Source organism: Rhinatrema bivittatum, chromosome 2 (genome assembly GCF_901001135.1).
Source record: "Rhinatrema bivittatum chromosome 2, aRhiBiv1.1, whole genome shotgun sequence".
Taxonomy (NCBI): Eukaryota; Metazoa; Chordata; class Amphibia; order Gymnophiona; family Rhinatrematidae; genus Rhinatrema; species Rhinatrema bivittatum.
In genome coordinates, this window is record NC_042616.1 from 751,733,220 (window position 1) to 752,021,577 (window position 288,358).

A 288,358-nucleotide genomic window follows, 5' to 3' on the forward strand; every position below is an offset into this window, starting at 1 on the left:
TTGTTGCGTGCTAAGTCATTTGCTATGGTGGGAGGGAATGGTTTTGTAAGTGATGAGACATAGGAGAATAGGGCTTTGGAGTTGAAAATGAAATGATGGATTTTTTTTTAGAAGAAATCTTTCTTAGATCTGAGAATGGCGTTCCTATAGGCATTTAGTAAAGATTTATTGGACGATAGAGTCGAGGTGAATGGGTTCTTGTGCCATCGGTGTTCTTTACTTCGAAGATCTTGCTTGAGGGCCTTTAGTTCCGGGGTGAACCATGGTTTTCTATTGTCCTGAGATGGGTGTAAAGGTTTTGTGATAGTTGGGCAGGATTGTTTTGCAACTTTGTTAGTAATCTTGAACCAGGAGATAGTCGCAGAGAAGGCGTCCGTGGGATCGAGTTGGGCTAGATCGTTTGAGAGTAGCATGATAAGATGGTCTATGGAACAGGGTTTCCTGAACTGGATTGTGGTATTGGGGAAGACAAGAGGGGGGTGATCTTTGATTTGTAGCACTGTGGAAATGATCTGATGGTCTGACCAAGGGACTGGGGCGCATGTTGGGCTGGTGAGTGAGGAGATGCCCTCATTTATGAAAATGAGGTCCAATGTGTGGCCTACTTTGTGCGTGGGGCTGTTAACAATTTGTCTAAGACCCATGTGGCTGAGTGCGGTGAGTAGTATTTCACAGTTGGGGGATTGCGGTGAGGCGTCCACATGTAGGTTGAAATCTCCCATCAGGATGGCTGGTTTGTCCATGTTAAAATGTTTGGCGATGATTTTGATCAAAGGAGAAGGGTCCGAGTCAAGTTTTCCTGGGGGGTGCATAGATGAGGCCGAGTTGAAGATGATCAGATTTAAAAAGGGCTAGTTCGAGGTTGTTTGTAACGGTAGCTAGTTGTAAAGAGAGGCCTAGGCCCTTTTTTGCTGCTAGCAGTAGTCCTCCTCCTCTTTTTTTGAGTCTCGGGATTGAGAGGATGTCATATAGTTGACTAGGGAGCTGATTCATTAATACTGTGTCCATTGGTTTCAACCAGGTTTCTGTGATAGCACAAATGTCCGGTTTGGTGTCTACCATATAGTCATTGAGAATATGAGATTTTTTGGTGATGGATTGAGCATTGAATCCGAGTATTTGAGTGACTTGAGAAATCATAATTGGGATAAGCCTTTGTTGTCGGAGGATGGGAAGAGCATCAGGTTTAGGCCTATTAAACCTGCAATTGCAAGTTATGGGGCAGATTTTATAAATCTGCGCACACGCGTAATTTTGTTCACGCACCAGGCGCGAACAAGAGTACGTGGGATTTCAATAGATATGTGCGCGCCGGGCCGGCTGCCATGCTCCATGTTCTGGTCCGGGGTCTGGTCCGGAGGCCGCGGCCACGCCCCCGGAACGCCCCCGGGCTGAAACCTCACCCGCGGCGCCACCCCCGAAATGCCGCATCACTCGCGACACGCCCCTGAAACGCCACGTCACTCCCAGCATGCCCCTGACATGCCCCCCGACACACCCCTCTATGCAAGCCCCGGGACTTACGCGCGTCCCGGGGCTTGCGCGCGTCGCCGAGCCTTTGCAAAATAGGCTCGGCGCGCGCAGGGGGGGGTTTGGGGTAGGTTTTCGAGGGGTACACGCGTATCTTATGCACGTACCCCTTTTAAAAACAACCCCTATGGGTATAGAGAAAGTGCGCATCTTTGGGAGAGGTTGAGAAAACACTATAATGCTGTTTAACAGATTCCAATGTTTTATGTGCTTTCCAAGGTACAAGTCTTTGTTATCACCACCTGGGAGACCGCTAATCTCAGGAATTAGTTCAGTTCTTGAGCCTTTATCAATTTTTGAAGATTACTTTTTACATCACTTGGTAGTTCAGTCACCGTACTATGTTACGGACTCATCACATTCATTGAAATGTTATATTTGTTATCAGTGATCAGGATCTGGTGCTGTTGATTTCTTTGGATATCGAATCCTTGTATTTGAATATTCCTCATGATACAACGCTTGAAGTGATTGGCTCCACTTTAGAAGGAAAAGTGGATTTACGTGTGCCATTGTCGTTTTTGGTAGATAGCATTGACTCAGAATTATTTCTTTTTTAAGGGAGAATTTTTCTACCCATTCCATGGAATAGAGATGGGGCTATGATGGTACCCGATACTGCTTATTTTTAAAATTTACTATATCAGTCTCATATGGTTACTTGACATCAATATATTGATGACGTTTTTGATATGGCAAGGAACACAGGTTAAGTTTGATGTGTTTTGTATATATTTAAATCAGTGTGATTCAAATTTGCAGTTTACATGTAACATCAGTGATACTCAGACTCCTTTTTTGCATATGATTATGTGTTTAGAGAATGGGAAGTTTTCCACAGAATTATTTAAAAAGCCTATGGACCATAACAGTCTGTTACACTTCCTTAGCTATCACATTTAAAAGTGCTGAAGGATGCAAAGGGACGTTATTAAAGGTAGTAAAATGGGTATTTTGCTGTTCTATATTCCTACTCAATTGTGCAAGTCTTATTATAGATTTTATTGTTGTACCTGAACTTTTAATTAATTAAGGTGAAATATCAAATATAAAACATATAGAGGTGCCATGGTCAGATCACCAATTGCTTTTGTTGTCTTTGAAGGTGGGTTGGATAAAAAAATAATATACAATACAAGAAAAAAACTATAAGAAAAAAATTGGATTTGAAACAGTTTACTGAATTATGGTAAGAATGTAAAAAATCATTTTCAAATGATTTAAAAGATGAGATGGTAGATTGGTGGAATGATATGATGGGAAAAATTTATGATAAAGCAGCTCCAAAAACTGAGATGTGTTAGAAGATTCATAATAAAAATGCACCATGATTTACTAAAGATTTAATAGAACATCAAAAGATAGTTCATCAAAAAGTAAGACAATGGGGAAAGAATAAAATAGAACTGAATATGCAAACTTATGATATAGTGATGGCAAATTATAAGGATTTAGTGTCAACTTAAAAAATATATTATTCAGAGTTGATAGGTAAATCTATAAATAAGCCATTGGAGCTGTTTATGATGATGAGGAGATTGATGATACCTTTACAGTATATAGAAGATCTCCCAACATGTGAGAAATTAGTATGTTATTTTAAAGAGAAAACTGAGAATATTGGAGCTCAGGAGGTAGGGAATGTTAATCTGATGGACAGTAATAACATGAATGATTTACAGGAGTGGAAGTGGGATACTTTTATCCTTTTAACTAGCAGAAGGCTGGGAGAGGTTGTTTCAATGATTAAGATAAAGTGGTTGGATTTAGATCCATGTCCATTTGGGATAGTAAAAGCAATATTGTCATCTGCTAATCTGATACTAGTAATTAGCATCATTAATGAGTCTTTTAACTGGCGAGGTGCCTGAAGTTCTTCAGCAAGCAACAGTGCGACTGATCCCTAAAGATATAACTAAAGATGGTTTGGCTATAACAAATTAATGCCCAGTGTCCAATCTTTGTACCATTAATAAGATCATGGAAAGATGGGTTTTGATACAATTAGAAGATGTTTTAGAAGAAAATAAGACATTACATAGAGAACAATTTGGGTTTCAGAAGTGATTTGGAACAGAGACCTTGTTAGTTTCCTTTGTGGATGATATTTACAATGAATTTGATAAAATTATACTGGAATCCTTATACAGTTATATATCAAATCAGCTTTTGACTGTGTTTCTCATGGTGGATTGCTTAAGAAATTAGAAGAGACGGGAATGGGAGGTTTTGTGTACAACTGGTTTTAGTTGTATCTTAATGGACATGTTCAAAGAGTTAGTAACAATGGAGATATTTCAGAGTGGTATCCAATTAACAGAGGTGTTTCTCAAGGATCTTGTCTATCATATGCACGTTTTAATATTTATATTAGTTCATTGGCGAATATATTAGAGTCATTAGGCTTTTTGTTTAAAATCTATACAGACAATGTGCAACTTTTTATCCCAAGTAGACAAATGAGAGAAATACCTATGGTTGATCTTAAGCAGGTATTGAAGAAGGTAAATACTTGGATGGAATTACTACTGAATGATTGAATGCAAGTTTGAACTTAAATTGTTCTTTGGTAAGAGTTTTTGTTTCTTTTTTATTTTGTGAGAGATTCTATAATTTTTTTGTGATGTTTCATATTTTATATTTTGTAGAATATGGAATAATGGAACTTTCTTTGAGATGTTCAATGATGTTTGGATCTTTTATTCACAGACCCTGATTCATTGTAATGGTCTATATGAGATGAAGACACACGCTCATCCTTTTTTTAACTTGGTCTCGATTGACTCTTGAATCCAGCTAATGCTGTAGTTTGGCAAAGGTATGAACTTTCGGAGTTGCTGTTTGAGATGTTTTCATATTAATGTGGACTAAATTCAACCAATGTTACAATCCAGTGAAGCTGTGAATGACCAAGTGTTTGATTGGTAGAGGTGTGCAGGCAAAAAGTTTTCATTGCGTATGCGATCCGTATTCGTGGGGGGTCAACTCCGTTTCATGCGGAAGTATGGAGAATTCAATAAGTTGTCGATCTATAAATACGTTACTACTAAATTAACTACAACCCCCCACCCTCCTGACCCCTCCAAGACTTACCAAAACTCCCTGGTGGTCCAGCGGTGGGGTCCGGGAACTCACTCAGACCCTCGGTGCTAGTTTCATAATGGCGCCGATAACCTTTGTCACAGGGGCTATGGTGCCATTGGTCAGCCCCTGTCACATGGCCATCGGCGCCATCTTGTGCTCCTACCATGTGACAGGGGCTACCGGTGCCATTGGTCAGCCCCTGTCACATGGTAGGAGCACAAGATGGCGCCGATGGCCATGTGACAGGGGCTGGCCAATGGCACCGTAGCCCCTGTGACAAAGGCTATCGGCGCCATGATGAAACTAGCACCGAGGGTCTGAGTGAGTTCCCGGACCCCACCGCTGGACCACCAGGGAGTTTTGGTGAGTCTTGGGGGGGTCAGGAGGGTGGGGGGGGTTTAAATTTTTATTTAGGCTGAATTAAACAGAAATCTGTTAAATACGTGGGGAGTCGTGATGCGTTTCGCCTCCCCACGTATTTAACAGATAGCAAAAAATAAGTTGCGGATTTCAAATACATGGAAAACAGATGCACATCCCTATTGATTGGGACATCTCCTTATTGATTCTTCATCCATCATTTGCTCAATAGGAATGATCTATGAGAAATACTATTTTGTTTGTTTGTTTTTGTAATTTATCTTATATTTATTAGATGAATTTGCTAACATTGATATTATAGATATAGATTCAAGTTTTTGTCTTCACAAATGCTGAAATTTATATTTTCATGATATAATAGATTTGAGGCTTTTCCCCTGAAGAAGCTTTATCAAGTGAAACATGTTGGGATGTGATGTTTTAATATGTGTATATGAGTGTGTTTGTTTTTTTTTAAGTGTCATGTTATCTTTGTATGAATGAAAATATTTCATCTGTGGGATGAATATATAGGGCCAGATTTTAAAACTTATGCGCGGGCGTAGATTTGTTCATGCAACCCGGCATGAACAAATCTACACTTCATTTTATAACATGTGCGCGTTGCCTCGCATATGTTATAAAATCCAGGGTTGGCGTGCGCAAACGGGTGCACACATGTGCACCTTGCGAGCGCCGAGCCCGAGGGGAGCCCCGATGGCTTTCCCCATTCCCTCCAGGGTTAGGGTTAGGGTTAGGGTTAGGGTTAGGGTTAGGGTTAGGGTTAGGGTTAGGGTTAGGGTTAGGGTTAGGGTTAGGGTTAGGGAGGGAATGGGAGGCCTTGGAGGGAACTTTTTCTCCGGCCTTGGAGGGAACTCCGGCCTTGGAGGGAACTCCGGCCTTGGAGGGAACTTTTTCTCCGGCCCTCCCCACCTTCCCCTCCATTTCCAGCCCTAACTAAATCCCCCCTATCTTTGTTGAAAAAGTTACGCCTGCCCGAGGTAGACATAACCTGCACACGCCGGCGCACCTTGCCCCTGCACAGGTCGCTGTGCAGGAGCACTCGACCCTGCCCCCGGACCGCCGCCATGCCCTGGCTACGCCCCGGCCTGCCCCCGATCTGCCGCCATGCCCTCGGCTATGCCCCCGGCCCGCCCCTTTTTGCGAGCCCCGGGACATATGCATGTCCCGGGGCTTGCTTGTGCTCGGCGCACGCAGGGGCAAATTTTCTCAGGGTACACGCGTATGTTACGTGCGTAGCCTTTGAAAATCTGCCCCATAGTATGTATTTTATGGGTGGGTATTTGATTTATTGTTTCTGGTAAATTTGGCCTAATTAATAACAATGTATCGGATTATTTAGAATCTGATATATAATTTTTTTGGTTACTGTTTATGAATATGCGCCAACTGTGGATGTGCTGGATATTTAGGAAGCCTTGCTTCAGTCATTGCTGAGAAGGGGGATTCTCCCATTTTAGAGGGGTGGGGAATCTTTTCCTGGACAGAGATTCTAGGGCTAAAATTTGTAAAACTAGGTCATGAGTTGCATTACACTTTATATTGTTACAACTTGGCCTCTCTGATCCTTGGCATCTTCAACACCCATCTGCCAGGGAATACTATTTTTTCTCACCTCCTCATCAGGCATATTCAAGGACTGGTTATTTTTTAATATCCAATTTGCTTATTCCTCAGGTGATGAATATCTCTATTGAAAATATTTTAGTCTCAATCATGCTGCGGTCACCATGAGTTTTTCCTTGGGAAATTCTCCTATTCCAAGCCCATCCTAGGGATTTATCCCTGATCTGCTCAAATATGATGACTTTAGTAATTAAATCAGAGAGACTTGCAAGGAGAACTTTATTTATAATAATCTGATAGGGGTGTGCATTCGTTTTGAACTTATAGGTAAAACGCAACTTTTTTTTTTTTTAACTTAAAAAAGTGATGAGGCGAAAACGATCGGATTTCCAACGTATTCAACATAGCTATGTTGAATACGTTGGAAATCGCGATTGTTGATCCTAAATAAAAATTTAAACCCCTCACCCTCCTTAATCCCCCCCCAAGACTTACCAAAACTCCCTGGTAGTCTAGCGGGGAGTCAGGACGCCATTTCTGAACTCCTTTGCGAGGAGCACGTGACGTCGGCGTCACGTCGGAGTGACGCGGATGTCACGTGATTCCCCGCGGGTTCGCTCCGGGACCCTCGTTGGACCCAAAAGCTGGACCCCAAGCTGGCCAAAAGTTCCTTTTGGGTCCAACGAGGGTCCCGGAGCGAACCCGCGGGGAATCACGTGACATCCGCGTCAGTCCGACGTGACGCCGACGTCACGTGCTCCTCGCAAAGGAGTTCAGAAATGGCGTCCTGACTCCCCGCTAGACTACCAGGGAGTTTTGGTAAGTCTTGGGGGGGGATTAAGGAGGGTGAGGGGTTTAAATTTTTATTTAGGGAATCGGTGCACGTATGGACATAGACTCAACTTATAGAATTCTCCATATGTCCATATTGACCGAAATTGACCCCCCTTTCGACTTATGGACTTATGAACATAAACTTTTGGTCTGCACATCCCTATAATCTGAACTCTCACTCTGTAGAAGCGTGGTGGGATGCATTTAAAGCTACCCTGCATAGCGTAATTATCAACTATTCTGTGTGGAAAGCTAGAGCCAAAAATAAAGAGTTGGCAGATCTGGAGAATGAATTAAGAACATAAGAATTGCCATACTGAGTCAGATTAAGAATCCAACAATCCCAGTATACTGTTTCTAACAGTGACTAATCCAGTTCACAAGTATCTGGCAAGATCTGACATATTCTGGACATCTTTAGTTTTGCACATCTTAGCAAAATGATTGTTCCTTTTATTTTTGTGACACATCTGTCTATTTGCAGTGCAGTTTTGCTATGCGTATTTGTTCCTACACCTGTCACATGTTTTTTGGGAGCTTTTTATTTTGTCTGTGTCTTTTTGGTATTATCTCTGCCTTAGAGCTGTGTGTGCTTTACTTATTTCATGTACAATATCTGATTCAGTCATTAATCTTAAATGGGCTTGTGCTGCTTCATGAGTTCTTGCAATGTCAAATGCTTCGTTTAGATTGAGATCAGCACCATGATTTATCAATTTTTCTTGCACCTTTGGAGAATTTATGCCAAATATAATTCTGTCATGGATCATATCATCAGTTTCAGCAAATGCACAGTCTCTAGCTAACAATTTTAGGTCTATCATAAACTGTTCTGTAGGTTCATTTGCACCCTTTAACCTTTTGTAGAATTTATATCTTGCAAATATTGGGTTTTCCTTAGGGGTCACATACTCATCATACCTTTTGTAGAATTTATATCTTGCAAATATTGGGTTTTCCTTAGGGGTCACATACTCATCATACCTTTTGCAGTCAGTACTAATTTGCTTACTCTCTTCTGCAGACTTGTCTTTCCAAGTATTATGAATGTCCCTTCATTTCTCTCCAGCCCATAATAGTGATAACAACACTTATCTGCCTCTTCCTTTGACTTGAGAGGTCCCTTGAAGATGAGCTCAGCATGTTGCTTGAACTGTTTCCATTCCTCCAGAAAGGTGATGCTTTCCCACTCCATACTGGGCAGATGCATGCTACAAATTCAATTATCATGTGGAAATGTCATTGGTCATTGTGAGTGCTTACAAGTCTGTGGACTGCTAACTCTTTTGGTTTCTGACACTATGTATTGCTTTACGTGTTTAGTGTATAGCAGTTTGTGGGATGTAAACTTTTAATAAAAATAACCTCAGGAGATATGTATACTCAAAGCTGCTCATGATACAACTGAAACTGCAGAACACAAAATGGCTCCCATAAGTCCTTACTACCAACAAGTCCCAGAACTCTATACAGCTGCAATAACTATAATGACACCTAGCGTCCATAACAATGTTAGAGTAGACATGGAGGGAGGGACTCCTACACGGTCTTGCTGTTGCGGTCCCGGGCCGTGCCCAGGTCCCTCCACCTACCTCGGGGGCAGCCCGGGCCGTTTTGGAGCTTCCCCAGGCCTGCAGGCCCCTCAGCACGTCTCTCCCTCCTCGGGAGAGACGTCGACAACTCGGCACGGCTGGCCCCGCCCCCTGACGCGCACCCGCGGGGAGGAGCCGTTCTTAAAGGGGCCAGCACGGGAAAATCAGCTGCATAGCTGAGGATGACGTCAGACGCCTTCAGCCATAAGTATCTTGCTTCTAGGATCCTCCAGTGCCTTGCAACAAGGTTCCTGGACTTGTCCGGTGTTTGCTGCGTTCCTGGTTGTCTTCGTCCTGCTTCTGCCTGCTTCCCTTGCTGTGGATTCTTCTGGCTCTGACCCCTGGACTGGCTTTGGATCGCTCTCTGGCTCTGACTCCTGGACTGGCTTTGGATCGCTCTCTGGCTCCGACCTTGGACTGGCTGCGGACCGCTCTCTAGATATCGACCCCTGGACTAGCTGCGGACCTTCCTTGGACTCCGACTCCTGGACTGACTTCTGGATTTCCTACGACCTGCTGGAGGCGCCAGCCGTCCGGAACCACGACCTGCAGGAGGCGCCTGCATCTGGACCACCCGCATCATCAGGAAGTCTCCTAAGTCCCAGCGGCCGTGTCCCTACGGGCTCCTCCTGGAGGGACTTCGGCTTCCAGGGTGAATCTCCTAAAGTCCCAGCGGCTAGACTCCTAAGGGCTCCTCCCGGGGAAGTACTGGTCTCCAGGGCGAAGAGTCTTCTTCCTCTTCGGTCCAACACCGTCCATTCGTCCAGTGAGGGTCTAGTCCTTGGTCGCAAAGGACTTCACCATAGACCAGAGCATCAGCCAGCATCGAGATTCCGAACCGCCTCCTGGTTGGGACATTCGCTGTGGACTTCTACAGCACTCCATCTTCTGTTCCAACCAGCCCAAGGGTCCACGAACATAACACTTGCAGCTCTTTTAAGAAGGTGGTTCATCACCAGGCACCTTAGCCTGGCACAGCTCCCAGGGGAAAGTTAGCTGTAGCTCTTGAGCTGCAGCTAGCTTTCCTGTAGTAGTGCAGCTGCAACGTATTTATGCAAGCCATGCTACTTCATTTGCCATAGTAATGGATTGCTCACAGAGCTCTTTACTTGTTATGCAGCTGGTTTATTTATGTTTCGACCCTTTGGGATCATCATGATATGGCCCTACCTTTCCTATTCTACCTTGGGAGCTAGGATAGGAAAGGTAGTGGGGGGAGGGGCGCACCATTCAGGACAGCTCCTCCACTGAGGTTGCTGCAATGGCCAGCCTCCTGCTGCAGCCCCCAATGTGCAGCATTTCACAATGTGGCATTTTGGTTAGGAGATAGAGAAAGTAGGAGTGTTTTTCCTTCAGTTGTTCCCCTGCTTGAGAACTGGTTTTACAGCCTGGGCCAGTGCCCTCTTGGGAAGGGGACCAGAACTGTCCTTGGTTCTAGTTCCATAGATTTTTGATGTTTTTTCTATTTTTGAGGATTCCTTCTCTAACAGCCCTGTTACACTAGGCTGGAGGATTTTAGGGTATCTGTCAGTTAGGTTAGAGAAGACTCTAGTGCTCTCCAGCCATTAGAGAGGGGGCTGGATCAAAGCTGACCCGCTGCAGAAGGTTTCCAGAGTTTCTACATTTTTGTGAAGATTTTTCTGAGTTCCCAGGAGGAAGTTTATGGCCATCTTTCCTGCTAGAAGAGGGGACATCTGTAGAGAGCTGCTGTGTTTCCTGCTACTGGATTTTTCCCAAGAAAAATCTCATTGTGACAACTGAAGAGAACTGTGAGATCTATAATTCTTGTCTGAGGACACCCAACCACAGTCTTTATCCTGGGAGAGAGACACTTTGGGGAGACTGCAAAGACCGTAATCCTTTTTGCCATCAGTATTTTTGGAAGAGTTTTTCCATCTCAACTTAGGATACCCTACCCAACTGGGAACTTTACTTAGCCAAACCACGGAAGGCTAGAGTTTCCCTACCAATATTGAGAGACATATGCACAGATACAAATGGAGAAATGTAATTCCACCTTGTGCTAAGAACCGAGGTGAACAGTGCCAAATTGCTATTTAAGAACTCTGACAGTGAAGATTTATTTCTGGATACTCACTCTGAGTCTCCAGTGTATTTGTTGGCACTCACATCCTGTAAAGTTGATAGAGACCTGTAATCCTTTCAACCCCAGGGCACCAAATCAAGACTCACCCTAACCATCGTGGACCTTGGAGGATTTAGTCCCTCCCCCCTTTGAAAATAACCCTTTCCGGGGACTTTGGACTGTGTCAAAGTGGAAGAAAGTTAAAGGATTGGCCCTGGGCCACTTCTATGCCCCTGCCCTCCTTGCCCTAAACCAGAGAAAGGGTTACATTTATTTTTGCTAAGCTGTAAAATCACTAAATAACTTGCAATACAAGCCAACAATATTTGTTATTTGGGAAATAACACGCAGTTTTGGCTAACACACGGGCCTATACAGAAAAATCCACGGGAGAGCCGGCGAACGCCCACTCTCCTCGCGTGCGCTCAAGCCACTCTCTTGGGCGTGCGATTCAGAAAGGAAAAATATGCACATGAGGTCCCGTGGTAAAAGGAGGCGCTAGGGACACTAGCGAGTCCCTAGCGCCTCCTTTTTGACAGAAGCGGCGGCTGTCAGCGGGTTTGACAGCCGACGTTCAATTTTACCGGCGTCGGTTCTTGAACCCGCTGACAGCCTCGGGTTCAGAAAATGGATGCCAGCTAAATTGAGCATCTGTCTTCCAACCTGCAGGCCGTGGGCAGATTTAAAAAATTTTTTTTATTTTTGCGGCCTCCGACTTAATATCTGTACACTTTCCCGGTGCCGGCCAAAATTATCTCCTGCCTTTGGCAGGCGTTAATTTCTGAAAGTAAAATGTGCGGCTTGGCTGCACATTTTACTTTCTGTATCGCGCAGGAATAACTAATAGGGCCATCAACATGCATTTGCATGTTGCGGGTGCTATTAGTTTTGGGGGGGGGTTGGCCGTGCATTTTCCACGCGCTATTACCCCTTACTGTATAAGGAGTAAAAATAGTGCGTGGAAAACGCGCATCCAACCAGAGGCTAACAGTGCGCTCGGCCTGAGCGCACTTTACTGCATCGGCCCGACAATGTGTTACTGTGAATTTGCAACATAGAAAATAGACCACAATGAAAGTTATTTGCATCTATGATGTATATTCATAATTTCATACAAATTGCTCCCCCCTCTCCCTTACCATTCTAGCTCCCTCACCTTCCCAGCTCCCTCCCTGCTCCCTCCCCCCCTGCTCCCTCCCCCCACCCTTCCCCAGCACCCTGCTGCCTCTCCCCTACCCCTCCCCTCTCTTCCTACAAACAGCCTTTCCTTGAAAGTGCCATTGCCTTAACGTTCTCCTATACCCCTACCCCCTCCTCTCCTTTCCCCTCCTCGCTACCCCCTCACCCCTTCTCCCTGCCCCTGCATTTAATATTAATATTGTAAATAAGTTCATATGTTAAGTTCTTAAGTGTACATGCATCCTTAACATCCTGATGCATACCTATTCTTAACATGGATAATCATCATCCAGTTCGTTTTACAAAGTTGTATCCCTGCTCGTTGACTCTCTCTATCCTTGTTCCTAGTTCATTGTAATATCGTTGACTCTCTCTATCCTCGTTCATTGTAATTTCCTTTCTCAGTTAATTGTGAACCGACATGATGTGTCCTACGAATGCCGGTATATAAAAATTGTTAAATAAATAAATAAATTCTGCCAAACTAATGCCCTCATTTAACCCAAGAGGAGAAGGGTGCTTAAATTACTAATCCATTGTTCCTTCTGTAGTAGACCCTGATCAATTTCTACAAAAGTTGCCCGTGCTGTACAATATGACAAAACATTTCCAGTTCTCAGTCACGTGGCTCATATCAACACAATGGAAAAATAATCGAGCCCTGAGTTATCTTAGATTTTAAACATGATTTATGCACTCTGAGCCTAGTGCACATCACTCTCGATCTCTTCCAAACATAAAGATTTCATAGACTAAATTACCCTATGCACCACTGAAGTCAATGAGCAATTTAAAAGCTGTCTCAATACAAGGACTCACCAAGCTGTTGGATTTTTAAACAGTTAACATTTGAGCCTATTGAGAAACGAGCTACAACATTCATAGGTCCTGTTGGAACAGCCTTCCTCTATGTTCAATCCTCTATGTTCAATTTATAATAGTTTCAGGTGATCTTTCTGATTGCATTTAAAAACTTGATGTTGTGCCAGTGTTTGAGTATAATCATTCTTACATTACTGGATAAGGGGTTGTAAGTCAGGTTACAAATTCATTTCATGAGTTCTCTTTTTTACAATCAGTATATTGTCCTATTAAGTACAGTGTACACATTTGAAAGCTTGCCTTATATGTTTATATGTGTCTGAGCTTGCCAAAATCTTTGGGACAATTCCTAACCCTGATTAATATACATTTCCCTATGTTTGCAATTTCTGTACAAGAAAAAAAAGTGATTTACTGACAAATTTTCAATGAGGCTCCATAGGCAGGAGCAGTCTGCTCTGAGTAATATATTACAGTCACTACTTCCTATAAAAACTTGTAAATGACATTTTCTGGTGACCAGTCTTCAGAATCCCATAAATTAATAATTATGTTATATGCAATGAAACTATATGTATGTATGGTCATTTTTTGTTTGACTATAGTTAGTACACATTAACTGAAAAAGAGTTAATTGGGGGAGCAGTTCATTAGCAAGCAGTATGATTCCCATTAGTTAATTGTTTGTATTGCCAAGGTTGCAAGGTTTTGTTTGTGAGGGATGGCCAGTGCCTGGTTACAAATGTAAACAAACAAGTGATATAATAAAACCATCAAGTTCTAATCAGAAATAGCAAAAGCATGTACAAATGCATATTTTGAATTTGCCTTTGTATTTTAGGAAAGTGGCCCTGACATTTTGGGATATCCATACTTTTAATACCTCTGGTGAGTGTGGGGATGACTGGTGAGAGGATGAGTGCCTGGAGTGACAGGTGAGAGAGAGAATGGTTAGAGTGGTGAGTGGTGACTGGTGAGAAAGAGGCAGCCTGGTGTGTGTGGGAATAACTGGAGAGGTGGGGAGTGACTAAAGTGACTGTAAGGGGTGACAGGTGAAGATAGACTGATTGGGGTGGTGACTGGTGAGAGAAAAGCAGCCTGATATGTGTGGGGGTGATTGATGAGAGGAAGAGTGTCTGGGGTGACTGTATAGAATGACAGGTGGGAGAGAGACTAGTTGGAGTGGTGAGACAGAGGCAGCCTGGTGTGTGAGGAGGTGGCTGGTGAGAGGGGGAATGACTGGGGTGACAGGTGGAAGATAGACTGGTTGGAGTGGTGACTGGTGTTTGGTGAGAAAGAGGCAGCCTGGTGTTGTGGGGTGACTAGTGAGATGGGGGATGGCTGGGGTGACTGTAGGGATGTGAATCGTGTCCTCGATCGTCTTAACGATCGATTTCGGCTGGGAGGGGGAGGGAATCGTATTGTTGCCGTTTGGGGGGGTAAAATATCGTGAAAAATCGTGAAAAATCGTGAAAAATCTAAAAATCTAAAAATCGCAAAACCGGCACATTAAAACCCCCTAAAACCCACCCCCGACCCTTTAAATTAAATCCCCCACCCTCCCGAACCCCCCCCCAAATGAGTTAAATAACCTGCGGGTCCAGCGGCGGTCCGGAACGGCAGCGGTCCGGAACGGGCTCCTGCTCCTGAATCTTGTTGTCTTCAGCCGGCGCCATTTTCCAAAATGGCGCCGAAAAATGGCGGCGGCCATAGACGAACACGATTGGATGGCAGGAGGTCCTTCCGGACCCCCGCTGGACTTTTGGCAAGTCTCGTGGGGGTCAGGAGGCCCCCCACAAGCTGGCCAAAAGTTCCTGGAGGTCCAGCGGGGGTCAGGGAGCGATTTCCCGCCGCGAATCGTTTTCGTACGGAAAATGGCGCCGGCAGGAGATCGACTGCAGGAGGTCGTTCAGCGAGGGTTCCGGCGCCTCGCTGAACAACCTCCTGCAGTCGATCTCCTGCCGGCGCCATTTTCCGTACGAAAACGATTCGCGGCGGGAAATCACTCCCTGACCCCCGCTGGACCTCCAGGAACTTTTGGCCAGCTTGTGGGGGGCCTCCTGACCCCCACGAGACTTGCCAAAAGTCCAGCGGGGGTCCGGAAGGACCTCCTGCCGTCCAATCGTGTTCGTCTATGGCCGCCGCCATTTTTCGGCGCCATTTTGGAAAATGGCGCCGGCTGAAGACAACAAGATTCAGGAGCAGGAGCCCGTTCCGGACCGCTGCCGTTCCGGACTGCCGCTGGACCCGCAGGTTATTTAACTCATTTGGGGGGGGTTCGGGAGGGTGGGGGATTTAATTTAAAGGGTCGGGGGTGGGTTTTAGGGGGTTTTAGTGTGCCGGCTCACGATTCTAACGATTTATAACGATAAATCGTTAGAATCTCTATTGTATTGTGTTCCATAACGGTTTAAGACGATATTAAAATTATCGGACGATAATTTTAATCGTCCTAAAACGATTCACATCCCTAGGTGACTGTATTGGGTGACAGGTGGGAGACAGACTGGTTGAAGTGGTGAAACGTGACTAATAAAAGAGAAGCAGTCTGATGTGTTTGGTGGGTGACTAGTGAGAGGAGGTATGACTGAGGTGATTGTATGTTGTGACAGGTGGGAGTGAGACTAATGGGGTGGTTACTGGTGAGACAGAGAAGCAGCCTGGTATGTGTGTGTGTGTGGGGAGGGGGGTGACTGGTGAGAGGGGGAGTTATTGGGGTGACTCTATGGGGTGACAGGTGGGAGAGAGACTGCTTGTGGTGGTGATAGGTGAGAGAGACAGCCTTGTGTTTAAGGGTGTGTGTGTGTGTGGGGGGGGGGGGGTGACTGATGAGAGGGGAAGTAACTGGGGTGACTATGTGGTGACAGGTAGGAGAGTGACTGGTTGGAGTGGTGACTGGTGAGAGAGATGCAGGAGGGGTGACTGGGGTGGCCAAATGGGGATTACAGGTGGGAGAGAGAAGCAGCCTGGTGTGTAGGGGAATGTCACCCCACCCCCACACACACACACACACTCACACACCAGGCTGCCGCTCTCTCACCAGTTACCAACACATCTCTCTCCCACCTGTCACCTTATACAGTCACCCAGTCACCACGTCCCCCCAAATACACAGACACATACCAAAGGAATTAAAAGTATGTATATCCTAAAATGTCAGGGCCCCTTTCCTAAAATACAAAGGGATTAGCAAATTCAAAATATGTATTTGTATTACATGATTTGCTTTTGCTGACTAGAATTTGATGCTATTATTACATCACTTGCTTGTTTACATTTGTTACCAGGCACTAGCTATCTCCCCACAATTACCTCAACCCAAACAAGTAATTAAAGAGACAGCCAATGGGAATACAGAAGCATACCTCTAGCTAACGAACTGCTCCCCCATTTAACACTTTTTAACATATCGGTAACATTTTCAGTTAGTCTAAAATTAGGGAAACCCAAAATAAACACCTCCAAACCATTTTAAAAACAAAATCAAACAGATAAGGCCCCGAAATGAAAATGATATGAAGCTAAAAACAAGGCCTCTTGCCTTTTAACGTCATCTTACGGATAGGATAGCTTTGTTTTGTTTCGATAAGCTATATATAGGCGGAGACTGGAACTTATGCCCAGACCTGGATCTCAATAAAACATTTAAAACAAAAACAGGGCTGGTAGGCTGCCCAGATAATGTAGACATTGTACAGACATTCAATCAAGTAGATCAGGTGGATGTTTGGAGGTATCAATATTTGGGAGATCATGACTATACTTATTACTCTTCCAGATACTATGTATAGCAGAATTGATTATTTTATGTGCTCCCTCAATGCTCTTTTCTCTATACCTAATAGTGTTATTCTGAACTGTATGATGTAAGACCATCACCCAGTCCAAATTACAATTAGTCTGACACTCCCTAAACCCAGTGCTTCTCTCTGGCGGCTCAATGTTGCTCTCTTGGGTGATAGACAATTCTCAGATTTAATTTTTAAGGCAGTGGCTGAGTTTGATTAATTTTACCCTGTGGAGGACTACTATCTGGATCTTCAATGGGCTGCCTTTAAGGCTTTCCTGCATGGTAGAATCATTAGCTATGAAAGCCATTTGAAGAAAATGCATAAGCAAAAGGCAGAGGATTTGCTAGGAAAAATCAGATATTTAGTGGGGAAACACAAAATTGACTGTTCTAGTCATACCTCCAAGCTTCTAGAGGCTATTAGAAGAGAGCTTAAAACTTTGGAGATGGACAAGATCAGATGTTCTCTAAAATATACCAGCCTCAAATTTTATGAACATTGGGATAGGCCTGGATCTTTACTTGCCAGAGCAGTAACAGGAGAGTGGCTAGATCATAAATTACAACCATCAAAAAGTTATCAGGGGATCCTACGGTTTATCCTTTAGAAACTGAGAAGCTGTTTGTGCAATATTTTTCCAATCTATATGCTGACCCCAGGATTCTTGAATCCAGAGGATATCAAGAACTTTCTGGATGGTTTGAACTTGCCATGGCTACAGGAAGAGCAAATTATTAGTTTAGAAGCCCCCATTTCATTGTTGGAGGTGCAATCTGCAGTCAAAACATTACCAGGTGGGAAATACCCTGGCCTGGATGGATTCCATGTGGAATTTTACAAGAAATTTTTAATTCATGTTGCCCCATACTTGCTCTCACTTTTCCAAAAAGTGGGCGAGACTGATATAGCCCTAGCAGATATGGCTGAAAAGGTGATCTTTCATCTTTAAGAAGGGTAGAGATCCTGAGGATTGTGATTCCTACTGACCCATTTCCTTGTTGAATTCAGACATTATAATACTGGCTAAGGTGCTTCAGCAGTAACTAGAAGTGATATTGCCAAAACTTATACATGGAGACCAAACAGATTTTGTGAAAGGAAGGTCTTGATGGCTTTTCAATGTCTTGCACTTGGCAAGTAGTGATGGCAGACCTGCCCTAGTGATCTCTCTCAATGTCAAGAAGTCTTTAGATACATTAAGCTGGTCTTTTTTATTTCAGGTCCTGGTGCAGCCTGGCATCATGGACAGGTTCATGGGTTGGGTCAAAGCAACGTACAAGAAACCTAGAACACATCTGTTATTGAATGGCTTCCTATCCTCATTTGTTAATATAGCATGGGGGATGCATCAGGGGTGTCTCATGTCGCATCTGCTTTTCAACGTAGCAATCAAACAACTGACTGCAGCAGTCAGACAGCATACTGATAGTCATGGTATATGCAGATAATTTCTTGGTGTATCTATCTGCCCTTTCCACTTCAGGGCCTGTGCTTTTATTGTTATCTTGCTAGATATGGGGACCATTCAGGCTACAAAGTTAATTTGGATAAATCTATTTATATATACTGACATTTGATATATCACATTGGTTTACATTCACGTACTGTAGGTATTTTCCTACCCCCAGAAGGTTTATAATCTAAGTTTGTACCTGAGGCAATAGAGAGTAGGTGACTTACCCAAGGAGCAACAGTGGGACTTGAACACTGGTCTCCTGGTTTATAGCCCATTGCTCTAACCACTAGGCTATTCCTCCTCCCAACCCAGTGATGGATTTTCACGTATTCCTGGTTTCCTATCTGAGTTCCCGGTAGTAATGGAGAGTTTTACCTATCTTGTTTATTTTATAAAAACTATGGGGGATTGATTACAGAAATCAAGAGGAATTTGCAAGATTGAGAAAACTTACTGATCTCAGAGAGAATCACTTTTTGACAATGAGTGTCCTTTATCTCTTTCAACATGTTCCCTGTCACATTCCTCAACATGTATTTACAGATGGGTAAATTTATTTAGTGTCACGAACCAGCTAGAATTAGGTTAAGTCAGTTATAAATGGATAAGTTCCAAAGGGGAATGGCCTTACCTAACTTGAGTATTTACTATTGAGTGGTGAGGTTGCTTTGTATTCAGGCATGGATATGTGGTACTAATGTATCTTGGCTGTCCCTGGAGTGGACACAGGATGACCCAATTAATCTTGCTGTTTTGCTGTTTCTGTCCCCTTTCCTGCCACAATGCCTTAGAATAAGCAGGCATAGCCCAATCTTGGCGCATACATTATGGGGCGGATTTTAAGAGCCCTGCTCGCGTAAATCCGCCCGGATTTACGTGAGCAGGGCCCTGCGCGCCGGTGCGCCTATGTTCAATAGGCCTACCGGCGCGCGCAGACCCCTGGACTCACGTAAGTCCCGGGGTTTTCCGAGGGGGGGCGTGTCGGGGGGCGGGCCCGATCCACGCGGCGTTTTCGGGGCGGGACGTAGCGTTTCGGGGGCGGGCCCGGGGGCATGGTTACGGCCCGGGGCGGTCCGGGGGCGTGGCCGCGCCCTCCGGACCCGCCCCCAGGTTGCGTCCCGGCGCGCTAGCGGCCCGCTGGCACGCGGGGATTTACGTCTCCCTCCGGGAGACGTAAATCCCCCGACAAAGGTAAGGGGGGAGTTTAGACAGGGCCGGGCGGGTGGGTTAGGTAGGGGAAGGGAGGGGAAGGTGAGGGGAGGGCAAAAGAAAGTTCCCTCCGAGGCCGCTCCGATTTCGGAGCGGCCTTGGAGGGAATGGAGGTAGGCTGCGCGGCTTGGCGCGCGCCGGCTATACGGAATCGGTAGCCTTGCGCGCGCCAATCCAGGATTTTAGCGGATACGCGCGGCTACGCGCATATCTACTAAAATCCAGCGTACTTTTGTTTGCGCCTGATGCGCCAACAAAAGTACGCCAAATCGTGCTTTTGAAAATCTACCCGTATGTGTGTGGCATCAGGTCTGGAAATTTCTGGGGTTGGAGGGAGAAGAAATATCATCCATTCTTCCCATTTATTGCAATCTGACTCTATCCGGATATACCTTTTACCCAGTCTTTAAAGGATGGAAGGAGAAGGGGTTGGTTACTGTGTATCAGCTTTGGGATGAGGAGTTTGGAATATTGAGTTTTCAATCATTAGTCAAGGACTTTGATATTAGTCCTGACTCACATGATAAGTACTTGCAGATCCTCCATGCCTTAGCAAACTGAATAAATGTGGCACATCCCCTATGCCTGCTTAATGGATTGGATAAATTTGTTAGTGATCCAGGGGCCTGTATACATGGTATTGTCCTGAGTTATCATGGTATCCTGAATGATAAATTTGGTACTGAAATGCCACAGGCTCTTATTGATACCTGGATTGAATATTTGGATCTTTCCCTGGTCAGCCAAGATTGGAAAACTATTTGGGCTTCTGCTTATCATATTTTGATCTGTGCAAAATGGGTCGCTTTGATGATATGACTATTGCATAGAACATACTACACATCTGTCTTTTATTCAAAAAATTTTCTGGCTTCTAGCACTTAATACTGGAGGGGTTGTGAAGAAATGGGTACTTACACGCATATGTGGTGGTACTGCCAAAGTACTCAGTTCTTCTGGTCTTCAATCTCACGAGAAATAGCTGACATTATGGACTTTCCCGTCTTCACTGGGCCAAATTTGGATTGTTAAGATGTTGGGCTGGTTCAATGATGCCAGTTAAATATAGAGCATTAGTGGGTCAAATATTATTGGCCAAAAGGTTTACCATTGCTTCTTTTTGGAAAACTTGTCCAACTATTGATCATTGGCGTAGGCAGCTGCGGGATATTGCTAATATTAAGAAATTACAATTTGACCTGAAAAACGCCCTTGGGAAAAACAAGCAGAAAAAGCAACACATCTCCAATAGACCAATCAGAAGTGCATACCAGAACATGCTTCACACCCAGCCAACAAAAACCTCATTGAGGAAACGAGCTCTGTCCACTGCAGGTCCCCATCTTTGGAACCTGCTTCCACAGGACCTCCGCCAAGAACCATGCCTTCCGACATTCAAAAAGAAGCTAAAGACTTGGCTATTCACTCAAGCTTTCCCTGAGAGCTAAAATCTGGTGAAGCGACAGACGATATACCTACCTCTGTACATATGTTCCTGATTTATGGTTCCCAGTTACATTTAATTGAGTTTATGAAAGTTCTCTTTAATAGTTTTCCTGTATACTTGTGTTAATGTATTCTGCCTTGAGGAGACTGTTTTAATGTATTTCTGCCCTGGAGGCGACTGTTCAGTTCCTTGTAAACCGGTGCGATATGTATTCTTTACAGGAACATCGGTATATAAAAATTAAAAATAAATAAATAAATAAATAAGATATAGGGTTCTTACTTTGAATATTCTACTTTGTCAACATTTTGATTTGCAAGTTTGTTCTTGTGCCCTTCTTGATGTTATTGTGTTATGAATAATCAGTGCCATGCTATTTTGTATGCTGTTAAAACTTGTTAAATAAAGAGTTAAAAAAATCTATGCCAATATTGCAAAAATCATAAACAGTAGCAAAACATCATAATTACAAAAGTCACAGTCCTTTATCCATGATGCAAACCCTTCCAGCTCTTTGTTCGTTCACTGAATCAGTGTCCAGTACTCCTTCCCCATAGACAGTAGGAACAATCACTTTCACTATCATAAGTCAAATGGAAAAAAAAACTTACAAGAAGGGGAAAAAAATCTTTCTTTCAACCAAACTACAGACTAAATTTCTCAAAATCCAGTAGTCCTCGGTTCCTTATGTTACTGGTTGCAGGGCAAAATGACAGAAAAAGCTCAATCCCTCCAGCAAGGTGTATTGACCTCACTGATAGCACTGGTCAAATATCATTAGTTGCAAAACTCCTCTCCAGTAGTCTTTGCCCCCCTCTTAACTGGTTACATGTTGAAACCACTATAAAATCTAACTCCTTCAGAAAGGGATGAAATGGCCCTCCTGATAGAGAGTGGTCAAAAATACAAATACTCCCAAAATCCATTCAAAAGTCTTCAAAAATCTTCCAATTTCTTCCTTTGTTGAGCTGTGAGGCCTATCAAAAATCCAGACAAATCTTCCTCTCCAAAAGGACTCACAACACCAACTCAAGAAGATTCAGAAGAAATCTCTCCTGAGCATGCTCAGTTAGGACATATATATCCTCTGAGCCTGTCCTAAAAAAGAGAAGCTCAAAACTAGGGGGAGCATCCCTAAGATTTAAAAAGCTTTAAAGGGGTCTCCAAGGAAAATGCTTAGTGCAGGTTGCGAAGCCCCTGTCACGAATATAGCTATGTTTTCTATTGACATCTGGATTGACATGGCTCTTTACACTCCTTTAATGCACCTAGAAGCGGTGTGCTGCCACCAGACCCGAAAGTAACCAAGAAAATGGACAGTCCATAAACTGCCCCTTTCCATGATGGAGCAAGCTGGCCAGTCCAGAATATTCCTTTTCAATTATTGCTAAGAAAAAAGGGATAACTCTAGTACAATAGAGAGGGAAGTAACTGAACCATATGACAGGGCCAAATCTCTCCCCTTTAAAAGAAGGACATTGGTTTACTCTGCTATTGGAGTCACCATTAAATCTTTAAATGTCCCAGAGGAAGTTCTATCTCCAAATTGCATTTAATGTAGGGGATCTCGACCAGGCTCCAGCATCGGCCCTGGCTAGGCCGAGGCCCCGGCATCACGTTCAGGCATAGGCTATTGCCCATGCTTTGGTCTATGCTCTAGATGAGGCCCCGGCTTCAGGCCTAGGCCTAAGCCAGATGCATGAAGTTTAGAACAAATGCATGAGTTATGCATGAGTCCACTGAAAATTTGGGCAAGAGACTGTGAGTACCACCGACATTAGCACTACGAGGACTGCAGAAAATTACCCTCCCTATCTTTACATGTCCTTTGCCTATCTCAGACTTCAGATCACTCAAGCAGAAAGCTGGATTCTCTGTAATGCTTCCCTCCAGGATGTCTTTTGAGTGATTTGAGTCTCCCTGAAGATGATGGAGGAATGTAGTCATCACAACATTCCCCATGATTTTTACCACACAGAGAAACTTAAAAGTTTGAAAGTGCATTTAAATGAGGAAGTGGGCGAACTTTTTTAGCTTTTTGCTGTTAGTTCACACTGACTTCATATTATCAGCATGCTGCCTGGGCCTTCTTCACCCTATTCTAATTATCAGATGGTGACATCAGAAAAACAACTTTGTACAGTATATATGAAAAGGGATAAGGAAGCTAATGCATAACATAATAAAGCTGATAATGTATTCCATGTTGAAAAGCAAAGACCAGTCAAAAACCTATGCCACAAGAGTTTATTTGGTTTATCTGAGGTGCACAGGAACTCATAGTGACAAAGTAGATGTTGGCAGATAAGGGTCCCTAGGGCCTATCAGTCTGCTCAGTTTCCCTGCCTAAGAATACATCAGTGCCATGTTGCAGTTTCATGTTGGCTAATTTTGCCTTCTTTTCTTGGAGGTTTGAGGCAGCCATTCTGAACACAATGACTTTGCTGTTTCCACCTCTTTAGCCCCCTGAAATACCATGCAATCTAGCAGGAAGGGCTCTAAAACACTGCAATGCACATTGAGGTAGATTTTAAAAGCCCGGCATCCATATCAATTGGGGGATGTGCTCACAAGTCGGACTTGCGAGAGCTAACTGAATTTTAAAAGCTAGCAGATGCCCTGTGTGCACATCTTAACTCGATTTCAAAAAGGGCCATGGAGTAGGCATGGTCTGACAATGGTCTAGTTGGGGCGTGGGTATTCCAGGGCATGGCCAAGAGAGGTGCGCGTAAATAATTATGTGCCTGGGTGCGTGCCCAGGTCCAGTGCCATGTAAGGTTACTTCTCCTATGGAGGAGGTGTAACTTCAAAAATAAAACAAACTAGCCATTTCTAATGAGTTTAAAGGCTCTGGGGTAATTGGGGGGAATGCAGGCTATCAAACCAGAGGGGCTTGATGGACTTAGCTCTTAACTGGGCAAACTGATGGCCAAACTGTGAATGGCATGGATGCGCGCCCATTATAAAATACTCTGACTTACGCAGTAGAATTTGGATTTACGTGCCTAGGCACAAGCCCATTTAAAATTGGGCGCACATCTGCAAGCCTCCATTGTATTTTATAATGCGTGCATGTGTGGCACTTGTTATAAAATCACCATGTCCATGGGTGCGTGCTGACGCATACATATCAATGTGTGCCACGCATCCATTTGAAAGTAACTGCCCCTGCTTCTACTTGCTGTTCCTCCACCTGCTCTTTATCAGTTCACTTTACATCGGCCTCAAGTATGCTTAAAATCTGTCAAGATTTTGGTCACTGCTACCTCTGCTGGTTGGCTATTTGAGGCATCCAGCACCCTCTCTGAAAAGAAATATTTCCTTTAAGCCTACCTCCCTCCAACTTCATATCATACCCCTTTGATCTTTTATTTATTTTTATCTCCTTCTACTTTCTTGAAACTTGCTAAGAATTTGAATGTTTTTGTTATATCATCTCTTTTCCTTCTGTCTTCCAGTTACATACACTTTGTGAAAATGTGCCCCATCTTGATAGCCCTTCTCTGAACTCCTGCTAGCCTATGTGGATGCCAGTGCATTTAGCTTGTATACTTTATGCTAATTTTCAAAGATAAGCTATCCAGCTATTTTCATTACAAAAATCAGCTTAAGGTAGATGCATTAAAAGCAGTGGCACACTTTTCACTTGATAGTTTGTGCGAGTGGCCAAGAAGTGTAAAATAGGTGCTTGCATATTTGGATATGTCCTGCCTGCCCCTGGGAATGCCTTCCCATTGTCCTGGCTAAAAGTACATGTGCTTCAGAAGATCGCATGCACTTTTAGTTGGGCTAAGGAGGGCAATTTTCAGACAGGACAAACTAAGTGCATTCATCTAGTTTAACAGCATTTAGATTGCTGTGAGAATGGTCCTCCCAAGGGTTTTGTTAAAGGTACGGCATCCAGAAATGAACACTGCACTAGAGGGGGATCTATGCTACCTTTTTTGGATACTGACTATTATGAGTCTGAGCTTCAAAAGCATTTATCCACTTAAAACTGGGTTCTACACAGGTAAATGGACTTTACCCATGAAAGTGCACTTTTAAAAATTGCTGCAATAAGTGCCATTGAATTGTCCATATCTGGGTTATGTGCACTTAAGATGGGTAAATGGCTTTTGCAAATTGCTATGATAGTATGCAACATTTACATGCGTAACTGCTTTGAAAATTGAGGGGGGTTTTTTGGCCGGACTCAGTAAATAATTTGTTTTCCAGAAATTCTTTTGTGATTTTAAAAGGTGCGTGTATGCGCCCATAAACATATGTATTGGACATGCGAGCAAAAATATGCTCAATTTTATATCATGCATGAAAATAAGCGAGAGAGAGAGACAGAGAGAGCACCTCTTTTAAAGAATCAATCTGACACTTTATAGATCTCCGAACTTAGGGTAGATTTTGGGGGACAGTTTTACAAGTGTCTACAAACCCTTGCAGCCTAGGCAGGAAAATGTAACTCTACCCCCACCCCAAAACCCACCCTGAGTTGAAAGTGCCCCTCTTAAAGTGGGAGATATGTCAGAATTTCTCCTTAAAAGAGGTGTGCTCTCTCTCTCCCCCCCCCCCCCCCACCCCACACACACACACACACACACACACACACACACACACACAGGTATGTACGTGTGTACTTCCTGGCTTCTTAAAATGTGTGTGTTTTTTGCATGAGCAATGCTTTTAAAATTTACCTGTATATAATTATGATTAGTTGCAATTATTATTTAATCAATGAACACTGATTCATTAATCAATTACTCAAATGATCAGTAAAACCATTTTGTTTACAGACAGCATAAATCAATCATTCATTGCAGTACACCAAACTAAAATAATAAGTCAGTTGAACCACTAAATGATCAGGGGGGAAACGGAATATTCAGGGTACAAGGGGCTATAGCAGATAATACTAAATGAGAAAATGTATTTTGGTCTTTTCTGAGAATGATGTTTTAACCGGCAACAATCTTTGAAAGTACTTCAAGATGCAAGATGCTTTAGTACTGCAAGATGTAGTGGAGGGACTAGACAAAGTAAAGATTAGCAAATTACCAAAGCAGGTAATATTTATCCCAGAGTTCAAAAAGAACTCAAACATAAAGTTGTAGATTTATTACTAATATTCTGTAACCTATCATTAAATCAGCCACTGTGCCTGAAGAATGGAGATTGGCCAATATAACACCAGTTTTCAAAAAGGGCTCCAGGGGTGATGCGGTAAACTATTCATCAGTGAGCCTAACATTGGGTCCAGGCAAAATAGTAGAAGCTATTCTCAAGAACAGAATTAAAAGTCATATGGAGACACCTGACTAAATGGATAAGAACCAACATGGATACAGTGAAGTCTTGCCTTACCAATCTCTTAGAACAGTAGTTCCCAAACTTGTCCCCAGCCAGTCAGATTTTCATGATATCCATAATGAATATATATGAGATACATTTGCATGCAATGCAGAGAGTGCATGCAAATTTATCTCATGCATATTCATTGTGTTGCGAAGGTGGACCCTTGGCCGAGGTGGAGTTGGCGCTACCCAAGGGGAAACCCCCACGGGTCCCCACCATCGGGAGGCGGGGCCGAACGGGAAGTGGAGGCCAACTGGAGCTTCGCCAATATCAGCCCTTGTTCCCTGCAGGTTGAGCCCTTGGATACCAGGGCCGGCTGGTCTTAGGCAGGCCTCTGCATGGTTGATCCCGGAGAGAGTGTCCAAGGCAGGGTGACAGGAAGCAGCGTTCAAAGGAGCAAGATAGAAGACAAGGCCAGGTTCCAGAAGCCTGGACAGACAGAAGCAGGCAAGCAGTTAGGAACAAGTTAAATCCGGGTTTGTGAGTAGGCAGGTGCCTAAGAAAGGCCAAGTCCATGGACGTTGGCTGGAGGTAAGATCAGGTTCAAGCTGAAGTCAGGGCAGGCGGCTGAAGACAAGGTCAGGTCCGAGCAAGGGTCAAGAGCCAAGGAATCCATCCAGAGAGTGGTCAGGTACAAGCGAGGGTCAAGCCAGTGAATCTGTCCAGAGCGTAGCCACAAGTATGTCTCCTCGGTATCTTTCATGCCCTGGGTCCTTCATGAGGCACTCACTCCCTCTATCCTTCCTCCCTGTCTTTTTCCTCATGGGGAGGAAATACCTTTTCTTCACACTTAGCTCCTGTGCCATTCCTCAGTGGGAGGAAATCTTTCTTCTATTCTACAACCTCAGGCCTCTTTCCTTGTGGGGAAATGCCCATGCAGAACCCCACTCCATCCTGGGGTGGTCCTCGGGCCTCCAGGCTACTACATTCTGGAGGTCCCTGCCTCTGTCAGCTCCATCCTAGAAAGGGCAACTCCCATCAGAAACCACCCAATTTTATAACTCCCACCTAACCATTTCCACCAATCACATGCCCCGGATTCTTAAGGAGACCAACACATCACTCCTTAATTCAAATCACATTAACACATTATGTGACAATGCTCATCTTTCTCAAAATGCCATCTAGTGGTGGTCTAATTTACTATTACTGTAAATTCATACATTGAGCACATTTCTGAACAGGCCAACCATGATAACTCCCAGGTCTCCTTCACCCAAACTATCTTGCACTACTAGAAAGCAGAGGCTCAAATTTGATGTTCTACATTGATTATTACATTTAACTACTTGATGTAAATTGATTTGAATCAAACTAGTTTCAAGGAAGGTGGCATAGAAAGCATAATATAGCTTAACAATGCTGTGTTCTGTATTATGAGTTACCACCTAGGAAAAGGAGCTTTGAGTCATTATGGACAATATGTCAAAATCCTCAGCTCCATATGCAGCAGTAGTCAAAAAAGCAAATAGAATGTTAAAAATTATTCAGAAAGAAATGGAGAATAAAATGGAGAATATCATAAAGCTTCTATATGAATGTTGCCAGCTTTGGCCTTAGAAAGCAGAACTACCTTTTTGGCTCTTGGAGATGACTGCAAGTCTATTTTGGGGTAACTGCACATGACAAAAGTGTATCACTTCTATACGGTTATAAAGTGGCTTTACATAGTCAAGCTAGGGTGACCAGTTCTGTTGGTTTTATGTTCTATACCTGTTCACTCAGTACTTACCATATATGTGTACTTTACTGCTAATGAAAGCACAACTTGAGAATGGCATAAAAAAAACACTACATTGAACTAGCTCAGCTGTCCCTGAAAAATGTAAAATCAATATGGTGATTGGAGTTGCCTGACTAATCCTGTCATGACCTATTCAAATTTCTGCAGATGTAATAACCTATTGGAAGATAATAGATTCTAAATAAAATGTGTTCTTTCAGGCCTTGCTCCCTTCAGTTACCCTAAATGTTTTCGTGTCTGAGGGAATGATAATCCTGCTGAAACTCTCTTTATGGTTTTGATCTTCTATTGCAACGTACCTTCCCGATAGCACAGCAGCACCTTGAGAATGAATGGCCTAGTGATGTATAGAGAAACTCTGCCACAAAAAATTGTGCTATAATATTGATAATGGCCTATACCAAATGCCATTAACTCTCCCAATGGAGCATTAATTCCAAACAAAGGCTTAGAGTAATGATCTTTATTGCATAATTACATTGACAGACAGCAATAGAAGTGCTAGAAAAATTGACAAGTGCCTTTGAAGAATATTCCTTTAGTAAATATTCTTGGTAGATAAACATTGATTTGTTTTTTTGTTTTTTTGGTTTTTTTTTAAATCAGTGAGGATGAAACAATAAGTGTGATTGAAACCTAAATATAAAATTCAATCCAGTGGAATTGCTGTTCTTACCTCCAAAATCTATAGCAGATTTTGTAATGAGCTTTTTTCTGTATGATACACTATTTGCAGGGCATTGATAATGCTCATATTCATACAGTGTTCAAGGCTGGTTCTTCATTTTTGAATCACAATACAGGTCTTAATATGTGTAGGTTTTATAAACACATGCCAATATCTGTTAAAGTACATCTCAAAAAAATTGCTCCATAATTTAGAAAATGTTCAACAAATAAGACCAGTCACCTAATGCATTGACATTTTCTCTCCCACACCCACTCCTCAATTTTATTTTGTTTTGTATAGGCACTAAAAGGACATAAATAGCCTTCCCTGTCATTCATCTGTCCCTCCATTATAAATGGAAGCATGTGTTAAAAAGAAGAAACAAAAACAGAGAAGCATGATAGCAGAAAAAGATGATTACGGCCTTTCTAGTCTGTCCATTCATACCAACTATTCAGCTTTACAATCCCTACCACCGGCTCAGAGATCCCCTGTGTTTATCTCAGGCTTTCATGAATTCAGATACTGTCCTGTCTCCCCCACCTCCATGTGGAGGCTGTTCCATGCATCCACTACCTTCTCTGTATAGAAATATTTCCTTAGATTACTGCTGAGTAATCTACTCCTTTCACCCATCGCTTTATCTACTTTAAGTTAAGTTAGTATAACCCACTTTTAGTAAGAGACATTGCAATCATGTAAAATGTGACACTTGCAGGGCTGCCTGCTATCTCTGTAAGGGCTGAAGAGAAGCTGTAAGGTTTCAGGCTAGCACAGAACTTGTGCAGGCAGATTACTGACTCTGGTAACCCAGGACAGATGGAGGTTTGCTTTGATGCAATGCTTAAATACTGTTATTTGTTTGCAGTTAAAGTAAGCAGCCCTTTGTACTTTCTGTTACTAAAATTGTGTTGGAGTTAGCTGTGATTGCTTTGCTAAAATTGGATTTGAGTTTCTACTAATACATTATCTGCATATTAGTGCAGACTGTTGGGAGTTGGAGCTATACAAACCACTGTTAATAGAAAATTGCATGAGAAAGTTGATTCAATGTAAATAATATATTTGATACTTCAAATTATATTCTGTTTAAATGTTGATCATGTGCTTAACAAAAGAAGATGTGCACATGTAGAGGCCGATGTAATAAACCCATGCAAAAATTAGAGTTAGATTTTAGAGAGGGTTTCATTTAATACAGGCATTAAAAAATGCAGTCCCCAGGGGATAGTCCAGGAGTAAAAAAGAGCAAATAGCCCAGAGTATAAAAAAGCATGCTAAATTGAAAAAATGCGCTTTTTTTTTTTGACTCCTGGTCTATTTGCATAGCAACTCGCATTAAAAAAACAAACAAACCAAAATTCCCCGACCAGGAAAAGACCAATCTTCTTTTAAGGGGCTGTTCTAACAGAATGGGATTTGGCCCTTCATTGACGTGAATATGTAGTGGTTAGCCTTGCAAGTGTCTCCACTGTTAGGACCAGCCCATTCCAATCTGCAGGACTGGGTATGACATCTATGATGTTGGACGGTTTTCACTTCCATTACCTGTGAGGACGGTTGCATTTAATCCTGATTTAGGGCACCATGATGGGTGTGGCTGTGGGTATTGAGTGACATCATTTCCAGTGCCTGAACCCAGTGGCTCTACAATGTCAGCGGTGTTATGTAAATACGTTCCTGGAGGTCAATGCAAGGGCTATCCTAGCTCCACCATCCTACCTTGAATCACATTTGCTGAGTGCTTTGCAGTCGGCTTGCATGGGAGTGAAACTGGGACTTTCTTTTCTGGAAGTGAGGCGAGTAAAAGCTGTCACAGCCAGGAACAACTGCTGGCTGCGAATGTCAAATGCAGACCTCAACCAAGTCCCCCTGGCCCATATTGAAGATGTTTATGTTGCCATCTGAATCAGCATCCAGTCCAGTGGAGGGGCCAGATGTAATTCTCAAGGAGGTATTTGAAAAGGCCATACCGGTATTCGCCTGTGGAGCCGAGGAGCTACAGTTGGACGAGCAGGTGGATGCTGAGGAATGTGCAGCACAAAAGGGAAGTGAAAGGAAGACCATGCAAGGAAGCCCAACCTTGAGAAGGCCTTTACATTCATCCAGGCCTCCGAGCCTCCTAACCTACCTCCAGCTAAGAAGGAAGGAAGGAAAGTGAAGTCATTCATCTGAAGCAGGATCATCCAATTCAGGGTCCCCGTGTCAGGGCAGAAAGACTGTGGTGGGTTGGAGCCAGGACTCTAGAGAATGGAATATGGCTGTGAGTACCAGCCATGCCAACAAGAGGTTCAACATCATGACTCAAAGAGCAACCTACTGGTGAAGGGGGCTGCAAGAACTATGTAGGCAGGCTATAGAAACACCTATACAATTCTGTTTTTTTTGATTCACTAGGAGTTATTTCACATCGGTACCTTCATAGTCTCATCTCCTAATACTGTGGAACCAGGACAGAAAGTAGCTCAGGCTTTGCAAGCTGAAAGAATGATGTGGAGAAAAGTAAGAGCCCTTTTTGGGTTTCAGTACCCATTTGTGCCAGTATTGTCATGAATTATATGGCACAACATTGTGAGAAGTAGATTTGGGAGCACTATCACAGATTCAGTGTGATGGATGCTCATAATCCCAGTTTAATCCACACCCACCCATATTATCCCAAGGAACTAGCCAAGTGGATGGATAAAACTTAGATTGTGAGCCTAGGGAAAGGGAAATACCTTCAGTACCTGAAGGTACTCCACTTTGAAGTGACTAAAAAATTAAAATATAAATGAAAATTGATTAATTAATAATTTAAATGAAGACAAGGCAAAACATCTTAAAGCATACAGCAGAGTACTTTGAGGGATGGGGCAGTTAACACCTACCAGATTGAGTGCCTTTTACCAAATGTACTCCTGGGGGACTTCTGTCAGTGCAGCACAGAATTTGTGCAGAATTCCCCTCCTGCACAGAATCTGCATTTTTTGCTCATAATTTGGATAAAGTCCCAGCGGGCCATGAGCAAAATCCATCCCACTCACAGCTGAGGAGCAAGGAGGGCCAGTGGATTATGAGTGGAGCCCATCCTGCTCACGGCTGAAGGTCAGGGCAGCTGGAAGGCAGTGAGCAGAGCCCATCCCGCTTGCAGCTGAAGAAGACAGGAGAGGCAAGAAATCCTGTGAGAGAGAGAGGAAGTTTGGCACTGTGAGTGTGAAGATGCATGTGGTCAGAGAGAAAGGAAGGGAGCCTCTGTGAGGGAATGTGTATGTGTGGAGAGATTTTGAAGGAGTGTCTATGAGTGAGAGATTGGGAGCCTGTATGTGGGAGTGAGGGTATGTGTGAGAGAGGGATTGAGTGTGTTTGTGTGCATGTGTGAGGTATGGTGCATGTTTGTGTGTGAGAGAGGGAGCCTATGTGCAGGGGTATGTGTGTGAAAGCCAGAGAAAGTGTGTGTGAGAGCCAGAGATGTAGCCTGTGTGAGTGTGTGTCTACAAGAGAGAGGGAGCCTGTGTGTGGGTATGTGTGTTTGTGTGCAAGAGAGAGCGGGAGCTTGTGGGAGGCGGTGTGTGTGTGTGAGGGCAAGAGGAAGCGTGTGTGAGGAAGGTGTGTATGTGTATGTGAGAGAGAGGGAGTTTGTGTGAGGGTGAGGGTGTGTGTGTGTGTGTGTGTGTGTGTGTGTGTGTGTGTGCACGAGAAAGAAGGAAGCCTGTGTGAAGGGATGTATAAGTGCAAGAGAGATAGGGAGCCTGTTTATGTGTGTGTGTATATGTGTGTGTGCAAGAGGGACAGAGCGAACCTGCACAAGGAGCTTATGAGAGAGGGGTCAAACTGTGAGAGTGGAGGGTTGGGTGGTGGAGATAGAAAGGAAAGGGTTGAGCCTAAAGGAGGACAGAAGAGATAGTGGAGAATAGAGGAGTTGGGCCCTGAGTTGGCAGAGTGAACGGGATCTAGCTGGGGGAGCAGGGAGAGTGGTAGAAGGGATATTCTTACAGTGTATATTTAGGGGAGTTCTGCTCAAAATATTTAAAAGTTTGTATCTTTGAATAATAACTTTCTGTATTATATTTTAAATTAATTACTCAAAGACTGTATATTGCATTATTTTTGACCAATATAGTCTTCCTTCTCCATTCTAGTTGGCTTTAGGCCACACTAGACCAACTCCCCCACCTTGTTACACTTTGTTCTACCATGTTATGTTGTTTTCCAAGTTGTTTTCTACCTTGTTCATTGTAAGACATATCTCATGTCATTTGTTTGATGTTTGAAATGTAAACCGAAGTGATTAGTAACTCTGTTACCTGAACCTCGGTATAAAAAAGCTTTAAATAAATAAATAAATAAATAAATAAATATAAACTATGCAGAATTTTGAAAAATTTTATTTTTTGTGCACAGAATTTTAAATTTGTGTGTGCAGAATTTTAAATTTTTGTGCACAGAATTCTTCCAGGAATACAAATAGTACCAAAGTAAAATGACTTCATCCTGATCATTACGAGAGATCCCTTTGGAGAATGATGTGGAAGGAGATCTGCTATAACACTTTTTATTCTGCATTTGTGTCTGAGAAGTGGTAAATCTGTTTTGTTATTGCTGCTAGATGTTTTTATATTGCAGATGAGTGAAATGTTAACGTACATTTCCTTGTCCCTCTTCAAGTTGGGGGAGGGGTGATATTTTATGTTGTTTTCCAGTAGGGAAGTTGATATCTTCTGATCTTCTAGCACTTGGTCATGAAGGGGCCTAGAAGACTGCTGGATTACCTTTTGGACTTTATGTTGTTTAAACCAGAGCTTTCCAAACTTTTCATGTTGGTGACACACTTTTTAGACAAACATAATTTCACGACACGGTAATTCAGTCTACTAGTAAACCAGAGGTTAAAGGTTAAACGAACGAAACATATTTCGACAATTTATGTATGTTTCCTTAAATATATACATAAATAAAATGTTTCACGACACAACCTATCTCATGAAAACCTTAAATTTATATTAAAAATATATATTCCAAGATTCATGTTATTGTTATAATTTATGAGAAACAATAATAAAACAAATTGTCTGTCCCCCACACACTCATCTCTCTCCTCCCCCCAGCACATGTCTGGCCCCCACACACTCATATCTCCCCCCCTCAAGCACATGTCTGTCCCCCCAGCACGTTTGCCCCCCACTCACTCATCTCTCTCCCCCCAGCACATGTCTGGCCCCCACACTCATGTACCTCGTCTTTTTGATTGTTGCCAGTTAAGTGCTTCACTCCCTTCCATGATCACCAGACACTGCTGCTTGCAGTCAGTACTCCTCATGGCCAGGCCTCATCGGCAGCAGCAGCCAATGCAAGGATGGCTGGGCTCGTTCCACCCACCAAGCCCCCCAAAAAAACACGATTGACAGCAAAAATCACCCAATAATAAGCAACCCATAAACTGAAAAAAAAAGTGAATCTCTAGAAAAAAAAAAGCCCAAACTCGCATCAGAGTTGACCGGGCTTGAGCGACACACCTGCACACTGCAGGCGACACACTAACATGTCCCGACACACAGTTTGGAAAGCTCTGGTTTAAACACAATAAATCAACTGGTTGCTCCCATTTTCAGGTCGATCCTGTAAGGCCGCGGTAATAACAGTGCGGCAGTGTCAGGCGCACCCTTCCTCCCCGCACGCACAGTTCTCTTCACTAACTCCCCGATACTCTCCTCTAATCGCATGCAAATGCATGCCGCGGCTTTAAAGCGGTAGGGAAGGGTTATGCCCGCGTAACCCATTTTACTGTATAGGCGCTTAATACAGCGCCTATACAGTAACCAGGGTGCGCTGGTACCTGTCATTTCAAATGTCATTTCAAATGACATTTGAAATGACAGGCACCATGAAGTGAAAAAAAAAATACCAAAATATGTAAAAACCTGAGTGTTCAAAAAAAAAATAATTTTAAATACCTGTCGGAGGGCCGCGTGGGTCCAGGCGGCGGTGGCGGGAGCCGGGTGGTCGTGTGTTAAATCTAGGCCGCGGGCGGGTGGGCGCCTGTTCCAGGCGGCAGCGGCAGCGGCGGCGGGGGGACACGCGTTAGTTCGAGACGGTCGGTGGGCGGCGGGTGGTCGCGTGTTAAATCTAGGCCGGGTCGCACAGGCGCGCATTCATTCATCCAGGCGGAGGAGCCGGCGGCGAAAGCCGCCGGCTCCGCCTGAATGAATGCGCGCCTGTGCGGCCCCTGCGATTCGGCGCTCAAGGCAGTCACAGCATTCATTCACTGCCGGTGGGGGCTGCCGGGGCACCCCCCACCGGCAGTGAATGAATACGACCCCTGCGATTCGGCGCTCAAGGCAGTCACATGCCGTGACGTCACGGCATGTGACTGCCTTGAGCGCCGAATCGCAGGGGTCGCACAGGCGCGCATTCATTCACTGCCGGTGGGGGCTGCGAGGCAGCCCTCACCGGCAGTGAATGAATGCTGTGACTGCCTTGAGCGCCGAATCGCAGGGGTCGCACAGGTGCGCATTCATTCAGGCGGAGCCGGCCGCTTTCGCCGCCGGCTCCTCCGCCTGGATGAATGAATGCGCGCCTGTGCGGACCCGGCCTAGATTTAACACGCGACCACCCGCCGCCCACCGACCGTCTCGAACTAACGCGTGTCCCCCCGCCGCCGCTGCCGCTGCCGCCTGGAACAGGCGCCCACCCGCCCGCGGCCTAGATTTAACACGCGACCACCCGGCTCCCGCCGCCGCCTGGACCCACGCGGCCCTCCGACAGGTATTTAAAAATTTTTATTTTTTTTTCTGACAGGTTTTATGTGTCCCACATCATTACATTTTCTCGATCATCTCTGTATCGCTTTTTTTTTTTATTGTGTTTTATTGTTTTTGAGTGTCTTAAGCGGTGTCGATGGATTTGTTACTAGACTCACAGTCCTAACTCCTACTAGGGGGAGGCGGTAAACTAACACGTTACGGCCGCGGCAAAACAGTGCGTTACTAATGAGATAACCTGAGCGCGCATTACGGTATCGGAGGGGAATAGCTAATTCCTTCATTATACAGCTAATTCGTTCATTTACATGCCGGGTGGGGAAGGGTTACGCGTCTGTTTTAAGAAGCGCTACAGACGCGCGAAACTGGAGACTGTATCGCTGGTTTGCCTTACGCGTCCGAATTGTGCGCAGCGAGCTCGGTACAGATGAGAAATCTTCAAATGAATGTTACTGTGTCGAGCTGTTAGAGGGTAGAAATGTAGTTGTAGTTGGGTTATATATCAGAGTTTTGTTTTTGAGAAAAAAATAAAATCCTTCCTATAAAAATTTTAAAATGTTTTAAAAATGCCAAAAAAAACTGTTGTTCTTTGCATTCCTTTTGATGATCAATGTCTAGCAGTGATTTGTTTCCAGGTGAAGTCCTCACACCCAGATGTCCTCTGATTTTCTGACACTTGTTTTGTAATTCGTCCAACTATGTTCTGGATGTCTCAACAGGTTATGGTAGTTACAGATTTATTTTACAGCATGAAAAACACAAGGACTCCACCTAGTGGTCAATGTTTGAAATTGCTTGCCTATATTCCTATTTTCTATTTTCACTGATTAGGATGTACAGAAAAATCTCTGCCAGTGTCCCTGACATCAGATTTTTGTTGTTTGTCAGGGAAGGTGTGATCCAGGGCTCATTAGTTCTTTAAATTGTCCCTAGATTTGTTTTTTTTTATCCAGCTTAGAGTTTGAATTTTTTAGACCATCCCTGCAATCTCCCCCTTTTTGGTAGTCTGGATTGGTCCACTGTGCTTTATAAAAGGTAATGCAGCACATGGACCAGTGTGTCATTTCTGAGTTGCAGTTTTGAGAGACGGGAGTGTTTTTTGAGTTCTTTCCTGCCTTTAAGCCTCACAGTGGAAAATGGCTTGTGGTTCTCTTGAGTTGTTTTTTTGGAGTTAGGTTGCAGTTTTGGAGCTCTCGCCATTATTTTAGGCTCAACAGCCTAAACAGGGGACTTGCTTGGTGGATTTTGTTTATTTTTATAAGTAAAAGTGAAGGATAGTTTTGGTGGCATATCCCACTTTTGGGCAGCCAATGTGGTATCAGGGAACAGAGACTGTCGTTGCCATCGCCCTCATGGATCTGGAAGGGATTGCCTTAGAGAAGAGAAGAAGAGTTTAGAAAATGTTTTGCCTTTTTTGCTGAGATTTTTGTTCCTGTCTGAGGAGACTTTCCCCCATGCCTTGGTAAGATCAGGAAGGTGCTGTGACTCTCTCCGTCCAGTTAAAGAAGGGACAGCAATGACCTTGTTGAAAAGAAGAAAGAAGTCTTTTGGCTTAGCATTTTGGTATTGAGCTTTGGGGAATAATTCTTTTCGCCAGCAATTCCTACCCACCTGAAGAAGAGAGAGAGATTTTGGACTTTGCCCACCAGAAGTCCAGCAGAGGAGATTTACCAACTGAGACAGGAATAAAATATCCTAGGCTTACTAGGATCCCACTCTCTAACAACCAAGATTATTAAGGTTTCCTAGAGCCTTCCATCCAAAGGGACACTAATAAGAATAACAGTTGAGAAAAGGCCCTTTTGTACTATTTATTTTTGTATGGAGATTTTATGAAGAATTTCTTTTGAGAATTGGACTTTAAAGTATTTTTGGTTGCAGTAAAATTTGTTGAACACCCAACCAGAATGTCCAGCATATTTCTTCATTCATAAAGATGCTCTCAAGCAAGGACATCCCAAGCATGACTACAGAGGAGTCCGCAACCAAAGAGAGATTGAGAGGCTGTGTGAAGGTCCCTACCCTCATGAGCCTAAGGCCATGCAAGCTTTTCCTCCTCCATGTTGGAAGAATCCCGGCACCCTGGTGGCCTATTGTGACTGTGTTGGTATAGGTTGGAGCAGAGAGGAGAACTGAGAGTAAGATTGGCCCCAGGGACGGTTGTTGTGCCCTTGCATTCTGTGAAGTCCTTGAAGATATAGGCGAGAACGATGGCCACCGCCAGGGACTACAGCTTCCAGCATATCAAAGTGTAGAAAGACTAGGTCATGTCTAAAAGAGGAAGGAAGGCTCTGGGAATGGAGTCCCAAGTGTGGGAGGGCAGAGAGGGGTTACTGATTCAATCAGGAACAGGTGTGCTGACTCAGAGGGATACTACATTGTTAGTGTCGGTGAAGCTGTGAAGAGGAGACATGTGCCTTCAAAGTTTGCACAGCCACAAGAGGATTACAGACAGTAAGTTTGCTGAACTGTATTGTCTGTCGGGTTTAGATTAGATTTAGCAAGGCTATGATCAATGGATCCCAGAAACACTGTTCCCTTTTGGTAATTACCAGTTCTGGTATTGCCTACTCCTATGTGGATTTTGTTACCAGTTGATGAAACAGTTCTCCCTGCAGAGACTCCAGGACTTTGCTTTTGGGTACTTGCCAGGTTCTTATGGCCTGGATCGACCACTGTTGGAAACAGGATGCTGGGCTTGATGGACCCTTGGCCTGACCCAGTATGGCAATTTCTCATGTTCATATCTCCCTGCTTCTAGTTGTCATCACAGTCAGGATGTTCCAGACATCAACATCCAGCAGATTGAAATCCCCTAGCAATAACACCTCACCTTTCATAGCAATTTTGTGAATATCCTCCATTAAATCTTTATCTATTTCTTCTGGCTGTGATGGAAATCTGTATATTATACCAATATAAATATTCTATTCTATTCTCTCTTTCCAGATTAACCCACAGTGCCTCCTCCTTACCTCATAAGCCCTGTAATTCTGTTGCTTTAATATTATTTTTTTTATATATAGTGCTTCTCTTCCTCACTTTTTTCCTCCCCAACTAGCTTGGTATAACTATATTTCATAGGGATGTGCAGACAAAAAGTTTATGTTCATAAGTCCATAAGTCGAAAGGGGGGGTCAATTTCGGTCAGTATGGACATATGTAGAATTCTATAAGTTGAGTCTATGTCCATACGTGCACCGATTCCCTAAATAAAAATTTAAACCCTTCACCCTCCTTAATCCCCCCCCAAGACTTACCAAACTCCCTGGTGGTCCAGCAGAGAGCTGACCCCCCCCAAGCTGGCCAAAAGTTCCGGTTGTGTCCAACGAGGGTCCCGGAGCGAACGCGCGGGGAATCACGTGATGTCCGCGTCACTCCGACGTGACACCGACGTCATGTGCTCCTCGCAAAGGAATACAGAAATGGCGTCCTGACTCCCCGCTCGACCACCAGGGAGTTTTGGTAAGTCTTGGGGGGGGATTAAGGAGGGTGAGGGGTTTAAATTTTTATTTAGGATCAACAATCGCGATTTCCAACGTATTCAACATAGCTATGTTGAATACGTTGGAAATCCGATCGGTTTCGCCTCATCACTTTTTTAAGTTAAAAAAAAAAATTACGTTGCGTTTTACATATGCGTTCAAAACGAATGCACACCCCTAATATTTCAGTCAAGGTTTTCCATGTGCACATCTCTGTGACAGCCACAATATCCAAGTCAGCATTTCCCATGCCTGCCTCTAGATCTGGGACTTTATTTCCCATACTAGGAGCATTAGTATATATAGCTTTCCTTATGTTGCCCTTTTTTACTCATTTCGCCACAAGTGTTTAATGTTTTACTTACCTGAGGACTTTCACTTCTCTTAGGGCTTTGCTTACCCATTCCTAATGATGCTAGTTTAATGCCCTCCTCAGTAGGAGATCATGATAGACGTGGCACTACTTCCATAGAGACGGATAAACTCTGTAGAAACTCTGCAGAATGACACGTTTTAAAATTCTTCTGTGGGATGAGATTTTATGTTTGCAAAAGTTAACTTTTGCATGGTTCATAGTTTGAACCCAATGGACTGTAAGTCAGTGTGTCAGTTACCACAGATTAACAGGGTCATTTCTGTGATGTAAATGCTTGTCCTTCGGGAACTAGTCTGAGACCAACCGTGTATTTCATCAAGCACCAAGTAGTCAAAAGATTGAAACAAGTTTTAGTCACTGCTGACTTGGCTGAAGTTAAATCAATGACTCAGTGACAAACTCTCTGTATCCCCATTGCAATACATCTAATCATCTTCTTTTCCACTCCCAGACCTCCCAATATTATTGAGAATGTATATTATCTTAAGCAAAATCCCATAGTGCCCTCTCACAGTACCATAATGGTATAAAGTAAGAGCTGATAGTAATTTCCATGAGTAACAGGAAGATGCAATTCAGATTATCTTTCAACGCAGTTTCTATACTCTTCCCAGGTTGTGATTGTAATTACCAAAACAGTAGGGGGCTCTCATCTTATAATAGTTTCTAGCTGAATATAGATGTCATGTGTTTTGAATCCTGGAAAACTATGCCTCATAACTTACAGGTGACAAACCAATTTGTTGTGCACTTATAGGCATATAATTCATTTTCAAATAACTGTAAGCCCTTGCAATTTTATTTTCATATGGAAACACAACAAATTAACACTTATATTTAGCTGTTAAACAAAGTTACAAATAGTTTCTACCAGAAAAACAAATGGCACTGGCCCATTTTTCCAATGATTAATGCTAAGAGCAATAGAGAGTTCTAGGAACTGTGTGTTAAATTTTAGGCAGATTATTGCCTAAAAAAAGATATACCTAACATCTGAAGAGACCTAGATAGAGAACTATGCAATAAACTTTCATGTATACATTAAAGCTCTTCTGTGTACTTTTAAAGAAGAGTACTATGCAGAAAGACCTTACCATGCACGTGAAAGCAGTCCAGAAAGACTTTAGCATGTGTGACCAGACCCCCCAGTTCATCACTGTATGCCTTAGTTCCATTTCCTTTTTCTAAACATCTTGAGTTATCCATCCCCTCTTGCCCTCTTCCCACTTAGGAGGGCTGGGATTGGTTGCTCATGCCCTTTGTAACCAGCCATTTTATAGTAAGAAGTGTGGCTAGAGTCAGTGCAGAGCAGGGATTTATTTTCCATCACCGGTGAGACCTCCCTGCCTCACCGGTTTGTTCCCCTTTTTAGAGGGGAATTCGCTGTGCACAACCTGCCAGCGGATTCTAGGCTGGCATGGTTTTTTTTTTTTTTTGGCCTGAATCCTTTTGGAACTTGCACTCCTTGACTGAAGACCAGCGAGCCCTCCTCACCAGTGAGCCTGTGACGGGCTGGGCTGGGTGAGGTGCGTGAAGGCTGGACGGACTCCACCACAGAAAGGGCTGCATATCACCCTGCTCCTTTGGGGAAGGTCATCCTCGCTGGCTGGATTCAGAGTGCAGAGGCTAAAGACAAGTAAGTCCATTCTCCCCATGAATGTGGCAAGCGCCTGTGACAGCAGAAGTCCAGTCTTGAAAGGGTTTTGTAGAAGAAAGTATAACTCTTTTTTGGGGAGGTTTTTTTTAGCCACCCCTCTTCACTGGGAACTTGGCTGGGTCAGCAGGTACCCACCCTAGGACTTTCCAACCTGAGGGGTCACCTTTCAGAAGAACTAAAGCAATCAAGTAAGATCAGGGAGACCCCATCCGGATCTCCAGCATCTGCATAGGACCAGGACACAGGGCTGGGTGTTCGGGAAGAAGCTGGATTGTAAGGTAGGAGTTTTGCTATGCTAGGAGGGGGACCCCTGACTTAGGAATCCTGGTTAAGTCGCTAGGAGGGCTTTGAGGGCACAATTTACATCACCATGGGAAGCTCAACCAGTTTGCTGAAATAAAAGGACATCTACCCACATTGGAACACCATACCTGTAACAAATTCAGCTGCATCTGCACATGCATTTAAATACAGACTTTATTTTGCCTTAAGTTAATCAGTAAATTATTATTTAAACACCCATTTCCTGGTCCTGCCTATTTTTTCACAGCACCTCCCGAGGATGCCACAGCTACAACCACACTCACAGGATCACACACCATTGTCTGGGCCATAGCTGAGAGTCTCCCTTCATAATTTATATTTCTTGATTGTAATGTCTGATGTTTTCTGAAGAATGGTGTTGTTTCTGTTTTTTTCATTTTTCAATGCATACAGAGTCTGGCTTCTTGTGGTTTCCAGTTCAGTTTTCGTCTGCACATTTGTATTTATACATTATGGTCTCTTTATTCTGTTTTTGGCAAGTGTCTGTTTGTGTTCTGCATAGGTGACTTAGGTGAGGTATTCTGCTAGCATGGAGTTTCTCTACTGTATATATATGAATCTATAATAGCCTGTCTTCTTCTGTTTTCTTAATAGGAGGTGGTTTGGTGTTGTAGGGCCTGTTATAATATTTGCAGTATGCCTTTTCATATGTAGGGTTGAGTCTAGTAGTTAGGATTTTATGGTATGGCAAGTTTCCTATAGATTCTGAGTATGTTTTTTACAGGATTTGTATTATACAATAGAGGTGTGCTTTGGCCGAACCTTTTGGCTTGGCCTTCGTTATCGGCCCGCCGTAGGACATTTCATTTTCCTGTGGTTCAGGCCGATTTTTTTCGGCTGCTGTCCATTGCTTCTACCATGTGACAGAGGACGGCCAATGGCACCAATAGCCCCTGTCACATGGTAAGGGCAAAGGGCCACAGGCGCCATTTTGATTAGTGGCAGCTGATGGCCCAAGTGGGCGAGATCGCTCCTGGGACCCCCGCTGGACCACCAGGGACTTTTGGCAAGTTTTGGGGGGTTGCAGTTAATTGAATTTGAAGGGTTGGGATGTGTTTGGGTTGTCTTTTTTTATGTGCTCTTTCTCCCTCCCCAGAAACGATAAGAAAACCACACGAAATTTCGTGGGTTTTCCTATCGGTTCGTCAGGCCCCCGAAACGCAACGAAATAAGAAATATCATTTCCTATTTCGTTGCAAACAAGTGCACATCCCTATTATACAATGTTCCTGATAGAGAAGGGAGTTTGTATCGCTGTTACTGAGAGAATATGAAGATTATTTTTCATGGTGAGTAGTAAGGGGAAATGTACTTGTACTGCTCTGCACCCTTTTTGCAGGTGTTTCTGTGAATACAGGGTATTGTAGACCTTGAGCTGCAGGTTTTATAATGGAATTCTATCCCACTCCTATTGTTATATTTGGCAGCTTGTGGGATGCTTCTGCAAGCCGCCGCACTCACCCCAACACCGCTGGTCATCTGAGCCTCCCTCCTGCAGTGGATGCCACTGACCTCCACTTGCATGACAGGACGCCACTTCAGCCTCTGCCGTCTGTGCACATCCTTAGGTATCCTTAGACATTGCCAGATTTAAAGGGCCCGGGGCGGGAACAGGCCACAGCACCCCCAGGATGACATCACTTCTAGAGTCCTAATTAAGGGCTTTCCTGCTGCCTACAAAGCACTCCTCTTTCCCTCAGCAAAAGGTCGCCTGCATCCCACATGTAGTGTGAGTTGCTGCTTCCTGACTCCTGCATTCCTGATCTTATGTCTGCTTCACCTCTCTAGCCCAGCCCAGTCTGCCTCATCTCACCAGCCATTTCCAGCCTCGCCTTATCCAGTCCTTGCCTCCCTGCTGTCCTTCTCCTTGTCTCCTAAGCCTACCCTCTGACTGACTTCTGAATCGGATCCTACCCTGGACATTGACCATTCTTGTTCACTGCCTGCCTTTGACCTTTGCCTGTATACCGACCATTCTTGTTTGCTGCCTGCCAGTGACCCCTACCTGGACATTGCCCCTTCTAGCTTGCTGCCTGACCCTTATCTGGCCATGGATCTGTGCTTACGCCACTTCCATAGAGACTCTCACCTAAGACCTGATGGACCCTGGAACCCAAGGGTTCAACCCAAGGTGAAAGGGGTTGGTATATGTGAAGTTCTTGTCCTGACTTTTCTCTGCATAGCTCTGCCAGCTGTCAGTGAGGGCCTACAGTGCCCTCCCCACAGGCTGAGTCAACCTTCCCACAGCAACAAAGGTCCACAAATCTTACACCTATATAGAAGAATTTTTGATCGATGCTTGAATAATTTTAGTAGTAGGTTAATAGATGGTTGAAACTGGCCAGGGGTTCTTTGTAATTAGGAGGTTCTTCTGTCTAGAATGCCATTGATATGCATGCCCAGCACCTTATGATAAAGGTACAAAATATTTGTAGTAGTGCTTTTGCTTTATGAGTGGGTGAGCCCTGCCTCAGCATAAATGGTATTTGGTAACAGGCAGGTCTGCAGAGAGCCATTGGACCCTCCCCTCCCAAGATTGAATTAATAGGGTGGTTCCCTGTTACAGGTGATTGTCTTAAAAAAAAAAAAAAGACATGTGTGTGTCTGTGGGGGGGGGAGGGGGGAAGGGGTTGAAGTTGAGAGGGAAATATCTGCACCAAATCTTTCTCCTCTCCACATCTCCTTTTTAGTGATGTGGGCCTGTCTCAAACATCCCTCCTTCCCTCTTCTCTACCAGTCTATGTCTCTGTCTCTGCTCCACAGTCCAGGGACAAATCAGATAGGGCTGCAAATGGCAGAATCTGACCCCCCTATATGTCCTTTTAAACTTTCCAGGTTGGCTAGACCTTCCATAGAGAAACAGAGTACCATTTAAGCAATATGATATTGAATGATAGTGAGGATCCATCCCCCAAAAGGGTAGAGTCAATTCTGGGGTCTATATAGGTGATTCATTGACTTACTTGGAGGAGTGTTGTGGAGTTGTTGGTGTTTGGAGTTTGACCATATATATATCCCCTAGGCTGAGGACCTCATTGAGGAGTCCACGGGCTTACCCTCAATTGTTCAGGTTTAAAATATTCAAATTTCCCATACAGTTGTTAAGCCTCTCTTTGAGTTCCACGATTCCCTGTTGGGGGGGAGAGACTTCTTTCCAAGGCCCTGATCGTTGTTAAGATAGTCTTTGTATACAGCAATAATAATATAGACTGGAAGCTGATTGTGGTTTCCAGCTTAACTTTACTGACATTGATTGGTGCAATAATGAAAATGGCAATTTAGAACTCCTCATGCAATCCAAGCAATTTATATGTTTGGCTCTTCAATAATTATGTGGCTTTATAATGTTGTATGCATCTTTGAGTTTATTCCTGATCCTTAGCCAACTGGAAAGGTAATTTAAAAGTTCCCTTCCAAATATTAGGATTCAGGTTTTTTCTAATCCAATTCAGATGATCCACTTTAAAGACTAATAAGGCATAACTTTGGCCAGAAGAATAGAATGTACTTCTTACTTCCCAGTTCAATCTCCTCTCTTCACTATCCAGGCGATAGTATAGCATAGTGGTTAGTATAGTTTGGGTGCCACTGGTCTTCTCTAAGTCCAACTTCTCTTAACAGGAAGGAATTAAAATTAATTCCTTCAGTGACCTTCAAAGGTTGATGGGTCTTTCAAAGTGAGATGCTAGCAGTGAGTCCCTAGATCCTTGGAACTCAAGCATATGGTAAAAATAAACCAATTTCCAAAAGATAACCCAAAATGAGGAAACCAAGGGTAGATAGAGCTTCTTTCTCCAAACAAGAAGGTTAAAAACTGGAATTTTTTAAATGGGGGGAAAAAAGCACCTTTTCTTCTAGTCCACAGGGGTGGGAAGGGAAATTTTTCATTTTGGTTTTGGAGGGCTTTTTCCCCATGAATTAAATTTTGCATAATGTTTTGTTTATTTTGTTTTTTCATTTAAAAAATGAAATAAACATTGAAAAAAACATTTGAAAAAACAAAGAAACAGAGTCTCTCAAGACCTCCCGTGCCTCTCACCTGGAAAAATCCTGGAGCCAGGATATTCCCCGGCCTCCACTTACCTGGTCAGGGGTATGCAAAGACAAGACCTGGGTCCCTGCACAAGCTGAGAACTTGCTTAAGGCCTAGACCAAGATTGCAGTAACCTACCATGGCCTAAGCTTACACAAGGCCGAGGCTTCGTCCTAGGTAGCAGGGGCAATATGGTCCCAAAGCCTTGACTTTGCATAGGCCTAAGTCGAGAAAGATCACTGCGACCTCAGTGTAGGTCCTATCAAAGGCCTAGGTTTGGAAGCCTGGAACCGGCACCTGGGCCTCGGCTTAAGCCAGGGTCCAGACCCAGGCCTGACACCAGGATCCAGTTTGAAGGTCAGTTCCTGATGCCTGGGCCTTGACCCAGGATCAGGCTCAGTCCTGAAGCCCAGGCCTCAGAGCTCCTCTTTGGTGTGTTCTTTTTTGGCTCTTCTTCTTCAACTGATGCCTGAGGCTCTGGGCCTTGGCTTGACCCTGAGCAAAGGCCAAGGTGTTGGGAACTGGCCTCTAGGCTGAGGCTCAGGCACTGGGCATGGGTCCAGACAAAGGCCCTGGTGACTGGACCCAGCCTCTGGGCCACACCCTACCTTGGGCCTTGGCCCAGACATTGGAACCCAGCCTCCTGGCTGGGCCCAGCATTGGGTCTGGGTCCAGTCCAAGGCCCCGTCATTGAGCCTGAGACAAGACTGAGGCCTCGGTGTTGGGAACCAGCCCCCAGGCCAGGCCATGACATTGGCCAGGCATCAAGACCCAGATTCCTGACTAGGTCTTGGCATCAGGTCTGGGTCCAGGTTGAGGTCTTGGCATTGGGACGTGACCTCTGAGCTGGGCTTCAATGTTAGGCCTAAATTTAGGCCAAGGCCCCAGCATCGAGACTGGGCCAGGACACAGCATTGGATCTGATAAATATGGGGGGAGGTCATTGTGAAATTTCCCAAGCATGGGACTTTGTTTCGGTCTCGGCCAAGGCCCTGCATTGGGCCAGAGTCTAGGTTGAGATCCCCGTTTCACACTCAGCAGTAGGCACCAGTCCCGTTGTTGGGTTGCAGCCTATGCCTAGGCTGAGGCGCCAGAGTTGCAAAGGCCGGGTCCCGTGCTTTGGGTATTTGCCTACTCCCTAGGTGCGGCTCAAGAGACTTTTTTTAAAATATGTTTTCAAAACGAAATGAGATTCTGATGAAATTTCTTCAGAATTTAACTTGTTCCAGTTTGAAAAAAATCCGAAACAAAATAGGAAATTTCATCCCATTTCCTATTTCATTTCTCCCAAATGCCCATCCCTATTAGTTCATAGCCCAAGTTTATATCCAAGAAACCCAAAAGTCCTCTTGCCAAAACAAAACAAAAGTGAGGTGCGAGTATGAAAACATGCTGCCTCTAGAAAGTGCAACTCAAAATCCACACCTACAAAATGGTGCCATGGGATTTTACAGGCAAGGAGGACACCATTAATATTTCCCACATGGGGGGAACTATAACCCAGATAAACCTACTCTTTTCTCCATCAACTTAGTTAAATGGTATGCTCCTTTACGAGAGACTGGAAAAATCTCTCTATAGACATTTTTCAGAGAACTTGGGAGGCAATCAAGAGTTTGCACTTCTATGGGCTCCTGGGCTTTTCTTTATTAAAACATGGAGTGGTTTCTACAAGGGAGCCATTTGTATCCAGAGGATGGTTTCCAATCCCATGGCCGGAGGAATAAAGGAAGTCATCTAATACATTAGGTTTCCAACCAGGTGGTGTACTACCAATCTTTGAGTAGAAGAGGATTTTTTTGATTTCAAGGTGTTCAAATGCAAAAGATATCTTTTTGGGATAAGTAAAAGTCCCCTGCCCCAACTCTGAAGCGATATGAGGACATATCCTTTTACTTTGGGACTGTGCTAGACTTTTTTGAAGAAACATTGTTTCCTTTACATTTATTGCATTTCTGAACTGTTTTGCTTTCAGACCTGGGAACTTTTCAGTTGTGGTCACCCTGAGATTGCTATTGATTAGCACAGCAGAGGGGGGAGAGAGAGGAATGAGGCTCTATACAAGGCTGAGGCTTGGAGGCCTGGTCCCAATGCCTTATCCTAGCCCTGATTTTGGAGCCTAAACTGGATGCCAGGGCCTCAGACTCAAACGGAGACTAGGCCCAACACCGGGACCCTGCTCGGATGCCAGATTACGATGCCTGGGTCAACACCTGGGCCTCAGCCTAGGCCAGGGCGCAGGCCAAAGTCAGATGCCATGATCTCAGTCCAGACCAAGGCCTGATGCTGGAGTTTGGAAGTCCAGTCCAGCTGTATAGCAAAATGGTGACATCTACTGAGGAGGATGCATTGGAGTAAATTTACTCCAGCATGACCCCAGAGGACAGCATCATTAGAAGAAAGAAGAGAGAAGACCTAAGAAGAGGACTTCCAAAGCGTAGGATCCTGGCCTGGACCTGACCCGAGGCCAAGGCCTAGGCATCAGGAGTCTCCAGGTCAGGCCCGAGCATCAAGCCTGGGACCAGGCTGAGGACCTGGCCTCCAGACTGGGCTATAAAATTGGGTCTTGTTATGAATCATGCTACCCGCAGGTTTCCCCGCGAGCAGGCTCACTTACCACGCTGCTGTGTCTTCGCCGACGCGGCAGGACGCTGCAGTCGGCCTGCCCACGCGGCCAGGAGGCCGCCCTGCTTCACCCTGGCTTCCGTGGCCGGAGCCGCGGCCTTCTTCGGGGCCTGGGACCGCCCCCATCGCTGCTTCCTCTTCTCGGCATCCAGGCCGCAGCCCCAGGCTGGAGTAGCGGCTGGAGCCACTGCCGACATTGGAGCCTGCGCCCAGGCTCAGCCCTGCCTCTATTCACGCTCTGCTGCGATGACGACGGTGCAGGCCGCTGTCCGCGGTCCTGCACAGCTCCTGCACTCTCCCTAGGTGCACGGCCGTGTCTTTCTTCAATATTTAAAGGGCCAGACACAGGAAGTGTCTGGGCCCCACCTTGATGACTGTTTTCTGCTCAGCCCAATAAAGGGCTGCTCCGTCTGTTCTTCCTGGCCTTGCATTGTCATGAGTCTTCACTCTGGAGGCTCCTGCCTGCCAGAGCCCGTGAAAGGTCTTCCAGTTTTTAAGGAGCTCCTTGTTTCGTCCAGCTGTTCCATGTCAAGTCTTCGTGCCTGAGGTCCTCGTCCAGGTGTCTTTATCCTCTACGTCCTGGTGTTCCTGCCTTCCGTGATGTTCCTTCCTACGCCATGCCTCGTCTTCGCTCTTGAGCCTTCTGGTCCGGTAGGCTGGGGGTCCCTCAGATGCAGTACTCCTGAGAGGACTTGCCTGCCGGTGGACGGTTGTCCTGTGCTCCTGAGCCGTCAAGTCCTGGATGTGTGTTCCTGTGCTGTCCCGCTCCCGTCGTGGTCCGTGACCAGTCTGCAAGGGCTGTGTAGGGCGCGTACTGGGACAGGGTGGTCCGCGACTCAGTCCCGCGGGTGGCCTGAGTAGGGCGCCCTGAGAGACAGTGCCAATGTCCATGCCTTGTGTTGCCTTTGTGGATGTCAAGAGTCTCGCCCCTGGATGCCGTTGCATCAGCCATGTGTCTTCGTCCCTGGATGCCATAGCATCAGCCATGTGTCTTCGTCTAGATGCCGTCGCATCACTTCATAGTCATGTCTTCATGTCAAGGCCCGTCTGCCTTCAACCTCAGGCCAGGCCTGCTGCTCCATGCTGCTCGCAGCAGGTCCGAAAGGGCCCGGAATGGTCGGAGGCCCATTCACCTTCCAACATCCTTGGATGTTGGCCATGGGAGCTTGCCGGCCTGGCGGAGGGTAGACCATCAGCCATGCGGAGCCACCGTCAACCCTTGGCTCGGCTCAGAAGGTCTGGGTCAGGCCGAGGCCCAAGGGCACACTAAATCACCGTTCTCAACAGGTCTAGGCCCTGGCCTAGGCTAAGACCCAAACGTAGAAGCCAATGTATTTTGCAAATGAAATAATCTATTAGATACAAACATGTATTGCAAAACACAATGAAAAAATAATGCAAAACTGCAATGGTGGCATTGGATACACTAAAGGGGAAGTATACATTGTTTAAGCATCACTATAAGAAAAAGAAAAATCATATTCAGGACTGTTATCCTTGGACCGATGATTATATGAGACCCAGTTGGTCTTACTGAACATGAATCATGTTCTTAAACCAAAGGGTGGTATGATGGTCCTTTTTCAATAAGCTTTTGCACCTTTTGCATTTTTTCATTATGTTTGTTGCGGTCCCAGTTGCGGCAGTCACGACTAAGCCCCCACCTCCTTGGTCCCGGCCCGTCTCCGAGGGTCTGTGGCCTGTTTCGCGGCATCCCTGAGGGGGGGACGCCGCCGAGAAGCCCTGCCTGGACTCCTTCTCCCTAGGCGTGTGTGCGCACAAGCTGCACGTATGAAGGTCGTTTCCCGCCACTGAAAGCTCCGCCCTATCCTCGACGTCAGACGCTGCGGCCTATGTAAGGCCGCCGTGGAGCCCAGGACTTTGCCTTGCAATGGGGTTCCTTGCGGTTCTCTGTTGCGCCGTGCCCCGGAGTGTGCTATTGCGTAGCAACTCCGTTCCCTGCCTGAGACTTGCTACACTCCATGCCCAAGCCTTGCTTCTGTCTGGCTTGCTCGCAGTAAACTGTTCTGCTTCAGCTCCAGCTCGGTTCCAGTAGCCAGTCCTGCTTCAGCTCCTGTCTGGTTCCCGTAGCCAGTCCTGCTTCAGCTCCTCTCTGGTTCCCGTAACCAGTCCTGCTTCAGCTCCTGTCTGGTTCCAGTAGCCAGTCCTGCTTCAGCTCCTGTCTAGTTCCAGTAGCCAGTCCCGCTGCAGTTTCTGCTCGCTCCAGTTCCAGCCTGCTTCAGTACCTGCCTGACTCCTGATCCCTGCCTGCCTGCTCCAGCTTCCGTGATCTCCTAAGTCCCAGCGGCCGGGCTCCTACAGGCTCCTCCCGGGGGAGTACCGGCTTCTAGGGTGAAGCCCACCTCCCACTCCTGCCTGGTATCCGCCTCCCGACCCGTCACTCATTAGAGACTATAGTACACCTCTCCCCAGTCTCTCACAGGTCGGCCCAAGGGTCCACTAAACAGTTCACTCACAACAGATTGCAAGGCCGTGGACTCGGCCGAGGTACCACGACCCCAGGATCTTCCTGGGTTGGCTCTGCAACTACAACAGCAATAACAATACCTGGATGTCCTGGCCAGATCCGTTGGGCAACTGGCTGCCCAAATGGATACCCACGATACGCATCCTTCGCCTGCTGTGCGTTTGAGACCCGAGGATGCAGCCTCACCCGTGACTCAGTTGCCGCCGCCTGCCCACTATGCTGGAGATGCTAAGATCTGCCGTGGGTTCTTAAACCAGTGTTTGGTGCGCTTTTCCCTATTGCCCTGGCAGTTTCCCACGGATTCCGTCAAAGTAGCGTACATTCTCTCCCTGCTCGATGGAAAGGCCCTGGTGTGGGCCTCCCCCCTTTGGGAGCGTAACGACTCCTCCTTGGACGACTTGCAGCAGTTTGTTACCAATTTTCGCCAAGCCTTTGATGAACCAGCCCGCCAGGCCTCAGCCACGTCAGAGTTGCTACAGCTTCGCCAAGGATCCCGTTCCCTGGCGGACTATGCGATGGACTTTAGAACTCTCGCTCATGAAGTAGGGTGGCAGGTCGATAGCCTTAAAGCCATCTTTTTGGAAGGGTTGTCAGGGCGCATCAAAGACGAGATTGCCGCCCAGGAGCTCCCGGAAGATCTTAACGCCCTCATTGACATGGCTGCCCGCATCGACTGCCGCCTACAGCAGTGAGCACGAGAATTATGTACGACAAAACACAGCCCTGCCCGCAGTTCCTCACGCCCGCTGCCTTCACCCAGGCCTGCCCGTCCTGATGTTTCTGCCTCAGAACCCATGCAGTTGGGACATGCCCCACTCTCCCTTGAGGAGAGACAACGCCACTGCTCGATGGGCTTGTGCCTTTACTGTGGTCAGAAAGACCATTTCTTGGCATGCTGCCAGGAGCGTGCGGAAAACTCCAGAACCTAGGAGGTCGGGAGGAGCTCCTCCTAGGTTGTGCCACAGCTCCTCAGAGTATGATACCTATTACCTTGGCGTTTCCCGGAGGATCTTTGGAAACCCTCACCTTCCTGGATTCTGGAGCCAAAGGTAATTTTATCCAGCAAGACTTGGTCTCTCAACTGCAGATACCTATGCAGAAATGAGAGGTTCTGCTCCGAATCCAGGTCGCATATTGATTGCCACAGCTCCCATCACAGTCCGCACCTGGGCGATCCACTCGGAGGAGATAGCCTTCCTGATTCTTGAAAAGGCTGTCCACCCTGTGGTGCTGGGGCTGCTGTGGCTCCAAAAGCACTCGCCTGTGATCCAGTGGGATACTCTGCAAATCACTAAGTGGAGTCCCTATTGCCTCTCTCATTGTATGAAGGTTCCCAAGCCTCCAGCACTCCTGCTTTTGCACTCCGCCCTTGGACCTCCAGCTCCATACGAGGACTTTACCGATGTCTTCTCAAAGACGAAAGCAGAAATCCTTCCGCAGCACCGTCCATATGACTGTGCCATCGACTTGTTGCCTGGAGCTATGCCACCTCGGGGTAGGGTGTACCCCTTGTCCCTGCCCGAGACATGGGCCATGTCCGAGTACATCACGGAGAATTTAGCAAAAGGATTCATTCACCCATCAAAGTCACCTACCTGGGCAGGATTCTTTTTCGTCGGCAAGAAAGATGGCTCCCTGAGGCCCTGTATCGACTACCGAGGGCTCAACGCGATTACGAAACGGGACCGATACCCTCTCCCGTTGATACCAGCTACTTGATCAGCTCCAAGGCGCTAGAGTCTTCACTAAGTTGGATTTACGCAGGGCCTACAACTTAGTTAGAATCCGTCCCGGAGACAAATGGAAGACCGCGTTCAATACCCGGGATGGGCATTACGAATACCTCGTAATGCCCTTTGGCCTTTGTAACACCGCAGCGGTCTTCCAGCACCTGATGAACGAGGTGCTATGGGATTTACTCAACATCTGTGTGATCGTCTACCTCGACGACGTCCTAATCTACTCCCATGACCTGCCTACGCACCGCCAGCATGTTCGCCAGGTGCTCCAAATACTCAGAGAGCACAGCTTATATGCCAAGCTTGAGAAATGCAGCTTTGAAAAAACTTTTTTACTGTTTCTGGGCTATATTGTTTCGGCTGACGGCTTCCAGATGGATCCGGAGAAAGTCGCTGCAATTAGGAACTGGCCACGGCCGAGGGGCCTCAAGGCATTACAACGTTTCCTCGGCTTTGCTAACTTTTACCGGCATTTCATCCCCGGCTATTCCCACATAGTGGCTCCTCTGACTGCGCTCACTCGGAAAGGAGCCAATGCGGTGGACTGGCCTGCCCAAGCCTGCCAAGCCTTCGAAGATCTGAAAATATCTTTCCTACAAGACACATGCCTCCGCCATCCTGATCCTAGTAGGCTGTTCGTGGTTGAGGTTGATGCCTCGAATGTAGCCTTCGGAGCAGTACTGAGACAGCACTCTGACACGGGACAGCTTCTCCCGTGTTCCTACTACTCGAGGAGGTTCTCCCCGGCTGAGAGTAATTACGGGGTCAGTGACAAAGAACTGCTTGCCGTGAAACTCGCTCTGGAAGAATGGAGGCAGTGGTTGGAGGGAGCCAATCAACTCTTCACCATTTACATGCATCATAAGAATCTCTCCTTCCTACGCCAAGACAAGTGCCTGAACCCGAGACAAGCCCGGTGGTCTTTGTTCTTTGACAGGTTTGACTTCACCCTGCGATATCGCCCTGGCTCAAAAAATGTGCGAGCAGACACTCTGTCACGGTCCACTGAGGTGGAAGAGGCTCCTGAGACGCCCCAGTACATCTTAGATCACAGGAAGGTGTGTCTTGCCGCCACCTCCGTGTCCTCTGAAGAAAAGACTGTAGTCCCAACTGGTGAAAAAATAAATAGGAAATATCAGAATCCATAAGGGAATACTCTTTTTTAAAAGGAGGCATGCACACTGGGATTTAGTACAACTACCTATAGTGTACAGGATTACCAATATTACTATAAAATTGCATTACAGTACAAGCAATACACATTTCTCAGAGGTTGCTGTGCAGTGGAATTGCTGGATGAGATTCAATCAGCATTTGTGTCAGCAAATTTAAGCTATATTTCATGAGAGGCAGGAAGTCCTGTTATGTTTCAATACAATACTTTCCAAGGCTACTAGATTAAATCTTACCTAGATATCTGAAGCTCAGACATCAATGGTACAAGAGAAAAAAGATCTCTCTTTTTGTAGAATTAGGTTCTTATTAATATTAAAAGCCATTTTTATCAGCTGGCACTATGAGAACTAGACAGATTATCTGCAAGAGTAATTGGGGTTAATCAAATGCAGCAAGCAGAATTAAATTAATAGTGTCCATCACTTCTGAACAAAATCTTTGAAAACTGATGTAAAACATTCAGGATGCATTCAAGTGCCTAGATAGAATGGCAGTTCAAGCAAGCAATACTGTATGTTAGTAACTTGTCCTACCTGGAGCATTTCTGTCTACACAAAAATAAGTGTACCCTGTGCATCATGATTAGTGCTTTAAAACCACGCATGGAGGCAGCAGTACTCTTAATAAAAAAAAAAAAATGACCCTGATAATCTAAAAACACTTGGGCCTAGATTTATCATTTTCCTATAAATATAGCAAAAATAGCTCCTGTGATAAAAAGGGGCATGGTTAGGCTAATTTTCCTGATACCGTTTGGGCTGCTGGCGAGAGAAAAAGAGAGCCAGCCTCTGTTAACTATTTATACCACTGTAAGAGGAGGCACTAGTAACTCAGGGTGAGCTTTGTGAGGAGGATGGGGGGGGGGGTGAGTTGATTTTTTTTTTGGGGGGGGGGCAGTTTACATGCAAAGTCATACGTAGGAACAGCACAGCCACCATCAGTGAATATTTAACGTGGTTTGGAGTGATGAAAGGTGAAAGAAGAGTAGATTTGTTCCATGTTCCATCCATCAAGCAAGGTAGAGAGAACATGGAGCAAATCTACTCTTCTTTCACCTTTCATCACTCCAGATCACGTTAAATATTCACTCTTGGTAACTGTGCTGTTCGATTGTATGACTGTATATATAAAACTGCCCCCCAAACCTCACCCCGAGTTCATAATGCCCTCTCTTACAGTGGTATAAAAAAGTCAGATATAAGTGAGTCTCCACAGAGGCTCTCTCTCCCTCTCACTTCCCAAACTGCAATTCGCGACAGCCGGTAACATACAGCTAAGGTAGGCACAACGCACAGGAAAAAGGTGTAGCTATTTCCAGCTTAAAACCTGTGCTGCTGTGTGCTACTCTATCGCACACCATGCTAAGTGACCCTCATTTCCATTTACTCCTCCCAAACCTCCCTCTTGAATACTAATGAAAAAATTTCCATGCCGCAATTTGCGATGCGGTATTTATCGCATGCATTAGGGCATTATTGTGGGCTGTCTAAGGTTAGCCAGATAAACTTGTATGGATAAACTTTAAAGATAGCGCTACAGCTGTGCTGCTGAATAACCTGGCTAAGGTAGCCGAATAAGTTTATCCACTAACTTGCTGAGCCACACAGCAGCTGAATGTGGACCCCAGTTACTACTAATACAAAGCCACATTCTTGCTGTTCCACTGAGCACCTGGAAGTATCGGGGTATCGGGGAACTTGCCCGATACCCCGATACACTTGCTAATCTGGCTGCTCCTAAACACTCTTCGGGAATTTTGCAAGAGCTGCTAGAAAACCCCCAAAAAATATACAGTAACATTTTGAATGCATGCAGGGTGAGCTCTGCTAAATACAATGCACACTTTAGAAACATACACAGAGGCATATCTTTCTTTTAACAGGACACTGTTGATTGTAATTTTAACTCCTGAAAGACTACTTTAGTGCACCAATTGGTTTACTTGACATTCAGGATCCATGATTATGCCAATCCATTTTAAAATGTTTTGACTTCATGATTCTTGGGTTTTCAGTGGTACAAGTGTTATTTTAAGGTCCTGTCTTCCAAATGGTTTTAGCCGTTCTGTAAAAGAACCAAAATGAAAGGTAAAAAGCCATAAAATCTAATCAAACCAATTTAATAAGGCATGGTAAAGGTCAGATGAGAACCTCAAAAATATGTTCATTAAGCACAAATATTTAAGAAAGCATTTCTCTCTCTTTCTCACTATACGTGTACAGTAACAGGAGAATTTTCAAAGGAGTTATGCGTGTAAAGGTAGCATACTATCATAATGATTTTCAAAAGCTATTTACACATGTAAAGTGCACTTATGCGAGCAAATCCTATGGACAATTCAATGGCATATATTGTAGCAATTTTTAAAAGCCAACTTACATGGGTAAAGTGCATTTAGACATGTAAATGCTTTTGAAAATCAGGCTCTTGATATACAACAGAATTGGTGTGTTCATATCTTGCTTAACATCAGTACACAGCCTGAATATGTAATAATCATTTCATATGAAATTAATAGTACAAAAAATGTTCTGTTCTGATAGCCACAATAATCCAAAATGAATGTTCAGACAGGAGCAGAAAATGCCAAGAAAGTTCACAGCACTGGGAAGTGGCTCCAAAATGGATTGAGTTCTGCCCTATGACCTTCAGTACCATCTCTATGTTGATGACTCCCACATCTACCTGTCTATACCAGGAATGTAATCAAGAGGCGCCCCCCCCCCCCCCCATGCTTTCAATGTTACATCTCCATAACCCTCCACACACTCACACACACTTACACTTACCGCCCCCCCCCCCCCTACAAACAGGGAAAACAACTGAGGCAGTTGATGATGTATGGTACCAAAAGGCACATTCCAAAACAATTTCACCCATACTTCTCAATCTGATTTAATTCCTATATGTACATCTCTCTCTCCCCCCCCCCCCCCCCCACACATACACCTGTTTCAAGCATACACTATACCCCCTTTACACCTCCCAGAACTACACCCTTAAATACACACACATACCACCATACTTGCAAAAAAAAAACCCAACACATACTCTGCAATACCACCTATGCACATATTTCCTACCTATTCACCCAAACATATCTACCCCATATGCATGCAATCCCAACATAGCTGCCCATCTACAACTCCCATCCACCAAAACAATCACTCCATGGAGGAGCTGAGGGCTATGACCCAGGGAAACCAGGGTTCACATCCCACTGTCTGTTGCAACCATCCCTTCCCGACGGCTTCACTCCGCCGACCTTTCTTTGCACCTCCTCTCGCTATGGATGGACGCCTGGCTGCTGCGGCGTCTGCCTGCCATCCTCTCTGGCATCCCCGGACTGGCTTGGGCGCTGCTTCCCGCCATGCTCTGCTGGTACCTTAGGGCGCGCGCGTCACGCGGCCCTCACTCTTATTTCCTACTTGGCACGAACCTCAGGGGCGTCCCCCCTGTGATGACGTCAAGCTGCCCGGATAATTAAGGTCTACGATGTTTGCTAGCCTATTCCCATTTTATTTTGAGTTAGCAAGGTGAATCTTACGGATGGAATTCGCACTCCGTACCCAGCTACTCTGCCTCTCCAATTTTCCATTGGACACTTAACACTAACGGGGTATCTGCTCCTCGGGGGCCTCACTTGCTTTTCAGGTCACTATCAGGAAACTGGTACTCGCTCCTCGAGGGCCCATGTTCCCTGACTCGATGCCTGCTCCTAACTTCTCTTCTGCCTGGAAGGATTTGCTATCTTCAACACCAGTGAGTACTACCATCTTCACCTCAGAGCTGTTCCCTGGAACCAGGTACTCACTCCTCGAGGGCCTTCCTCCGTTCCAGCCCTAGTGCCATCTCCTACGTGGAACCGCTGTGTGAGTACATTACCTTCAAGCCTCTCAGCTCTCTGGGATCAGGTACTCAGTCCTCGAGGGCCTACTCTCCCTATCCTGGGGTTCTCCATACTGGGGCTTTGTGCATATTCCATTGTACTCATTATTCTCAGTTCTTTCCACTACAGCACTGCTACCGGAGGAGTCGCTGTTCCAGTGCCTGAGGGATACTAGCTCAGCCGGGCTACGTCTGCTGCTCACCACTGCCACCTCTGGTGGCTTCACCACATTGTCTATTAAAAGATCAATCTCTGTATTTGTGTGTCCTAAGCTGAGCCTGACCTGTGGCCCCTCACGGGACTTCCCCCCCTGGGCGTGGTCACCTGCCACAGTGTCCAAGGGTCCACCCAAACCTCACTAATTATAACACTGTCGCACCTTCGGCAAGTCACTTTAACCTCCAAAATTAGGGGTAGATTTTTAAAAAGTGCGCCTTCGCGTACTTTTGTTGGCGCACCAGGCGCAAACAAAAGTACGCTGGATTTTAGTAGATACGCGCGTAGCCGCGCGTATCTGCTAAAATCCAGGATCAGCGCGCGCAAGGCTGCCGATTTTGTGCAGCCGGCGCGCGCCAAGCCGCGCAGCCTGCCTCCGTTCCCTCCGAGGCCGCTCCGAAATCGGAGCGGCCTCGGAGGGAGCTTGCTTTCGCCCTCCCCTCACCTTGCCCTCCCCTCACCTTCCCCTCCCTTCCTCTTTCTAACCCACCCCCCCGGCCCTATCTAAACCCCCCCCCCTACCTTTGTCGGGGGATTTACGCCTCCCGGAGGGAGAAGTAAATCCCCACGCGCCAGCGGGCCGCTAGCGCACCGAGACGCGACCTGGGGGCGGTTCCGGAGGGCGTGGCCATGCCCCCGGACCGCCCTGGGCCGAAACCATGCCCCCGGGCCCGCCCCTGAAACGCCGTGTCCCGCCCCCAAAATGCCGCGCCGATCGGCCCCGCCCCTGACACGCCCCCGACACGCCCCCCTCGAAAACCCCCGGGACTTACGTGAGTCCCGGGGCTCTGCGCGCGCCGGCAGGCCTATGGAAAATAGGCGCGCCGGCGCGCAAGGCCCTGCTCGCATAAATCCAGGCGGATTTACGCGAGCAGGGCTTTTAAAATCTGCCCCTTAGATTGTACGTCCCCTGGGGATAGAGAATTACCTATAGTACTTTGAAGTGCCAAAAAGCAGAATATAAAATAAATAAATATCCAAATAAACATACACCTATACTTCCACCCAAACAACCCCCTATTTCCCCAAACACACATATGTATCCTACCCCACATCCAGCTTTCAATATAGCAAAAACAACACCCTTCCCACCTATACCCCTTACATACACACTTCCCTATACCTCCCAAACACATCTTCACGGCCACACACGCACAACTTCTCAACTGCTCATACACATCTCCCACCATTCCTGTCATATTCCCCCCCCCCCCTCATACACACCCACTGCACAAATCCCCCTCTCCGACCACACACACACACAGCTCATCTACAAATCCATATTGGAACACATTCTGAACAGAACCTCTGCAAGCATTAGGATATCAGTGCAACTGCATATCAGCATTGTTTATTGCAATATGCAATACTAATTTCCTGATGTCTTTTTCTTTAATCATCTCCTACACCTGTATAGCTCTAGCAGCACAGTAAAAATATTTTGGCAAGAGCAGCACAAACTGTTCCTGGTTGTGCACCTAGCTAAAGTACACAGCATGTCAGATTGCATATTCTTTGAGGTTGTTTGGTATCACAATAACCTCTGCATTCCCTATTTCTGTAGAGACCATTGTTTCAGGTTTACACTCTTTCCCATCAAGTGTGTCCAAAGTACTGCTTGAGGTGAGCTCACTTATGACTGACAGCGCTGCATCCATGCCAGACTGGAATAAGAGTGAAAGAATGCCTGCACAGATATGGAATTAGAACTCTAAAAGTAATTAAAGACCAATGTTAATAATGAAGAAAATTGGGGCTTTTTTCCCAAGGAGCTTTCATTGTTTTGTTGGAAAATACTAAATACTATACACTTGATAAAATACATATATGATAAGGCCCTACTTTTTTTTTTTTAATGGTAATACTGACTGCAAAGTTATAACGTAAAAAAATCTTCTTTAACATTCTTTTCAAAAGGTCCTTCCTCGTTCTGTGCCTATGGCAAAAGCAGTTCAAAAATAGAAACCTTTAAAATTTGAAGAGTGTGATATCCTCTCAGCTAGATGATTGACAACATAGAAAAGAAACCTGCATTTCCAACAGGCAAATAAGAGACGAGCCTAAATTTTTCTGCACCCGTCCTTACTCATCAAGAGCACATTGCTGTATATTTGTTCTCTTGCCAATGCTATCATTTTTGTACTGAATCCAAATAGTGACAAAAAAGTAATTCATGTAAGAGCCCTGCCCTCCTCCCTCTATCTTTTATTTTATGACACTCACAATGCCGGACGGGGAAAGCCTCTTCATAAGAACATAAGAACATAAGAACATGCCATACTGGGTCAGACCAAGGGTCCATCAAGCCCAGCATCCTGTTTCCAACAGTGGCCAATCCAGGCCATAAGAACCTGGCAAGCACCCAAAAACAAGTCTGTTCCATGTTACCGTTGCTAGTAATAGCAGTTAGAGATGTGAATCGGAACCGGAATCAGTTCGGATTCCGGTTCCGATTCACATGTGGGTTTTTTTGCATTGGGCCCGGTCGCGGTTTTGTTTATCGGCTGCGCCCAAGCCGATAAACAAAAAACCCACCCTGACCCTTTAAAACTAACCCCTTAGCTTCCCCCACCCTCCCGACCCCCCCCAAAAACTTTTTACAGGTACCTGGTGGTCCAGTGGGGGTCCCGGGAGTGATCTCCCGCTCCGGGCCGTCCTCCCGCTCCCGGGCCGTCGGCTGCCACTAATCAAAATGGCGCCGATGGCCCTTTGCCATTACCATGTGACAGGGTATCCATGCCATTGGCCGGACCCTGTCACATGGTAGGAGCACTGGATGGCCGGCGCCATCTTGTGCTCCTACCATGTGACAGGGGCTGACCAATGGCACCGGTAGCTCCTGTGACATAGTAAGGGCAAAGGCTATTGGCGCCATTTTGAATACTGGCAGCCGACAGTCCGAGTGCAGGAGGTCGCTCCCAGACCCCCGCTGGACTTTTGGCAAGTCTTGTGGGGGTTGTCTCTTCTCCAAGCTGAAAAGTCCTAACCTCTTTAGTCTTTCCTCATAGGGGAGCTGTTCCATTCCCCTTATCATTTTGGTAGCCCTTCTTTGTACCTTCTCCATCGCAATTATATCTTTTTTGAGATGCGGTGACCAGAATTGTACACAGTATTCAAGGTGCGGTCTCACCATGGAGCAATACAGAGGCATTATGACATTTTTCGTTTTATTCACCATTCCCTTTATAATAATTCCCAACATTCTGTTTGCTTTTTTGACTGCCGCAGCACACAGAACCGACGATTTCAATGTGTTATCCACTATAACGCCTAGATCCTTTCTTGGGTTGTAGCACCTAATATGGAACCTAACATTGTGTAACTATAGCATGGGTTATTTTTCCCTATATGCATCACCTTGCACTTATCCACATTAAATTTCATCTGCCATTTTGATGCCCAATTTTCCAGTCTCACAAGGTCTTCCTGCAATTTATCACAATCTGCTTGTGATTTAACTACTCTGAACAATTTTGTATCATCTGCAGATTTAACAACAAGCTACCATTCACTGTGCCAGAGGTCAAATATTGCTTGTCCAACACAATTCTGGTGCAGCAGCAAATCTAAGTTTTGTTGATTCAATTTGCATATCTTTGATGTTGCACAATAGATGTAAGCAAATGCCAAGCCATTTAGTGGCAGACTATGGCTGTAAAATTTCCACATTTTTATTTAAAAAAAAAGAAAAAGGCTAAAAGAAATGCAAACCATAAAGAATTAGGTTGCAACAAAAAGCACTGTAGGATAGCAAACATTATCTTTCAGAAATTCTTATTCCCATTTTATTAGCCATGACAGTGTCCCTTTAACCATCTCCGCAGGTTGTAGGGCTTTTGATTTTTCACACCATGGGAATGTATGAGCACAGAGGAAATAGAATATTAGGACTGAACAGCATCTTGCTTATGAGGGCTGAATAATATTTATTTAAAAATCATCCAACAATTAAATGTTTGATCATAATGCAGTACATGTCATCCCAGATTCATGCTGGGGCTAGAAGTAAAACGGCTTCACACTAATGCAAATGATGATGTAGTCTGCAACCTACATTCTTGGCATAGTTCAGTCAGTTTTTCCTTGCTACATGCTACATAATAAAGTGACCAGAAAACTGAAAGAACATTTTTTAAAAAGCCACAAAACAAAATTAATTTTATAAAAGCATAAGGCACACAGACTGTATAATATTTTTAAAATACATAAATGGGGGGGGGGGGGGGGTGTCATTTTAAGGCTCTCTGAATAAGTGTAAAGTCTGTGGGTGCTTTGCATGCCCATATACTAGTTGATTTTCATTGGCTCCCGGTTTTCTTATGCATTAGGTTCAAAATCCTCAGCTTGGTATTTAAGTCACTGAATGACCTTCTGCCACATTGTTTTCCTGAGTTGGATAGTTATTGTCCTCCTTGTACACTGTGTTCCTCTTTCAGGTGATTACCGGTACTTGTGGTACTTTCACACAAATTGGTTTGATGAAAGGAATCCTGGGAATTCATTTTTGGGGTTCCTGGATCAACACTTTGTAATGAGCTTCCCAAGTCCCTTAAAGCAAAGGATGAGCAGGTAAGCTTTAAAACAATTTTGAAAACCTATCTGTATTCCTCTGCTTTTGCTGGTTGCTGATATTTGTAGGGATTCCTTGAAGATTTGGGCAACCCTAGTCATAGTTGCTGCATGGCAGCAATGGAAATGTAAAGGTTTATGTTGTGCTTTGTTGCTAATTTTGCTTGTTTGTTGGCTGTTTTACTTACTGAATGTTGAATTTTGTAGAGTAGCGGGCTATCCATTTTTTAAATAAATAAATATACTTATTTTTTTAACTTTTTGTTTGTTTGTCAGAAAAGAATCTGAACAAAAAGTAAAGATCCAAAAAGAAATAATATACAAAACATGATTTCATCTAGGAACATATAAATGGAAACCTTAGACCACAACAAAGAAGGAACATAAGAAACATAAGAAAATGCCATACTGGGTCAGACCAAGGGTCCATCAAGCCCAGCATCCTGTTTCCAACAGTGGCCAATCCAGGCCATAAGAACCTGGCAAGTACCCAAAAACTAAGTCTATTCCATGTAACCATTGCTAATGGCAGTGGCTATTCTCTAAGTGAACTTAATAGCAGGTAATGGACTTCTCCTCCAAGAACTTATCCAATCCTTTTTTAAACACAGCTATACTAACTGCACGAACCACATTCTCTGGCAACAAATTCCAGAGTTTAATTGTGCGTTGAGTAAAAAAGAACTTTCTCCGATTAGTTTTAAATGTGCCCCATGCTAACTTCATGGAGTGTCCCCTAGTCCTTCTACTATCCGAAAGAGTAAATAACCGATTCACATCTACCCGTTCTAGACCTCTCATGATTTTAAACACCTCTATCATATCCCCCCTCAGTCGTCTCTTCTCCAAGCTGAAAGTCCTAACCTCTTTAGTCTTTCCTCATAGGGGAGTTGTTCCATTCCCCTTATCATTTTGGTAGCCCTTCTCTGTACCTTCTCCATCGCAATTATATCTTTTTTGAGATGCGGCGACCAGAATTGTACACAGTATTCAAGGTGCGGTCTCACCATGGAGCGATACAGAGGCATTATGACATTTTCCGTTTTATTCATCATTCCTTTTCTAATAATTCCCAACATTCTGTTTGCTTTTTTGACTGCCGCAGCACACTGAACTGACGATTTCAATGTGTTATCCACTATGACACCTAGATCTCTTTCTTGGGTTGTAGCACCTAATATGGTACCCAACATCGTGTAATTATAGCATGGGTTATTTTTCCCTATATGCATCACCTTGCACTTATCCACATTAAATTTCATCTGCCATTTGGATGCCCAATTTTCCAGTCTCACAAGGTCTTCCTGCAATTTATCACAATCTGCTTGTGATTTAACTACTCTGCACAATTTTGTGTCATCTGCAAATTTGATTATCTCACTCGTCGTATTTCTTTCCAGTTCATTTATAAATATATTGAACAGTAAGGGTCCCAATACAGATCCCTGAGGCACTCCACTGTCCACTCCCTTCCACTGAGAAAATTGCCCATTTAATCCTACTCTCTGTTTCCTGTCTTTTAGCCAGTTTGCAATCCACGAAAGGACATCGCCACCTATCCCATGACTTTTTACTTTTCCTAGAAGCCTCTCATGAGGAACTTTGTCAAACGCCTTCTGAAAATCCAAGTATACTATATCTACCGGTTCACCTTTATCCACATGTTTATTAACTCCTTCAAAAAAGTGAAGCAGATTTGTGAGGCAAGACTTGCCCTGGGTAAAGCCATGCTGACTTTGTTCCATTAAACCATGTCTTTCTATATGTTCTATGATTTTGATGTTTAGAACACTTTCCACTATTTTTCCTGGCACTGAAGTCAGGCTAACCGGTCTGTAGTTTCCTGGATCGCCCCTGTAGCCCTTTTTAAATATTGGGGTTACATTTGCTATCCTCCAGTCTTCAGGTACAATGGATGATTTTAATGATAAGTTACAAATTTTTACTAATAGGTCAGAAATTTCATTTTTTAGTTCCTTCAGAACTCTGGGGTGTATACCATCCAGTCCAGGTGATTTACTACTCTTCAGTTTGTCAATCAGGCCTACCACATCTTCTAGGTTCACCGTGATTTGATTCAGTCCATCTGAATCATTACCCATGAAAACCTTCTCCATTACGGGTACCATCCCCAACATCCTCTTCAGTAAACACCGAAGCAAAGAAATCATTCAATCTTTCCGCGATGGCCTTATCTTCTCTAAGTGCCCCTTTAACCCCTCGATCATCTAACGGTCCAACTGACTCCCTCACAGGCTTTCTGCTTCGGATATATTTAAAAAAGTTTTTACTGTGAGTTTTTGCCTCTACAGCCAACTTCTTTTCAAATTCTCTCTTAGCCTGTCTTATCAATGTCTTACATTTAACTTGCCAATGTTTATGCTTTATCCTGTTTTCTTCTGTTGGATCCTTCTTCCAATTTTTGAATGAAGATCTTTTGGCTAAAATAGCTTCTTTCACCTCCCCTTTTAACCATGCTGGTAATCGTTTTGCCTTCTTTCCACCTTTCTTAATGTGTGGAATACATCTGGACTGTGCTTCTAGAATGGTATTTTTTAACAATGACCATGCCTCTTGGACATTTTTTACTTTTGTAGCTGCTCCTTTCAGTTTTTTTCTAACAATTTTTCTCATTTTATCAAAGTTTCCCTTTTGAAAGTTTAGCACGAGAGCCTTGGATTTGCACACTGTTCCTTTTCCAGTCATTACATCAAATTTGATCATATTATGATCACTATTGCCAAGCGGCCCCACCACCGTTACCTCTCTCACCAAGTCCTCTGCTCCACTGAGAATTAGATTTAAAATTGCTCCCTCTCTCGTCGGTTCCTGAACCAATTGCTCCATAAAGCTATCATGTATTCCATCCAGGAACGTTATCTCTCTAGCGTGACCCGATGATACATTTACCCAGTCTATATTGGGGTAATTGAAGTCTCCCATTATTACTGCACTACCAATTTGGTTAGCTTCCCTAATTTCTCTTAGCATTTCACTGTCCATCTCACCATCTTGACCAGGTGGACGGTAGTATACCCCTATCACTGTAGTCTTCCCTGATACACAAGGGATTTCTACCCATAAAGATTCAATTTTGTATTTAGTCTCATGCAGGATGTTTATCCTGTTGGACTCTATGCCATCCCGGACATAAAGCGCCACACCTCCTCCCGACTGCTCCTCTCTGTCATTGCGATATAATTTGTACCCCGGTATAGCACTGTCCCATTGGTTATCCTCTTTTCCACCATGTCTCTGAGATGCCAATTAAGTCTATGTCATCATTTACTGCTGTACATTCTAATTCTCCCATCTTACTTCTTAGACTTCTGGCATTAGCATACAAACATTTCAAAGTTTGTTTTTTGATTGTATTTTTATTCTGCTTTTTAATTGATAGGGATAAGTTAGAATTTTTTAGCTCAGGTGAGTTTTTAGTTACAGGCACTTGGACTACTTTTCTAATTATTGGAACCTCACTGTCGGGATGCCCTAATTCTAATGCATCATTAGTATCCTTTAAAGATACATCTCTCCGAACCATGCGCTGCTGAGCGACTGTCGGCTTTCCCCTTTGTTCTAGTTTAAAAGCTGCTCTATCTCCTTTTTAAAGGTTAGCGCCAGCAGTCTGGTTCCACCCTGGTTAAGGTGGAGCCCATCCCTTTTGAAGAAACAAAAAAAGAAGAAAACAAGCGCCCTATTACAATTAATTTGCTGGCAACCTAAACTATCACAGTCTTAGCTAACAGCTACTAGTGCCTCTTGGTTTGAAAGAAATCCTTCAAGTTGGCAAGGATCGGAAAAGACAAATTTGTTGCCACCCTATTTAACATGGCATTTACTGGAAATTCACAAGGAAAAAGTAGAGCCCAGAGATAATACCCTTTGTCTCTTCATCAAGAACAATCTATTCCTTTGCTGAATGGTTCTGGCAACATCCAGGAAAATAGTCACTTTAGCACCTAAAAAAACCCCAAGATTCAGTAAAGAAATACTTTTTTAAAGTCCATTCCTTGTTGAGTTCCAAAACATAAACCACTAACGTAGTGATATGGATCTTTGATTCTAGCTGAGAGCTTTGCAAAGAGGCAGATAAATCCAACTCTTCCACTAAATTCCCAGAAACAGAATCATTGTTCCCCACATCTACTTCTCTTGTGATTTTATCTGAAGATAAAAGGCTTTTGAAATAGGTAGAAAAGCCCCACTGGGATTTTTAATACTTCCAAATAAAATCTTTTCGACATTTCAACAGGAACTATCAGCTCTTCCTTGGGATAATTAAAAAACCTCAGATTAAGCTTCCTTGAATAATCACATTATTTCAAATTGGCAAAGAGACCACTCCCTATCTCTAATCAATGAAGACTGACACTGATGCAAATCTTTACAATGAGAAGACAGTTGATCAATTTTCTCATCGTGTATCTTAAAATTTTGTTCGTAGAAAACAAGTTGTTTCTGAAGATCTTCATGTTTTAATAATACCGAATCCATTTTCAATGATAAGGAATTGCCCAAATCCATGATAGTAGAGTCCATAGCAATTGCAGTCAGTTTTATTAAGTTAAAGTCAGAAGTTGAAACCAGTCACTGGAGTAGAAGTAGCAATATCGCTCTTATTAGCTAAACTAGCTGGATCCGTGTCCAAGATCTCCCCATCTCCAGGAGTGGAAGCCAAAACCTCAGTGGGTAACAAACTTTGCCTAATTACAAAGAGAGACTCATGTGGCCTTGGAGGTTTTTGAGCATCCGGACTCAAGGAGATAGAATCTCCACTCACAGTGGCACAAGAAGTGCCAAGCTGACTAGCAGATGTTGAATAGTCATGGGCTGCATAAAATTTGAGGTTGGAGGCTGGGTCATAATAAGGGGAACAATAGAGCTGGATAGGGGAAGCTTCAAAGAACCGTTCCTCTTCTTCCCCATATAGCCACCACAAGAATTTAAAGCTGAGAAGAGACTTAAGTCAGAAGGAACTCCAAACGATGGCAACAAAAAGAATCCTCCCCAAGGGGCATGCCCCTTTGGCATGCGGCTTAGGTGATGCGCGCTGAAGGCTGTGCGCTGCAGAGCCAGGACTTAAATGGCACTCTTCAACGTTGCCCAATGATATCAGACTGCAGCGTCTTACAGGAGGAACAGCAGCTCCAGCTGGTGCAGGTGGAAAAGGCCTCCTCTCCAGCGGTAACCTCCGATAGGAGTCCTGCAGGGCCAGGACTTAAATGGCACTCTTAAACGCTGCTCAATAACATCAGACCGCAGCGTCTCACAGGAAGAATGGCAGCTGTAGCTGGAGCAGTAACCCCCATACTTATTATTTATTTATTTTAAATATTTGTAGGCCATACAAGCCAAGGTTCTAGCAGCTTACAATAAAAACATACATATCTCTAGACTTTGCACTGATTTTCAATGTTAAAATATGTGTGTATTTGAACTTTGCTAATTTGTGTGGGTATTTTTCATGGCAAAAACTACATGCATACTTTTGAAAATTCAGATGTATGCACATAGTTCCAAACCCCACCCCCAGGAATGCCTTCCCCTGCTGCAAATAGAAGTGTGCCAATAGAGGTTCCATGCAGATACTTTAACCTTGCATATAGGGCAGGCAAAAATCCCATTTCCTTGCTATAACCATTTCCTTGCTATAACCAAATTAGGGGGTCGCGCTAGCAAGGAGGCGCTAGGGTCGCTTGTGCGACCTTAGCTCCTCCTTTGCTAATGCAACCCCGCCACGGCTGCCGGTTATGAAGACCGACACCGGTAAACTCGGCATCGGTTTTCATAACCTGCCATCTGCCAGTAATGAAAACCAGCCATTTGCCAGTTGTGAAAACCGACGTCGAGTTTACAGGCGTCGGTCTTCATAACTTGGCGGTCTGCCAAGGTTTTTTTTGTTTTTTTTTTTACTTAAGAAAAGAAGTACAGAAAAGCATTTTTTTCTGCTTTTCTGTACTTCTTTTACCTGCACTCAGCTATTAACGCCTGCTCCAGGCAGGTGTTAATATCTGAGAGCAAAATGTGCATCTGAGATGCACACTTTTTTTTTGCATGTGGAGTGAATGAGTAATAGCCTCATTCACATGCATTTGCATGTGATGAGCGCTATTGCATTCACTCCTTGTCTGACGCGGGTTAAATAGGTGCTAATCCCCCTATTGCATTAGGGGGTTGATTAGCACCTATTTAACCCGCGTCAGAGTGTGGGTTAATCAGTGAGCTCGGCTGAGCACACTGTATTGAGTGAAGGCCTTCCCAGAGCAGGGTTATAGCAGGGAAGGAAACAGCACCTCTAGTTGTTCATTTTCAAAACTAGGCAAAACGTAGCCACCATAAAGTACAAACTCTGCAGGTGCTTTTTCCTGTGGGTAGTTATCAAAGAGAAAGTTACCCTTTGAGAACTGGTGCAAAGTCTACTGCTAAAGATATCCATAAACTTTGCTACAAAATGCACAATTTTGAAAACTGCTTTCAAAGGACCATTTTCAGAGCCTTTTACTTGGATAGGTAACGATTTATCTGGGTAAATTGGCCTGGCTGAAGATTTCGCTCCCCTGCCTGGCTGAAAGTGCCTGCAGTCTTTTACAGGGGCCGATGTAATAAAACTCATGCTACAATAGGAATTCAATTTTAGTGCAGGTTTTACGAAATGTTCATGGTAAAAGCACTTAGCCACACAGATGTGGTAAAGCAATGGGATGCAGATTGAGCAAGAGTTAAAAACAGTGCGCTAAACGAAAAAAACGCACTGAAAATGCATTCGCCTGAAAATCCCTAGGGACTGATGTAAACTGATTGTTTACCCTGTAATAAGTATTATTTCCTTTTTTGAGTGTGCATGGTTGTTTTCCTCGTTGATTCCTATGGAGCTGGTATGAATGAATATTTCAGTGATTACGCAAATGAGGCTATGTGGGGATCGCATGTGGGCAGGCGTTTTTGGCTTGTTAATTTAATACATGCTTTATATTCTGTCTTTCCAAGGTTAAAAACCCAATTGATTCAAATTACATTCATGATAAAAGACAAGAAGCTCCATTAAATGAGTTACAAGTTGCATTCAGATTGCTCCATGCAATTTCCCTGACTAATTCCAGGTGCTGATAACATCAGGCGATGAACTTTGTACGCCAGAAAAGGTGTAGGCAGCTAATGCATCCTTCACCTAGGAGTAGAGTAGGTACAAAAAACGTCATTGTAGGCTCATTTGCATTCAAGTTGCCTCTATTGCTTCCTGAACAGCCCGTGCTCCAGCTTTGAATAGCAAATAGTTTTAGTCGCTAGTCAGTAAGAAGAACTCTATGCCACAGCCCCTTTTCAACCTCAAAATGGGTAAAGTTACAAGGAAAAACGGAGAAGCAAGTTATGATAATAGAAACCTAAATTAAAAAACTGACAATGGGCCCTGCTTTCTAAAAGGCTCATAAAAGAAACTGTTGAAAATAAGGCCATTATACTTGACTTGGTCCTAATTTACAGGATATCCCAATTTCCCCAGCTCATCATTTCTTATTTCTGCATGCCTAGCTTTAACTTGGGCACATATCTATCTAGGGCTATAAAAAATGTAGATTTTCTGCTACGATGCTTGCCAAATGCTATATTCTGCTTCCTGAATTTATAGCACATTTACAACACTGCAGTCCTTTAACTGTGGAAACATTTCATTAGCTATAAAATGAAATGGAAGCTTGTTTTCTGTTTTAGTTTCTAGAGACATGGCTTTTCTAACATGAATTAGACATCAGACGCCACATAGTCAAATAATGGTATGACCTCCCCCTTCTGTGCTGAGCTGAAAAAAAACCTATTGCTGTGGAATTAGAAGGTAATGGAATGGATGCAAATACACAAAGTATGAAGTGGAAACCGTGGCATATTCTATATCATAGGAAAAGCCATAAGGGAATAAAGCACCAACTGCAAAATATTAACAAGGAACACAGAGATGCGCGAGCATTTCATGATGCCTAGTTTCCTTCTGTTCTACAGCAATTTGCATATGGTTATGAAAGTGCTCCACATATGTGAATTTCTGTGTAATAAGTGCATCATTAAACATTGCAGACATTTTTTCCCTATAGGGAACTAGGCACGAAACGAAATCAGCTGATGATCATAGGCACTGATCAAAAAGCAGCTCCTCTACTCATATAGCAAAGGCTGCTTAGAGTCAAACCAGTAAAATCCAGATGTAAATCTCATAGTACCCACATCTTGAAAGATTTTAAAGTAATGGTAAACAAGTAAGAAGAGGGGTGCACCAAATGTAGACGCATACAATGTATGGGGCGAGTCAGATTCCCATGATTCCAGAGTGATTTTATTGTCGAGTAAATCCTCACCCTCTACTGAGGATCATTCACTATTCCCATTATACTCCTGCAACTGAATGCAGCATTGGGCCCTAAAGCACACGGGGTGCACATGTGCCACCAAAAGTGAAGAAAGCCATTTAGAAATGAAAATATATAGATATTTTGTCACTCTTAAGGGACCAGGAAGACAATGAGAAAGAAAAACAAGAGGAAGAAATTATTCCCATTATTGGGAATTAGCATTTAATGTACCAGCAAGTATCATTGGGGAAAGTAAGCCAAACTGCTCTTCTGGTTTCTTTAAATATTTTTCAGATGTTGGAAGAGCACAAAATATTATGGTGATTGGGCTAGGTTCAGAAAAGACTAGCAAACAATAAATGTTGCACCAAGCCAAAGGCCTGAAAATGACCACAGACTTATCTCCTTTCTAAGCAAGTAGATGCCTTATGTTGATACTTTAAACAACAGGCAACGTTCCTGGCAAAATGCATGCAGATTTAGACATGTCTACTCTGTCTGCAGTCACACCCACCCATCAGTGCATTGACAGCAGTGCAACCAAAGGCAAACCCAAAGACATGCTGTAAGTAGAGAGCATAATGCAGCTGAAAAAGGCAAGTTCCCATAGGGAGAATGAGGAACTGGTTTTTTAAATACACTAATTAATGACGCAAAAATCTTGCATGATGATTTTGAATTTGGCTTTAGAATTCCATACTTGGAGGGCCTGCCCAGTGGCTCAGTAGCAGTGCTATGCACTGCCATGCAATGGTAACGTCTAGTACCTGAATTTAGGGTATATGATTACAGAGTTCCAGAAAGAGCCCTGATATCTCTGGTCCCCAGGCAAGGACTGCCACTGCCATGACTGACCTAAAGAAGTGTTTCCCAACATTTTCAAGACCAAGAAAGCACCTGCATTAGCAAAAATGTTGTGTGCCACGCCAACCTCCGTGGAACAGGCAGTGTGAACATGGAGAGGACTTTTATGGTAAAAGATCTAGGGAAGCCCCACCATTCTCTCTTCCAAATTTTAAAATAAAGGGAGAGAAGGGGGGAAGACACATATGAATCCAAAATAATGGAACAACTCCCTTTGAATACAAATGCAGGAGAAGGGAAAAGTCAATGTAATGTGGGCAGTCAAACTGGTTAGTTACCTCAGCTGCTGCATATCATGGGGGCTGAAAAGACCCAAAAGAGGAAGCTCAGAAAGGGAAAGATGAGTTGCTCTGTGAAAAGGGTGGGCTGCAAAGGTGGGGCATGGCTATACATGCACTGCACACTGCCCGTTAATTTCTATACTCAGTGCTTATGCTGTAGCAAGGAAGGAGAGGCATGCTAGACTGCTTGGGAAACACTGACCTAAAGTAAGTTAGGCGAGGATATAAAATAGGGAGAAAAGTCCCCAAATAGTTATGCCTGAAGGCTCATGATGCCAGATCCCAACCCTGATTCTGATTGAACTGGAAGCTCAATCCAGTGGGAGCGCTGAGAGGAGAGGATCACCTTGCTGGTGGGTGAAAAGAGTCGGTGTTGCAACCGTCCCTTCCTGACATAAGAACATAAGAACAAGCCATACTGGGTCAGACCAAGGGTCCATCAAGCCCAGCATCCTGTTTCCAACAGTGACCTTTCTTTTTTTGCACCTCCTCTCGCTATAGATGGATGCCTGGCTGCTGTGGCGTCTGCCTGCCATCCTCTCCAGCGTCCCCGGACCGGCTTGGGCGCTGCCTCCTGCCATGCTCCGCTGGTACCTTTGGACGCGCGGGCTGTGCGAGCCTCACTCTTATTTCCTACTTGGCGCGAACCTCAGGGGCGTCCCCCTGTGATGACGTCATGCTGCCCGGATATTTAAAGCCTATGATGTTTGCTAGCCTTTGAGTTAACAAGGGGAATCTTACGGATGGGATTCACCCTCCGTACCCAGCTACTCTGCCTCTCCAATTTTCCATTGGACTCTTAATGCTAACGGGGTACCCGCTCCTCGGGGGCCTCACTTGCTTTCCAGGTCACTATCAGGAAACCGGTACTCGCTCCTCGAGGGCCCATGTTCCCTGACTCGCCTCCTGCTCCTACCTTCTCATCTGCCTGGAAGGATTAGCTGTCTTCAACACCAGTGAGTTCTACCATCTTCACCTCAGAACTGTTCCTTGGAATCAGGTACTCGCTCCTCGAGGGTCTGCCTCTATTCCAGCCCTAGTGCCATCTCCTACGTTGAACCGCTGCGTGAGTACATTACCTTCAAGCCTCTCAGCTCTCAGGGATCAGGTACTCGCTCCTCGAGGGCCTGCTCTCCCTATCCTAGGGTTCTCCATACTGGGGCTTTGTGCATATTCCACTGTACTCATTATTCTCAGTTCTTTCCACTACAGCACTGCTAACGGAGGAGTCGCTGTTCCAGCGCCTGAGGGATACTAGCCCAGCCGGGCTACTTCTGCTGCTCACCACTGCCACCTCTAGTGGCTTCACCACATTATCTAATAAAAGATCAATCTCTGTGTTTGTGTGTCCTAAGCTTAGCCTGACCTCTGGCCCCTCACGGGACTTCCCCCCGTGAGCGTGGTCAGCTGCCACAGTGTCCAAGGGTCCACCTAAACCTCACTAATTATAACAAATTGCTAACTCCAAGGATCCGGCACAGCTCAATGCCTTGCAGGCCATTCCAGGCCTGGCCCTACGCATTGCTGAACAACAAAACGCATTGGAGAAACTCACTTCAGCGTTTCATCAGCTACAAGCACAGAAGACGCAAGGCGCTACTTCCAGTAATGAAGGTCAGTTACCGAAGTAACTATAAAGATGATGGTACCTCTGGCTGCTCCAGTTTGTTTCTCTGGAGAGCTTCAAAGAACTAGAGGTTTCCTAAACCAATGCTGCAGGCATTTCACATTGCAGCCTGCACACTTCCCCACAGTCTACGCCAAGACTACTTATATTCTCTCTTATCTTGATGAAAGGGCTTTGCCTTGGGCTTCAATGCTGTGGGAATGTAAGGATCCAATCCTGCAAGATATGGATGGATTTATCGAATTATTTAAATCGTTTTGATGATCCTGCTCGAGTGACTGTTGCTGGTTCTGACCTGGTGGACCTGAAGCAAGGCAACCGACCACTGGCTGATTTTGCAATTGAGTTCAAGACTCTTGCTACAAAATTATTCTGGGAACCTAGATGCTTAAAAACCCTCTTCTTCAGAGGTCTGAATACCCGCTTGAAGGACGAGCTTGCCGCTCGTGAGACACCTGACTCTGGATGAACTAGTGGCTTTGGCTACTAGAATTGACTACCAGCTTCGTGATAAGGTGAAAGAACTCAAGCCTACTAAAGGACCGGTTCAGAAGGAGATTCGTGCTAAACTTGCACTTCGGATGGTTCCAGCAGTACCTGTTGCCAGTGGAGAAGAACCGGTGCAACTTGGTCTCAGTCATTTGACTTCAAAAGAGAGAAGACTTTGGAAGAGGCATGACTTATGTATGTACTATGGACAAGCTGGTCACGATGTCCCAACATGCCCTATTCGTCCGGAAAACGGACAGGCCTAAGTCCTGCAGGAGGACTGTTCTTAGGCCTTACCACACCTTCTCCTCCGCTCTCTCTACCAGTCTCCCTGACTTGCGGACCGTCTACAATCCAAACTCTTGCCCTTATGGATTCGGGGGCAGGAGGCAACTTTATACTTCGACGCCTAGTGGAACATTTGAGGATTCCCATCGTTACTTTAGAAGCTCCACTACTCTTGTCATCTATCCATTGAGAGCCTTTGCCCAGTGATGTGACTTGCCAAAGAAGCTGCTGACATCCTCCCTCCACACAGATTTTATGACTGTGCCATTTGGCTGAAACCAAACACTGAACCTCCTAAAGGACGTGTCTATCCACTCTCTGCAATAGAGAATAAGGCTATGTCCGAGTACATCGAGGAAAATTTACAGAAAGGTTTCATTAGACCTTCAAAGTTGCCAGCCAGTGCAGGATTCTTCTTTGTGTGGAAGAAGGACGGAACCTTACATCCTTGTATTGATTTTCAAGGTCTGAACAAGATTACGATTAAAGACCGTTACTCCTATGCCTTTAATCTCAGAGCTGTAGGACCGGCTTTAGGGGGCCAAGATATTTTCCAAACTTGACCTGAAGGAGGCCTACAACTTAGTATGGATTCGCAGTGGTGACGAGTGGAAAACGGCTTTCAACACTCAAGACGGTCATTTTGAGTTTCTTAGTAATGCTCTTCGGCCTGTGCAAGGCACCCACTGTGTTCTAGAACATGATGAATGACATTCTGTGGGATTTGTTGTACAAGAGTGTCGTAGTGTACCTAGATGACATCCTAATATTTTCTCAGAATCTGTCTACTCATCTAGAAGATGTCAAGCAAGTTCTACTAAGACTCAGAGAACAGCGACTCTACGCCAAGCTATCCAAGTGCGAATTCCATAAAGACTCTGTGCCTTTTCTTGGCTATATTGTGTCTAAGGATGGCTTCCAGATGGATCCCCAAAAATGAGAAAGTATCAAGAATTGGACCCAACCTACCAGACTGAAGGCCCTGAGATGATTTTTGGGGTTCACCAATTACTATAGAATCTTTATAAAGAACTATTCTTCTTTAACTGTGCCCTTGACTGCAATGACCCAGAAAGGGGCCAATGCTTCTAAATGGTCTGCGGAGGCCATTTCCATATTCGAAGATTTAAAGACTGTCTTTTCCACGGAACCATGACTATGTCATCCGGACCCCAACAAGCCATTCATTGTAGAGGTCGACGCCTCTGACGTCGGTGTGGGGGCTGTTCTGAGCCAGACTGGAGATTCCAAGTCCTTACGTCCCTGCTCTTTCTTCTCATGATGTTTCTCTCTGGCAGAGAAGAATTATGGGATCGGTGACAAAGAGCTCCTGGCTATTAAGTTGGCATTCGAGGAATGGCGGCCTTGGCTCAAAGGCGCTCAACATCAAATTACCGTATTTATGGACCATAAGAATCTAGAGTATCTCCGCCATGTGCAATGTCTTAACCATAGACAAGCTAAATGGTCCTTATTTTTCAACCGCTTTGACTTCGTGCTCAAATATCGCCCCGGAGACAAGAATACCAGAGCTGATGCCCTACCACTCTCCTTTCTCTTGGAGGATATTCCAGAAGAGCCACAGTACATAATCACCCGAAGAAAGTCATCTTAGCAGCTACTCATTCTTTGCCCACTGGTAAAGCCATCGTGCCAAAGCATCTCAGAAAGAAAGTGCTCTATTGGGCGCACAATTCCAAGCTGGCTGGACATCCTGGTCAACGCCGTACCCTGCTGAAGCTACAGAAGTATTATTGGTGGCCAACTATCAAGGAAGAAACACTTTCCTATGTGGCATCCTGTGCCAACTGTGCCAAGCACAAACCTACTTCTGGCCAACCATGGGGATTGCTGCAACTGCTTCCAGCTCCGGAACAGCCCTGGATGCATATCGCTACTGATTTTGTAGTTGATCTACCTCTTTCTGGAGGTATGAATACCATCTGGGTCACAGTCGACCGCTTCAGCAAGATGGCCCACTTTGTGGCACTACCTGGCTTACCCTCAGCCTCGGAACTTGCTAAGCTCTTCATAGTCCATATCTTTCTCCTCTACGGCCTTTTGAAGTACATAGTCTCAGATCGAGGATCACAGTTCACGGCAAGATTCTGGAAGGCCCTGTGCAACCTCTTTGACATCTCTCTAGATTATACATCTGCCCATCATCTTCAATCTAATGGCCAAACAGAATGGATGAATAGGACCCTGAAACAGATCATTCGGGCCTATGTGAGTTGCCGTCAGAATAACTGGGCCAAACTATACTTTGCCATTAATTCTCATCCAGCAACATCAACTGGATCAACATCATTTGAAGTGGTATATGGACGTACACCATCACCGCCACTTCCACTGAAGCTCTCAGTGATGTTCCCAGCAGCTCAATCCACTGCTGAAGAAATCCATCAATTATGGACTCAGACGAAAGCAATGCTACTCAAAGTGAGTGATCGAGCCGAAAGGTTTTATGACGCTCATAAGAACATAAGAACATGCCATACTGGTTCAGACCAAGGGCCCATCAAGCCCAGCATCCTGTTTCCAACAGTGGCCAATCCAGGCCATAAGAACCTGGCAAGTACCCAAAAAACTAAGTCTATTCCATGTTACCGTTGCTAGTAATAGCAGTGGCTATTTTCTAAGTCAACTTAATTAATAGCAGGTAATGGACTTCTCCTCCAAGAACATATCCAATCCTTTTTTAAACACAGCTATACTAACTGCACTAACCACATCCTCTGGCAACAAATTCCAGAGTTTAATTGTGCGTTGAGTAAAAAAGAACTTTCTCCGATTAGTTTTAAATGTGCCACATGCTAACTTCACGGTGTGCCCCCTAGTCTTTCTATTATCCGAAAGAGTAAATAACCGATTCACATCTACCCATTCTAGACCTCTCATAATTTTAAACATCTCTATCATATCCCCCCTCAGCCGTCTCCTCTCCAAGCTGAAAAGTCCTAACTTTTTTAGTCTTTCCTCATAGGGGAGCTGTTCCATTCCCCTTATCATTTTGGTAGCCCTTCTCTGTACCTTCTCCATCACAATTATATCTTTTTTGAGATGTGGTGACCAGAATTGTACACAGTATTCAAGGTGCGGTCTCACCATGGGACTGCATTATGACATTTTCCATTTTATTCACCATTCCCTTTCTAATAATTCCCAACATTCTGTTTGCTTTTTTGACTGCCACAGCATACTGAACTGACAATTTCAATGTGTTATCCACTATGACGCCTAGTTCTCTTTCTTGGGTTGTAGCACCTAATATGGAACCTAACATTGTGTAACTATAGCATGGGTTATTTTTCCCTATATGCATCACCTTGCACTTATCCACATTAAATGTCATCTGCCATTTTGATGCCCAATTTTCCAGCTTTACAAAGTCTTCCTGCAATTTATCACAATCTGCTTGTGATTTAACTACTCTGAACAATTTTGTATCATCTGCAAATTTGATTATCTCACTCGTCGTATTTCTTTCCAGATCATTTATAAATATATTGAAAAGTAATCATTCCAAAGCGCCTGTCTTTCAACCTGGTGACAAAGTCTGGCTATCCACTAAGTACCTTAGACTGAAGTTACCCTCCTCTCGATTTAGTCCTCGCTACATTGGACCATTTCCAATCCTCCGATGTCTTGGCAATGTTACCTACAGTCTGAAATTCAATCCAGTCTGACCTGGATTGAACATCCATAACGCCTTTCATGTTTCACTTCTGAAACCACTCATCATCAGTGAATTCTCTTCCAAATCTCAGGAACCATCTCCTATCAATGCAGAAGATGACCTAGAACATTATGTCGAAGCCATTCTTGATGTCCGCAAACAAGGCAAAACCTGGGAATACCTTGTCTCATGGGAAGGTTTTGGCCCCAAAGAAAATTCTTGGGAGCCTCTGGCTAATATCCTTGACAAAGAGATGCTCCATCAGTTTCATCTCTCGCATCCTTGGAAACCAAGATCTGGTACCCGCAGAGAAGATCGCCCTTTGAATGGGGGTACTGTTGCAACTGTCCCTTCCCGACGGCTTCACTCCGCCTACCTTTCTTTCTTTGCACCTCCTCTCGCTATGGATGGATGCCTGGCTGCCGCGGCGTCTGCCTGCCGTCCTCTCTGGCGTCCCCAGACCGGCTTGGGCACTGCCTCCCGCCATGCTCTGCTGGTACTTTAGAGCATGCGCTCCGCACAGCCCTCACTCTTATTTCCTACTTGGCGCGGACCTCAGGGCATCCCCTGTGATGACATCACACTGCCCGGATATTTAAAGCCTACAATGTTTGCTAGCCTTTGAGTTAACAAGGGGTATCTTACGGATGGGATTCGCTCTCCGTACCCAGCTACTCTGCCTCTCCAATTTTCCATTGGACTCTTAACGCTAATGGGGTACCTGCTCCTCGGGGGCCTCACTTGCTTTTCAGGTCGCTATCAGGAAACTCGCTCCTCGAGTGCCCCTGTTCCCTGACTCGCTGCCTGCTCCTACCTTCTCTTCTGCCTGGAAGGATTCGCTATCTTCAACACCAGTGAGTACTACCATCTTCACCTCAGAGCTGTTCCCTGGAACCAGGCACTTGCTCCTCGAGGGCCTGCCTCCATTCCAGCCCTAGTGCCATCTCCTATATGGAACCACTGTGTGAGTACATTACCTTCAAGCCTCTCAGCTCTCAGGGATCAGGTACTCGCTCCTTGAGGGCCTGCTCTCCCTATCCTGGGGTTCTCCAATCTCTGTGTTTGTGTGTCCTAAGCTGAGCCTGACCTGTGGCCCCTTACGGGACTTCCTCCCGTGGGCGAGGTCAGCTGCCACAGTGTCCAAGTGTCCACCCAAACCTCACTAATTTTAAGTCAGTAAGTACTTCTTGGGGAAATTTTTAGAACTTAAAAGTTTTGAGAAGTACCGTATTTTTCGCTCCATAAGATGCACCTGACCATAAGATGCACCTAGGATTCAGAGGGGGAAAAAAAAAAATTGTGCTAAACCGGCTCTGTCCCCGGGCATCTGTGCGTCTTATGGAGCAAATTAGGGGAGTACATAACATTTTTTTTTCTTCCCATTTTGTTTTCGGGTCTGGGGAGGGCCATTTCAGTCCATTCCCCAGATCAGAAAACTTTTGTCTTTCTAATTCTGTGGGAAACCCCCCCCAAAAAAAAAAAAAACCCATCCCAACACTTTAAATTAGTTAACAACCCCCACCCTCCTGACCCCCCCAAGACCTGCCAAATTAATTTAATACAACCCCCCACCATCCTGACCCCTCCCCAATATCTTCTAAATTAATTTACTACAGCCCCCCACCCTCCTGACCCCCCCAAGACCTGCCAAAAGTCCCTGGTGGTCCAGCGGGGGTCCAGGAGCGGTCTGGGAGCGATCTCCTGGACTTGGGCCGTCGGCTGCCAGCAATCAAAATGGTGCCGACGGCCCTTTGCCCTTACTATGTCACTGGGGTCGACCAATGACAGCGATAGCCCCTGTGACATAGTTAGGGCAAAGGGCCGTTGGCGCCATTTTGATTGCTGGCAGCCGACGGCCCAAGTCCAGGAGATCGCTCCTGGACTCCCGCTGGACCACCAGGGACTTATGGCAGGTCTTGGGGGGTTCAGGAGGGTGGGGGGTTGTAGTAAATTAATTTGGAAGGTCTGGGGGGGGGGTCAGGAGGGGGCGGGGGTTTTGTTAGATTTTTAATTTTTTTTTATATTCGCTCCATAAGACGCACAGACATTTCCCCCCCACTTTTGGGGGAAAAAAAGTGCGTCTTATGGAGCGAAAAATATGGTAAATTATTGGGGTTTATTATTTAGTGTGTTTGTGTGTCTGTATTAAATAGCTAGTCAGAGGGCAGGCAAAAAACAGGAGTTTGTGTGTTTGTATTTCCCTGCCACCCCTTTCAGTCCCACCCCTAGCACATCCTTTAATTTATAGGCAGGTGACACTTTTCCACTAAAAAGAAAATATCAGCCTTTTAACTGAAATTCAGAAATTCCCCACACCTTATCAAGAGTTTAATCATTCCCTTGTAGGTCACTACCAGATAAATAGTGAATATGCTAATACATTTAAAGGACCCTAATTGAACACATTCCTATTCCCTTAGCAACCAAAACTTAACTAGGAACTGAACAAATTTACGATGAAGGCTACAGTCCAGCAGCAAGAGGGGGGCTCCCAGTTTTCTGCATCCAGTGTCACATATATGATTTTTTACCCACTGGTGAGAAGTTGTACATGTGCACCTGGTGTAAAGACATCCTAGCTCTCAGAGAACAAGTCCAATCTCTGGATGCTAGAGTGGCAGACCTGGAAGAGCTGAGGCAGACAAAGAGGTATATAGATGAGACCTTCAGAGACAAAGTAGCCATGTCCCAACTCCAGTCTGGCAGCCCTGGTGCTGCCTTGGAGGAGAAAAGTCTCATGATCAGAGAGCATCAACCTGGTGCAGCAGGAAATGATTCTGTAGAAGGACCTGCTCTCTAGTTGGTACATTGTCTTCTCACACTGAGGATACATCTTTCAGGGCTACTGCCCAGGAGGGAAGGATTAGGTCAGCCGTCATAGTTGGTGATTCGATTATTAGGAATGTAGACAGCTGGATGGCTAGTGGGCGTGAGGATCACCTGGTAATATGCCTACTTGGTGCGAAGGTGGCGGACCTCATGCATCACCTAGATAGGATTTTAGACAATGCTAGGGAGGAGCTGGCTGTCGTGGTACATGTGGGCACCAATGACTTAGGAAAATGTGGGAGGGAGGTTCTGGAAGCCAAATTTAGGCTCTAAGGTAGAAAGCTGAAATCCAGAACCTCCAGGGTAGCATTCTCTGAAATGCTCCCTGTTCCATGTGCAGGTACCCAGAGGCAGGTAGAGCTCAAAAGTCTCAATTCATGGATGAGATGATCGTGCAAGAAAGAGGGATTCAGTTTTGTAAGGAACTGGGGAACCTTTTGGAGAAGGGGGAGTCTTTTCAGAATGGATGGGCTCCACCTTAACCAGGGTGGAGCCAGGCTGCTGGCACTAACCTTTAAAAAGGAGGCAGAGCAGCTTTTAAACTAAAAGGGGAATGCCAACAGTCACTCAGCAGCACATGGTTTGGAGGGATATCTTCAAAGGATACTAATGAAGCATTAAAGTTAGGGCATCCTAAAAGAGAGGTTCCAATAATAAGAAAAGTAGTCCAAGTGGCTATAATTAAAAACTCACCTGAGCTAAAAGATTCCAATTTATCCCTGTCAACTGAAAAGCAGAATGTTAATACAAACAAGAAACACACTTTAAAATGTTTATATGCTAATGCCAGAAGTCTAAGAAGTATGGTGGGAGAATTAGAAGGTATAGCAGTAAATGATGACATAGACTTAATTGGCATCTGAGAGACATGGTGGAAAGAAGATACCAGGGTACAAATTATATTGCAATGACAGATAGGAGTATCCTGGTGGCAGGATGATGCTTTATGTCTGGAATGGCATAAAGTCCAACAGGATAAAGATCCTGCATCAGACTAAATGCACAATTGAATCTTTATGGGTAGAAATCCCTTGCGTGTTGGGGAACAGTATAGCAATAGGAGTATACTACCATCCACCTGGCCAAGATAGTGAGACGGACAGTGAAATGCTAAGAGAAATTAGGGAAGCTAACCAAATTGGTAGTATTGTAATAATTGGGAGATTTCAATTACCCCAATATTGACTGGGTAAGTGAACATCAGGACATGCTACAGAGATAAAGTTACTGGATGGATAAATGATAGTTTTATGGAGCAATTGGTTCAGGAGCTGACGAGAAAGGGAGCAATTTTAGATTTAATTCTCAGTGGACCGCAAGATAAGGTGAAAGATGTAATGGTGATGGGGCCACTTGACAATAATGATCATAATATGATCACATTTGAATTAATGACTGGAAGGGGGGCAGTAAGTAAATCCGTGGCAGTAGCACTAAAATTTCAAAAGGGAAACTTTGATAAAATGAGAGAAATAGTTAATAAAAACCCTGAAAGATACAGCTACGAAAGTAAAGAGAGTGCAACAGGCGTGGATATTGTTAAAAAAATACCTTCTTAGAAGTACAGTCCAGATGTATTCCATGCATTAAGAAAGGTGGAAGGAAGGTCAAACGATTGCCAAAATGGCTAAAATTGAGGTGAAAGAGGCTGTTTTAGCCAAAAGATCTTCATTCAAAAATTGGAAGAAAGATCCATCAGAAGAAAATAGGATAAATCATAAGCATTGGCGAGTTAAATGTAAGACAGGCTAAGAGAGAATTTGAAAAGAAGTTGGCCATAGAGGCAAAAACACATACTAAAAACTTTAAAAGTATATCCAAAGCAGAAAACCTGCAAGGGAGTCAGTCGGTTGGACCATTAGATGACCAAGGGTTAAAGGGGCACTTAGGGGAGATAAGGCCATCGCGGAAAGATCAAATTAATTCTTTACTTCGGTGTTTACTAAAGAGGTTGTTGGGGAGATACCCATTCTGGAGACGGTTTTCAAGGGTGATGATTTAGATGAACTGAACCAAATCACGGTGAATCCGGAAGATATGGAAGGCCAGATTCACAAACTGAAGAGTAGTAAATCATTTAGACCAGATGGTATATACACCAGGGTTCTGAAATAATTAAATCATGAAATTTCAGACCTATTTCAATTATTTGTAACCTATCATTTTTATACCAAACAATACCGCAAATGATTGATTAGTATTAATTAAAAATATTAAAATATTAAAATTATTAAAATTATAAAAATCATATATAAAAAAATGCAAACAGCAGAAGTATATGGATGTCTTGGCATTAGTAGAAAGAATTTTACGTTGTGATTTCCTTTTCTGATATTTGATTTCATATGAAGTGGAAATCAATTTTCGCTCTTTTGGATTTTTTTCCTCAAGAGCCACAGACAGGCCTGTTTTCAGGATTATCCACAGTGAATATGCATGAGACCAATTTGCATGCACTGTCTCCATTGTATGCAATTTTATCTCATGCATATTCATTGTGGATATCCTGAAAATTAGGCCTGATTGTGGCACTTGCAAATTGGAATTGGCCACCTCTGGACGAGAGTGTTTGTGAATGAGTGTGAGAAGCTGAAATACCTTATGAAACTCAAACATGAAGTCTGTGGAAGAAGTACAGTAGAGCGGTTGCATGCCAGTGCTGGGGAAATCTGCATATGGCAGAATTTTGAAATAGATGAAGTAGGTACAAGGTTGGGTGGGTTTGATCATAATTTATAATAATTTAGTCAGCCCAAGACAACATGTAGAAGATGAGAGGTATCAAATGTGAAGGGTGTCCTAATTTTGTATACATTATGCAACTGGAACTGAAAATAAGAACAAAGATAAAAAACATAAGCATGAAAAGAAAAAGAGGTCAAGAGTTACCCACCAGTTTCCTGAATTTTGGCAAAACGCTGATATAAGAAAGAAAAAGGAATCAATAAAAAGGAAAGTTGAAGATGACAAGCCTGAAATGGCCTGCTAGCAGAAGTGGTGGAGACCAGTACTTTTCACTGATTTTGTGCATGCTCAGGACAGATATGGGGAGGGTAGTGGTAGGTAAAAGGTAAAGAGTTCAGGTAAAAGACAAGATGGGGAAGGGGAAAGAAGCTGATGTTGCATTGCATATGAAAATTTATATTATACTCATCTACCCAAAGTGAAAGAATCTCAACTGAGCAGACTGCATGGGCCAATTTGGTCTTTACTTTCTGTCATCTACTATGTTACCACAACAGAAAAACAGAAGGAAGGTAAGGTAAAGTATCTGTCTATAAGCTTCCATTTTTTGTCCTATTCAGCATTCAAAAGCATGAGTTTATCCAGGCAGAAACTGCAGAAAGATGATGACAGTAATCAGACACAATAGCAGAAAGCCAAGGAAAGGAAAGAGCGTATCATCAGCAATTGGAATCATAACAGCTAAAGAAGGCAATCAAAGCTTTCAAAAGTGAATAGAAATTGAAAAAAAAAAAACCCCAGCAGTCCAAAGACTGGACCTTGGAAACACCTACAGAAAGAGAATTGAGATGGAAAAGAAGTATTTACCAGAATTTTAACAAAAAATGAAATTGCTTACATCAATATTCCAGAATCTTCATTTGCTGCTATTATGCAGAGTCAAATTCAAAATTCTATGGTTTTCCAATTAATTCGTAGAAGTGATTCTCAATATTTTTCAGATCTGTTGATTCCTTACAAGCCATCAATATTACTAATAGAGTAAGTGACAGCAGAAAAAGACCCAATGGTCCTTCCAGTTTGCCAACAAGCTTTTTTTTTTAGGGTAGTAACAGCTGCTCTGTGCATGTTATCCCCCAGCCCGACACTGTGCCTTCTATTAAGGGTAATAACTGCTGTAAGAGTACAGGAAACTCCCTCAGAACTCCTTAAGGGACTGTCCACAGCTATCTGGCCCGGTCCTCCTTAAGGACCAGCCCTGAAAGGGATTCTGGGTAAAGGGAGGCTCCCCTCACCATACTATAAGGGGTCAGGGCCCAAACGGATTAGAGAGGCCCCAGGGAGCAGGTAGGATCCCAGTCATGCTATGTTTGAATGCTACCAGAACTGCAGGGTGAGCTGCATCATTTTCAGTTTTTGCTTTTCATTGTAAATAAAATTTCACATAAGGAAACAGCCAGAGTCTGCTTCTTATTGGCTGTTTCCCAAGCTGCTGTCGCCCAAGGCACCCCTTTTCTTCACTTCCATCCTTTTCTTCATGTTCATCCTTCACGGGCATGAACTATTGATGATTCCCTTCCCTTTGTTATGAGGTTAGAAGTGATGCGTTGGACCTCTTTCAGTTACTAAGCCCCGCTATTAGGGGACTCACTCAAATTAGAAATGCAGTGAATTAAATTACCTTACATTTACAAAACATTTGAAGGCCTGACTTGTTAATCAGCTTTCAAATGTTAGAATTCAATCCTTTCTTCATTTTTTATCTTTACTTAATTTAGCAGAGGATGTTTAGGATAGACAGTTGCAGGACTGTTTTGCGATGATTGCCCTGTAACTTGTCCTGTTTCTTATTATTATTGGGTCCTTATTTGTTTGTCTTTGTTATTGCTATATTTTATTATTTTAAGGATTTTGCATTTATCTGAAACTATAGTTGTGATTTTATTTGTGAGTCGCTTGGCTGGTTTTATTTTATTACTTGCAGTATATAAAATTCAATAAATATTATTATATTAGCAGTTAACCATTCTCTGATGATAGCAGAATAACGAGTCAAATTTATGGGGGGTCACATTGTGGTATCCTGTGCACATAACACTGAAGAAGTGATTTAATATACATTTGCATACACTGGGTCTCCAAAGTATGCAAATTTATCTCATGCATATTCATTGTGGATTTTCTGAAAATCTGACTGGCTGAGTGGTCACCAGATCAGATTTGAGAAGCCCTGGTTTAGTAGAAGACCTATTTGTCTTGCCCATTTTAGAACCAGCAGGTAATAAGCAGCATTAATCTGTTAGTTATTATTGTAGGTTAGTGCATAGATATCTATATGAATACATGTGGAGCTGATACCACTCCATTGAGCAAGACAGAATACTGAAAGGGTTGTGTTCCTATTGTAGATTTGAAATAGACATGGGGATCACAGAAATTATGCGGGCAAAAGCCGTCTTGAAATCCAGATAACATAGCCTGAATTTAGAAGAAGCAAAATGGTGCTTTTGGAAACCATCCCGAATGTTTCCTTTTCAGGTATAGGTTCAGGGCCCTGTAGTTTTATGATGGTCTGAATCTTAGAGTTTTCTTGTGAACCTCTAATCCTTCTCTCCTTTCCTCTTATCCATCTTTTCAATATAATTTCTCCCAATTCTTCTTCCCCTTTGCTCTTACTGTCATGGTCCTCTATTGCTTATCTTTCTCACTATCCTCTTTCTTCAATGATTTTGATTCTTTTCTTTCAGCCCTTTGAGGGACTGCAAGTTCATTTTCAAAGAGGAAATCTTATAGAGTATCCCTTTGAAAATTCCAACTACACATACAGAGTAACCATATACTTTGTGTCTGCACTGAAGCAAGCATAAAGTACATACCTACACACCAGAAAGTTTGCACTTTAAACTAGAAAGTATGCACCAATGCACCAGAAAGTGCACACCTAAGCCCCAGAAAGTGCATATCTACACATCGAAGAATGTGTGTAGATATTTGAAAATGCAATCACAGCATGCATTTTCCCCAACCTGTACGTGCCCCTTTCTTGGGCAGATAAAAGTATGTGTGCTGTGAAAAATGTACATTTACCCACACTGAAGGGGGGAAGCGGCAATAATCACAGTCCATTTTTATGTGGGCAAACACATATGTAGCCACATAAAAAAAGGTTTGGATTATTGCCCATGACTACTTTCTAATCCTACTGTCTCTTTCTTGGTGACTTTTTAACATCCATCTTGACAATCTTGACTCCTTTTCTTAACTTCTTCCTATTTTCTCTTCCTTCTCTCCACCCCTCCTACTCGTTCTGCAGGTCACCAGCTTGATCTGGTTCTCTATCAGTTATATGCTATCCTTCAGCTGCCACCAGCTGACCATTCTCTCATTCATTTTTTCCACTTGTACCTCTTCCTTTTCATTTGTCATTTGTCACCACCTGTGCTGTGCAGTGTTGGATCTGGAAACTAGAAATTCACAGACACTATCAGAATCTTCCACTTCTTCCTACATGTTCTTCTCTTGATTGCAGCACTGCCACGACATCATCTACTATCTTTGGTACACCTTCCCTTCTGTTTCCTGTGATAGCTTCTTAATCCTGCCTGCCCCAGAGCTTCAGCAGGCTGAGGAATGATGGAGAAAGTGCCCGACTTATCTGATTTTATTTTCAATAAATGCTTTCCACTCTGCTCTTTCTGTAGCAAATTGGTATTATTTTACCCTCATTTCTCATTCTGAGTGACCCATGTCTTATTTTCAATATTTTAAATTTGTCCCCTTTCTTCTACCTTCTCTTTTGTTCTCAGTGCTGCTTCTTTCCACCATTTTTCCATAATTAAAATTAATATCTCTTCCTTTATTCTGCCAGATATACCTGACCTTTCTCATGCTTTGCCTCCAGCAGGTAATTCACCCGCTACCTCACATAATTCCTTTATGCTGCCTTTGAAAGATGAGTTCATTAATTTGCTTCTTGCCTCTAAGCAAACTTCTCCCCCAAATGACTCTCTTCACTGCTATCTTTCCTACTAAACCTTGATTTACTCGATCTATTCCTGCTAACTTTAATCAGCCATGTCCATGAAGTATTTTCAATTTTACTTTCTGGCTTCTGTTAGGCCTATCCTGAAGAAACCTCTTAACTGTTCTCCTTGGAAATGGGAGTGGTGGTCCCGCTTCACAAAAATGGTTGCAGGGAGGAGCCTGGAAACCACAGGCCAGTTAGCCTTAACTCAGTGGTAGAAAAACTAATGGAAAGACTTCTGAGGGAAAGGATAGTGAACTATTTGCAATGCAGTAGGTTGCATGATCCGAGACAACATGATTTTACCAGGAGATTGTCAGACAAATCTGACTTTTGGATTGGGTGACAAGAGAATTAGATCAATAAAGATCACTTGATGTGATTTATCTAGATTTCAGCATAGCTTTTGATACAGTCCTGCATAGGATGCTAATGAAGAAATTGAAAAGTCTGAAAGTGGGTTCCAAGAAAGTGGAATGGATCAGAAATTTGTTGACAGACAGACAATGAATAAATGGAACCTACTCTGAAGAGGGAAGAATAAATGCAATGCCTCAGGAATCTATTCTGGGACTGGTTCTGTTCAACATTTTTGTGAGTGAGATTGCAGAAGGGTTTGAATGCAAAGTCTGTCTATTTGTGGAAGATTTGCAACAGAGTAGACCTACCTGAAGGAGTAGAGAGAATGAAAAGCGATCTAAGAAAACTTGAAGAATGGTCAAAGTTTTAGCAGTTGAGATTCAATGCCATGAAGTGCAGAGTCATTCATTTGAGGTGCAGAAATCCAAAGGAGCTGTATGTGATGGTGGGCATGGACTGTGAGAGAGACCTCGGGGTGATAGCGTCTGAAGATCTGAAGGTAGCAAAGCAGTGTGACAAGGCAGTGGCTAAGGCCAGAGGGATGTTGGACTGCATAGAGAGAGCCAGGGAAAAGGACGTGATAATGCCCCTGTACAGGTTGTTGGTGAGGCCTCATCTGGAGTACTGAGCTCAGTTCTGGAGACCGTATCTCCCAAAGGATAGAGACCAGGATGGAAGCGGTCCAGAGTAAGGTGACCAAAATGATGTGAGGTCGGCACCAAAAGAGATGAGATTGAAGGACCTAAATATGTGTATACTGAATGAGAGGAGAGACAGGGGTGATATGATAGACTTTTATGTACCTGAAAGGTATTAATAATGCATAGGAATCAAACCTTTTTTGATGGAAAGAAAACTGTAGAACAAGCGGTCATAATATGAAGCTCCAAAGGGATCGAGTCTGGGTGTATCTCTTCACAGAAATGGGTGGTGGAGGCATGGATTGCCCTCTCAGAGGAGGTAGTGAGGACAAAGACAGTAATGGAATTCAAAAGGGCATGAGATAAACCCAGAGGGCCTGATTTTAAAAGCTCTACGCGCATAAATCCAGCGGATTTACGCACGTAGAGTGCCTTACGTGCTGGGCCTATTTTACAAAGGCCTGGCAATGCATGTAAAGCCCCGGGATGCGTCTAAGTCCCAGGGCTTTACTAAAAGGGCAGGGAGGGGGTGGGGCCAGAGGCCTCCGATATAGCAGCCATTTGCCGCTGTGTTGAAGGATCGCATGCCGGCAGGCTGCCGGCGCGAAGAAGGTGAGATAAGAAATTGGGGGGGGGGAGGGGGTTAGAGTAGGGCTACAATTTTTAATGTGCAGTAATAACATAGTTGCCATTAAAATAATAATAATCCTGAGAAAAACAGTATAAAAATAACTTGGTAGCAAGATAGAGAGATGAAGGCCTTATAGGAAATGGCTGCTCATTGGCCTTGCTGGGAAATTTATTAAGAGAAACCAAAATGGAGGAGCTGAGCCAGAGGAGTACCAAGAAAAGGAATAGACTGATCCTGAAGCAGAGGGTGAGAACTTGTCGGTAGAAAAAAAACCCCCTTGTTTATGAAGTAAGCATGAATCTAATGCATGGAGCTAGAAAATTAGGAATTAAATATATCTGTCTGTTTTTGTATATTAGGTCTGTCGAGATCACAGTTGGAAGCACTGGGATTCAGGGCCAGTGGAAGCACTAGGCGAACTAGGCGATCGCCTAGGGCGCCTAGCATTAGGGGGCGCCGAGCCGCTGGTAGCCGATAAGAAGGCTCATAGGGCCGCCGAAGATCGGCAGGGCCGTGGAGGACCTCACGTCACCACAGCCTGAAAAAAAAGGTCGCTCTAAGCCTGCAAAACTCCTCCTCCTTCCTGCTCCCGCGGCCCCAGAAGAAAAATGTTGCCGGAGCCACGCAGGCAGGAAGGGGGAGGAGCATCAACCGCGTGCCGGAAGAGGAGCATCAGCCGCGTGCCAGAAGGAAGAGGAGCATCAGCCGTGTGTCGGAAGGAAGAGGAGCATCAGCCACGTGCAGAAGAGGAGCAGCGCTTACGGGCCGCCGCGAATCCCACATTGCAGGCGGCCCATCCTGCGGCGACCCACGAAGAGGAGGCCCAGAGGTGAGAGAGAGGCTGAGGGTGTGTGTGTGCGCGCGTGTATGAGATGAGTTGAGTTTGTGTGTGAGAGTGAGTTGAGAGACTGTGTGTGGGAGTGAGGTCCTGAATGTTTGCAGAGACAGCATGTGAGAGCCTCTGTGTGTGTGTGTGAGTGTGTGAGAGAGAGACAGCATGTGACAGTGAGAGCCCGTGCTTGAGCAAGATAGCATGTGGGAGTGAGAGAGAGAGCCTGTGTGTGTGAGTCAGTCAGCATGTGCCAGTGAGAGACTGTGTGTATGAATGATTGTATGAGAGAGAGCATGTGACAGTGAGAGCCTGTGCTTGAGCAAGATAGCATGTGGGAGTGAGAGAGAGAGCCTGTGTGTGTGAGTCAGTCAGCATGTGCCAGTGAGAGACTGTGTGTATGAATGATTGTATGAGAGAGAGCATGTGACAGTGAGAGCCTGTGTGTGTGTGTGTGTGTGAGAGAGAGAGAGAAAGCATGTGAGAATGAGAACCTGACTGTGAATTTGAGGGAAGAAGACAGATGGAGAGAAAAGAAATAGAAAAAAAGACAATATAAAAGGAATTGGCAAAAAAAATAAGAAAGGAAAGGTGGAAAAAAAATCCTGTGACCAACCGATTAGAAAACTAAGATCAGACAGCAAAGTAAAAAAAAAAAATTACTTGTTACTGATTGGCACATGTAATCTTTGGGAATGTGCAAGAGTAGCACTTTCTCTATGCACAATGTAGGAGATCAGCATGGAGGAAGTGGAAGCCCACGGGGCCTGCAGAGAGGAGGCAGCAGAATGGGCTTCAGTGCCAGTAGCAGCAATCACCAATCAGTGCCTCCCCAATAGCCACGCAGCAGCAGTGACAGTGACAGCAGAGGAATGAGAGAGGCTCTGAGGTTGCTGGCAAAAGAAAGAGAGGGGGTCTGCCTTTAATGTGTGCATGTGTATGAATGGGAGACTGCCTGGGGGTGTATGTGTGTGAATGCATGGGTGCCTGCCTGAGGGTGTGTCTGTGTATGAGAATGAATTGGTGCCTGCCTGGGGGTCTGTGGGTGTGAGAATGAATGTGTGCATGCTTGGGGGATGGGGAGGGAGTGGTGTGAAAATGAATGGGAGCCTGCCCGGGGGTCAGTGTGAGAATGATTGGGAGCTTGCCTGGGTGTGTGTGTTTGTGTGTATGTGAGGAAGCCAGTGAGAGTGAGAGCATGAGTGTGTAAGAGAAAATCCAGGGGTGTAAGAGTGTGTGTGTGTGGGGGGGGGAGTGTGTGTTGGGGAGAGAGTGTCTTACACCTGAGAGTGTGTCAGTGTCTGTGAGAGCGAGAGGTTATGGTGGGTATAAGAGCATGAATGTGTATGTATGTGACAGTGTATGTGTGAGAGAGAATGGACATGTGAGAATGTGTGAGAGAGAGAGGATAACCTCCTAATCCTCGACAATATCAGGGTGACTGGAAATCAAGAGCTTCCATGCATGGACAGCAGGGGCTTTTTAAAATCCTTATTAGTTTTAATTATTGGGTGTTATTTGATATATGTGCTGTTTTGAAATATTTTATTGATGTTTGGGAAATTGTAAAAAATGTATATGATTTTAATTAATAGAAATTCTATTTATCAGTAGTTTTAAAAATTTCTTTTATTAGTATGGTTTTACTATTATAACTGATGCTTATGTTTCTTGATTTTATTGTTTTATGAGGAATGGTGGTTCTGTTTTTCCATTATTAATACACAGAGTCTGGCTTCTTGGGGTTTCCATTTCAGTTTTTTCTAATTTGTGCTCCTTTATTTTGTATTCTGTATTTGGTGAGGGTCTGTTTCTGCTCTGTGTGTGTGAACATGATGAGAGATTCTGCTAGCATGTAGTGTCTGTATAGGGATCTATAGCAATCGGGTTTGTTTTGTTTCCTCAGTAGGTGATGTATTGGTATTCTAGGACCCAGTGTAATATTTATCCTTGCTTATTCACAGGTAGGGTTATTGTTGTTTGAGTCCTTGGTGTTATTACTCTTATGTTATGATGGGATTGCAGTATAGATTTTGAGTCTCTTTTTTGCGGCGTTTTGTGTTAGTTCACAATGTGCCTGGCAGTGGAAGGTGTTTGTGCTGCTGTTACTGTGAGGTGACACCAGAATTTGAAAATATCTTTTAGTATGATCAGCTGTAAGAGAAACATTCAAGCTCCATTGTTTGGTGGAATTTCAGTGGATGCACAGAGTTACAGAACTGGAGGTGCAGGATTTATATTGACATTCTGTCCCTTCCTATATATTCCAGACTTCACTTTCATAGCCATATAGAATTAGTTGAATGAGGCTATCAAATAATTTTATAGTGTGAAACTGGCCAGCTTTTTAAAATTATGCAGAAGACCCTTTGGACTTTACTAACACTTTTTTTTATAACCAATTTTAAAGCATTTCTTCATCACACCCACCTATAGAGGTGGGTGTGATGAAGAAATGTCATTTTGGCTTCCCCCCCAAATTCTTCTGTTTAGAGATGCCACTGATTTTCTGTGACCTTAAGCATTAGTACAAGAAGGATTAAAGAGGGGATGCTGGAGAGACACACAAATGCATTGGCCTCCGGGCGCCGGAGACCCTTGGTGCGCCATTGGGTGCGAGCCATATGGGGCCGCAAGTGATGGCAAAGAGGAGTGGAGATTTGGCGGGCCGCGGGCAGTGCCCAACCTTCTCGCAACCCAGAAAACCGCACAGTCAGCGGGCGTGATCGAGAATGAGGTAGGAATCGGGGCCAAGACCGGGGGGTGGCGGCGCAACGGGGGGGGGGGGGGGCGCAAGGGAGAAGGCTCGCCTAGGGCACCAAATCCCCTTGCACCGGCCCTGCTGGGATTGCAGTGCACTGTGATTCCTCCACTAGAAACAAGGGTCTTGGGGTTGCTTCAGGCACTTGGTGGGTATGTGGGAGGATTAAGGTTGGGGTAGGAGGGATGGGGTAACTTAGAAAATAGCCACTGCTATTACTAGCATCAGTAGCACGGGATCTTCTTAGTCTTTGGGTACTTGCCAGGTTCTTGTGGCCTGGATTGGCCACTGTTGGAGACGGGATGCTGGGCTCGATGGACCCTTGCTGTGACCCAGTATGACAAGTTCTTATGAGAGGAGGGGCCTTTATTGTAAGTTGGATTTAACAGGGAGAGGAGGCGTAAGGGGAGGCCGGCATGGATAGTTTAACTTTCACTTTTAAATTACCGGTTGGAGGAGTTTCAAGGGGAGTTCAATCAACGGGGGGGCTCTGGAAATATTAGGAGGGGTAGGAATCAGGCTGGGAGGCCTTCGGTCCGCACAAGGCCGGGTAACTTTAAACCTACTCTAAGGCTGGTTTAAAGTTACCCACTTAGCTTAGCCGGTTACAGCTGAAATAATGTTACCTTGCTCCAGAACGCCTCTTTTTATCTGGGCCATAATTTAGCCCAGATAAGTGCCACAGTATTCAAAAAGTTGCCATTGAGCCAGATAACTTGTGCGGTATTTGGCTAAATGGATTTGAATATTGGCTTTAAAGGGGCCTAAATTTAGGGGAGGGGTTGAGTGAAAGGGAAAAAAGGCCTGGGGGTGGTAGAGAGGAGGGGTGAATGAGAGTGAAAGGGGAAGGGTGGAGAGGGAAAGGGCAGCTGTGTGGGAGAGGAGAAGGATGAAGAGCAGCATATACACAGCCACACACCTGCACACCTCCTCCCATCCGCTACCCCCCCCCCCCCTCTCTTCCCTCCCTCTTCCCCCGGAGAGCAAATGCAGGGGAAAAAAATGGAAGTGAGGGGCAGGATTGCCAGCGTCCAGCAAATGTAGAAATGTTATTTACTGGCAGCCACATCCTGGGAACCCTGCCCCCTGTCTCTCCCCTTTCCCAGTATTTTAAATCATCAAAAGGGCCAGATAGAGCCCCACCCCTCTCAGCACTTTCCCTCCATCTGGTCCTCTGAATGATATGAAATGTGCTATGTTGCCCTCCATACGAAAAATGTGGGGATCTCTGCTTTTGAATCAAGAATAAGTTTGTAAATGTCAGAGGAAGAAAGTGAAGCAAGAAGAGAAAAGAAGGAGCTGATGAACGAGGTGAAATGGACTGAATAAGACGTAAAGACATGTAACAGTGAATTGTGCCATTTGATCTGTAGCAGAGCATATTTTGTGGATAAAGTGTGCTATGTTCCTGTATTTTTCTTTAACACGTTAATCGATAAGGCCAAATTGTGTCTGGAGGAAACACATTGATTTTAACGAGGCACCTTTAGCTCACAGCAGCATTTCACTGCTCAAATCAGTCTCTTGTCTCAAAGTTTCCAGTATGTAGTGGAAATGTTCTCAGCTCCCCGTGGAGTCTGTCATTCTTCCTCCTACCACTTACAAAATTAATTCTTCCTTTGATCTCCCACTACTTATTTGAATACAACCATCTCTTGGGGTGGCGGTTTGTTGTTGGTTTTTTTTTAATTTATTTAGAGCATTTTGTTTCATCCCTACTTGCAATATAGGATTTTATGATCGACCCAGCACTTAAAAATAAAACTAACCAAAGCTCAGGCTGAATGGCACAGTTCCAAGTCCTATTTCTTTAACCTAGGGGTGAGCAGCAGAGTATACTCAGTCACACTTGAATTCACTGTCATGGCCAGTTGTTTTTCTGTATTTGGCTTTTATGTGTCACAGCTCTAAGGCTAATGTTACCATGGTGTTAAATTGTCTTGCAGTTTCATTGCTAAAAATTCCGGAATCCTCCAAAATGTTTGGGATCCTCTAATGTTTCACATGATAATGTTTCTAGTTTGCATTCCCGTATGCCTTCAATTGCAACACTGTGGGGTCTCCTCCTTATTTTATATCCCCCTGCCAACTCAATTAGTCTGGTCACTGTAGCGACAATTCTCGACTGGGAGCCATGCACCAGGGCTCTTTCTGGAACCCTATAATCATGAGCCCTAAATTCTGCTATGAAGGGTTACCATGGGAGTCCCTGGTCACCTCCAAGGGCCATGAGCACTACCTCCACAGCATCCCAGCTCCGGCTTGACTGAGGAACGCCCCTTTTTCCTCAGCTAATTCTCTCTTGTGAAACTTGGTGGCTAGATATAGGCACTGAGGCAGATGGCAAGTTTTGAGCCTCAGGGATTTATGTGGCTAAATATCAATTTGCCCAGGTAAATCCCTTTGAAAATTATCCTCTATGCCTACCCTCTCTGCATGTAAAAGTATTCACATGATGCCAATACACGCGTACATTTATAGACAGAAAGGAAGAATCAGGGAAGGGTTAGATCTTAGGTGCATTCACTACTACTGCAATTACTATTTATTATTTCTAAAGCGCTACAAGACTTACACAGTGTTATACAGGTACACATGAGAGAGTTCCTGCTCCAATGAGCATGGCAAATGCTATGGGAAATATATTTGTTGTAGAGAAGTGGTTATGATTTGAAAGCAGCCTCAAAAAAGAGAATTTTTAGACTGCATTTGAATAGGACCAGAAGGGAGCATGATGCCAGACTCAGGAATTTTATTCCAAGCATTCGGCTTAGCAAGGTGGAAAGTGTCTAGTCAGGAGTTGGCAGTGGAGGAGAAGGGCACACATGAGAGTGACTTGCCCAATAAACAAAGTTCATGAGGAAGGATGTTGGAAGAGGTGAAAGACTGACAATGAAGAACTGCAGAGCAAATACATTTGTAGGTGAGTAAGAGAACTATAAGGCCTGTGAGGGAGTCAACTGGGCCACTAGATGACTGAGGAGTAAAAGGGATGCTCAGGGAGGACAAGAAAAGAGCCAGAAAGCTGAATGAATTCTTTGTCTTGGAGGAGGATATTGGGAACCTACCCAAACAAGAGACATTCTATCATGGTGAAGATTTTGAGCAACTGAAGCAAATCTCTGGAATAATAGACAAACTAAAGAGTAACAGATCACCAGGACTGAATGGTATTCATCTCACAGCCTTGAACAAACTCAAACATAAAATTATAAACCAGTTGCTAGGAATCTGGAACCTATCATTTAAAAAAGCTACAATGCCTGTAGACTGGACAGTGGTCAAGGGAACATAAATTTTTAAAAAGCGCTCCAGGGGTGATCCAGAAACTATAGTCTGGTGAGCCTGACATTAAGAACATAAGAACTTGCATACTGCGTCAGACCATCAAGCCCAGCATCCTGTTGCCAGGTTCTTATGGCCAATCCAGGCCATAAGAACCTGGCAAGTACCCAAAAACTAAGTCTATTCCATGTTACCATTGCTAGTAATAGCGGTGGCTATTTTCTAAGTCAACTCAATTAATAGCAAGTAATGGACTTCTCCTCCAAGAACTTATCCAATCCTTTTCTAAAAACAGCTATACTAACTGCACTAACCACATCTCTGGCAACAAATTCCAGAGTTTAATTGTGCGTTGAGTGAAAAAGAACTTTCTCCAATTAGTTTTAAATGTGCCACACGCTAACTTCATGGAGTGCCCCCTAGTCTTTCTATTATCCGAAAGAGTAAATAACCGATTCACATCTATCCGTTCTAGACCTCTCATGATTTTAAACACCTCTATCATATCCCCCCTCAGCCGTCTCTTCTCCAAGCTGAAAAGTCCTAACCTCTTTAGTCTTTCCTCAGAGGGGAGCTGTTCCATTTCCCTTATCATTTTGGTAGCCCTTCTCTGTACCTTCTCCATCGCAACTATATCTTTTTTGAGATTCGGCGACCATAATTGTACACAGTATTCAAAGTGCGGTCTTACCATGGAGCGATACAGAGGCATTATGACATGCTGAGCGAAATGGTAGAAGCGATTCTTAAAAACAAAGAGGTAGATTTTCTAAGGTGCGTGTGTGCGTCCATGTGCATGCACTTCCCAGCATGCACACATGGACGTGCTGATTTTATAACATGTGCGCGCCAGCACACGCATGTTATAAAATCCGGGGGCTGTGTGCAGATGGGCACCGGATTTTATAATCCGCGCACGCATGTGTGTGTGGTGCACGCAAAGGGGGAGCACTTACGCAGTTGCCTCACGGCGACGCATCCCAGTCTTCCCCAGTTCCCTCCCAGTCCGTTCCAATTAATGAGAGGACTGAGAGGACTGAGAGGGAACTTCCTTACTCCCTAACCTAACCTCCCTTCCCCTTCCCCATGTGGACAAAGGTGAACCTGTAGATGTAGTGTATTTGGATTTTCAGAAAGAGTTTGACAAAGTTCCTCACAAGAGGCTTCTAGGAAATGTAAAATGTCATGGGATAGGAGGTGATGTCCTTTTGTGGATTGCAAATTGGTTAAAGCAGTGGTTCTCAACCTTTTTTTGGCCGGGACACACCTGACAAATGGTTCTCATATGCGTGACACACTGAACATGTGACCATCACGGGGCTAAGTGTAAACATGCACTCTGCATCCACAGGAATCCCCTCAACCCTCAGCAATGAGTGCAGAGCAGATCTAGGGCATAACCTGTACAACTCACCATACAAAAAAAAGATATTCTGGTTCTGATGACATCTCAGTAAAAGCAAAACAAACTCCCTTTACTACCAGGCACAATAGCCTTCCTTATGAAAAGACAGTAATTTACCACTAATGCATATCCTATTGAGAAAACACATCAAATAAGATTGATACAAATGCCTACATGCTAGTAAAACACCTCACTTTGGTCACACACCCAGAACTGACCTTCACCAAGTACAGAAAGACCTCACATTATAAATATGGAGGCAGAAACTGGAATGGAAAACCAAAAAAGCCACTCTGCATGCAGTGCAAACCTGGAAAAATGGAAAGAGAAATATAGCACCTAACAGACTCAGGATTTGCAATAATGCACACAAACTAACCTGCACAAAGTTACACCTGTATTATGGAACACACGCAAACAGTAACAACCCTATCTAAGAAATACAACTATTAAACCAGGCCCTAAACACTAAAACATTTCCTATTGGGAAAACAGAATAAGCCAAGCTGCTACAGAGCCCCACACAGAAATCATTGTAAAGTTATACCAAAAATGTTACAAAGCAGCTGCTGAACAGAATAATATTCAATTAAATACTCATAAAAATTATTAAAACATGTCCAAATATCAATAAAATATTTCAAAACAGCAGACATCGCATAATACCTAATAATTAAAATGGCAGTCAATCAAGAAAAATAAATTTAAAAAGCCACCTTTACTTACCTTCTCCAGCAACTCTCCTACTCCTTTCCCTTCCAGGCCAATAGCACTAACCAGAAGCAGCAAGGGCTGCTGAAGCTCTGTCCTCAATCTTCTTCCTTAGCACCCACAACCAGTCACTCACAACACACACCCCCCCAAATAGACCCCACGACCAGTCTCGGTCTCTTTCACACCAGTCATCTTCCTGACCAGTTTTTCTCTCTCACACAGAAACACATCACCTCCCTGACCAGTCTCGCTCTCTCAATCACACTCATGTTCTCTTATATACAAGCTCTCAATCACACACAAAAGCTCTTACACCCATTCACACCAGCTCTCACCCAGGCTTCCATTCACACCCCTACACACAAGCTGTCACCCAAGCACCCAATGACACAAGCTCTCACCCAGGTACCCATTCACACCCACAGACACAAGCTCTCACCCAAGTACCCATTCACACCCACAGACACAAGCTCTCCCCCAGGCACCCATTCACACCCACAGACACAAGCTCTCCCCCAGGCACCCATTCACACCCTCAGACACAAGCTCTCACCCAGGCACCCATTCACACCCTCAGACACAAGCTCTCACCCAGGCACCCATTCACACCCTCAGACACAAGCTCTCACCCAGGCACCCATTCACACCCACAGACACAAGCTCTCACCCAGACATCCATTCACACCCACAGACACAAGCTTTCACCCAGGCATTCATTCACACCCATAGATACAAGCTCTCACCCAGGCATTCATTCACACCCTCAGACACAAGCTCTCACCCAGGCATTCATTCACACCCTCAGACACAAGCTCTCACCCAGGCATTCATTCACACCCTCAGACACAAGCTCTCACCCAGGCATTCATTCACACCCTCAGACACAAGCTGTCACCCAGGCCCTCACCCAGGCCCCCATTCACACATAAGCTCTCACCCAGGCCCCCATTCACACACAAGCTCTCACCCAGGCCCCCATTCACACACAGACACACCAGCTCTCACCAAAAATAACTTCTTCCTTCATTGCAGGGATGGGCTCCGGTTCCGCCGTGGCTTTAATCCGGCGGGCCTTCTTTTTTCGGCGCCACAGAGATGAGCGCCTCAGTCAGAGGTCGGGTTTCCTCTTCGTCGCTAGGGGTCGGGTTTTCTCTTCACCGCTACGGGGCTGGGCTCCCGAAGTGGTCTTGCACCGTCGCGGTCAGGTTTTCCTCTTCACCGCTACGGGGCTGGGCTCCCGTAGCGGCCTTGCACCGTCGCGGTCGGGTTTTCCTCTTCACCGCTACGGGGCTGGGCTCCCGTAGCGGCCTTGCACCGTCGCGGTCGGGTTTTCCTCTTCACCGCTACGGGGCTGGGCTCCCGTAGCGGCCTTGCACCGTCGCGGTCGGGTTTTCCTCTTCACCGCTACGGGGATGGGCTCCCGTAGCGGCCTTGCTTCGTCGGGGTCCTACACTGCTATTCCTCCCACCCCACTCCCGGGCAGTGCCATGCCTGCCTCACCGGCCAATCAAAGGCTTCCTCCCTTCTTCCTACTACCACTGGCAGGTGGCAGGGAGGAGGCTTCCGATTGGCCTGCGCGGGGGAAGGCAAAATGAAGGAGGCTTCCCATTGGGCAGTGGGGGGTAGGAAGAAAGGAAGCTTTCAATTGGACCGCGGGGGCTGGAAAAAGGGAGAAGGAAAGTACAATGGGGCAGTGGGACACCGGGAGACGCGACACACCTGCCGGTGTTTGGCGACACACTAGTGTGTCGCGACACACCGGTTGAGAAGCGCTGGGTTAAAGAACAGAAAACAGAGAATAGGATTAAATGGTCAATTTTCTCAGTGGAAAAAGGTAAACAGTGGAGTGCCTCAGGGATCTGTACTCAGACCGGTGCTTTTCAATATATTTTTAAATGATTTTGAAAGGGGTACAAATGAGTGAGATGAGAAAATTTGTGGATGACACAAAATTATGCAGAGTAGTTAGATCTCAAACGGATTGTAATAAATTGTAGGAGGACCTTGCGAGACTGGAAGATTGGGCTTCTAAATGGCAGATGAAATTTAACGTTGACAAGTGCAAAGTGATGCATATAGGGAAAAATAACCCTTGCTGTAGTTCCACAATTTTAGGTTCTATCTCAGGAGTTACCACCCAGGAAAGAAATCTAGGCATCATAGTGGATAATACATTGAAATCATCGCCCAGTATACTGTGGCAATCAAAAAAGCAAACAAAATGTTAGGAATTATTAAGAAGGAATGGAAAACAAAACGGAGGATGTCATAATGCCTCTGTATTACTCAATGGTGAGACCGCACCTTGAATACTGTGTGCAGTTCTGGTCATCGCATCTCAAAAATTATATAGTTGCACTGGAGAAAGTGCAGAGAAGGGCAACCAAAATGATAAGGGCATGAAATGCCTGCCCTATGAGGAAAGGCTAAAGAAGTTAGGGCTGTTCAGTTTGGAGAGGAGACTACTGAGGGGGGATATGATAGAAGTCTACAAAATCATGAAAAGACTTGAACAAGTTAATGTAAATCGGTTATTTACTTTCTCAGATAATAGGACAATGGGCACTCCATGTAGTTAGCAAGTAGCTCATTTAAAACAAATCAAAGTCAATTTTTTTTCGCTCAGCTCATAGTTAAGCTTTGGAATTCATTGCCAGAGGATATGGTTACAGCAGATAGCTTAATGGGTTTAAAAAAGGTTTGGATACGTTCCTAGAGGATAAATCGATAAACTGCTATGACGGTAATTAATAAGCAGTTGTAGCATGTGATCTATCTAATATTTGGGTACCTACCAGTCACTTGTGACTTGGCTTGGCCACTGTTGGAAACAGGATGCTGGGCTTGATGGACCCTTGGTCTGACCCAGTATGGCATGTTCTTATGTTCTTATGTTCTTATCCTCTCCTCCCCACCCTCTAAACCGTATCTCCTACCTTTTTGTAATTTTATTTTGTTGCTTACTTCTCCATTGGAGCAGTAGCAACTTGCGCACGCCTTCAGTCCCTTCCCCGGTACAGTGGCAAATGGCCGCAGCCGGGCCCCTTCTAAAATGCGTGCGGTGCACATAAGGCCCAGACACGCGCATAACCCCCATTTTCCCCACGCGGACCTTTTTTTAAAATCTACCCAAAAATGAATGGTCATATAGATAGATGTGGCTTAATGGGGAAGAGTCAATTTGCTTTTAGCAAAGTGAAGTCTTGCCTTACAACTCTATTAGATTTTCTTTAAAGTTGCAAATAACCATATAGATAAAGGTGAACCAGTTAATATAATATGTATTTGGATTTTCAGAAAGCATTTGACAAAGTCCCACATGAGAGGCTGTTCAGGAAATTTAAATTCATAGGATAAGAGGCAATGTCTCATTAATGTCTCATTACACTTCCAAACACCACAAAGGAATCTACGTTCCACAAACACCAGCCTCCTCACCATCCCCTCCCCAAAACTAACCCACCACAGCTCATATAGGGAACGTGCCCTCTCCATAGCCGGACCCTCCCTATGGAACACCCTCCCCACAGAGCTAAGATTCGAACCAACAATGCAAACCTTCAAAAAGAAGTTAAAAACATGGCTCTTCCAAAAAGCCTTTGCAACATACTAGGGACTACCAACACTCATCTCACTCCTTCCCATCCCCCCAACCCTCCACCCTTCCCTCCTCCTTCCCCCTCTCACCCTCTCCCCCCTCCCCCCCTCAGACCCAAGCCATATTTTGAAACCCAGTTATCGCAGAATGTTAAGCTTCTATATACCTAAATGATGATATGAGCATCTATATACCTAAATGATGATAAGATAAAGTTATGCTTAAATAGTTTGTTAAATTACTCCCCCCCCCATTATGTTCTCCAAGTTCTACACCCTGTTACAATGTAACCTAGTTATCTTATTTCTATGTAAACCGATGTGATAACATTTGTTGAATTTCGGTATATAAAAGCAAATAAATAAATAAAAGACTGGAAACAGGACTAAATGGTCAATTTTCCAAATAGTGAAGGGTAATTCATGGAGTACCACAGGTATCCGTAGTGGAACTAGTGCTGTCTAACATATTCTTAAATGGTCTGGAAAAGGGAGCAATGAGTGAGATGATCAGATTTGCAGCAGTGGATTGTGAAGACTAAGAGACTGGGCATCTGAATAGCAGATTAAATTTAATGAGGAAAAGTGTAACATGCTGCACATAGTGAAAAATAATCCTAAATACAGAGCGCTTGTGGACAATGCATTGAAGTCCTCTGTTCAGTGTGCAGCAGAGGTTAAAACAGCAAATAGAATGTTAGGAAAGATCTGAAAAAGAATGGAGAATAAACCGGGAAATATCATGTTGCCTCTATATCAGGTTATAGCACTGTTTAATTCAGTTATAGCACTGTTATAGCACAGTTATAGCACTGTTTATATTCAGGGTATAGCACTGTTTAAGTTTTTTTGTTTTTTTTTAATTTGTTCATTCTATGGTAACAACACTTTACCGGCCTTTCTTCTTTCCAGCTTGTTGTAAGCTTCCAAGTTCTCTCCCCCTGTTGATTGTAACTTTGACTTATTCCTACCTATTGTTATCTTTCGTTTACTTGAATTATTACTCTAGTTTTCCCTTTGTTAAACTGTAAACCGATCCGATATGGTTATTTACTATGAAGGTCGGTATAAAAAACTGTTAAGTAAATAAATAAATAAATAAATATATCGATCCATGGTATGACTACACCTTGAGTGTGCATGCAGTTCTGGTTACTCCATTCAAAGAAGTTAAAATAATACTAGAAAAGGTGCAGAGAAGGGCAACAAAAATGATCCCTTATGATGAAGAGCGGCTATGGCTTACCAGTTTAGAATAGAGAAACCTGAGAAAAGAAATGATTATGACATCATGATTGGGATGGAACAGATATATAAAGGATGGTTATTTACCCTTTCAAATAATATTAAAACTAGTGAGAAAAATGCTCTGATTATAGCAAAAAAGGTGAATATATTTGATCCTTAGCCATTTAACTAATGCCAGTGATATTTCTTGAAATTATAGTTAAGCTGTGAAAGGAAAGGAGCATGGAGAAAATGAAAACCACGTGTGTTTCCGTATGGATATTACATTTGTACATCGGAAGTACTTGTGTTGCATTTATTTGGGTCCAAGCACCCTGAGAACCCTATTAAAACATTTTCAATCTGTTGCCTTGTGGAGGCAGTAGTTCACTTTTCACCACTACTGGTTGTGAGTGCCCATAAAATACATTGGAGGCTGAGATAGATTGTCCAAAACAAATCTTTACTAAATTAATTCTTGAATGGCAAAATTTAGCATTTTCCATAGACGATTGTGGCATAAATGGCTTGAATTTCACAGTTCTCAAATCTTTTCTTAGTCTGTGCATGGGTCTCTCAGTAGTGGGCCAGGGAAGGTCTTACCTTTGATAAGTAAGGTTCCACAGGTGGACAGGGGTATCCTAGATGGGTGAAAAAATTCCCTACTAAATTACTGTCAAAAAATGTAAGGTCTCTGTCTTTGCACAGACTACTAAATTGGTACTTCTACTTTCCAGGGCAAAGACTTTGATTGGGGGTCCTCAGATGTGGATCAAAACAGTTCTTACGGTTTTCTCTTCTGATGACAAATAAGGTCTTTCTTAGGAAACGTTCCAGCCAGCAGGGCACACAGCAGGTTTAGTAGATGTCTCCTCTTCAGGATAGAGTGGCTGGCCACAAACTTCCTCCCCAGTAACTCAGGGAAAATCACAAACACTGCAACTCCTGCAGCAGGTCACTTCTGGTCCATCCCACACTGTGTGGGATGGAGAGAAGTTGATTCTTCCCTACCTCCTGATCTAAGCAAGCAGATGGAGTTCCTGAGCTCCCATGTACCAGGGGTACGAGGGCTCTCACAGAAAAAAATCCCCAAAGTCAAGAATCCAAAAGCCCATAAACAACCCTTTAGCCAATACTGATAAGCACTTGCCTCCTTCCCATTAGGGTAAAGGTCCAGACTGGGAGACCTAGTATCCGAAAAGGGGAAGAAAACTGCAATTTATAAAAACTCCTGCCGCTCTGAACTCTAACTCACAGTACTATACTAAGCTATGCTGCAAGCTGCTTGTATACTCCCAGGGGCATGGCCATTCCAGCAATCTCAGTGGAGGAGCTGTTCCCAAATGGTGCACTCTTCCCTCTGCTACCTAAGCTCCTAGCTCAAAAGGACTCAGAATTAGGGCCATATTCGTAATGAATCCCAAAGGGTCATTACATGTGTACAAAGGAAAAAGAATCTAGCTTCCAATCCCTGCTGAAAGAGATAGCATGGGGCTGTTTGTATTGTGTTCTAGTGATATTGGAGAAGAATAGATAAGAAGAGACTTAACAGACCTCTGCATCGCCTGACTACTCTGTTGCCTCTCTCCAGCGCTGGACCTCTGCATTGCCTGACTACTTCCGTGCCTTTCTCCAGCCCTGGACCTCTGCATCACCTGACCATGTCGTTGCTTCTCTCCAGCCTTGGACTTCTGCTTCATCTGACCATCTTTTGACTTTCTCCTCGTCTAGACCTCAGCCTTGCTTGCCACTGCTTCCATACTGCCACCAGCCCAGAACCCAGCTTGCTTAGAGACACCTCTTCAGCCTTTGTCCTGGACGTGGTTCATTCAGGCTTCGGCCTGCTCTTGCTTGGGCGCCCTCTGTCAGACTGTGTTTCTATTGGCGCCCAGGTCTCCGGGACTCTGCCTTGTCCAGTATAGACTGATACTTACATCTGTTGCTGCCTTTGGGCTGACCTCGATCCACCCATTGACGACCACTGATGGAGGCCACCTAAGTCCAGCCGACCCCGGCACTCAAAGGCTCAACCCGCGGGGAATGAGGGCTGATATTGGTGAAGCGCCAGCCGGCTTCCGTCCATCAGCCCTCTCTGCCTGCCGACAGTGGGGACCCATAGGATCCCTCCTACAGGTAGCGTCAACCCCACCTCAGCCCAAGGGTCCACCTCGGACGCAACACTATCCTGTTGAGTCTCTCAGGACTCTATCCTGTCTCCCACCTAATCAAGCACTACTCCTGTGCTGATGAAGTTCAGCTATTAGTTCCACACATCACTAACCCAGAGGAAACCATCACCAATCTTAACAGCTGTCTTAGAAAGATTGTGAACTGGCTACACCAAAACAAACATCTTGAACCCACCAAAACAGAGATGCTAGGAATTATTAAGAAGGAGCCAGTCAAGCACATCCAAGAGTGATACCCAGCTGCAAAGTCTGAAGCATAGGCTTTATTCTGGACACCTAACTCTCCATCAAAGCCCAGATACAAGTTTAAAAGCTGCTCTATCGTCTTTTTAAAAGTTAGCGCCAGCAGCCTGGTTCCACTGTGGTTAAGGTGGAGCCCATCCTTTCGGAAAAGTCTCCCCCTTCCCCAAAAGGTTGCCCAATTCATTAGAAAACTGAATCCCTCTTCCTTGCACCATCATTTCATACATGCATTGAGACTCTGGGGACCTGCACATGGAATAGGGAGCATTTCAGAGAATGCCATCCTGGAGGTTCTGGATTTCAGCTTTCTACCTAAAATCCTAAATTTGGCTTCTAGAACCTTCCTCCCACATTTTCCTATGTCATTTGTGCCTACATGTACCATAACAGCTGGCTCCTCTCCAGCACAGTCTAAAATCCTATTTAGGTGATGCTTGACTCTGCCATCTTTGCTCCATTCAGACCTCATGTCCACCAGTCACCCAGATGTTTCATTTCTAATAATTGAATCACCAAATTTGACATCTGACCTAATCCTTCCCTCCTGGGCAGTAGCCCTGGGAGACTTGTTCTCAGTGTGAGAGGACAGTGGAAAGCAGGTCCAGGTGATGCAATTCAGGATCACTTCTGCTACACCAAGGTGATGCTCTCCAACCAAGAGATCTTTCTGATCCAAAGCAGTACCAGGGCTGCCAGACTGGATTTGGGACTTGGCTACTGTGTCCCTAAAGGTCTTATCAATGTACCTCTCTGTCTGCTTCAGCTCCTTCAGGTCTGCCACTCTAACCTCCAGAAAATGGACTCATTCTCTGAGAGCCAGGAGCTCTTTTCACCAGGTGCACACATACAACCTCTCATTGGTGGATAAAAAATAATATATCTGATACTCGATGAAAAAGCCTGGAAAGCCCCCCTCTTGCTGCTGGACTGTTGCCTTCATCTTAATTTTGTTGAGTTCCTAGTTAAGTTTAGATTACTATGAGAGTTGGAATATATACAATTAGAGTCCTATATTTACTAATTAATCTGGTAGTGACCTTCATGAGGATTATTAAACTTTTAATAAGGGCTGGTGCAATAGTATGATTTCAGTAAGAGCCTGATTGAATTTAATGAGAAAGTGTCTCTTGCCCATAAATCAAAAGAATGAGCTAGGAATGGGTGGAAGGACTTTCTTATTATCTCAAACATACACAAACTCTAAAGAATATACCCCACTATTTCACCTCTCTCCAAACCTTTTTATGTCCTAAAATTTCTGAAAACTATACTTAACAATCTTCTTCAGCCACCAGCAAGATGATCTCTTAGTCCTCTTCTACTGCAAGGGGAAGCTGGGACTGTAGAGTTTGAAGCCTGGATCACCTGCTGTGACCTCTGGAGTCCTCTCCTGGGGGATGCTAGGAACAATATGCTGATGAGCCTTCTGGTCCTTTTTTACTGCAAAGGGTGTGGGGCCTTTGGAAGCTGGGGCTTGGAGTTCGAAGCCTGGATCACCCACTGTGACCTCTGGAGTCCTCCCCCAGGAGATGCTGGGAACACTATGTTGATGAGCTTTCCGGTCCTCTTTTACCTCCATTGCAGAAAGACTAAATTAATTCTTTGTTTCTATGTTTACTAATGAGGATGTTGGGGAGATACTGGTTCCAGAGATGGTTTTCAACGGTGATGAGTCAGATGAACTGAACCAAATCACGTGAACTTGGAAGATATAGTAGACTAGATTAACAAACTAAAGAGTAGCAAATCACCTGGACCAGATGGTATGCACCCCAGAGTTCTGAAGGAACTAAAAAATGAAATATCAGATCTATTAGTTCAAATTTGAAACCTATCATTAAAATCATCCATTGTACCTGAAGACTGGAGGGTGACCAATGTAACCCCTGGGAAACTATAGACTGGTAAGCTAGTCTTCAGAGCAGGGAAAAATAGTGGAAACTATTCTAAATATCAAAATCATAGAGCATATAGAAAGATATGCTTTAATGGAACACAACCAGCATGGATTTATCCAAGAGACGTCTTGCCTTACAAATCTGCTTCATTTTTTGGAAGGGGTTAATAAATATGTGCATAAAGGTGAAATGATAGGTGTATTTGGATTTTCAGAAGGCATTTGACAAAGTCCCTCATGAGAGACTTCTAAGGAATCTAAAAAGTTATGGGATAGGTACAATGTCCTTTCATTTATTACAAACTGGTTAACAGATAGGAAACAGAGAGTATGATTAAATAGTCTGTTTTCACAGTGGAAAAAGGTAAACAGTGGAGTGCCTCAGGGATATGTCCTTGAACCAGTGCTTTTCAATATATTTATAAATAATTTGGAAAGGAATACGAGTGAGATAATCAAATTTGCAGATTATACAAAATTATTCAGAGTAGTTAAATCATTCTTTTCCCAGTCCTGCACAAATACTTAGTTTTTACACTCTGAGGGGCGGATTTTAAGAGCCCTGCTCGCGTAAATCCGCCCGGATTTACGCGAGCAGGGCCCTGCGTGCTGGTGCGCCTATGTTCAATAGGCCTACCGGCGCGCGCAGAGCCCCGGGACTCGCGTAAGTCCCGGGATTTTCCGAGGGGGGTGTGTTGGGGGCGTGTCGGGGGCAGGGCCGATTGGCTCGGCGTTTTCGGGGCGGGACGCAGCATTTTGGGGGCAGGCCCGGGGGCGTGGTTTCGGCCAGGGGCGGTCTGGGGCGTGGCCGCGCACTCCGGATCCGCCCCCTGGTTGCGTCTAGGCGCGCCAGCACCCCGCTGGCGCGCGGGGATTTACTTCTCCCTCCGGGAGGCGTAAATCCCCCAACAAAGGTAGGGGGGAGGTTTAGACAGGGCCGGGGGGGTGGGTTAGGTAGAGGAAGGGAGGGGAAGGTGAGGGGAGGGCGATAGCGAATTCCAATTTCGGAGCGGCCTTGGAGGGAACGGCGGCTACACGGAATAGGCAGACTTGCGCGCGCTGATCCAGGATTTTAACAGATACGCGCGGCTACGCGCGTATCTACTAAAATCCCGCGTACTTTTGTTGGCGCCTGGAGCACCAACAAAAGTACACGAACGTGCCGTTTTTGAAAATCTACTCCTAAGGTAAATAGATCTGCTGGCGTTATCACTTTTTATCAATGTTCTCTCTACCTAGCTTGATTGCAGCTAGGAAGATAGTGCATCAATCTAGGTAGAGAGAACATGGTACAAATCTACTCTTCTTTCACCTTTCATCCCTCCAAATCCCATTAAATCTTCACTGATCGCAACTGCACTGTTAGTACATATGACTGTGCATGTAAAATTTCCCTCCCAGAACCCACCCCACCCCTCAAACTTCATCCCGATTTACTAGGGTGCCCTCTTACAGTGGTATAAATAGTTAACTTTTTTTGTGAGCCTCTATAGAGATGCTCTCTCTCTCTCTCTCTCTCCCTCCAGCAACTTGCAATGTGAAAATATCATGGGTGTGATAAATTTAACATGCATTGCAGTAAAATGGCTATGCAAAGCAGTACCAGGAAATTTACCCTAACCACACCCCTAACCCTAACCAGCACTATTTCTGCTATTTTTATAGCAGTTTGATGAATCTAGGCTTAAGAGAGGTAGACTCTAGGGTGGGGGAGAGAGTGGGAGGGATAAAGGTCCAGACATAGCAGGAGTAAGAGACAAAACAAGAGCTGGACCATCTTCCCTCTCCTCGATCACTCCTGCCAAAGGAGGTTTAGTATATTGTAACTATTATTCAGTTTACTCATGGCTTTCTGATGACCAAGCCCACAGCCAAGATGTACATTAGACCTAAAACCATATGGGCACCAAGTGTCTTTTTTTTCAGTTTTCTGATTTGCATTACAGTAGTGCATGTAAATGTAATATACATGTTGTGATATTTTTACCTCATAAGAACATAAGAACATGCCATACTGGGTCAGACCAAGGGTCCATCAAGCCAAGCATCCTGTTTCCAACAGTGGCCAATCCAGGCCATAAGAACCTGGCAAGTACCCAAAAACTAAGTCTATTCCATGTTACCATTGCTAGTAATAGCAGTGGCAATTTTCTAAGTCAACTTAATTAATAGCAGGTAATGGACTTCTCCTCCAAGAGCTTATCCAATCCTTTTTTAAACACAGCTATACTAACTGCACTAACCACATCCTCTGGCAACAAATTCCAGAGTTTAATTGTGCGTTGAGTAAAAAATAACTTTCTCTGATTAGTTTTAAATGTGCCACACGCTAACTTCATGGAGTGCCCCCTAGTCTTTCTGTTATTCGAAAGAGTAAATAACTGATTCACATCTACCCGTTCTAGACCTCTCATGATTTTAAACACCTCTATCATATCCCCCCTCAGCCATCTCTTCTCCAAGCTGAAAAGTCCTAACCTCTTTAGTCTTTCCTCATAGGGGAGCTGTTCCATTCCCTTTATCATTTTGGAAGCCCTTCTCTGTACCTTCTCCATCGCAATTATATTTTTTTTTAGATGCGGCGACCAGAATTGTACACAGTATTCAAGATGCGATCTCACCATTGACGATATAGAGGCATTATGACATTTTCCGTTTTATTCACCATTCACTTTCTAATAATTCCCAACATTCTGTTTGCTTTTTTGATTGCAGCAGGACACTGAATCGATGATTTCAATGTGTTATCCACTATGAAGCCTAGATCTCTTTCTTAGGTAGTAGCACCTCATATGGAACCTAACATTGTGTAACTATAGCATGGGTTATTTTTCCCTATATGCATCACCTTGCACTTATCCACATTAAATTTCATCAGCCTCTCTCTCTCTCTCTCTCTCTCCTAGACTGCAGCATACTGAAACAGGCTGTCCGGAAACATCGTGAACAGCGATATATACTGGCAATGTAGCTCAAATTGGGTTAATAGCGCAATTTGTGCTAAGAGCGTGTTGCATAGCTGTTATCGCAATTTGCGATACACATGCTTATTAGCATAAGGTAACACCCCTTTTTGGTATCGCATGCGATACCATGCGATATTGGAAAATGAGGCCCTATGTGATGGATTGTGTATGTGTGTGAGAGGAATTCGGCATGCATGTGTGAGGGACAGAGGGAGAGTGTATGTGCAAGAGAGAGAGAGAGAGAGAGAGAGAGAGAGAGAGAGAGAGAGAGGAAGCCTATGTAGGGGGCTGTATGAGAGAGAGTCTCTATCCTCCCTAGCTCTCCACTTATAGGTTAGATTGGAAGGGGTTGAGTATAGAGGGGAATGGGAGAGCAAAGGAGTTGGGGCCTGTAAGGATAGAGTGAAAGGGGTCTGAGCCTGTCCCTCCGCCACCGGGGAAGGGGGAAGGGAGTTGGGATGGCAGGACCATTACGCCTCGCGAGATCCCCCTTGGCCACCGCTGCAGCTCCTACCACCGCCGCCGACTCTGGCCCTTCGTGGTGCTGGGGGGGGGGGGGGGGGAGCGGGGCAGAGCAAAGACGTAGGAGGAGAGGGGACAAAAATCTCGCCTGTTTTAATGGGCTTAACGGCTTGTACTAAATATTTTACGATTCCATTTCAATGTTTCCGATTGCATTGTTAAATTTAATTTTCATAGATTTCGATTTATTTTCATTTGCTCTAATTATTTTGTGTGACATTGCATTGGAATTGAGCTGTGTCATTTACCATACCGTTCATTTTCTGAGTATAGTTTTTTTTTTTCTTTTTTCATTCTTTTTCATTTCTAGAATTATGCAGTTTACATCTAGACACGGATTGCTTCTCACATGGACAATTATATGTTTCGTGTTCTAGAGTCGGCAAACCAGACAATCTCAATATCTGCACAGACAATGGAACAACAAAAAATATTGTATACCCACAAGCATTGTGAAATTAAACATATTAGAAACATGCACTTTCTCTTTTCTTTCTTTTCCATTTAACCAGACTGAGCTACAGCAACGCCTGGCCGGGTACAGCTAGTTTATTTATAAAATTATATAACAGAAGAGAAGCAAATGGCTGCTTACCTGTTATAATTAGTGAGGTTTGGGTGGACCCTTGGACACTGTGGCAGCTGACCACACCCACGGGAGGCAGTCCCATGAGGGGCCACAGGTCAGGCTCAGCTGAGGACACACAAACACAGAGATTGATCTTTTTTGTTTATGTTAATAATTTAACTTTTATTAATGTTATTTAGCTTTTTGCTTTGTTTAAAATTATTTCATTATTGATGTTTAAATGTATTAGACTAAGGAATTTTACTTCCTGCTCATTCTGTTTCATTGTAAACCGGTTTGATATGCATTTTATGCAGGAAAATTGGTATAAAAAAACTTAAAATAAATAAATAAATAAATAAACAATGTGGTATAGCCACTAGAGGTGGCAGTGGTGAGCAGTAGAAGTAGCCTGGCTGGGCTAGTATCCCTCAGGTGCTGGAACAGTGACTCCTCCGGTAGCAGTGCTGTAGTGGAAAGAACTGAGAATAATGAGTACAGTGGAATATGGAGAACCCCAGGATAGGGAGAACAGGCCCTCGAAGAGCAAGTACCTGATCCCTGAGAGCTGAGAGGCTTGAAGGTGATGTACTACCACAGCGATTCCACGTAGGAGATGGCACCAGGGCTGGAACGGAGGCAGGCCCTCGAGGAGCAAGTACCTGGTTCCAGGGAACAGCTCTGAGGTGAAGATGATAGTACTCACTGGTGTTGAAGATAGCAAATCCTTCCAGGCAGAAGAGAAGGTAGGAGCAGGCAGCGAGTCAGGGAACAGGGGCACTCGAGGAGCGAGTACCGGTTTCCTGATAGCGACCTGAAAAGCAAGTGAGGCCCCCGAGGAGCAGGTACCCCCTTACCATTAAGAGTCTAATAGTAGATTGGAGGCAGAGTAGCTGGGTACGGAGAGTGAATCCCATCCATAAGGATTTCCTGACCTTGCTAACTCAAAGGCTAGCAAACAATGTAGGCTTTAAATATCCAGGCAGCGTGACGTCATCACAGGGGGATGCCCCTGAGGTTCGCGCCAAGTAGGAAATAAGAGTGAGGGCCATGCAGCGCGTGCGCCCTAAGGTACAGACAGAACATAGTGGGAGGCAGCGCCCAAGCCGGTCCGGGGGTGCCGGAGAGGATGGCAGGCAGATGTTGCGGCAGCCAGGGGTCCATCAAAAGCAAGAGGAGGTGCAAGGAAAGAAAGGTAGGCGAAGTGAAGCCGTCGGGAAGGGACATTTGCAACAGTACCCCCCTTCAAAGGGCGGTCTCCTCTGTGGCTACCAGGTTTTGGTTTCCAAGGATGCGAGAGATGAAATGATGAAGCATCTCTTTGTCAAGGCTATTAGCCAGAGGCTCCCAAGAATTTTCTTCGGGGCCAAATCCTTCCCATGATAGAAGTATTCCCAGGTTTTCCCTCGTTTGCGGACATCAAGATGGCTTCGACCTTATATCCTAGGTCATCTTCTGCATTGATGGAAGATGATTCCTGAGATTTGGAAGAGAATTCACTGATGATGAGTGGTTTCAGAAGTGAAACATGAAAAGCATTATGAATGTTCAATCCATCTGGTAACTTCAGACTGTAGGTAACATTGCCAAGACGTCGGAGGATTGGAAATGGTCCAACGTAGCGAGGAGCAAATCGAGAGGAGGGTAACTTCAGTCTAAAGTGCTTAGTGGATAGCCAGACTTTGTCACCAGGTTGAAAGACAGGCTCTTTGGAATGAAGAGTGTCTTAAAACCTTTTGGCTTGATCACTCGCTTTGAGTAGCATTGCTTTCATCTAAGTCTATAATTGATGGATTTCTTCAGCAGTGGATTGAGCTGCTGGGGACGTCACTGAGAGCTTCAGTGGAAGTGGCGGAGATGGTAAACGTCCATATACCACTTCAAATGGTGTTGATCCACTTGATTTTGCTGGATGAGAATTAATGGCGAATTCAACCCATGGTAACAGTTCGGCCCAGTTATTCTTATGGCAACTCACATAGGCCCGAATGAACTGTTTCAGGGTCCTATTCATCCGTTCTGTTTGGCCATTAGGTTGAGGATGATAGGCAGATGTATGATCTAGAGAGATGTAGAAGAGTTTGCACAGGGCCTTCCAGAATCTTGCCATGAACTGTGATCCTCGTTCCAAGACTATGTGCTTCAGTAGGCCGTGGAGGCAAAAGATATGGACTATGAAGAGCTTTGCAAGTTCCGAGGCTGAAGGCAAGCCAGGCAGTGCCACGAAGTGGGCCATCTTGCTGAAGCGGTCGACTGTGACCCAGATGGAATTCATACTTCCAGAAAGGGGTAGATCAACTACAAAATCAGTAGCGATATGCGTCCAGGGCTGTTCCAGAGCTGGAAGTGGTTGCAGCAATCTGCACGGTTGGCCAGAAGTAGGTTTGTGCTTGGCACAGTTGGCAAAAGATGCCACATAGGAGAGTGTATCTTCCTTGATAGTTGGCCACCAATAATACCTCTGTAGCTTCAGTAGGGTACAGCATTGACCAGGATGGCTAGCCAGCTTGGAATCGTGTGCCCCACTTTCTTTCTGAGATGCTTTGGCATGATAGTCTTACCAGCGGGCACAGAATGAATAGCCACTAAGACACAAGGCGGATTGTGGGAAAATAGTGGCCCGGGGGATTTTTCTCCATACTGGCCCATGAGTACCCAATTACACATACAATATAATTTACATATATAATTTACATATATATACACACACCCTTTAAAACATAAAAAAAAGCTACCCGGCACGCACATGTTATAAAATCCATGGTCCCAAATACAGAATAAAAAAAGAGACCATGAAGCATAAATAGAAACCTGCAGACAAAAAATGAAAAGGAAACTGCAACAAGACAGACACTGTCTGTAGTGCAACTTGTTGGAGTGCAACAAACTAGCTCCTCTCTCTCTCACTCTAATATGGACATGTGCTCTGTCATTTATGCACCTCTCTCACTCTTACACGCATGCTCTCTCTTATGCACACCCTCCCTCTCCTAATCACACGCATGTTCTCTCTCTCTTATGCACTCCCTCCTATTCACGTACATGCTCTCCCTCAAGCACTATCACCCTTTCTCTCCTGCACTTTCTCATGCACTCCCTCCTCTCTTATACACACACACAGTTTGCCTCACCAGGGTTATCTCTCTCTCACTTCCTTCTGCTACCAACTGGATGGGATTTATTTGGCTACCAGCCCTCCTTCTCTCCCCTGCCCCTTCTTCCTTTGGCTGTGATGGCCCCTACTAGGTCTCTCCCTCTCTTCCATGCCAGGCTTAATTCTGTCCTCCCTACTCACCCACACACCTTCTTTCCCTTTCCTTCCCCCCCCCCCCCCCCACTCATCCAATATTCTTCCTCTTCTTAGGTTGTCTTTCTGCTGGGGGGAGGAGAGAGCCTTGCTAGCACCCATCTTCTTTATATTCTCTCCCTCCACTTACCTCTCATATTCCCTCCTATACATTCACTTCCTTCCCACCTTTCCCTCTCATCTCTCCTTCTTTTCATTTAAGCCTCATATCCCATACCTTCTGCCTTCTTTTCCCTCTCATTCACTCCACATTCTCTCAACTTTCTCACTCCCTTCACTTCGCTTCCTCTCTCATCCTGTCCCTTCCCTTCTTCCTTAACTCAGTTGTCTTTCGTTGGGGGGGGGGGGGGGGGGACCGAGGCTTGGCCTTCTTACCAGTGGACCAGTGGCTCTTCTTTGGAGCAGCCCAAGTCCAGGCACTCTTCTTCCCTGCCAGGGCCTGGCCTTCTTACCAGCGACTTTTCCTTGGAGCAGTCCAAGTCCCGGCACTCTTCTTTCCTGTCAGGGCCTGGTCTTCTTACCAATGGCTTTTCCTTGGAGCAGCCCCAGTCCCCGCGCTCTTCTTCCTTGTCAGGGCCTGGCCTTCCTCCCAGCAGCTCTTCCTTGCAGCGACCTCAAGTTCCCGCACTCTTCTTCCTTGTTGGGGCAGCGGGGCCTGCCCCCCCCCCCCCCCCCCCCCAGCGGCTCTTCCTTGCAGCGGCCCAAGTCCCGGCACTCTTCTTTTTTGTCGGGGCCTGGCCTTCCCCCCTGCAGCTCTTTCTTGCAGCGGCCTGTGTCCCAGCACTCTTTTTTTTCTTGTTGGGGTCTGGCCTTCCTCCCAGCAGCACTTCCTTGCAGCGGCCTCGAGTCCTAGCACTTTTCTTCACTGGCGGGGCCTCACTAGCAGGGGGGAGTACTGAAACTACTGCTTCTGGGCCTCTTCCCTACTTTTTTGCAGCCTCACCACCTATCTTGATGGAGGGCAGGCAGGGCTGAGGAAGATAGTAGTCTCTTGCAGCCTCCACTATTTATTCATTATTCATTATTTTTATATACCGACATTCGATCTGAGATATCACATCGGTTTACATACAGGTACTGTAGGTACCTGAATGTAACAGCCACTCGGCACCACTGTGGAGTCAAGACCACGTGACCAGCTAGACCGGCCTACCAGGGGAAGCCCAATCCCCCATTAGGCCAATCCACTCCTGGGATGGGAATAAATAAAAAAGCTTGGGGGTAACCTGCACAGAGTGCCAGTTATTAACAGAAACATGGGGGTAACCTGCATGGAGCAGCAGTTACTACCTTGGGAAGGTTGCTGGGCAGACTAGATGGACCACTTTGGTCTTTTTCTGCAGCCATTACTATGTTGCAATGAATACACTGAGATGATTTGCCCAAAAGAATCAGTTTGGAAGGTACCCATGAACCCGATCTTACCTAAATCATACTATAAGCTTATATCGTTATATCCTGATATCCAGCTGCCTCTAGCTTGGCAAAAATCCACAGCTGGTACAATTTCTAGGCAGCAGAAGCTCTGTTTAGCATTCATAGTTATTATTACTCCATTTTAGCATTGTCACAAGAGCAGGACAGTAAACATCTGTTTGTTTTATATAGAGGTCAGAGTTTCTCCTCCCTGCAGGGCAACTGCACCACAAACATTTCCAGGAATGTCTCGTCCCAGGGGAATAGTTCATGTAGGCTGAAATCTGCTGTTGTTTTGGCTGCCCAGATTCAAGAAAGGGGCTTTGAGCAAAGAAGCATCTTAAGAGTTAGAAGTAAGCTCTGGGGTCTAATGTTGAAAATACCTAGGCAGAGAGGCTCCCCAGCAGAGATTAAGGAGAGGCTTCCTGCAACTGAGGTGAAGAGAGAGGGTGTTTCCTGCTGCCATGGTGATGAAGGAAGGAGGGAGATCAATTGCATAACAAAGGCAGGCCCCTGTAGCCACAGCTGCAGGGAGGGGAGACAAAGGTAGAGACAGGGCTCCAGCTGCACAAAAAGCAAACATAAATAAGTGAGCAGAGAGCCTCAGTAGAGGCTTCCATTCTGCTAAATGAACTGCTGCGTGCCTGATAGTGATCACAGCGGCTCTGCAGGCATGGGGCCCACTGTGATCAACACCACTCACGTTACTGACCTGACTGGCCCACCGGGGCATGCCCGAAGCCCCGATATGAAAATTTGCCCCTACTAGGATGACTCTCTTCAGGTCGATTATGTGCTGTGGCTCTTCCAGAATATCCTCCAAGAGAAAGGAGTGTGATAGGGCATCAGCTCTGGTATACTTGTCTCCAGGGCGATATTTGAGCACGAAGTCAAAGCAGTTTAAAAATAAGGACCATCTAGCTTGTCTATGGTTAAGACGTTGCGCATGGTGGAGATACTCTAGATTCTTTTGGTCCGTAAACATGGTAATTTGATGTTGAGCGCCTTCGAGCCAAGGCCGCCATTCCTCGAATGCCAACTTAATAGCCAGGAGCTCTTTGTCACTGATCCCATAATTCTTCTCTGCCAGAGAGAAACGTCGTGAGAAGAAAGAGCAGGGACGTAAGGACTTGGAATCTCCAGTCTGGCTCAGAACAGCCCCCACACCGAAGTCAGAGTCGACCTCTATGATGAATGGCTTGTTGGGGTCCGTATGACGTAGGCATGGTTCCGTGGAAAAGGCAGTCTTTAATTCTTCGAATGCGGAAATGGCCTCCGCAGACCATTTAGAAGCATTGGCCCCTTTCTGAGTCATAGCAGTCAAGGGCATTGTTAAAGAAGAATAGTTCTTTATAAAGCTTCTATAGTAATTGGTGAACCCCAAAAATAATCTCAGGGTCTTCAGGCTGGTAGGTTGGAACCAGTTCTTGATACTTTCTAATTTTTGGGGATCCACCTGGAAGCCATCTTTAGAAACAATGTAGCCAAGAAAAGGCACGGAGTCTTTATGGAATTCGCACTTGGATAGCTTGGCATAGAATCGGTGTTCTTGGAGTCTTAGTAGGGCTTGCTTGATGTCTTCTAGATGAGTAGACAGATTCTGAGAAAATATCGGGATGTCATCTAGATACACTACGACACTCTTGTACAACAAATCCTGCAGAATGTCATTCATCATGTTCTGGAACACAGCAGGTGCATTGCACAGGCCGAAGGGCATTACTAAGTACTCAAAATGACAGTCTCGAGTGTTGAAAGCCATCTCCACTCATCGCCACTGCGAATCCAGACTAAGTTGTAGTCTCCCTTCAGGTCAAGTTTCAGAAATATCTTGGCCCCCTGAAGCTGTCAAACAGCTCTGAGATTAAAGGCAGGGGGTAATGGTCTTTAATCGTAATTTCATTCAGACCTCGATAGTCGATACAAGGGCGTAAGGTTCCTTCCTTCTTCCCCACAAAGAAGAATCCTGCACCGGCTGGCGACTTTGAAGGTCTAATGAAACCTTTCTGTAAATTCTCCTCGATGTACTCAGACATAGCCTTATTCTCTATTGCAGAGAGTGGATAGACCCGTCCTTTAGGAGGTTCAGTGTTTGGTTTCAGCTGAATGGCACAGTCATAAGATCTATGTGGAGGGAGGATGTCAGCAGCGTTTTTGGAAAACACATCACTGAATGATGAGTATTGAGGCTGCAGTCCTGCCATCACAGGAGTTGTAGGCATGCAGAGAACAGGAGAAACTTCCTTGAGGCAACTACCATGACAACATGGGTCCCAGCGGGAGAGTTTCAAGGAGGACCAGTCAAATTGAGGCTGATGCAACTGCAACCAGGGTAACCCCAGAACAATAGGGTGCATGGCCTTCTCTAACACAAAGAAGGGGATTGTCTCCGTATGGAGAGCTCCGGTGCAGAGAGTCAATGGTTCAGTGCGATAAGTCACATCACCGGGCAAAGGCTCTCCATGGATGGAAGACAATAGTAGTGGAGCTTCCAAAGTAACGAGGGGAATCCTCAAATTTCCACTAGGCGTCGAAGTATAAAGTTGCCTCCTGCCCCCGAACCCACAAGGGCAAGAGTTTGGTTTGTAGACGGTCACCACGTCAGGGAGACAGGTAGAGAGAGCAGAGGAGAAGGTCAGGTAAGGCCTAAGAACAGTCCTCCTGCAGGACTTAGGCCTGTCCATTTTCCGGATGAATAGGGCATGTTGGGAAATCGTGACCATGTCTCTTCCATGTCTCTTCCGGAGTCTTCTCTCTTTTGAAGTCAAATGACTGCGACTAATTTGCATCGGTTCTTCTCCACTGACAACAGGTACAGCTGGAACCATCCAAAGTGCAAGTTTAGCATGAATCTCCTTCTGAATCGGTCCTGTAGTAGGCTTGAGTTCTTTCACCTTATCTCGAAGGTGGTCAATTCTAGTAGCCAAGGCCACTACTTCATCCAGTGAGTCAGGTGTCTCACGAGCAGCAAGCTCATCCTTCAGGCAGGTATTCAGACCTCTGAAGAAGAGAGTTTTCAGGCATCTAGGTTCCCAGCATAATTCTGTAGCAAGAGTCTTGAACTCTATTGCAAAATCAGCCAGTGGTCGGTTGCCTTGCTTCAGGTCCACCAAGTCAGAACCAGCAATAGTCACTCGAGCAGGATCATCAAAAACGGATTTAAATAATTCTATAAATCCATCAATATCCTGCAGGACTGGATCCTTACGTTCCCACAGCGTTGAAGCCCAAGACAAGGCCCTTCCATCAAGATAAGATAGAATATAAGAAGTTTTGGCATAGGTTGTGAGGAAGTGTGCAGGCTGCAGGGTGAAATGCATGCAGCGTTGGTTTAGGAAACCTCTGGTTCTTTGAATCCAGAGAATTGAACTGGGGCAGCCAGAGGTACCAAAGTCTTTATAGTTACTTCAGGTAACTGACCTTCATTACTGGAAGTAGCGCCTTGCGTCTTCTGTGCTTGCAGCTGATGAAACGCTGCAGTGAGTTTCTCCAGTGTATCTTGTAGTTCAGCAGTGCGTAGAGCCAGACTTGGAATGGCCTGCAAGTCATTGAGCTGTGCCGGATGTATGGAGTTAGCAATCTGTTATAATTAGTGAGGTTTGGGTGGACCCTTGGACACTGTGGCAGCTGACCACGCCCAAGGGGGGCAGTCCCGTGATGGGCCATAGGTTAGGCTCAGCTAAGGACACACAAACACAGAGATTGATCTTTTATTAAACAATGTGGTGTAGCCACCAGAGGTGGCAGTAGTAAGTAGTTGAAGTAGCCCGGTTGAGCTAGTATCCCTCATGCACTGGAACAGCGACTCCTAATGTAGCAGTGCTGTAGTGGAAAGAACTGAGAATAATGAGTACAGTGGAATATGCACAAGCCCCAATATGGAGAACCCCAGGATAGGGAGAGCAGGCCCTCGAGGAGCGAGTACCTGATCCCTGAGAGCTGAGAGGCTTGAAGGTGATGTACTCACACAGCGGTTCCACGTAAGAGATGGCACCAGGGCTGGAACGGAGGCAGGCCCTCGAGGAGCGAGTACTTGGTTCCAGGGAACAGCTCTGAGGTGAAGATGGTAGTACTCACTGGTGTTGAAGATAGCGAATCCTTCCAGGCAGAAGAGAAGGTAGGAGCAGGCAGCAAGTCAAGGAACATGGGCCCTCGAGGAGTGAGTACTGGTTTCCTGATTGCGATCTGAAAAACAAGTGAGGCCCCCGAGGAGCGGGTACCCCGTTAGCGTTTAGAGTCTAATAGTAGATTGGAGGCAGAGTAGTTGGGTATGGAGAGCGAAATCCATCGTAAGGATTTCCCGACCTTGCTATCTCAAAGGCTAGCAAATAATGTAGGCTTTAAATATCCAGCCAGTGTGACGTCATCACAGGAGGATGCCCCTGAGGTTCGCGCCAAGTAGGAAATAAGAGTGAGGGCCGCCTGGCGTACGCGCCCTAAGGTACAGATGAAGCATGGCGGGAGGCAGTGCCCAAGCCAGTCCGGGGACGCCGGAGAGGATGGCAGGCAGATGCCGCGGCAGCCAGGCATCCATCAACAGCAAGAGGAGGTGCAAGGAAAGAAAGGTAGGCGGAGTGAAGCCGTCTGGAAGGGACAGTTGCAACATTACCTCAGGAGACTGACAAGCAAAGAAAATGTCCAGAACAAACACAGCATTGCATTACAGCTTCCTTCTTCTTCCTGGGGCCTCTCTAACTCTCTCAGGGCCTCATCTTTGTATCCCTTACCTCAGGGAAACGCCCCCACCCGAGGATCCCTTTCCTGTCTGTCTTAAGGTGGACCGGGCCAGATAGCTGGAGCCGGTCCGTTAAGGCAGTCTGAGGCTTTCTATCATATAGTCTATCACATTCCCTCCCCCTCAGCTCAATCTTCCTTAGTTGAGCGCCTGCCTGTACAAGGGAGACTTCCTTGGAAAGGAAGTCTGCATTTATATTCGCCTTCCCTTCTCTGTGTCGAACTGAAAAGTCAAATGGTTGGAGTGCCAGAAACCACCTCATTACTTGTCCATTGGACTCCTTATTCCGAGCGATCCAGACAAGGGGTTGGTGATCTGTTACCAGCAAGTACTGGCAGCCCAATAGATAATAACAAAAAGCCTCCAAGGCCCATTTGGCAGCTAAGGCCTCTTTCTCTATTGTTGAATAGCTTCTCTCTCGGGGTAGTAGCTTCCTGCTAATGAAGGCTACAGGGTGTTCTTCGTCTTCTTTCTCTTGTGTGAGGACGGCTCCTAGCCCCACTTCTGATGCTTCTGTCTGTACTATAAAGGGCTTAGTAAAGTCCGGACTTAGCAGAACAGGTTCCGAGCATATGTCTTTCTTTAAACCGTGGAAGGCTTCCTCCGCCTCTGCAGACCATCTAACCTTCTCTGGGGATTTCTTTTGTAATAGGCATGTGAGGGGCTCCGCTTTTTCTGAAAAGTTTGGTATGAACTGTTGATGGTAACTGATGAGACCTAAAAAGGCTCTTACCTTACTCTTTGTCTGTGGAACCGGGACTCGGGTAATTGCTTCTATTTTCTGTGCCTGCGGGTGGACTTTTCCTCTCCCCCCTAATTTACAATGCTTAGGGTTGGCAGTCAGTCCAGCCCTTCCTAGACTTGTAAATACTGCCTGCAATTGCCTTAGATGTGTCTCCCAGTCTCCACTGTAAATGATGATGTCAAGATAGGCCGGTGCATAACCCTGATGTGGGCATAGCAAGCAGTCTACCAAGTGCTGGAAGGTAGCTGGAGCCCCATGAAGTCCGAATGGCAGGACCATAAACTGGAAGTGTTCTTCCGGTGTTGAGAAAGCCATCTTCTCCTTCGCAGTTGGCACCAAGGGAACTTGCCATTATTCCTTTGTCAAATCAAGCGTGGAGATGAACTGGGCAGTTCCCAAGCGTTCAATATTTATTTATTTAATTTATTTAAAAACTTTTCTATACCGTTGCTAAGTTAAATTCCATTGCAACTGTTTACATGTAGGCACATATTTAATGTAGGTGAAAGTGTACTATAGTACATTCTAACAGGTGCTGTCAAAGGTTCAGTTACAATAAATCATTAGACATAGTCATTTAGCGAAGTAGTTCAAGACCAATTGTACCAAGGTACGTACACGGGTAGTTTTATCACACATAGTATTATAGTTATGCTTATTGTGTAGAGTTCATATACTAATCTACTGTAAAGTCCTAAGTACTGTGTGTCGGTGTCTTTCTGTCTTTTCCTGAATAATTTCTCTCTATTCTCTCGTCTCTTTGTAAAATGTTGTTTAAAAAGCCATGTTGTTAAACTTTTCTTGAATGCCTTGAGATCACTTTGTAGTCTGATCTCTGGAGGCATTGTGTTCCAGATTATGGGTCCTGCTAGTGATAGGGCTCTTTCTCTCACTTGGGTCAGTCTTGCTATTTTAACTGATGGAATGGTTAAGAGTGCTTTATTTGCTGATCGGAGGTTCCTGTGTGGAGTGTGTACCTGTAATGCTGTGTTTAACCAATCTGATTTCTCATCATAAATTAGTTTGTGAATAGAAACATAGAAACATAGAAATGACGCAGAAGAAGACCAAACGGCCCATCCAGTCTGCCCAGCAAGCTTCACATTTTTTTCTCATACTTATCTGTTTCTCTTAGCTCTTTGGTTCTATTTCTCTTCCACCCCCACCATTAATGTAGAGAGCAGTGATGGAGCTGCAACCAAGTGAAATATCAAGCTTGATTAGTTAGGGGTAGTAGGGGTAGTAACCGCCGCAATAAGCAAGCTACACCCATGTTTATTTGTTTTACCCAGACTGTGTTATTCAGCCCTTATTGGTTGTTTTTCTTCTCCCCTGCCGTTGAAGCAGGGAGCTATGCTGGATATGCGTGTAGTATCAGTTTTTCTTCTCCCCTGCCGTTGAAGCAGAGAGCTATGCTGGATATGCGTGAAGTATCAGTTTTTCTTCTCCCCTGCGGTTGAAGCAGGATATGCATTGAAAGTGAAGTATCAGGCTTATTTGGTTTGGGGTAGTAACCGCCGTAACAAGCCAGCTACTCCCCGCTTTGTGAGTGAATGATACATAAGGTTTTGTATTTAATTCTGTGTTCAATTGGTAGGCAATGTAACTCTGCTAGGGTTTCGGTTATATGGTCCCTCCTTCTTTTTCCGGTTAGTATTCTAGCTGCTGTGTTCTGAAGTATTTGCAGTGGTCTTAATGTCATATTAGGTAGTCCTAGCATAAGGGCATTGCAGTAGTCCGTGCTGGAGAAAATTAGAGCCTGTAGTAATGTTCAGAAGTCATTTTGAGTTAGTAGTGGTTTAAGTTTTCTGAGTACCATGAGGTTTGCATAACCTTCCTTTACTTTTAGTGATATGTGTTGTTTCAGATTTCTATCACATACTCTATCACAGGTAGGTTCATCCCTATAGCAAAAAATTCTGGAGGAAAGGTTAAAGGGTTTTCATGAGTAAGAGAGACTAAAAGCATAGGTATTGCAGCTCATGGACTCCTTGCAGCAGCAGGTACAAATAGAGTGAAATCTCTAACAAAAACAACACTTACATGCATGCCATGGTTTGTGACCCAGGGGTGAAAGGGAGTATAATCCTCTGATCCCAGTGTCTCTTTTGAATGAAGGAGATAATGGTGTCTAGGGTGCATGAACAGGAGCACCAGAGGCAGAAGTGCATTTGGAATACAGTGAAGAAAAGAGTGGCCACATCAGAGAGTACTGTGAGCAAGAGCAGCAACCTGTCAGCTATCATTTTCTCCCCAATCTCTCCCACACTGCCCTTAGAGAACTATCTCTCCTGATGCAGACTGTAGCTAGAGCAGCTGGCAGAAGAGACTCTCACCCCTCCCGGCAAAGGAGACCCTGCAGAAATGTCTGTGATATACTATCTGACAGAGCCCATGAAGGACATTGCCAAAGATCTGTAGGCATAATGGGCACACTAGTCTGTGTTCTAGGCAGACCTGGCCAAAGTAGTCTAGCATTTTATTTTTTGTCCACCAACCAATCTTCCAGTGAATATGTATTCTCAGTGGCAGGGAAAATTGTGAGGTCTTATCATTCACTACTGGCATGAGAGTTGTTTGTAAAGTTGGCATTCTTGAAAATAAATCTACCTTTGCTAGGTTTCCAAGAATTTCCTTGCACATTGTCAGGAGGACTAAAACACTCTGCCTTGGTGCATACCCCTTACCCTTTACCTTGAGCTGTTGCTGCCAGTCTGACTTGTTGCTATATCCCTGATACTACATCTTGGGGGTCTTGCTGCCTCTCTGCCTTGCTGCGAAAACTCTGACCCTACATGTTGGGTGTGCTGCTGCCACTCTATCTTGCTGCTGAACCTCTGTTGGGAGCCTTGCTGCTACTATGACTTGTTGCCATAACCCTGATGCTACATCCTTGGGGTCTTGCTGCCATAATCCTGATGCTACACCCTAGGGGCTCTGCTGCCTCTCTGCCTTGCTACCATGCATTTGATGTTACACCTTGGAGGTCTTGTGCCGCTCTGCTTTGCTGACATACACCTGATGTAACACTCTGTATTGCTGCCAAATCCAGAACACTGCATCCCGGGGGTGCAGCTGCCACTCTGTTTTGCTACCATACACCTGATGCTACACTGTGGGGGTCTTGGTGCCTCTCTGCCTTGCTGCCATACCCATGATACTATACCTTGGGTATCTTGCTGCCATTCTACCTTGCTATCATACTTAGGACACTGCACCTTGGGGGTCTTGCTGCTACTCTGCCTTACTGCCATATCCTTGATATTAGAACTTAGGGGTCTTTATGACACTTTAACTTGCTGCCATAACCAGGATACTGCACCTTGGGGTTCTTGCTGCCATTATTCTATTTCTACACCTTGGAGTCTTGCTGCTATACCTCTGTTGCTGCACCATAGGGGTTTTTTGTCACTCTACCTTGCAGCCATAACCCCTAAGCCATAAACCTAGGGGTGCTGCTGCCTCTCTTCCATACTGATGGACCCTGGAACCTAAACTTTAGGATTGCTGTTGCCACTCTGCCTTGCTGTCATGCCTCTGATACTACACTTTTTGGGGTTTTGCTGCTACTGTGCCTTGCTGCCATAAGCTTGTCTCTACACCTTGGGGTGATGCTTCCATTCTGCTTTGTTACAAAACTCCTAAAGTATTGATGCCACTCTGCTTTGCTGGTTTACCTTGACACACCTTGGGGTTTTTGATGCCTCCATGCTGTATGCCTCTTGGATCCTAGCCTAGTTCTTCAATTCTGTTTCTCACTTGGTTATATAGTTTTTTTCCCTAATATAAAATGTAAAAAAAAGAAAGAAAAGAAAAAATGATGTTTGTCCTCCTACTCTGCCTGTTTTATGGTTCTGTATCCTGCTGGCTTAGTCTTCCACTGTTACTGCCCAGCCTGCTCCTGATTCCTGCCACTACTAGTACCATTTTGCCCCTTTACATTTCCTTGGGGAATTCATACCATTATTGGTGTTGCCTTTGTTCTTTTGGTGCCTTGGGCTGTTCATAAAACTATGGTTGGTTCCCTTTGTCCCTTTCATGATGTCCTGGGGTTTTGATGCCTCTGTGATGTTTGCAACACACAACATAATACACCTTAGAGGTCTTGCTGTCTCTGTCCTGTTTGTCATCCCATACACTTTGCTTCACTGCCCCATTACCCTTAGGGGTTTTGCTGCCACTCTGCTACTCTATACAGTGCAGTCTAGTCTTCTAATCTGCAGCTACTATTAGCCCTAGAGATGTGAATCGGAACCGGTATCGGTTCGGATTCCGGTTCCGATTCACATCGTGAAATTTTTATCTTGCAGTCCGATCGGGTTTTTTTTATTGGCTGCGCCCGAGCCGATAACCAAAAAATACAGCTGACTCTTTAAAATTAGTTTGTTAGTATCCCCCCACCCTCCGGACCCCCCCCAAAAATTTTTTAAATACCTGGTGGTCCAGTGGGGGTCCCGGGAGCATTCTCCCGCACTCGGGCTGTTGCCTGCCAGTAAACAAAATGGCGCCGATGGCCCTTTGCCCTTAACATGTGACAGGGTATCCGTGCCATTGGCCGGTCCCTGTCACATGGTAGGAGCAATGGACGGCCGGCACCATCTTTAAAAATGGCGCGGGCCATCCAGTACACCTACCATGTGACAGGGGCCGACCAATGGCACCGAAAGCCCCTGTCACATGGTAAGAGCAAAAGGCCATCGGCGCCATTTTGATTAGTGGCAGCCAACAGCATGAGCGGAGGAGAATGCTCCCGGGACCCCTGCTGGACCACCAGGTATTTAAATATTTTTGGGGGGGGGTCCGGAGGGTGGGTGGATACTAACAAACTCATTTTAAAGGGTCAGGTTGTGTTTTTAGGTTGTGTCCTTTCTTCCCGCCCCCCCCCCCCCCCCAAACGATAAGAAAACCCACTAAATTCATCGTGGGGTTTCCTATCGCTATCGGGGACCCCCCGATATCTGACGATATCAATTGTATCAATCGCTATCAATCGTATCAATCGATATCAATCGTCATATAAACGATTCACATCCCTAATTAGCCCCATAGACAGATTGGTTTGAACACCAGCCTTCCTTCTCTATTTCAGAGTATGTGTGTGTGTGTGTGTGTGTGTGTGTGCAAAACACCCAGCACACATACACAGTGAGTGTTTGAGATATTTTTGCACACACTGTGAGAGTTACTGGGTGTACCATTATACTGTATAACTTTAGTACACTGCATAGATATAGCTGGCCAGTAGCCAGGGTGTGCCACTGCTGAGCATTCTATTTTTGCTGGCTAAGCTAAGCAGTGCCACCTACCATTTGTGATTTTAAATGAATGCACCATTGCTGCTCCTCCAAGACTCTTTTCATACCTTTGGGTAGTTCCAACTCTGCTCTAGCTGATTTCAAAATTCTTTCTAATTTACATTCCCTTATGGAACTTACTGACTCATGGTCATGCCATAAAAATCTGATCTTTTGCACACTTGATGCACCACTTTTAGACTATTGGGCTGTGTTCATGTCGCTCCTGGTACCATTTGTCCCTCTTTTGATGCATTGGGTTTTTTATGCCATTCTTTATCCTGCTATAACAATCTAACTAATATAGATCCTCACCAAATGAGCCTAATATATTTCACACAAAAAATTCACCCGGTGTGTGTTTTTATTTTTTATATATATATGTGGGTAATATTCTGTATACCTGCCCAGCAATTGATCTTAATTTTTTCTTCTATTCTTTACTTGTGGAAGTAAAGAATAGAAGAAAAAATTATTAAAAATAATTTATAAAAAATAAACACACACCGGGTGAATTTTTTGTGTGAAATTCTTTATCCTGCAACAGCCCTTTCATGTCACTCTTTTTGCTGTATTTCTCTGAAACTACTATTAGTAATTTTAAATGCCAGTGTTGCCAATGCTGCTGCTCCAAGCCTCTCTTGGTACCGGATGGTTTCATCTCTGCTCTGGCTCTCTTAGAGATTCTATCAAATTCCCTTCCTTTACAAAACTTGCCAATACTTTACACAGATTTAACCCAGTTGCCTTTAATAGTTTCATGCCTACTTGAACTTTGTCTTCAAATTCTCTTCCTTTATGGTTCTCACTAACTATTGGTCTCATCCGGTTTTTACCCTTTGATGGATTATACCATAGTAAAGGGCAGTGGCAGCAGAAATTCAGCATCCAAAATCATCACTGTGCTCCTCCATGATTACTGCTTCTCAGATTATGCAGTATTTTCAAAAATGGATTCAGTTGAAGATTTGTGCCCAGGATTCCCTGAATCATAGGAAATAGAACAGTTGGTGCCTGAAGAGAATCTGGGGCCTCTGCCAGTATCAGCTTAGCCTACAGTAAGGAGCTGAAGGAGGAGATGATACTGAGGTTTTTTTTTTATTATATCAGAGCAAAGAGAGAGACCAAAAATAACCTTCAACCACAAGCCCATTCTCTAACTGAAGCCATCTGGAAACTACATTGGGCCTCCACTAAAGATTTCCTTTGGCTTCTCCCTGCCCAACGATAGTAAGTTCTCCATTTTCTGGCTTCTAGATGATTTGAATAGTCTTTTGCCTTATATAGATGCAGGTATGAGGTCCAAATTGTACATCAAGATAGCTACAAACTTTCTACAGGGATTTCCTCTGGTTTCTCCATGTCTAGAGCTTTGTACCAATTTGGTTGGCTCCCTCTCTACAGTGTCTAGCATTCTTCTGACAGTAATATAGCTGGCATGTGCTATCTGCGTTATTGTCAGAGCAATGATAGATGCTGGGAATATGGTAAGCCTGTACCACCTACTGTCTTGGCTTGGGGAGTTTTGGATAGAGTTCTGGGTAATTCAAAAGGGTGGAGACATGGATGGATTAATATTATGTTGCACATAGGCAGAGTGCCATCGTAGGATCTTCAGTGACCTGGATGTTTGATGCCTTCAAATGTTGGCACCCTATGTTGCCAATGTCTTAATCTGGGCTTAGATGGTGATGGAAGGTGGCTAGGAGCCACTTGAGCTTTTATTAAATATTGGGGAGCAGGATTGGGAGGAGGGACAGGATAGAAGCATTTTCATATATTATTGGACGGGAGGGCTGTACTGCAGATTTTGTTTTAGTTTTTGGCTAGGAAGGAGAAGGGATCCCATGGGGTGCTATCATGCCACTGCATAAACTTTTTCCAATGAGCAAGGAAGGGGATCTTGAGCATGGCCAGATAAGTTTTAAAAAACAATGGCAGGGAAAGGATTCTCTTGTGGGATTTGTAGCACCATTAGAATATTGTAATACCCATGGCAGGGAGGAAAGTTCTCATAGGAGGCTTCTCCTCCTATGCAAAATTTTTAATATTGGCAGCAGGTTGTGGGGATCTTGCTGGTCAAATTAATACCTGCTCTGAAGTGTCTAAATCTGGCCAGGCAAGTTAGGTGGTTAGCATTGAAAATTAGTGCTAGCTACCTAATTTTTACCCCAAACCTATCCTAGCGAAATATAGGTGGAAAATTTAGGCACAGATAATATTGAATATTTAGGGACTTTTGTTTTCATCTTTTACTTTAATTTTTCTGGGAATTTCAATATTATAACTAAAAAAAATCAATGGAAATATGACTTTTCCAATGATTTTTCTCCTGTGTGTTATAACAAAGTCACTTGGAATATTGAAGTCTGAGTGGTCCATATTTAGTAAGTTGATGAGTGGTAAAATTATCTTTGGATGCCAACAACCCTTTCAAAGAGTGGGATGAGGTAAGAGACTATTCATCCTGCTTCGCATTTGGGAGCCTTTTCGGGGATCCCAGGTGGGGGTGGACCATGATAGGAATTTGGGATCAGTCCCTCTTAACCCGGTAGTTTTGATAAGAGATTGGGGGAAGGGACGCTCAGGCAAGTTTATTTTTTAAACTTGGTTGCAGATGGAATATGACTATGGCTTTTTATTTTTAATTTACCTAGCTATATCCTTAATATAGTTGTCTCAGATGCATACTCTATCAGATAGTATTGGAGGAGGAAATCATTAAGAAAGAGTACACTTCTAGGTTACACTCTCTCTCCAGAACTCCATCTCATATAAGTACAACATATCAATGCTCCTAGGAGTTAATGTATTAGTGTGAGAGCAATAATTATTTTATAAATATAGAGCTCAATAATCAGACAAAAATATTCAGTGTAAGAGTATGTTTATTTATATGAGTAAATAGATCAAGTGTTTTCCAAAATGGATACAGAAATAAAAAATGGTTAACTTACCTATACAGGTTAAATTCATTTACCAGACTGCTATCCCTTGATGCAGCAGAGTTAAATATAGCAGCCATGAGCTCACAATTCTTACCATTATTTTTACTTTCATCTGCTTAGTAGCTCATGTGCTTACACACTTAGCTGCTTATACACTGATATGTTTATGTTGATAAGCTTAGATGCTTACAGACTATGTTTATAATTATACACTTAGACACTTACTCGTTTATAGGCTTTTACCTTAATTGTTTATACTTAAAGGCTTAGTTGCTTACAGACATACATATCTTATCTCTCTCAGTTTAGCTGGCTGTATGCCCAGTCTTCTAACTTTGGTACCAATCCATGAGAGAATTTATCAGATCCCCTAATTATCATTTCAATTAGTGGTGTAGATGTGCATGGTTTAGCTTTCTGTGATTCTCAGCGTCGGTTTTCATAACCTGCTGTCTGCCACTAATGAAAACGAATGCCAAGTTTATCGGTGGCCATTTTCATTAGAGATGAGAATTAGAACCATAAGTGGTTCAGATTCCGGTTCCGATTCACATCGTGTTGTTTTTTTTCGTCCGGCCCGATTACGGTTTTGTTTATCGGCTGCGCCCGAGCCGATAAACAAAAAACCCACCCCGACCCTTTAAAACTAATCCCTTAGCTTCCCCCACCCTTCCGACCCCCCCTTCCGGCCCCTAAGTCTAAAAAGAGCTACTTGTCCATCTAATTAGCACATTCCCAACTTATCCAGGTATGTAAGATAGATGAATAAGTCTATAACAAAAGTACTATCTTTCTAGATAAATTCAAATTTGTCCATTTAAGTAGTGGCAAAGATGCTACTTAACTGGATAAGTCAGAATTTAGCCAAAGTGTATGAAAATGATATACCACAAATTTGTACTTTGAATTTTAAGGGGATACATGAATAGATTTTACATTCATTACTTAGACGCATTTACCGCCCCCAGCCCCCCACCCCCCGTAAGTCGACTTTTACACATGTAAGTCAGGGGATATAATAATAAGCATGCAGCAATGAACTCACCATTCAATATTTTTAAAAACAACTTCAGCCTTTGCAATACAAAACAGTGCAAAAATTTGAATATTTTGGGCAAACCATACCATAGGTAAAGACCTCATCTCCAATGACTTGATTGAGACAGAGACATTAATTTTAAAGGACATACATTTTTATTGCATAGACTATATTTTAGAACCAGAGAAAGTGAGGATTAATATGTAACTTTCAGCAACAAATGTGGAAAAGCAAAAAAGTACATTGTAAATTGTTCATACTTATATTTGTCACTAAGAAAAAGATACAAAGCATTGAACCAGCTTTAGCATACTAGAAATCTTCTTTGTATGAGTTTTCAAGAATGTTTTTTCCTTCTTCGGATGTACATTAGGTAGGTCTCTGGTTAATCTTAACCAAAGAAATGTTCCTGGACTCTGCTCATCTCAGGGATGAAAGCAATTCTTCTTGATTAGCTTAATGTTGTGCCAAAGAGAAAGTTAATACAGTAGCACCTCCAGATTCTTCTGGTTGGAGATCATTTTCAGAGTTGGTGTTGCCTTTCCATTGTAAAAATCAGTTTGTACTTGTGAGACTAAACTTTCATATGCTTGTGTGTAGTCAAATGTGTAAAACAAACATCTTGACATCCCATATTTAACAATATAGATTAAAAACTTCAACAAAAGCAAAAGAAATATATTCCAGATCCATTTCAGGCTTACACTTCATCTCATGCAAGGAGTGATACATTTTGAAGCTATTAGGTATCAGTTAGATGTAGCCAAATGGAACATGTTGACATTAAGGAATTTTCAAAGACACAAGCTAAGCATCTAAGTAGAGCTGCAGAGCTAAACTGTAGATGTCAAAGAAAATGGTGGTGATTTAGAGGGGGTGGTCTAACATTTGGAGGCACAGAGCTAATTTATAATATATTGGATTTGTAAATCATCTATGCATTACCACACCAGGTATGAAGGTGTCTAACCAGATGACCCACTCAACCAGTCACTCTCGTATTGGTGTTTTAGATTAAAAATCTGCCCTGTCTTTTGCGTGCCAAAGCTTACTTGTCTTAAATCCCAGATAGCACCTCCCTACATCCCAGTATCAGCTAGCAAATTGTGGAGTTTGGTTCAGATTTCACTTCAATTGGACAAAGAGATGTGGCAGGAGTTATGGGTTGTTAAGTGTTACAGAAGCATGCAGAAGCAAAGACAATGTTAGATTTTGGCAGAAAAGAACAGTTTGGTCCACTTCGTCTGCTCAGATGCCCTCTGACTATGCTGCTATAGCTAAAGATCTCCCCCCCAGCTGTCAGCACTACAAGCTAAACTAGCAGTAGCTACACTTTTCTGGTTCTGGCCATCATCTTTCCTTGTTTATACCGCCGTCCACACTACTACACAGATTTCCCAGCTATCAGCTGTACAAACTAAATTGCCTGTAGGAGATCTAGCCTTATTCCATGCAGGTCAAAGGTTTCAGGAGGCTCTGTACCCAGTAAATAGAAAAGGATGTGGAAGTCAAATCAGGAAAGAGTAGGAAAAAATTAATAAGGTGATTGACAATGAAGAAAGTTAGTATGTTGCTAAATAGACTAGGAACTGAGAAAGCAGGTAGTTTTTTTAAGGAGGGGGAAAAGGGCTCTTGGCATGTAGAATTGAGATACGGGTGAGCTAGAACTCCATAGCATGTGAATTCAAATGGTTCTAATAATTTGAAAGCTACAGAATAGTTCAAAGCAAAGGGGTCACAGCCAAGGATGAAAGCTGCTGGGAGGAAGCTGTTGCTGGAACTGGTCTGGAGATGCAGTAGGAAATCAACAAATTGAAAGCAGAATGAAACTGCCTGGAAAGAAACCTGGGACCCATAGAGTAACCAGGAGCTATAGTGAATGACCATACTAGTGTTAAAGTAAGATTAATTGTGAGACATTGCCATCAGGCCAGACAGACATGGAGAAACAAGCAACTGCAGAAATACTAAAGAGTTTATTTCTTTCAAATATCCAGTAGACATGTCAAGAAATGGTGGGTCCCGGATGCATGCATTTAGAGGAGAAGAGAATAAGATATATTATATATTTTTACAAAATTTGGGATTAAACTGGTAAAGTACTTCTGTTATCAGCTGGATTTGAGTCTTTTCTATTGTTTCTACATGTATTTCAAAATGGAGAGGCTTATAAGGACTCTTGTACAGCAGCAGCAGCCACAAAATCAATTGGTGTTGTGATAGATAAGAAATAAATTGAAATTGAAGTGCTGTAACACTTACAGATCAAATAGCAGCTAGAACAATTGTTATCAGGTGCAGACAACACCACAGGGGGCTAGCCGCTCCCCCCCCCCCCCCCCCCCCGTGAGACTGAGTAATGCCTTGACAAAAATGACCCTAGAAGATGATGATGTGGAGGATTACCTGACAACATTTGAAAGGATTGCTGCCCTGATCATGAGAGGGAAGAGATAGTTTTGTTGTACCTTTTCTGATGGGGAAAAGATTTATTAGGATCTGAAGTAAAACAAATTAGATAACTATATCCATATCCATGGTAAAGATCTTGGCAACAGCAAGTTGACCGTAATGGTCCAAGCTCAGCATTTCTATGCTTAGTAGTATCAAATTGACAAACTGGTGTAGTCTCAAATATTTTAACTGTTGCACCAGACCCAAAGGCGACTGTATCCGGACAACAATATACCACAGAGGATCATGGAAATTCTGGTGTAGAGTTTGCCACCCAGTTTAAATGGATGGGTTGGTCAGCAGAACCTAAAGCACCTGAGTGAAATTAGGTCTCCTGTAGAATGATTTATTATAGGAAAGGAATTTATCCCCTTCATCCTATAGTACTCCCGGATTTTACAATGCATTGAAAACGTCAAATATTCAGCATGGGCTCTGCAAAGGCTACTTCGGTGCCGAAAAGCTTAAAGGACCATGCAGCTACTACTAAGAAGCATTTCCAGAGAAGAAAGGAAAAGTGAACCAGTAACAGGCTGTGTCTTCCCTATAGTACATTGACCTAAGGTCTCCCTTAACCCATGAACTGTAACATAGGGGAGGAGACTGAGTCAAAAGCTTCGAAGTCACCTCCCTATACTTCCTTAAGGCTTGTCATAAATGGAGCAAATTGCAGTCATAGCAATGCCTCCTCCACCCCATACTCTCTTTATAGATCAACAATATCTTTGTAGATACTGAGCTTGATGGACTCTTGGTCTGACTCAGTATGGAAAATCATTTGGTCTCATGTTCTTAATAACCTATTTCAGAGCAAGACAAAGGACATTTTCAAGAAATATGGTCTTTAGTATGTAATATAAGAATTCCACAATTCCCTTCTATAAATCTATTTAATTTAAATTAACAGGTTTAAATGCTACATTTCCAGAAGATCTGATCATGGTGGATTATAGTATAAAATACGTGAATTAAAATCAATGTATTAAATACTATACAAAAAGTATAATCAATATATAATAACAGTGCATACTTAGATTAAATACAAGCCCATAAAAATCAGAATATCCATAACAGAAATGAATAGAACCAACAACAGAGGAAAACACCTTAAAAACATGTAAAAACTAAACAGATGTGATCTAAGCCAATTTCTGCAGGAGTAGAAATGGCAAAATCTGACAAGACTAGTTGGCAGTACAGAGAAGGGCTACCAAAATGATAAAGGGTCGGAGAAAGTTCTTTTTCACTCAACGCACAAACTCTGGAATTTGTTGCCAGAGGATGTGGTTAGTGCAGTTAGTGTAGCTGGGTTTAAAAAAGAGTTGGATAAGTTTTTGGAGGAGAAGTCCATTACCTGCTATTAATTAAGTTGATTTAGAAAACAGCCACTGCTATTACTAGCAACGGTAACATGGAATAGACTTAGTTTTGGGGAACTTGCCAGGTTCTTATGACCTGGATTGGCCACTGTTGGAGACAGGATGCTGGGTTTGATGGATCCTTCATCTGAACCAGTATGGAAACTTCTTATGTTCTTATGTTCCATAGGCCACAAAGTGCATTGCAATAATAAAAATGTGAAATGAACAAAGTGCACTATAACATTTTTTAAAATATCATGATCAAAAAAATGTGAAGCTGAAAAATTAATCACAGCTTCAAAAAAAGCCTACTTAGCAATTATTAAAATATAAGCTTCCATGTTGATAGAGGATTAAGGTTACTTCTAACTTGGGTTTTGGAAAAACACTGAATTTTGTCAATCATGGGCAAAATTCCACAATCTGGCATATTTTGGGCCCAAGTTACAAATTGGTTTTTGTTTTATTTTGTTATCATTAAGCTTTAATTAACCCCCAACATTCCTTTCTAAAATAGCTAATAGACATCTGTAAGAATACGCACAGCTTCTGTGTGATTATTTCATAATGGACAAAGAATCTGTATATCATCAGTAAATATCTAATAATTCCAACCAAAATTCTGGATAATGTAACAGAGGGTACATAAATAAATTATGTGAAAGAGTTAAGCCTTGAGAGACCTCCTCAACCCAGATATCTTGGAGATGAAGAGCATTCACCTATCCCAACATCTGCATCCTATCTACCAATAAGGATGAAAGGCATTGTTCAGCTAATTTGTCTTCCAGAATTGAGTGATCGACTAAAGGCAGAAGAAAGATCTAATTAATAGGTTCAGGAGAGAGGAACCTGTCGGGTCTAACTGGTGTCATATATCATTCATTAGAGCAACCAAATCTCCGCTGAGATGAGATAAAAAATGTATACACTCATGTCCAAAAAATGTAATAATCTCACCCTATTTGTTCATTCTTGTAATCTAACAATGTAATTGCTAGTGGTTAAAAAATAATTTAATGTGGAATGAGGTAAGTTTCATATACTTAGACGCATGCCTCCACGGCCTTGCCTCTTATTTTGCTATATAATCATTAACTTACCTCCCTCCCACTCCCTTTATTTTATGCAAGAATATTTTTTTAGGATTTTATTCAATATTTTCTTTAATTCATTTTCTTAAAAAGTGTGATATTCACCTTATCTCTAGGCTTTCCACATTTTTGAAACAAATCAGTTCTATGGTTCATAGAACCTTTCTCAGTCTGCAAAAGACTTATCGCATTCAATTGTATTTGCAAGAAAAAGGACTTTGTGACTATGGGCCATACCTTAGTTTCCTATAAACTTCATTGTTTTTAGAGCAGTACACCTGGGTGTTCCCAAATATTTGGCTGATCTATTAGTGGCTTAGAGTCCATTTAGATCACTCTGTTTGACACAGATTGCTCTATTTGCTACTACAGCACTGGCATAAGTAAAGTAGACCTCAATGAAATGGAAGGCTTTTGCTTTTTAGAGACCCACTATGTGGAATGCAATGCCTGTGGAGTTGTGATTAGAATTGAACTGCCTGATTTTCCAGAGAAAAAGAAGCAAGGCTGATATTATTTGGAGGGGGAGATAGATGGGGGGGGGGGGGGGGGGGGGGCGCAGTGGTATTGGTGAGTTTCTTCCTTATTAGTTATGTGGTACTATTAAGTAGAGGGGATAGAATGAGTATTGATTAGGGCTTTGGCAAATAAGAGGAAAATGGTATGAAAGGAATATTTTTTATGTTAACATTTATGAATGTTTTTATTGCTCTTTAATTTATGTTTTTATTGATTTGGGTTCTGTACCTTGCTCAAGCTTCAGTGATTGAATTTGTAATAAAGTATAAATAAATAAATAAATAAATAAATAAATAAATAACGTAAAAAAGTAATCTAGTGAGCTTAATGCTGCTGATGGAGATCCCATTATGGCAATCAGAAATCTAAGATGCCACTACTTATCACTGCTGCTTGGAATGACTGCACATAATAGCATAATAGCTAACTCTAATTGATAGATAATTGGCTAAGCTCAATATTCAGACTGTGGCCCTGAATGAAACTTTCCTAGCTGAAGAGCAAGTTACTGAGAAAGGGTCTGGTTACACTTTCTTTTGAAGTTCCCTAGTAAAGAAAAGCAATGTGCCATCAAAACACAGCTAGTTAGCAAGCTTTACACTTAACTTGGCATTTTAAAAGAACTTTTGAAGGCAACCATAAAATACAATAGCAGACCCTTATGGTCCCATCCATAAAATAACTGTTTAGCTTTCTCCATCTTTTCTATTTGCCTTAGTAATTTGTCTCATCAAAGAGCACATCACAACTTTTGGAGTCTAAGCTGACTCTCCCCTTTTGCTCCAGTGGGCAGACTTCAAATCAAGGAAGTACTGTATTCCTTGTTCTTTTTACCCAAACTTCATCCTCTAATTTCTGACCATTTATTCATCTCATGGTTAATTTAACCTGACAAGTATTGTTTTGAGATTTTAATGACAGAAACTTCTACTTCAGTATACTGTAGTTGTAAGGCTTTGTCCAATGAGGAAATGCGCTAATGTAAGGGCCTATATTTCTAAAGTTTACTACAGTATCTGCTTCTGTCAGTATAGTGAGAGATTTTCTTCAAATAACAAAGATGCCTTTCCCCAGAACTGTTCCCACCAGGCTCTGTTCTTAGTGATGAATTTCCATTTGATTGCTTTTTCATTGAAGAATTCTCCCAGCTCCTTGTTGTGTTTTCCAAAATGATTTCACATTCACTACTGCTCTTTTAGGGGCCAATTTTTAATCTGTCTGCATTGTGGCTTCAAGACCTTACAAAATAGAAGGAAATATGAACTTTCATGTTGAAGCTTGCCACTGCACAAAGTACCAACAGACAGTTACACCTGCTTTTTATGAGGGTACTTTGTACATGGAAAATAACATGGCTTCTTTAAAAGTGGCTAAAAGTGCATGCATGTCCTTATAACTGCACTGAAGACGGAACTTTCAGACAAATAAGAAGGGTAAAATACTTTGAAAATTGTCTTCCCAATCTCTTGCAGGTCAGATATTTCTGTATGATGCCTTTCACCAGCTTTTTTCCTCTCACAGCCCAGAACTTCTCTCTGAGCTGAGCCAAGGTATGTTGCATACTGACGTGCGTACCTTCTTATGTTGAAACAGTGCTTGGAGCTCAGTAAAACTGATATTTCGCAGATAGAATCCAGGAATGCTTTTTGTCATTTAAGTTTGCATGTTGCTACCATTCCCCTACACACATCCAGGAATGGGTTCAAATCCTTAATCTTAGAGTCTCTGCATACATTATTACTTGCTCTACGTTATTTGAACTTTGGGCACATTGTTTAACATTGCTCAGCCATGGACATTTTCTCTATTGATAATAATGTTCCACTCCTTTGAGTCATATTCATCTAGGACATCTGATATCAAGAAGATTATTTGAAATCATTGGCCCGTGTTATCTTCCTTGATGCCATTCAGTCAGCATCCTATTTTTGCAGTGAAAAAAAAGGAAAAAGAAATTGTGAATGTGATCAGGATGAAGGATTAGTTGAGAGTGAATGGGTCAGATTGCTTGTGAAGGTTTGTCTGTTTGATTGCATGTCAAACTCAATTGAAGATCTTAAATTTTTTGTGACTTGACAAGTGTATTTGAATAAAGAGAGTGACATTTCTCTTAAATTGCAGCATTTGGAACAATGGTTCATTTTTGCTTGGCATACAGTGAGCCCAAATGTCCTAAATAATCAGATTGAATGGGCTGCTTTTTTATAAGGTAAACATTTGATTATTAGTCATTGATTGTTAGGCACTAGTGATCTTTTCATTACGTATTTAAGTGACATATATGCCATAGTACATTGGATCATTGCCATTGATACAACGCTGCACTGAAGGCAGTATTGTAGAGTGAGTTTGTTACGTGAAGGTAGGTGCTGGTGAAAGTGCTATGTAATTGGATTGTTATTTAATATATGATATTTTCTGACTAATATGCGTTTTTTGATTATAGATTTTTGTGTGTATGGGGGATCACTGGATCATTAAAGCAATCATGCTTTGGAGTCCATTAGAGAGATTATCTTTAGGAGTTATACACAAAGATTTACAGTTGAACGTCCACACTACTCAACCAGTTTGCACATTAAAGGCTGAGTATGGGTTATTCTCATACCTACAGTACCTGAATGTAAACCGATGTGATATCTCAGATCGAATGTCGGAATAAATAAATAAATAAATAAATAAATAAATGGTGAATGTGTGGTAAAAATTCTCCCATGCGTGTTTGGAATTTTCCAAGTTGAATAATATCTTGTTTCATTCATTACAGGCTATGTTTAGTCTTATTTCCCCTGCTGAAGCCCTTTTTAGGGTGGAGTGAAGAATTCTTTGTTGGGGTTATTATGGATGTAGATTGCAGAGAAATATAAGGAGAGTTGCATTGGTGTGGTACATATAAAAAGCAGTTGAAGAGGACTTTATATATGGGAAGGCTTTCATCAATCCCGAGCACTAGAGGATCTTTGTGTACATGGCATGAACTTATATACACAGGCTATCAATATGAATGGATGTATAAATTGAGTAATAGACGTGCGTGGCCATTTAGGGGCATTTTTTAGATATTAGTATGAGTGAGGAGAAGATTGAATGTGTTTGTAGTTGTGAGCGCATTATGGCAAGTTAAGGATTTTAACTTGGATATTTCATATGGGAACACTATGAATAAGGTGACTTGTTGAATATATATCCAGTGATTTGATTTTGTATTGTTTAATAAATATGTTATATATGTTAATTGAGTGATGTTGTACTGAAAATCTGTAAATTGCAAATATAAGTATTTTTGTATTAAATATCATAAATTAAATTTAATTGTACATTTTCTCTCTATAATGTAATGTGCTGCTGCTTTGAGTCTCCAGAAATTAGGTATTGTGCATGAAATCTCTGAATCCAAGCAGTTACAGAATAGAGTTCTCAGCTTATTTTCTTTCTCTAATTCCAATAATGACTGTGCCATTTAATTATTGCAACTGAATTGTACTCTGACCTAAGTTTAACTCAGCATCTCTCCTTCCTATGTGTCGTTGTAGATGGGAGGCGTTGTGGCCGTTTACTTCTGTCTAGGGACAATCACTCTGGCCCATACCATCTATTGATGATCTCTTTCAGCTTGATTATTCCTTGTCCTCTAGTGAGGTGATCCACTGGTATTTACCTTCCACTGCAAAGTTGATGATTCACTGAGAGACTGAACTTTGTTGACCTGTTCACTACAAAATGTTTCCAATATTTTTGCTACATTTTGAATCCAGTATAGTACTATAACAGTCTATCTGCATATCAATGTAGATGTAATTTGTAAAAGTTCTAACATATACTCAATGAGTTGGCAACAATTAATGCACCCAACCACTCCTAAAAAGTGATGGTTATCCCTTTTACTAGTGCTATGTGGGATAGATTGTTAACTCTCTGCAGTTGTTTGTGCTGTGATCTGTTTTGTCACAAAATATGCAGAAAACCTTCAGAGTTATAATGTAGATGGGTTATGTTTAACTTTGGTCTTTTCTAGAGTGGATGTTCAGGACCTTTGTGGGCAAATTCTAGTTTGGTTAAAGGTAGTGCACTCTCTCTCTGCTTTTTAGTTCCTTCTGTAGGAAATGTACAAGGACAAGTAGCTTTTCATCCTGCTGAGAGCTAAATTTGTGGGTGATGTCATCAGCAATTAGTTTCAGCAAAATAGGACATAAAAGGCCTTCACAACTGTTAAAAACCATTCCTACAAATTCCACCTAAATTTCATAATTGTCCTAGAATGTATGTAAGGCAGACATGTTTGCAGAGCTCTTCATAGTAGTCAGGTGTTTGTGAATGTGTATTTGTGGATATGTAAATACTTTGTATACATTTTTATGTGTATCTGTAAGCATCAGTGTGTTTTTGTATGTGAGTGGCTGGGAGCACGTTGGTATATTTTTGTCTTTATGCAAATATTTGTATTTGTACGTTTGTAAGTTCATCATGTCAATTTCTGTGCTTTAGGGTATGTGAAGGATTGTGTATTTATGATAGTGTATGGGTTTATGAATGTGTGATTGTTTGTGTGTGTTTATTTGTGTTTGTTAATGTGGATGTTGTATATGTATCTTGTGTTCCTTTAAGGCAGATGGTCTTTCTGTCTGTTGTGTTTGAGACATTGTGGACCCTTGGTCGAAATGGAGATGACTCCACCCACGGGGAGGGGCCCCATGGGGAACCACTGCGATAGGCTGACACAGTTAGCAGACACAATGGATAGTCTTTATTGTATTGCTGTAGTAGAGGGCACAGATCCATGAGGTGCCAGGCTCAGAAGCATAGTCTCACCCAGATGTTCACGATAGGCAAGAGCCCGCAGTGCGGGTAATGCTGCGGCTGGTGGGTGGAGTTGGAGCGCCAGTTCGTAGAGGTACTCATGGACTGAAGGCATCTTCCTGTTGGTAGAGAGGTGGACCGAAGTTCCGTAGTGCAGGATAAGAAGAGGAAGGGCCCTCGAGGAGCAAGTACCCAGTGGTCCAATATCCTGGAATGAAAAATGAGAAAGACCCCTGAGGAGCGGTTGTCTTATGTTAGAGAGGACCCTGAAGGGAGTTGGAAGTGACAGACCCCCGAGGAGCGGGTGTCTACAGCTTCTACTAGCGTAGTGAGCATCTAAGCTTGCAGCTTAGAGCAGGCAGAGTAGTGAAGCGAAGACTTTGCTAACTTGTTTTGGTAGCGGAAGCAGAGGCTAGATATACCCGGAGGTACTGACGTCATGCGGTGAGGCCGCCCCCGAGGTTCCCACCATGTCGTGTATTTGAGCGTCAGTGATGTGCGCGCTTGTGCCCTAGGAGGCTACCGGAGTGAGCATGGCGGATAGGGACACCCATGCTGGTCGGAGAACGCCGAGGCCTACAGCACTCGGCACCAGAGACAGCCATCTTGCCCAGAGAGAGAGAAAGGGGAGAAAAAGAGGTAAGGCAGCGTGGTCGCAGCCGTCTGCGACCGATGGACGCAACACCGACATTCTGATGGGCTATGGCTTGTGGTTTCGTTTTTGTGTATTTCACTAAGTGAGTGACAATCTTGCCACCAAAGTTGCTGAGCCTAAATTGTCACTCTGTAGCCTGAAGTATCGGCTGGTATATGTCTAAAGCCTTAATGAGTGAACTTCAATGATATTTAGACATCACGATCCTCTTGGATCTGGGAAACCTCAGGTGGAAGTGGACAGCTTCCTGTTGGTGGAGGGAGAAAAGTCAACTGCTTCATCAGGCAAGAAGGAGGAGTCTCTTCTGGCTTAGGTATCAAGAGTTTTTTTTTGGGGGGGGGTTTCAAAGATTTTATAGAGGGAAGGGGAGAAACTATGTGGATGGGTTGTGCATAGATGTATGGGTGTGTAAGTAATACAGTTGATGATGAGAGCTTCATAATTGCTGGGATCGTTTTGAGTGGGAGAAGGAGCTAGGGTGGGGGATCCTCTCCTTATACAAAGTTTCTGAAGCAGCAGATGTGTATGCCAAAGGTTTGGTAAATGTCTAACATTACTTTTTCTTCTATTAATATTGATGGTTTGTACTCCCATATCAAAAGGAAAAAGCTCCTAATGGATCTGTGAAAACGTGCGTTGCATGTAGCCTTTCCTCAGTTAACTCCCCTGGAGGATGGAAAACATCAAAAGCTGCATTGGAAATGGGTTGGCCACTATTTTTTCTCTTCCTTTACCTCTCAACAGAGGGGTGTGACCATTTTGATTAATAAAAATGTCACCTTTGTAAAGGAGAAGTGGTCGATATGTCATTCCTGCTCCACCTCCCCCCTCCCTGTTTTTTGTAATTTCTCCTTCTCGCTTTCCAAAGTTGATTGTGAACCGGCATGATATGTCCTATGAATGTCGGTATATTTTAAAAGCATTTAAATAAATAAATAAATAAATAAATAAATAAATAAATAGTAGTAGTGATTTTGCAGGGGATAGAGGTGGTTTTGGACAAGCTATATGCATCTAATATTTATTCTCACAGTTTCTTTTCTATTCTGTTCACCAAAGTGTCAACTTAGGACAGCTATAGTGTTGTCATGAATCCTGATAATCCTTTCATGGACAACAAACTGTCTAAGACCCCTAAGAAAAACCAAGCTGACATAGGGCTAGGGTTTGTGTCACAGGAGCTGCAATTAATTGATTCATGGAGTAGGCTGCACCTGAAAGATCAGGAGAATACTTTCTTCTGAAAAGTGCATAACATATATTAGTGCTTAGACTATATTCTTATCACTGAGTTGTTCTTTAATAAACTAGTGACTAGTGGAATTCATGATGTGCCTTATACTGACAATGCAATGGTGGTTACTATGCTAGTTATGATGCCTGGATCTATGGGTCAGTTTTGGTAGTCCATGCCGCCTTATCTCTACATCTCTAAATGGTTTGCAACATATCTAAAAGATAAATGGGAAGAATATGTAGAATATACCCTATTCTTTTTTGAAGTGCGGCAAAGGTGGTCATGAGAAGCCACATAATAGCTTACCAGGCATACACAAAGAGAGAGACAAATGAAAAAATCTCACGAAAATGATAATGACACTGAGGTGGACTCACATGAAAGACTTTGAGCAAGCATCTAAGGAATGGCTGGAAGTGACTCGTAAAGAGCTTAATGCTTTGCTGGACTTTAAAGAGCAACAAAATATATTATATCTCAATTATAAACTTCACCAACGGGGAAACAAATCTGGCAAATGTTTAGCTAGACTAGTGAACTCTGGCTCTCGTTCTAAGGGAATCATTACTCATATCCCTTATAATTTGCAGATTCTTGTAACCACCCCTTTAATTATCAAGGCCTTTGAAATATATTTTAAATCCTTATATGCTGCTGGCCCTATCAATGATCTGTCACAGCAAGAGTTTATCCAGGGTTAGAGTTGCCTGGATTGGGCAAGCAGGCCAAAGATTTGTTGGTATTGCCTATTATAGAAGGAGAGAACCACAAGGTTATTATATAGTTGAAACTACTTAAAGCCCCTGGACCTGATAGTCTAGGTCCAGAATTTTATAAATTGCTGGGTGATGCTATGCTTACTCCATTAAAAAACATGTTTCATGAATCGAGAGAGGGAAGAGATTGCAGTGAGGCATAATTTTGCAATGATTATTTTATTACCTAAACCAGGGAAAGATTATATTCTGCCCAATCATGCAGGCCCATTTCCCTTCTCAATCAAGATATTACAATTTTAGCAGATGGAATTTTCATCCTTATTGTGTCCTTTAGACACCGAAAAGGTATTTGAATGCGTGGACTGGTCCTAATTATTGCAGGTACTTAAGAGATTTAATTTTTACCCTGGGTAGGGATACTAGACTTCATCAAATGACTTATGAGGAAAGATTTAAGAACTTAAATATGTATAACCTGGAGGAAAGGAGGAGCAGGGGTGATCTGATACAGACTTTCAGATACTTGAAAGGTTTTAATGATCCAAAGTCAATGACAAATCTTTTCCATTGGAAAAAAATCAGCAGAACTAGGGGTCACGATTTAAAACTCCAGGGAGGAAGACTCAGAACCAATGTCAGGAAGTCTTTCTTCACGGAGAGGATGGTGGATACCTGGAACGCCCTTCCAGAAGAAATGGTGAAGACCAAACCTGTAAAGGATTTGAAAGGGGCGTATATTTGTATGTCCTTATGTTTGTGCTTGTGTGAGTTTGCAAGTATGAATGCATGCAAAAAAATGGATATGTATCTGTATTTCTGTGAATATGTATATGTGTGTGTTTGTGTGTTAAAATGGACTTATGTGTGTTTGTATTTCTTTCTGTGTTCTTGTGTTTGTGTGTGCTTTTTATTCCGATGTGACCCTGGTGGGGTGTTGCATTAGGTGGCAGTATGGAATGAGCCAATGAGAAGCAGTCAGTTTTTCCAAAGACATGATAGGGAATGCCGGTGCCAAGTTGCAGCCTTGTAGGTGCTTGGCAGGTGGGAGACTTAGTGATGAGTGTGTGAGTGAGTGATTCAGTGAGGGCTTTGGCATTTATATTTATATATTTATTTATTTTGATGTTTTTTATATACCGCGGCACGTCATATCCTGCATTATGGATTGCTATTCATATCCCATTACGACGAGACACCTGGCGGGGTGTTGCATTAGATGGTGGTAAGGAACGAACCATTGAATGTAGGACACTGAGAAGTGGATAGTTCTTCAAAGGACATGATAGGGGATGCCGGTGTCAAGTTTCAGCCTTCTGGTATCAGCAAGTGGGAGAATTAGTGATGATATCCCATTCCGACATGACCCTCGCGAGGTGTTGAGTTAGATGGTAGTATGGAACGAACCATCGAATGTAGGACAGTAAGAGGTTGGTAGTTTTTCCAAGGACATGATATGGAATACCGGTACCAAGTTTCAGCCTTGTAGGTAATCGGCCAGTGAGAGAATTAGTGATGATATCCCATTCCGAAGTGTCACTGGCGGAGTTTTGTGTTAGATGGTGGTATGGAATGAACCATTGAATGTAGGACATTGAGAAGCAGTTAGTTTTTCCAAGGACATGGTAGGGAATGCCAGAGCCAAGGTACAGCCTTGTAGGTACTCGGCAAGTGGATTAGTGATGATATCCCATTCCCACATGACTCTGGTGTGGTGTTGCATTAGATGGCGGAATGGAACGAACCATCGAATATAGTACAGGAAGATGATGGCTGTATGGAATGAATCATCGAATGTAGGACAGTGAGAAGCAGTTAGTATTTCCAAGGACATGATTGGGAATGCTAGTGCCAAGATTCAGCCTTGTAAGTACTCGGCAAGTGGGAGAATTAGTGATGATATCCCATTCCGACATTACCATGGCGGGGTGTTGGGTTAGATGGTGGTATGGAACGAACCATTGACTATAGGATAGTTAGAAGCAGTTAGTTTTTCCAAGGACGTGATAGGGAATACCAGGGCCAAGCTTCAGCCTTGTAGGTACTCAGCAAGTGGGAGAATTAGTAATGATATCCCATTCCGATGTGACCCTGGTTGGGTGTTGTGTTAGATGGCGGTATGGATATAACCATCGAATGTAAGACAGTCAGAAGTGATTAGTTTTTCCAAAGACATGACAGGGAATGCCGGTGCTAAGTTTCAGCCTTGTAGATACTCGGGCAGTGGGAGAATTAGTGATGATATCCCATTCTGACAAGACCCTGGTGGGGTGTTGCGTTAGATGGAAGTATGGAATGAACCATTGAATGTCGGACACTGAGAAGTAGTCAGTATTTCCAAGGACATGGTAGAGAATGCTGGTGCCAAGTTTCAGCCTTGTAGGTACTCGTCAAGTGGGAGAAATAGTGACGAGTCAGTGAGTGAGTCAGTGAGGGCTTTGGCCTTTATATATATAGATGTAACATACGATGTACTATTGCATTATTGGCATGTCATATTCTGCATTACGGACTGCTATTCATATCCCATTCAGAAGTGACCCTGGCGGGGTGTTGCGTTAGATGACATGATAGGACATGATAGGACATGATAGGGAATGCCGGACCCAAGTTTCCGCCTTGTAGGTACTCGGCAAGTTGTAGAATTGGTGATGATATCCCATTAGGCCATGACCCTGGTGGGGTGCTGCGTTAGATGGCAGTATGGAATGAACCATTGAATGTAGGACAGTGAGAAGCAGTTACTTTTTTATAGCGTATGATAGGGAATGCAGATGCCAAGTTTCAGCCTTGTAGGTAGTCGGCAAGTGGGAGAATTAGTGATGAGTGAGTCTGTGAGTGAGTCAGTGAGGGCTTTGGCATTTATATATATATAGATGTAATGTACGATGTACTATTGAATGATTGGCACGTCATTTCCGCCTTGTAGGTACTCGGCAAGTTGTAGAATTGGTGATGATATCCCATTAGGCCATGACCCTAGTGGGGTGTTGTGTTAGATGGCTGTATGGAATGAACCATCGAATGTAGGACAGTGAGAAGCAGTTAGTATTTCCAAGGACATGATTGGGAATGCTGGTACCAAGATTCAGCCTTGTAAGTACTCGGCAAGTGGGAGAATTAGTGATTATATCCCATTCCGAAGTGACCCTGGTGGGGTATTGCATTAGACAGTGGCATTGAACAAATCATTCAATGTAGGACAGTGAGAAGTGGTTAGTTTTTCCAAGGACATGATAGGGAATACTAGTGCCAAGTGATGATATCCCACTCCGACGTGACCCTGGCGGGGGGTTGCATTAGACTGCGGTATGGAACAAACCATCGAATGTAGGATAGTAAGAAGCAGTTAGTTTTCCGAAGGACATGAAAAGGAATGCCGGTGCAAAGTTTCAGCCTTGAGGGTACTCTGCAAGTGGGAGAATTAGTGATGATATCCTATTCTGATGTGACCCTGGTGGGTAGTTGCGTTACATGGCGGTATGGAAAGAACCACTGATTACAGGACAGGTAGAAGTCGTTAGATTTTCGAAGGACATGATAGGGAATGCCAGTGCCAAGTATCAGCCTTGTAGATACTCTGCAAGTGTAGAATAAGTGATGTTATCCCATTCCGATGAGACCCTGGAGGGGTGTTGCGATAGATAGAGGTATGGAACAAACCATTGAATGCAGGACAGTGAGATCAGATTAGTTTTTCAAATGACGTTATAGGGAATGGCGGTGCAAAGTTTCAGCCTTGTAGGTACTCGTTAAGTTAGAAAATTAGTAATGATATCCCATTACAACATGACCTTGGAGGGGCGCTGCGTTAGATGGTGCTATGGAATGAATCATCAAATGTAGGACAGTGAGAAGTGGTTAGTTTTTCCAAGGACATGATAGGGGATACCGGTGCCAAGTTTCAGCCTTGTATGTACTCGGAAAGTTGGAGAATTAGTGATCATATCCCATTCCAACTTGACCCTAGCAGGGTGTATTGTTAGATGACAATATGGAACAAACCATCGAATGTAGGACAGTGAAATGAGTTTAGTTTTTTCGAGGACATGATAGGGAATGCCGATGCTAAGTTTCAGCCTTCTAGGTACTCGGCAGTTGGGAGAATTACTGATGATATCTAATTCCGAAGTGACCCTGGTGGGGTGTTGCGTTAGATGGTGGCATGGAAAAAATAATCAAATTTAGGACATTGAGGAGCAGTTATTTTTTCCAAGGAAATAGTGGTGAATGCTGATGCCAAGGTACAGCTTTGTAGGTACTCGGCAAGTGGGTGAATTAGTGATGATATCCCATTCCCACATGACTCTGGTGTGGTGTTGCATTAGATGGCGGAATGGAACGAACCATCGAATATAGTACAGGAAGATGATGGCTGTATGGAATGAATCATCGAATGTAGGACAGTGAGAAGCAGTTAGTATTTCCAAGGACATGATTGGGAATGCTGGTGCCAAGATTCAGCCTTGTAAGTACTCGGCAAGTGGGAGAATTAGTGATGATATCCCATTCCGACATTACCATGGCGGGGTGTTGGGTTAGATGGTGGTATGGAACGAACCATTGACTATAGGATAGTTAGAAGCAGTTAGTTTTTCCAAGGACGTGATAGGGAATACCAGGGCCAAGCTTCAGCCTTGTAGGTACTCAGCAAGTGGGAGAATTAGTAATGATATCCCATTCCGATGTGATCCTGGTTGGGTGTTGTGTTAGATGGCGGTATGGAAATAACCATCGAATGTAAGACAGTCAGAAGTGATTAGTTTTTCCAAAGACATGACAGGGAATGCCGGTGCTAAGTTTCAGCCTTGTAGATACTCGGGCAGTGGGAGAATTAGTGATGATATCCCATTCTGACAAGACCCTGGTGGGGTGTTGCGTTAGATGGAAGTATGGAATGAACCATTGAATGTCGGACACTGAGAAGTAGTCAGTATTTCCAAGGACATGGTAGGGAATGCTGGTGCCAAGTTTCAGCCTTCTAGGTACTCGGCAAGTGGGAGAAATAGTGACGAGTGAGTGAGTGAGTCAGTGAGGGCTTTGGCCTTTATATATATAGATGATGTTTCTATGTTTCTATGAAACATAGAAACATCTATGTTTCTATGTTTCTATGAAACATACGATGTACTATTGCATTATTGGCATGTCATATCCTGCATTACGGACTGCTATTCATATCCCATTCAGAAGTGACCCTGGCGGGGTGTTGCGTTAGATGGTGGTATGGAAAGGACCATTGAATGTAGAACACTGAGAAGTGGTTAGGTTTTCCAAGGACATAATAGGGAATGCCGGACCCAAGTTTCCGCCTTGTAGGTACTCGGCAAGTTGTAGAATTGGTGATGATATCCCATTACGCCATGACCCTGGTGGGGTGCTGCGTTAGATGGCAGTATGGAATGAACCATTGAATGTAGGACAGTGAGAAGCAGTTACTTTTTTTATAGCGTATGATAGGGAATGCAGATGCCAAGTTTCAGCCTTGTAGGTAGTCGGCAAGTGGGAGAATTAGTGATGAGTGAGTCTGTGAGTGAGTCAGTGAGGGCTTTGGCATTTATATATATATAGATGTAATGTACGATGTACTATTGAATGATTGGCACGTCATTTCCGCCTTGTAGGTACTCGGCAAGTTGTAGAATTGGTGATGATATCCCATTAGGCCATGACCCTAGTGGGGTGTTGTGTTAGATGGCTGTATGGAATGAACCATCGAATGTAGGACAGTGAGAAGCAGTTAGTATTTCCAAGGACATGATTGGGAATGCTGGTACCAAGATTCAGCCTTGTAAGTACTCGGCAAGTGGGAGAATTAGTGATTATATCCCATTCCGAAGTGACCCTGGTGGGGTATTGCATTAGACAGTGGCATTGAACAAATCATTCAATGTAGGACAGTGAGAAGTGGTTAGTTTTTCCAAGGACATGATAGGGAATACTAGTGCCAAGTGATGATATCCCACTCCGACGTGACCCTGGCAGGGGGGTTGCATTAGACTGCGGTATGGAACAAACCATCGAATGTAGGATAGTAAGAAGCAGTTAGTTTTCCGAAGGACATGAAAAGGAATGCCGGTGCAAAGTTTCAGCCTTGAAGGGTACTCTGCAAGTGGGAGAATTAGTGATGATATCCCATTCCGATGTCACCCTGGTGGGTAGTTGCGTTAGATGGCGGTATGGAAAGAACCATTGAATGCAGGAGAGGTAGAAGTCGTTAGATTTTCGAAGGACATGATAGGGAATGCCAGTGCCAAGTATCAGCCTTGTAGATACTCTGCAAATATAGAATAAGTGATGTTATCCCATTCCGATGTGACCCTGGAGGGGTGTTGCGATAGATTGAGGTATGGAACAAACCATTGAATGCAGGACAGTGAGATCAGATTAGTTTTTCAAATGACGTTATAGGGAATGGCGGTGCGAAGTTTCAGCCTTGAAGGTACTCGGTAAGTGAGAGAATTAGTAATGATATCCCATTACAACATGACCTTGGTGGGGCGCTGCATTAGATAGCGCTATGGAATGAATCATCAAATGTAGGACATTGAGAAGTGGTTAGTTTTTCCAAGGGCATGATAGGGAATACCGGTGCCAAGTTTCAGCCTTGTATGTACTCTGAAAGTTGGAGAATTAGTGGTGATATCCTATTCCAACTTGACCCTAGCAGGGTGTTTCATTAGATGACAATATGGAACAAACCATCGAATGTGGGACAGTGAAATGGGTTTAGTTGTTTCGAGGACATGATAGGGAATGCCGGTGCCACGTTTCAGCCTTCTAGGTACTCGGCAGTTGGGAGAATTACTGATGATATCTCATTCCAAAGTGGCACTGGTGGGGTGTTATGTTAGATGGTGGCATGGAACAAATCATCAAATTTAGGACATTGAGGAGCAGTTAATTTTTCCAAGGACATAATAGTGAATGCTGATGCCAAGGTTTAGCCTTCTAGGTTCTCGGCAAGTCGGAGAATAAGTGACATTATCCCATTCCGAAATGAGCCTGGTGGGGTATTGAATTAGATGGTGGTATGGAATGAACCATGAAATGTAGGACAGTGAGAAGTGGTTAGTTTTTCCAAGGACATGATAGGGAATGTCAGTGCCAGGTTTTAGCCTTGTAGGTACTCGGCAATTGGTAGAATTAGTGATAATATCCCATTCCAACGTGACCGTGGCGGGGTTTTTCATTAGATGGTGGTATGGACCAAACCATCGTATTTAGGAAAGTGTAAATGGGTCAGTTTTTCCAAGGATATGATAGGGAATTCTGGTATCAAAGTTTTAGACATGAAGGTACTCAGCAACTCTAAGAATAAGTGAAGATAACCCATTCCAACGTGACGCTGGTGGGGTGTTGCGTTAGATGGCGGAATGGAATGAACCATCGAATGTAGGACAGGGAGAAGTGGGTAGTTTTAACAAGGACGTGATAGGGAAGGCCGGTGTCAAGTTTCAGCCTCTTAGGTTCTAGGCAAGTGAGAGAATTAGTGATGATATGCCATACTGATGTGACCCTGCCGAGGAGTTGTATTAGATGACCTATGGAACAAACCATTGAATGTAGGACAGTGAGAAGTGGTTATGTTTTCCAAGGATGTTATAGGGAATGCTGAAGCCAAGTTTCAGCCTTGTAGGTGCTCGGCAAGTGGGAGAATAGTGATGATATCCTGTTCCGATGTGACCCTGGTGGGGTGTTGCGTTTGATGCAGTATGGAAAAAAACATCAAATTTAGAACATTGAGAATCAATCAGCTCTTCCATGGACATGATAGGGAATGCCGGTGCCAAGTTTCAGCATTGTAGGTACTCAGCAAGTGGGAGAATTAGTGATGATATCCCATTCCCACATGAGCCTGGTGTGGTGTTGCATTAAATGGCAGAATGGAATGATCACTCAAATGTAGGAAAGGGAGAAGTTGTTAGTTTTTCCAAGGAGATGATAGGGAATACCGGTGCCAAGTTTCAGCCTTGTATGTACTCGGAAAGTAGGAGAATTAGAGATGATATCCCATTCCAACTTCACCCTAGCAGGGTGTATCATTAGATGACAATATGGAACAAACCATCGAATGTAGGACAGTGAAATGGGTTTAGTTTTTTCGAGGACATGATAAGGAATGCCGGTGCCAAGTTTCAGCCTTCTAGGTACTCAGCAGTTGGGAGAATTACTGATGATATCTCATTCTGAAGTGGCCCTGGTGGGGTGTTGTGTTAGATGGTGGCATGGAACAAATCATCATATTTAGGACATTGAGGAGCAGTTAGTTTTTCCAAGGATATAATGGTGAATGCTGATGCCAAGGTTCAGCCTTGTAGGTTCTCGGCAAGTCGGAGAATAAGTGACATTATCCCATTGCGACATGAGCCTGGTGTGGTATTGAATTAGATGGTGGTATGGAATGAATCATGAAATGTAGGACAGTGAGAATTGGTTAGTTTTTCCAAGGACATGACAGGGAATTGCAGTGCCAAGTTTTAGCCTTGTAGGTACTCGGCAATGGGTAGAATTAGTGATAATATCCCATTCCAACGTGAACCTGGCTGGGTTTTTCATTAGATGGTGGTATGGAACAAACCATCGTATTTAGGAAAGTGTAAAGGGGTCAGTTTTTCCAAGGACATGATAGGGAATTCTGGTATCAAAGTTTTAGACTTGTAGGTACTCGGCAGCTCTGAGAATAAGTGATGATAACCCATTTCAACGTTACGCTGGTGGGGTGTTGCGTTAGATGCCGGAATGGAATGAACCATCGAATGTAGGACAGTGAAATGGGTTTAGTTGTTTCAAGGACATGATAGGGAATACCGGTGCCACGTTTCAGCCTTCTAGGTACTCGGCAGTTGGGAGAATTACTGATGATATCTCATTCCGAAGTGGCCCTGGTGGGGTGTTATGTTAGATGGTGGCATGGAACAAATCATCAAATTTAGGACATTGTGGAGCAGTTAGTTTTTCCAAGGACATAATAGTGAATGCTGATGCCAAGGTTCAGCCTTCTAGGTTCTCGGCAAGTCGGAGAATAAGTGACATTATCCCATTCCTACATGAGCCTGGTGGGGTATTGAATTAGGTGGTGGTATGGAATGAACCATGAAATGTAGGACAGTGAGAAGTGGTTAGTTTTTCCAAGGACATGATAGGGAATGTCAGTGCCAAGTTTTAGCCTTGTAGGTACTCGGCAATTGGTAGAATTAGTGATAATATCCCATTCCAACGTGACCCTGGCGGGGTTTTTCATTATATGGTGGTATGGAACAAACCAGCTTTTTTAGGAAAGTGTAAATGGGTCGGTTTTTCCAAGGACATGATAGGGAATTCTGGTATCACAGTTTTAGACTTGTAGGTACTCGGCAACTCTGAGAATAAGTGAGGATAACCCATTCCAACGTGACGCTGGTGGGGTGTTGCGTTAGATGGCGGAATGGAATGAACCATCGAATGTAGGACAGGGAGAAGTGGGTAGTTTTAACAAGGACGTGATAGGGAAGGCCGGTGTCAAGTTTCAGCCTCTTAGGTTCTCGGCAAGTGAGAGAATTAGTGATGATATGCAATTCTGATGTGACCCTGCCGAGGAGTTGTATTAGATGACCTATGGAACAAACCATCGAATGTAGGACAGTGAGAAGTGGTTATGTTTTCCAAGGATCTTATAGGGAATGCTGAAGCCAAGTTTCAGCCTTGTAGGTGCTCGGCAAGTGGGAGAATTAGTGATGATATCCCGTTCCGATGTGACCCTGGTGGGGTGTTGCATTTGATGCAGTATGGAAAAAAAACATCAAATTTGGGACATTGAGAATCAATCAGTTCTTCCATGGACATGATAGGGAATGCCGGTGCCAAGTTTCAGTATTGTAGGTACTCAGCAAATGGGAGAATTAGTGATGATATCCCATTCCCACATGACCCTGGTGTGGTGTCGCATTAAATGGCAGAATGGAATGATCCATCGAATGTAGGAAAGGGAGAAGTTGTTAGTTTTTCCAGGGACATGATAGGGAATGGTAGTGCCAAGTTTCAGCCTTGTAGGTATTCGGCAAGTGGGAGAATTACTGATGATATCCCATTCCGACGTGACCCTTGCAGCGTGTAGCATTAGATGGCAGTATGGAACAAACCATCGCATGTAAAACAGTGAGATGGGTTTAGCTTTTCCAAGACCATGATAGGAATGCTAGTGCCAAGTTTCAGCCTTGTAGATACTCTGCAAGTGGGAGAATTAGTTATGATATCCCATTGCGAAGTGACCCTTGTGGGGTGTTGCATTAGATAGTGGCATGGAACAAATCATTCAATGTAGGACAGTGAGAAGTGGTTAGTTTTTCCAAGGACATGAATGGGAATGCTAGTGCCAAGTGATGATATCCCACTCCGACGTGACCCTGGCGGGGGGTTGCATTAGATTGCAGTATGGAACAAACCATCGAATGTAGGATAGTAAGAAGCAGTTAATTTTCCCAAGGACATGACAAGGAATGCCGGTGGAAAGTTTCAGCCTTGAAGGTACTCTGCAAGTGGGAGAATTAGTGATGATATCCCATTCCGATGTCACCCTGGTGGGTAGTTGCGTTAGATGGCGGTATGGAAAGAACCATTGAATGCAGGAGAGGTAGAAGTCGTTAGATTTTCGAAGGACATGATAGGGAATGCCAGTGCCAAGTATCAGCCTTGTAGATACTCTGCAAATATAGAATAAGTGATGTTATCCCATTCCGATGTGACCCTGGAGGGGTGTTGCGATAGATTGAGGTATGGAACAAACCATTGAATGCAGGACAGTGAGATCAGATTAGTTTTTCAAATGACGTTCTAGGGAATGGCGGTGCGAAGTTTCAGCCTTGAAGGTACTCGGTAAGTGAGAGAATTAGTAATGATATCCCATTACAACATGACCTTGGTGGGGCGCTGCATTAGATAGCGCTATGGAATGAATCATCAAATGTAGGACATTGAGAAGTGGTTAGTTTTTCCAAGGGCATGATAGGGAATACCGGTGCCAAGTTTCAGCCTTGTATGTACTCAGAAAGTTGGAGAATTAGTGGTGATATCCTATTCCAACTTGACCCTAGCAGGGTGTTTCATTAGATGACAATATGGAACAAACCATCGAATGTAGGACAGTGAAATGGGTTTAGTTGTTTCGAGGACATGATAGGGAATGCCGGTGCCACGTTTCAGCCTTCTAGGTACTCGGCAGTTGGGAGAATTACTGATGATATCTCATTCCGAAGTGGCACTGGTGGGGTGTTATGTTAGATGGTGGCATGGAACAAATCATCAAATTTAGGACATTGAGGAGCAGTTAGTTTTTCCAAGGACATAGTAGTGAATGCTGATGCCAAGGTTTAGCCTTCTAGGTTCTCGGCAAGTCGGAGAATAAGTGACATTATCCCATTCCGAAATGAGCCTGGTGGGGTATTGAATTAGATGGTGGTATGGAATGAACCATGAAATGTAGGACAGTGAGAAGTGGTTAGTTTTTCCAAGGACATGATAGGGAATGTCAGTGCCAGGTTTTAGCCTTGTAGGTACTCGGCAATTGGTAGAATTAGTGATAATATCCCATTCCAACGTGACCCTGGCGGGGTTTTTCATTAGATGGTGGTATGGACCAAACCATCGTATTTAGGAAAGTGTAAACGGGTCAGTTTTTCCAAGGATATGATAGGGAATTCTGGTATCAAAGTTTTAGACATGTAGGTACTCGGCAACTCTAAGAATAAGTGAAGATAACCCATTCCAACGTGACGCTGGTGGGGTGTTGCGTTAGATGGCGGAATGGAATGAACCATCGAATGTAGGACAGGGAGAAGTGGGTAGTTTTAACAAGGACGTGATAGGGAAGGCCGGTGTCAAGTTTCAGCCTCTTAGGTTCTAGGCAAGTGAGAGAATTAGTGATGATATGCCATACTGATGTGACCCTGCCGAGGAGTTGTATTAGATGACCTATGGAACAAACCATTGAATGTAGGACAGTGAGAAGTGGTTATGTTTTCCAAGGATGTTATAGGGAATGCTGAAGCCAAGTTTCAGCCTTGTAGGTGCTCGGCAACTGGGAGAATAGTGATGATATCCTGTTCCGATGTGACCCTGGTGGGGTGTTGCGTTTGATGCAGTATGGTAAAAAACATCAAATTTAGGACATTGAGAATCAATCAGCTCTTCCATGGACATGTTAGGGAATGCCGGTGCCAAGTTTGAGCATTGTAGGTACTCAGCAAGTGGGAGAATTAGTGATGATATCCCATTCCCACATGACCCTGGTGTGGTGTTGCATTAATGGCAGAATGGAATGATCCATTGAATGTAGGAAAGGGAGAAGTTGTTAGTTTTTCCAGGGACATGATATGGAATGCTAGTGCCAAGTTTCAGCCTTGTAGGTATTCGGCAAGTGGGAGAATTACTGATGATATCCCATTCTGATGTGACCCTGGCGGGGTGTTGCATTAAATGGCAGTATGGAACAAACCATTGATTGTAGGACAGTGAGATGGGTTTAGGTTTTCCAAGGCCATGATAGGAATGCTTGTGCCAGGTTTCAGCCTTGTAGATACTCGGCAAGTGGGAGAATTAGTTATGATATCCCATTCCGAAGTGACCCTGGTGGGGTGTTGCATTAGATAGTGGCATGGAACAAATCATTCAATGTAGGACAGTGAGAAGTGGTTAGTTTTCCCAAGGACATGATAGGGAATGCTAGTGCCAAGTGATGATATCCCACTCCGACGTGACCCTGGCGGGGGGTTGCATTAGATTGCGATATGGAACAAACCGTCGAATGTAGGATAGTAAGAAGCAGTTAATTTTCCCAAGGACATGAAAAGGAATGCCGGTGCAAAGTTTCAGCCTTGAAGGTAGTCTGCAAGTGGGAGAATTAGTGATGATATCCTATTCCGATGTGACCCTGGTGGGTAGTTGCGTTACATGGCGGTATGGAAAGAACCACTGAATGCAGGACAGGTAGAAGTCGTTAGATTTTCGAAGGACATGATAGGGAATGCCAGTGCCAAGTATCAGCCTTGTAGATACTCTGCAAGTGTAGAATAAGTGATGTTATCCCATTCCGATGTGACCCTGGAGGGGTGTTGAAATAGATAGAGGTATGGAACAAACCATTGAATGCAGGACAGTGAGATCAGATTAGTTTTTCAAATGACGTTATAGGGAATGCCGGTGCGAAGGTTTAGCCTTGTAGGTACTCAGTAAGTGAGAGAATTAGTAATGATATCCCATTACAATATGACCTTGGTGGGGCGCTGCATTAGATGGTGCTATGGAATGAATCATCAAATGTAGGAGAGTGAGAAGTGATTTGTTTTTCCTAGGACATGATAGGGAATACCGGTGCCAAGTTTCAGCCTTGTAGGTACTCGACAATTGGTAGAATTAGTGATGATATCCCATTCCCACATGACCCTGGTGTGGTGTTGCATTAAATGGCAGAATGGAATGATCCATTGAATGTAGGAAAGGGAGATGTTGTTAGTTTTTCCAAGGACATGATAGGGAATGTCAGTGCCTAGTTTCAGCCTTATACGTACTCGGCAAGTGGGATAATTAGTGATGAGGGAGTGAGTCAGTGATTCAATGATGGCTTTGGTGTTTATATATATATATATAGATATAATGTACGATGTACTATTGCATGAGTGTCACATCATATCCTGCATTACCAACTGCTATTCATATCCCATTCAGAAGTGCCCTGGTAGGGTGTTGCATTAGATGGTAGTGTGGAAACAACCATCGAATAAAGGACACTGGGAAGTGTTTAGTTTTTGCTAGGACATGATAGGGAATACCGGTGCCAAGTTTCAGCCTTGTATGTACTCGGATAGTTGGAGAAATAGTGATGATATCCCATTCCAACTTGACCCTAGCAGGGTGTTTCATTAGATGACAATATGGAACAAACCATCGAATGTAGGACAGTGAGATGGGATTAGTTTTTTCGAGAACTTGATAGGGAATGCCGGTGCCAAGTTTCAGCCTTGTATATACTCGGCAATTGGGAGAATTACTGATGATATCTCATTCCGAAGTGGCCCTGGTGGGGTGTTGCATTAGATGGTGAAATGGAACAAATCATCGAATTTAGGACTTTGAGAAGCAGTTAGTTTTTCCAAGCACATGATAAGGAATGTTGATGCCAAGGTTCAGCCTTGTAGGTTCTCGTCAAGTGGTAGAATAAGTGACGTTATCCCATTCCGACATGAGCCTTGTGAGGTATTGAATTAGATTGTGGTATGGAATGAACCATCGAATGTAGGACACTTGGAAGTAGTTAGTTTTTCCAAGGACATGAAAGGGAATGCTGGTGCCAAGTTTCATTCTTGTAGGTACTCGGCAAGTAGAAGAATTAGTGATGAGGGAAAAAGTCAGTGAGGGCTTTTGTGTTTATTTACATAGATATAACGTAGGTTGTTCTATTGCAGGACTGGCACTTCATATCATGCATTAAGGGCTGCTTTTCATATCCCATTCTGAATTGACCCTGGCGGGGTGTTGCATTGGATGGTACTATGGAACAAACCATCGAATGTAGGACACTGAGAATTGATAAGTTTTTGCAAGGGCATGATAGAGAATGCCGGTACCAAGTTTCAGCCTTGTACATACTCGACAAGTGGGAGAATTAGTGATGATATCACATTCCAAAGTGACTCTCTTGGGGTGTTGCGATAGATGGTGGCATGGAACAAATCAGCCAATGTAGGACAGTGAGAAGCAGTTAGGTTTTCCAAGGACAAGATAGGGAATGCCGGTGCCAAGTTTCAGCCTTGTAGGTACGCTGCAAGTGGGAGAATTTGTTATGATATCCCATTCCGAAGTGACCCTCGTGGGGTGTTGCTTTAGATGGTGGCATGGAACAAATCATCCAATGTAGGACAGTGAAAAGTGGTTAGTTTTTCCAGGGACATGATAGGGAATGCCAGTGCCAGTGCCAGGTTTCAGCCTTCTAGGTCCTCGGCAATTTGGAGAATTAGTGATGAGGGAGTGAATCAGTGAGTCAGTGACGGTTTTGCTATTTGTATATATAGATGTAACGTATGTTGTACTATTGCATAATTGGCACGTCATATCCTGCATTACAGTCTGGTATTCATATCCCATTCCGAAGTGACCCTGGAGGAGTGTTGCATAGATGGCAGTATGGAATGAACCATAATAATTTTTAAAAGATATGTCCGGGAGACTCTTCAGATGTTGGACTCTGATATGCCTGTGATAAATAAGGTTTACTTCATTCCCAGAACTAGTGCTGAAAGAGGGGAAAATGTTCCGCAAGAACAAAATCAATTTGATGTAGATAATCTTACTATGTTTCTTGAATCCTCTGCAATAGAAATTATTGAATGAGCTACATTGATTGTTACACTAATTGCAGAACAGGATGTTTGCAAAATTATGTCTAAGTATTTTCAGCAATTAAACACCCCCTTTCATGGTATAACTATACGCATGTTCCCAGACATCTCAAAGATCACTCAAGAAAGGCGTAAAGCCTTTTTAAGTATGAGGCAGGAGACAGTTTCTTTAGGAGCAACCTTTATGTTGCGCTACCCCTGCAAATGTATTGGAAGGAAGGGGAGTGACTGTTACATTTTCTTTGCACCTGAGCATTTAAGAGATTTTCTTGATTGTTTTTCTGCCAATGGTGCCTCATAAAGAATCGTTAAAGAAGATTAACTGCTCTTGTTCAGGGCTATACCATTTCTTCTTTCAATTTGTTGTTATTATTCCTCAAATCTAATCCCCCCCCCCAATGAGAGAAGTTTGAGATTATAGTTTAGCCATTATGGAATAACTTTATGGTTTCTATGCTTTGTAAAGAATGTTATCTTTAATGATTAATTAAGTTTCTATTTTTTATAAATGAATACTTTATTTGTTTTGAAAATTCAGAAATAAAAAATTAAAAAAAAAAAGGAATGTATGTCACTAAGAAGCTGTTAAGTTTTCAAAGGACATGATAGGGAATGTCGGTGCCAAGTTTCAGCCTTGTAGGTACTCAGCAAGTGGGAGAATTAGTGATGATATGCCATTCGCTTTTGACCCTGGCGGGGTGTTGCGTTAGATGGCGGTTGGAACAAACATCGAATGTAGGACAGTGAGAAGTAGTTATTTTTTCCAAGAACATTATAGGGAATGCCGGTGCCCAGTTTAAGCCTTGTAGGTACTGGGCAATTGGGAGAATTAGTGATGATATCCCATTCTGATTTGACCCTGGCGGGGTGTTGCGTTAGACAGCAGTACGGAACAAATCATCAAATGTAGGACAGTAACAAGTGGATAGATTTTCCAAGGATATGATAGGGATTGCCGGTGCTAAGTTTCAGCCTTGTAGGTGCTCAGCAAGAGGGAGAATTAGTGATGATATCCCATTCCCACATGACTCTGGTGGGGTGTTGCATTAGATGGTGGAATGAAATGAACCATCGAATGGAGGACAGGGAGAAGTGGGTAGTTTTTCGAAGCATATGATAGGGAATACCGGTGCCAAGTTTCAGCCTTCTTTGTATTTATTTATTTATTTATTTATTTATATAAAACTTTTATATACCGGCGTTAGTGGGGACATCACACCGGTTCACATATTAACAGCAGAACAGAAAATTACATTATAACAGGGCAAGGGAACTTGGGGGGGGAGAACGAAAGTGAGGCATAGAGGTATAGAGAAAAAGCCGCAAAGGCATTAAACAAGAAATTACAACAATTTACAGTATTAGTGGTATTATATACATCAGTGACTTAGGTATTATATACATCAGTAAGAGTTAGGTGCAAAGGCTGGGGGCATTTGGTAACAAGGACTATTTTGGGTAGGCTCGTTTGTACTCAGATAGTTGGGGAATTAGTGATGATATCCCATTCCAACTTCACCCTGGCAGGGTGTTTCGTTAGATGACGATATGGAACAAACCACCGAATGTAGGACAGTGAGATGGGATTAGCTTTTTCGAGGACATGATAGGGAATGCCGGTGCCAAGTTTTAGCCTTGTAGGTACTCAGCAATTGGGAGAATTAGTGATGATATTCCATTCCGATGTGGCCCTGGTGGAGTGTTGCGTTAGATGGTGACATGGAACAAACCATTGTATGTAAGAAAGTGTAAAGGTGTTAGTTTTTCCAAGGACATGAGAGGGAATGCTGGTATCTAAGTTTCAGCCTTATAGGTACTCGGCAACTCTGAGAATAAGTGATGATATTCCATTCCAACGTGTCGCTGTTGGGATGTTGCGTTAGATGGCGGAATGGAATGAACCATCGAATGTAGGACAGGGAGAAGTGGGTAGTTTTTCCAAGGACATGATAGGGAAGGCCAGTGCCAAGTTTCAGCCTTGTAGGTACACGGCAAGTGAGAGAATTAGTAATGAAATCCCATTCCAATGTGACCCAGGCGGTGTGTTGCGTTAGATGGTATTATGGAATGAACCATTGAATGTAGGACAGTTACAAGTGGTTAGTTTTTCCAACGACATGAATGGGAATTCCGGTGCCAAGTTTTAGCCTTGTAGGTACTCGGCAAGTGGGAGAATTAGGGATGATATCCCATTCTGAAGTCACCCTGGTGTGTTTTTGCTATAGATGGTGGTATGGAATGAACCATCGAATGTAGGACATTGAGAATTGGTTAGGTTTTTCTAGAATGTGATAGGGATTGCCAGTGCCAGGTTTCAGAGTTGTAGGTCCTCGGTAAGCGGGAGAATTAGTGATAAGGGAGTGAATCAGTGAGTCAGTGAGGGTTTTGCTATTTGTATATATAGATGTAACGTACGTTGTACTATTGCATAATTGGCACGTCATATCCTGCATTATGGACTGGTATTCATATCCCATTCCGAAGTGACCCTGGCGGGATGTTGCATTAGATGGCAGTATGGAACGAACCATCGAATGTATGACACTGCTTAGTTTTTCAAAGGAAATGATAGGGAATGCCAATGCCAAGCTTCAGCCTAGTAGGAATTCGGCAAGTAGGAGAATTAGTGATGATATCCCATTCTGACGTGACCCTGGTGTGTTTTTGCTATAGATGGCGGTATGGAATGAACCATCGAATGTAGGACATTGAGATACAGTTAGTTCTTCCAAGGACATGATAGGTAATGCCAGTGCCAGGTTTCAGCCTTGTAGGTCCTCGGCAATTTGGAGAATTAGTGATGAGGGAGTGAATCAGTGAATCAGTGAGGGTTTTGCTTTTTGTATATATCGATTTAACGTACGTTGCACTATTCCATAATTGGCACGTCATATCCTATATTACGGAATGGTATTCATATCCCATTCTGATGTGACCCTGGTGTGTTTTTGCTATAGATGGTGGTATGGAACAACCATCAAATGTAGGACAATGAGAAGTGGTTATTTTTTTCAAGAACATTATAGGTAATGCCGGTGAAAGTTTCAGCCTTTTAGGTACTCGGCAAGTGTGAGAATAAATGATGATATCCCATTCCCACATGACTCTGGTGGGGTATTGCATTAGATGGCAGTAGGGAAAAATCCATCGAATGTAGGACAGTGAGAATCAGTCAGTTCTTCCAAGTACTTGATAGGGAATGCCAGTGCCCAGTTTAAGCCTTGTAGGTACTGGGCAATTGGGAGAATTAGTGATGATATCCCATTCCGACTTGACCCTGGCGGGGTGTTGCGTTAGATAGCGGTACGGAACAAATCATCGAATGTAGGACAGTAACAAGTGGATAGTTTTTCCAAGGATATGATAGGGAATGCTGGTGCTATGTTTCAGCCTTGTAGGTACTCGGCAAGAGGGAAAACTAGTGATGATATTCCATTCCCACATGACTCTGGTGGGGTGTTGCATTAGATGGCGGAATGAAATGAACCATCGAATGTAGGACAGGGAGACGTGGGTAGTTTTTCCAAGCATATGACAGGGAATACCGGTGCCAGGTTTCAGACTTGTATGTACTCGGATAGTAGGAGAATTAGTGATGATATTCCATTCCAACTTCACCCTGGCAGGGTGTTTCATTAGATGATGATTCGGAAAAAACCATTGAATGTAGGACAGTGAGATGGGATTAGTTTTTTCGAGGACATGAAAGGGAATGCCAGTGCCAAGTTTCAACCTTGTAGGTACTCGGCAATTGGGAGAATTAGTGATGATATTCCATTCCGAAGTGGCCCTGGTGGGGTATTGCGTTAGATGATGACATGGAACAAACCATCGTATGTAGGAAAGTGTAAAGGGGTTAGTTTTAACAAGGACATGAGAGGGAATGCTGGTATCAAAGTTTCAGCATTATAGCTACTCGGCAACTCTGAGAATAAGTGATGATATCCCATTCCAACGTGACGCTGGTGGTATGTTGCGCTAGATGGCGGAATGGAATGAACCATCGAATGTAGGATAGGGAAAGGTGGGTAGTTGTTCCAAGGACATGATAAGGAAGGCCGGTGCCAAATTTCAGCCTTGTAGGTACTTGGCAAGTGAGAGAATTAGTGATGATATCCCATTCTGAAGTGACCATCATGGGGTGTTGTGTTAGATGGTGTCATGGTTAAATCATCCAATGTAGGATAGAGAGAAGTGGTTAGTTTTTCCAAAGACATGATAAGGAATGCTAGTGCCAAGTTTCAGACTTGAAGTTACTCTGCAATTTTGAGAATTAGTGATGATATCCCATTCCGATGTGAACCTGTTGGGGTGTTGCTTTAGAATGCGGAATGGAAAGAACCATTAATTGCTGGACAGTGAGAAGTCATTAGATTTTCCAAGGAAATGATAGGGAATGCCGATGCCAAGTATCAGCCTTGTAGGTACTCGGCAAGTGTAGATTAAGTGATGATATCCCGTTGCGATGTGACCCTGGTGGGATGTTGCGTTAGATGGTGGTATGGAACAAACCATCAAATGTCGGACAGTGTGATGGGATTAGTTTTTCAAAAGACATTATAGGGAATGCTGGTACCAAGTTTCAACCTTGTAGGTACTCGGAAAGTGTGAGAAATAGTGATGATATCCCATTCCCACATGACTCTGGTGGGATGTTGCATTAGATGGCAGTATTGAAAAAAACATTGAATGTAGTACTTTGAGAATCAGTCAGTTCTTCCAATGACTTGATAGGGAATGCCGGTGCCCAGATTAAGCCTTGTAGGTACTGGGCAATTGGGAGAATTAGTGATTATATCCCATTCCGACTTCACCCTGGCGGGGTGTTGGTTAGATGGCGGTATGGAACAAATCATCAAATATAGGACAGTAACAAGTGTTTAGTTTTTCCAAGGATATAATAGGGAAGGCCGGTGCGAAGTTTCAGCCTAGTAGGTACTCGGAAAGTGAGAGAATTAGTGATGATATCCCATTCTGACATGACCCTGGAGTTTTTTTGCTATAGATGGTGGTATGGAATGAACCATCGAATGTAGGACATTGAGAAGCAGTTAGATTTTCCAAGGACATGATAGGGAATGCCGGTGCCAAGTTTCAGCCTTGTGGGTACTTGGCAAGTGGGAGAATTAGTGTTCATATCCCATTCTCACATGACTCTAGTGGGGTGTTGCATTAGATGGTGGAATGAAATGAGCCATCGAATCTAGGACAGTGAGAATTGGTTAATTTTTCCAAGGACATGATAGGGAATGCCGGTGCCAATTTTCAGCCTTTTAGGAACTCAGCAAGTAGGAGAATTAGTGATGATAATTTATTCTTTTACTCTATATAGTTTTTTTTAGCTGTTACTATTTTATGAATATTGTATTTCTGATTTTGTGTATGCTGTGTAAACCAATGTGAAGGCTTGTCCGATGTGTCGGTATATAAAATTTAATAAACCATTAAACCATTAAACCATTCTGACGTGACCCTGGTGTTTTTTTGCTATAGATGGTGGTATGGAATGAACCATCGAATGTAGGACATTGAGAAGCAGTTAGATTTTCCAAGGACCTGATACGGAATGCCAGTTCTAGGTTTCAGGCTTGTAGGTCCTCGGTAAGTGGGAGTATTAGTGATGAGGTAGTGAATCAGTGAATCAGTCAGGGTTTTGCTATTTGTATATAAAAATGTAACATACGTTGTACTATTGCATAATTGGCACGTCATATCCTGCATTACGGACTGGTATTCACTTCTCATTCCAAAGTGACCCTGGCGGGGTGTTGCGTTAGATGGCAGTATGGAACGAACTATCGAATATATGACACGGAGAAGTGCTTAGTTTTTCAAAGGACATGATAGGGAATGCCGGTGCCAAGCTTCAGCCTTATAGGAACTCAGGAAGTAGGAGAATTAGTGATGATATCCCATTCTGACGTGACCCTGGTGTTTTTTTTGCTGTAGATGGTGGTCTGGAATGAACCATCGAATGTAGGACATTGAGATGCAGTTAGTTTTTCCAAGGACCTGATAGGGTATGCTAGTGCCAGGTTTCAGCCTTGTAGGTCCTCAGCAATTTGGAGAATTAGTGATGAGGGAGTGAATCAGTGAATCAGTGAGGATTTTGCTATTTGTATATATAGATGTAACATACGTTGCACTATTCCATAATTGGCACGTCATATCCTGCATTTCAGAATGGTATTCATATCCCATTCTGATGTGACCCTGGCGGGGTGTTGCGTTATATGGCGGTATGGAACAACCATTGAATGTAGGACAGTGAGAAGTGGTTATTTTTTTCAGGAACATTTTAGGTAATGCCGGTGAAAGTTTCAGCCTTGTAGGTACTCGGCAAGTGGGAGAATAAATGATGATTGTTGTGTTCGTGGACCCTTGAGCCGGTTGGGACAGAGGATGGAGTGCTGTAGGGGTCCACAGCAAGTGTCCCAACCAGGAAGCGGTTCGGAGGCTTGGAGCAAGCTGAGATACTGGATTACGGTGGAGTCCTATGCGACCAAGGACTCGGTACCTACTGGGAGCACGGACGACGTTGGACCCTGGTGATAGAAGAATCTTCACCCTGGAGACCGGCACTCCCCCGGGAGGAGCCCTTAGGAGTCCAGCCGCTGGGACCTTTGGAGATTCACCCTGGAAGCCGAAGTCCCCCCAGGAGGAGCCCATAGGGACATGGCCGCTGGGACTTAGGCGACTCCCTGATGGTGGAAGATGGTCTGGATGCAGGCGCCTCCAGCAGGTCGTAGGTTATCCAAACGTTGGTCCAGGAGTCTGAGTCCAAAGAGCGGTCCGCAGCCAGTCCAGGGGTCGGTGTCCAGAGAGCGGTCCAAAGCCAGTCCAGGGGTCGGTGTCCAGAAGAATCAATCCAGCAAGGAGGGCAGAGCAGAAGCGGGACGAAGAGCAAACCAAGAACACAGCAACAGCAGGCCGAAGACCAGGAACCTTGTTGCAAGGCACTGGAGTGATCTAGATGCAGGGTACTTATACCCTGAGGGCGTCTGACATCATCCACAGCAGAACAGAGGGTTTTCCTGCGCTGGCCCCTTTAAGAGGAGCTCCTCCCCGCGCGCACACGTCAGGGGGCGGGGCCAGCCGCGCCGGACCGTCGGCGTCTCTCATGAGGAGGGAGAGACACGCTGGAGGGCCTGCAGGCCCGAGGAAGCCCCGAAATGGCCCGGGCCGCCCCCGAGGTAGGTGGAGGGACCGGGGCACGGCCCGGGACCGTAACAGTGCCCCCTCTCCTACGCCCCCTCCCTGGAGGCCTGGGTTTACTTGGGTGATCCAGATGGAATTGGTGGAGGAGATTCTTGTCCAGGATATTGGAAGACGGCTCCCAGGAATTCTCCTCAGGACCATACCCATCCCACGAGAGGAGGTATTCCCACCGGCGGTGGTGGAAATGAACATCCAAGACGTCCTTAACGGTGTATATGGCATCAGGAATCGCCGTAGCAGCAGCCGGCTCAGGCGGCTTCGTGTGAAATTTTGAGAGAATCACAGGTTTGAGCAGGGATACGTGGAACACGTTGTGGATCCTCAATGTGGAAGGCAGACGTAATCTATAAGAGACCGCCCTGACACGCTCGAGTACTGCGAACGGGCCAATGTACCTAGGAGCCAGGCGCATAGATGGAGTCCATAAATGGATGTTTCTGGTACTTAGCCATACCTTCTGTCCCGGAAGGAAGACAGGAGCAGGGCGACGAGACTTATCCGCAGATCTCTTAGCCTTGGCCGCTACCAGATGGAGTTTCTCATGGGTGATTCGCCATAAGTGGTGCAAATGCTGTGCCGTAAATTGGACCGCTGGAGATGGAACCGTGAGAGATAGAGGTAGGGGAGGTCTTGGAACTTTCCCATAGATCAACTGAAACGGGGATTGGTCCATCGCAGAGTGCTTGTGCCGGTTATAGGAGAACTCTGCCCATGGTAATAAGGACACCCAATCGTCCTGGAGATCTCCCACAAAGGAGCGAAGGAATGTCTTCAAGGTCCTGTTGATGCGCTCGCTTTGCCCGTTGGCTTGCGGATGAAAGGCCGTTGTCAGGTGAAGCTGTACACCAAACTTACTGTAGAGAGCCTTCCAATACTTTGCAGTAAACTGCGGTCTGCGGTCTGAGGTTATATGTGATGGGAGACTGTGGAGGCGGAAAACATGCTGAGTAAAGAGGGTGGCCAGTTCCGGTGCCGATGGTAGTTTAGCGAGAGGCACAAAGTGGGCCATTTTAGAAAAATGGTCGACCGTTACCCAGATTATGGTCTTCCCGTCAGAGGCTGGTAAGTCGATGATAAAATCGGTGGATAAGTGAATCCAAGGCTCGGTAGGGACTGGTAATGACTGAAGTAGACCCCAGGGACGTCCGTGCAAGGGCTTTTGCCGTGCACAGATGGGACAGGACTGGACGTAGAGATGAACGTCCCTCTTCAGTTGCGGCCACCAGTAGAATTCTGAGAGGAGATTCAGGGTCCTGGCTAATCCCAGGTGTCCGGCAGTCAGAGAATCGTGGGCCCAGGCTAATACTGTCCTACGGGAACGAACAGGAACTACAGTTTTCCCTGCGGGAGCCACCTTAGCGGCCGCTAAGAGGACCTTGGCTGGATCCAGGATGTACTGCGGGGGGGAAGAGTCCTCTTCAGTCTCAGAGGTATGCGAGAGTGCGTCCACCCAGGTGTTCTTGGATGCCGGTCGATAGCATAGGGTGAAATTGAACCAGCTGAAAAAGAGGGACCAGCGTGCCTGCTGTGGATTTAAGCGCTGGGCATCGCACAGGTATTCCAGGTTCTTGTGATCTGTATAGACGGTTATTGGGTGTTGGGCCCCCTCCAGCCATTGACGCCATTCCTCAAAGGTGAGCTTAGTAGCAACTATGGCATAGGGTTCCTTGTCCCCTATGCCATAGTTCCTTTCAGCGGGGGAGAACTTGCGAGAAAAATAGGAGCACGGCAAAAGTCTTCCTTTCTCGGATAGTTGACATAAAACGGCCCCAACCGCTACGTCGGAGGCATCGACCTCCACGATAAATGGTCTCTGCGGATCTGGATGGCGGAGGCAGGTGTCCTGGAGGAAGGCTTCTTTCAAGTCTTGGAAGGCTTGTATAGCCGTTTGCGGCCAATGTTTAACGTCGGCTCCCTTCTTGGTAAGAGCCGTTAGCGGAGCCACCCTTTGGGAGTAGCGGGGAATGAACTGCCGGTAGAAATTGGTGAAACCCAGGAAGCGTTGGAGCGCCTTCACTCCCAGAGGTTGTGGCCAGTCCTTGATCGCTGAAACCTTCTCTGGGTCCATAAGAAACCCGGTGGAGGATACGATATACCCTAGGAAGGGTAAGGAATCCTGCTCGAAAATACACTTCTCCAACTTGGCAAATAATTGATTGTCTCGCAGCTTCTGTGTAGTACTCGTTGAACCTTCTGGTGGTGTGTCTCCAGATCCCTGGAGTAGATAAGGACATCGTCTAAGTAAACTATGACTGAAGAGTAAAGCATGTCTCTGAGAACCTCATTCATGAGGTTTTGAAAAACCGCCGGGGCGTTGCAGAGGCGAAAAGGCATAATCAAGTATTCATAATGACCGTCCCTTGTGTTGAATGCGGTTTTCCACTCATCTCCAGGGCGAATTCACACCAGGTTATAAGCCCCATGGAGATCCAGCTTAGTAAATACCTTGGCCCCTTGTAGCCTGTCCAGGAGCTCCGGTATCAGAGGCTGAGGGTACCGATCACGGCGGGTAATGCTGTTTAAACCACGGTAGTCTATGCAGGGATGGAGTGACCCATCTTTCTTGGCCACGAAGAAGAAACCGGCTCCAGCCGGGGACTTAGAAGGCCGAATGAACCCTCGTTCCAGGTTCTCCCGAATGTAGGCAGAAATAGCTAGAGTCTCAAGAAGAGACAAGGGATACACCCAACCTCGTGGGGGTGTTGTACCAGGCAAAAGGTTTATCGCACAATCAAAGGGGTGATGGTCAGGGAGAATCTCAGCTTTTTCCTTGGAGAAGACATCATGAAACTCCTGATAGTGCGGAGGCAGCGCCAAGGGAGTTGTCAGGACTGGCACCTGGGCTCAAAGTACCTTAGTCAGACAGGAGCGAAAGCAGGTCGGCCTCCAGGAAGTCACCTGGAGGGAGTCCCAATCAATGATAGATGAGTGTTTCCGAAGCCAGGGTATTCCTAGAATGATAGGATGCATAGATTTCTCCAGAATGAGAAAGGAGATCTCCTCTTGGTGCAGCACGTCAGTACGTAGGGTGAGCGATTGGGTGCGCGTAGAAATGGTTCCTGGAAGAAGTCCTCCCTGGATGGAGGAAATGCGAAGCGGGGGAGTTTGGGGTTATACCCCAATCTGGAGTTGCCGAGCTAACTCCTGAAGGATGAAGTTCTCTCCTGTGCCAGAGTCTATTAAGGCCTGAGTCTCAAACTCTCCCCCTGGGAGAAGCAAGGTTACCGGGATGAAGCACGGGAAGTCAGTAGTGGTGTGACCTAGGGGAAGCTCCCCACTATTTCCTAGGTCCGAGAGTTTCCCGGGCACTCGCTACACTGGGCAAGGAAGTGGCCTCTTCCACCACAGTATAGGCAAAGGCCCAGTGAGCGACGTCTCCTTCTCTCTTGTTGGGAGAGAGGTCCTCGACCCACCTGAATGGGTTCAACGTCCTGGGTTGCAGAAGAGGTTGACTGGGAACTTGCCTGGGGGGCCGGAATGGGTCCAGAAGTGACAGGCCTATGAACCGTCCTCCTCTCTCAGAAGCAACGCTGGATGTGGCGGTCCACCCTGCCGGCCAGGTCAATAAGTTTATTCAGATCATCAGGAAGATCGCGGACTGCCAGTTCATCCTGTAATCTCGGGGAAAGACTTTCCAAGAAAATACCATGTAGGCTGTCGCTTCCCCAATTTAACTCTGCAGCGAGAGTCTGAAACTCCATGGCATGTTCCGCTAGTGGCCGATTGGGGGTGTTGCGTTAGATGGTGTTATGGAATGAACCATCGAATGTAGGACAGTTAAAAGTGGTTAGTTTTTCCAAGGACATGAAAGGGAATGCCGGTGCCAAGTTTCAGCCTTGTAGGTACTCGGCAATTGGGAGAATTAGTGATGATATCCCATTCTGAATTGACCATCATGGGGTGTTGTGTTAGATGGTGGCATGGTTATATCATCCAATGTAGGATAGTGAGAAGTGGTTAGTTTTTCCAATGACATGATAAGGAATGCTAGTGCCAAGTTTCAGACTTGAAGATACTCTGCAATTTCGAGAATTAGTGATGATATCCCATTCGGATGTGAACCTGGTGGGGTGTTGCTTTAGAATGCGGAATGGAAAGAACCATTAAATGCAGGACAGTGAGAAGTCATTAGATTTTCCAAGGAAATGATAAGGGAATGCCGATGCCAAGTATCAGCCTTGTAGGTACTCGGCAAGTGTATATTAAGTAATGATATCCCGTTGCGATGTGACCCTGGTGGGGTGTTGCATTAGATGACAGTATGGAACAAACCATCGAATGTAGGACAGTGTGATGGGATTAGTTTTTCAAAAGACATTATAGGGAATGCTGGTACCAAGTTTCAACCTTGTAGGTACTCGGAAAGAGTGAGAATTAGTGATGATATCCCATTCCAAAATGACTCTGGTGGGGTGTTGCATTAGAAGGCAGTATGGAAAAAAACATCGAATGTAGTACTTTGAGAATCACTCAGTTCTTCCAATGCCGGTGCCCAGATTAAGCCTTGTAGGTACTGGGCAATTGGGAGAATTAGTGATGATATCCCATTCTGACTGGACCCTGGCGGGGTGTTGCGTTAGATGGCGGTACGGAACAAATCATCAAATGTAGAACAGTAACAAGTGGATAGTTTTTCCAAGGATATGATATGGTATGCCGGTGCTAAGTTTCAGCCTTATAGGTACTCGGCAAGTGGGAGAATTAGTGATGATATCCCATTCCCACATGACTCTGGTGGGGTGTTGCATTAGATGGTGGAATGAAATGAGCCATCGAATGTAGGATAGGGAGAGGTGGGTAGTTTTTCCAAGCATATGATAGGGAAGGCTGGTGCGAAGTTTCAGCCTTGTAGGTACTCGGCAAGTGGGAGAATTAGTGTTCATATCCCATTCCCACATGACCATGGCTGGGTGTTGCTTTAGATGGCGGTATAGAACGAACCATCGAAAGTAGGAAATACAGAAGCAGTTAGTTTTTCCAAGGACATGATAGGGAATGCTGGTTCCAAGTTTCAGCCTTGTAGGTTCTCGGAAAGTGAGAGAATTAGTAATATCTGATTCCGACCTGACCCTGGTGGTTTGTTGCTATAGATGGTAGAATGGAATGAACCATCGAATGTAGGACAGTGTGAAGTGGTTAGTTTTTCCAAGGACATGATAGGGAATGTCAGTGCCAAGTTTCAGCCTTATAGGTACTCGGTAAGTGGGAGAATTAGTGATGAGGGAGTGAATCAGTGAGGGCTTTGGTGTATATATATAGAGAGATATAACGTTCGATGTACTACTGCATAATTAACTCCATTCTACCGGATTTGCGACAGGAACCCTGCCTTCCAACATTCAGGAAAAGACTCAAAACGTGGTTATTTAAGAAAGCCTTTCCAGACCCCAACTGAACCTTAAATCACCATTAACCGACGCTCAGACTTTACTTTAACACGGTAAACAATAACTTTGCAAAATTCCATAACTTAGTAAATACCATTAATTGGTAAATTTGTTCTCTCTGTTAAATTCCTATCACCTTTTTCACTGCTCCCAGTTGTGTAATTCCCTGTTTTATTGTAACTGCAACTTTTCGTTCCGCACCTGTTAATGTTCTTATTTTATCTTCTTTTTCACCCCTTTGTTAATTGTAAACCGGCATGATGCGATACCTATCGCGAATGCCGGTATAGAAAAACACTAAATAAATAAATAAATAAATATCCTGCATTATCGACTGCTATTCATATCCCATTCTGAAGTGACCCTGGTGGGGTGTTGCATTAGATGTTGGTATGGAAGGAACCATCGAATATAGGACATTGAGAAGTGCTTAGTTTTTCAAAGGACAGGATAGGGAATGCCGGTGCCAAGTTTCAGCCTTGTAGTTATACGGCAAGTGGGAGAATTAGAAATGATATCCCATTCCCACATGACTCTGGTGGGGTGTTGCATTAGATGGTGGAATGAAATGAACCATCGAATGTAGGACAGGGAGAAGTGGGTAGTTTTTCCAAGCATATGATAGTTTCGGACTTGTACGTACTCGGATAGTTGGAGAATTAGTGATGATATCCCTTTCCAACTTCACCCTGGCAGGGTGTTTCATTAGATGATAATACGGAACAAACCATCGAATGTAGGACAGTGAGATGGGATTAGTTTTTTCGAGGACATGATAGGGAATGCCGGTGCCAAGTTTCAGCCTTGTAGGTAAATGGCAATTGGGAGAATTAGTGATGATATTCCATTCTGAAGTGGCCCTGGTGGGGTATTGCGTTAGATGGTGACATGGAACAAACCATCGAATGTAGGAAAGTGTAAAGGGGTTAGTTTGTTTCAGCCTTGTAGGTACTTGGCAATTGGGAGAATTAGTGATGATATCCCATTCCCACATGACTCTGGTGGGGTGTTGCATTAGATGGTGTAATGATATGAGCCATCGAATGTAGAATAGGGAGAAGTGTGTAGTTTTTCCAAGCATATGATAGGGAAGGCCGGTGCGAAGTTTCAGCCTTGTAGGTACTCGGAAGTAGGAGAATTTGTGATGATATCCCATTCCGAATTGACCTTGGCAGGCTATTGCGTTAGACGGCAGTATAAAATGAATCATCGAATGTAGGACAGTGAGAAGTGATTAGTTTTTCCAAGGATATGAAAGGGAATGCCAGTTCCAAGCTACAGCCTTGTATGTACTCAGCAAGTGGGAGAATTAGTGATGATATCTCATTAAGATATGACCCTGGTGGGGTGTTGTGTTAGATGGCAGTATGGGATGAACCATCATATGTAGGACAGTGAGATGTGGTTAGTTTTTCCAAGGACATGATAGGGCATGCCGGTGCCAAGTATCAGCCTTGTAGGTACTCGGCCAGTGGAAGAATTAGTGATGATATCCCATTCTGACATGACATTGGTGGGGTGTTGCATTAGATGGCAGTAGGGAATGAACCAACAACTGTAGGACACTAAGAAGCAGTTATTATTTCCAAGGACATGGTAGGGAATGCTGGTGCAAAGTTTCAGCCTTGTAGGTACTCAGCAAGTGGGAGAACTAGTGATGAGTGAGTGAGTCAGTGAGTCAGTGAGGGCTTTGGCATTTATATATATAGATGTAACATACGATGTACTAATGCATGATTGGCACATCATATCCTGCATTACGCACTGCTATTCATATCCCATTCCGAAGTGACCCTGGTGGGGTGTTGCGTTAGATGGCGGTATGGAATGGACCATTGACTGTAGGACAGTGAGAAGTGGTTATGTTTTCCAAGGACATGATAGGGAATGCCGGTGCCAAGTTTCAGCCTTGTAGGTATTTGGCAAGTGGGAGAGTTATTGATGAAATCCCATTCCGATGTCACCCTGGCATTTTTTTTGCATTAGATGGTGGTATGGAAAGAATAATCGAATGTAGGACAGTGAGACATGGATCTTTTTTCCAAGGACATGATAGGCAATGCCGGTGCCAAGTTTAAGCCTTGTAGGTACTCGGCAAGTGAGAGAATTAATGAGGATATCCCATTCTGACGTGACCCTGGTGGGGTGTAGCATTAGATGGCAGTATGTATTGAACCATCAAATGTAGGACAGTGAAACGTGATTAGCTTTTCCAAGGGCATGATAGGGAACGCCAGTTCCAAGTTTCAACCTTGTATTTACTTGGTAAGTGGGAGAATTAGTGATGAGTGAGTGAGTCAGTGAGTCAGTGAGGGCTTTGAAATTTAGATATATATATATAGATGTAACGTACGATGTAGTATGGCATGATTGGCACGTCACATCCTTCATTAAGGACTGCTATTCATATCCCATTCTCACGTGACCCTGGCGGGGTGTTGCATTAGATGGCGGTAAGGAATGAACCATCGAATGTAGGACAGTTAGAAGCAATTAGTTTTAGCAAGGACATGTTAGGGAATACCGGTGCCAAGTTTCAGCCTTGTATTTACTTGGCAAATTGAAGAATTAGTGATGAGTCAGTGAGTCAGTGACGGCTTTGGCATTTATATATATATATATATATATAGATGTAACGTACGATGTACTATGGCTTGATTGGCATGTCATGTCCTGTATTACGGACTGCTATTCATATCCCATTCCGAAGTGACCGTCGTGGGGTGTTGCGTTAAATGCCTGTATGGAAGAACCATCAAATGTAGGACAGGGAGAGGTAGTTAGTTTTTCCAAGGACATGATACGGAATGCCGGGGCCAAGTTTCCACCTCGTAGGTACTCGGCAAGGTGTAGAATTGGTGATGATATCCCATTAGGCCATGACCCTGGCGGGGTGCTGCGTTAGATGGCAGTATGGAATGAACCATTGAATGTAGGACAGTGAGAAGCAGTTACTTTTTTATAGCATATGATAGGGAATGCAGATGCCAAGTTTCAGCCTTGTAGGTAGTCGGCAAGTGGGAGAATTAGTGATGAGTGAGTCTGTTAGTGAGTCAGTGAGGGCTTTGGCATATATATATATATAGATGTAATGTACAATGTACTATTGAATGATTGGCACGTCATTTCCTGCATTACGGACAGCTATTCATATCCCATTCCAATGTGAACCTGGTGGGGTGTTGTGTTAGATGGCTGTATGGAATAAACCATCGAATGTAGGACAGTGAGAAGCAGTTAGTATTTCCAAGGACATGATTGGGAATGCTGGTGCCAAGATTCAGCCTTGTAAGTACTCGGCAAGTGGGAGAATTAGTGATGATATCCCATTCTGACATTACCATGGCGGTGTGTTGGGTTAGATGGTGGTATGGAACGAACCATTGACTATAGGACAGTTAGAAGCAGTTAGTTTTTCCAAGGACGTGATAGGGAATACCTGGGCCAAGCTTCAGCTTTGTAGGTACTCAGCAAGTGGGAGAATTAGTAATGATATCCCATTCCGATGTGACCCTGGTTGGGTGTTGTGTTAGATGGTGGTATGGAAATAACCATCGAATTTAGGACAGTCAGAAGTGATTAGTTTTTCCAAAGACATGACAGGGAATGCTGGTGCTGAGTTTCAGCCTTGTAGATACTCGGGCAGTGGGAGAATTAGTGATGATATTCCATTCTTACAAGACCCTGGTGGGGTGTTGCGTTAGATGGAAGTATGGAATGAACCATTGAATGTCAGACACTGAGAAGTAGTTAGTATTTCCAAGGACATGGTAGGGAATGCTGGTGCCAAGTTTCAGCCTTGTAGGTACTCGGCAAGTGGGAGAAATAGTGACAAGTGAGTGAGTCAGTGAGGGCTTTGGCATTTATATATATAGATGTAACATACGATGTACTATTGTATGATTGGCATGTCATATCCTGCATTACGGACTGCTATTCATATCCCATTCAGAAGTGACCCTGGCGGGGTGTTGCGTTAGATGGTGGTATGGAATGGACCATTGAATGTAGGACACTGAGAAGTGGTTAGGTTTTCCAAGGACATGATAGGGAATGCCGGTCCCAAGTTTCAGCCTTGTAGGTACACGGAAAGTGGGAGATTAGGTGTTGACATCCCATTCCAATGTGACCATGGTGAGGTGTTGTGTTAGATGGCTGTATGTAATGAATCATCAAATGTAGGACAGTGAGAAGCGGTTAGTTTTTCCAAGGACATTATACGGAATGCTGGTGACAAGTTTCAGCCTTGTAGGTTCTCAGCAAGTGGGCGAATTAGTGATGATATCCCATTCCGACTTGACCCTGGTGGGGTGTTGCGTTAGATGGCGGTATTTATTTAGAAACTTTTATATAGCAGTATTAGTGGGGACATCATACCGGTATGGATTGAACCATCGAATGTAGGACCATGAGAAGTGGTTTGTTTTTCCAAGAACATGAAAGGGAATGCCGGGGCAAAAGTGCAGCCTTGTAGGTACTCGGCAAGTGGGAGAATTAATGATCGTATCCCATTCTGATGTGACCCTGGTGGGGTGTTGCGTTTCATGGTGTTATGGAATGGACCATCGAATGTATGACACTGAGAAGTGGTTAGGTTTTCCAAGGACATGATAGGGAATGCCGGTCCCAAGTTTCAGCCTTGTAGGTACTCAGCAAGTGGGAGAATAGGTTTTGACATCCCATTCCAATGTGATTGTGGTGAGGTGTTGCGTTAGATGGCTGTATGTAATGAATCATAAAATGTAGGACAGTGAGAGATGCTTAGTTTTTCCAAGGACATGATAGGGAATGCTGGTGCCAAGTTTCAGCCTTGTAGGTGCTCGGCAAATGGGAGAATTAGTGATGATATCCCATTCCGACTTGACGCTGGCGAGGTGTTGCGTTAGGTGGCGGTATGGATTGAACCATCGAATGTAGAACAGTAAGAAGTGGTTAGTTTTTCCAAGGACATGTTAGGGAATGCCGGTGCCAAGGTTCAGGCTCATAGGTACAGGGAAAGTTGGAGAATTAGTGATGATATTTATTTTATTTTTTATTTAAAATCTTTTCTATACCGTCGCTAAGTTATCTCCCATCGCAACGGTTTACATGTTGGCACATAAATTAATGCAGGGAGAAGCGTACTATAGTACATTCTAACAGGTGCCGTCAAAGGTTCGGTAACAATAAATCATTAATTATAAACAGTTGTTTAGTGAAGTAGGTCTTGACCGAGTGTACCAGGAAGGTACTTTTTCGGGTAAAATTCATTATTCATAGTGTTACAATTATGTTTATAGTGATGTAGAGTTCATAGACCCCTGTACTATATGTTTCTTAGTGCTGTGCGTCAGTGCTATTCTGCCTATTCCTGACTGTTTTCTATTTCCCCTTCTCTTTATAAAACGCTTGTTTGAAAAGCCATGTTTTCAAACTTTTCCTAAATGTTTTGAGATCACTTTGCAATCTGATCTCAGTAGGCACTGTGTTCCACAGTGTGGGGCCTACTAATGATAAGGCCCTCTCTCTCACTTGGGTTAGTCTTGCCGTTTTTATTGATGGAATGGTTAAGAGTGCTTTATTTGCTGATCGAAAGTTTCTGTGTGGTACGTGTACCCGTAGTGCTGTGTTTAGCCAGTCTGCTTTTTCATCATGTATTAGTTTATGTATGGTACATAGTGCTTTGTATTTTATTCTGTGCTCAATAAGTAGCCAATGTAATTCGGCTAGAGTTTCAGTTATATGGTCCCTTCTTCTTTTTCCAGTTAGTATTCTAGCTGCTGTGTTTTGTAGTATTTGAAGTGGTCTTAATGTTGTATTTGGGAGGCCTAGTAAAAGTGCATTGCAGTAGTCAGAGCTGGAAATGACTAGTGCCTGAAGTACAGTTCTGAAATGATGTGGTGTTAGTAGTGGTTTTAGCCTTCTGAGGATCATTAGTTTTCCATAGCCTTCTTTTACTTACAGTGATATGTGCTGTTTTAAGTTGATTTCAGGGTCCATTATTATTCGAAGGTTACGTACATTTTCCTGGTGTCCTTGAGGATTATTGGGGTTTAGCTGATTTCAGTATTTTTACATTCTAAGTGTAGGAATTCAGTTTTATAAATATTAATCACAAGTTCCATTTGGTTTAGCAGTTGTCTTACAATATCTAGGTACATGTTAGCTAGATTTAATGTTTTCTCTAATGTGTCTTCTATGGGAAGGATTAGTTGAATATCATCTGCATAAATGTAATGTATGATTCCGAGTCCTGCAAGTAGATGGCATACGGGCAGCATGTAAATGTTAAAGAAGGTTGCTGACAGGGCTGATCCCTGTGGAACTCCTGTTTTGAGATTGATTTTTTCTGATAATACGTTATTGACCTGAACTTGGAAGAACCTATTCTTTAGATATGAACTGAACCAGTTTAATGTTTTGCCATGTAATCCGATTTCTTCTAGTCTATTTAACAGTATTTTATGGTTCACTGTGTCGAAGGCTGCTGATAAGTCGAGCATTATTAGAATGTAGTGTTTACCGCTATCAAAACCACATAGAATGTTATCTGTTAGCGAGAGAAGTAGTGTCTCAGTGGTGTAGTGCTTTCAAAATCCGTGTTGAGATGGGTACAGTATGTTATTGTCATCTAGGTGTTCAGCCTGCTGTTTCTGTACTGTTTTTTCTATTAGTTTAGCTATTAAGGGCAGATTTGATACTGGGCGGTAGTTGTTAAGGATCAGGTGGTCACTGTTTTTTTTTCTTTAAGATTGGTTTTATAATTGCTCCTTTCAATATATCTGGCATAGCTCCTTCTTCTAGGGATAGGTTCATGATCTTAGCTAATGTATGGGAGACTGTGTTAGCTGATTTCTTAAGTGTTGTGTCCCGCGCCCGTGGATGGCGACGAGCGCGGCCCCTTACCTCCACCGTGGCGGCAACCCGCCGCAGCAACCCCTGAAATGCTCCCCGGGCCAGTGCCCATTACCCCGGGGATGGTCCGCAGTCTGGCCATCCGCTGGGGAGCCGTCCCTGCTCCTCCCTCGCGGCGCTCTGCTGGCTTTCCTCCTCAGAGGAAATCCAAGGAGGCCGCCGCCATCTTTAGGCATGAGGCTACACCCCCCTGCTGGATTTAAAGGGACCTGATCCCTTCAATGATACTCACCTGCTTCCAATGATCCAGAGCAGAGGAAGTATTTAAGGAGGCTTCCTCTGCTCATTCCTCGACTTGGCAACGTCTCCTGTGAGCTTTGTCCAGTCTGCTTGCTTCGGTGAGTTCCTCGAGCTTGGCTTCTGGTTCCTGCTTCGTCTTCTTGGTTCCTGACTTTGGATTGGCTTACGACGATTCTCTGGTTCCTGACTTCGGATGGGCTTACGGTAATTCTCTGGTTCCTGACTTCAGATTGGCAAGTGGTGATTCTCTGGTGTACGACTTCGGACTGGTGAGCAATGACCCTCTGGCACTCGACCTAGGACCTCTTCAAGACTACCGTCTCCAAGGGCCCGCCTAAGTCCCAGCGGCCTGGGTCCCTCGGGCTCCTCCTGGTGGGACCGCGGGCTTCTAGGGTGAAGCTCCAGTTGGCCCTTGCACCATTACCCTGACCTCCCTAGGTCCACATAAGTCCCAGGGGTCGGGTCCCTACGGGCTACTCCCAGGGGGACCGCAGACCACCAGTGGTGAAGATACAGCACCTCATCTCGTCTCTTCATCGCCTCTGTGTTCGCCTTAGCCTCCAGTGCCAAGGGTCAGCTGGTCCTGCCTCCTGTTCTGCCTCGCCACCCGACGAGAGAGCCTACGGACCCTCCAAAAGGTATACCATCCTCTCGTCGGCCAAGGGTCCACAAGCCTGAGCATAACATTAAGTTCAAATGTTGGTATTGGGTCGATTTTGTGTGGGGCTGGGTTAATGTTTTTTAGCATGTGTTCTACCTCCATCTCGGATATCTCAGTAAATAATGACCATTGTTTGACATCTCTTTTTTGCATTTTAATTTCTTGGCTGGTAGTATTTGGAAGTTTGTTTCTTAAGTTCATGATTTTGTCGCTGAAGAATTTGGTGATTTCGTTGCATTTTGATTCTGGTAGATTTTGAGATGATTCTTGTTTTTCATTTGTTAGGTTAGATACTATTGAGAATAGGGTTCTTGGGTTGTTAGCAAACTTTTCTATTTTATTGCTGAAGTATTCTTTCTTAACATTGAGAATTAGTTGTTTGTAATAGGCTAGATGTTTTCTGTATTTGGTTAGGGTATCGGATGTTTTGTGTTTTCTCCATCTTTTTTCCATTGATCTGAGAGTCCTTTTTGTATTTTTTACTTTTTCATTATGCCAGGGGTTGTTTTGTATTGCTTCTCTTTTCCGTATTGATTTTATAGGGTTTATTTCGTCAGCTATTTTTTTGGTTGTGTCTAACCATGTTTCTGTGGCAGAACTGCAATTGCTGTAGTCAATATAATTTAGTTCTTCCTCTAGTTTGGCATTTAGCTATTCCCTGTTAAAAGGTGGTCGATATTGAAATTCAATGGGCTTATGATTCTGTTTGATTTGCGGTTTAAGGAATTTTACATTGGAATGAATAAGGAAGTGGTTTGACCAGGGAATTTGTGTGTAGACCGTGTTCAAGTGTTCTAAACAGTTGTGGTTGATGAAGGTGAGATCCAGAGAGTGTCCAGCTTTATGTGTTGATTTATTTGTTATTACTGAGAAGCCTGATGCAGTCATAGCATCTAATAATGTTTGGCATGCGTTTGATAAAGGGTAGGCGTCCATGACAGGATTAAAATCTCCTAGTACTATGGTTGGTTTAGAGATGTTTAAGTGTGTAGTAAGGAACTTAATTAATGGTGAAATGTTTAATTCTACGAGGCTTGGTGGGCAGTAGGTAAGGCATTTTTGTGTATTGTTAGTATCAAAAATGGCAATTTCATGATTTGGGGGGGGGGGTTATTTTTAAAGATTTGCATTTGAAAGTTTTATTGATAATTAGTAAGAGACCTCTTCCACGCTTATTTATTCTGGGGACTGAAAATACCTCGTAATTTTTGTGTGCTAATTGATTTTTTAGAACTACGTCAGCTTTTTTTAAACATGATTCAGTTATTGCAACAAAGTTTGGTTTATTGTCATACAGTAAATCCGTGATTGGGAATTTTTTTGCGACTGATTGTGCTTACCTAAGATAAATGTTAGCATAAGTAGATTGTGTATTGCAGAATTTTTAGAACTAGGGGTCTTTCTTATCTGTATCAGATTATTGTGTGGCGGTTTCTTTGTCATTTTTAATCTATATCTAGGATTATTTGTGAAATAATTGTTTTCATATTTACCTTTGTTAGTGCAGATGGGGATTGTCCATTTAATTGGTATTTCTTCTTTATTGTCCATTCCAACATGACCCTGGTGGGGTGTTGCATTAGATGGAAGTATAGAATGAACCATCGAATGTAGGACAATGAAAATCAGTTAATTTTTCCAAGGACATGACTGGGAATGTCAGTGCCAAGTTTCAGCCTTGTAGGGGCTCGGCAAGTGGTTTAATTAGTGATGAGTGTGTGAGTGAGTGATTCAGTGAGGGCTTTGGCAAATATATATATATATATATATATATATATATATATATATATATGTAATATTGCATGATTGGCACGTCATATCCTGCATTATGGATTGCTAATCTTATCCCATTCTGACGTGACCCTGGATGGGTGTTGCGTTAGATGGCAGTATGGAATGAACAATCGAATGTAGGATAGTTAAAAGCAGTTAGTTTTTCCAAGAACATGATAAGGAATGCAGGTGCCAAGTTTCATCCTTGTAGGTACTCAGCGAGTGAGAGAATAGGTGTTGACATCGCATTCCAATGGGACCCTGGCGGGGTGTTGCGTTAGATGGCAGTATGGATTGAACCATCAAATGAAGGACCATGAAAAGTGGTTAGTTTTTCCAAGGACATGATAGCGAATGCCGGTGCCAAGTTTCAGCCTTGTAGGAACTCAGCAAGTGGTAAAATTAGTAATGACATCCCATTCCGACGTGACCCTGGCGTTGTGTTGCATTAGATGGCAGTATGGATTGAACCATCAAATGAAGGACCATGAGAAGTGGTTAGTTTTTCCAAGGACATGATAGGGAATGCTGGTGCCAAGTTTCAGCCTTGTAGGTATTCAGCAAGTGGGAGAATTGTTGATGATATCCAATTCCGACATGACCCTGGTGGGATGTTGTGTTAGATGGTGGTATGGAATGAACAATTGACTGTAGGACAGTGAGAAGTGGTTATATTTTCCAAGGACATGATAGGGAATGCCGGTGCCAAGTTTCAGTCTTGTAGGTACTCGGTAAGTGGGTGAATTATTGATGATATCCCATTCCAACGTCACCCTGGCATTTTGTTGCATTAGATGGTGGTATGGAAAAATAATCGAATGTAGGACAGTGAAAAATGGTTACATTTTCCAAGGTCATGACAGGGAATGCTGGTGCCAGGTTTAAGCCTTGTAGGTACTCGGCAAGTGGGAGAATTAGTGATGATATCGCATTCTGACATGACCCTCACAGGGTGATGCGTTAGATGGCGGTATGCAACGAACCATTGAATGTAGGACAGTGAAAAGGGATTAGTTTTTTGAAGGACACGATAGGGAACGCCAGTGCCAAGTTAATTTTTCAGAGGATATGATAGGGAATGCAGATGCCAAGTTCAACCTTGGAGGTACTCGGCAAGTGGGAGAATTAGTGCTGATATCCCATTCCGACATGAGCGTGGTGAGGTGTTGTGTTAGATGGCTGTATGTAATGAATCATCAAATGTAGTAAAGTGAGAAGTGGTTAGTTTTTCCAAGGACATTATAGGGTATGCCAGTGACAAGTTTCAGCCTTGTAAGTACTCGAAAAGTGGGAGAATTAGTGATGATATCCAATTCATACGTGACCCTCGCAGAGTGATGCGTTAGATGGCAGTATGGAATGAAGCATTGAATGTAGGAAAGTGAGATATGATTAGTTTTGCCAAAGTCATGATAGGGAATGTCAGTGCCAAGTTTCAGCCTTGTAGGTATTCGGCACGAGGGAGAATTTTTGATGATATCCCATTCCATCATCACCCTGGCATTTTGTTGCATTAGATGGTGGTATGTGAAAAATAATCGAATGTAGGACAGTGAGAAGTGATTACATTTTCCAAGGTCATGACAGGAAATGCTGGTGCCAAGTTTAAGCCTTGTAGGTACTCGGCAAGTGGGAGAATTAGTGATGATATCGCATTCAGATGTGACCCTCGCAGGGTGATGCGTTAGATGGGTGTATGCAACGAAATATTGAATGTAGGACAGTGAAAAGTGATTCGTTTTTTGAAGGGCACTATAGGGAACGCTGGTGCCAAGTTAGGTTTTCATAGGATATGATAGGGAATGCAGATGCCAAGTTTCATCCTTATAGGTACTCGGCAAGTGGGAGAATTAGTGATGATATCCCAGTCCGATGTGACCCTGGCGTGGCATTGCATTAGATGGTGGTATGAAATGAACAATCGATTGTAGGACAGTGAAAAGTGCTTAGTTTTTCCAAGGACATGATAGGTAAAGCCGGTGCCAATGTTATGACCCTCAGCGGCAGCAAGCTGCGACCGGGACTAGCTACTCACCGGCATGGCAGACCGCTCCACTCGAGGTGACTGCCTCGTCAGGTTTGCTCCGCAGCAGCTCCTGTTTCTCCCAATATGGCTGTGGCATCGGCCGTCCTCCTTGCTCGTGACCAACTCCGCCCCCGCTGAACTTCCTACGGCTGCGCACGCGGCAAATGCCAATCCTTAAAGTGGCCACGACAGGAAGTGGCTGGACACCTTCCTGTGAACTGCTACTGGGGTTGTACTATTTAAAGGCTGGGTTGGCATCTCAAACCTCGCCTTGACTTCATCTCGCCTCCTGTTGGTGTAGTTCCTGAGTTTGTTTCTGTTCCTGTGCTTCACTCCCGGACTGGTTGCTGAGTTCTCCTGGTTTTGACTTCTGGACTGGCTGCGGAATACTCTCTGGCTTTGATCACTGGACTGGCTGCGGAATACTCTTTGGCTTTGATTACTGGACTGGCTGTGGAATACTCTCTGGCTTTTGACCCCTGGACCGGCTGCGGAGTACCCTATGGCTTTTGACCGTTGGAACAGCTGTGGAATACTCTTGGAACCTTATGACCTGCTGGAGGCGCCAGCCATCTGTATCATACGACCTGCTGGAGGCGCCAGCCATCAGTACCATACGACCAGCTATCTGGATTACACGACTTGCAGGAGGCGCCTGCATCCAGATCTCCTTCACCAAACGACATAAGACTTACGGAGGGTGCCTCGCCTTCCGATGGTGAAGCCTTGGTTTACCTCGGATCAAGGGTCCACCTCCCGGTTCATAACAGCCAAGTTTAGCCTTGTATTTACTTGGCAAGTGGGAGAATTAGTGATGAGTGAGTAAGTGAGTGAGTCAGTGAGGGCTTTGGCATTTATCTATATAGATGTAAACAACCATGAACTATTTCATAATTGGCATGTCACATCCTGCATTTCAGACTGCTATTCATATCCCATTCCGAAGTGACCCTGGTGGGGTGTTCCGTTAGATGGCAGTATGGAAGAACCATTGAATGTAGGACAGTGAGATGTGGTTAGTTTTTCCAAGGGCATGATAGGGAATGCCGGTGCCCAGTTTCCGCCTTGTAGGTTCTCGGTAAGTTGGAAAATTAGTGATAATATCCCATTAGGACATGACCCTGGCATGCTGTTGCGTTACATGGCAGTATGGAATGAACCATCAAATGTAGGACAGTGAAAAGCAGTTAGTTTTTCATAGGATATGATAGGGAATGCAGATGCCAAGTTTCAGCCTTGTAGGTACTCGGAAAGTGGGAGAATTAGTGATGAGTGAGTAAGTGAGTGAGTCAGTGAGGGCTTTGGCATTTATATATATATATATATAGATAGATGTAACATACGATGTACTATTGTATGATTGGCACATCATATCCTGCATTATGGACTGCTATTCATATCCCATTCCAACGTGACCCTGGTGAGGTGTTGCGTTAGATGGCTGTATGTAACAAATCATCAAATGTAGGACAGTGAGCAGTGGTTAGTTTTTCCAAGGACATTATAGGGAATGCCTGTGACAAGTTTCAGCCAAATAGGTACTCGGCAAGTGGGAGAATTAGTGATGAGTGAGTGAGTCATTGAGAGCTTTGGCATTTATGTATATATAGATGTAACGTATGATGTACTATTGCATGATTGGCACATCATATCCTGCATTATAGACTGCTATTCATATCCCATTCTGAAGTGTCCCTGGTGGGGTGTTGTGTTAGATGGCGGTATAGAATGAACCATCAAATCTAGGACACTGAGAAGCAGTTATTTTTTCCAAGAACATGATAGGGAATGCCGGTGCCAAGGTTCAGCCTCATAGGCACTCGGCATGTGGGAGAATTAGTGATGATATCCCATGCCATCGTGACCCTTGTGTTTTGTTGCATTAGATGGTGTTATGGAAAGAATAATCGAATGTAGGACAGTGAGACATGGTTAAGTTTTCCTAGGACATGATAGGGAATGCTGGTGCCAAGTTTCAGCCTTGCAGGTACTCGGCAAGTTGGAGAATTAGTGATAAAATCCCATTCTGACATAACCCCAGTGGGGTGTTGCGTTAGATGGCAGTATGAATTGAACCATCAAATGTAAGACAGTGAGAAGTGGTTAGTTTTTCCAAGGACATGATAGGGAAGGATGGTGCCAAGTTTCAGCCTTGTAGCTACTCGTCAAGTGAGAGAATTAGTAATGATATTTATTTATTTATTTATTTATTTATTTATTTATTTAACGTTTTTATATACCGACATTCATCAGTGATATCACATCAGTTCACAACGTAACATAAACTAGAGCCTGGGGTGGCGCTTTACATCGAACAAGTTTAACATAAAACAAATATAACATAATAACATGGGGGTGATTAAAAGGAGGGGGAAATATAGAGATGAACATAAAATAAATATAACATATTAACAAGAGAGTAAATGAGAGGGGGGGGGAAATGTGAAGGAGAATTAAGTATTAAGTTAATTCTTAAATTATTGTAAGCAAGGGTCGTAAGCATTTACAAGATGTACAATGATAGGGAATAACAAAATATATCATTTGTGTAAAAAAGGGGTGAGAGGGAAGAGAGGGGAAGGGGGGAAGAAGGGATAGGAGGGGGTAAGGGTGACACTATAGTGAGAGGGGGGAAGTAAGGTGTAAATATATATATATATATATATATTTTTTTTTTATTTTTTTTTTTTAAGAGAAAGCGAGGTCTTGAGGGGAACATAGATGAGAGCGAGGAACAAATTACGTGTATGCTTTAGAGAAGAGCCAGGTCTTAAGCTTTCGTTTGAAGGTTTTTAGGCATTCTTCTTGTCGTAGTTCGACTGGCATTGTGTTCCAGAGGGTTGGCCCAGCGATTGATATAGCACGTGTTCTAGTGGAGGTAAGTTTGTAGAATTTGGGCGACATGGTGAGCATGGTAGCGAGATGATTGTGTCTAGTGGGTTTATTAGATTGGTGAAATCGGAATGTGTCATTAAACCAATTCATTTCGGGATTGTATAAGGCCTTATGAACGAGAGAGAGAGCCTTATATTGTATGCGGGAAGCTATAGGAAGCCAATGCAGATCTTTCAGGACTGGGGTGATATGGTCATGTCTGTGTGAGTTGGTCAAAATCCGGGCTGTTGTGTTTTGCAATATTTGGATGGGGTGGATAGCGTTATTCGGTAAGCCGAGGAGGAGGGAATTACAGTAGTCGGTTTTAGCAAAAATAATTATTTGATTCCGACATGACCTTGGCGGGATGTTGCATTAGATGGCGGTATGGAATGAACCATTGAATGTAGGACAGTGAAAAGCAATTAGTTTTTCCAAGGACATGATAAGGAATGCTGGTGCCAAGTTTCAGCCTTGTAGGTATTCAGCAAGTTGGAGAATTAATATTAATATCCCATTCTGATATAACCCTGGTGTGGTGTTATGTTAGATGGCAGTATCAAATGAAAAATTGAATGTAGGACAGTGAGAAGTGGTTAGTTTTTCCAAGTACATGATAGGCAAGGATGGTGCCAAGTTTCAGCCTTGTAGGTTCTCGGCAGCTGGGAGAATTAGTGATGATATCCCATTCAGACAAGACACTGGCAAAGTGTTTCATTAGATCGTAGTATGGAATGAACAATCAAATGCTAAGTTTTTCCAAGGACATGAAAGGGAACGCCAGTGCGAAGTTTCAGCCTGGTATATAATTGGCAAGTGGGAGAATTAGTGATGAGTGAGTCAGTCAGTCAGTGAGGGCTTCGGCAATTCTATATATAAATGTAAAATACGATGTACTATCGCATGATTGGCACGTCATATCCTGCATTACAGATTGCAATTCATATCCCATTCCGAAGTGACCCTGGTGGTGTGTTGCATTAGATGGCAGTATGGAAAGAATCAATGAATGTAAGACAGCAAGAAGTGGTTAGTTTTTCCAAGGATATGATAGGCAATGATGGTATCAGATTTCAGCCTTGTAAGTACTCGGCAAGTGGGAGAATTAGTGATGATATACCATTCCGACATGACTCTGTCAGGGTGTTGCATTAGATGGTGGTATGAAATGAACCTTTGAATAGAGGACAATGAGAAGTAATTAGTTTATCCAAGGACATGAGAGGCAATGACGGTGCCAAGTTTCGGCCCTGTAGGTACTCAGCAAGTTAGAGTATTAGTGATGATATCCCATTCCGACATGACCCTGGTGGAGTTTTACGTTAGATGGTGGTATGGAATGAACCATCGAATTTAGGACAGTGAGAAGTGATTACTTTTTCCAAGGACATGATAGGGAATAACGGTGCCAAGTTTCAGATTTGTAGGTACTTGACAAGTGGGAGAATTAGTGATGATATCCCATTCCGACTTAACCCTGGCGGGTGTTGCGTTACCTGGTGGTATGGAATGAACCTTTGAATAGAGGACAATGAGAAGCAATTAGTTTTTTCAAGGACATGATAGGCAATGACGGTGCCAAGTTTCAGCCCTGTATTTACTTGACAAGTGGGAGAATTAGTGATGATATCCCATTCCGACGTAACCCTGGCGGGTGTTGCGTTACCTGGTGGTATGGAATGAACCTTTGAATAGAGGACAATGAGAATCAATTAGTTTTTTTAAGGACATGATAGGTAATGACGGTGCCAAGTTTCAGCCCTGTAGGTACTCGTAAAGTGGGAGAATTAATGATGATATCCCATTCCGACGTGACCCTGGCGGAGTGTTGCGTTAGTGGTATGGAACAAATCATCAACTAGAGGACATTGAGACATGGTTAGTTTTTCCAGGCTTATGAGTGGGAATACCGGTTCCAAGTTTCAGATTTGTAGGTACTTGGCAAGTGGGAGAATTAGTGATGATATCCCATTACGACGTGAGCCTGGCTGAGTGTTGCGTTAGTCAGAGGTATGGAACAAATCATCAACTAGAGCACATTGAGACGTGGTTAGTTTTTCCAAGGTTATGAGAGGGAAAACCGGTGCTAAGTTTCAGATTGGTAGGTAGTCGGCAAGTGAGAGAATTAGTGATAATATTGCATTCCGACGTGAGCCTGGTGGAGTGTTGTGTTAGATGGCGGTATGGAACGAACCTTTGAATAGAGGACAATGGGAATCAATTAGTTTTCCCAAGGACATGATAGGGAATGCTGGTGCCAAGTTTCAGCCCTCTAGGTACTCGGTAAGTGGGAGAATTAGTGATAATATCCCATTCTGATATAACCCTGGTGGGGTGTTGCGTTAGATGGCAGTATGAAATGAAACATCGAATATAAGGCAGTTGGAAGTGCTTAGTTTTTTCAAGAACATGATAGGGAATGCCAGTGCCAAGTATCAGCCTTGCATATAATTGGCAAGTGGGATAATTAGTGATGAGTGAGTGAGTGAGTCAGTGAGGGCTTTGGCGTTTATATATATAGATGTAATGTAAGATGTACTATTGCATGACTCACATGTCACATCCTATATTACGGACTGCTATTCTTATCCAATTCCGTAGTGACCCTGGTGGTGTGTTGCGATAGATGGCGGTATGGAATGAACTATCGAATGTAGGACAGTGAGAAGTGGTTAGTTTTTCAAAGATCATGATAGGGAATACCGGTGCTAAGTTTCACATTTATAGGTACTCGGCAAGTGGCAGAATTAGTGATGATATCCCTTTCCGACATGAGCCTGGCGGGGTATTGCATTATATGGTGATATGGAACTAACCTTTGAATAGAGGACAATGAGAATCAATTAGTTGTTCCAAGGACATGATGGGGAATGCCGGTGCCAAGTTTCAGCCCTGTAGGTACTCGGTAAGTGGGAGAATTAGTGATGATATCCCATTCTGAAGTGACCCTGGCGAGTTGTTGATTTAGATGATGGTATGGAATGAATCATTGAATGTAGGACAGTGAGACTTGATTTGTTTTTCCAAGGAAATGACAGGGAATGCCGGTTCCAAGTTTCAGCCTTGTAGGTACTCGGCAAGTTGGAGAATTAGTGATGATATCCCATTCCGACGTGACCTTGGCAGGGAGTTGCATTAGATGGTGGTATGGAATAAACCATCGAATGAAGGACAGTGAGAATTGGTTAGTTTTCCCAAGGACATGATAGGGAATGCCAATGCCAAGTTTAAGCCTTGTAGGTTCTTGGCAGGTGGGAGAATTAGTGATGATAACCCATTGTTGATGTGACCCTGGCAGGGTGTTGAATTAGTTGGTGGTATGGAATGAAACATCGAATGTAGGGCAGTGAGAAGCTGTTAGTTTTTCCAAGGACATGATGGGGAATGCCAATGCCAAGTTTCAGCCTTGTAGGTTCTCTGCAGGTGGGAGAATTAGTGATGAGTCAGTGAGTCAGTGAGGGCTTTGGCAATTATATAGATGTAATGTACAATGTACTATTCCATAACTGGCACGTCATATCCTGCATTCCAGACTGCTATTCATATCCCATTCCGAAGAGACCCTGGTGGCATGTTGCATTAGATGGCAGTATGGAACAAACACAAGTGCTTAGGTTTTCCAAGGACATGATAGGGATGATGGTGCCAAGTTTCAGCCTTTTAGGTACTCGGCAAGAGAAAGAATTAGTGTTGATATTTCATTCCAACATGAACCTGGTGTGGTATTTAATTAGATGGCGGTATGGAATGAACCATCAAATATAGGACAATGAGATGCGATTAGTTTTTCCAAGGACATGATAGAGATTGCCAGTGCCAAGTTTCAGCCTCGTAGGTACTCGGCAAGTGGGAGAATAGGTGATGATATCCCATTGCAACATGGCCCTGGCAGGGTATTGCGTTAAATGGTGGTATGGAACGAACCATCGAATGTAGGATACTGAGAGGTGGTTCTTTCTTCCAAGGACATGATAGGGAATGCAGTTACCAAGTTGCAGCCTTGTAGGTACTCGGCAAGTGGGAGAATAGTTGATGATATCCCATTCCGAAATGACCCTGGTGGGGTGTTGCGTTAGATGGTGGTATGGAACAAATCATCAATTAGAGGACATTGAGACATGGTTAGTTTTTCCAAGGTCATGATAGGGAATACTGGTGGCAAGTATCAGCTTGGTAGGTGTTGTGTTCCGCACCCATGGTCATCCACGAGTGTGGCCCCCTATCTCCACCGCGGCGGCAACGCCGCGGTAACCCATGATTAATTCCCCCGGGCCGGTGCCCGTCACTCCGGTGCTGGTCCGTAGTCTGGCCGCCGGGTAGGGAGCCGTCTCTGCTCCTCCCTCACAGCATTCTGCTGGCTTTCCTCCGTAGAGGAAATCCAAGATGGCCGCAGCCATCTTGAGGTGCGAGGCCACACCCCCTTGCTTGAAATAAAGGGGCCTGATCCCTTTAATGATACTCACCTGCTTCCAATAATCCAGAGCAGAAGAATTATATAAGGAGGCTTCCTGTGCTCATTCCTTGACTTGGCAACGTCCTACATTGGTCAGGTCTGCATGCTTCAGTGAGTTCCAGTGTCCTGATTCCTTGTTCCTGTTTCATCTTGGTGTTCCTGGTACCTGACTTCAGATTGGCTAGTGGTGATTCCTGGTATTGACTTCGGATTGGCAAGCGGCGATTATCTGGTGTGTGACTTCGGACTGGTAAGTGGTGATCCCTCGGTGTGTGACCTCGGACTGGTAAGCGACGACCCTCTGGCACTCAACCTTGGACTTCTTCCTGACCATCATCTCCAAGGGCCCACCTAAGTCCCAGCGGCCCAGGTCCCTACGGGCTCCTCCTGGGGGGACCGCGGTCTTCCAGGGGTGAAGCTCCAGTCAGCCCTTGCACCGAACATCCATTTCCTTGACCTCTCAAAGGTCCACCTAAGTCCCAGTGGTTCAGGTCCTATGGGTTCCTCTTGGGGGGACCGTGGACTTCCACTGGCGAAGACACCTTTCCGTTCCTCGATGTCACGACTCTTCGTCCGCCTCCACAGTCGTCTCTGTCTACAATGCCGAGGGTCAGCTGGTCACATCTTCTGTTCCTGCCTCACCTCCCGACGGGAGAACCTACGGATCTTTCTCCAAAGGTATTCCATCCTCCCGTTGGCCCAAGGGTTCACAAGCCTGAGCATAACAGATTGCCAAGTCCATGGATCCGGCGGAGGTATCTGCCTGCCAGGCCATTTTGGGAATGGTCCAGCGCATGGTGGAGCAGCAAAAGACCCTGGACGCCCTTATCTCTGCTGTGGAGAGCCTGAACCAGTGCCTCGAGGCGTTAGGGCCCATGAATCCCATGCGGCCATTTCTATCCGTTGCCCAAGGAGGCCGCCCTGCTCAGCAAGGCGCCGTCCAGGCCTCTACGGGCGACTTTGGACATGGAGTTCCCCTGCAACTCCCAGCACCCTCTTGATATGCCAGAGAAGCGAAGTTGTGTCGGGGATTCCTTAGTCAGTGCCAGGTCCGTTTTTCCTTGCTGCCTGCGCAGTTCCCCAGCGACCTGGTTAAAACCAGTTACATTATGTCCTTGCTCGATGGGAAGCCCTTGATCTGGGCCTCTTATCTATGGGAAAGAAGAGACCCGGTGTTTGAAATCTTGAATCAGTTTCTATCCGCTTTCAGACAGATATTTGGTGAGCCGGTCTGTAAACCCACTGCCGTTTCAGAATTGCTTCGGTTGCGACAAGGTACTCGGACAGTGGCCGAATACTCAACAGAATTCTGCACTCTAGCCGCAGAGCTAAATTGGAGAGAAGATTGCATCCATGGAATCTTCTTGGAAGGACTATCCTCACGCCTGCAAAACGAACTAGCCGCGAAGGAACTACCGGACGACCTCACTGGCATGATAGAATTAGCCAACCGGGTGGACCGTTGTATGCAGTTTCGCCTTCCAGAGGTAAAGGCAGCAAGAAGGCCCTCGCCCTCCCTTAGGAGCACTTCAGGCATCCTGCGAGCACCCGCCGAGGAACCCATGGAGTTGGGTCGCGGGAGAGTCTCCTCACAGGAGCGTCGATGGCGAATGAGGGAGGGACTCTGTTTTTACTGCGGAGCAGTGGGCCATCAGATTGCTGTTTGCCCGACGCGGTCAGGAAACTCTCGGGCCTAGGACCTGAAGGTGGTCTCTTCCTGGGCCATACCTCTCCTGCACCTCCACTAATGCTGCCAGTAGCGTTAACTGTGGCAGATGGGGAGTTCCACACGCTGGCCCTGGTGGACTCTGGCACCAGCGGTAATTTTGTCATGAAAGGCCTGGTAGAACACTTAAAGAGCCCTCAAGTTCCACTCTCTCGCCCCTTGGTCATCTCCTCAATCCAAGGGAAGCCTCTGCCAGAATGGGAGACACACACCACTATTCCTGTTCAGCTGAGGGCTGGGATCCTGCATCAAGAGCAGATGTCGTTCTATGTCCTGGAGTACTCCATCCATCCGATCGTCCTAGGTCTTCCCTGGCTCCAGCAGCATGAGCCCCAGTTCGATTGGAAGACCTTGCAGCTGGCTTGTTGGGGGCTGAATTGCCATGGCAATTGCCTCCAATCTGTGGTTCCAGTATCCTGTCCCATCGCTTCCACCAGCCTTCCAGGTCTTGCAGCTCCATATGTGTTCTCGAAACAAAAGGCCGAAATACTTCCATCGCATCGATCCTTCGATTGTGCCATCAATCTTCTCCCAGGGACGGAGCCTCCTTGAGGGCGTACCTATGCCCTCTCTCCGGCCGAGACGCAGGCCATGAAAGAATATAGCGAGGAAAACCTGGAGAGAGGATTCATCCAGAAATCTAAGTCCCCTGCAAGGGCTGGGTTCTTCGTCGCAAAGAAGGATGGAAGTCTGTGCCCTAGCATTGACTACAGGGGCCTGAATGCTATTACAGTCAAGGACCGTTATCCTTTGCCCCTCATTTCCGAGCTCTATGACCGGTTGCAAGGAGCACATATCTTCTCCAAGTTGGATCTCTGAGGAGCTTACCACTTGATTCATATCAAGGAGGGTGATGAATGGAAGACGGCCTTCAATACCCGAGACGGCCACTACGAGTATTTAGTAATGCCGTTCAGGCTCTGTAATGCTCCCAGAACACCATGAATAAGATACTCCGCGACCTCCTGTATCAGTGTGTGATCGTTTACTTGGACGATATACTGATATTTTCAGATACCCTAACCGCTCACCGCCAGCACATCATCCAAGTGTTACAGCGCCTCAGAGAGCACAAGTTATATGCGAAGCTTGAAAAGTGCCTTTTTGAGCAGGAGTCCCTTCCTTTCCTGGGATACATAGTGTCCAGAGAAGGTTTTCGTACGGACCCCCAGAAGCTGAAAGCCATTCGGGAATGGCCGCAGCCATCAGGACTAAAGGGACTCCAGAGGTTTCTGGGTTTCGCAAACTACTATCGATCTTTTATCCCGCATTATGCGTCCATCGTTGCCCCGATGACAGCCCTGACCCGGAAAGGCGAGGACCCCAAGAAATGGCCTCCTGGAGCAGAGGCTGCCTTCCGTCGCCTCAAGGAGGCGTTTCTGATACAGCCGTGCCTTCGGCATCTGGATCCGCAGCGGCTGTTTGTCATCAAAGTGGACGCGTCCTCAGAAGGCGTAGGCGCCATTCTGAGCCAAACCTCCGAAAGTCATAAGCTACGTCCGTGTGCCTTCTTCTCACGCCAGTTCTCCCCAGCAGAATGGAACTATGCCATAGGGGATAAGGAACTCTTGGCGATAAAGGTAGCCTTAGAAGAGTGGAGTCCGTGGTTAGAGGGGGCACAACACCAGTTTACGGTCTACACAGACCATAAAAACTTAGAGTACCTACAGCAGATGCAACGACTCAATCCACGGCAGGCACGTTGGGACCTATTCTTCACCAGGTTCAACTTCGTCCTTCGTTACAGACCCGCCAAGAATAATATCAAGGCGGACGCCCTATCACGTGTCTTTGAGTCTACAGAAGGTACTGAGGAACCGCAGTTCATCATTGAGCCATCCCGCATCCTCCTGTCTGCTACCACGACCATCCCTCCTGGGAAACCCTGGTTCCGCCACACTTGCGGAAACAGGTCCTGGCCTGGGCTTACGACTCCCGCTGTTCTGAGCACCCTGGATAATCTCAGACCTTACAAACCCTGCGCCGATATTATTGGTGGCTGAAAGTCAATAAGGAGTCCTGCCAGTCATGTGCCTGCCACAAGAGGATCCCTGGTTTGACCCCAGGCTTACTCCAGCCTTTACCAGCGCCTGCAGAACCTTGGACTCACGTGGCCACCAACTTTGTGGTCGACCTGCCACTATCTAATGGCAACACGGTCATATGGGTGGTCGTTGACTGGTTTAGTAAAATGGCACACTTTGTGCCACTCCCAGGGTTGCCGTCTGCTCCCCAGCTGGCCCAGCTGTTCGTTCAGCACATCTTTAGCCTGCATGGCCTACCTAGAAGCATCCTTTCTGATAGAGGGCCTCAATTTATCGCCAAGTTTTGGAGGGCCCTCTGCCAAAAGTTTGACGTTACCTTAGACTATACGGCGGTGTACATTCCCCAATCTAATGGTCTTGCGGAGAGAACAAACCAGACGCTGAAACAATTCCTCCAACTCTACGTCAACGAGAAACAGGATGACTGGGCCAGCCTGCTGCCCTGGGCAGAGTTCGCACATAATTCACACCTCTCCACGGCTACCGGGTCCTCGCCGTTTCAGATAGTGTATGGGAAGCAGCCACGCCCGCCACTGCCAGTTCCCATCTCAGTTACGTCCCTAGTAGTTCAACTCTCGGCAAATGAGTTACACTGCCTGTGGACCTCCACACGACGTGCACTGGTCCAGGCCAGTCAAGCCGCTAAAAAGTACACAGATCAGTGAAGAAGGCCTTATCCTTCGTTCAGGCCAGGCCAAAAGGTATGGCTAAGTACTCAGTTCATCCTCCTGAAATTGCCATCAGCTCGACTGGCCCCACGTTATATTGGACCTTTTCCTATCATTCATCAGGTTGGTGCCGTTTCGTATCGGCTTTGTCTGCCGCCTTCCCTCAAGATACACAACACGTTACACGTGTCCCTCCTGAAGCCCTTGGTGTTGTCATGGCCCCGTCAGCACGCCTCCGACTCCCCAACCTATTGCCTCCGAGGATGACCTCACTTATCAAGTCCGCGAGGTCTTGGACATAGGAAAGTACGGGAAGAAATGGGAGTACCTGCTAGCATGGGAGGGGTTCGGCCCCGAGGAAAACACCTGGGAGCCACTGGCCAAAATCCTGGACCGGAGCTTGCTTGAGCAATTCCACAGATACCACCCGTCTAACCCCAGGCTTCCGGGAAGACACACTAAAGAGGGGGGTACTGTTGTGTTCCGCGCCCGTGGCTACCCACGGGTGTGGCCCCCTACCTCCACCATGGTGGCGACCCACCGCGGTAACCCATGATTAATTCCCCCAGGCCAGTGCCCAACACTCCGGTGCTGGTCCACAGTCTGGCCACCAGGTAGGGAGCCATCCCTGCTCCTCCCTCGTGGCTTTCTGCTGGCTTTCCTCCGCGGAAGAAATCCAAGATGGCCGCCGCCAACTTTAGGTGCGAGGCCGCGCCCCCTTGCTTGAATTAAAGGGGCCTGATCCCTTTAATGATACTCACCTGCTTCCAATAATCCAGAGCAGAGGAAGTATATAAGGAGGCTTCCTCTGCTCATTCCATGACTTGGCAACGTCCTACGTTGGTCAGGTCTGCTTGCTTCGGTGAGTTCCAGTGTCTTGATTCCTTGTTTCTGTTTTGTCTTGGTGTTCCTGGTTCCTGACTTCGTATTGGCTAGCGGTGATTCCTGGTATTGACTTCGGACTGGCAAGTGGTGATCCGTCGGTGTGTGACCTCGGACTGGTAAGCGACGACCCTCTGGCACTTGACCTTGGACTTCTTCCTGACCATCATCTCCAAAGGCCCACCTAAGTCAAAGCGGCCCGGGTCCCTACAGGCTCCTCCCGGGGGGACCGTGGGCTTCCAGGGGTGAAGCTCCAGTCAGCCTTTGAACCGAATGTCCATTTCCTTGACCTCTCAAAGGTCCACCTAAGTCCCAGCAGTCCGGGTCCCTACGGACTCCTCCTGGGGGAACCGCAGACTTCCAGTGGCAAAGACACACTTCCGTTCCTCGACGTCACAACTCTTCATCCGCCTCCACAGTAATCTCTGTCTACAGTGCCGAGGGTCAGTTGGTCACATCTTCCGTTCCTGCCTCGCCTCCAGACGGGAGAACCTACGGATCTTTCTCCAAAGGTATTCCATCCTCCCGTCGGCCCAAGGGTTCACAAGCCTGAGCATAACAGTAGGTACTCAGCAAGTGGGAGAAAAAGTGATGATATCCCATTCCGACATGACCTTGGCAGGGTGTTGCTTTAGATGGCGGTATGGAACAGACCATCGAATGTAGGACAGTGACAAGTGGTTAATTTTTCCAAAGACATGATAGGGAATGCTAGTGCCAAGTTTCATCCTAGTATATAAATGGCAAGTGGGAGAATTAGTGATGAGTGTGTGTGTGAGTGAGTGAGTCAGTGAGGGCTTTGGCGTTTATATATATAGATGTAATGTACGATGTACTATTGTATGATTGGCACGTCACATCCTGCATTATGGACTGCCATTCATATCCCATTCCGACTTAACCGTGGCAGGGTATTGCTTTAGATGGCGGTATGGAATGAACCATCGAATGTAGGACAGTGAGAACTGGTTACTTTTTCCAAGGACATCATAGGGAATACCGGTGCCAAGTGTCAGTTTTGTAGGTACTTGGCAAGTAGGAGAATAGGTGATGATATCCCATTCTAAAGTGACCCTGGTGGGGTGTTGCATTAGTTGGCAGTATGGAACGAACCTTTGAATAGAGGACAATGAGAAGCAGTAACTTTTTCCAAGGACATGTTAGGGAATGCCGGTGCCAAGTTTCAGCCTTTTAGGTACTAGGCAAGTGGGAGAATTATTGATGAGTAAGTAAATGAGTCAGTGAGGGCTTTGGCATTTATATTTATATATATATATGTTACGTGTTGCGATCCCTCCTGTAGCTGCGCCACAGGAGGCATCTTACCTTCTCCTCCGGAGGCCGCTCAGAAGCCAGGACCTCGCCTGCGTACTATCCAGGATTTGCTCCAGGGCCTGGGAGGCCTAGCTGTTCTTGAGGCCTGCCTGTGGCTTGCTTGTGTTTGCTTGGACTTCCTGGTTCCGGCCACGCCCTTCTCCGTAGGGACCGGCCCGCGGCTCTCTACCTCAGTTATAGGGCCAGCGAGGGGCGATCCAGGTAAACTCCTCCCAGGGAGTTGCCTGCATGCAGCAGTATAAAAGGACTTTCACTTCAGTTCCTGTTGGTCTTCGGATTGGGTTCCACAGTTGCCTGTGTCTTCAGACCAATCCAGGTCCTCCGTGGTCTCGCTTGTCTTGACGGCTCCCTGTCTCATGTCTGCCTGTTTCCCTGATGTGGTTCCAGATGTTGCCTTGATGTTTGTACCTGATCCAGTTCCTGATCCAGTTCCAGATGTTCCTGCTTGCTTTAGGCTGCCCGAAGTGCAGCAACCTGCCTTAGACTGCCAGGAGTGCAGTAATCCACCGCTTCTTCTTCCCTGCGCTCTCCCGTTCTCAGCGTGGTCCGCGACAAGCCTTCCTGGGCCTTGTAGGGCGCGTTATGGGACGGGGTGGTCCGCGACTCAGTCCCGCGGGTGGGCTGAGTAGGGCGCCTGAGGGACAGTGCCCATGTCTTCCTTTCCAGCCCTCGTCTATGATGTCTCTGCACCAGCCCTCGTCTATGATGTCTTCGCTTCAGCCCTCGTCTATGATGTCTTCCGTGTACTAAGGACTCTGTCTGACCTCGTCCTCTGTCCAGCCTGCTGCCCAATGCCATTACCCAGCGGCAGGTCCGAAAGGGCTTGGAACAGTCGGAGAACCGTTCATCAATCAACATTGAGTTGTTGGTTGCCATGGGCCTGCAGATCTGGCTGAGGGTCAGACTCTGTTCCTAATTCCTGCTTCAGTACCTGCCTGGCTCTCCATGCCTGCATCGGCTCACCTCCCACGGTGTGGCTTGGGGCTCCTCCCTGAGTCTCGCTGTGGCCCAAGGGCTCACCACCTGCTCTAGAGGCGACCGCGTTCCTCGCGCCTGCAACAGAACCTGAAGGCCTCCAAACCCTCGGTCCGTCAGCGGCGTGGTGGACGCACTCGTAACAGTTACGTACGATGTATTATTGCATGATTGGCACATCATATCCTGCATTATGGACTGCTATTCATATCCCATTACGACATGACAATGGCGGGGTGTTGCATTAGATGTTGGTAAGGAACAAACCATTGAATGTAGGACACTGAGATGCAGACAGTTTTTCCAAGGACATTATAGGGAATGCCGGTGCCAAGTTTCAGCCTTCTAAGAACTCAGCAAATTGGAGAATTATTGATGATATCCCATTCTGACGTGACACTGGCGGGGTGTTGAGTTAGATACCAGTATGGAAGAAACCATCGAATGTAGGACAGTGAGATTTGATTATTTTTTCCAAGGAAATGATTGGGAATGCCTGTGCCAAGTTTCAGCCTTGTACATACCCGGCAAGTGGGAAAATTAGTAGTGAGTGAGTGAGGGAGTCAATGCAGTCTTTCACATTTATATAAATATATAGATGTAATGCACGATGTACTATTGCATGACTGGCACATCATATCCTGCATTTCGGACTGCTATTCATATTCCATTTTGACATGACCCGGGTGGGGTGTTGCGTTGGATGGCAGTGAAAAGTGACTTGTTTTTCCAAGGACATATTAGGGAATGCCAGTGCCAAGTTTCAGCCTTGTAGGTACTCGGCAAGTGGGAGAATTAGGGATGATATCCCATTCCAACATGACCCTGGCGGGGTGTTGCATTAGATGGCAGTAAAGAATGAACCATCAAATGTAAGTCAGTGAGAAGTGAAAAGTCTTTCCTAGGACATGTTAGGGAATGCTGGGTCCAAGTTTAAGCCTTGTAGGTACTCGGCAAGTTGGAGAATTAGTAATAAAAAATCCCATTCTCATATAACCCCGGTGGGGTGTTGCGTTAGATGGCAGTATGAAATGAACTTTAGAATGTAAGACAGTGAGAAGTGGTTAGTTTTCCAAGGACATGATAGGGAAGGAAGGTGCCAAGTTTCCACCTTGTATGTTCTCGGCAGCTGGAAGAATTAGTGTTGAGTGAGTCAGTGAGTCAGTGAGAGCTTTGGCGTTTATATATAGATGTAACATACGATGTGCTATTGAATGATTGGCATATCATATCCTGCATTACGGACTGCTATTCATATCCCATTCTGAAGTGACCCTGGCGGGGTGTTGCATTAGATGGTGGTATGGAATTAACCATCGAATGTAGAACAGTGAGATTTGGTTAGTTTTTCCAAGGACATTATAGGGAATGCCGGTGCCAAGTTTCAGCCCTGTAGGTACTCGGCAAGTGGGAGAATTAGTTATGAGTGAGTGAGTGTGTCAGTGAGGGCTTTGGCATTTATATATATAGATGTTACAGTAGGTACTCGGCAAGTGGGAGAATTAGTGATAATATCCCATACCGACATGACACTGGTGGGGTGTTGCGTTACATGGTGGTATGGAATGAACCTTTAAAGAGAGGACAATGAGGAGCAGTTAGTTTTTCCAAGGACATGATAGGGAATTCCGGTGCCAAGTTTCAGCCTTGTAGGTACTTGGCAAGTGGGAGAATTAGTGATGATATCCCATTCCAACATGACCCTGGCGGGGTGTTGCATTAAATGGCAGTATGGAATGAACCATCAAATGTAAGTCAGTGAGAAGTGAAAAGTCTTTCCTAGGACATGTTAGGGAATGCTGGGTCCAAGTTTAAGCCTTGTAGGTACTCGGCAAGTTGGAGAATTAGTAATAAAATCCCATTCTGACATAACCCCAGTGAGGTGTTGCGTTAGATGGCATTATGAAATGAACCATCGAATGTAAGACAGTGAGAAGTGGTTAGTTTTTCCAAGGACATGCTAGGGAAGGAAGGTGCCAAGTTTCAGCCTTGTACGTTCTTGGCAGCTGGAAGAATTAGTGTTGAGTGAGTCAGTGAGTGCTTTGGCGTTTATATATAGATGTAACATACGATGTGCTATTGCATGATTGGCATATCATATCCTGTATTACGGACTGCTATTCATATCCCATTCCGAAGTGACCCTGGCGGGGTGTTGCATTAGATGGTGGTATGGAATTAACCATCGAATGTAGAACAGTGAGATGTGGTTAGTTTTTCCAAGGACATTATAGGGAATGCCGGTGCCAAGTTTCAGCCCTGTATGTACTCGGCAAGTGGGAGAATTAGTGATGATGGGTTCCTGGTTACGTCTTCAGGGAGTACCTCTTCGCCCCTGGACCAGCCAGGCGCCTGTAACTCCCTGGGTCCTGGTTTAAGCAGACCCTGTCTCTGTTTGTCTTCAGGGTTCTCCTTAGAAGGAGCGAGTGGTGAAACCACTCCCCAAGCAAAAGACAGTGCAAAGACACAGTTTTCTTTAAAACAGTTTATAAGGCAATTCAAATGTTCATTACCAGCACTTCATCACCCTCACCTCCACCAGTTATTGGGAACTCACTGCCCGAACATCTAGTTCAGTCTCCCAGCACTCCCGCTCCTCACAGGCGGGTGCTTGACCAGTTTTACTATTAAGTCAAAGACCCTCTTTACCTCACATACTCTATACAGCCCTTCATCCCCACTTTACTTTATGGTATGGGTTGTAACTCTCCCCCTTCCTGGCTACTCAGTATCCACGGCTGAGCTGGAGGATTCCTCTCCCCCAGAACCTACCTCCATCCCTTCTTCCTCCTGTTCAGAGGAGCTAGGATTTTCAGGCCATTCCCACCATGCCGGCACGCCCCCTTCCTCCAACTCCATCGATTCAGCTGTGTCTGACTCATTTTCGTTTAACCCTGACAGCTATTTCCCCTCTTGCTCTGCCCACAGGTCAGGTGGTGGTTCTAAGAACCTGGGAGTTGTAGTTTTTGCTGCCTTCGGCGACGCCCTCTGTTATCTGCCTCTGGTATTACCTGACTTCATCCTATGGTGCCGGGGCTGTTCCTGACCCCGGCAGTGCTGCACTGCATCACAATATATAGATGTAACGCACGATATACTATTGCATGATTGGCATGTCATATCCTGCATTACAGACTGCTATTCATATCCCATTCCAAAGTGACCCTGGTGCGTTAGATGGCAGTATGGAATGAACCATCAAATGTAGGTCAGTGAGAAGTGCTTGGTGTTTCCAAGGACATGATAGGGAAGGATGTTGCCAAGTTTGAACCTTTTAGGTACTCAGCAAGAGAGAGAATTAGTGATGATAGTCCATTCCAATGTGACCCTGGCAGGGTAGTGAATTAGATGGTGGAATGGAATGAATCATCGAGTGTAGGACAGTGAGATGCAATTAGTTTTTGCAAGGACATGATAGGGAATATCGGTGCCAAGTTTCAGCCTTGTAGGTACTCGGCAAGTGGGAGAATTAGTAATGATATCCCATTCCAACATGACCCTGGTGGGTTGTTGCATTAGATGGTGGTATGGAATGAACCATCAAATGTAGGACAGTGATAAGCAGTTAGTTTTTCCAAGGACATGATAGGGAATGTTGATGCCAAATTTCAGCCTTGTAGTTTCTCCAGAGGTGGGAGAATTAGTGATGAGTGAGTGAGTCAGTGAGTCAGTGAGGGCTTTCGCGTTTATATATATAGATGTAACGTACAATGTACTATTGCATGATTGGCACGTCATATCCTGCATTACAGACTGCTAGTCATATCCCATTACGAAGTGACTCTGGTGGTGTGTTGCGTTAGATGGCAGTATGGAACGAACCATCGAATGTAGGACAATAAGAAGTGCTTAGTTTTTCCAAGGACATGATAGGGAAGGATGGTGTCAAGTTTCAGGTACTCGGCAAGAGAGAGAATTAGTGATGATATCGCACTCCAACGTGACCCTGGTGGGGTGTTGCATTAGATGGTGGTAAGGAACGAATCATCAAATGTAGGACAGTGAAACTTGATTTGTTTTTCCAAGGACATGACAGGGAATGCTGGTGCCAAGTTTCAGCCTTGTAGATACTCAGCAGGTGGGAGAATTAGTGATGAGTGAATGAATAAGTGAGTCTTTGAGGGCTTTGGTGTTTATATATATAGATGTAACGAACGATGTACTATTGCATGATTGAGACGTCATATCCTGCATTACAGACTGCATTTCATATCCCATTCCGAAGTGACCCTGGCGGGGTTATGCGTGACCCTGGCAGGGTTTTGCGTTAGATGGTGATATGGAACGAAACATTGTATTAGGAGCCCACAGCGGGCCGCAACCAGAGTCGGGTCGGCGGTCTCAGCAGTAATTTACTCACCTGGAGCATTAGAGGCTCCCGCGGTGGAAGACAGACCTGCTTCGGTCTCTTCGCGGCCACTGCCATTGTCTCAACCCAGCCGCATGGTTCTCGGCGGTCCAGCTCCTTCCCCTCAGCCTCCTAGGAGCCGCGCGCGTGGCTGCAGAAGAGATTTAAAGGAGCCATGACCGGATACTGTCATGGCTCCTCCTGGGACTCCGCCTCCTGTCTCCTGTATTTAAGGCAAGGTCTGACACCCAGACCTTGCCTTGGTATTGAGGCTCTGTGCTTGGTTCCTGTGTCGGTGTTCCGGATCCGCTCCTTGCCCCGCTTCTGCTCTTCTCCTCATTGGACTGATTCTTTGGCACCTGACCCTCGGACCTGTGGTGGTGATCTTCTGGTATTGACTTGCACTGGCTCTGGACTCTTCTCCTTCTTTGCTCTTGGATTGGCTTCGGACCATTCTCCCGTCTGCTCCTGGACCGGCTCTCGACCTCTCTCTGGACTTTGACCCTCGGACTGGATTGGGACTATTCTTCAACGTATACTCCCAGACTTCTCATGACCTGCTGGAGGTGCCAGCCATCTGGAACCCACGACCTGCAGGAGCCGCCTGCATCCAGACCATCTTCATTCTTCAGGGAGTCTCCTAAGTCCCAGCGGCTGTGTCCCTATGGGCTCCTCCTGGGGGGATCACAAGCTTCCAGGGTGAAACCTTCATCTCAACATCTTCAACTGGCCTTGCCATCCGACAGTAGAGACCGACGAGGGTTAACTTCCTTCTCGGCAGTGCTGAATCTACCTCGGAACAGGGGTCCACTCTCCGATTCATAACAGAATACCAAGGCCATGGACCCGGCAGAGGCCTCAGCTCACCAGGCCATTCCTGGATTAGCCCAGAAGGTCATGGAGCAGCAACATATACTAGAATCCATGGCAGCTTCCTTGGAATGACTTAACACCCGTTTGGATTCTATAGCTGCAGCTCAGTCCATCCCACCACCATTGCCTTCGGTGGTGCAAACTAATACCCAGTCCGTGATTCCATTGTCGACTCCTCCACGCTACGCCGGAGATCCTCGCTTGGTTCAAGGATTTCTCAACCAGTGCATTATGCACTTTCATCTTCAAGCCTCCCTCTTTCCAGAAGATCTTACCAAGACCACATATATCCTGTCACTGTTGGAGGGTAAGGCCCTGACCTGGGCTTCCCCTTTCTGGTGATGGTCGGATCCAGTCCTACAAAATCTGCCTAAATTCTTGGAATTGTTTCAAGCGGTGTTTGACGATCCAGGGAAACAAGTGGTTGCTGGTTCCCAGCTTTTACAACTCTGGCAAGGCGGGTGACCGCTTGCGGATTATACCATTGAGTTCAGGACTCTGGCATCCGAACTCCATTGGGAGGAAAACTGTCTCCGGTCCATATTCTTGGAGGGTCTGTCACCCAGAATAAAAGATGAAATGGCAGCCCGAGAGTTACCTCAATCCTTGGACTCCATCGTGGATTTGGTAACCCGAATTGATCGACGACTACAGGAAAGAGCACGGGAGGGATCAAGCACAAGAAAGCACATAGCGGGTGCCACTTCTTCTCGTTCAGTTCCTGCCTCCCAAACAGCACTTAAATCCGAAGGAACCACGTGGGAACCTATGCAATTGGGATGGGGCCCTCTTTCTCCAGAAGAACAGCAAAGATGCCGCAAGGCAGGCCTCTGTCGCTATTGCGGCAGAGCGGTCCATCTCATTGCCCGTTGTCCAACACGTCCGGGAAACTCCAAAACCTAGTCTCCATTGGGGGAGTAACCCTAGGCATCACCTCTCTGGCTCCCCCACTAACTCTGCATGTCACCCTGGGTTTTGAAGATCATCGGTTCTCCACCCTGGCTTTAGTAGATTCTGGAACTGGTGGAAATTTTATTCCACAAAATGTTGTAGAGCAACTACACATTCCCACTTGCTTGTGTCCAAAGCCGTTAATTATATCTTCCATTCATGGAGACCCCCTGCCGGGGAGGATAACTCATCATACAGTTCCGATGGAATGTCACATTTCACCTAACCACCTAACACCAAAAACATCTCCTTCTATATCATCCAAAGAGCAATCCATCCTATAGTTCTTGACATTCCATGGTTACAGCAACACAACCCACAGTTTGACTGGACATCTTTAAAGCTAATTCACTGGGGATCAACATGCCAGGAGACCTGCATTCATTGATCAAGTTCCTCCTGTAGCTTCATCTGTACTTCTCGGCTTGAGGGTCTGCCATCACAGTACAAGCAGTTTTTGGACGTTTTTTCCAAAATAGCTGCGGACATTTTGTCCCCACATCGAGAATTCGATTGTAGCATCAATTTGATTTCTGGCGCCACCCCGCCAAGGGGTAGGGTCTATCCATTTTCTGCCTTGGAGACCCGTGCTATGTCAGAATATATTCAAGACAACTTACAGAAAGGATTCATTAGGCACTCTAAATCTCCAGCCGGGGCCGGCTTTTTCTTTGTTGGAAAAAAAGATGGGACCTTGCATCCATGTATAGACTACCGTGGGCTAAATGCCATTACCATCAAGGACCGGTACCCATTGCCGCTTATAGCTGAACTCTTCGACCGTCTACAGGGGGCCAAGGTGTTTTAGAAATTGGATCTCCGAGGAGCATATAATTTAGTCAGGATTTGGGAGGGGGATCAGTGGAAAACGGCTTTTAACACCAGAGATGGACATTATTAATATCTTGTTATGCCTTTTGGATTGACCAATGCTCCAGCCGTCTTTCAGCACTTTATTAACGAAATATTTAGAGACCTGCTCTATGTTTGTGTGGTAGTCTACCTAGACGATATTTTGATTTTTTCCTGCGATTTACAGACGCATCGTCAACATGTTATTCAAGTGCTACAACGTCTGAGAGAAAACCGACTCTATGCTAAACTGGAAAAATGTATTTTTGAAAGAGAAGTTTTACCTTTTTTGGGATATATCATTTCTAAGCAAGGATTTCAAATGGACCCAGCCAAATTAAAATGCATCCAGGAATGGCTTCAGCCTAGTGGTCTACGGGCACTCCAGCGATTCCTTGGATTTGCAAACTACTATCGTAGTTTTATACAGAACTTTTCCAAGCTGGCTGCACCTCTTACGGCACTCACTCATAAGGGGGCAAACATCAAGGCCTGGCCCTTAGATGCTGTAGAAGCTTTTCAGGCTCTCAAAGAATCCTTTCTTCAAAAACCTTTCCTTCGACATCTGGATCCCAGACGTCCGTTTACAATGGAGGTCGATGCCTCCGCTGAAGGAGTAGGAGCGGTCCTGAGCCAAAACAATGCATCAGGAAAATTTCATCCATGCTCCTATTTCTCTAGAAAACTTTCTCCAGCAGAACACAATTATTCTATTGGCGACAAAGAACTTCTCGCGATCAAACTCGTATTTGAAGAGTGGCGACAGTGGTTGGAAGGGGAACAACACCGTATCACTATCTTCACAGACCACAAAAACTTGGTGTATCTCCAACAAGCTCAATGCCTGAACCCTCGTCAAGCTCGCTGGGCGCTTTTCTTATCACGTTTTGATTTCGAGCTTCGATATCGACCCGCTACAAAGAACATCAAGGTTGATGCGCTGTCTCGTTCTTTCTCCGATGTGGACATTGAGGAGCCAATTCAAAATATTATTGACCCAGCTCGCATTATCCTCTCTGCTACATTCACAGTCCCACCGGGCAAGACTGTGGTACCTAAGAGACTTCGTACTGAAGTATTACAATGAGGACATGATTCTCAGTTAGCCGGACATCCGGGCAGAGCTTGGACTCAAACACTTTTGCAACGATATTATTGGTGGCCCAACATGCACAAGGATATTCGTGCATATGTGGATTCGTGCCCAAGTTGTGCACAACACAAGAGTCCTACCAGAAAGACTTGGGGACTTTTATAGCTGCTACCTATTCCCCAGAAAGATGCATATTTCCACGGATTTTATTGTGGATCTTCCGTCATCTGAGGGCAATACAGTAATTTGGGTGGTGGTAGATCGATTCTTCAAAATGGCTCACTTTATCCCACTTCCCTCCCTCCCATCAGCTCCTCGCCTGGCCCAACTGTTTATGCTTCATATTTTCCGTTTTCATGGCCTCCCACAGCATATCGTATCTGATCTGGGCCCTCAGTTCACGGCTTGTTACTGGCTCAATCTTTGCAAAAAATTTAACATTTCCCTGGACTACACCACTGCATTTCATCTGCAGGCTAACGGACAGGCGGAACGCACTAATCGTATGTTAAAGCAATTTCTTCGGATGTACATCAACTCCCGCCAGGATGATTGGGCAGCGCTTCTCTCATGGGCTGAGTTCTCTCATAACTCGCATGTCTGCTCCGCAACAGGGACGTCTCCGTTCCAGATTATATTTGGACGGCACCCCAGGCTGCCTCTACCTTTGCCATTACCGGTACCATCACCAGCAGCTCAGCTTACTGCAGTACAGTTACGGCGGCTCTGGATTCACACTCAGCACATACTCCGGAAAGCTGCCCATTCCACCAAGACATTCGCTGACAAGCAACGACAAGCAGCTCCACGGTTTCATCCAGGAGAGAAAGTATGGCTTAGCACACGGCATATCCAGTTGTGAGTTCCTTCCCTGCGGTTGGCCCCGTGTTATATTCGACCTTTTTCTGTATTACGTCAGCTTGGCCTGTAACTTACCAACTCCGTTTACCGACCACCTTGAAGATTCATAACTCCTTCCATGTGTCCCTTCTGAAACCAATGGTCCTCACTTGGCCTTACTGGAAACCTCCTGAAGTACCACAGCATAGGGCTGAGGATGAGACCATATACCAGGTACACGAGGTTCTGGACGCCTGGAAGAGAGGCAAAACATGGGAGTTTCTTCTATCGTGGGATGGATTCTGACCTGAAGAGAATTCTTGGGAACTTTCATGTTGACCACCCTCGAAAACCCAAGCCTTCTCGAGGGAGGACTAAAGGAGGGGATACTGTTAGGAACGCCGGCCACAGCACCCCGTGGCCATGTGTAATGGCCACCAGCCATGGCGGGCTGCAACCAGAGTCAGGTCGGTGGTCACAGCAGTAATTTACTCACCGGGAACATTAGAGGCTCCCGTGGTGGAAGACAGACCTGCTTCAGTCTCTTCGCGGCCACTGCTGCTGTCTCAACCCGGCGCTTGGTTCTCAGCGGTCCAGCTCCTCCCCCTCAGCCTCCTAGGAGCCTCACGCAGGACTGCAGAAGAGATTTAAAGGAGCCATGACCGGATATTGTCATGGCTCCTCCTGGGACTCCGCCTCCTGGCTCCTGTATTTAAGGCAAGGTCTGACACCTAGACCTTGCCTTGGTATTGAGGCTCTGTGCTTGGTTCCTGTGTCGATGTTACGGATCCGCTCCTTGCCCCACTTCTGCTCTTCTCCTCATTGGACTAATTCTTTGGCTCCTGACCCTCGGACCAGTGGTGGTGATCTTCTGGGATCGACTTGGACTGGCTCTGGACTCTTCTCCTTCTTTGCTCCTGGATTGGCTTTGGACCATTCTCCCGTCTGCTCCTGGACCGGCTCTCAACCTCTCTCTGGACTTCGACCCTCGGACTGGAATGGGACTATTCTTCAAAGTATACTCCCGGACTTCAAATGACCTGCTGGAGGTGACAGGCATCTGAAACCAATGACCTGCAGGAGGCGCCTGCATCCAGACCATTTTCATTCTTCAGGGAATCTCCTAAGTCCCAGCGGCCATGTCCCTACGGGCTCCTCCTGGGGGGTCACGAGCTTCCAGGGTGAAACTTCATCTCAACATCTTCAACTGGCCTTGCCATCCGACGGTAGAGACCGACCAGGGTTAACTTCCTTCTCGGCAGTGCTGACTCTACCTCGGAACAGGGGTCCACTCTCCGATTCATAACACATCGAATGTAGGAAAGTGAGAGGTGGTTAGATTTTCCAAGGACATGATATAGAACGCTGGTGCCAAGTTGCAGCCTTTTAGGTTCTCGACAAATGGGAGAATTAGTGATGATATCCCACTCCAAAGTGACCCTGGTGGGGTGTTGCATTAGATGGTGGTAAGGAACGAATCATCAAACGTAGGCAGTGAAACTTGGTTTCTTTTTTCAAGGACATGACAGGGAACGCCGGTGCCAAGTTTCAGCCTTGTAGATACTCGGCAGGTGGGAGAATTAGTGATGAGTGAATGAGTGAGTGAGTCTTTGAGGGCTTTGGAGTTTATATATATAGATGTAATGTATGATGTACTATTGCATGATTGACACGTCATATCCTGCATTACAGACTGCTATTCATAATCCCATTCCGAAGTGACCCTGGTGGCGTGTTGAGTTAGATGGCAGTATGGAATGAACCATCGAATGTAGGACAGTGAGAAGTGGTTAGTTTTTCCAAGAAAATGATAGGGAATGATGGTGCCAAGTTGCAGCCTTGTAGGTACTCAGCAAGGGGAAGAATAGGTGATGATATCCCACTGCGACATGACCGTGGTGGTGTATTGCGTTAGATGGTGGTATGGAACAAATCATCGACTAGAGGACATTCAGACATGTTTAGGTTTTCCAAGGTCATGATAGGGAATATTGGTGACAAGATTCAGCTTTGAAGGGACTCGGCAAGTGGGAGAATTAGTTATGATATCCCATTCCGACGTGACCCTGGCGGTGTGTTGCGTTACATGGCGGTATGGAATGAACCTTTGAAGAGATGACAAAGAGGAGCAGTTAGGTTTTCGAAGGACATGATAGTGAATGCCGGTGCCAAGATTCAGCATTGTAGGTACTCAGCAAGGGGGAGAATAGGCGATGATATCCCATTCCAACATGACCATTGTGGGGTATTGCATTAGATGGTGGTATGGAACAAATCATTGACTAGAGGACATTGAGACATGGTTAGTTTTTCCAAGGTCATGATAGGGAATACTGGTGCCAAGTTTCAGCTTTGCAGGTACTCTGCAAGTGGGAGAATTAGTGATGATATCCCATTGAGACGTGACCCTGGCGGGGAGTTGCTTTAGATGGTATTATGGAATGAATCATAAAATGTAAGACAGTGAGACATGGTTTGTTTTTCCAGGAACATGATAGGGAATACCGGTACTAAGTTTCAGCCTTGTAGGTACTCGGCAAGTGGGAGAATTAGTGATGATATCCCATTCCAACGTGACCTTGCAGGGTTTTGCATTATATGGTGGCATGGAATGAACCATCGAATGTGAAGTATTCTGTTTTTCCAAGGACATGATAGGGAATGCTGGTGTCAAGTTTCATCCTTGTATATAATTGGCAGGTGGGAGAATTAGTGATGAGTAAATGAGTGAGTGAGTCTTTGAGGGCTTTTGGCGTTTATATATATAGACGTAACATGGGATGTACTACTGCATGATTGACACATCATATCCTGCATTACAGACTGCTATTCATATCCCATTCCGAACTGACCCTGGTGGCGTGTTGTGTTAGATTGCACTATGGAATGAACCATCAAATGTAGGACAGTTAGAAGTGTTTAGTTTTAGGGAAGGATGGTGTCAAGTTTCAGCCTTTTAGGTACTCGGCAACAGAGAGAATTAGTGATGATATTCCATTCCAACGTGACCCTGGCGGGGTATTGAATTAAATGGTGGTATGGAATGAACCATCAAATGAAGGACAGTGAGATGCGATTAGTTTTTCCAAGGACATGATAGGGAATGCTGGTGCCAAGTTTCAGCCTTGTAGGAAATCGACAAGTGGGAGAATTAGTGGTGATATCCCACTCCAACGAGACCCTTGTGGGGTGTTGCATTAAATGGTTGTTAGCAACGAATAATCAAATTTGGACAGTGAAACTTTGTTTGTTTTTCGAAAGACATGATAGGAAATGCTGGTGCCAAGTTTCATCCTTGTATATAATTGGCAAGTGAGAGAATTAGTGATGAGTGTGTGAGTGAGTGAGTCAGTGAGTCAGTGAGGGCTATGGCATTTATATATATAGATGTAACTTACGATGTACTATTGCATGATTGGCACATCACATCCTGCATTACGTATGGCTATTCATATCCCATTCCGAAGTGACCCTGGTGGGGTGCTACTTTAGATGGCGGTATGGAATGAAACATTGAATGTAGGACAGTAAAACTTGTTTTGTTTTACCAAGGACATGACAGAGAATGCTAGTGTCAAGTTTCAGACTTGTAGGTACTTGGCAAGTGGGAGAATTAGTGATGATATCCTATTCCAATGAGACCCTGGCGGGGTGTTGCATTATATGGTGTAAGGAATGAATCATCAAAAGTAGGACAGTGAAAATTGGTTTGTTTTTCCAAAGACATGACAGGGAATGCCGGTGCCAAGTGTCAGCCTTGTAGGTACTCGGCAGGTGGGAGAATTAGTGATGAGACTGCTATTCATATCCGATTCTGAAGTGACCCTGATGGCATGTTGCATTAGATGGCAGTATGGAACGAACCATCAAATGTAGGACAGTGACATGTGGTTAGTTTTTCCAAGGAAATGATAGTGAAGTATGGTGCTAAGTTTCAGCCTTGTAGGTACTCGGCAGCTGGGAGAATTAGTGATGATATTCCATTCCAACTTGACCCTGATGGGGTATTGAATTAGATGGTGGTATAGAATGAAGCATCAAATGTAGAACAATGAGAATAAATTAGTTTTTCCAAGGACATGATAGGGAATAGCATTGCCATGTTTCAGCCTTGTAGGTACTCGGCAAGAGGTAGAATTAGTGATGTTATCCCATTCTGACATGACCCTGGTGGGTATTGCATTAGATGGTGGTATGGAATGAACCATCGAATGTAGGACAGTGAGAAATGCTTAGTTTTTCCAAGGACATGATAGGGATTGCTGGTGCCAAGTTTCAGCCTTGCATATAATTGGCCAGTGGGAGAGTTAGTGATAAGTGAGTCAGTGAGGGCTTTGGCGTTTATATATATAGATGTAACGTATGATGTACTATTGCATGATTGGCACATCACATCCTGCATTATGGACTGCTATTGATATCCCATTCCGAAGTGATCCTAGCGGGGTGTTGTGTTAGATGGTGGTATGAAATGAACCATCAAATGTAGGACAGTGAGAAGTGGTTAGTTTTTCCAAGGAAATGATAGGGAAGGATGGTGCAAAGTTTCAGTCTTGTAGGTTCTCAGCAAGTGGGAGAATTAGAAATGATATTCCATTCCAACATGACCCTGGCAGGGTATTGAATGTGTTAGATGGTGGTATGGAATGAACCATCAAATGTAGGACATTGAGAAGTGCTTAGTTTTTCAAAAGACATGATAGGGATTGCCGGTGCCAACTTTCAGCCTTGTATATAATTGGCAAGTGGGAGAGATAGTGATTAGGGATGTGAATCGTTTTAGGACGATTAAAATTATCGTCCGATAATTTTAATATCGTCTTAAACCATTATGGAACACAATACAATAGAGATTCTAACGATTTATCGTTATAAATCGTTAGAATCGTGAGCCGGCACACTAAAACCCCCTAAAACCCACCCCCGACCCTTTAAATTAAATCCCCCACCCTCCCGAACCCCCCCCCAAATGACTTAAATAACCTGCGGGTCCAGCGGCGGTCCGGAACGGCAGCGGTCCGGAACGGGCTCCTGCTCCTGAATCTTGTTGTCTTCAGCCGGCGCCATTTTCCAAAATGGCGCCGAAAAATGGCGGCGGCCATAGACGAACACGATTGGACGGCAGGAGGTCCTTCCGGAACCCCGCTGGACTTTTGGCAAGTCTCGTGGGGGTCAGGAGGCCCCCCACAAGCTGGCCAAAAGTTCCTGGAGGTCCAGCGGGGGTCAGGGACCGATTTCCCGCCGCGAATCGTTTTCGTACGGAAAATGGCGCAGGAGGTAGAATTAGTGATGTTATCCCATTCTGACATGACCCTGGTGGGTATTGCATTAGATGGTGGTATGGAATGAACCATCGAATGTAGGACAGTGACAAGTGGTTAGTTTCTCCAAGAACATGATAGGGAAGGATAGTGCCATGTTTCAGCCTTGTAGGGACTTGGCAAGTGTTGTGAAAACTGGGCTAGTGGACCCTTGGGCCGGCCTATAGGAGACTTGGGAAGAACTTCAGTGGTCTCGACTGAACAGGCCGGGAGGCAGACTTCTGGTGGGCAGGAAGAAGCGGTTTCACCCTGGAAGCTGGTACTCCCCCGGGAGGAGCCCTTGGGAGTCCAGCCGCTAGGACTTAGGAGATTCACCCTGGAAGTCGGAGCCCCCCGGGAGGAGCCCGTAGGCGCCTGACCGCTGGGACTTAGACGAGGCGATCAATAGAGAAGAAGCAGGCGAGTATCAGGCTTGGCTGAGGCAGGAAGGAACGTAGACAGGGTGGAACCAGGCTAGGGCCGTAAACAGGCAGGAACCCGGCTTGGGCTGTGGACAGGCTGGAACCCAGCTAGGGCTGTAGACTGGCTGGAACCCGGCTCGGGCTGTAGGCAGGCTGGAACCTGGCTCGGGCTGTAGGCAGACAGGCTTGAGCAGGCCGGCAGGAACCCGGCTTGAGCTGTAGGCAGGCAGGCTTGAGCTGGCCGGCAGGAACCCGGCTTAAGCTGTAGGCAGGCAGGCTTCTTGAGCTGGCTGGCAGGAACCCGGCTTGAGCTGTAGGCAGGCAGACAGACAGGAACCGGCAGGCAGGCAGGCAGGAAGGGAGGAGCCAAGACGCTGGCAGACCCCGGGGCTCGGAGCAATGGGGGACCGAAGGAACACAGTTGCAAGGCACTGATCGGGTGTCCGCGGTGGCCCTAAGTAGGCCACGGCGTCTGATGTCAGACTCGGGGCAGAGCCACTCTCCGGCAGGAGACTGTCTACAAAAGTGCAGGGCGTTCGCACGCGTGCCTAGAGGCAGGCAAGAAATGGCGTCTCCCCCGCGGGGATGCCCAGATCCCGACTCTGCTTTGTTCCCAGCTGGCAAGAACCCTCGAGGTAAGGACCGGGACGTGAGCTTCACGGACCGAACCGCAACAGCAAGTGGGAGAATTAGTGATGATAATCCATTCCAATGTGACCCTGGCGGGGTTTTGCATTAGATGGTGGTATGGAATGAACCATCGAAAGTAGGACAGTGAAAAGTGCTCAGTTTTACCAAGGACATGATAGAGAATGCCGGTGCCAAGTTTCATCCTTGTATATCATTGGCAAGTGGGAGAATTAGTGATGAGTGTGAGAGTGAGTGAGTCAGTGAGGGCTGTGGCATTTACATATATAGATGTAACATATGATGTACTATTACATGATTGGTACATCACATCCTGCATTACGTATGGCTATTCATATCCCATTCCGAAGTGACCCTGGTGGGGTGCTACGTTAGATGGTGGTATGGAATGAAACATTGAATGTAGGACAGTGAGAGGTGGTTAGTTCTTCCAAGGACATGATAGGGAATGCTGGTGCAAAGTTGCAGCCTTGTAGGTACTCGACAAGTGGGAGAATTAGTGATAATATCCCATTCCAGCGAGACCTTGGCAAGGTGTTGTGTTAGATGGCGGTATGGAATAAACCATCAAATGTAGGACAGTGGGAAGTGGTTACTTTTTCCAAGGACATGATAGGGAAGGATGGTGTCAAGTTTCAGCCTTGTAGCTACTGGCAAGTGGGAGAATTAGTGATGATATCCCATTCCGACATGACCCTGGCGGGGTGTTGAATTAGATGGTGATATGGAATGAACCATTGAATGTAAGACAGTGAGAAGCAGTTAGTTTTTCCAAGGACATGATAGCGAGTGCCGATGCCAAGTTTCAGCCTTGTAGGTTCTCGGCAGGTGGGAGAATTAGTGAAGAGTGAATGAGTGAGTGAGTCTTTGAAGGCTTTGGCGTTTATATATATAGATGTTACATATGATGTACTATTGCATGATTGACACGTCATATAATGCACTACAGACTGCTTTTCATATCCCATTCCGAAGTGACCCTGGTGGCGTGTTGCATTAGATGGTGGTATGGAATGAAACATTGAATGTAGGACAGTGAGAAATTATTAGTTTTTCCAAGTGCATGATAGGGACATGATAGGGAATGCTGGTGCCAAGTTGCATCCTTGTAGGTACTCGGGAAGTGGGTGAATAGGTGATGATATCCCATACCGACAAGGCCCTGGCGGGGTGTTGCGTTAGATGGTGGTATGGAATGAATCATCGACTAGAGGACAATGAATTATTGTTAGTTTTTCCAAGGTCATCATAGGGAATGCCGGTGCCAAGTTTCAGCTTTGTAGGTACTCGGCAAATGGGAGAATTAGTGATGATATCCAATTCCAATGTGACCCCGATGGGGTGTTGGTTAGATTGTGGTATGGAACGAACCTTTGAAGAGATGACTATGAGGAGCAGTTAGTTTTTCCAAGGACATGATGGGGAATGCCGGTGCCAAGTTTCAGCCTTGTAGGTACTCGGCAAGTGGGAGAATTAGTGAGGATACCCCATGCCAATGTGACCCTGGCAGGGAATTGCATTAGATGGTGGTATGGAACGAATCATAAAATGTAGGACAGTGAGTTGTGGTTTGTATTTCCCAGGACATGATAGGGAATGCCGGTGCCAAGTTTCAGCCTTGTAGGTATCGGGAAGTGGGATATTTAGTGATGATATCTCATTCCGACATGACCCTTGTGGGGTGTTGCTTTAGATGGTAGTATGGAACGAACCTTCGAATGTAGGATAGTGAGAGTTTGTTAGTTTCTCTAAGGACATGATAGGGAATGCAGTTGCCAAGTTGCAGCCTTTTAGGTAAATGGCAAGTGGGAGAATAGGTGATGATATCCCATTCAGATATTACACTGTTAGATGGCGAATGGAATGAACCTTTGAAGAGAGGACAATGAGGAGCAGTTAGTTTTTCCAAGTACATGATAGGAAATGCCGCTGCCAAGTTTCATCCTTGTAGGTACTCGGTAAGTGGGAGAATTAGTGATGATATGCCATTGCAACGTGAGCCTGGCAGGGTGTTCTGTTAGATTGTGGTTTGGAACAAATCTTCAAATGTAGGACATTGAGACATGTTTTGTTTTTCCCAGGACATGATAGGGAATGCCGGTGCCAAGTTTCAGCATTGTAGGTTCTCGGCAAGTGGGAGAATTATTGATGATATCCCATTCCGATGTGATCTTAGCAGGGTGTTCCTTTAGATCGCGGTATGGAAGAAACCTCTGAATATAGGACAGAGAGACATGGTTACTTTTACCAAGGACATGATAGGGAATAACAGTGCCAAGTTTCAGCTTTGTAGGTACTCGGCAAGTGGGAAAATTAGCGATGATATCTCATTCCGAAGTGACCCTGGCGTGGTGTTGCGTTAGATGGAGGTATGGAATGAACCATTGAATGTAGCATAGTGAGAGGATGTAAGTTTTTCCAAGGACATGATGGGGAATGCCGTTGCCAAGTTGCAGCCTTGTATGTACTCGGCAAGTGGGAGAATAGGTGATGATATCCCATTCCCACATGACCCTGGCGGGGTGTTGAATTAGATGGTGGTATGGAACGAACCTTTGAAGAGAGGACAATGTGGAGCAGTTAGTTTTTCCAAGGGCAGAATAGGGAATGCCTGTGCCATGTTTCAGCCTTCTAGGTACTCGGCAAGTGGGAGAATTAGTGATGACTGTGTGAGTGAGTGAGTCAATGAGGGCTTTGGTGTTTATATATATATAGATGTAGCGTACGATGTACCATTGCATGATTGGCATTTCACATCCTGCATTACAGACTGCTATTCATATCCCATTCTGATGTGACCCTGGCGGGGTATTGCGTTAGATGGCGATAAGGAACAAACGATCGAATGTAGGACATAGAGATGTGGTTAGTTTTCCAAGCATAGGATACGAAATGCTGGTGCCAGGTTTCAGCCTTGTAAGGGCTCGGCAAGTGGGAGAATAGGTGAAGATATCCGATTCTGATGTGACCCAGGCGGGGTGTTGCGTTAGATGGCACTATGGAACGAGTCATCAAATGTAGGACAATGATATCTGAAAGTTTTTCTAAGGACATGATAGGGAATGCCGGTGCCAAGTTTCAGCTTTGTAGGGACATGGCAAGTGGGCCAATTAGTGATGATATCCCATTCCGATCTGACCCTGGTGGGGTGTTGCGTTTGATGGCAGTATGGAATGAACCTTTGAATACAGGACAATGAGAAGCAGTGAGTTTTTCCTAGGACATGATAGGGAATGCTGGTGCCAAGTTTCAGCTTTGTAGGTGCTCAGCATCAGCAAGTGGGAGAATTAGTGATGATATCCCATTCCGACGTGACCCTGAAGGGGTGTTGCGTTAGATGGTAGTATGGAATGAACCATCGAATGTAGCATAGTGAGAGGTTGTAGGTTTTTCCAAGGACATGATGGGGAATGCCGTTGCCAAGTTGCAGCCTTGTATGTACTCGGGAAGTGGGAGAATAGGTGATGATATCCCATTCCGACATGACCCTGGCGGGGTGTTGAATTAGATGGTGGTATGGAACGAACCTTTGAAGAGAGGACAATGTGGAGCAGTTAGTTTTTCCAAGGGCAGAATAGGGAATGCCAATGCCATGTTTCAGCCTTGTAGGTACTCGGCAAGTGGGAGAATTAGTGATGACTGTGTCAGTGAGTGAGTCAATGAGGGCTTTGGTGTTTATATATATATAGATGTAATGTACGATGTACCATTGCATGATTGGCATTTCACATCCTGCATTACAGACTGCTATTCATATCCCATTCCGATGTGACACTGGCGGGGTATTGCATTAGATGGTGATAAGGAACAAACGATCGAATGTAGGACATAGAGATGTGGTTAGTGTTCCAAGGATAGGATACGAAATGCTGGTGCCAAGTTTCAGCCTTGTCAGGGCTCGGCAAGTGGGAGAATAGGTGAAGATATCCCATTCCGATCTGACCCTGGTGGGGTGTTGCGTTTGATGGCAGTATGGAATGAACCTTTGAATACAGGACAATGAGAAGCAGTGACTTTTTCCTAGGACATGATAGGGAATGCCGGTGCCAAGTTTCAGCTTTGTAGGTACTCAGCAAGTGGGAGAATTAGTGATGATATCTCATTCCGACGTGACCCTGAAGGGGTGTTGCGTTAGATGGTAGTATGGAATGAACCATCGAATGTAGCATAGTGAGAGGTGGTTAGTTTTTCCAAGGTCATCATAGGGATTGCTGATGCCAAGTTGCAGCCTTGTAGGTACGCGGGAAATGGGAGAATAGGTGATGATATCCCATTCCAACATGACCCTGGTGGTGTGATGCGTTAGATGGTGGTATGGAACAAATCATCGACTAGAGAACATTGAGACATGTTTAGCTTTTCCAAGGTCATGATAGGGAATACTGGTGACAAGATTCAGGTTTGTAGGTACTCGGCAAGTGGGAGAATTAGTGGTGATATCCCATTCCGACGTGACCCTGGCGGGGTGTTGCGTTACATGGCGGTATGGAATGAACCTTTAAAGAGATGTCAATGAGGAGCAGTTAGTTTTTCGAAGGACGTGATAGGGAATGCCGGTGCCAAGATTCAGCCTTGTAGGTACTCGGCAAGTGGAAGAATTAGTGATGACATCCCATTCCAACGTGACCTCGGCAGGGTGTTGCTTTAGATGGCAAGATGGAATGAACCATCAAATGTAGGACAGTGACAAGTGGTTAGTTTCTCCAAGAACATGATAGGGAAGGATAGTGCCATGTTTCAGCCTTGTAGGGACTTGGCAAGTGTTGTGAAAACTGGGCTAGTGGACCCTTGGGCCGGCCTATAGGAGACTTGGGAAGAACTTCAGTGGTCTCGACTGAACAGGCCGGGAGGCAGACTTCTGGCGGGCAGGAAGAAGCGGTTTCACCCTGGAAGCTGGTACTCCCCCGGGAGGAGGCCTTGGGAGTCCAGCCGCTGGGACTTAGGAGATTCACCCTGGAAGTCGGAGCCCCCCGGGAGGAGCCCGTAGGCACCTGACCGCTGGGACTTAGACGAGGCGATCGATAGAGAAGAAGCAGGCGAGTATCAGGCTTGGCTGAGGCAGGCAGGAACGTAGACAGGGTGGAACCAGGCTAGGGCCATAAACAGGCAGGAACCCGGCTTGGGCTGTGGACAGGCTGGAACCCAGCTAGGGCTGTAGAGAGGCTGGAACCCGGCTCGGGCTGTAGGCAGGCTGGAACCTGGCTCGGGCTGTAGGCAGACAGGCTTGAGCAGGCCGGCAGGAACCCGGTTTGAGCTGTAGGCAGGCAGGCTTGAGCTGGCCGGCAGGAACCCGGCTTGAGTTGTAGGCAGGCAGGCTTCTTGAGCTGGCTGGCAGGAACCCGGCTTGAGCTGTAGGCAGGCAGACAGACAGGAACTGGCAGGCAGGCAGGCAGGAAGGGAGGAGCCAAGACGCTGGCAGACTCCGGGGCTCGGAGCAATGGGGGACCGAAGGAACACAGTTGCAAGGCACTGATCGGGTGTCCGCGGTGGCCCTAAGTAGGCCACGGCGTCTGATGTCAGACTCGGGGCAGAGCCACTCTCCGGCAGGAGACTGTCTAGAAAAGTGCAGGGCGTTCAACGCGTGCCTAGAGGCAGGCAAGAAATGGCGTCTCCCCCGCGGGGATGCCCAGATCCCGACTCTGCTTTGTTCCCAGCTGGCAAGAACCCTCGAGGTAAGGACCGGGACGTGAGCTTCACGGACCGAACCGCAACAGCAAGTGGGAGAATTAGTGATGATAATCCATTCCAATGTGACCCTGGCGGGGTTTTGCATTAGATGGTGGTATGGAATGAACCATCGAAAGTAGGACAGTGAAAAGTGCTCAGTTTTACCAAGGACATGATAGAGAATGCCGGTGCCAAGTTTCATCCTTGTATATCATTGGCAAGTGGGAGAATTAGTGATGAGTGTGTGAGTGAGTTAGTCAGTGAGGGCTGTGGCATTTATATATATAGATGTAACATACAATGTACTATTACATGATTGGTACATCACATCCTGCATTACGTATGGCTATTCATATCCCATTCCGAAGTGACCCTGGTGGAGTGCTACGTTAGATGGCGGTATGGAATGAAACATTGAATGTAGGACAGTGAGAGGTGGTTAGTTCTTCCAAGGACATGATAGGGAATGCTGGTGCAAAGTTGCAGCCTTGTAGGTACTCGACAACTGGGAGAATTAGTGATAATATCCCATTCCAGCATGACCTTGGCAAGGTGTTGTGTTAGATGGCGGTATGGAATAAACCATCAAATGTAGGACAGTGGGAAGTGGTTACTTTTTCCAAGGACATGATAGGGAAGGATGGTGTCAAGTTTCAGCCTTGTAGCTACTGGCAAGTGGGAGAATTAGTGATGATATCCCATTCCGACATGACCCTGTAAGGGTGTTGAATTAGATGGTGATATGGAATGAACCATTGAATGTAGGACAGTGAAAAGCAGTTCGTTTTTCCAAGGACATGATAGCGAGTGCCGATGCCAACTTTCAGCCTTGTAGGCTCTCGGCAGGTGGGAGAATTAGTGAAGAGTGAATGAGTGAGTGAGTCTTTGAAGGCTTTGGCGTTTATATATATATAGATGTTACATATGATGTACTATTGCATGATTGACACGTCATATAATGCACTACAGACTGCTATTCATATCCCATTCCGAAGTGACCCTGGTGGCGTGTTGCATTAGATGGTGGTATGGAATGAAACATTGAATGTAGGACAGTGAGAAATGAATAGTTTTTCCAAGTGCATGATAGGGATTGGCGGTGCCAAGTTTCAGCCTTGTATATAATTGGCATGTTGGAGAGTTAGTGATGAGTGGGTGAGTGAGTCAGTGAGGTCTTTGGAATTTATATATATAGATGTACCGTAGGATGTACTATTGCATGATTGGCACATCACAGCCTGCATTATGGACTGCTATTCATATCCCATTCTGAAGTGACCCTAGCGGGATGTTGCATTACATTGTGGTATGGACCTAATCATCGAATGCAGAACAGTGAGAGGTGGTTAGTTTTTCCAAGGACATGATAGGGAATGCTGGTGCCAAGTTGCATCCTTGTAGGTACTCGGGAAGTGGGTGAATAGGTGATGATATCCCATACCGACAAGGCCCTGGCGGGGTGTTGCGTTAGATGGTGGTAGGGAATGAATCATCGACTAGAGGACAATGAATCATTGTTAGTTTTTCCAAGGTCATAATAGGGAATGCCGGTGCCAAGTTTCAGCTTTGTAGGTACTCGGCAAATGGGAGAATTAGTGATGATATCCCATTCCAATGTGACCCCGATGGGGTGTTGGTTAGATTGCGGTATGGAACGAACCTTTGAAGAGATGACAATGAGGAGCAGTTAGTTTTTCCAAGGACATGATGGGGAATGCCGGTGCCAAGTTTCAGAGTTGTAGGTACTCGGCAAGTGGGAGAATTAGTGAGGATACCCCATTCCGATGTGACCCTGGCAGGGAATTGCATTAGATGGTGGTATGGAACGAATCATAAAATGTAGGACAGTGAGTTGTGGTTTGTATTTCCCAGGACATGATAGGGAATGCCGGTGCCAAGTTTCAGCCTTGTAGGTATCGGGAAATGGGATAATTAGTGATGATATCTCATTCCGACATGACCCTTGTGGGGTGTTGAGTTAGATGGTAGTATGGAACGAACCTTCGAATGTAGGATAGTGAGACTTTGTTAATTTCTCTAAGGACATGATAGGGAATGCAGTTGCCAAGTTGCAGCCTTTTAGGTAATCGGCAAGTGGGAGAATAGGTGATGATATCCCATTCAGATATTACACTGTTAGATGTGGATTGGAATTAACCTTTGAAGAGAGGACAATGAGGAGCAGTTAGTTTTTCCAAGTACATGATAGGGAATGCCACTGCCAAGTTTCATCCTTGTAGGTACTCGGTAAGTGGGAGAATTAGTGATGATATGCCATTGCAACGTGAGCCTGGCAGGGTGTTCTGTTAGATTGTGGTTTGGAACAAATCTTCAAATGTAGGACATTGAGACATGTTTGTTTTTCCCAGGACATGATAGGGAATGCCGGTGCCAAGTTTCAGCATTGTAGGTTCTCGGCAAGTGGGAGAATTATTGATGATATCCCATTCCGATGTGATCTTGGCAGGGTGTTCCTTTAGATCGCGGTATGGAAGAAACCATTGAATATAGGACAGAGAGACATGGTTACTTTTACCAAGGACATGATAGGGAATACCAGTGCTAAGTTTCAGCTTTGTAGGTACTCGGCAAGTGGGAAAATTAGCGATGATATCTCATTCCGAAGTGACCCTGGCGTGGTGTTGCGTTAGATGGAGGTATGGAACAAATCATCGACTAGAGGACATTGAGACATGGTTATGTTTTCCAAGGTCATGATAGGGAATACCGGTGCCAAGTTTCAGCTTTGTAGGGACATGGCAAGTGGGACAATTAGTGATGACATCCCATTCCGATCTGACCCTGGTGGGGTGTTGCGTTTGATGGCAGTATGGAATGAACCTTTGAATACAGGACAATGAGAAGCAGTGAGCGTTTCCTAGGACATGATAGGGAATGCCGGTGCCAAGTTTCAGCCTTGTAGGTACTCAGCAAGTGAGAGAATTAGTGATGATATCCCATTCCGACGTGACCCTGAAGGGGTGTTGCGTTAGATGGTAGTATGGAATGAACCATCGAATGTAGCATAGTGAGAGGTGGTTAGTTTTTCCAAGGACATCATAGGGATTGCTGATGCCAAGTTGCAGCCTTGTAGGTACGCGGGAAATGGGAGAATAGGTGATGATATCCCATTCCGACATGACCCTGGTGGTGTGATGCGTTAGATGGTGGTATGGAACAAATCATCGACTAGAGAACATTGAGACATGTTTAGCTTTTCCAAGGTCATGATAGGGAATACTGGTGACAAGATTCAGGTTTGTAGGTACTCGGCAAGTGGGAGAATTAGTGGTGATATCCCATTCCGACGTGACCCTGGCGGGGTGTTGCGTTACATGGCGGTATGGAATGAACCTTTAAAGAGATGACAATGAGGAGCAGTTAGTTTTTCGAAGGACGTGATAGGGAATGCCGGTGCCAAGATTCAGCCTTGTAGGTACTCGGCAAGTGGAAGAATTAGTGATGACATCCCATTCCAACGTGACCTTGGCAGGGTGTTGCTTTAGATGGCAAGATGGAATGAACCATCAAATGTAGGACAGTGACAAGTGGTTAGTTTCTCCAAGAACATGATAGGGAAGGATAGTGCCATGTTTCAGCCTTGTAGGGACTTGGCAAGTTTTGTGAAAACTGGGCTAGTGGACCCTTGGGCCGGCCTATAGGAGACTTGGGAAGAACTTCAGTGGTCTCGACTGAACAGGCCGGGAGGCAGACTTCTGGTGGGCAGGAAGAAGCGGTTTCACCCTGGAAGCTGGTACTCCCCCGGGAGGAGCCCAAGAGAGTCCAGCCACTGGGACTTAGGAGATTCACCCTGGAAGTCGAAGCCCCCCGGGAGGAGCCCGTAGGCGCCTGACCGCTGGGACTTAGACGAGGCGATCGATAGAGAAGAAGCAGGCGAGTATCAGGCTTGGCTGAGGCAGGCAGGAACATAGACAGGGTGGAACCAGGCTAGGGCCGTAAACAGGCAGGAACCCGGCTTGGGCTGTGGACAGGCTGGAACCCGGCTTGGGCTGTAGACAGGCTGGAATCCAGCTCGGGCTGTAGGCAGGCTGGAACCTGGCTCGGGCTGTAGGCAGACAGGCTTGAGCAGGCCGGCAGGAACCCGGCTTGAGCTGTAAGCAGGCAGGCTTGAGCTGGCCGGCAGGAACCCGGCTTGAGCTGTAGGCAGGCAGGATTCTTGAGCTGGCTGGCAGGAACCCGGCTTGAGCTGTAGGCAGGCAGACAGACAGGAACCGGCAGGCAGGAAGGGAGGAGCCAAGACGCTGGCAGACTCCGGGGCTCGGAGCAATGGGGGACCGAAGGAACACAGTTGCAAGGCACTGATCGGGTGTCCGCGGTGGCCCTAAGTAGGCCACGGCGTCTGATGTCAGACTCGGGGCAGAGCCACTCTCCGGCAGGAGACTGTCTAGAAAAGTGCAGGGCGTTCTCACGCGTGCCTAGAGGCAGGCAAGAAATGGTGTCTCCCCCGCGGGGATGCCCAGATCCCGACTCTGCTTTGTTCCTAGCTGGCAAGAACCCTCGAGGAAAGGACCGGGACGTGAGCTTCACGGACCGAACCGCAACAGCAAGTGGGAGAATTAGTGATGATAATCCATTCCAATGTGACCCTGGAGGGGTTTTGCATTAGATGGTGGTATGGAATGAACCATCAAAAGTAGGACAGTGAAAAGTGCTCAGTTTTACCAAGGACATGATAGAGAATGCCGGTGCCAAGTTTCATCGTTGTATATCATTGGCAAGTGGGAGAATTAGTGATGAGTGTGTGAGTGAGTGAGTCAGTGAGGGCTGTGGCATTTATATATATATAGATGTAACATACGATGTACTATTACATGATTGGTACATCACATCCTGCATTATGTATGGCTATTCATATCCCATTCCGAAGTGACCCTGGTGGGGTGCTACGTTAGATGGCGGTATGGAATGAAACATTGAATGTAGGACAGTGAGAGGTGGTTAGTTCTTCCAAGGACATGATAGGGAATGCTGGTGCAAAGTTGCAACCTTGTAGGTACTCGACAAGTGGGAGAATTAGTGATAATATCCCATTCCAGCGTGACCTTGGCAAGGTGTTGTGTTAGATGGCGGTATGGAATAAACCATCAAATGTAGGACAGTGGGAAGTGGTTACTTTTTCCAAGGACATGATAGGGAAGGATGGTGTCAAGTTTCAGCCTTGTAGCTACTGGCAAGTGGGAGAATTAGTGATGATATCCCATTCCGACATGACCCTGGCGGGGTGTTGAATTAGATGGTGATATAGAATGAACCATTGAATGTAGGACAGTGAGAAGCAGTTAGTTTTTCCAAGGACATGATAGCGAGTGCCGATGCCAAGTTTCAGCCTTGTAGGTTCTCGGCAGGTGGGAGAATTAGTGAAGAGTGAATGAGTGAGTGAGTCTTTGAAGGCTTTGGCGTTTATATATATAGATGTTACATATGATGTACTATTGCATGATTGACACGTCATATAATGCACTACAGACTGCTATTCATATCCCATTCCGAAGTGACCCTGGTGGCGTGTTGCATTAGATGGTGGTATGGAATGAAACATTGAATGTAGGACAGTGAGAAATGCTTAGTTTTTCCAAGTGCATGATAGGGATTCAGCCTTGTATATAATTGGCATGTTGGAGAGTTAGTGATGAGTGGGTGAGTGAGTCAGTGAGGTCTTTGGAATTGATATATATAGATATACCATAGGATGTACTATTGCATGATTGGCACATCACAGCCTGCATTATGGACTGCTATTCATATCCCATTCCGAAGTGACCCTAGCGGGATGTTGCATTACATTGTGGTATGGACCTAATCATCGAATGTAGAACAGTGAGAGGTGGTTAGTTTTTCCAAGGACATGATAGGGAATGCTGGTGCCAAGTTGCATCCTTGTAGGTACTCGGGAAGTGGGTGAATAGATGATGATATCCCATACCGACAAGGCCCTGGCGGGGTGTTGCGTTAGATGGTGGTATGGAATGAATCATCGACTAGAGGACAATGAATCATTGTTAGTTTTTCCAAGGTCGTAATAGGGAAAGCCGGTGCCAAGTTTCAGCTTTGTAGGTACTCGGCAAATGGGAGAATTAGTGATGATATCCCATTCCAATGTGACCCCGATGGGGTGTTGGTTAGATGGCGGTATGGAACGAACCTTTGAAGAGATGACTATGAGGAGCAGTTAGTTTTTCCAAGGACATGATGGGGAATGCCGGTACCAAGTTTCAGCCTTGTAGGTACTTGGCAACTGGGAGAATTAGTGATGATATTTCATTCCAAAATGACTCTGGCGGGGTGTTGAATTAGATGGTGATATGGAATGAACCATTGAATGTAGGACAGTGAGAAACAGTTAGTTTTCCAAGGACATGATAAGGAGTGCCGATGCAAAGTTTCAGCCTTGTAGGTTCTTGGCATGTGGGAGAACTAGTAATGAGTGAATGAGTGTGTGAGTCTTTGAGGGCTTTGGCGTTTATATATAGATGTAACATACGGTGTACTATTTCATGATTGACAAGTCATATCCTGCAGTACAGACTGCTATTCATATCCCATTCCGACGTGACCCTGGTGGCGTGTTGTCTTAGATGGCATGATGGAACGAACCATCGAATGTAGGACAGTGAGAAGTGGTTAGTTTTTCCAAGGAAATGATAGGGAAGTATGGTGCCAAGTTTCAGCCTTGTAGGTACTCGGCAAGTGGGAGAATTAGTGATGATACTCCATTCCAACGTGACCCTGGCGGGGTATTGAATTAGATGGTGGGATAGAATGAATCATCAAATTTAGACAGTGAGAAGCAATTATTTTTTCCAAGGACATGATAAGGAATAGTGGTGCCAAGTTTCAGCCTTGTAGGTAATCTGCAAGAGGGAGAATTAGTGATGATATCCCATTTTGACATGACCCTGGTGGGGTGTTACAATACATGATGGTATGGAATGAACTATCGAATTTAGGACAGTGAGAAGTGCTTAGTTTTTCCAAGGAAATGAGAGGGATTGCCGGTGCCAATTTTCAGTCTTATATATTATTGGCAAATGGGAAAGTTCGTGATGAGTGTTTGAGTGAGTCAGTGAGGGCTTTGGCGTTTATATATACAGATGTATTGTACGATGTACTATTACATGATTGACACATCATATCCTGCACTAGAGACTGCTATTCATATCCCATTCAGAAGTGACCCTGGTGGCGTGTTGCATTAGATGGTGGTATGGGATGACCATTGAATGTATGACAGTGAGAAATGATCAGTTTTTCCAAGCGCATGATAGGGATTGCTGGTGCCAAGTTTCAGAGTTGTATATAATTGGCAAGTGGGAGAGTTAGTGATGAGTGGGTGAGTGAGTCAGTGAGTTCTTTGGAATTTATATATATAGATGTAATGTAGGATGTACAATTACATGATTGGCACATCACAGCCTTCATTATGGACTGCTATTCATATCCCATTCCGAAGTGACCCTAGCGGGATTTTGCATTAGATGGTGGTATGGACCTAACCATCGAATGAAGGACAGTGAGAGGTGGTTAGGTTTTCCAAGGACATGATAGGGAATGCTGATGCCAAGTTGCAGCCTTGTATGTACTCGGCAAGTGGGATAATTAGTGATGATATCTCATTCCGACATGACCCTTGTGGGGTGTTGCGTTAGATGTTAGTATGGAACGAACCATCGAATGTAGGATAGTGAGAGTTGGTTAGTTTCTCTAAGGACGTGATAGGGAATGCAGTTGCCAAGTTGCAGGTAATTGGCAAGTGGGAGAATAGGTGATGATATCCCATTCAGATGTTACACTGTTAGATGGGGACTGGAATGAACCTTTGAAGAGAGGACAATGAGGAGCAGTTAGTTTTTCCAAGTACATGATAGGGAATGCCGCTGCCAGGTTTCTTCCTTGTAGGTACTCGGTAAGTGGGAGAATTAGTGATGATATGCCATTGCAACGTGACTCTGGCAGTGTGTTCTGTTAGATTGTGGTTTGGAACAAATCTTCAAATGTAGGACATTGAGACATGTTTTGTTTTTCCCAGGACATGATAGGGAATGCCGGTGCCAATTTTCAGCATTGTAGGTTCTCAGCAAGTTGGAGAATTATTGATGATATCCCATTCCAATGTTATCTTGGCAGGGTGTTCCTTTAGATCACGGTATGGAAGAAACCATTGAATATAGGACAGAGAGACATGGTTACTTTTACCAAGGACATGATAGGGAATACCAGTGCCAAGTTTCAGCTTTGTAGGTACTCGGCAAGTGGGAAAATTAGCGATCATATCTCATTCCGAATTGACCCTGGCGTGGTGTTGTGTTAGATGGAGGTATTGAACAAATCATCGACTAGAGGACATTGAGACATGGTTATATTTTCCAAGGTCATGATAGGGAATACCGGTGCCAAGTTTCAGCTTTGTAGGGATATGGAAAGTGGGACAATTAGTGATGATATCCCATTCCGATCTGACCCTGGTGGGGTGTTGCTTTTGATGGCAATATGGAATGAACCTTTGAATACAGGACAATGAGAAGCAGTAAATTTTTCCTAGGACATGATAGGGAATGCCGGTGCCAAGTTTCAGCTTTGTAGGTACTCAGCAAGTGGGAGAATTAGTGATGATATCCCATTCCGACGTGACCCTGAAGGGGTGTTGCGTTAGATGGTAGTATGGAATGAACCATTGAATGTAGCATAGTGAGAGGTTGTAAGTTTTTCCAAGGACATGATGGGGAATACCGTTGCCAAGTTGCAGCCTTGTATGTACTCGGCAAGTGGGAGAATAGGTGATGATATCCCATTCCGACATGACCCTGGCGGGGTGTTGAATTAGATGGTGGTATGGAACAAACCTTTGAAGAGAGGACAATGTGGAGCAGTTAGTTTTTCCAAGGGCAGAATAGGGAATGCCAGTGCCATGTTTCAGCCTTGTAGGTACTCGGCAAGTGGGAGAATTAGTGATGACTGTGTGAGTGAGTGAGTCAATGAGGACTTTGGTGTTTATATATATATAGATGTAATGTACGATGTACCATTGCATGATTGGCATGTCACATCCTGCATTACAGACTGCTATTCATATCCCATTCCGATGTGACCCTGGCGGGGTATTGCATTAGATGGCGATAAGGAACAAACGATCGAATGTAGGACATAGAGATGTGGTTAGTTTTCCAAGGATAGGATACGAAATGCTGGTGCCAAGTTTCAGCCTTGTAAGGGCTCAGCAAGTAGGAGAATAGGTGAAGATATCCGATTCTGATGTTGCCCTGGCGGGGTGTTGCGTTAGATGGCACTATGGAACGAGTCATCGAATGTAGGACGCTGTTTTTCTAAGGACATGATAGGGAATGCCGGTGCAAGGTTTCAGCCTTGTAGGTACTCGAGATGTGGGAAAATAGGTGATGATTTCCCATTCCAAAATGGCCCTGGCGGGGTGTTGCATTAGATTGTGGTATGGAACGAATCATCAACTAGAGGACAATGAGACATGGTTAGTTTTTCCAAGGTCATGATAAGGAATGCTGGTGCCAAGTTTCAGCTTTGTAGGTACTCGGCAAGTGAGAAAATTAGTGATGATATCCTATTCTGACGTGACCCTGGCGGGTTATTGCATATGTTGGCAGTATGGAACGAACCTTTGAATAGAGGAAAATGAGAAGAAGTTCGTTTTTCCAAGGTCTTGATAGGGAATGCCGGTGCCAAGTTTCAACCTTATAGGAACTCGGCAAGTGGGATAATTAGTGATTATATCTTATTCCGACGTGACCCTGGTGGGGTGTTGCTTTAGATGGTGGTATGGAATGAACCATCAAATGTAGGATAGTGAGAGGTGGTTAGTTTTTCCAAGGACATGATAGGGAATGCAGTTTCCAAGTTGCAGCCTTGTAGGTAATCGGCAAGTGGGAGAATATGTGATGATATCCCATTCAGATGTTAAACTGGCGGGGTGTTGCGTTAGATGGGGATTGGAATGAACCTTTGAAGAAAGGACAATGAGAAGCAGTTAGTTTTTCCAAGTTCATAATAGGGAATGCTGCTGCCAAGGTTTCAGCCTTGTAGGGACTCGACAAGTTGGAGAATTAGTGATAATATCTCATTCCGACAAAACACAGTTGTGTCCGTCGCTGCTCGACGCCCTCACTCCACCCTCTTTACCTGTGTGGTGACTCGCTCCAGGACTGATGACCGGTGGGATCCACCCACATCTATATCAAATACTACAGATTGCTACTCCGCAGTCTACTAGTACAGATTCCTTCTGCTTGCTCCTCTCAACAGCATAACAGTCTTCTAACACATTGCTATTTTCTAGCAGAAAGTCTAACAGATTCATAACAGATTGCTAACTCCAGTGGATCCGGCTTAAATCTATGGGATGTTGTTAACTCGAGTAGATCCGGTTTTATATGGATGTTGTTAACCTCATGGATCCGGCACATCTTTCTGCTTTGCAGGCTATAGCGGGCCTGGCCCAACGCATCTCAGAGCAGCAAGAAACTTTGTAGAAACTTACTGCAGCATTGAATCAGCTACACACACAGAAGAAACAAGGCACAGCTTCTAACCATGAATGCCAGTTACAGGAGGTCACTTTGAAGAATGCTGTACCACTGGCAGCTCCTATCCCCTTTTCCGGAGAAATCCAGAAGACCCGGGGCTTTCTACACCAGTGCTGCACGCACTTCACTTTACAGCCAACTTTATTTCCCCCGGCTCTATCGAAGACCACCTACATCCTGTCATACTTGGATGGGAGAGCCTTGTCATGGGTATCTACCTTGTGGGAACACAAGGACCCTACTTTGCAGGCATAGAAGGATTTATGGACTTGTTTAAATCCGTCTTTGATGACCCTGCTCGTAATTCTGTTGTTGGATGTGCTTTGGTGGGCTTGAAGTAAGGCAACAGATAATTGACAGAATTCGCCATAGAATTCAAGAGTCTTGCAGCAGAACTTCACTTGGCAAGTGGGAGAATTAGTGATGATATCCTAGTCCAATGTGACCCTGGCGGGGTGTTGCATTATATGGTGGTAAGGAATGAATCATCAAATGTAGGACAGTGAAAATTGGTTTGTTTTTCCAAAGACATGACAGGGAATGCCGGTGCCAAGTGTCAGCCTTGTAGGTACACGGGAAATGGGAGAATTAGTGATGATATTCCATTCCAACTTGACCCTGATGGGGTATTGAATTAGATGGCGGTATAGAATGAAGACATCAAATGTAGAACAGTGAGAATAAATTAGTTTTTCCAAGGTCATGATAGGGAATAGCATTGCCATGTTTCAGCCTTGTAGGTACTCGGCAAGAGGAAGAATTAGTGATGTTATCCCATTCTGACATGACCCTGGCGGGGTTTTGCATTAGATGGTAGTATGGAATGAACCATCGAATGTAGGACAGTGAGAAATGCTTAGTTTTTCCAAGGACATGATAGGGATTGCTGGTGCCAGGTTTCAGACTTGCATATAATTGGCCAGTGGGAGAGTTAGTGATAAGTGAGTCAGTGAGTCAGTGAGGGCTTTGGCGTTTATATATATAGATGTAATGTATGATGTACTCTTGCATGATTGGCACATCACATCCTGATTTATGGACTGCTATTGATATCTCATTCCGAAGTGATCCTAGCGGGGTGTTGCGTTAGATGGTGGTATGGAATGAACCATCAAATGTAGGACAGTGAGAAGTGGTTAGTTTTTCCAAGGAAATGATAGGGAAGGATGGTGCGAAGTTTCAGTCTTGTAGGTTCTCAGCAAGTGGGAGAATTAGAAATGATATTCCATTCCAACGTGACCCTGGCAGGGTATTGAATGCGTTAGGTGCTGGTATGGAATGAACCATCAAATGTAGGACATTGAGAAGTGCTTAGTTTTTCAAAGGACATGAACGGGATTGCCGGTGCCAACTTTCAGCCTTGTATATAATTGGCAAGTGGGAGAGTTAGTGATGAGTGAGTGAAAGAGTCACTGAGGGCTTTAGTGTTTATATGTATAGATGTAACATATGATGTACTATTGCATGATTGGCACAGCACATACTGCATTACGGACTGCTATTAATATCCCATTCCGAAATGACCCTAGCAGGGTGTTGCGTTAGATGGTGGTATGGAATGAACCATCGAATGTAGGACAGTGAGAGGTGGTTAGTTTTTCCAAGGACATCATAGGGAATGCTGGTGCCAAGTTGCAGCCTTGTAGGTACGTGGGAAATGGGAGAATAGGTGATGATATCCCATTCCGACATGACCCTGGTGGTGTGATGCGTTAGATGGTGGTATGGAACAAATCATTGACTAGAGAACATTGAGACATGTTTAGCTTTTCCAAGGTCATGATAGGGAATACTGGTGACAAGATTCAGGTTTGTAGGTACTCAGCAAGTGGGAGAATTAGTGGTGATATCTCATTCTGATGTGACCCTGGCGGGGTGTTGCGTTACATGGCGGTATTGAATGAACCTTTAAAGAGATGACAATGAGGAGCAGTTAGTTATTCGAAGGACGTGATAGGGAATGCTGGTGCCAAGATTCAGCCTTGTAGGTACTCGGCAAGTGGAAGAATTAGTGATGACATCCAATTCCAACGTGACCTTGGCAGGGTGTTGCTTTAGATGGCAAGATGGAATGAACCATCAAATGTAGGACAGTGACAAGTGGTTAGTTTCTCCAAGAACATGATAGGGAAGGATAGTGCCATGTTTCAGCCTGGTAGGGACTTGGCAAGTGTTGTGAAAACTGGTCTAGTGGACCCTTGGGCCGGCCTATAGGAGACTTGGGGAGAAATGCTTAGTTTTTCCAAGGACATGATAGAGAATGCCGGTGCCAAGTTTCATCCTTGTATATCATTGTCAAGTGGGAGAATTAGTGATGAGTGTGTGAGTGAGTCAGTGAGTCAGTGAGGGCTGTGGCATTTATATATATAGATGTAACGTACGATGTACTATTGCATGATTGGCACATCACATCCTGCATTACGTATGGCTATTCATATTCCATTCTGAAGTGACCCTGGTGGGGTGCTACGTTAGATGGCGGTATGGAATGAAACATTGAATGTAGGACAGTGAGAGGTGGTTAGTTCTTCCAAGGACATGATAGGGAATGCTGGTGCAAAGTTGCAGCCTTGAAGGTACTCAACAAGTGGGAGAATTAGTGATAATATCCCATTCCAGCGTGACCTTGGCAAGGTGTTGTGTTAGATGGCGGTATGGAATAAATCATCAAATGTAGGACAGTGGGAAGTGGTTACTTTTTCCAAGGACATGATAGGGAAGGGTGGTGTCAAGTTTCAGCCTTGTAGCTACTGGCAAGTGGGAGAATTAGTGATGATATCCCATTCCGACATGACCCTGGTGGGGTGTTGAATTAGATGGTGATATGGAATGAACCATTGAATGTAGGACAGTGAGAAACAGTTAGGTTTTCCAAGGACATGATAGCGAGTGCCGATGCCAAGTTTCAGCCTTGTAGTTTCTTGGCAGGTGGGAGAATTAGTGAAGAGTGAATGAGTGAGTGAGTCTTTGAAGGCTTTGGTGTTTATATATAGAGATGTTACATATGATATACTATTGCATGATTGACACGTCATATCCTACACTACAGAAAGCTATTCATATCCCATTTCGAAGTGACCCTGGTGGCGTGTTGCATTAGATGGTGGTATGGAATGAACCATCGAATGTAGGACATTGAGAAATGCTTAGTTTTTCCAAGTGCATGATAGGGATTCACGGTGCCAAGTTTCAGCCTTGTATATAATTGGCATGTTGGAGAGTTAGTGATGAGTGGGTAAATGAGTCAGTGAGGTCTTTGGAATTTATATATATAGATGTACCGTAGGATGTACTATTGCATGATTGGCACATCACAGCCTGCATTATGGACTGCTATTCATATCCCATTCCGAAGTGACCCTAGCGGGATGTTGCATTAGATTGTGGTATGGACCTAATCATCGAATATAGAACAGTGAGAGGTGGTTAGTTTTTCCAAGGACATGATAGGGAATGCTGGTGTCAAGTTGCATCCTTGTAGGTACTCGGGAAGTGGGTGAATAGGTGATGATATCCCACACCGACAATGCCCTGGCGGGGTGTTGCGTTAGATGGTGGTATGGAATGAATCATCGACTAGAGGACAAGGAATCATTCTTAGTTTTTCCAAGGTCATGATAGGGAATGCTGGTGCCAAGTTTCAGCTTTGTAGGTACTCGGCAAATGGGAGAATTAGTGATGATATCCCATTCCGATGTAACCCCGATGGGGTGTTGGTTAGATGGCGGTATGGAACGAACCTTTGAAGAGATGACTATGAGGAGCAGTTAGTTTTTCCAAGAACATGATGGGGAATGCCAGTGCCAAGTTTCAGCCTTGTAGGTACTCGGCAAGTGGGAGAATTAGTGAGGATATCCCATTCCGATGTGACCCTGGCAGGGAGTTGCATTAGATGGTGGTATGGAACGAATCATATAATGTAGGACAGTGAGATGTGGTTTGTGTTTCCCAGGACATGATAGGGAATTCCGGTGCCAAGTTTCAGCCTTGTAGGTACTCGGGAAGTGGGAGAATTAGTGAGGATATCCCATTCCGATGTGACCCTGGCAGGGAGTTGCATTAGATGGTGGTATGGAACGAATCATAACATGTAGGACAGTGAGATGTGGTTTGTATTTCCCAGGACATGATAGGGAATGCCGGTGCCAAGTTTCAGCCTTGTAGATACTCGGGAAGTGGGAGAATTAGTGATAATATCCCATTTCCACGTGACCTTGGCGTGGTGTTGTTTACATGGCAGTATGGAATGAATCACGAATGTAGGACAGTAAAAAGTGGTTAGTTTCTCCAAGAACATGATAGGGAATGCCGATGCCAAGTTTCAGCCTTGTAGGTACTTGGCAAGTGGGAGAATTAGTGATGATATTTCATTCCAAAATGACCCTGGCGGGGTGTTGAATTAGATGGTAGTATGGAATGAACCATCGAATGTAGGACAGTGAGATGCAGTTAGTTTTTCCAAGGACATGATAAGGAGTGCCAATGCAAAGTTTCAGCCTTGTAGGTTCTTGGCAGGTGGGAGAACTAGAGATGAGTGAATGAGTGTGTGAGTCTTTGAGGGCTTTGGCGTTTATATATAGATGTAACGTACGATGTACTATTTCATGATTGACAAGTCATATCCTGCAGTACAGACTAATCATATCCCATTCCGACGTGACCCTGGTGGCGTGTTGTGTTAGAAGGCATGATGGAACGAGCCATCGAATGTAGGACAGTGAGAAGTGGTTAGTTTTTCCAAGGAAATGATAGGGAAGTATGGTGCCAAGTTTCAGCCTTGTATGTACTCGGCAAGTGGGAGAATTAGTGATGATATTCCATTCCAACGTGACCCTGGCGGGGTATTGAATTAGATGGTGGGATAGAATGAATCATCAAATTTAGGACAGTGAGAAGGAATTATTTTTTCTAAGGACATGATAAGGAATAGCGGTGCCAAGTTTTAGCCTTGTAGGTAATCTGCAAGAGGGAGAATTAGTGATGATATCCCATTTTGACATGACCCTGGTGGCGTGTTGCATTAGATGGTGGTATGGAATGAACCATTGAATATAGGACAGTGAGAAATGATTAGTTTTTCGAAGCGCATGATAGGGATTGCTGGTGCCAAGTTTCAGCATTGTATATAATTGGCAGGTGGGAGAGTTAGTGATGAGTGGGTGAGTGAGTCAGTGAGGTCTTTGGAATTTATATATATAGATGTAATGTAGGATGTAATATTACATGATTGGCACATCACAGCCTGCATTATGGACTGCTATTCATATCCCATTCCGAAGTGACCCTAGCGGGATGTTGCATTAGATGGTGGTATGGACCTAACCATCGAATGTAGGACAATGAGAGGTGGTTAGGTTTTCCAAGGACATGATAGGGAATGCAGGTGCCAAGTTGCAGCCTTATATGTACTCGGCAAGTGGAATAATTAGTGATGATATCTCATTCCGACATGACTCTTGTGGGGTGTTGCGTTAGATGGTAGTATGGAACGAACCATCGAATGTAGGATAGTGTGAGTTGGTTAGTTTCTCTAAGGACATGATAGGGAATGCAGTTGCCAAGTTGCAGCCTTGTAGGTAATCGGCAAGTGGGAGAATAGGTGATGATATCCCATTCAGATGTTATACTGTTAGATGGGGATTGGAATGAACCTTTGAAGAGAGGACAATGAGGAGCAGTTAGTTTTTCCAAGTACATGATAGGGAATGCCGCTGCCAAGTTTCATCCTTGTAGGTACTCGGTAAGTGGGAGAATTAGTGATGATATGCCATTGTAACGTGAGCTTGGCAGGGTCTTCTGTTAGATTGTGGTTTGGAACAAATCTTCAAATGTAGGACATTGAGACATGTTTTGTTTTTCCCTGGACATGATAGGGAATGCCAGTGCCAAGTTTCAGCATTGTAGGTTCTCGGCAAGTGGGAGAATTATTGATGATATCCCATTCCGATGTGATCTTGGCAGGGTGTTCCTTTAGATCGCGGTATGGAAGAAACCATTGAATATAGGACAGAGAGACATGGTTACTTTTACCACGGTCATGATAGGGAATACCAGTGCCAAGTTTCAGCTTTGTAGGTACTCGGCAAGTGGGAAAATTAGCGATGATATCTCATTCCGAAGTGACCCTGGCGTGGTGTTGCGTTAGATGGAGGTATGGAATAAATCATCGAATAGAGAACATTGAGACATCGTTAGATTTTCCAAGGTCATGATAGGGAATACCGGTGCCAAGTTTCAGCTTTGTAGGGACATGGCAAGTGGGACAATTAGTGATGATATCCCATTGCAATCTGACCCTGGTGGGGTGTTCCGTTTGATGGCAGTATGGAATGACCCTTTGAATACAGGACAATGAGAAGCAGTGAGTTTTTCCTAGGACATGATAGGGAATGCCGGTGCCAAGTTTCAGCTTTCTAGGTACTCAGCAAGTGGGAGAATTAGTGATGATATCCCATTCCGACGTGACCCTGAAGGGGTGTTGCGTTAGATGGTAGTATGGAATGAACCATCGAATGTAGCATAGTGAGAGGTTGTAAGTTTTTCCAAGGACATGATGGGGAATGCCGTTGCCAAGTTGCAGCCTTGTATGTACTCGGCAAGTGGGAGAATAGGTGAAGATATCTGATTCTGATGTGACCCTGGCGGGGTGTTGAATTAGATGGTGGTATAGAACGAACCTTTGAAGAGAGGACAATGTGGAGCAGTTAGTTTTTCCAAGGGCAGAATAGGGAATGCCAGTGCCATGTTTCAGCCTTGTAGGTACTCGGCAAGTGGGAGAATTAGTGATGACTGTGTGAGTGAGTGAGTCACTGAGAGCTTTGGTGTATATATATATATAGATTTAATGTACGATGTACCATTGCATGATTGGCATGTCACATCCTGCATTACAGACTGCTATTCATATCCCATTCCGATGTGACCCTGGCGGGGTATTGCATTAGATGGCGATAAGGAACAAATGATCGAATGTAGGACATAGAGATGTGGTTAGTTTTCCAAGGATAGGATACGAAATGCTGGTGCCAAGTTTCAGCCTTGTAAGGGCTCTGCAAGTGGGAGAATAGGTGAAGATATCTGATTCTGATGTGACCCTGGTGGGGTGTTGCGTTAGATGGCACTATGGAACGAGTCATCGAATGTAGGACAATGATATCTGATAGTTTTTCTAAGGACATGATAGGGAATGCTGGTGCAAGGTTTCAGCCTTGTAGGTACTCGAGATGTGGGAAAATAGGTGATGATTTCCCATTCCAAAATGGCCCTGGCGGGGTGTTGCATTAGATTGTGGTATGGAACGAATCATCAACTAGAGGACAATGAGACATGGTTAGTTTTTCCAAGGTCATGATAGGGAATGCTGGTGCCAAGTTTCAGCTTTGTAGGTACTCGGCAAGTGAGAAAATTAGTGATGATATCCCATTCTGACGTGACCCTGGCGGTTAATGCATATGTTGGCAGTATGGAACGAACCTTTGAATAGAGGAAAATGAGAAGAAGTTCATTTTTCCAAGGACTTGATAGGGAATACCGGTGCCAAGTTTCAGCCTTGTAGGAACTCGGCAAGTGGGATAATTAGTGATTATATCTTATTCCGACGTGACCCTGGTGGTGTGTTGCGTTAGATGGTGGTATGGAATGAACCATCAAATGTAGGACAGTGACACATGGTTAGTTTTTCCAAGGAAATGATAGTGAAGTATGGTGCCAAGTTTCAGCCTTGTAGGTACTCGGCAAGTGGGAGAATTACTGATGATATTCCATTCCAACTTGACCCTGATGGGGTATTGAATTAGATGGCGGTATAGAATGAAGCATCAAATGTAGAACAGTGAGAATAAATTAGTTTTTCCAAGGACATGATAGGGAATAGCATTGCCATGTTTCAGCCTTATAGGTACTCGGCAAGAGGAAGAATTAGTGATGTTATCCCATTCTGACATGACCCTGGCGGGGTGTTGCATTAGATTGTGGTATGGAATGAACCATCGAATGTAGGACAGTGAGAAATGCTTATTTATTCCAAGGACATGATAGGGATTGCTGGTGCCAAGTTTCAGCCTTGCATATAATTAGCCAGTGAGAGAGTTAGTGATAAGTGAGTCAGTGAGTCAGTGAGGGCTTTGGCGTTTATATATAAAGATGTAACATATGATGCACTATTGCATGATTGGCACATCACATCCTGCATTATGGACTGCTATTGATATCCCATTCCGAAGTGATCCTAGTGGGGTGTTGCGTTAGATGGTGGTATGGAATGAACCATCAAATGTAGGACAGTGAGAAGTGGTTAGTTTTTCCAAGGAAATGATAGGGAAGGAAGGTGCGAAGTTTCAGTCGTGTAGGTTCTCAGCAAGTGGGAGAATTAGAAATGATATTCCATTCCAACGTGACCCTGGCAGGGTATTGAATGTGTTAGATGGTGGTATGGAATGAACCATCAAATGTAGGACATTGAGAAGTACTTAGTTTTTCAAAGGACATGATAGGGATTGCCGGTGCCAACTTTCAGCCTTGTATATAATTGGCAAGTGGGAGAGTTAGGGATGAGTGAGTGAAAGAGTCACTGAGGGCTTTAGTGTTTATATGTATAGATGTAACATATGATGTACTATTGCATGATTGGCACAGCACATACTGCATTACGGACTGCTATTAATATCCCATTCCGAAATGACCCTAGCAGGGTGTTGCGTTAGATGGTGGTATGGAATGAACCATCCAATGTAGGACAGAGAGAAATGCTTAGTTTTTCCAAGTGCATGATATGGATTGGCGGTGCCAAGTTTCAGCCTTGTATATAATTGGCATGTGGGAGAGTTAGTGATGAGGGGGTGAGTGAGTCAGTGAGGTCTTTGGAATTTATATATATAGATGTATCGTAGGATGTACTATTGCATGATTGGCACATCACAGCCTGCATTATGGACTGCTATTGATATCCCATTCCGAAGTGATCCTAGCGGGGTGTTGCATTAGATGGTAGTATGGAATGAACCATCGAATGTAGGACAGTGAGAGGTGGTTAGTTTTTCCAAGGACATCATAGGGAATGCTGGTGGCAAGTTGCAGCCTTGTAGGTACGCGGGAAATGGGAGAATAGGTGATGATATCCCATTCCGACATGACCCTGGTGGTGTGATGCGTTAGATGGTGGTATGGAACAAATCATCGACTAGAGAACATTGAGACATGTTTAGCTTTTCCAAGGTCATGATAGGGAATACTGGTGACAAGATTCAGGTTTGTAGGTACTCGGCAAGTAGGAGAATTAATGGTGATATACAATTCCGACTTGACCCTGGCGGGGTGTTGCGTTACATGGCGGTATTGAATGAACCTTTAAAGAGATGACAATGAGGAGCAGTTAGTTATTCGAAGGACGTGATAGGGAATGCCGGTGCCAAGATTCAGCCTTGTAGGTACTCGGCAAGTGGAAGAATTAGTGATGACATCCCATTCCAACGTGACCTTGGCAGGGTGTTGTTTTAGATGGCAAGATGGAATGAACCATCAAATGTAGGACAGTGACAAGTGGTTAGTTTCTCCAAGAACATGATAGGAAAGGATAGTGCCATGTTTCAGCCTTGTAGGGACTTGGAAAGTGTTGTGAAAACTGGGCTAGTGGACCCTTGGGCCGGCCTATAGGAGTCTTGGGAAGAACTTCAGTGGTCTCGACTGAACAGGCCGGGAGGCAGACTTCTGGTGGGCAGGAAGAAGCGGTTTCACCCTGGAAGCTGGTACTCCCCCGGGAGGAGCCCTTGGGAGTCCAGCCGCTGGGACTTAGGAGATTCACCCTGGAAGTCGGAGCCCCCCGGGAGGAGCCCGTAGGCGCCCGACCGCTGGGACTTAGACGAGGCGATCGATAGAGAAGAAGCAGGCGAGTATCAGGCTTGGCTGAAGCAGGCAGGAACATAGGCAGGGTGGAACCCGGCTAAGGCCGTAAACAGGCAGGAACCCGGCTTGGGCTGTGGACAGGCTGGAACCCGGCTAGGGCTGTAGACAGGCTGGAACCCGGCTCGGGCTGTAGGCAGGCTGGAACCTGGCTCGGGCTGTAGGCAGACAGGCTTGAGCAGGCCGGCAGGAACCCGGCTTGAGCTGTAGCCAGGCAGGCTTGAGCTGGCCAGCAGGAACCCGGCTTGAGCTGTAGGCAGGCAGGCTTGAGCTGGCTGGCAGGAACCCGGCTTGAGCTGTAGGCAGGCAGACTGACAGGAACCGGCAGGCGGGCAGGCAGGAAGGGAGGAGCCAAGACGTTGCCAGACTCCGGGGCTCGGAGCAATGGGTGACCGAAGGATCCCAGTTGCAAGGTACTGATCGGGTGTCCGCGGTGGCCCTAAGTAGGCCGCGGCGTCTGATGTCAAACTCGGGGCAGAGCCACTTTCCGGCAGGAGACTGTCTAGAAAACTGCAGGGCGTTCGCACGCGTGCCTAGAGGCAGGCCAGCAATGGCGTCTCCCCCGCGGGGATGCCCAGATCCTGACTCTGCTTTGTTCCCAGCTGGTAAGGACCGGGACGTGAGCTTCACGGACCGAACCGCAACAGCAAGTGGAAGAATTAGTGATGATAATCCATTCCAATGTGACCCTGGCGGGGTTTTGCATTAGATGGTGGTATGGAATGAACCATCAAAAGTAGGACAGTGAAAAGTGCTCAGTTTTACCAAGGACATGATAGAGAATGCCGGTGCCAAGTTTCATCCTTGTATATCATTGGCAAGAGGGAGAATTAGTGATGAGTGTGTGAGTGAGTCAGTGAGTCAGTGAGGGCTGTGGCATTTATATATATAGATGTAACTTACGATGTACTATTGCATGATTGGCACATCACATCCTGCATTACGTATGGCTATTCATATCCCATTCCGAAGTGACCCTGGTGGGGTGCTAAGTTAGATGGCGGTATGGAATGAAACATTGAATGTAGGACAATGAGAGGTGGTTAGTTCTTCCAAGGACATGATAGGGAATGCCGGTGCCAAGTTTCAGCCTTGTAGATACTCAGCAAGTGGGAGAATTAGTGATGATATCCCATTCCGAAGAGACCCTGGAAGGCTGTTGCATTAGATGGTAGTGTGGAAAGAAGCATCAAATGTAGGATAGTTAGATGTGGTTAGTTTTTCCAAGGACAAGATAGGGAATACTGCTGCCAAGTTTCAGCCTGGTAGGTACTCGGCGAGTTTGCCAATTAGTGATGCGTGAGTGAGTGTGTCATTGAGGGCTTTGGTGTTTATATATTATAGATGTAACATACGATGTACTATTGCATGACTGGCAGATCATATCCTGCATTATGGATGGCTATTCATATCCCATTCCAAAGTGACCCTGGCAGGGTGTTACATTAGATGGTGGTATGGAACAAACCATCAAATGTAGGACACTGAGAAGCATTTAGTTTCTCCAACGGTACAGAGTAGGGCGACCAGGAAGGTGGAGGATCTTCATCGCATGACGTACGAGGAGAGATTGAAGAATCTAAATATGTACACCCTGGAGGAAAGGAGGAGCAGAGGTGATATGATACAGACTTTCAGATACTTGAAAGGCTTTAATGATCCAAAGACAACGACAAACCTTTTCCGTAGGAAAAAAATCAGCAGAACCAGGGGTCACGATTTGAAGCTCCAGGGAGGAAGATTCAGAACCAACGTCAGGAAGTATTTCTTCACGGAGAGGGTGGTGGATGCCTGGAATGCCCTTCCAGAGGAAGTGGTGAAGACCAGAACTGGGAAGGACTTCAAAGGGGCATGGGATAAACACTGTGGATCCATAAATTCAAGAGGCCGCCAATGAAGAGTGGGGGACTCGCCAGAATGATGGCAACTGCCTGGAAACAATACCCTTATTCAATAAACATATACATGGTTACTGTGACTCCAACATCACTCTAAGCTTCAACAGCAAGAGGAAATATGGAAAAAAGGATTTGCACTCACAAAGAGGGGAGTAGCTGGCTTGTTACGGCGGTTACTACCCCAAACCAAATAAGCCTGATACTTCACTTTCAATGCATATCCAGCATAGTTCTCTGCTTCAACGGCAGGGCTGAAGAAAAACTGATACTTCACACATCCTGCAGAGCTCTCTACTTCAACGGCAGGGGAGAAGAAAAAAGGGTTCGCACTCACAAAGCGGGGAGTAGCTGGCTTGTTACGGCGGTTACTACCCGAAACCAAATGTGCCTGATACTTCACTTTCGATGCATATCCAGCATGGCTCTCTGCTTCAACGGCATGGGAGAAAGACTGATACATCACGCATTTCCAGCATAGCTCTCTGCTTCAACGGCAGGGGAAAAGAAAAACAACCAATAAGGGCTGTATAACATAGTCTGGGTAAAACAAATAAGCATGGGTGTAGCTTGCTTATTGCGGCGGTTACTACCCCTACTACCCCTAACTAATCAAGCTAGACATTTCACTTGGATGCAGCTCCATCACTGCTCTCTACATTAATGGTGGGGGTGGAAGGGAAATAGAACCAAGAGCTAAGAGAAACAGATAAGTATGAGAGAAAAAATGTGTGAGGCTTGCTGGGCAGACTGGATGGGCCGTTTGGTCTTCTTCTGCCGTCATTTCTATGTTTCTATGTTCTATGACATGAATGCAAGTGGGAGAATTAGTGATGAAAATCTCATTCCGATGTGACGATAGCAGGGTGTTGCATTAGATGGTGGTATGGAATGAACCATCAAATGTAAGACAGTGAGAATTGTTTAGTTTTTCCAAGGACATGACAGGGAAGGCTGGTGCCAAGTTTCAGCCTTGTAGGTAACCATTGCTAATTGCAGTGGCTATTCTCTAAGTGAACTTAATAGCATGTAATGGACTTCTCCTCCAAGAATTTATCCAATCCTTTTTTAAACCAATAATCAATATGGATTCCGAAAGAAAAGAGCACCAAATCTTTATTAGCCACACTATCGGACACCATTATCTTCAATCTCGAAAAAGGCCAACCTTGTCTCCTCGCGCTTCTGGATCTTTCCTCAGCTTTCGACACCGTGAACCACCCTAACCTACTACAACAACTGACAAACATCGGCATCACAGGAGCAGCTTTTAACTGGTTTAAATCCTTCTTAGAGAACAGATCATACAAAGTTAAGATAAACAATAAGGAATCTCACCCCATCCAAGCTAAGATGGGGGTACCACAAGGTTCATCACTCTCCCCCACCCTCTTCAACATTTACCTTCTCCCACTCTGTCATCTGCTTACTAACCTCAAACTCACCCATTTCCTATACGCGGATGACATACAAATTCTCATCCCTATCACGGAGACCATACACAAAACCATGGACTACTGGAAAAAATGCCTCTCATCCATCAACGATCTTCTAACCAGCCTCAACCTCGTACTAAACACCAAAAAAACAGAAATCCTCATAATAGCACCGGATAAATCTGCCCCGCCAACATCCAGCAACCCTCCAGACGCCTCAGGATACTCCACCGCACCTCAAGTCAGAGATCTGGGAGTACTACTAGACAACAGACTCAGCCTCAACAAATTCATAAATAACACTACAAAAGAATGCTTCTTTAAATTACAAGTGCTGAAGAAACTAAAGCCCCTTCTACTCTATAGGGATTTCCGCACAGTACTCCAGGCCATCATTCTCACTAAATTAGATTTCTGTAATTCACTCCTGCAGGGCCTTCCAGCATACACTACCAAACCACTCCAGATGGTACTGAATGCCACTGCAAGAATCCTTACCAATGCCAAAAAAAGGGACCATATCACCCCGATCCTCCAACATCTCCACTGGCTTCCCATCAAATATAGGATTCAGTTCAAGACCTGCATGATGATTCACAAGGCACTTCATAACATCTCCCCACTCAACTTAACTTTCCAGCTTCAACTAGACTCTTCTAACAAACCAACCAGAAGGGCATGCCAGAACAGAATGATCACACAACCTGCAAAATCTACCCTGAGGAAACGTGCTCTATCCACAGCGGGCCCGTCTCTCTGGAACTCACTACCACCGGACCTCCGCCTTGAACCATGCCACATTACTTTCAAGGCGAAACTCAAGACTTGGCTCTTCCATCAAGCTTTCCCAGAGAGCTAAAAGCAAGAAGAACAAACTTCCAGCCTTGTCTTGCAGCAATAATGTAATGTTCATCTTGCTTCAGTTATATGTTCCAAGTTATTTTCTAAGTTGATTTCAGTCGTTTCAAATTAGATTGTAATTTATTATAGATTATCCGTTCACTTTATTCGATATGTTCCATGTTCCATGTATGTTCCATGTAAACCGCCTTCCCGGCGATAGTTATCTCTGTTAATTGTGAACCGGAGTGATATGTATTGTATACAGGAACTTCCGGTATATAAAAACCAAAAATAAATAAAATAAACACAGCTATACTAACTGCACTAACCACATTCTCTGGCAACAAATTCCAGAGTTTCATTGTGCGTTGAGTAAAAAAGAACTTTCTCCGATTAGTTTTAAATGTGCCCCATGCTAACTTCATGGAGTGCCCCCTAGTCTTTCTACTATCCGAAAGAGTAAATAACCGATTCACATCTACCCGTTCTAGACCTCTCATGATTTTAAACACCTCTATCATATCCCCCCTCAGTCGTCTCTTCTCCAAGCTGAAAAGTCCTAACCTCTTTAGTCTTTCCTCATAGGGGAGTTGTTACATTCCCCTTATCATTTTGGTAGCCCTTCTCTGTACCTTCTCCATCGCAATTATATCTTTTTTGAGATGCGGCGACCAGAATTGTACACAGTATTCAAGGTGCGGTCTCACCATGGAGCGATACAGAGACATTATGACATTTTCCGTTTTATTCACCATTCCTTTTCTAATAATTCCCAACATTCTGTTTGCTTTTTTGACTGCCGCAGCACACTGCACCGACGATTTCAATGTGTTATCCACTATGACACCTAGATCTCTTTCTTGGGTTGTAGCACCTAATATGGAACCCAACATTGTGTAATTATAGCATGAGTTATTTTTCCCTATATGCATCACCTTGCACTTATCCACATTAAATTTCATCTGCCATTTGGATGCCCAATTTTCCAGTCTCACAAGGTCTTCCTGCAATTTATCACAATCTGCTTGTGATTTAACTACTCTGAACAATTTTGTGTCATCTGCAAATTTGATTATCTCACTCGTCGTATTTCTTTCCAGATCATTTATAAAATATTGAACAGTAAGGGTCCCAATACAGATCCCTGAGGCACTCCACTGTCCACTCCCATTCCGACGTGAACTTGGCAGGGTGTTGCGTTAGATGACGGTATGGAATGAAAGTTTGAATAGAGGACAATAAGAAGCAGTTATTTTCTTACAAGGACATGATAGGGAATGCCAGTGCCATGTTTCAGCCTTGTAGATACTCAGCTAGTGGGAGAATTAGTGATGATATCCCATTCTGAAGAGACCCTGGAAGGCTGTTGCATTAGATGGCAGTGTGGAAAGAAGCATCAAATGTAGGATAGTTAGTTGTAGTTAGTTTTTCCAAGGACAAGATAGCGAATACTGCTGCCAAGTTTCAGCCTTATAGGTAATCAGTGAGTTTGCAAATTAGTGATGTGTGAGTGAGTGAGTGTGTCATTGAGGGCTTTGGCATTTATATATTATATTTATTTATTTATTATAGATGTAACATATGATGTACTATTGCATGGCTGGTACATCATATCCTGCATTATGGATAGCTATTCATATCCCATTCTGAAGTGACCCTGGCGGGGTGTTATATTAGATGGTGGTAAAGAACGAACCATCAAATGTAGGACACTGAGAAGCATTTAGTTTCTCCAACGACATGAATGCAAGTGGGAGAATTAGTGATGATATCTCATTCTGATGTGATCTTAGCAGGGTGTTGCATTAGATGGTGGTATGGAATGAACCATCAAATGTAAGACAGTGAGAATTGTTTAGTTTTTCCAAGGACATGACAGGGAATGCTGGTGCCAAGTTTCAGCCTTGTAGGTAATCGGCAAGTTGGAGAATTAGTGATAATATCCCATTCCGACATAACCATGGTGGGGTGTTGCGTTAGATGGCAGTATGAAATGAACCCTCAAATGTAGGACACTGAGAGGCATTTAGTTTCTCCAAGGACATGATAGGGAATGCCGGTGCCAAGTTTCAGCCTTGTAGTTTCTCGGCAAGTGGGAGAATTAGTGATAATATCCCATTCCGAAGTGAACTTGGCAGGGTGTTGCGTTAGATGACGGTATGGAACGAAAGTTTGAATAGAGGACAATAAGAAGCAGTTATTTTTTACAAGGACATGATAGGGAATGCCAGTGCCAAGTTTCAGCCTTGTAGGAATTCGACAAGTGGGAGAATTAGGGATGATATCCCATTCCGACGTGACCTTAGCAGGGTGTTGCGTTAGATGGTTGTATGGAATAAACCATCAAAAGTAAGACAGTTTGAATTATTTAATTTTTACAAGGACATGATAGGGAATGCCGGTGCCAAGTTTCAGCCTTGTAGGTACTTGGCAAGTTGGAGAATTAGTGATAATATCCCATTCCGACATAACCCTGGTGGGGTGTTGCATTAGATGGCAGTATGACACAAACCATCGAATGTAGGATAGTGAGAAGTGGTACGTTTTTCCAAGGACATGATAGGGAAGGATGGTGCCAAGTTTCAGGCTTGTAGCTACTCGGCAAGTGGGAGAATTTGTGATGAGTGAGTGAGTGAGTCTGTGAGGGCTTTGGCATTTTGTATATATAGATGTAACGTACAATGTACTATTGCATGATTGGCACATCATATCCTGCATTACAGACTACTATTCATATCCCATTCCGAAGTGACCCTGGTGGCGTGTTGTGTTAGATGGCAGTATGGAATGAACCAACGAATGTAGGACATTGAGATGCGATTAGTTTTTCCAAGGGCATGATAGGGAATACCGGTGCCAAGTTTCAGCCTTGTAGGTACTCGGCAAGTGGGAGAATTAGTGATGATATCCCATTCCGATGTGACCCTGGCGGGGTGTTGCATTAGATGGTGGTATGGAATGAACCGTCAAATGTAGGACAGAGAGAATTGCTTAGTTTTGTTACATAGATGGCCTCGAAAGGCCTTGCATTCTGTTGACAGATGGGGTGTTTTAGTGGGCCCTTTGGCCTCAGCCCGACCACAGAAGGATCCAGGACTGAACTGAGGGTTGACAGCATGTTCCAGCATGGCTGACAGGCTTACCCTCTGCCAGGCCTGCAAGCTCCCAATGCCAACAACATGATGATGTTGGAATGTGAATGGTCCTCCGACCATTCCGAGCCTTTCGGACCTGCCGCTTGGATCGGCATGGAGCAGAAGGCCTGGCCTGAGGTCGAGGGAAGACGGGCCTTGACACAAAGACATGACACCAAGGTCAATGCTATGGCATCACAGACGAAGACATGACATCAAGGCTGATGCGGACGGCATCAGAGATGAGGGCTGGCAAAGGACATGACACCAAGGTAGCTGGAGTCACGACACCAAGGCTGATGCGAAGACATCATGGATCAGTGGTCGATGCAACGACATCAGGAACAATACGTTAACATGATACCAAACTGATGCAACGGCATCCAGAATGAGACAAGGAACTTGACGAAGTCCAGACGAGACGAGAAGCTAGGCGGAAGAACATTGGCACTGTCTCTCAGGGTGCGCTACTAGTCCACCCATGGGACTGGTGACGGACCATCCTGTCCCACTGTGTGTCCTACACAGCCCGAGGAGGCTGGTCATGGACCACGCTGAGAACAGGACAAGCGCAGGGAAGAATCCAGCTGAGGCCAAACTTCGACGACAGAGCCATAAGTCATCCAGAGCTCCGCAAAGGCTGGCAGGACAAGATGGCTCAGGAGCACAGGACACGAGTCCACTTGTAGGCTACTCCATGCTTGGGAAAGACATCATCAGAGAGAGCACGGCCTGACAGGTACCAAAAAGCTCAGGAGCGCTGAAGCAAACACCAAGAAGGGCAGGACACCAAGGAACTTGGGACGTAAGGAAACAGAAGATCAAGACGAGACACCAGGACACCTGGACGGGGACCTCAGGCACGAACATGTCTTGACATGACGAGAAGAAACGAAGAGGAACTCCACGAAGAAGACCTGACGGAGCTCTGGCAGGCAGGAGCCTCCAGAGTGAAGTAACTCCGATGCAAGGCGAAGACTGAAGTGATGGAGCAGCCCTTTATAGGGCTGGAGCAGGAAATCCACTCCCAAGGTGGGGCCAGCACACTTCCTGTGTTTGGCCCTTTAAATCCTGAAGAGAGGCGCACGCCGGCGCCTTAGGAGGAAGCAGGAACTTGTGCAGGACCGCGGACAGCGGCCTGCACCGACGTCAGACGCCGGAGACGCAGGGCTGGGCCTGAAGGCAGGCCCTGATGACAGCAGCGGCTCCAGCTGCTGCAGAAGGCCCCAGGGACGGCTCCAGCCACCCCTCAAGCCCGGGGATGCGGCCTTCTCGCCGCGAAGAAGGAGTGACGTCAGCGGCGGCTTTATGCCGCATTGAAGCTGTAAAGTCCGCGGCTGCTGCCGCGGTGAAGATGATAACAGGGGCGGCCTCCGGGCCATGAGAGAGCAACAAATTCTGCGGCTCCGGCCGCATGGTGAAGGCCTGACGGCGGCATCCGTGCCGTGTTGGGGAAGCAGGCACCATGGGGTAAGCAGTACCTGCTCGCTGGGGGACCCGGGGGCAGCGTTTCATAACAGGTTTTTCCAAAAACATGATAGGGAATGTCAGTGCCAAGTTTCAGCCCTGTATATAATTGGCAAGTGAAAGAATTAATGATGAGTGAGTAAGTGAGTGAGTCAGTGAGGGCTTTGGCGTTTATATATATATAGATGTAACATACGATGTACTATTGCATGATTGGCACGTCACATCCTGCATTATGGACTGCTATTCATATCCGATTCCGAAGTGACCCTGGCGGGGTGTTGCGTTAGATGACGGTATGGAACAAACCATTGAATGTAGGACAGTGATAAGTGGTTTGTTTTTCCCAGGACATGACAGGGAATGCTGGTACCAAGCTTCAGCTTTGTAGGTACTCGGCAAGTGGGAGATTTAGTGATGATATCCCATTTCGACATGACCCTTGTGGGGTGTTGTGTTAGATGGTGGTATGGAACGAATCTTTGAATAGTGGACAATGAGAAGCAGTTAGTTTTTCCAAGGACACATGACAGAGAATGCCGGTGCCAAGTTTCAGCCTTGTAGGTACTCAGCAAGTGGGAGAATTAGTGATGATATCCCATTCCGATGTGACCCTTCTGGGGTGTTGCGTTGGATGGTGTTATGGAATGAATCATCGAATGTAGGACAGTGAGACCTGGTTTATTTTTCCTAGGACATGATAGGGAACACCGGTGCCAAGTTTCAGCCTTTTAGGTACTCGGCAAGTTGGAAAATTAGTGATAATATCACATTCTGACATAACCCTGGTGGGGTGTTGCATTAGATGGCAGAATGAACTGAACCATCGAATGTAGCACAGTGAGAAGTAGTAAGTTTTTCTAAGGACATGATGGGGAAGGTTGGTGTCAAGTTTCAGCCTTGTGCTCCTCAGCAAATGGAGAATTAGTGATAATATCCCATTCCGACATAACCCTGGCAGGGTGTTGAATTAGATGGCGGTATGGAAGGAACCATCAAATGTAGGACAGAGATAAGTGGTTTGTTTTTCCCAGGACATGACAGGGAATGCTGGTACCAAGTTTCAGCTTTGTAGGTACTCGGCAAGTGGGAGATTTAGTGATGATATCCTATTTCGACATGACCCTTGTGGGGTGTTGTGTTAGATGGTGGTATGGAACGAATCTTTGAATAGTGGACAATGAGAAGCAGTTAGGTTTTCCAAGGACACATGACAGAGAATGCCGGTGCCAAGTTTCAGCCTTGTAGGTACTCAGCAAGTGGGAGAATTAGTGATGATATCCCATTCCGACGTGACCCTTCTGGGGTGTTGCGTTGGATGGTGTTATGGAATGAATCATCGAATGTAGGACAGTGAGACCTGGTTTATTTTTCCTAGGACATGATAGGGAACACCGGTGCCAAGTTTCAGCCTTTTAGGTACTCGGCAAGTTGGAAAATTAGTGATAATATCACATTCTGACATAACCCTGGTGGGGTGTTGCATTAGATGGCAGAATGAACTGAACCATCGAATGTAGCACAGTGAGAAGTAGTAAGTTTTTCTAAGGACATGATGGGGAAGGTTGGTGTCAAGTTTCAGCCTTGTGCTCCTCAGCAAATGGAGAATTAGTGATAATATCCCATTCCGACATAACCCTGGCAGGGTGTTGAATTAGATGGCGGTATGGAAGGAACCATCAAATGTAGGACAGAGATAAGTGGTTTGTTTTTCCCAGGACATGACAGGGAATGCTGGTGCCAAGTTTCAGCTTTGTAGGTACTCGGCAAGTGGGAGATTTAGTGATGATATCCCATTCCGACGTGACCCTGGCGGGGTCTTCGGTTAGATGGCAGTATGGAATGAACCTTTGAATAGTGGACAATGAGAAGCAGTTAGTTTTTCCAAGGACATGACAGAGAATGCCAGTGCCAAGTTTCATCCTTATAGGTACTCGTCAAGTGGGAGATTTAGTGATGATATCCCATTCCGACGTGACCCTGGCGGGGTGTTGCGTTAGATGGCAGTATGGAATGAACCTTTGAATAGTGGACAATGAGAAGCAGTTAGTTTTACCAAGGACATGACAGAGAATGCCGGTGCCAAGTTTCATCCTTGTAGGTACTCGTCAAGTGGGAGAATTAGTGATGATATCCCATTCCGACGTGACCCTTCTGGGGTGTTGCGTTGGAAGTTGTTATGGAATGAAACATCGAATAAAGGACAGTGAGACTTGGTTTGTTTTTCCAAGGACATGATAGGGAACACCGGTGCCAAGTTTCAGCCTTGTAGGTACTTGGCAAGTCGGAGAATTAGTGATGATATCCCATTCTGTGTGACCTTGGCAGGGTGTTGCATTAAATGGCGGTATGGAATAAACCATCAAATGTAGGACCATGAGAAGTGATTAGTTTTTCCAAGGATATGATAGGGAATGCTGGTGCCAAGTTCCAGCCTTTTAGGTACTCGGCATGTTGGAGAATTTGTGATAATATCCCATTCTGACATAACCCTGGTGGGGTGTTGCATTAGATGGCAGTATGAAATGAACCATTGAATGTAGGACAGTGAGAAGTGGTTACTTTTTCCAAGGACATGATGGGGAAGGTTGGTGCCAAATTTCAGCCTTGTAGCTCCTCGGCAAGTGGAGAATTAGTGATGATATCACATTCCGACGTGACCCTGGCAGAGTGTTGAATTAGATGGTGGTATGGAAAGAACCATCAAATGTAGGACAGTGCGATGTGATCAGTTTTTCCAAGGACATGACAGGGAATGCCGGTGCCAATTTCAGCCTTGTAGGTACTCGGCAAGTGGGAGAATTAGTGATGATATACCATTCTGAACTGACCCTGGTGGGGTGTTGCGTTAGATGGCACTATGCAATGAACCATCCAATGTAGGACAGTGAGAAGCAGTTAGTTTTTCCAAGGAAATGGTAGGGAATGCAGGTGCCAAGCTGCAGTCTTGTTGGTAGTCGGCAACTGGGAGAATTAGTGATGAAATCCCATTCCATAGTTCCCCTGGCAGGGTGTTGCTTTAGATGGTGGTAAGGAAAAAACCATCCAATGTAGGACAATGAGAAGTGGTTAGTTTTTTCAAGGACGTGATAGGGAATACCAGTGCCATGTTTCAGCCTTGAAGGTACTCGGCAAATGGGAGAATTAGTGATGAAATTCCATTCCGACGTGATCCTGGCGGGGTGTTGCATTAGATGTCGGTATGGAAGAACAATCCATCAAATCTAGGACATTAAGATGGTATTAGTTTTCAAAGCACATGATAGGGAATGCCGGTTCCTTGCTTCAGCCTTGAAGGTACTCGGCAATTGGGAGAATTAGTGATGATATTCCATTCCAACGTGACCATGGCGAGGTGTTGCGTTCTATGACGGGATGGAATGAATCGTCAAATGTAGGATAGTGAGACATGGTTATCTTTTTAAAAGACATGACAGGGAATGCCGGTGCCAAGTTTCAGCCTTGTAGGTACTCGGTGTAGGGGGCCGCGGCCGTGGGGCGCCACGGCCGCGGCCCCCTACCTGTTTTCGTGGCACCACGGGAGCCCCGGGGGAGGGCTCCGACTCGGGCCATTGCGCCCGCGCGGCCTCCGGTGCTGCCCGTTGCAGGGGAAGCCGTCCTGCTTCCCCCCAGCGGCGTCTCCCCTCCGCGGGAGAAATCCAAAATGGCCGCCACCATGCTTCAGCTCGAGGACACGCCCCCTCCACAGAATTAAAGGGACCCATCCCTCTAAATGGTCTCACCTGTTCTCTATCAGCCAGGGCAGAGGAAGTATAAAATGCAACTTCCTCTGCTCATCCAGTGACTTGGCAACGTCCTTCCTCGCTGTCTGGTCTGCTTGCTTCGGTGAGTTCCCTGCGCTTGGACTCCGGTTCCTGTTCCATCTTGGTGTTCCTGGTTCCTGACTTCAGCTTGGCTTCGGTGATTCTCTGGTTCCTGACTTCAGATTGGCTTACGGTGATTCTCTGGTTCCTGACTTCGGATCGGCTTACGGTGATTCTCTGGTTCCTGACTTTGGATTGGCAAGTGGTGATTCTCTGGTGCACGACTTCGGACTGGTGAGCGATGACCCTCTGGCACTCGACCTAGGACTCCTTCAAGACTCCGTCTCCAAGGGCCCACCTAAGTCCCAGCGGCCCGGGTCTGTACGGGCTCCTCCCGGGGGGACCGCAGACCACCAGTGGTGAAGAAACAGCGCCTTATCTCGTCTCTTCATTGCCTCCATGTTTGCCTCAGTCTCCAGTGCCAAGAGTCAGCTGGTCCTGCCTCCTGTTCTGCCTCGCCACCCGACGAGAGAACCTACGGACCCCCCGAAAGGTATACCATCCTCTCGCCGGACAAGGGTCCACAAGCCTGAACATAACAGATTGTCAAGTCCATAGACCCGGCGGAGGTATCTGCCCGCCAGGCCATTCCTGGGATGGCCCAGCGTCTGAAAGACCAACAGATCCTCGACGCCTTGGTCTCTGCGTTACAGGGCCTGACCCAACGCCTGGAAGCACTAGGGCCTATGAATCCCGCGCTTCCGTCTCCGCCTGGGGCGCAAGGAGGTCGCCCTGCCCAACCCCACTCCATCCAGGCCTCCGGAAGCGACCAGGGGCAAGTTACTCCCACACAACTCCCGGCGCCCTCTCGATACGCCGGAGACGCAAAGTTGTGTCGAGGATTCCTCAGCCAGTGCCAGGTTCGCTTCTCCTTACTGCCGGCGCAGTTTCCCAGCAACCTGGTCAAGACCAGCTACATCATGTCCCTGCTCGATGGGAAGCCCCTAATCTGTAGAGATGTGAATCATGTGATCGATCGTCTTAACGATCGATTTCGGCTGGGAGGGGGAGGGAATCGGATCGTCACCGTTTGGGTTTTTTAAATATCGTGAAAATCGTGAAAATCGTGTAAATCGAAAATCGGCACACTAAAACATCCCTAAAACCCACCCCGACCCTTTAAAATAAATCCCCCACCCTCCTGAACCCCCCCCAAATGCCTTAAATTACCTGGGGTCCAGTGGGGGGGAAGGCGGGAAAACCGGCACCCTAAAACAACCCTAAAACCCACCCCGACCCTTTAAAATAAATCCCCCACCCTCCCGAACCCCCCCAAAATGCCTTAAATTACCTGGGGTCCAGAGGAAGGGTCCCGGTGTGATCTTTTACTCTCGGACCTCCGGTGCTTGTAGAAATGGCGCCGGCGCTACCTTTGCCTTGTCATATGACAGGTCAAAGGTAGCGCCGGCGCCATTTTGTTTTTTGTCCCCCGAGGTCAGGAGCATAGGAGATCGCTCCCGGACCCCCGCTGGACCCCCAGGAACTTTTGGCCAGCTTGGGGGGGCCTCCTGACCCCCACAAGACTTGCCAAAAGTCCAGCGGGGGTCCGGGAACAACTTCCTGCATGTGAATCGTTTTTTCCGTACGGAAAAACGATTCGCAGCAGGAGATCACTCCCGGACCCCCGCTGGACCCCCAGGGACTTTTGGCCAGCTTGGGGGGGCCTCCTGACCCCCACAAGACTTGCCAAAAGTCCAGCGGGGGTCTGGAACGACCTCCTGCAGTCGAATCGTGTTGTCTACGGCTGGCGCCATTTTGCGCCGCCATTTTGCGCAAAATGGCGCCGGCCGTAGACAACACGATTTGACTGCAGGAGGTCATTCCGGACCCCCGCTGGACTTTTGGCAAGTCTTGTGGGGGTCAGGAGGCCCCCCCAAGCTGGCCAAAAGTCCCTGGGAGTCCAGCGGGGGTCCGGGAACGACTTCCTGCCGCGAATCGTTTTTCCATACGGAAAAACCAAAGGTAGCGCCGGCGCCATTTCTATAAGCACCGGAGGTCCGAGAGTAAAAGATCACACCGGGACCCTTCCTCTGGACCCCAGGTAATTTAAGGCATTTTGGGGGGGTTCGGGAGGGTGGGGGATTTATTTTAAAGGGTCGGGGTGGGTTTTAGGGTTGTTTTAGTGTGCCGGTTTTCCTGCCCTCCCCCTTCCCCCGATTTACAATTTTTTGACGATAAATCGGGGGAATTGTTATTGTATCGCGGCTCTAACGATTTTTGACGATTTAAAATATATCGGACGATATTTTAAATCGTCAAAAAACGATTCACATCCCTACTAATCTGGGCCTCTCACCTATGGGAAAGAAGTGATTCGATCTTTAGAGACTTGACCCAGTTCCTGTCTGCGTTTTGGCAGATGTTCAACGAACCCGTCCGCAAGTCCACTGCGGTCTCCGAACTGCTCCGGTTGCGGCAAGGCACCCACACTGTGGCCGAGTACGCCACAGAATTCCGCACCCTGGCCACGGAGCTGAATTGGAGAGAGGACTGCCTGCGTGGTATCTTCCTGGAGGGCCTAGCATCGCGCCTCCAAAATGAGTTGGCGGCGAAGGAACTCCCTGACGATCTTGACGGCATGATTGAGTTGGCCAATCGTGTAGACCGTCGCATGAGGTTTCACATCCCGGTGACTAAAGCAACAAGGAGGCCCTCTCCTCCGTACAAGAGTGCCCCTGAAGTCCCTCGGGCACCTGCCGATGAACCCATGGAGTTGGGTCATGGGAAAGTATCTCCGCAGGAGCGGTGGCAGCGCACGAAGGAGGGACTCTGCTTTTATTGCGGCACGGCGGGCCACCGAGTAGCCGCCTGTCCAGAGCGACCGGGAAACTTTTGGGCCTAGGACCTGGAGGAGGTCTCTTCCTGGGCCGTACCACACCTGCACCTCCACTATTATTGCCAGTGTCACTAACCACGACCGAAGGAGACTTCCACACTTTAGCTTTAGTGGACTTCGGCGCCGGCGGCAATTTTATAATGAAAGGCCTGGTGGAACACCTAAAGATCCCACAAGTCCGTTTTCCTGTTCCCATGGTCATCTCTTCGATCCAGGGGAAGCCCCTCCCTGAACAAGTGACACACACCCCGATTCTCGTCCAGCTCAGAGCTGGGGCCCTGCACCAGGAACAAATCTCGTTTTACGTCCTGGAATATTCCATCCATCCGATTTTCTAGGACTTCCGTGGCTCCAGGATCATGAGCCCCAGTTTGACTGGAAGACACTGCAGCTGGTTCGTTGGGGACTGAATTGCCACGGCAAATGTCTCCACTCCGTGGTGCCAGCATCTTGTTCCATAGCCTCCACCAGTCTCCCAGGTCTACCGGCTCCTTATGCCGCACACACGGACGTCTTCTCTAAACAAAAGGCCGAAGTACTGCCACCGCACCGATCCTTCGACTGCGCCATCAATCTTCTCCCAGGGACTGAGCCCCCTCGAGGATGCACCTATGCCCTTTCTCCGGCCGAGACGCAGGCCATGAGGGAGTATATTGAGGAAAATCTGAAGAGAGGATTTATCCTGAAATCCCAGACCCCGCAGGAGCAGGGTTCTTCTTCGTCGCCAAGAAGGACGAGAGTTTGCGTCCGTGCATTGATTATAGAGGCCTGAATGCTATAACGGTCAAGGACCGATATCCGCTACCTTTCATTTCAGAACTCTTCGACCGCTTGCAAGGAGCACAGATCTTCTCCAAGCTTGACCTCCGGGGAGCTTGCAACTTGATCCGCATCAAAGAGGGCGATGAGTGGAAGATGGCCTTCAATACCCGAGACGGCCACTATGAATATTTGGTAATGCCGTTCGGGCTCTGCAATGCCCCCGCAGTGTTTCAGAACACTATGAATGAAATACTACGCGACCTCTTGTACCGATGTGTGGTCGTATACCTGGATGACATACTGATATTTTCAGATACCTTGTCCGCTCACCGCCAGCACGTCATTCAAGTACTACAGCATCTTATAGAAAACAAACTGTACGCGAAGCTGGAAAAGTGCCTTTTTGAACAGGAATCCCTTCCCTTTCTGGGATATATAGTCTCCAAAGAAGGATTTCGCATGGACCCACAGAAACTGAAGGCCATTCGGGAATGGCCGCAGCCATCAGGACTCAAGGCACTCCAGAGGTTTCTGGGGTTTGCTAATTATTACCGATCTTTTATCCCTCATTATGCAACCATCGTTGCCCCGATGACGGCCCTGACCTGGAAAGGCGTGAACCCCAAACAATGGCCTCCTGCGGCAGAAGCCACCTTTCGTCGCCTCAAGGAGGCATTCTTGTTACAGCCATGCCTTCGACATCCAGATCCGCAGCGGCCGTTTGTCATCGAGGTACACGCATCTTCAGAAGGCGTTGGCGCCGTTCTGAGCCAGACCTCTGAAAGGCACAAACTACGCCCATGTGCCTTCCTCTCCCACCAATTCTCCCTGGCCGAACGGAATTACGCCATAGGAGATAAGGAACTCTTGGCGATAAAGGTAGCCTTGGAAGAATGGTGGCCGTGGCTAGAGGGGGCACAGCACCAATTTACGGTCTATATGGACCTCAAAAACTTAGAGTACCTGCAGCGGGCTCAACGACTTAATCCACGGCAGGCTCATTGGGCTCTATTTTTCACGAGGTTCAACTTCATCCTCCGCTATAGACCCGCCGGGAAAAATGTCAAGGCCGATGCCTTATCACGCGTCTTCGAATCTACAGAAGGTACGGAGGAACCACGCTTCATCATTGAACCGTCTCGGGTCCTCCTGTCTGCCACCACTACCATCCCTCCAGGGAAGACCTTGGTCCCTCAGCACCTGCGCAAAAACGTCCTCGCTTGGACCCACAACTCCCGATGCTCGGGCCACCCTGGACAAACCTGGACTTTACAAAACTTGCGCCGATACTATTGGTGGCCTAAACTCAACCGGGATGTTCGGGCCTATGTGGAGTCCTGCCAGGTATGTGCCCGGCACAAGAAAATCCATGGCGCGACCCCAGGTCTACTCCAGCCGCTATCAGCGCCCGCGGAGCCATGGACTCATGTGGCCACCAACTTCGTGGTTGACCTACCATTGTCCAGCGGCAATACAGTTATCTGGGTGGTAGTGGACCGTTTTAGTAAAATGGCACATTTCGTGCCCCTTCCAGGGCTGCCGACTGCCCCTCAGTTGGCCCAACTCTTCGTGCAGCATATCTTTCGCTTGCATGGTCTGCCTAAAAGTATCCTGTCCGATAGGGAACCTCAGTTCACCGCCCGCTTTTGGAGGGCCCTGTGCCAAAAGTTCGACGTCACCTTGGACTATACTTCAGGCTATCACCCTTAGACCAATTGTCTCGCGGAGAGGACCAACCAGACGTTAAAGCAGTTCCTCCACATCTATATCAATGAAAAGCAAGATGACTGGGCTAGCTTGCTACCATGGGCCGAATTCTCCCTTAACTCCCACCTCTCCGCGGCTACGGGATCTTCCCCGTTCCAAATTGTGTATGGGAACAGCCACGCCCGCCTCTGCCCTTGCCCATTACAGTGCCTTCCCCGATAGCCCAGCTCCCTGCAGAAGAACTACATCGCCTGTGGGTGTGCACACAACGTTCCCTGATCAAGGCCAGTCAGTCGGCAAAGAGGTATGCGGACCAACGGAGAGGACCGTATCCACCTCTTAGACCGGGCCAAAAGGTCTGGCTAAGTACCCAATTCATCCGTTTGAAGCTGCCATCATTGCGACTGGCCCCGCGATTCATTGGACCGTTTCACATCATCAGGCAGGTGGGAGCAGTTTCGTATTAACTTCGTCTCCCCCCGTCTCTCAAGATTCACAACACGTTCCCCGTCTCCGTACTGAAGCCTCTGGTATTATCATGGCCTTCCAGCACGCCTCCGACTCCGCAACCCATTGCCTCTGAAGATGACCTCACTTATCAAGTCCGAGAGGTCCTAGATGTGAGGAAACACAGGAAGAAATGGGAATACCTGATAGCGTGGGAAGGCTTCGGCCCCGAGGAGAAATCCTGGGAACCACTGGCTAACATCCTGGACTGGAATTTGCTGGAGCAGATCCACAGGGACCATCCGGCTAAACCCAGGCCTCCAGGGAGTCGCCCTAAAGAGGGGGGTACTGTTGTGCTCCGCGGCCATGGCACCCCACGACCGCGGCCCCCTACCTGTTTCGCGGCATATAGCCCGGGGGAGGGCTCCGACACGGGCCATCGTGCCTGCACGGCCTCCGGCACTGCCCGTTGCAGGGGAAGCCGTCCTGCTTCCCCCCAGCGGCTTCTCCCCTCCGCGGGAGAAATCCAAAATGGCCGCCACCATGCTTCAACTCGAGGCCACGCCCCCTCCACAGAATTAAAGGGACCCATCCCTCTAAATGGTCTCACTTGTTCTCTATCAGCCAGGGCAGAGGAAGTATAAAAGGCAACTTCCTCTGCTCATCCAGTGACTTGGCAACGTCCTTCCTCGCTGTCTAGTCTGCTTGCTTTTGTGAGTTCCCTACACTTGGACTCCGGTTCCTGTTCCGTCTTGGTGTTCCTGGATCCTGACTTCAGCTTGGCTTACGGTGATTCTCTGGTTCCTGACTTCGGATCGGCTTACGGTGATTCTCTGGTTCCTGACTTTGGATTGGCAAATGGTGATTCTCTGGTGCACGACTTCGGACTGGTGAGCGACGACCCTCTGGCACTCAACCTAGGACTCCTTCAAGACTCCGTCTCCAAGAGCCCACCTAAGTCCCAGCAGCCCGGGTCGCTACAGGCTCCTCCTGGGGGGACTGCGGGCTTCCAGGGCGAAGCTCCAGTTTCCTTTGCACCATTGCTCTGACCTCCCCAGGTCCACCTAAGTCCCAGCGGTCGGGTCCCTACGGGCTCCTCCCGGGGGGATCGCAGACCACCAGTGGTGAAGACACAGCACCTTATCTCGTCTCTTCATCGCCTCCGTGTTTGCCTCAGACTCCAGTGCCAAGAGTCAGCTGGTCCTGCCTCATGTTCTGCCTCGCCACCTGACGAGAGAACCTACGGACCCCCCGAAAGGTATACCATCCACTCGCCGGCCAAGGGTCCACAAGCCTGACCAAAACACTCGGCAAGTGGGAGAATTAGTGATGATATCCCATTCCGATGTGACCTTGGCAGGGTGTTGCATTAGATGGTGGTATAGAATAAACCATCGAATGAAGGACAGTGAGAAGTGGTTGGTTTTTCCAAGGATATGAAAGGGAATGCTGGTGCCAAGTTTCAGCCTTGTAGGTATACAGCAAGATGGAGAATTAGTGATAATATCCCATTTCAACATAAACCTGGTGGGGTGTTGCATTAGATGGCAGTATGAAATAAACCATCAAATGTAAAACAGTGAGAAGTGGTTAGATTTTCCAAGGACATGATAGGGAAGGATGGTGCCAAGTTTCAGGCTTGTATCTACTCGGCAAGTTGAGAATTAGTGATGATATCCCATTCCGACTTGACCTTCGCAGGGTGTTGAATTTTATGGCAGTATGGAATAAACCATCGAATGTATGACAGTGAGAAGTGCTTAAGTTTTCCAAGGACATGATAGGGAATGCAGGTGCCAAGCTTCCGCCTTGTAGGCATTCAGCAACTGGTTGAATTAGTGATGATAGCCCATTCTGACATGACCCTGGCAGGGTGTTGAATTAGATGGTGGTATGGAAAGAACTATTGAATGTAGGTCAGTGAGAAGCAGTTAATTTTTCCAATTGGGAGAATTTTTCCAATTGGGAGAATTAGTGATGATATTCCATTCCAACGTGACCCTGGCGGGGTGTTGCGTTATATGGCAGGATGGAAGGAACCATCAAATGTAGGACAGTTAGAAGTATTTAGTCCGGTGCCATGTTTAAGCCTTTTAGGTACTAGGCAAGTGGGAAAATAAGTGGTGAAATCCCATTCCATCGTGACCCTTGGGGGTGTTGCGTTAGATGGCAGTATGGAACAAACCATCAAATGCAGGACAGTGACAAGAGTTATTTCTTCCAAGGACATGATAGGGAATGCCAGTGCCAATTTTCAGCCTTGTAGGAGCTTGGCAAGTGGAAGAATTAGTGACGATATCCCATTCCAACATGAACCTGGTGGGGTTTTGCATTAGATTATGGAAACAACCATTGAATGTAGGACAGTAAGAAGCAGTAAGTTTTTCTAAGGACATGATAGGGAATACCAGTGCCATGTTTCAGCCTTGTAGGAGCTTGGCAAGTGGGAGAATTAGTGAAGATATCCCATTCCAACGTGACCCTGGTGGGGTGTTGCATTAGATTATGGAAACAACCATTGAATTTATGACAGTAAGAAGGAGTGAGTTTTTCTAAGGACATGATAGGGAATACCAGTGCCAAGTTTCAGCCTTGTAGGTATTCGGCAAGTGGGAGAATTAGTGATGATATCCCATTCTGAAATTACCCTGGTGGGGTGTTGCATTAGATGGCACTATGGAATGAACCATACAATGTAGAACAGTGAGAAGCATTTAGTTTTTCTAAGAACATGATATGGAATGCTGTTGCCAATTTGCATCTTTGTAGGTACTCAGCAAGAGGGAGAATTAGTGATGATATCTCATTCCATCGTCACCCTGGAGGACTGTTCTGTTAGATGGCGGTATGGAACAAACCATCAAATGTAGGACAGTGAGATGTGATTAGTTTTTCCTCGGATATGATGAGGAATGGCGGTGCCAAGTTGCAGACTTGTAGGTTCTCGGGAAGTGGGAGAATTAGTGATGATATCCCATTCCTTTGTGACCGTGACGGGCGGTTGGGTTAGATGGCGGAATGGAAGAAACCTTTGAATGTAGGACAGTGAGATGTGATTAGTTTTCCAAGGACATGATAGGGAATGCCCATGCCAAATTTCAGCCTTGTAGGTACTCAGGAAGTAGGAGAATTATTGATGAAATCCCATTCCAATGTGACCCTGGCAGGGTGTTGAATTAGGTGGTGGTATGGAAAGAACCACTGAATGTAGGACAGTGAGAAGCAGTTAGTTTTTCCAAGGACATGATAGGGAATGCCGGTGCCAAATTTCAGCCATGTAGGTACTCAGGAAGTGGAGAAATATTGATGATATCCCATTCCAAAATAAGCCTGGTGGGATGTTCCGTTAGATGGCGGTATGGAACAAACCATCCAATGTAGGATAGTTAATTGTGCTTAGTTTTCCAAAGGACATGATATGGAATTCCAGGGCCAAGATGCAGCCTTGTAGGTACTTGGCAAGTGGGAGAATTAGTGATGATATTCCATTCCGACGTGACCCTGAAGGGGTGTTACGTTAGATGTCTGTATGGAATGAATCATCTAATGTAGGATAGTGAGACAAGCTTACCTTTTCCAAATGCATGACAGGGAATGCTGGAGCCAAATTTCAGCCTTGTAGATACTTGGCAAGTGGGAGAATTAATGATTATATCCCATTCCGACATGACCCTGGTTGGGTGTTGCGTTAGATGGTGGTATGGAATGAACCATCGAATGTAGGATAGTGAGAAGCATGTAGTTTTTCCAAAGAAATGATGGGGAGGTCCGGTGCCAAGTTTAAGCCTTGTAGGTACTCGGCAGGTGGGAGAATTAGTGATGATATCCCATTCCGATGTGACCGTGGCTAGGTGTTGCGTTAAATGGCGGTATGGAATGAACCATCGAACATAGAACATTGAGAAGAAGTTACTTTTTCCAAAGACATAATAGGGGATGCCAGTGCTAGGTTTCAGCCTTGTAGTACTCGGCAAGTGGGAGAATTAGTGATGAGGGAGTGAGTCAGTGAGGGTTTTGCAGTTTGTATATATCGATCTAATGTACGTTGCACTATTGCATGATTGGCAGGGGTGTTGCTTTGGTTGGCGGTATTGAATGAACCATTGAATGTAGGACAGTGAAAAATGGTTAGTTTTCCCAAGGACATCATAGGGAATGCCAGTGCCATGTATCAGCCTTGTAGGTGCTCTGCAAGTGGGAGAATTAGGGAATGCCAGTGTCAAGTTTCAGCCTTGTAGGTAGTTGTCATGTGGGAGAATTAGTGATGAGTGAGTATGTCAGTGAGTCAGTGAGGGCTTTGGCGTTTATATATATAGATGTTTTATACGATGTACTATGGAATGACCCATCCAATGTAGGACAGTGAGATGTGATTAGTTTTTCAAGGCCATGATGGGGAATGCCAAGTTATAGCCTTGTAGGTACTCGAGAAGTGGGAGAATTAGTGATGATATCCCATTCCGACGTGATCCTGGCGGGGTGTTGGGTTAGATGGCAGTATTGAACGAACCATTGTATGTAGGACAGTGAGAAATGGTTAGTTTTTCCAAGGACATCATAGGGAATGCCAGTGCCATGTTTCAGCCTTGTAAGTGCTCGGCAACTGGGAGAATTAGTGAGGATATACCATTCCCATATGACCCTAGTGGGCTGTTGCATTAGATGGCGGTATGGAATGAACAATCAAATGTAGTACAGTGATAAATAATTAGGTTTTCCAAGGACATGGTAGGGAATTCCGGTGCCAAGATTCAGCCTTGTAGGTATTCGGCAAGAGGGAGAATTAGTAATGATATCCCATTCCGACGTGACCATTGTGGGGTGTTGCGTTAGATGGTATATTAGAATGCACCATCGAATGTAGGACAGTTAGAAGTGGTTATTTGTCCCAAGGACATGAAAGGGAATGCCGGTGCCATGTTGCATCCTTCTTGGTTCTCGGCAAGTGGGAGAATTAGTGATAATGGGATATCATCACTAATTCTCCCATTTGCCGAAAACCTACAAGGTTCTCGAGACCCTGGCGGGCTGTTGCGTTAGATGGTGGTATGGAACAAACCTTCGAATCTAGGACAGTGAGATGTGATTTGGTTCCAAGTTGCAGCCATGTGGGTACTCGATAAGTCGGAGAATTAGTGATGATATCCCATTCCAATGTAACCCTGGTGGGATGTTTCATTAGATGGCAGTATGGAACAAACCATCGAATGTAGGAAAGTGAGAGGTTGTCATTTTTTCCAAGGCCATCATAGGGAAGTCCGGTGCCAAGTATCAACCTTGTAGGTACTCGGTAAGTGGGAGAATTAGTGATGATATCAATTCTGACGTGACCCTGCTGGGTGTTATGTTAGATGGCAGTATGGAATGAACCATCAAATGTAGGACACTGAGAAGCAGTCAGTTTTTCCAAGGACATGATGGGGAATACCGGTGCCAATTTTCAGCCTTGTAGGTACTCAGGAAGTGGGAGAATTAGTGATGATATCCCGTTCCAATGTGGCCTTGGTGGGGTGTTGAATTAGATGGTGGTATGGAACAAACCATCGAATGTACAACAGTCAGATGTGATTAGTTTTTTCAAGGACATGATAGGGAATACCGGTGCCAATTTTCAGCCTTGTAGATACTCAGGAAGTGGGCGGAATTAGTGATGATATCCCATTCCAATGTGGCCCTGTGGGGTGTTGCATTAGATGGTGGTATGGAACAAACCATCAAATGTAGGACAGTGAGATGGGAATAGTTTTTCAAAGGACATGATATGGAATGCCGGTGCCAAGTTTCATACTTGTAGGAATTCAGAAAGTGGGAGAATTAGTGATGATATCCCATTCTCAAGTGACCTTGGCGGGGGTGTTGCATTAGACGGTGGTATGGAACAAATCATCCAATGTAGGACAGTGAGAAGAGGTTTCTTTTTCCAAGGACATGATAGGGAATGCCAGCGCCATGTTTCAGCCTTGAAGGGACTCGGCAAGTGGGAGAATTAGTGATGATATTTCATTCTGACGTGACCCTGGTGGTGTGTTGCATTAAATGGCGGTATGGAATGAATCATCAAATGTAAGATAGTTAGACATGGTTACCTTTACCAAAGACATGACAGAGAATGCCGTTGCCAAGTTTCAGCCTTGTAGGTGCTCGGCAAGTAAGAGATTTAGTGATGATAACGCATTCCGTCGTGACCCTGGCTGGGTGTTGCGTTAGATGGCAGTATGGAATGAATCATTGAATGTAGGACATTGAGATGCAGTTACTTTTTACAAAGACATGATAGGGAATGCCGGTGCCAGGTATCAGCTTTGTAGGTACTTGGCAAGTGGGAGAATTAGTAATGAGTGAGTCAGTGAATCAGTAAAGGTTTTTCTGTTTGAATATATCGATGTAATGGTACTCGGCAAGTGGGAGAATAAGTGATGATATCCCAGTCCAACATGACTCTGCCAGGGTGTTGTGTTAAATGGCAGTATGGAACAAACCATCGAATGTAAGACAGTGAGACGTGGTTAATATTTCCAAGGAAATGACAGGGAATGTCAGTGCCAAGCTTCAGGCTTGTAGGTATTCTGCAAGTGGGAGAATTAGTGATGATATCCCATTCCGATGTGACTCTGCTGGGGTATTGCATTGGATGGTGGCATGGAGCAAAGCATCGAATGTAGGACAGTGAGATGCAGTTAGTTTATTGAAGGGCATTAAGGAGAATGCCGGTGCCAAGTTTCAGCCTTGTAGGTACTAGGCAAGTGGGAGAATAAGTGATGTTATCCCATTCCTACGTGACCCTGGTGGGGTGTTGTGTTAGATGGTAGTATGGAATGAACCATCGAATGTAGTACAGTGAGATGTGATTAGGTTTCCAAGGACATGATAGGGAATACCAGTGCCAAGTTTCAGCCTTGTAGGTACTTGGCAAGTAGGAGAATAAGTGATGAAATCCCAGTCCAACATGACTCTGCCGGGATGTTGTTTTAGATCGCAGTATGGAACAAACCATCAAATGTAGGACAGTGAGAAGTGGTTAATATTTCCAAGGAAACAACAGGGAGTGGCAGTGCCAATTTTCAGCCTTTAGGTGTTCTGCAAGTTGGAGAATTAGTGATGATATCCCATTCCGATGTGACCCTGGTGGGTTATTGCATTGGATGGTGGTATGGAGCAAACCATCGAATGTAGGACAGTGAGAAGTGGTTAATATTTCCAAGGACATTACAGGGAATGCCAGTGCCAAGTTTCAGCCTTGTAGGGACACGGCAAGAGGGAGAATTAGTGATGAAATTTCATTCTGACTTTGTGTTAGATGGCAGTATGGAACAAACCATCGAAAGTAGTACAATTAGAAGCAGTTACTTTTTCCAAGGAGATGACAGGGAATGCCAGTGCCAAGTTTCAGCCTTGTAGGTTCTTGGCAAGAGGGAGACTAATTGATGATATCCCATTCCGACGTGACCCTGGCGGGGTTTTGCGTTAGATGGTGGTACGGAAAAGACCATCGAATGTAGGACAGTGAGAAGCAGTTAATTTTTCCAAGGACATGATGGGGAATGCCAGTGCCAAGTTTCAGCCTTGTAGGTACTCTGCAAGTGGGAGAATTAGTGACGATAACGCATTCCGACATGATCCTGGTGGGGTGTTGCGTTAGATGGTGATATGGAACAAACCATTGAATGTAGGACTGTGAGATCTGGTTAGTTGTTCCAAGAATATTTCAGGGAATACCGGTGCAAGGTTTCAGCCTTGTAGGTACTCGGCAAGTGGGAGAATAAGTGATGATATCCCATTCCAACTTGACCCTGGTGGAGTGTTGTGTAAGATGGCCATATGGAGAAAACCATCAAATCTAGGACAGTGAGTAGCAATTAGATTTTCCAAGGATGTGATAGGGAATGCCGTTGCCATGTTTCAGACTTTTAGGTTCTCGGCAAATGGGAGAATAAGTGATGATATCCCATTCCGACGTGACCCTGGCTGGGTGTTGCGTTAGATGGCGGTAAGGAATGAATCATCAAATTTAGGACACTAAGAAGCAGTTACTTTTTCCAAAGACATGATAGGGAATGCTGGTGCCAGGTTTCAGCTTTTTAGGTACTCAGCAAGTCGGAGAATTAGTAATGAGGGAGTGAGTTAGTGAGTCATTGAGGGTTTTGCTGTCTGTATATATCGATGTAATGTATGATGTACTATTGCATGATTGGCACTTCATGTCCTGCATTACAGACTGCTATTCATATCCCATTCCTAAATGACCATGGCAGGGTGTTCGGTTAGATGGCGGTAAGGAATGAACCATCAAATGTAGGACACTGAGCAGTGGATAGTTTTTCCAAGGATATTTCAGGGAATGCCGGTGCCAATTTTTAGCCTTCAAGGTACTCAGGAAGTGGGAGAATTAGTGATGATATCCCATTCCACTATGGCCCTGGCGGGGTGGTGGTTATATGGTGGTATGCAAAAAACCATCAAATGTAGAACAGTGAGAAGTATTTAATTTTTCTAAGGACATGATACGGAATGCCGGTGCCAATTTTCAGCCTTGAATGTAATCTGCAAGTGGGAGAATTAGTGATAATATTCCATTCCGACGTGACCCTAGTGGGATGTTGCGTTAGATGGTGGTATGCAGTGAACCATCGAATGTAGGACACTGAGAAGTGGATAGTTTTTCCAAGGACATGATAGGGAATGCCAGTGCCAATTTTCAGCCTTGTAGGTACTCGGAAAATGGGAGAATTAGTGATGATATCCCATTCTGATGTGACCTTGGTGGTGTGTTTCGTTAGATGGCGGTATGGAACAAATCATCAAATGTAGGACAGTGAGAGGTGTTTAGTTTTTCTAAGGACATGATAAGGAATGCCAGTGCCAAGTTTCAGCCTTGAAGGTAATCGGCAAGTGGGAGAATTAGTGATGATATTCCATTCCAACGTGACCCTGGCGGGATGTTGCGTTAGATGGCGGTATGGAAGGAATCTTCAAGTGTAGGATAGTGAGACATGGTTACCTTTTCCAACGACAAGAAAGGGAATGCATGTTCCATGTTTCAGCCTTGCAGGTACTCGGCACGTAGGAGAATTAGTGATGATATCCCATTCCAACACGACCCTGGTGGGGTGTTGTATTAGATGGTGGAATGGAACGAATCATCACACGTAGGATGGTGAGAATTGGTTAATTTTTCCAAGAACATGATAAGGAATACCGGTGCCAAGTTTCAGACTTGTACGTACTCGGATAGTTGGAGAATTAGTGATGACATCCCATTGCAACTTCACCCTGGCAGGGTGTTTCGTTAGATAATGATACAGAACAAACCATTGAATGTAGGACAGTGAGATGGGATTAGTTTTTTCGAGGACATGATTGGGAATGCCAGTGCCAAGTTTCAGCCTTGTAGGTACTCGGCAATTGGGAGAATTAATGATGATATTCCATTCCGAAGTGGCCCTGGTGGGATATTGCGTTAGATGATGACATGGAACAAACCATCGTATGTAGGAAAGTGTAAAGGAGTTAGTTTTAACAAGGACAGGAGAGGGAAAGCTGGTATCAAAGTTTCAGCATTATAGGAACTCGGCAACTCTGAGAATAAGTGATGATATCCCATTCCAACGTGACGCTGGTGGGATGTTGCGTTAGATGGCGGAATGGAATGAACCATCGAATGTAGGACAGGGAAAAGTGGGTAGTTTTTCCAAGGACATGATAGGGAAGGCTGGTGCCAAGTTTCAGCCTTGTAGGTGTTCCTCAATGAGGTAGATCAGAATGTGGACCCTTGGTCCAGTGGGTACTCACCAAGGCAGCAGCTCGATGGTAACTGAAGTTGATGGATAAACTCTGCCAGAATGAAATTCCCTCCGGACCCAGAATCAATGAGGGCCAAAGTGGTCAAAGTTCCCTGGTGGTAGTGTAGGGTTACCGGAACCGTAAAATGAGGGGCAAGCGTGCTCCCTAGGGTCAGCCCCTCTACGACACCTAGGTTCGGAAGTTTCCCAGGCGTTCAGGGCATTGGGCTAGCAGGTGTCCCTTATTGCCGCAATAGAGACAGAGTCCTAACCTTCTTCGGCGTTGTTTTTCTACAGTAGTCAGATGACTCCTCCCCAGTTGCATAGGTACCTCATTGCCCTCGGTCAATGTTTCTGAAGTGGTAGGCTGCACCAAAGGACGAGAGAAGGTTGGTGCAAGTGGGACGGTACGTCGGTATAATCTGGACTCTTTAGCACATTGTTGTAACCGTCAGTCAACACGTCCCGCCAGGTCAATCAAAGCCTCGAGATCATCTGGGAGCTCCCGTGCCGCTAATTCATACTTGATGCAAGGCCAAAGTCCTTAAAGAAAAATTCCCCTTAGGCAGTCATCTTGCCATCCTAACTCGGAGGCCAAAGTACGGAACTCCACAGTGAAGTCGGCTAAAGTACGGTTACCTTGATGAAGGTTGAGGAGTTCTGAGGCGGCGGTGGATAACCGTCCCGGTTCATCAAATACTTGACGGAACCTTCGCACAAACCGCTGCAAATCATTCAAAATGGAATCTCCGCGTTCCCAAATCGGAGATGCCCAGGCCATGGCCTTCCCATCCAGCAAAGAGATGATAAAGGTCGTCTTGGCTCGGTCCGTGGAGAATTGTTGTTCTTGCAGGGAGAACCGAATGAAACATTAGTTCAGAAAACCACGACATTGCTTAGCATCGCCGGCGTATCAGGATGGCGCCGGCAAGTGTGTGACCGAGCTCTGAGTGCTGGAACTGGCTGGAGAGGGTCCGGCAGCCTCTGCTCCTCGATTAAAGTCTAGTCGGTTAGCTAACCGTTCTACCGTTGCTGACAAGGCTTCAAGACACTGTTGTTGTTGCTGTTGTTGCTGTCTTTGTTGCAATAATTGCTGGGCTAGACCGGGAATGGCCTGGAGACCTGACAAATCCCCCGGGTCCATGGCCTTTGCAATCTGTTCCGCAATGAGGTAGATCAGAATGTGAACCCTTGGTCCAGAGGGTACTCACCAAGGCAGCAGCTCGATGGGTTCTTCTCTGGAAGGGGGAGTATCTAAGTCCCAGCAACTCAAGTCCAGATCCAACCAGAGGTCAGGATAGGTAGCAAGCAATCTCAGGTCCAAGTCCAAACAGAGGTCAAGGCAGGCAGCAGGTAAACGTAAGTCCAGGTCCAAACAAAGGTCAAGGCAGGTGGCAGGCAAAAGCAGGTCCAGGTCCAAACAAGGGTCAAGGCAGGCGGCAGGCAAAAGCAGGTCCAGGTCCAAACAAGGGTCAAGGCAGGTGGCAGGCAAAAGCAGGTCCAGGTCCAAACAAGGGTCAAGGCAGGCAGCACAGAGAAGCACAGGAATCAGCCACTCTGGAACCTTATTGCAAAGGCAACTGCAGAGTCCCGGGGAGAGGTTTAAATCCCCCTGGGTGATGACATCATCTTCCGGGGCAGGCCTACCCCTTGTGTCCCGGCCCCTTTAAGAGGCGGGGTTTTCGGCGGTCTCCCGACGCTGCCGTCTTGACGTCGGGGGAATCACATTGCAGTCCGTAGCTGTCTGCTGCGCCGAAGGACGGACCCGCACAGCAGCGTCGAAAGAGGTAGTGGGTCCTGGCCGAGGGTTTTTCCTCGGCTAGGGGTGTAACAGTAGGCACTCGGCAAGTGAGAGAATTAGTAACGATATCCCATTCCGATGTGACCCAGGTGGGGTGTTGCCTTAGATGGTGTTATGAAATAAACCATCGAATTAGGACTAGGCTTCTGGGTGCTGTGCGCTTAAGAGGACTCTTCTCGCGCGCGCGCGGGGCCAAGCAAGAATAGGCCTGTAATGGCGTCTTCCTCGTGTGGGCTCCTCGGGCGGCGGTCCTATCGAGCCTGGATTCAAGCGGTTTCCTGAGGGAGCTGAAGAGACGATAAGCGGGCCTGAGCCCGAACATGAGAGGGTCGGTCGGGACCGCAACAGAATTAGTGATGATATCCCATTCCGACATGACCCAGGTGGGGTGTTGCATTAGATGGCTGTATGGAACAAAGCATCGATTGTAGGACCATGAGAAGTGGTTATTTTTTCAAGGACATTATAGGGAATGCCGGTGCAAAGTTTCAGCCTTGTAGGTATACAGCAAGTGATGATATCCCATTCCGATGTGACCCTGGTGGGCTGTTGCGTTTGATGGCAGTATGGAAAAAAACATCAAATTTAGGACAGTGAGAATCAGTCAGTTCTTCCATGGATATGATAGGGAATGCCGGTGCTAAGTTTCCGTCTTGTAGGTACTCGGAAAGTGGGAGAATTAGTGTTGATATCCCATTCCCAAATGACCCTGGTGTGATGTTGCATTTGATGGTGGAATGGAATGATCCATCGAATGTAGGAAAGGCAGAAGTTGGTAGTTTTTCCAAGGACATGATAGGGAATCTCAGTGCCAGGTTTCATCCTTATTGGTACTCAGCAAGTGGGAGAATTAGTGATGAGGAAGTGAGTCAGTGAGGGCTTACGTGTTTATATAGATATAGATATAGATATAGATATGGATATTACGTACAATTGTACTATTGCATGAGTGGCGCATCATATCCTGCATTACCAACTGCTATTCATATCCCATTCCGAAGAGGCCTGGCGGGGTGTTGCATTAGATGGTAATAAGGAACGAACCATCGAATAAAGGACACTGAGAAGTGGTTAGTTTTTCCAAGAACATGATAGGGAATGCCGGTGCCAAGTTTTGGCCTTGTACATACTCGGATAGTTGGAGAATTAGTGATGATATCCCATTCCAACAGGACCGTGGTGGGGTGTTCCATTATATGGCGGTATGGAACAAGTCATCAAATGTAGGACAGGGAGATGGGATTAGTTTTTTCGAGGACATGATAGGGAATGCCAGTGCCAAGTTTCAGCCTTCTAGGTACTCGGCAATTGGGAGAATTAGTGATGATATCCCATTCCAAAGTGGCCGTGGTGGGGTGTTGCTTTAGATGGTGACATGAAACAAATCATCAAATTTAGGACATTGAGAAGCAGTTCGTTTTTCCAAGAAAATGATAGGGAATGCTGATGCCAAGGTTCAGACTTGTAGGTTCTCGGCAAGCGGGAGAATAAGTGATGTTATCCCATTATGATGTGAGCCTGCGGGGTATTGAATTAGATGGTGGTATGGAATGAACCATCAAATGTAGGACAAAGAGAAGTGATTACTTTTTCCATGGACATGATAGGGAATACCTATGCCAAGTTTCAGCCTTGTAGGTACTCGACAAGTGGAAGAATTAGTGATGAGGGAAAGAGTCAGATTGTCAGCAACGGCTTTGGTGTTTATATATATATAGATATATCGTAGGATGCACTATTGCACGACTGGCACTTCATATCCTGCATTATGGGCTGCTATTCATATCCCATTCCAAATTGACCCTGGCAGGGTGTTGCAGTACATAGTAGTATGGAACGAACCATCGAATATAAGACACTGAGAACTGGTTAATTTTTCCAAGGACATGATGGGGAATGTCGGTACCAAGTTTCAGCCTTGTAGGTACTCGGCAAGTGGGTCAGTGAGGGCTTTGGTGTTTATATATATATATATATAGATATAACGTACAATGTTCTATTGCATAACTGGCACATCATATCCTGCATTACCGACTGCTATTCTTATCCCATTCCGAAGTGACCCAGGTGGGGTATTTCATTAGATGGTAGTATGGAATGAACCATTGAATATAAGACACTGAGAAGTGGTTTGTTTTCCAAAGATATGATAGGGAATGCCGTTGCCAAGTTTCAACCTTGTAGGTACTCAGCAAGTGGGAGAATTTGTGATGATATCCCATTCCGAAGTGACCCTGGTGGGGTGTTTTGTTAGATGGTGGCAAGTTTCAGCCTTGTAGGTTCTCGGCAAGTGGGAGAATAAGTAACATTATCCCATTCTGACGTGAGCCTGACGGGGTATTGAATTAGATGGTGATATGGAATGAGCCATCAAATGTAGAAGAGTGAGAAGAGGTTAGTTTTTCTAAGTACATGATAGGAATGTGGATGCCAAGTTTCAACATTGTAGGTACACAGCATCTCGGAGAATAAGTGATGAGATCTCATTCGAACATGACGCTGGGGGGGTTTTGCGTTAGATGGCTGAATGGAATGAACCATTGAATGTAGGACAGGGAGAACTGGTTATTTTTTCCAAGGACATGATAGGGAACGCTAGTGCCAAGTTTCAGCCTTGTAGGTACTCGGCAAGTGGAAGAATTAGTGATGAGGGAAAGAGTCAGTGAATCAGTGAGGGCTTTGTTGTTTATCTACACAGATATAACGTAGGATGTACTATTGCATGACTGGCACTTCACATCCTGCATTACGGACTGCTATTCATATCCCATTCCGAAGTGAACCTGGCGGGGTGTTGCATTAGATGGTAGTATGGTACGAACCATCAAATGTAGGACACTGAGAACTGGTTAGCTTTTCCAAGGACATGTTAGGGAATGCCGGTGCCAAGTTTCAGCCTTGCACGTACTCGGCAGGTGGGAGAATTAGTGATGATATCCCATTCTTACATGACCCTAGTTGGGTTTTGCATTAGATGGTGGAGTGGAATGAACCATCGAATGTAGGACAGGGAGAACTGGGTATATTTTTCAAGGGCATGATAGGGAAGGCCAGTGCGAAGTTTCAGCCTTGTAGGTACTCGGCGAGTGAGACAATTAGTGATGATATCCCATTCTGATTTGACCCTGGTGGGGTGTTGCGTTAGATGGTGGTAAGGAACAAATCATTGAATGTAGGACAGTGAGAAGCAGTTAACTTTTCCAAAGATATGATAGTGCCAAGTGTCAGCCTTGTAGGTACTCAGCAAGTGGGAGAATTAGTGATGATATCCCATTCCCACATGACCCTGGTGGGGTATTGCATTAGATGGTGGAATTAAATGAACCATGGAATGTAGGACAGGGAGAAGTGGGTAGGATTTCCAAGGATATGATAGGGAAGGCCGGTGCAAAGTTTCAGCCTTCTAGGTACTTGGCAAATTCCGACTCGACCCTGGTGGTTTGTTGCTTTAGATGGGGTATGGAATGAACCATTGAATGTAAGACAGTAAGAAGCAGTTAATTTTTCCAAGGGCATGATAGGGAATTCCGGGGCCAAGTTTCAGCCTTGTAGGTACGCTGCAAGTGGGAGTATAAGTGTTCATATCCCATTCCCACATGATCCTGTTGGGTTGTTGCATTAGATGGTGGAATGGAATGAACCATCGAAAGTAGAACAGTGTGAAGTGGTTAGTTTTTCCAAGGACATTAAAACGAATGTCAGTGCCAAGTTTCAACCTTGTAGGTACTCGGATAGTGGGAGAATTAGTGATAATATCCCATTACAATGTGACCGTGGAAGGGTGTTGCGTTAGAAGACGATATGGAACAAACAATCGAAAGTAGTACAGTGAGATGGCATTCGTTTTTTCGAGGGAATGACGGTGCGAAGTTCAGCCTTGTAGGTACTCGGCAAATGGGAGAATTAGTGATGAAATCCCATTCCGAAGTGACCCTGATGGGGTGTTGTGTTAGATGCTGGCATGGAACAAATCATTGAATTTAGGAGAGTGAGAAGCAGTGACTTTTTCCAAGGACATTATAGGGAATGCTGATGCCAAGGCTCAGTCTTGTAGGTACTTGGCAAGTGGGAGAATAAGTGATGATATCCCATTCTAAACTGACCCTGGCGGGGTTTTCAGTTAGACGGTGGTGTGGAACAAACCATCATATGTAGGATAGAGAGAAGTGCTAAGTTTTTCCAAGGACTTGACAGGGAATGCTGGTGCCAATTTGCAGCCTTGTAGGTACTCAGCAAGTGGGAGAATTTGTGATGATATCCCATTCCGAAGTGACCCTGGTGGGGTGTTTTGTTAGATGGTGGCAAGTTTCAGCCTTGTAGGTTCTTGGCAAGTGGGAGAATAAGTAACATTATCCCATTCTGACGTGAGCCTGACGGGGTATTGAATTAGATGGTGATATGGAATGAGCCATCAAATGTAGAAGAGTGAGAAGAGGTTAGTTTTTCTAAGTACATGATAGGAATGCGGATGCCAAGTTTCAGCCTTGTAGGTACACAGCGTCTCGGAGAATAAGTGATGAGATCTCATTCGAACATGACGCTGGGGGGGATTTGCGTTAGATGGCTGAATGGAATGAACCATCAAAAGTAGGACAGGGAGAACTGGTTGTTTTTTCCAAGGACAAGATAGGTAATTCCGGTGCCAAGTTTCAGCCTTGTAGGTAGTCGGCACATGGGAGAATTAGTGATGATGGAGTGAGTCAATGAGGGCTTTGATGTTTATACATATACATATAACATACAATGTACTATTGCATGACTGGTATTTCATATCCTGCATTATGGACTGCTATTCATATCCCATTCCGAAGAGACCCTTGTGGGGTTTTGAGTTAGATAGTGGCATGGAACAAATCATCAAATGTAGGACAATGAAAAGTAACTAGTTTTTCCAAGGACATGATAGGGAATGCTAATGCCAATTATCAGCCTTGTAGGTGCTCGACAAGTGGGAGAATTAGTGATGATATCCCATTCTGACGTGACCCTGGCGGGGAGTTGCATTAGATTGTGGTATGGAACAAACCATCGAATGTAAGATAGTAAGAAGCAGTTAGTTTTTCCAAGGATGTTAAATGGCGGTATGGAACAAACCATTGAATGTAGGTCAGTGAGATGGGATTTGTTTTTCCTAGGACATTATAGGGAATGCTAATCCCAATTATAAGCCTTGTAGGTCCTCGGCAAATGGGAGAATTAGTGATGATATCCCATTCCCACGTGAACTTGGCGGGGTGTTCAGTTAGATGGTGGTATGGAAAGAATCATCAAATGTAGGACAGTGAGAAGTGGTTAGATTTTCCAAGGACATGATTGGGAATCCCGGTGCCAAGTTTCAGCCTTGTAGGTACTCTGCAAGTGGGAGAATTAGTGATGATATCCCATTCCGATGTGAACTTGGCAGGGTGTTGAGTTAGATGGCGGTATGGAAAGAATCATCAAATGTAGGACAGTGAGAAGTGGTTAAATTTTCCAAGGATATGATAGGGAATACCGGTGACAGGTTTCAGCCTTGTAGGTACTTGGCAAGTGGGAGAATTAGTGATGAGGGAGTGAATCAGTGACTCAGTGAGGGTTTTGCTATTTGTATATATAGATGTAATGTACATTGTACTATTGCAAAATTGGCACGACATATCAGGCATTATGGACTATTATTCATATCCCATTCTGAAGTGACCCTGGCGGGGTGTTGCATTAGATGGTAGTATGGAACAAACCATTGAATGTAGGACAGTGAGATGGGATTATATTTTCCCTGGAAATAATAGGGAATGTCGGTGCCAAGTTTCAGTTTTGTAGGTACTTGGCAAGTGGGAAAATTAGTGATGAGGGAGTGAATCAGTGAGTCAATGAAGGTTTTGCTGTTTGTATATATAGATCTAACGTATGTTGTACTATTACATGATTTGCACGTCATATCCTGCATTATGGACTGGTATTCATATCCCATTCTGAAGTGACCCTTGCGTGGTGTTGCGTTAGATGGCAGTATGGAACGAACCATCAAATGTATGACACTGAGAAGCAGTTAATTTTTCAAACGACATGATAGGGAATGCCGGAGCCAAGTTTCAGCCTTGTAGGTAAACGGCAAATGGGAGAATTAGTGATGATATCCCATTCTGACGTGACCATGGTGGGATGTTGCATTAGAAGGCGGTATGGAACAAACCATCAAATGTAGGACTGTGAGAAGCAGTTAGTTTTTCCAAGGACATGATAGTGCCAACTTTCAACCTTGTAAGTAGTCGGCAAATGGGAGAATAAGTGATGATATCACATTCTGATGTGACCCTGGTGGGGTGTTGCGTTAGATGGTGTTATGGAATGAACCATGGAATGCAGGACAGTGGAAAGTGGTTACTTTTTCCAAGGACATGATAGGGAATGCCGGTGCCAAGTTTCAGCCTTGTAGTTACTGGGCAATTGAGAGAACTGGTGATGATATCCTATTCCGACGTGACCCTGGCGGGGTGTTGCATTAGATAGCAGTATGGAACAAACCATCGAATGTAGGACAGTGAGATGTGGTTATTTTTTCCAAGGACATGATAAGGAATGCTGGTGCTAGATTTCAGCTGTGTAGGTACTCTGCAATTGGGAGAATTAGTGTTGCTATTTGATTCCGATGTGACACTGGCGGGGTTTTGCGTTAGATGGTGGTATGGAACAAATCTTGAAATGTAGGACAGTGAGAATTAGTCAGTTTTTCCAAGGACATGATAATGAATGCCAGTGCCAAGTTTCAGCCTTATAGGTTCTCAACAAGTGGGAGAAATAGTGATGCTATCCCAATCCGAAGTGACCCTGGTGGGGAACTGAGTTAGATGGCAGTATGGAACAAACCTTGAAATGTAGGTCAGTGAGAAGTGGAAAGTATTTCCAAGGATATGATAGGGAATGCCGGTGCTAAGTTTCAGCCTTCTAGGTACTCGGCAAGTGGGAGAATAAGTTATGATACCCATTCCAATATGGCCCTGGTGGGATGTTGCATTAGATGGCGGTATGGAACAAACCATTGAATGTAGGACAATGAGATGCCATTAGTTGTTCCAAGGAATTGATAGGGAATGCCGGTGCCAAGTTTCAGCCTTCTAGGTACATGGCAAGTGGGAGAATTAGTGTTGATATCCCATTCCGACGTGATCCTGGCAGGGTGTTGCGTTAGATGGAGATATGGAACAAACCATCAAATGTAGGACTGTGAGAAGTGGTTAGTTTATCCAAGAACATTATAGGGAATGCCGGTGCCAAGTATCAGCCCAGTAGGTTCTCAGCAACTGGGAGATTTCGTGATGATATTCCATTCCGACGTGACCCTGGTAGGGTGTTGTGTTGGATGGCCATAAGGAATGAATCATCAAATGTAGACAGTGAGACATGGCTGGTTTTTCCAAGGACATGATAGGGAATACCTGTGCCAAGTTTCAGCCTACTGGTGCTTGTAGTGGGAGAATTAGTGATGGTAGCCCATTCCAAAGTGACCCTGGCGGGGTGGTGCGTTAGATGGCAATATGGAATAAACCATCAAATGTAGGACTGTGAGAAGCAGTTATTTTTTCCAAGGACATGATGGGGAATGCTACTGTAGGTTCTCGGCAAGTGGGAGAATAAGTGATGATATCCCATTCTGACGTGACCCTGGTGGAGTGTTGCGTTAGATGGTGTTATGGAATGAACCATCGAATGTAGGACAGTGAGAGGTTGTTCATTTTTCCAAGGACATGATATTGAATTCCGGTGCCAAATTTCAGCCTTGTAGGTACTCGCAAGTGGGAGAATTAGTGATGATATCCCATTCCAATATGGCCCTGACAGGGTGTTGCGTTAGATGGTGGTATGGCACGAACCATCGAATATAGGACAGTGACAGGTGGTTAGTTTTTACAAGAACATGATATGGAATGCCGGTGCCAAGTTTCTGCCTTGTACGTACTCGGCAAGTGGCAGAATAAGTGATGATATCCCATTCCGACTTGACCCTGGCGGTGTATTGTGTTAGATGGTGGTATGGATCAAACCATCGCATGTAGGACAGTGAGATGGGATTATATTTTCCAAGGAATTGATAGGGAATGCCGGTGCCAAGTTTCAGCCTTGTACGTACTCGGCAAGTGGGAGAATTAGTGATGATATCCCATTCCGACGTGACATTGACAGGGTGTTGAGTTAGATGGCATTATGGAAAATACCATCGTATGTAGGACAGTGAGAAGTGGCAAGCTTTTCCAAGGACAGGATAGGGAATACTGGTGCCAATTTTCAGACCTGTAGGTACTCTGCAAGTGAGAGAATAAGTACTGATATCCCATTCCGACGTAACCCTGGCGGGGTGTTGTGTTACATGGCGGTATGGAATGAACCATCAAATGTAGTACAGAGAGACACAGTTAGTTTTACCAAGCAGATGAAAGGGAAGGCTGGTGCCAAGTTTCAGCCTTGCAGGTACTCGGCAAGAGGGAGAATTAGTAATGATATCCCATACCGACGTGATCCTGGTGGGGTGTTACGTTAGATGACGGTATAGAATGAACCATCGAATGTAGGACATTGAGAAGCAGTTAGTTTTTCCAAGGTAATGATAGGGAATGTCGGTGCCAGGTTTCAGCTTTGAAGATACTCGGCAAGTTGGAGAATTAGTGATGAGGGAGTGAATCAGTGAGGATTATGCTGTTTATAAATATAGATGTAAGGTACGATGTACTATTGCAGGGTTGACACATCATATCCTGCATTATGGACTTCTATACATATCCCATTCCTAAGTGACCCTGGCGGGGTGTACCATTAGATGCAAGTATGGTATGAACCATCAAATGTAGCACACTGAGAAGCAGTTAGATTTTCCAAGGACATCATAGGGAATGCTGGTTCCAATATTCATCCTTGTAGGTACTTGGCAAGTGGGAGAATTAGTGATGATATTCCATTCCGACGTGACCCTGGTGGGGTGTTGTGTTAGATGGTGGTATGGATCGAACTATAGAATGTAGGACAGTGAGAGTTGGTTAGTTGTTCCAAGGACATGATAGGAATGCCAGTACCAAGTATCAGCCTTGTAGGTTCTCAGCAAGTGGGAGAATTAGTGATGAAATCCCATTCCAATAGGACCCTGGCGGGATGTTGCGTTAGATGGTGGTATGGAACAAATCATCGAATGTAGGACAGTGAGATGGGATTATATTTTCCAAAGAAATGATGGGGAATGCCAGTGCCAAGATTCAGCCTTGTAGGTACTCGACAAGTGGGAGAATTAGTGATCATATCCCATTCCAACATGACCCTGCTGAGGTGTTGCATTAGATGGCAGCATGGAACTTACCATCAAATGTAGGACATTGAGAAGTGGTTAGTTTTTCCAAGGAGATGATACCTAATGCCGGTGGTAAGTTTCAGATGTGTAGGTACTCGGCAAGTGGGAGAATTAGTGATAATATCCCATTCTCACGTGACCTTGGCGGGGTGTTGCATTAGATGGCGGTATGGAACATACCATCAAATGTAGGACAATGAGAAGTGGTTAGCCTTTCCAAGGACATGATAGGGAATGCTGGTGCCATGTTTCAGCCTTGTAGGTACTCGGCAATTGGGAGAAATAATTATGATATCCCATTCCGACTTGACCCTGGCGGGGTGTTGGGTTAGATGGTGGTACACAACAAACTTTCGAATGTAGGACAGTTAGAAGCAGTTAGTTTTTTCAAGGACATGATAGGGAATGCCGGTGCCAACTTTCAGCCTTGAAGGTACTCAACAAGTAGGAGAATTAGTGATGATCTCACATTATGTCGTGACCCTGTTGGGGTGTTGCATTAGATGGCAGCATTGGAATGAACCATTGAATGTAGGACAGTGAGAAACAGTAAGGTTTTCCAAGGACATGATAGGGAATGCCGATGCCAAGTTTCAGCCTTGTAGGAACTTGGCAAGTGATAGAATAAGTGATGATATCTCATTCCAATGTGACCCTGGCGAGGTGATGCATTAGATGGCGGTATGGAATGAGCCATCAAATATTGGATAGTGAGAAGCAATTAGTTTTTCCAAGGATATGATAGGGAATGCTGGTGCCAAGTTTCAGCCTTGTAGGTACTCGGCAAGTGGGAGAATTAGTGATGAAATCCCATTCTGACGTGACCCTGGTGGGATGTTGCGTTTGATAGCAGTATAGAATAAACCATCGAATGTAGGACAGTGAGAAGTGGTTAGTTTTTCCAAGAAGATGATAGGGAATGCTGGTCCCATGTTTCAGCCTTGTAGGATCTTGGCAAGAGGGAGGATAAGTGATAATATTCCATTCCGACATGACCCTGGTGGGGTGTTGCATTAAATGGCGTTATGGAATGAACCATCAAATGTAGGATTGTGAGGTATGGTTATTTTTTCAAAGGACATAATAGGGAATGCCGGTGCCAAGTTTCAGCTTACTAGGTACTTGGCAAGTGGGAGAATTAGTGATAAAATCCCATTCCAATGTAACACTGGCGGGGTACTGCGTTACATAGCGGTATGGAATCAACCGTCGAACGTAGGACAGTGAGAAGTAGTTAGTTTTTCCAAGGACATGAAAGGAAATGCCGGTACCAAGTTTCAGCCTTGTAGGTTTTCTGCAAGTGGGAGAATTAGTATTGATATCACATTCCGACTTGACCCTGGAGGATTGTTGCATTAGATGGCGGTATGGAACAAACCTTCGAAGGTAGGACAGTGATTAGTGGCTAGTTTTTCCTAGGACATGATAGGGAATGCCGGTGCAAAGTTTCAGCCTTGTAGGTTCTCTGCAAGGTGGAGAATTAGTATTGATATCACATTCCGACGTGACCCTGGCGGGGTGTTGCGTTAGATGGCGGTATGGAACAAACCATCGAATATAGGACAGAGAGAAGCATTTATGTTTTCCAAGGAAATGATAGGTAATGCCGCTGCCAAGTTTCAGCCTTGTAGGTAATCGGCAAGTAGGAGAATTAGTGATGTTATCCCATTCTGACGTGACCCAGGCAGGGTGTTGCCTTAAATGGCAGTATGGAACAAACCATCGAATATAGGTGTTATGGCCGCCGGCCGCGGCAGTCCACGACTGGGGACGACTGTCATGGCTGCCGGCTGCGGCAGTCCGCGGCCGGGACCTAGCACTCACCCGCGGCGTCGGGTCTCTGCAGAGGCTCCTGCTGGTGCAGGGAGCCTCAGAAGACGTTCTCAGCGCGGCCGGCCGCAGGCCTCGGATTCCTGCTGTGGCTCCGCCCCCTTCTCAGCTTCACTAGGGCCGCGCACGCGGCTGAAGACAGCATTTAAAGGGGCCACGACAGGAAGTGTCGTGGCTCCCTTCTGTAGCACTTCCTCCTGGGATTGGTATTTAAAGGGAAGGTCTGCTCCTCAGACCTTGCCTTAGTATTGAGGTCTTGCTTGGTTCCTGTGTTCCTGGTATCCTGGTTCTTCATCCCACTTCTGCTCTGCCCTCCTTGTTGGATTGATTCTTCCGGACCCCGACCATTGGACTGGCTTTGGACCGCGCTTTGGACTTTGACCCTTGGACTGGCTTTGGACCGCGCTTTGGACTTCGACCCCTGGACTGGCTGTGGACTGCTCATTGGACTCTAAGTCCTGGACCGGCTTCTGGATTTTCTTCAACTTCTCTACAGAGACTACTTATGATCTGCTGGAGGCGCCAGCCATCTGGAACCCACGACCTGCAGGAGGCGCCTGCATCCAGACCATCTGCTATCTTCAGGGAGTCGCCTAAGTCCCAGCGGCTGTGTCCCTACGGGCTCCTCCTGGGGGGATCACGTGCTTCCAGGGTGAAGTCCGATCTACATCTGTATCAGGCCTCGCCATCTGACGGTAAAGACCGACGAGGAGTTCTCCCCTTGATGGCAGTACAGACTCTACCGCAGAACAAGGGTCCACGCTCCAGGTACTAACAGAATACTAAGGCCATGGATCCGGCAGAGGCCTCAGCCCGGCAGGCTATTCCCGGATTAGCCCAGAAGGTCATGGAGCAACAGCGCATCTTGGAATCCATGGCAGCTTCTTTAGAAAGACTTAACGCCCGGATGGACTCTATGGCGGCAGCTCAGGCTGTTCCGCCACCCATACCCCCAGTAGTACAGAGAAATACCCGGACTGTGATTCCTCTACCTACTCCTCCTTGCTACGCTGGAGACTCTCGATCATGTCAAGGATTTCTCGACCAGTGCAGTATGCACTTCCATCTGCAAGCTGCCTTGTTTTCAGACGATCTCATCAAGACCACATATATCCTGTCCTTATTGGAGGGTAAGGCTCTAGCATGGGCTTCTCTGTACTGGCGACGGGCAGATCCAGTCCTATGAGATCTGTCTAAATTCTTAGAACTATTTCAAGCTGTGTTCGATGATCCAGGGAGACAAATAGTCGTGGGCTCCAAACTTCTACAACTTCGACAAGGAGGGAGACCGTTGGCTGATTATACCATCGAATTCAGGACCCTGGCATCCGAACTCCATTGGGAGGCGAATTGTCTCCGATCCATATTTCTTGAGGGCCTGTCACCCAGAATAAAGGACGAGATGGCAGCTCGAGAGTTACCTCAATCCTTGGACTCTATCGTAGAGTTAGTGATCCGAATCGATCGGCGGCTACAAGAGAGAGCACGGGAAGGATCTAGTGCGAGGAAGCACATAACAGGTGCCGCTTCTCCTCGCCCGGTCCCAGCATCCCAAGCCGCTCCTAAACCTGAAGGAGTTACTGAAGAGCCCATGCAGGGGTTGGGGTCCACTTTCTCCAGAAGAAAGACTAAGACTCCGTAAAGCTGGACTTTGTCTTTACTGCGGAGAAGCAGGTCATCTTATTGCCCATTGTCCAACACGTCCAGGAAACTCCAAAGCCTAGGCTCCATCGGGGGAGTAACCCTAGGCATCACCTCTCCGGCTCCCCCACTCACTCTGCATGTTTCCCTGGGATTTGAAGAACATCGATTCTCCGCACTAGCCTTAGTAGACTCGGGAGCTGGTGGAAATTTTATTCTCCAAGATGTGGTCAAACAATTACACATTCCCACGTGCCTATGTCCGAAGCCGTTGATTATCTCTTCCATCCATGGAGATCCCCTGCCGGGGAGGATAACTCATCACACCGTTCCGATGGAATGCCACATTTCTCCGAACCATTCCGAAAGCATCTCTTTCTACGTCATTCAGAGAGCTATTCACCCCAAGGTCCTGGGCATTCCATGGTTACAGCAGCACAACCCACAGTTCGATTGGACATCTTTGAAACTGATCGGATGGGGACCAAATTGTCAGAGGACTTGTACCTCCGGATCCAATCCATCTGGTAGCTTCATCTGCACTTCTCGATTGGAGGGTCTGCCGTTACCGTATCAGCAATATTCAGACGTTTTCTCCAAAAAGGCTGCGGACATTTTGCCTCCACATCGGGACTATGAATGTAGCATCAATCTGATTCCTGGCATCACCCCGCCTCGGGGAAGGGTTTATCCATTATCTGCCCTGGAGACCCGAGCCATGTCGGAATATTCAGGACAATCTACAGAAAGGTTTCATCAGATGCTCCAAATCTCCAGCTGGGGCTGGTTTCTTTTTTGTTGGGAAAAAAGATGGGACTCTGCGTCCATGCATAGACTTCTGTGGGCTTAACGCCATTACTATCAAGGACCGGTATCCATTACCACTCATAGCGGAACTCTTTGACCATTTACAAGGAGCCCAGATTTTCTCAAAATTAGACCTTCGAGGAGCGTATAATCTCCTCAGGATTCGAGAGGGGGATGAGTGGAAGACGGCATTCAACACCAGAGATGGACATTATGAATATTTAGTCATGCCCTTTGGGTTAACCAACGCTCCAGCGGTATTCCAACATTTCATAAATGAGATATTCAGGGATCTGCTATATGTATGTGTTGTCGTTTATCTAGATGATATTTTGATTTTCTCTTAGAACTTACAGGTGCCTCGACAACATGTTATCCTAGTATTACAACGTTTAAGAGAAAATCATCTCTATGCCAAGCTCGAAAAATGCATCTTTGAACAAGAATTCTTACCATTCTTGGGGTATATAATCTCGAAACAAGGCTTTCAGATGGACGCGACCAAATTAAAATGTATACAAGAATGGCCTCAACCCAATGGACTACGGGCGTTGCAACGCTTCCTTGGTTTTGCCAACTACTACCGCAGCTTTATTTTAAATTTCTCCAAATTAGCAGTACCTCTCACGGCTCTTAGACGCAAAGGCGCTAATATTAAAGCTTGGCCTCCAGAGGCAGAGGAGGCATTTCGGGCGCTCAAGAATTTGTTCCTCAAGAAACCATGCTTGCGGCACCCGGATCCTAGACAACCGTTTGTAGTGGAAGTAGATGCCTTCGCGGAAGGAGTAGGGGCCGTTTTAAGTCAGAACGACACTACGGGAACATCTCATCCCTGCTCTTATTACTCCAGGAAATTCTCGTCTGCCGAACGGAATTACTCTATTGGTGATAAAGAACTTCTCGCCATCAAACTTGCCTTTGAAGAGTGGCGACAGTGGCTGGAGGGAGCTCAGCACCGTATCACAGTTTACACAGACCATAAAAATCTGGTATACCTTCAACAGGCCCAATGTTTGAACCCCCGTCAGGCTCGATGGGCATTGTTCTTCACACGTTTTAATTTTGAGCTCCGGTACCGGCCTGCTAACTAGAATATTAAGGCGGATGCCTTGTCTCGATCCTTCTCGGCAGAAGATATGGAGGAACCCATCCAACACATTATTGACCTGGCCTGCATCAGCTTGGCTGTGACCTTCACAGTACCACCTGGAAAAACAGTGGTTCCCAAGAGACTACGAAATAAAGTGTTGGCCTGGGGACATGACTCGTTGCTGGCTGGACACCCTGGACAAGCTCGGACTCAGGCACTGCTACAGCAGCACTATTGGTGGCCAGGTATGTGCAAGGACATACAAGCTTATGTGGCCTCCTGTCCAACTTGTGCACAACATAAGATTCCTATGGGGAAAACACAAGGACTGTTGCAACCATTACCAGCCCCGTCGAAACCTTGGACACACATCTCCACAGATTTCATTGTGGAATTGCCACCCTCGGAGGGCAACACCGTTATATGGGTAGTAGTGGATCGGTTTTCGAAAATGGCCCACTTGATCCCACTACCCTCCCTCCCGTCTGCTCCTTGTTTGGCCCAGCTGTTTATGCGCCATATCTTCAGATTTCACGGTCTTCTGCTACACATTGTGTCTGATCGAGGTCCTCAGTTTACAGCTCATTACTGGCGTAATCTCTGTAAAAAATTTCGCATTGCTCTGGACTTTACCACCGCTTTTCACCCGCAAGCCAATGGACAGGCTGAATGCACAAACCGTGGATTGAAACAGTTTTTACGATTATATGTCAATTCTTGTCAAGATGATTGGGCGACCCTTCTGTCTTGGGCGGAATTTTCCCACAATTCTCAGGCATGTGTTTCTACAGGGCTTCCCCTTTTCAGATCGTCTTTGGCAGACAACCCAGACCCCTATTGCCGTTGCCGTTAATGGTCCCATCTCCAGCAGCTCAGCTCACGGCAGCCCAATTAAAACAGCTATGGGTCCTCACCCAACGGATGCTTCGTAAAGCGGCTCTCTCTGCTAAAACCTTTGCCGATAAGCGGCGTCAGCCTGGACCCCAATTCAGTCCGGGTGAGAAAGTGTGGTTGAGTACCCGACACATCTGCCTGCGAGTGCCCTCCATACGTTTGGCTCCTCGTTACATTGGGCCCTTTCCGGTGCTTCGATGACTGGGGCCTGTGTCCTATCAGCTTCGCCTTCCAGCGACATTGTGAATCCATAATTCCTTCCATGTGTCCCTTTTGAAACCCGTGGTCCTCACTTGGCCTTCCTGGAAACCTCCTGATGTACCGCAACTTCGGGCCGAGGATGAGACCATTTACCAGGTACACGAAGTACTGGACGTCCGGAAAAGAGGCAAAACATGGGAGTATCTTCTGTCGTGGGAAGGATTCGGGCCAGAGGAGAATTCTTGGGAGCCTGCTATCCTGGATAAATCTCTTCTTCAGAACTTTCACAATGAACATCCGAGTAAACCCAAGCCTTCTAGAGGGAGGCCTAGAGGAGGGGGTACTGTTATGGCTGCGGGCCGCGGCACTCCACCACCGGGGACGACTGTCATGGCTGCCGGCCGCGGCGGTCCGCGGCCAGGACCTAGCACTCACCCGCAGTGTCGGGTCTCCGCAGAGGCTCCTGCTGGTGCAGGGAGCCTCAGAAGATGTTCTCCGCGTGGCCCGGGCCGCTGTGCGGCCGGCCGCAGGCCTCGGATTCCTGCTGTGGCTCCACCCCCTTCTCAGCTTCACTAGGGCCGCGCGCGCGGCTGAAGACAGCATTTAAAGGGGCCACGACAGGAAGTGTCGTGGCTCCCTTCTGTAGCACTTCCTCCTGGGATTGGTATTTAAAGGCAAGGTCTGCTCCTCAGACCTTGCCTTAGTATTGAGGTCTTGCTTGGTTCCTGTGTTCCTGGTATCCTGGTTCTTCGTCCCGCTTCTGCTCTGCCCTCCTTGTTGGATTGATTCTTCCGAACCCTGACCATTGAACTGGCTTTGGACCGCGCTTTGGACTTCGACCCTTGGACTGGCTTTGGACCGCACTTTGGACTTTGACCCCTGGACTGGCTTTGGACCATGCTCTGGCCTTCGACCCCTGGACTGGCTGCAGACTGCTCATTGGACTCTAAGTCCTGGCCTGGCTTCTGGATTTTCTTCAACTTCTCTACAGAGACTACTTACGAACTGCTGGAGGGGCCAGCCATCTGGAACCCACGACATGCAGGAGACGCCTGTATCCAGACCATCTTCTATCTTCAGGGAGTCGCCTAATCCCAGCGGCCATGTCCCTACGGGCTCCTCCTGGGGGCATCACGTGCTTCCAGGGTGAAGTCCGATCTACATCTGCAACAGGCCTCGCCATCTGATGGTAGAGACTGACGAGGAGTTCTCCCCTTGATGGCAGTACAGACTCTACCACAGAACAAGGGTCCACGCTCCAGGTACTAACAATAGGACAGAGAGAAGCATTTATGTTTTCCAAGGAAATGATAGGTAATGCCGCTGCCAAGTTTCAGCCTTGAAGGTACTCGGCAAGTAGGAGAATTAGTGATGATGCCCCATTCTGACGTGACCCAGGCGGGGTGTTGCCTTAAATGGCAGTATGGAACAAACAATCGTAATTAGGACAATGAGATGTAATTATTTTTTAGAAGGACATGATAGGGAATGCCAGTGCCATGTTTCAGCCTTGTAGATAATCGGAGAATAGTGATGAGTGAGTTAGTCAGTGAGTCAGTGAGGGCTTTGGCGTTTATATATATATATATATATATATATATATATATATATATATATATATAAGTATATATATATATATCTATACATATATATATATATATATGTAATGTAAGATGTACTATTGCATGATTGGCACGTCATATCGTGCATTATAGACTGCTATTCATATCCCATTCTGACATGACCCTGGTGGGGTGTTGCATTAGATGCCAGTATGGAACGAACCTTTGAATGTAGGACAGTGAGAAGTGGTTAGGTTTTCTAAGGACATGATAGGGAATGCCAGTGCCAAGCTTCACCCTTGTAGGTTCTCTGCAAGTGGGAGAATTAGTGATGATATCCCATTCCGACGTGACCCTGGAGGAGTATTGCATTAGATGGAGGTATGGAACAAACCATCAAAATTAGGACAGTGATTAGTGGCTCGTTTTTCCTAGGACATTATAGGGAATGCCGGTGCCAAGTTTCAGCCTTGTAGGTACTCGGCAAGTGGTAGAATTATTTATTTTATTTATTTAAAACTTTTTCTATACCGTCGTTAAGGTGGGTACCGTCACAACGGTTTACAGTAAGGCACAAAATAAATGCTATGAATTTCTATCAGTTTACACAGGTGCCATAATGTTCAGTAACATAGTTTTAATCAATGTTAGTTGTTAAATGAGAGTGAACGCTATCATGTCCCATTTGATTCTATAGTGTTGATATCCTATTCCAACGTGACCCTGGTGGGGTGTTGCCTTAGATGGTGGCATGGAATGAATCATCGAATGTAGGACAGTGAGAAGTGTTTAGTTTTTCCAAGGACATGATAGAGAATGCCGGTGCCAAGTTTAGCCTTGTAGGTTCTCTGCAAGTGGGAGAATTAGTGATGATATCCTATCCCGACGTGACCCTGGAGGAGTGTTGCATTAGATGCCAGTATGGAAGAAACCATCGAAGGTAGGACAGTGATTAGTGGCTAGTTTTTCCTAGGACATGATAGGAAATGTCGGTGCCAAGTTTCAGCCTTGTAAGTTCTCTGCAAGGTGGAGAATTAGTATTGATATCCCATTCCGACGTGACCCTGGCGGGGTGTGGCGTTAGATGGCGGTGTGGAACAAACCACGGAATGTAGGACAGTGAGAAGTGGTTATTTTTTTCCAAGGATATGATAGAGAATGCCGGTGCCAAGTTTCCGCCTTGTAGGTATTCGGCAAGTGAGAGAATTGGTGACGATGTCCCATTCAGATGTGACCCTTGCGGGATTTTGCATTAGATGGCCGTATGGAATGAACCATCGAATTTAGGATAGTGGGAAGCATTTATGTTTTCCAAGGAAATGATAGGTAATGCTGTTGCCAAGTTTCAGCCTTGTAGGTACTTGGCAAGTAGGAGAATTAGTGATGTTCTCTCATTCTCACGTGACCCAGGCGGGGTGTTGCCTTAAATGGCAGTATGGAACAAAAATCGTAATTAGGACAGTGAGATGTAATTATTTTTTCCAAGGACATGATAGGGAATGCCAGTGCAACATTTCAGCTTTGTAGGTACTCGGCATGTGGGAGAAATAGTGATGAGTGAGTGAGTGAGTCAGTGAGAGCTTTGGCATTTATATATATATATATATATGTAATGTACGATGTACTACTGCATGATTGGCACGACATATCCTGCATTACAGACTGCTATTCATATCCCATTCCGACGTGACCCTGGCCGGCTGTTGCATTAGATGTCGGTATGGAACGAACCATTTACTGTAGGACAGTGAGATGTGGTAAGTTTTTCTAAGGTCA